Source organism: Chrysemys picta, chromosome 4, assembly GCF_011386835.1.
Source record: "Chrysemys picta bellii isolate R12L10 chromosome 4, ASM1138683v2, whole genome shotgun sequence".
NCBI lineage: Eukaryota > Metazoa > Chordata > Testudines > Emydidae > Chrysemys > Chrysemys picta.
This window is the reverse complement of record NC_088794.1, coordinates 139,722,866-140,001,345: the sequence shown is the minus strand read 5'-3', so window position 1 is coordinate 140,001,345 and position 278,480 is coordinate 139,722,866. Positions and strand designations below refer to the sequence as shown.

The 278,480-nt window shown below is 44.3% G+C and overlaps 9 protein-coding genes across 20 annotated transcripts; 5 read left to right on the top strand and 4 right to left on the bottom strand.

Annotated features, from left to right (window-relative positions):
- Positions 1–33,049: 33,049 nt before the first annotated feature.
- Positions 33,050–45,386, bottom strand: LOC101953673 (coiled-coil domain-containing protein 170-like). Its single transcript, XM_065590937.1, has 8 exons — positions 45,243–45,386; positions 44,012–44,197; positions 42,895–43,212; positions 38,314–38,514; positions 36,299–36,472; positions 34,605–34,838; positions 34,251–34,469; positions 33,050–33,795 (listed from the first exon to the last, which is right to left on the bottom strand). Exons 1-8 carry the CDS (start codon positions 45,384–45,386, stop codon positions 33,610–33,612), a joined length of 1,662 nt encoding a protein of 553 aa, XP_065447009.1. The 3' UTR covers positions 33,050–33,609.
- Positions 45,387–62,856: 17,470 nt separating this feature from the next.
- On the bottom strand, positions 62,857–65,098 carry LOC135982758 (uncharacterized). The gene is made up of 2 exons (XM_065590936.1): positions 64,368–65,098; positions 62,857–63,373 (listed from the first exon to the last, which is right to left on the bottom strand). Exons 1-2 carry the CDS (start codon positions 64,945–64,947, stop codon positions 62,898–62,900), a joined length of 1,056 nt encoding a protein of 351 aa, XP_065447008.1. The 5' UTR covers positions 64,948–65,098; the 3' UTR covers positions 62,857–62,897.
- A 16,735-nt stretch (positions 65,099–81,833) lies between these two features.
- On the top strand, positions 81,834–151,933 carry MTHFD1 (methylenetetrahydrofolate dehydrogenase, cyclohydrolase and formyltetrahydrofolate synthetase 1). The gene is made up of 28 exons (XM_065593759.1): positions 81,834–82,087; positions 95,064–95,148; positions 102,897–102,956; positions 104,969–105,022; positions 105,393–105,529; positions 105,750–105,850; positions 106,253–106,389; positions 107,823–107,934; positions 112,456–112,583; positions 114,625–114,722; positions 115,725–115,898; positions 116,625–116,761; positions 117,125–117,171; positions 119,088–119,195; positions 119,303–119,377; positions 121,233–121,335; positions 125,494–125,570; positions 126,341–126,481; positions 129,958–130,026; positions 134,492–134,603; positions 134,727–134,866; positions 136,033–136,074; positions 137,087–137,187; positions 138,077–138,254; positions 140,334–140,441; positions 141,346–141,498; positions 150,595–150,703; positions 150,910–151,933. Exons 1-27 carry the CDS (start codon positions 82,047–82,049, stop codon positions 150,682–150,684), a joined length of 2,808 nt encoding a protein of 935 aa, XP_065449831.1. The 5' UTR covers positions 81,834–82,046; the 3' UTR covers positions 150,685–150,703; positions 150,910–151,933.
- A 2,703-nt stretch (positions 151,934–154,636) lies between these two features.
- Positions 154,637–162,795, top strand: AKAP5 (A-kinase anchoring protein 5). 4 transcript variants are annotated; one of them, XM_065593760.1, is made up of 3 exons: positions 154,642–154,778; positions 156,460–156,545; positions 158,464–162,795. In XM_065593760.1, the coding sequence occupies exon 3, from the start codon at positions 159,106–159,108 to the stop codon at positions 160,597–160,599; it is 1,494 nt and encodes a 497-aa protein (XP_065449832.1). In that variant the 5' UTR covers positions 154,642–154,778; positions 156,460–156,545; positions 158,464–159,105; the 3' UTR covers positions 160,600–162,795. The 4 variants fall into 4 exon arrangements, with proteins under 4 accessions (XP_065449833.1, XP_065449832.1, XP_005285949.2 ...); XM_005285893.5 differs by lacking the exon at positions 154,642–154,778 and adding an exon at positions 155,594–155,864; XM_065593761.1 differs by lacking the exon at positions 156,460–156,545 and having other exon boundaries at positions 154,637–154,778.
- Positions 162,796–172,214: 9,419 nt separating this feature from the next.
- ZBTB25 (zinc finger and BTB domain containing 25) lies at positions 172,215–190,986 on the bottom strand. Its single transcript, XM_005285894.4, has 3 exons — positions 186,946–190,986; positions 183,388–183,567; positions 172,215–180,641 (listed from the first exon to the last, which is right to left on the bottom strand). Exons 1-3 carry the CDS (start codon positions 187,029–187,031, stop codon positions 179,516–179,518), a joined length of 1,392 nt encoding a protein of 463 aa, XP_005285951.1. The 5' UTR covers positions 187,032–190,986; the 3' UTR covers positions 172,215–179,515.
- Positions 190,987–192,934: 1,948 nt separating this feature from the next.
- Positions 192,935–199,063, bottom strand: LOC135983220 (uncharacterized). The gene is made up of 2 exons (XM_065593758.1): positions 193,646–199,063; positions 192,935–193,072 (listed from the first exon to the last, which is right to left on the bottom strand). The coding sequence occupies exon 1, from the start codon at positions 199,061–199,063 to the stop codon at positions 197,795–197,797; it is 1,269 nt and encodes a 422-aa protein (XP_065449830.1). The 3' UTR covers positions 192,935–193,072; positions 193,646–197,794.
- On the top strand, positions 198,659–223,557 carry ZBTB1 (zinc finger and BTB domain containing 1). Of its 4 annotated transcripts, none has more exons than XM_065593757.1 (3): positions 198,659–198,798; positions 208,704–210,615; positions 223,064–223,557. In XM_065593757.1, the coding sequence occupies exons 2-3, from the start codon at positions 208,724–208,726 to the stop codon at positions 223,068–223,070; spliced, it is 1,899 nt and encodes a 632-aa protein (XP_065449829.1). In that variant the 5' UTR covers positions 198,659–198,798; positions 208,704–208,723; the 3' UTR covers positions 223,071–223,557. The 4 variants fall into 4 exon arrangements, with proteins under 4 accessions (XP_065449829.1, XP_065449828.1, XP_065449827.1 ...); XM_065593756.1 differs by lacking the exon at positions 223,064–223,557 and adding an exon at positions 221,646–223,051; XM_065593755.1 differs by lacking the exon at positions 223,064–223,557 and adding an exon at positions 212,404–217,820.
- A 7,614-nt stretch (positions 223,558–231,171) lies between these two features.
- On the top strand, positions 231,172–233,543 carry HSPA2 (heat shock protein family A (Hsp70) member 2). The gene is given in 4 exon segments (XM_005285896.4): positions 231,172–231,401; positions 231,404–231,723; positions 231,725–232,394; positions 232,397–233,543. Coding segments are annotated over 4 exon segments (1,896 nt in total). The 5' UTR covers positions 231,172–231,247; the 3' UTR covers positions 233,149–233,543.
- Positions 233,544–251,104: 17,561 nt separating this feature from the next.
- Positions 251,105–277,549, top strand: PPP1R36 (protein phosphatase 1 regulatory subunit 36). 6 transcript variants are annotated; one of them, XM_042858246.2, is made up of 12 exons: positions 256,457–256,520; positions 258,912–258,976; positions 259,244–259,597; positions 260,318–260,404; positions 261,189–261,322; positions 261,449–261,515; positions 262,502–262,600; positions 266,855–266,995; positions 272,624–272,666; positions 274,242–274,435; positions 274,525–274,719; positions 275,037–277,549. In XM_042858246.2, the coding sequence occupies exons 4-12, from the start codon at positions 260,382–260,384 to the stop codon at positions 275,275–275,277; spliced, it is 1,137 nt and encodes a 378-aa protein (XP_042714180.2). In that variant the 5' UTR covers positions 256,457–256,520; positions 258,912–258,976; positions 259,244–259,597; positions 260,318–260,381; the 3' UTR covers positions 275,278–277,549. The 6 variants fall into 6 exon arrangements, with proteins under 6 accessions (XP_042714178.2, XP_023960926.3, XP_042714179.2 ...); XM_042858244.2 differs by lacking the exons at positions 256,457–256,520; positions 259,244–259,597 and adding an exon at positions 251,105–251,496; XM_024105158.3 differs by lacking the exon at positions 259,244–259,597 and having other exon boundaries at positions 251,505–256,520.
- The last annotated feature ends 931 nt before the right edge of the window (positions 277,550–278,480 follow it).

Below are 278,480 nucleotides of genomic sequence, written 5' to 3'. Positions count from 1 at the left end.
ATTCTGGGGATAGTAACTAAAAACCTTGAATCCATGTGACTTTAGTTTGTATTAAGGACTTATTGTACCAGATAACTGGCTGGAATAAAGGCACACCAGGTAAGCAACCAGAAACATAAGGTTACATGAGGTTAGAGGTCAGACCTCTACTATAAAGATTTTTTTAAATATAAATTAGAAGAATGTCTTGAAGTGAATATATTTTACTTGTAGTTATTAAGAAGATTTAAAATAGAAGTTATATGTGCATGGAAAGGCATAATTCGAGTCCAAACTATAGCATTTACAGCTGTTGAACTCAACATTTACCAGCTCTCCAGGAACACTGAGAAAATGAGATGAAAATAAACTGAGATGAGATGTAACATGGGACTCTATGTTCCCCTTGTGCACAAAGTACATGAAGGGGACTATATTATAAATTAATGTCAATAAAGCCACAATGCAAGCAAGTCCCAGAACCATTCAGAACATTGTAACTGCTGGGGGTACAGATGCACTGACCTGACATGTCCTCAGTTAAAAAAGGGACCCCTATCTAATGCTTCTCAGTTCCTCACCAACTCTTCTAAACAATTACAGTAAAAGAAACTCAAAAGAAGGGACGAAGAAGGGGTCAGTGTGGATCTGCAGAAGCAATATATTTTGAGAACTCTAATTAATTGTAAGTACTCTTCCATTCTCCATTATGAAATTGCTTCTGCAGTTCTCCACGTAAGGCCATCACCTATCACTTAAACATACTGAATCTTTGCTCTCCCAAAATAGATATCAAGACCAAGTCTAGGAGATGACAATAATGCGTCATAAAATAATTAATTGAATTCCAGATTGTAGTTTTACAAATATAGGACACTGATATATTAGGAAGGGTACACAGAGATTCTGAGGGACAGAATCTCTGTGAAGGTGTAGGTGAATGGACGTAACTGAGGGCTTAAACTGAAGACAAAGGGTGATCATGCATGAGATGGAAAGAATGTAGGTTGACTTTCAGACCCAAAGGTGAGCTGCAGAGCGGGCAGATAAATAAAAGATTTTTTTTTAAACTGGGTATGTTTAACCTGGAAATTGTCAGCTAATAAAGAGGCAACCCCACAATGCCATTTTTACAAAGTCACTTTTCAGTTGAGAGCCACACTAAGAAAAACCACTTGCTGACCATGTATGTTTGTTTTTCCTGCTAAGTTTTTCCACCGTCTTACACTGGCTGTTACCTGCACAAATTTCTCTCTTACTTGCACACTATAAAACATCCCACCTCTACCTAGTTATTGGGGGCTCAAGGCTTCCACCTCTACCTAGTTCCTAGGGCTCAAGGTGTAACCCGGTTAATTTGGGCACCCCCACGCTTTCCCAGTTCCTAGGGGTCCAGGCGAAAGGCACCTAACTTTACCTCTCTGTGGGCTCCAGGCTCTACTCCTCCAGGCTCTACTACTCCGTGCAAATGCCCATTCCCTGTGGACTCAGAGCAAACATCCATTCCTTGTGGACTCGGGCTCCAGGCGAAAGGCACCTAACTTTACCTCTCTATGGGCTCCAGGCTCTACTCTTCCAGGCTCTACTACTCCATGCAAATGTCCATTCCTTGTGGACTCAGAGCAAACACCCATTCCCTGTGGACTCAGGGCTTAATCTTTTGCGGGTTTACGGGGTCTTACCAGTCAAAGAGCCTTACACAGTAATATCCTACTTAATCTCCATTTATTAACAATCACCAAAACAGAATGCACACGCTATACATAGACTGCTCACCACTCCCAATAAGACAGATGAACTTTTTTTGATGGCCAGTCAGGATCAGGTCATCTGGGGGCTTCTGCTTCTGCCTAGTGTCATTGGCAGGGTGTTGAGGTCTGGCAGCTCTAATTTTGGTGCTGTGTCCTGGAGTTGGTTCCCAAAGAACTTCCTTTGGACCCCAGTTTCTATAGTGAAACTTGAGTCTTGCTTAGCTGTACCTTAACCAATCATTTTACTAAAATATTACTAACCAATCCTAACATATTGTAACAAAATTCTCTAACCAATCATACCCCATCACCTTAATTAATTTACACTTAGCAAAATTAATTATGTAACAGACAGAAACAATCAAAGAACCAGACAGAGATTATACAGACAAACAATAGAGAAATGGGGACCATGACAAAACAATAAAGAAATGAGGATTTCACAACCACAATTATTGATAAGTGATTTCTTGCCAGACAGAATGCTATCAAACTAAGTTTTCTTTAACCATCTTAAGATCTGGTGATAGTGGGTGATATTAGGACAGGATCTCCTCCTTAACAGCCTGATATTACATTGTTTTAATGTAATTTAGATGGAATGTGAGGATGTGACTTCCTGCTTCTTAATTCATGGCTGCTGCTCTCTTAATATGGCTGCACACAAAAGCCTTAGGCCTTACAATATGGCTACAGGAAAAGGCCTTATCCTTACATGGCCTCTTTTGACTTCCACAGACTGGATACCCAAGAAGATGTTAGAGTACTCCCTGATCTAAATTGAATGTAACTGCACCTACCAGGGGAATTGGTGAAGGCTGAAAGAAACATTTTCCCTTGAAAATATTCTGGAGGAGGAATCGCCAATTCAGTATTTTACTGAGTCTGGATTATACAGTGTCACACTGAGGCTGTGAAGTCCAGGGTGGGCCTGAGAATTTAAATACATTGAAGAGGCCTCATACCTAAGTTTGTAAAGATGTTATGACAGTATACTTGAGCCAGAGCAGACAGCGGATTCCTTACTTCATGGACCATTTTCTGCAACTCCAAAATATGGTGCTGAAGTAGAAAGGTAAATTCCATCCAGGAATCCAGGGTAGTCCCAATAAAAGTTAAATCCTGACTAGGTGGGAAAACAAATATAATTACATTTATGCTTGTCGTTAGATGTTTGGCTGCATGTGTGTATTTTCTGTGTTCTGTCCCAACTCTGCGCAGATAGTTGGCACAGCAGACCTCGATCGAACTACCCAATAACCACAGACTTGGTTCATAGTGAAGGTACTTGGTCAGATTTATTGTCAGCAAAGCACAATCCTAATGTCCTGGCTCAATGATTATAGGTACATTAACACATGTGTGCCCATTGCAATGGACTAGCTCAGTTAATGGCGGGTCTTTCCATTATCCCCTAGGCCAGCCAAAGACACTCCCTCTGAGATACCTCTTTAGACACCAATACAAACAAGTCACATGTTGCCCTATCTAGGTACCACCCTCTGACCTATCTAGGCGCCACCCATTACCTTGTACATGTTGGTTTGATCAAAACATCTCTATCCATCACAGTATCATCCTGACCTTATATTTAAGATGGGTCACGACTTCCTGTTATCTTTGGAAAATGTGTTGGTATTGAGGTGTTCTGGTACCACTCTTCTGAAATGTGTTTGCCTGTATGTTCTTGTACCTAGCACTACTTAGGAATGTGTGTTTTTGCAGTATCAGCTCTGTTCTTGCCAGGTTCTGTGAGCAGGGCCTGCCTCTAGTTCACAGCCTGACTTTGCTTTATATTAGCAAAGCTTTGACCACTACTTAGCCCAGGCTTCAGGCCTCATACCAGGCCACTGATACAAGAGCTTATGTTTCAAGCCCTCTTCCTACTACAATGCTTAAATCCAGAGCCCCAGTGAGATAACAGGTGCCCTAGAGCATTGGTTTTCAAACTTTTTTTCTGGTGACCCAGTTTAAGAAAATTGTTGATGACCGCGACCCAATGGAGCTGGGGATGAGGAGCTTGGGGTGTGTGAGGGGCTTAGAGCTAGTGCAGAGGATTGGGCTCCGGGGTGGGGTCAGGAATGAGGCGTTCAGGGTGTGGGAGGGGGCGCTGGGCTGGGGCAGAGGGTTGGGGTATAGGAGGGGGTCAGGGCTCTGGGATGGGGGTGCAGGCTCTGGGATGGGGTTGGGGATGAGGGGTTTGGGGTGCAGGAGGAGGCTCTGGGTTTGAGGGGGACTCAGCACTGCGGCAGGTAGTTGGGGTGTGGGGTTGGGGTGTGAGCTTACCTGTGGCAGCTCCCGGTCAGCAGTGCAGCTGGGGTGCAAAGGCTGGCTTCCTGCCTCTCCTGGCACCACGGACTGCGCTGCACCCTGAAAGCAGCCAGCAGCAGGTCCAGTTACTAGGCGGAGGCGCACAAGTGATTCCACGCGGCTCTCACCGGCAGGCTCCGCCCCCCCAGCTCCCATTGGCTGGGAACCAGACAATGGGAGTGTGGAGCCAGTGCTCGGGGCAGGGGCAGCGCGCGGAGCCCTGTGGGGCACTTCCCCCACCCGACCCCCACCTGGGAGCCAGACCTGCTGCTATCCACTTCCGGGCCACAACACGGTGTTGGATCGGGTAGGAAATAGCCTGCCTTAGCCGGGCAGCACCGCCAACAGGACTTTTAACATCCTGGTCGGCCATGCTGACCAGAGCCGCCGCGAACCAGTGCCTTCCATTCCGCAAACCAGTACTGGGTTGCGATCCACAGTTTGAAAATCACTGCCCTAGAGGGCCTGAGTAACAGCTTGGTAAAAATTTACTTCCAAGAGTCAATCATCTAGGAAATGAAAAACCTGAAACTCCTGATGTCAAAGATGGGCCTAATGCCACTACTGCTAAACATTTAGTAAAACTTGTGGCACCAAAGCACAGGACCTTCTATTGAAAATGCTTGGCAATGGTCAATACTGTTTTAAATACAGGGCCCTCAAGTCTGAACATGTGACTCATTGAGTGTGGATATATAGAGATAGTTGCAAAATATGTCCTTCCATGCTCACTGCTCAGACAGACCTTAAATATTTTCTTTTGTTGGAGCCATTGAAGACACGTTTTATTAATTTATATTATTAACTATTCTTTACAGAGCAATAAAAATGATCTAACTTTTTTATTATGTTTTTCATAAGTATCTGGACAAGGGAGTTTGGGGGGAAGGGAACAGAGAGTGGAGTATGAAGTCACTGCCTGCTTGCACTAGTAATGGATAAAGTAATTTGGTGTGGGAATGGGTGTGACCAATTAAATTTCTGTCTTCATCAATAGCATTTCTATAAATGTCAATGATTGTATTCAATTCAAGGTTGACAAATAGGTCTATTTTTTACTGTACAACAAATGTACTTAAGTAAAACTGCCCCACTGAGCAAGAAAGTATGTTTCAATCTTATTCAGACTAGAGACGGAAAGGTCAAGATGTAGATAATACTGCTATTGTGAGAACAAGAGGAAAGAGAAGTGAGTTACAAAGCAGCCTGAAGTGGCTGAATGATTTTCAAAGTATCTATAACAATTGAAGCAATTGGGTTTTGTTCTTTGATCAATACAAACACTTAGAACAACTTGGCCTTTAAGTGGTCTGTTTTTTAAAATGTTGGACTAAAAAGAGAAACAACTGCTTTCACTACTGTAATTGGTAAGAAGTTGAGTTACAAAAGAGAACTCTTACTAATTTTCTGTCTTCATTGTCCACATGAAATTGCATTTACCTGCAAGTTTGTCCAGAACACCCATCTTAAACATGATTACAAGTCAGAGCCAAGCCAGTAGGACCATCTGCAGAAGGATCTTAACAAGACTGCTGCATTAAGGATGGAGACAGGGGCACCACTGGGGCGAGGCAATTGCCCCTCCCTGTGCTTCATACTACCTGTTAATTTTAGTTGCTAACAATGGCAGCACTCTCAGTATCTTGTCAGGTGCTTCACTGAATGAACCAAGCACCACCACATACACCAACTCTTTGCCAGATACTGCTTCCTGCCTCCTGTTTTCTTCCTCTCTCCCCACTTCTCCTTTCCATCTCTGCTGCTTTGTGTTTCCCTGCCCCTCCACTCTGCCTCATGTGATGGTGGCCATAGAGTAAAACTAACTGAAATCATGAGCTTGGTGGCTCTTGTCTGTGTGGCGGGTGCTTACTTCATAGATCCCAATTCTAATCACTTTAATCTGCTGCTGCTAGCAGCACAGAGAGAGAAAGAGAGCTGAGCTGCAGGGAAACATTACCCAGAGGGTGAGAGACATAAGATGAGAGGGGAGAGTTTATAGAGCTATAAAGAGAGTGAGAAAGATCGTGGAGGGTGAGGGAATTGAAGGAGAAGAGTTGAGAGCAGCATGAATGCCAGGTTCAGCAAAGTTTAAGAAATTGACGATACGTGCCTCCTCATCTTGTGAGGATGACTGGTTGCATGGTAGTGGCTTCAGTTTTAAAATGCCCTGGGGGCCTCAGCCAGACCCACAGCACAATGCTGTCAGAAGGGAGTATAGATGGGGTTACCATATGTCCAGGCTTTGCTGGACATGATCTCTTTTTTGGTCCGCCAATCTCCATCCAAATGGATTTTTTATATATAACCAAATATGCGAGATTTCCCCATCTCTTTCCCCCCACACACACCCCAATGCAGCTGAAGTTGCAGCCAGGCCACTTGGGGGGCTTACAACTGGAGCCACAGCCACCCAGCCTGGGGGGGCTGACAGCTGGAGCCCCACTACCAGAGATACTCTGGCATCCAGATCTGAAAGAGCACCTGCCAGCAGCAGTGTAGAAGTAAGGGTGGCATGGTATGGTATTGCCACCCTTACTTCTGCGCTGCCTTCAGAGCTGGGCAGTTGGAGAGTCTGCTCTCCCTGTGCCATGGAAGAAAGGATGGCACTGTGCTTTGGGTTCACTCTCTGCCCACGTCCTTCAAACCAAGCGGGGGTTTGCTGGGGACCTGGCAGCAGTGGGTGGGAACGTGCCTGGGGGTGAGCAGCTATCTGGGGCAGGACCAGCAAATGTTTGCCATTCACTGAACTGGCTAGCCACTGGGAGGCATTTCCAAAGCATATGTGGCAATGTGTGCTGCTCTGACTGGTGTCAGCCAGCCAGGAAATGCAAAGTGGAGTAAGTGCCCAGTGTGTAGACCAGCTGCAGCGTGGGGTCCTTGTAATGGGTTCTCAGAACACACTGCTCAGCCTGCCCCTCTGCCATCCCCATTGGAGAAGAGAATTCATGTCTTCCTGCAAACATGCATCATAGAGGAGAGAGAGCACGGGGGTGAGGCCTCACAGGACCTGCTGCACAGCCCACGTGGTCAGCCAGGCCCAAGGGGCGGGAACACATTGCCTGGCTGTTTGGTTTGGAGGGAGCTGCTGGTTTTATGTCGTATATTAATGATGCTTAGAGCCCTAGAATGGGGAATTTCTGGGGGTGCTACACATCTAATTCCTCTTGAGTTTGATTAATTTCGTTAAATTTGATTCGTTGTAAACACCTTTGAGTTGGAAGTGAAATGAACCTACCACTGAACATAATGCCAAAACGAAAATGTAAATTTACTGAATAACTAAAGACAAAATGTCCATGTTTTCAAAGTAGTCAAGTAGAATGGGAAGCAGAGAGCTTGATATGCAGAGCTGGTATGTATATCTCTGTTGCAAATGAAGGTGCTCTTGATTAACAAGCTTGTGTAGATTCTGAGAAACACAAGAAATTCGTTCGAGAAAAGAGCTCATCAGCAAAGTTAACAGATTATTTTGTTAAACTAGGCAGCAAATCAGAGGATGCTGTTAGTGCAGCAGAAGGCATTCTAGTGTTTCATGCTGTCATGCATCATAATAGTTTCAATGGATTGTACATCTGTCTTACTGAAAAAGATATTCCCTGATTTTGAGATAGTCCGAAAATTTTCAACTGCTCGCACCGAGACAGAAGAGATTATTAATTCTGTGCTTGCACCACATTCTGCTGACGCTGCTCGGAAAGCACTTGAAGACAATGATATTCCTTACTGTGGTGGTGCTGCAGATGGAAGCAATCATGGTGCTATGAAAATATTTCCAATAATAATTCAGTATTTTGACTGGAAAAATGGTGGGTCCCAATTAATTGAGGTTCAGAACACACCTAATGAGGCTACAATTGCACAATACATCAAGGAAACTCTGGGAAAGAAAGATTTGTTTGAGAAGTGTATTGCATTTGCAGGTAACAACTGCAATACAATGTTCGGAAGATTGTGACGTGATGAAGAAGGCAAGAATGTGTGTACAAATTTAAAGAAGCTGTTGCAGAAGGGGACTTTAATCGATGTGGGTTGCCCAGCCAGGGCCGGCTCCAGGCACCAGGCACCCAAGCACATGCTTGGGGCGGCACCTGGTAAGGGGCGGCGGGGGGAGCGTGGCGCAGCATTCCCAGGGAGGGGGGGGCGTTCCGGCGGCTCTCGGCGGGGGACGGGCTCTGGCGGCGCAGGGGGGCGTTCCGGCGGCTCTCGGCGGGGGCGGGCTCTGGCGGCGCGGGGGGGGCGTTCCGGCAGCTCTCGGCGGGCTCCGGCAGCGCTGGGGGGCGTTCCGGCGGCTCTCGGCGGGGGGCGGGCTCCGGCGGCGCTGGGGGGCGTTCCAGCGGCTCTCGGCAGGGGGGGGGCTCTGGCGGCGTGGGGGGGCGTTCCGGCGGCTCTCGGCGGGGAGCGGGCTCTGGCGGTGCGGGGGGGCATTCCGGCGGCTCTCGGCGGGGGGCGGGGGCGGGCTCCAGCGGCGCTGGGGGGCGTTCCGGCGGCTCTCGGTGCGGGGCGAGCTCCGGTGGCGCTGCGCTGCACGGCGCTCGGCGGGGGGGGGGGGCAGCGCGGGGCTGTGGGGGGGTTCTGGCGGCACTCGGCACGGGGGGCAGGCTCTGGCATGCAGCGCTCGTCGGGGGGGCAGCGCGGGCGCGGCGCTGGAGGGGGGTTCCGGCGGCGCTCGGCGGGGGGGCGGCGCTCTGGGGGAGGGTTCTGGCGGCGCTCGGCTGGGGAGCTTGGGGGGCAGCGCTTTTTTTTGCTGCTTGGGGCAGCAAAAAAGCTAGAGCCGGCCCTGTGCCCAGCACACATTTTGAACAATTGTGTCCATCATGGGGCAGACGCATTTGATGTTGACATTGAGAGCATTATTTTAAAACTTTACCACTTTTTTCATATCTACACTGTCCAAGCTGAGCTTCTGAAGGAATACTCTGAGTTTGTTGACATTGAATACAGAAAGCTGCTTTATCACAAGAAGATACAATGGCTATTGTCATTTCTTGGTATTACAAGGCTGCTTCAGATATTTCCGGCCTTGAAGTCATTCTTCCTGTCATGGGACAGACCACCCACTCTGATTAAGAAATTTTTCAAAGATGAGTTCATTAAGATTTACTTCTGGTACATGCACTCACTCATGAGTGCATTCCAGTCACCCATTCAAGAAATAGAAAGGGAAAACAACACTGTCGTAGAGGTGGTGAAAAGCTTGAACTCAGTGAACACTGTCCCAGAACTTTGTGTTGCTGAAAGTTAAGGAACTACTGGCACAAAAGCGCAAGGAGGGACTTGATGAAGACTGTAACATATTCTGTGCTAAAATAGAATGTCTGTACAGCACACGCTTAGAATATTTGGAGATGTGGAAGGCATCCCTGGAAGCCTTCTCTTGTTCCATGTGGATTGCCCTGAGTGAGACACCAAATTGGAATAATACAGAATTTTATGTGAAATACCTGACAGAGAACTGGGTGCAAATTGATGACATTAAGTGCTTTGATCAGTTCAGCAATCTCAATAAATTTATGGAAGGTTGCAACAATGATGAAGAGTTCAATAATTTGGTAGCACACCAAAGATGGACCAAATATTTTGACAAGTCCAAAAACACCGAATGTCACTTGGAACTGTTAAAGACAATTCTTCTCTGCTGTTCCCTTTCACAATGCAAATGTAGAGTGAGGCTTTTTCACTAAGGCAAAGCCAGTGGACAAAGGAAAGGAACAACTTGACTGTTGAGTTGCTGAAAGGGATCCTGCTTGTACAGTACAACTTCAGATACACATCTTGCAAACACTTCCATGGCTATTTGATGAGCAACCACCCACTCTTGAGAAAGATGTGCCCATGCATATTTCTCTGTAGAGCAAAACAAGAAGAAGCACAGTAGGAAAGGACTGACTGCATACCAAACGTTACATTTAAATGTGATTTACATTTATTTTGAGGCCATTACGCTAAATGTAGATATTCAAAGTAGAAAGAAACTGTACAGTAGAAACTGCACCCCTCTCCCCTTCTCCCTCCCTGCCCCCTGCAGTGTCCTTTTTTTGGGAACCTGAAATATCATAACCCTAAGTGTGGGTGAATGGGTGTTTTTTCTCCCTGGCTATAAACCAAATACAGCCTTTACTTCCTTCTATGGAGAATTTTTCTCTTCCTGGCCTATTTCCAACTGATGTTCCAGGACAGAAACATAGCAATTAAGTAAGAGTTGTGACTTGCATAGTTTTTCCTAATGCATTCGTTCAATTTTACACCATCTTTAATACAGATATGAAAAATCAATATATCAAGGGTATTAATGAAATGTAACAGTTAGTGTTTGTTCTCAGATAGACTATTGCAGGGAAAGTGTCTAATTTAGCAAAGCTGAGTATAATGTTGGATTTTAGTTATTCTGTTATAACAAAGGATAAAGTTATGCATCAAAATCAAAGCTATTGGTCTGTCCCTACAGCAGAACAGATATCTGAATAACTTCACATATTCTTGCATAGGAAAATGAACCTGAATGAATTATTGACATCAGAACAGAATCAGAACACATTTTAAAAAACCAAAATGCTGTTCTGGATCACAACACAGGGATTAGACTGCATTTACATAATTTTACTATAATTTTTTTCTCATTCCCTGTCTCTCAAACCAAAGTTTATGTGTTCACATCCCATTGTTTGGCATAGGCTGTGCAGGTTGATGCAAGTGTATAAAGCACAAAACTAACTGAATCTAAAGTCTATACGTCTGAGGGCTGGTCCACACTAACCCCCCAGTTCGAACTAAGATACATAACTTCAGCTACGTGAATAACGTAGCTGAAGTCGAAGTATCTTAGTTCGAACTACAAGGTACTTATCGCGGGTCCACACGGGGCAGGCAGGCTCCCCCATCGACTCCGCGTACTCCTTTCGCGGCGCAGGAGTACTGGTGTTGACGGCGAGCACTTCCGGGATCGATTTATCGCGTCTAGACAAGACGCGATAAATCGATCCCAGAAGATCGATTGCTTACCGCCAAACCCGGAGGTAAGTATAGACATACCCCGAGTCTTCAGTTGGAAAGTCTCTCATTTAACTATGCCACAAAATTACCCAGAACCTCCAGTGCTCTTATCTCCCAAATCAACAAAGATTATGTGAGAGAGGGAAGGGAGGACTGCAAGGAAGGAGCAGAATTCTTGGGTGGAAAAGCTGCATTGAACACATGGGGAGGGCTGGGGAGCTCTGTGTGTGTGTGGAGCTGCTTCAGTAAAATGCAGTGTATCTAAAATCACAAATGCTCTTGAAATAGATCTTTTAAAGAATAAAATGTAAAAATTATTCTAAGTGCTTCCAGGGGCCAAAGTGGCCTCAGAGCCCCTGTTGCAAGTTGCTCTCCCCCCTGAGTTGAAATCTGAACTCATGATCTTGGGTGCAGGAGGTTACATGCTGCCTACCATTACCCTCCAGACCCAGAACAGTGCAGTGGAGATCCTTCCAGTGTGGGCGGCCCATGTAGTGTGTGCCCCCCCCCACCATGCCTCCATCATGTGGCCTTAGGAAAAGATTAATAGATACATTAGATTCCAAAGCCAGAGTGGGCCAGTATGATCATCTAATCTGATTTAGGCCAGAGAATTTCTCTAAAATATTTCATAGAACAGATCTTTTAGATAACTATCCAATCTTGATTTTAAAATGATCAGTGACAGAGAATCCACTAAAACCTTAGAAAACTGTTCCAATGGTTAATTACTCTCTTTGTCAAAAAGGTACCTCTTATTTCCAGTCTGAATTTGTCTAGCTTCAACTTCCAGCCACTGGATTGTGTTACACCTTTTTCTGCTAGATTGAAGAGACCATTGTTAAATATTTGCTCCCAATATAGATATCTATAGACTGTAATTAAGTCACCCCTTAACCTTCTCTTTGTTAAGATAAATAGATTGAACTCTTTAAGTCTATCACTACAAGGCATGTTTTCTAATCCTTTAATCATTCTCCTGGCTCTTCTCTGAACCCTCTCCAGTTTATCAACACCCTTCTTGAATTGTGGACCCCTGAACTGGACAGAGTATTCCAGCAGAAGTCACACCAGTGCCAAATACAGAGGTAAAGTAACTTCTCTACTCCTCAAGATTCCCTTGTTTATGTATCCCAAGATTGCATTTGCTGTTTTGGCCACAGCATCGCACTGGGAGCTCATGTTCAGCTGATTATCCACCACAAGCCCCAAATCTTTTTCAGACTCACTGCTTCCCAGGATAGAGACCTCCATCCTGTAAGTTGAGCCTATATTCTTTGTACCAAGATTTATACATCTGAATTTAGCTGTATTAAAACACATTGTTTGCTTGCACTCGGTTGACCAAGCAATCCAGATCACTCTGTCCTCTTCATTATTTACCACTCCCCCAAGTTTTGTGTCACCTGCAAACTTTATCAGTGATGATTTTATGTTTTATTCAGGTCACGGATAAAAATGTTAAATAGTGTATGTCCAAGAACCGATTCCTGTGGGACCCACTGGAAACAAATCCGCTTAATAATGTTTCCCCATTTACAATTACATTTTTAGACCTATTGGTTAGCCGGCTTTTCATCCATTTAATGTGTGTCAGTAGAGCCACACTCGAAGTATTTTCTTGGGCCTACGTCCTGGCCCAGATGTTTGTAAATAGGGTTATTTAGAGGAGCCTGTCTGGGGTAGATTTGGCCTTGCATCCTTCCTCCTGTGAACGGCTCTGAGACCCCCTTTTACAGTGTGTAGTTCCCTTTGGGACTTTTTTTCAATACCCATTATGGCCTGCACGTGCCAATCAGCAGCCTGAGCAAGCTACCTGCACTGTGTCAGGACACTTTTCTTATATGGTGTCAAGGCTGGATCCCCACTTTGAACTTTAGGGTACAAATGTAGGGGCCTGCATGAAAAACTTCTAAGCTTAACTACCAGCTTAGCTCTGGTTCGGCTGCCACCATTTCAATGGATTCCCTTCCTGGGAAGCCTTGAAAAACCTTCACCAAATCCCTGGTGAAAACAAATCCAAACCCCTTGGATCTTAAAACAAGGAGAAATTAACCATTCCCCCTCCTTCCTCCCACCAACTCCTGGTGAATCAAGATCTAAACCCCTTGGATCTTAAAACAAGGAGAAATTAACCATTCCCCTCCTTCCTCTCACCAACTCCTGGTGAATCAAGATCCAAACCCCTTGGATCTTGAACAAGGAAAAATCAATCAGGTTCTTAAAAAGAAGGTTTTTAATTAAAGAAAAAGGTAAAAATCATCTCTGTAAAATCAGTATGGAAATTAACCTTACAGGGTAATCAAACTTAAAGAGCTCAGAGGACTCCCCTCTAGTCTCAGGTTCAAAGTACAGCAAACAAAGATAAACACTCTGGTAAAAGGTACATTTACAAGTTGAGAAAAACAAAGGAAAACTAAGACGCCTTGCCTGGCTATTTACTTACAAGTTTGAAATAGGAGAGACTTGCTTAGAAAGATGTGGAGAACCTGGATTGATGTCTGGTCCCTCTCAGTCCCGAGAACGAACACACTCCCAAACAAAGAACACAAACAAAAGCCTTCCCCCCCCCAAGATTTGAAAGTATCTTGTCCCCTTATTGGTCCTTTAGGTCAGATGCCAGCCAGGTTACCTGAGCTTCTTAACCCTTTACAGGGAAAAGGATTTTGGAGTCTCTGGCCAGGAGGGGTTTTATAGTACTGTACACAGGACAGCTGTTACCCTTCCCTTTATAGTTATGACATATGGTAGCTCTGATTTCATCTGAGCAAGCATTAAAGAAATGTTCTTGGATGAAAAAATCAAACAATTTCTCATACTGCCCTTCTGCTCCTTAACTTTTTACACATTTTTCCTATAATCACACATTGTATGCATAAATTTGTCATGACTGATATTGTCATGCTTCTTTAGATTTGTAAACTCTATGAAACATGATTCTATCATAATTTGAAACCTTAGCAATACAGCTTCTGTATATTTATCATAGTTTATAGCTTCCTCCTGGTCCAGGCCAGAAAAATACTGGAAAGCTTCTCCCTAAGTTTCAGTGATCAGTACAGTCATTCATTTGTCCTTAGGGGTGCCATTGGCCTGGCATATTCTTTTAAAAGCAGTTAAGTACTCTTCTATACGTTCTCAGTCTTCAAAAGGTGGACACAGTCTGTCCTAGCTGGGTGAATAGGGGGTGGGAGGATTGCCCACAGGCTGGGGAATACCTTTCTGCTACTCCAGCTCTATGAGCTCTATTTCTTGTGCCTCCATCTGACACATATATGCTCTCTCCTCTGCTTTGATCACCTCCAGTTGTCGCTGGTGGGCCCATTCCTCTGCCTCCTCATTGGCATGGGCTGTCTGGATCACCTCCATTCATCTCTGGTGGTCCTGCTTCTGTGGCAGCTTTCTTTTGCATTCTGAGCTCAGCCATCTGCAGCTAGTGCTTGTATGCCTCCTTGTCTTTGCCAATCTGTAGTTTGGTCAGCTCTCCCTGAGCAGCCATATATTGCGGGGAAGTAATGCCTGGCTGGTTTCCCAACCCTGCATCATCTCCCGCCTCAAACTCCTCCTCCTTGCTCAAAATACTTAATGAGTGAGGATTTTAGATCCTGTGCTGATTTCCCCTTGTGGAGTAAATCATATTTCAGACACAAGCTCCCATTGTGTCCAAGGACAGAAATATAGTGCCAATCTATGAAAGGGAAAATAAGGACAACCCGGGGAATTACAAACTAATCAGCTTAACTTCAGTACCCAGAAAGATAATGGAGTAAATAATTAAGCAATCAATTTGTAAACCCCTAAAAGATAATAAGGTGATAATTAACAGTCAGCATGGATTTGTCATGAAAGAATCATGTGCAACCCAACCTAACAGCTTTCTTTGACAGGGTAACAAGCTTTGTGGATGGGGGAAAGTAATAGATACGGTATATTTTGACTTTAGCAAGGCCTTTCATACTGTCTCGCATGACCTTCTCATAAACAAGCTAGGGAAATACAACCTATATGGACCTACTATAAGGTGGGTGCATAACTGGTTGGAAAACCGTTCCCACAGAATAGTTATCAGTGATTCTCAGTGAAGCTGGAAAGGCATATGGAGTGGGGTCCTGCAGGAATCAGTTCTGGCTCTGGTTTTGTTCAATATCTTCATCAATGATTTAGATAATGGCATAGAGAGTACCATTATAAAGTTTGTGGACAATACCAAGCTGGAAGGGGTTGCAAGTGCTTTAGAGGATAGGATTAAAATTCAAAATGATCTGGAAAAACTGGAGAAATGGTCTAAAGTAAATAGGATGAAATTCAATAAGGATAAATGCAAAGTACTTCATTTTTAGGAACAATCAGTTGCACACATACAAAATGGGAAATGACGCCTAGGAAGGAGTCCTGGGGGAAAGTACTGGGGGCCATAGTGGATCAAAAGCTAAATATGAGTCACGAGTGTAACACTGTCCCGGAATTAGGTTTCAAAGAACTTCCTTTTGGACCCCAGTTTATATAGTTAAAACTTTGGTTCTACTCAGCTATATCTTAACCAATCATTTTAAACTAAAATATTACAAACCAGTATTTTTCACCAATACTAGACCATTATAAAACAATTCTTTAACCAATCATACCCCACCATCTTAGTTGATTTAAATTTTGTGAAATTAGTTATGCAACAGCCAGAAACAATTAAAGAATCAGCCAGAGACGAGACGGATAAAAATAGAGATGTAGGAACTATAAAGGCCAAACAAGAGAGAAGTATAGATTTCACCATCACAACTGTTAAGTGGTTCCTTGCCAGACAGAATGTTATCAAACATCTTAAGCTCTGATTTTCTTTAAATATCTTAAGATCTGTTTCTTTATCTGGTGATGGTGTGTACTATTAGGGCAGGAGTGCCTTCTTAACAGCCCGCTATTACATTGTTTTGACGCAGTTTAGATGGAACATGAGGATGTCACTCTTGCAACTTAGCTCACGGCTGCTGTTTTTACTGCAGAAGAAGGCCTCAGACCTTATAGTTCCAAAACTTATTGAAAATCAACATGAATGGTCCTGCGAGCCTCGCAGCCAGCTCCTTTAAAACTCTTGAATGCAAGTTACCTGGACATGCTGATTTAAAAATGTCTAACTTTAGTAGTCTCTGTTTAACATCCTCCTGAGATACTAGTGAAATGGAAACAGTGTTATCATCCCCATATGATGAGACTATATCATTTTCCCCCACATACAGGACAGAAATATTGATTGAACACTTCTGCCTTTTCTGCATTATTATTGATAATTCTACTATTTCCATCTAGTACTGGACCAAAGCTATTGGCAGGATTTTTTTTTTGTTCCTAATATATTTAAAAAAGAAACTGGAGCCAGAGGAACAGCTGCAGCAGCAGCAGTTTAAGCAGGGAACCACAGATACTGATGTTGTCATCAGAGTATTTTCTAATGAAGTTTTGACTGGACAGTCTCTCTCCTTTGCTGATTGTCTGTTTGCTCCAAGACCCTCCCAAACCCTCTCCCACAGTCTCTTTACTCAGGGTATGTCTACACAGCAATGTAAGCCCGGTCTCAAGCCTAACCCCCCTTGTATCCACACACCAATTGCGCTAACCTAGAGTTCAGACCTAGGGTCCCAGGACTCTGCAGGGCTGGAGAGTCCAAGCCCATATTAAGCAGGGACTTAGAGTCCAAGAAGCCCTATTGCTTTCCTGTGTGCATGCGGCCCCAGCTTGACTCGGGTCCTGGAAGTCCTCTGGATATATCCCAGAGTTCCCAGTGGCAAGCAGCCAGCGCAGTGGCCAGAAGTGCCTTTACTGTCTAGCTGAGTGTGTGTCTCATGGAGGCAGCAACTCCTGCTCTGGCTCCATCTTGCTGCTACATGCAGCTTGCCTGGAGCAGGGAGCAAAGCTGACAGGCAGGATGTGGCTCCTGGCTGCCAGGATGTTGGGGGTCATCCCTCCCCTGGCTGTGATGAGCCAGAAGCCCTGCTCTCCCTGCAGGGCAGCCTCTTGGTTTCTGCTCCTCTCTCTGTCCCTTGCTCCCGAACCCCCCCTGCCTGGGGCTGTGTGTGCAGGGGCACTCAGACTGCATGCACTGTCAGGACATCAAGTGGGAGCCAGGCCCAAAAACTTGCCCTGGGGTGCAGCAGGGAAAGGGATAAGGGATCCCCGAAGAGTGCTGCACCCCATGCCTGCACCCCACGCCTGGGGATGCACTTCACTGCGCAGCAGCCATGCTGGGGTGTGTATGTGTTTTTGTTCTGAAACCTACATCATTTGTCAAACTTCAAAACAAACGGATAAAAATAAATAAAAAAACAACCAAAAAAACTCCACCTTCATTGCAAAGTTTCATTGTAATAGTTTGTCAGCCATAATTATCCTCAGAACAGGTGCACATGGGCATTTTCCTGCCAATGTGACTCAGCCTAGAGATAGAGCACCCAATTCTCAGATTAGAAGGTAGTTCAGTATAAAGCCTTCTCAAACTGCAGTCATTCTATTGAGACGGCCATTAAAGGAGCTAAGTATGCAGTTTCTATACTCATGTGCTCCTTATGAGTCTGTGCACTGCAGTGTGGATGCAAAGGTGAAAGTAAGCCGGTCCGGTCCGGCGTACTGCCAAGAGCTGGTACGCCGTGCCGGACTGGACTGGCTTCTCCAGCGGTGATTTTAAGGGCCCAGGGCTCCAGCCCCTGTGGGGAGCCCCTAGCCCTTTAAATCACCGCCAGAGCTCCAGCCCCTGTGGGGAGCCCCGAGCCCTTTAAAGCGCCGCCCAAGCCCGGCTGCTGGAGCCCCGGGGCCCGGCAGCCAGGCTCTGGTGGGAATTTAAAGGGCCCGGGGCTCCCCGCAGGGGCTGGAGCCTGGTCCCTTTAAATCCCCGCCCGAGCCCTGCCATTCCGGGGTAGCGGCAGCAGGGCTCCCGCGGTTATTTAAAGGGCCCAGAGCTCCGCGGCGGCCGGAGCCCCGGTCCCTTTAATTCGCCCCTGAGCATCTGCAGCTGGTAGCTCCGGGGTGATTTAATGGCCCTGGGCCTCCAGCCACAGCCGGAGCCCTAGGGCCTTTAAATCTTGAAAGACCCTGTCTCTTCCGGTTGAGGCCACGCCTCTTCCGGTTGAGGCTATGCCCCTGCTCAGGACTCCGGCGTACCGGTAAGTCCTTTAAGTTATTTTCACCCTTGTGTGGATGCCAGAGCCCTAAGTTCAAGTATGGGTCTGAAAATCTTAACCTCAAATCCAGTGTTCCCTGACACAGGTCAGCTGACTCAAATCTCACTAACCTTAGGCTTACAATGTTGTGTAGTAGACATACCCTCAGAGTCATTCTATATCTGTCCCTCATCCTCTCTTCCTTCCTTGCCTCCCTCTTCTCACCTGCTGTGTCCCACTCAGCCCTCCCCTGTTCCTTGTCTTTCTGGTCAGTTTATCCCTGCCTAACTCAATCCACCATCCCTCCCCAAGAAATTGTGGCACTAACTGGACATTTGCTACCATGTACCATCACACCGTTCAGTTTGCTTGCATGTTATAGTCATTTTCCTTATCCTGTGTCTGTCTAGTTTATTGGATTGGAAGCTTTTCAGGCCAGGGACTTACCACTACTCTGTGTTTGTACAGTATCTAACCCAGTGGGGCCTTGTTCCTAGTTGGTCCCTAGGCACTAGTGTAATACACATTATTTAATTTTATTATTATAAATCTGAAAAGTCATTAGTTTCAGAAGACACATGAGACAGACTGAAATACTACATATTTGGGCGGAAAGTGAGTAGTTAAGCATGTTGATGTTTGTGTATACAAACACCCATTTCATCACTGTACTGGAAAATATAGCTGAACTGAATTTTCTATGGAATTTGAAGAATGTTTAACAGCCCTAATTGTTTTCTGTGTTAATCAGTGTGTACCTGAAAAAATTCCATGCCTTCTAAGAGAAAAGAATCAGTCCACACTTACGGAAAAAAAATTCCTTCCAACTGGTGTTCAGAAGAGTGCTACAAGGCATATACATAACCTCATGAGCAGAGGGTGGAGAGGATACCCTCCCACATTATGACCAGGAAAAATAAATAAATAAATACATAATAAAATCTCAAAGAGGCAGAAGTTCACAGATTTGCAAACCTAAAAACCTGTGTTATGCTTTAAACCACCTCAGCACATAGCGGTTTATGAACATTCAAAAGTTAACTGCAAAGGAACACTGAAGCCCATTAATCTGAATGTGTGCCAGCCAGTATTCCCTCACTGACTAAAGGTGCGGTGAACAGCTAAAAATTAACCTTGCACTTTTAGGCTAAACAGAGGCATGTCACTGGCTCCATCTCTGTTGTTACATAACAAATAACAAAACTCCAGTGGGGCATGGTGCTGGCACATAGGGTCTCAGGTACGTGGTGTGATTTTTCAGAATCTCTTTTGGGAATAGTCATGTACGTGAAATAACTGGTACTTATGATTATGCTATTTCATCTTGGTTAGTTATGGAAGTTATGAATATTAGCTATGTTTACTACATGTTTGCTCCCGTGGTAACGCCCACAAGGTATTTAGTCAGCACATGAAGGGACAAGTCAAGTTGAATGGCCCATTAAGGAACACTTTGCTCACAATGGACCCTGGAAAACGCCTGTCTACACTTAATGGACTTTTTGTGAATGTTCTAACTAGAATATGGATGCGGGTGATGGACATGTAACTTGCTCATGTGACTCCAAACACCATCTTTCACAGTGAGAACAGATTTCCCTTTACTTGGCACTTGGCAAAAGCTAAAAGGCCCTGGCCTGGAAACATTTCCATTTTGCTTCTTTCCTGCTCCAGCCTCTTTCCTGTTTCAGCCTCTGGTCTATGAACATATACTAATGGGAGCATTCTAACCAAGGGACTGAGCACTTTAAGGTAATCTGGAGCCTTAATATTTCCTTGATCCTTTGCAGATGGACTTATGAGTTGGATATGGTACAGAGACTGTTCTAGCCTCATTGATTGCTGATTTCTCCCTTGCAATGGACAAAGATCGGATGTCTGCTGACTTTCTCACATGAGTCGGCAGCCTTTAATACCTGTGGTATAAGCAACATAGCTCTTGCTTGAGTGGTTTTGTTTTTTCCTCTGTCAAAGCCTGTTCCCATTGAACTGAATAGCAAAACTCCTTTTGATTTCAATGGGAACAGGATTTGGCCCCAAGAGATCAGAGAATGTGATTTTGATCAGTTGCTTATCTGTCCAGAGACAGTTCTCATGCATGTTCTGCCAGGCTGACTTTGATTGCTCCTCCGGTATGTCATGCTGAGGAAAATAATAAAACAATTTGGGCTGTAGTTGCCTCAAGATGTACATGGCACACACAGTTCTATGCCTCTTTTCCATCAAACCCAGATGGTGCAGCATCTTTGCTTTCCTAGTGCCTGGCGGAGAGCAATACTTAGATAAAGGCAAGCTGGCAGAAGCTTAGTTTGGACATAAGGGAGGCACTGATAGTGTGTTAAGGGAAAGTGGGGTGATTGTCCTTCCTATCCTTCTTTCATTTAAGAAGTTTTCAATTTGGGGTGCTGCTGGATCCCCCATGACACCTGGAAGTACAGGTACCACCAGGGACCCAAAGCATCATTTTACAACTGCATCTGTTTAACAGATGCAGTTGTAAAATTTTAGACAGGTAAGGGGGGTGTTGGAGGGAACAAGGAGAGCGTGGGGACCCCAGGCTGGGGGAAGGGCAGGGAGGAGTCAAATGGAGGGTCACATGGGAAGGTCACGTTTCCCCCCCCCCCCTTGTGCCCCTCCCACAAGTGCAGTACCGGCAAGAAATGATTTCTACTTGCACCACTGCTTAGAAGTTCCCAATGTTGCCCGAAGAGGATGTTATTCTGACAATAGCTCATTGGCAGGTATGTGAACAGCTGATGTAAAGGAAAGCTTGCTTCATCTCATGAGTGAAAACAAACAAACACAAACCAAGAACCTTGTTGGTTGTATTGAGATACAAATATTAAGAAAAAATAAATTCAAGCAGTATTATAGGCAGAGTTGGTAGCTGCTCCTAGTGTTAAAGTTGCCTAATACTTTCCATTATAAGGCCCTGTGTTCTGTTGCTTATTACTTTGTAAAAATTCAGCCATTTGGGCTGAAATTTTCTATGCTGAGTGCCTCAGGCTGAATTTTTTTTTCCTTTCATTTTTTTTTTAACACTTCAGCAAAAAAGGGTCCAGCCATTTCTCAGAATAATGTTAGAGGAAAAGATGTTGTTTTTCCCGTGCTAAAAATGTGTACAACCATTTCACTGGGAAGCTGTCATGCCTGCATGGTCACAGAAGGAACTTGAAATTTGGCAGGGAGGTTGCCCTAGTATCAGGGATGTCTGTCGTTATCCCTATGAAAACCCTCCCACATTTGGCCAAGATATAAGATTCTGAAAATTTCAGTTTCAACATGCCCAGTAGGATCTTGATTTGGCCCCAGTGAGTCAGTGAGAATTTTGCCACTGAAGTCAGTGGGAGCAGGATCAAACCTTAGAGGTTTGTTAGTGCAGCCAAACTCTCTAAAGATTCCACCCTCATTGAGCATTCTCCATTCCCTCACAGCTTCGGCATAGCAGCGAGACTGTGTATGTGCCATACCCACAGACTACTAAGCATGCTCTTTCTCAGAGTTGCTGCCAGCTGAACATGCCTTTCGGTCCCTCCTATTCTTTGCCTGTGGGGCCGGCGCCGTCCAGACCCATTCTGCTATCCCATTGACTCCCGCCCCAGAGAGGGTACGGTTGAGTCCGAACAGGCCTAAGTCCCCGGACATCATAGAGGAAGTGCGCCTCCCATCGATGTCGGAGGTGTTTGAGGCTGCCTCAGACCTCTTGAGCCTCCTGGTGCCGGCATTGCCGCACCGGTGGAGAGAACCTCCGGATTCCGCTCAACCCCAGTTACAATCTCGGGGCAAACCGGCAATGCTATCGCCGCGCTCCCCACACCGCGCCACCCCAGCGGCACCGGCGCAGAGGGAACTTTCTCCGGTCCAGCGGCACCAGTCCCCGGCGACAGTGGGTACCACTCCTCCTATGTTCTCGTTCTCAGAGACCTCTGACTCATACCGCTCCAATAGATCGAGGAGCAGACGATCGTCCTCGCGTGCGAGTGCCCAGCCTTACCCACCGCAGTGGCAGCAACAGTGGCAAACCCTCCCGCCTCTCCAGTGGCCGTTCTGGACGCCATGGACCTACCACCAGTCAGTGGGTCAGGTGTATGGACCCTGCTCACGGGCCGCATCGGTCTCCTCGACATTAGTGGCCCTGACGCTAATGCCCCCACCACCAGCACCACTATCTGACAGGAGTGTGCCACAACGGGACATGGCACCGCCTAGTCAGGCACCGGCACCGACGGGGACCATGCTCCCAACGCCGCAGGCACCGCCCAGCACGCCTTGTCGCTCGGTGTCGACCCCGGTACCGTCCGCGGTGCCTCATCCTGAACCCGCACCGGCCGCACAGCCTGAGTACCGTGTGCTGCAGGCCCTGGTAGAGGTAGAGGGTATAGAAGAATGCCCTCTTCGGGTGATCTCCTCCTCTTCCTCGCCGGAGTGGAGGCAGTTGCGGGAACGTCAGCGGCATCGGCTCTAGAGGACAGTAGGATCCTCCAACAGCTGCTTACGAGAGCAGCCCAGAGTCTCTCGATCCAAACGGAGGAGATCGAGGTGGATACTGATCCGGTGGTGGACATCCTGACCCCGTCAGGCCCATCCAAGGTAGCCCTGCCTCTCATAAAGACCATTGCGGACACAACCCGCACCTTGTGGCAGAGGCCAGCCACATTGGCCCCCACGGCTAAAAGGACTGAGAGGCGATATTTTGTTCCATCCAAGGGCTATGAACATCTTTATACACACCCTCGCCTGCGTCACCCGAACCTGGAGTCGCTCCACCTTACAGCCTGGATGCTCCATGGCTAAACCCCGTGGAGATGCAATGCTCGCACCAGGTCAGGCAGGTCCTTCTCGGTAGCAGGAAGCCCTCAACAAGGACCATGTACTTGGCCAAGTGGAAGCACTTCTCCCTCTGGACCACACAACGGGGTCAGGCTCCCTTGCTCGCCCCCGTCCCTCTCATATTGGACTATTTGCTATATCTGAGACACCTGGGACTCTCCCTCTCTTCGGTTCGAGTACACCTTGCTGCAATCTTGGCGTTCCACCCTGGAGCGGGGGGTACCTCAGTGTTTGCGGACCCACTCGTTGGTCGCTTCCTCAAGGGCCTTGACAGGTTGTTCCTGGACATTCGTCAACCTGTCCCTGCTTGGGACCTCAATTTGGTCCTGTCCGTCCTCACAGGGCCCCCCTTCGAGCCGCTGGCTTCGTGCTCGCTGTTATATCTTTCATATAAGGTCGCATTCTTGGTGGCTATCACATCAGCCCGGAGGGTGTCGGAACTCAGAGCACTGACATCTGAACCTCCATACACCGTCTTCCACAAAGACAGCATTCCTTCCTAAGGTGGTTTCCCCATTTCACATGGGTCAAGACATTTTTCTCCCAGTGTTCTATCTGAAACCGCACTCCTTGGCTAAGGAGCGTAGGCTACATTCCCTGGACATTCGCAGGGCCCTCGCATTCTACATTGAAAGGACAAGACCCTTCAGGAAATCAACCCAACTTTTTGTTGCTGTGGCCGACAGGATGAAGGGGCTCCCGGTCTCTTCACAGCAGATCTCCTCTTGGATCAAAACCTGCATCTGGGAATGCTACAGTCGGGCTAACATTCCAGCCCCGCCTATCATGGCCCACTCCACAAGAGCACAGGCCTCTTCCACTGCGTTCCTGGCCCAGGTCCCGATGAGGAAATTTGTAGAGCGGCCACGTGGTCCTCAATCCACACTTTTACGGCACACTATGCCATCACGCACCAGGCCAGAGATGATTCAGCCTTTGGCCATGCAGTACTCCAGTCTGCAGTGACCTCCGATCCCACCGCCTAGGTTCAGGCTTGTGAGTCACCTGTTTGGAATGGACATGAACAATCACTCGAAGAAGAAAAAACGGTTACTTTTTGTAACTGTTGTTCTTCGACATGTGTTGTTCATGTCCATTCCAATACCCACCCTCCTGCCCTCTGTTGGCGTGTCGGCAAGAAGGAACTGAGGGGGTGGAGGGTCAGCTGGCCCCTATATGCAGCGCCATGAAGGCGCCACTCCAGGGGGCGCCAAAGCCAACCCTACAGACACTGCTATAGTAAAATCTTCCAGCTGGCGTGCACATGGCGTGCACACATCTGCTTAGAATGGACATGAACAACACATCTTGAAGAACAACAGTTACAAAAAGGTGAGTAACCGTTTTTTCCCCCATTTTCTCTTCTAACACATCACGAAGGAGACCAATATTGCATTAACTTTTGTTTACCATTTCATTAACTATGTTCCTAAATCAGTTCTGTTTTAGAATCATATCTAGAACTTTTTAAAAATTCTGTAATTCTGCAGCAGATAAGTCTTTACAAAAATGTTTTGTAGCACTAAAGTAATTTCTGCCAAAACCTTTTTCAGGTTAAAAGAAGAAAGAAAACCACTACAATTAAACGTTTTTGTATAATTTGTATAGTTAGTTCCGGGTTGATATTTTAAATATTTCTTGCAGCTGTACTGTACAGTATATGTATCACTGACCAGTAATTGTAATTCAGAATCTATTTTGTTAAATGGTTTCTTCTGTCAGGAAGATGTTCCATCTTGTAATAGTGGTATTTTATCCCATCAAAAAATGATTAGGCTAAAACATCTTAGTAAATGCCATAAACTACTCAATAACATCAAAAATTGAAGATGTACAAAGGCTATCCAATTACTTAGGAAACATCTCAATTTGCAGGTAAGAGACCTCATTTCCTGCTTGAATGAGTAATCAAGAAAATATCATTTTCTTTTATATTGATCATGATACAAGGTACATCTAACAACAGGTGCATACAATGGCCTATTACATTTTCTTTATTAGTATTAGAAATTCATCTTCAAAACTACTTCACTGATTTCCCTGGGAAAGGAACCTCCTTTCTGAATATTTTTATGTACAGTTTCTAAACTCCTAGCTGTGTAAACTGAGGATGGTAGACAGGGCCGGATTAACCTTTTGTGGGCCTGGCGCCAAACATATTTGTGGGCCCCCATGGAGGCAATGGAGCATGGCGTGGGGAGGTCAGTCCCTGGAGCGAGGGGCAAGCCAGAGGCAATGGGGCATGGCTTGGCAGTGGCCCACCCAGTGCGAGGGCACTATTTACAAACCCGCAGTTGCTAGAAGCACAGTGGCCTGCCTGGCCCTGTGCTACCAGTGTGCCCCTTACCCTCGGGGGCAGGCCCATGCCACGCAACTGCCCAGCACCCATCATAGAACTACCACTCCCTAGTGCCCCAACACACACAAATCCTCCCTGCCCCTTCACAGCCCAGCTACCCCCCAGACTCTCCACAGACCCACTCCCCCAAACCCTGCCTTCTGGCCACACTCACCAGCCTTGCTGGGAGGCGACTGTGTCTGCCGGGCAGAGCTGGCAGCACAGCCAGGGCCTGGAATTGTTCCGGCCTCTCGGCTCGGGAGTGGTACGATCAGCCAGGCCAGGACCTGCCCTGGCCGGGGTCCCTCAAGACGCACTTGCCTGGAGGGGCCCTGCCAAGCCCTCCACACTGTCTCTCCTCCCCCCCTCCCCCCCCACACACACACCTGGCTGAGACTGGCCAGGCTTCTGCACCAGTCCCAGACAACCTCAGCTCCAGGGAGACAGGTGGGGCCCCGCAGGTGGTGAGAAGCCGAGACTGCCCAGAGCCGGAGGTGCACTGGGGGCTGAGAGGACCAGGGGGTGGAGCCAGGGAGTGGAGAGGAGCCCTCGGCCAGCCAGCGGGCAGGCCGAGAGGAACAAGTGGTGGGCGGGGGGAGCCAGCGGGGTCTCAGGGGACACTGCAAGCGGAGCAGGCCCGGGCCCCTTCTGGGCATGGGCCTGGCTCCATGGAGCCACTGGAGCCATTGTAAACCTGGCACTGCGTCGGTAGACTGGCTTGGACTTTAAGTGAGATCTTGGCCTGGTTGAAGTCAATGGAAGTTTTGCCATTGACTTCAGTGATCTTAGCAATCAGGATTGCACCTTCTGTATTGATCTATGAAGAAGCTGTAGGAAAGTTAGTATTCAATCCTGAATACACTCAATTTGTCACTTAACAGGTTTCACTAGCACATGGTGCTGAAAATAATAAAACAAAAACAAAACATGCTGGAATAGGATACCTTAGGATCCCAACAGTGGAATCTGTTTAGTTGTGCTCACTACAGGACCGAAGGATGGGGCACAGGAAACTTTATGCCACCTTACCAGGAACACGATTTGGAGGCTGGCTGGGGGAGCCAGTTCACTGCTTGGTATAAATTAGAGCAGTCGTAGGGTTTCTCTAACCTACATCCTAAAGGTACCATTCCAACAGTCAGGAATAATCAAAGACAAAGATGCCACCTCTTCTTTCTCCTGAATGCACCCCATATGCCAGGAATTTCAGGGGTGGGTTGGTGGAGATCTGTAGATTCCCCAGGTAGCCAGATCCTCTGGCTATCTGACCATTTTTGCCACTCCACCAGCACAAAAGAGCCAACTCAAACCTGAAAATCAGGCTCCAGAAGTTTGATCATTTTAAGCAGACCTCTAGAAAAGCCAAATATGTTCAATAAAGCTGTTAGCTTTTTATCTTAATGCTGAGATTTAGTGTAATAAATAGTGTCATATCATCAGTGAAATACTAGTTTGGGGGTTGGTATGAACTGCTAGAAAACAGAAAAAAACAGGCCTTTTGAGTTTGCACGTGAGCAAAAATTTAGCCAAGTGCCACAGATGCCACAATGCTTGTCTTTGGGGCAATACAATGTTGTAATACCGTGTCTTCCCACATCTCTTGATATTGGTTTGACCTGCCTCTTGCTAAAAGCTACATTTTCAGCAAAAATTGTTAATATATTTTAAACTATGCACATTTGACCTAATTCTCTTTTCATACTAATTTTACACTGTTCTAATTCCACTGACTTCAGCTGAGTTACTTCTGATTTACCCTAGCGTGAAAGGAGAATTTAGACCCATTACATCTGTGTTACTAGGACATGATTTATGTGAGCTTAACTGGACAATTTCCTTGTAAATACTTCAGTGTATCAGTGTTAGTTTAATATTTAGTTTTCCAGGTCAGCTATTTAATTTTTAAATCTTTCTAAACTATGTGATTTTGCTTGTCCCTTATAACTGTTGTTAAATTATTCCCTGTACCTTGTAATCCTGAGGGCTTTTTGTGGAAAACACAATCCATAGAAATATAATAGGTGTGAGTGAATTGTCAATGGCAAGAGTATGTCCATAGCCTAAAACTTCTGATTTCTCATTCTAGTATTAGATTGAGGTTGTTTGACCTTAGCTGCATTAGCAATTAGAAAAATCGGATTATAGATCCAAAATCTTCTGAGGAGTGTTACAAATCTGTAGGATGTCCCTTACTTGTTAAATTTTGCATCTGGATCTCTAATTTAGCTGAAGGATGATAAAATATATTTAGCTCCTTACTGGGTACATTTGAGGAGGCTCTAAAATTTAAGTATTCCAGCAAAGGTTGACATTCACTCCTAGAATGAACAGTTCAGACAATAGTATAGGAAAAACTAATAACGTTAGCCTATTCCCTACATCTTTTTGCATATCTTCCCATCACACATGTGGAAGATTTGATCTGGAGATGACAGATGAAACATGCAGAGGCTCAGAAATACTTTATTTAGTCCATATTTCTGAGAGATATAGTGCAGATCTGTAAGTAGAATTGTTAGGTTAGTTTTCATGCTGTCACTTGAACAGTGTAGAGGCCACTACATGCGTTAATGCATCCCCATGATGTTCTGTGCTGAGCCAAATTTGGCATTTTATGGGGTAGGATGCCTGTCTATTGATACCATCCAACCAATAAGCAGAATTGGGCCCACTGTGAAAGACTATACTCTTATGTTCACCACCTTTACAAAACCGTGCATTGTGAGGAATCATTTGAAAACTCATAATTCCCTGATCATTATTGTCCTGGTAAAACATGTGTGGTAACACTGTATGTAAAGTATAAGATTCTACTGTATGATATTACTAAGGCATATTCCAAATCTGAGGAAGCAGTCCAGACCAGTTCCTCAGAGACAAAAGGCAAACTGACTCCTCATCCAGATGTCAACACAATCAAATGGACTGTCATTTGGGTAAGCAGCCAATCTTTGGCAGGAAAAAGGGTGTGAGTGAGAAATTTACATCTTGACAATGGAAAAGCTGGAGGCTTCCCATGTAAACAGAATGGCTGTTGCCTGAACATGCTGGAAATGATTCTCAAAGAGGAGGAAAATATATAAAAATGAGGAACAGAGGACACAAATCACCTCTCTCCCCTCATCTCTACTCACATCATCAACAACGTTTGAAAGAAAAGAAGCATCAGTGAACTGGGGAAGTGGTCCTGGCTAAAGGATTCCAGCCAGACTGCTGTCAGCATTTGGTGAGAGAAACCTTTTGCTTTTAAATTCACTTAGCTTGTTAAATTAGAAATTAGTTTCCCTTTACCTCTTATTTCTTTGTAACCAATTCTGACTTTTATGCATCATTGCTTGTAATCACTTAAATCTATTTTTCTGTAGGTAATAAACCTGTTCTATTGTTTTAACTAAACCAGTGTGGGTTTGGATTGAAGTGTTTGGGAACCTTCATTTGAGATAACAGGGTTTGTACATATCATTTTCTGTTAATGAAATGACAGACTTTCTATAAGTACTGTATTGTCCAGGAGGTTGCTGGGCAATCCAAGATGCACATTTCTGGGGACAAGTCTGGGACTGCAAATTTGCTGGTGTCACCCTGCAATATAATTCAGTAGTGACTGGCTAGGGAACTCATATCATGAGAGGCTGTGTGTGAACAAGCCAGGACCAAAGCAACATAAAAGGAACCCCAAGTTGGAGAATTGTGGGGACAATTAAGAATTGAGCTGTTCAACAGTCCAGATTGTACCCTGGGGAATGTCACACCCACCTAAAATATGTATCTATGATTGCAGTGTAGTGGCACTGCAGAGTTGGGAACTCATGAGATGGTTGGTTGATGAAGAATACTATCAGAGGAGAAGAAGAGAAATCTTCTGATCAGAATTCTAGAGTCTCTAGGATTCACCATAAATTACCAATATTCCCACATTAATTTCTTTAATAAGAAGAACACATGGGCTCAAGTTAAATATTTTAAAAGGCAAATTGAGGAGTGCCAAAAATCCAGATGTCTGTCTCCATCTTCATTGAATCCCTGCAGTTTTGAATGAACACTAGTGGATTTGGGGAAGAAGATGTCACTGTAACACAGTATCTGTAATAATCAGAGGTATCTTATAAAAATTAGAAATAACGCAGCAAGACAAAATGGAAAGATAAGAGCTAATAATATGTAAGAGTTATGCCATTTGCCTGGTTCAGGCACAACTATCTTCAGGGTTCCTTCCTATGCCATACCCTACACATGGAACACCCTGATTGGGCTAGTCTACAATGCCACCAACCTCTCCTCATTTAAATCCCTCCTATATTCCCATTTTCTCCGTAATCCTTACAAGAAATTAGTTGAGTAATTCATCTCTTGTATTTTTTATTCTTCTTCAAGAGATGTCCCCGTGGGTGCTCCACAGGTACGCACCAACACCTGGAGTGGAGCACCCACGGGGACACTCATCTCAAAGAACCTCAGTTACTGCACAAGGTGAGTAACCTTCTCTTATTATTATTATTATTTTTATTATTATTATTTTACCTCATGAATGAACTGCTCATCTATATGTAGAGAGGAGGTTGAATGTTAGGGGAAAGGGCATGGGACACAGGAAATTAAGCTGGGACTTGTGTGAGAAGATGATAAAATGGCTGAATTATAGGGGGAAATGGAGTTATTTAAATTAAACAAACTAAAATACTCATTCTTATTATCACTCTGCTCACTTTATTTGTATGTCATGTCTGTTTTCCACAACTTTTGTCTGTCTTTGTCTTTTTACACTGTAGACTCTTAAGGGCAAGAAATGGGACCTCAGATGTTTGGAGAACCCCTAGCACATTTGGAATACTGCCACTATCTAAATAACAATAATAAATAATGGGGAGTAAAGGAACATATGAAAGAGAATCTAAAATAATATTTATAAAAATAAAAGCAACAATTGAGACACAAATAACAGAAATATTGTCATGAGAGATAAATAAAATACAGTGGAGTAAAAACAACAGTAATAACTAAGAAAAAAACAATAACATTTATATAAAAATACTAAGAGCGGGTTAAAAGGCAAAAGCCTAATTTTCAGAGGTATTGAGCATTTATAGCTCCCATTGATTTCATATGGAGTTGTGATTGCATAGCACTTCTAAAATTCAGGCCATGCTTTTGGAAATATACTAAACCAGAAAATGTTGTTATTGGTAGTTCACATGTTATAATTTTGCTCATGGCCCACAACTTGTATATACAGTTGATGGATTAATACGCAGAGCTTTGCCTCCACTTTAAAAATGTGTGGCACATGATATTTATTTCTAACTGCTGACAAATCCAGGCTAATCTACAAAAAAATCATGGGGCCATGAATAATGCCAGCTGAGGATATAGTGCAGGGGTCAGCAACCTATGGCATGCATGCCAAAGGCAGCACACGAGATGATTTTGAGTGGCACTCACACTGTCCGGGTCCTGGCCGCCGGCCTGGGGGCTCTGCTGCCGGTCTGGGGTCCCAGATGCCAGCCCCGTGCCACCCGGGGTCCCGGACGTCGGCCCCGCTCAGACCGCTGCCAGCCCCGGGTGCTGGCCACTGGTGCCGGGGGCTCTGCTGCCATCCTAGGGTCCCGGCCGCTGGCCCGGGGCTCTGCAGCCGCCCCCAGCTGTTGCTCACCCCCACCTTAAAAATTGTTCCAGTGCCACTGTACTGGGATATTTTTAAGTCCTGATTTGCTGCTTGCATCACTATCACATCACGTGGAACAGTGCACTGCATCTGTCGCGATTTTTTTCCCACTGTAAGTTGAGGAGTACATTTGACAAAATGTCAGCTCCTAAGAAAGCAAAGTTAGATGTCCATTCATTTCAGCCTTCTTGGACAGACACATTTGGATTTATTCAAAAGAAGGACCGTGCTGTTTGTGCTTTCTGTTGTGAAAGTGTTGTTTGTCGCACATCAAGTGTTTGACGACATTTTCAAACGAAGCACGAGAAAACCTTTCTTGATGAAGCAGACAAGACTGAATTGATCAAAAAGGCAGTAGCAGGATATGAGAAGCAAAGCAGTGTTTTTAAATGCTTAAGGGTAAGTAAAAATCAAGCCACAGAAGGAAGTTACAAGATTGCACAGTGCATTTCAAAAAATGGAAAGCCATTTACAGATGGGGAATATATAAAAGAAGTTTTTCTCAGCAGTTCGGAGGTTTTGTTCAATGATTTGCCAAATAAAGATGTATATCTAGAATAAAAGAACTGCCTGTCTCTGCCAGAACAGTTGAGAAATGCGTAAGCGAAATGGCAGAAAACATTAAGGAAAAGCAGACAACTGCATTAAAGGACACAGCAGTGTTTAGCGTTGCAGTTGAGGCGAGCATGGATATAAATGACGTTCCACATTTGGCAGTTGTTACAAAATATTGTGCTTCCGATGAAATCCAAGAGGAACTTTGTTGCCTAAAACCCTGGCATGGCACAACAAAGAGGGAAGATATAGCGGAAACTTTTGTAAACCATTTTGAAGAACGAGCAGTTGACATCAGAAAAATATCTTGTGTGACAACAGATGGTGCTCCTGCCATGATTGGAATACAGAAGGGATTTGTAAAGTTACTTGAAGATCAAATTGGCCGCCTGACAGTCAAATTTCACTGTATCATCCATCAAGAAAACCTGTGTGCTAAAATGTCTAATTCAGAGCTTAATAATGTGATAAATACAGTGGTGCAAAGTGTGAATGTCCCTGTTGCTCGATCTGCTTTGTCTCACAAACAGTTTCAAGCACTGCTAGAAGAGATGGACAGTGCTTATAATAACATTCCACTTCACAGCAACATTTGGTGGCTAAGTCGTGGCAAGGTTTTGGTGTGCTTTATAAACTGTTTTGATGCAATCAAGGCCTTTTTGTCGGAAAAAGGACAAAATTACCCTGAACTGGATGATGACAAATGGCTGTGTAAGCTCATGTTTCTAACTGACATCACCGCTCACCTAAACGAACTCAACCTCCATCTCCAGGGTGCAGGGCAAACGGTTCTGGATCTTTATGAAACCTGGAAGGCATTTGTTGTAAAACTTAGCAGTTTTTTCTCGAGATATTCGAACTTCAACTTTCTGCTACTTCCAACACATAAAAGAGCTAACAACACTTTGCACTGTCAGTGTTGATGAGATTGGAATGTACATGCAACAACTGGAATCAGAATTTTCTGACAGATTTCAAGATTTCCAGTGATTTGGCCCAATGCTTTCTTTTCTAATTAAACCTGAAAAGTTCAACGAAAGTGACTTGGATTTGTCTGTATTTCAGTGGATGGGTGTTGAAGATTTCGAAATGCAGCTCATTCAGTTAAAAGCTCAGAATTGTGGGCATCAACGTTTGGAGATCTGCGGAGTGCACTTAAAGCTATCGAAAGAGATCATGGGGCCTCTATTCTGATCTGCTGGACGTCCCTGCCAGTGAAATGTAACTGTTTGAAGAAAATTGAGTTTGCAATGCTTTCAGCATTTCGAACCACATACCTGTGTGAGCAGGTATTTTCACACATGAAATCTGCCCTCTGTCCCTCTCAGAGCCGGTTAGCAACTGATCACTCAGAAGCCTGTGTGCAGCTTAAAGTATCCAAATACGTGCCAGACATTGGAAAACTCAGCAAGGAAAAGCAAGGGCAAGGATCACACTAACCTGATAAGATCTGCATTTTAATTTAATTTTAAATGAAGCTTCTTAAACATTTTTAAAACCTTATTTACTTTGCATACAACAATAGTTTAATTATGTATTATAGAGAGAGACCTTCTAAAAACGTTAAAATGTATTACTGGCACGCGGAACCTTAAAGTAGAGTGAATACATGAACACTTGGCACACCACTGCTGAAAGGTTGCCGACCCCTGATATCGTGCATGTCTTTTTTTTAAGTACTATAGATCATGGTGAAAATAATACACTTACATTATTTAGTAGGTGGTACTCTTCAAAAATTGTTTGATGATTTGTCAAAGTTAATATAATGATACTTTATCCTTATATGGAGTCTTTCGTCCACGGATTTCAAAGCATTAAACAAATAATTAAGGCTCAGAACACCAATTTATGGCAGATAAGTATTGTCTAGGGAACCTGAGCCAGAGAGTGCCCAAGGTATCATTGCAATTAAGTGACAGAACCAGGAATATAATCCAGACTTCCAGTCCTGTGCGCTAATCACTAGATTATGATACCTATGATATTACAGAAATCTAGAAATCCTCTCTAAAATCTAGGTTGTGTTCAGAAGAAGCAAAATACACATTACTGATTCTCAAATCCAGTTGTAAAACCACACGAAAATTTTGATTCATTGTTAGAAGTAACTTTAGAAATTTCATAGGCTTGTATAAATTGCTTTAGTTGTCTGATGATCTCCTTGTCTGATATAGCCAATGTATTTATGCGAAATCCCATAATCTTCGTAATGGCTTCTCTAAAGTCAACAAGCTACAAAGAACCACAAGAAAAGCAAAAAATATCACTTACTTTCACACAATAATTGTAATAAGGAAGTGGACGTGATAAGAATGTTGCTAGAATCAGTTTTAGGGTAAAAAAAATCTACACCTAGACAAATTTTTAATTAAAGCCCTAGAATTCCCCCCCCCTTTTTTTTTTTTTTAAATCTGGATAAGATAATTTCTAATTACCTTTTAGGGAATAATATGGTGCTTGTGATATTCCTCTTTTCTTCTGCAACACAGTTCATGATATCTTTGGGATAAAAATCTTTTTTTTTCAGGTTGTTGAATAAATCTCTTAAAAACTCCTTAAGCTACCACTGTGTGAACTGAGTTGCAACTAACATGGGCCAGAGGCACTAAAAACTATTTAATCACCTTTTTTAAGAGTTGCTAAAAAGACATTAATGATTTGCTTTAATAGTAATGGGAGGAAAGTACCTGTTTTTCTCTTCTTGCTACTTCTTCAAGTGCTCTTTTTGATATGTGGAGCTCATTAGTGACTGCTTCCAACATATGATGGGCCCTCTCTTTCTCCTTCCTTGCCTCATGTTCTGTGTAGTCTAGTTCTGTTTTCAAACTGACCACCTTTCTAGCTGCTTTCTCCTTAATCTTTTCAACTTTTTCCAAAGATTTACTGAGTTCTTCTATGGTTTTGTTCTGCAAAAAAATGGTTTTTTTTAAAAGCTATGGCCTAAAAGACTAATTACCTTAGAAATAGAAGAGAAAACGCTAAATTTCCAGAATGTAATTAGCAGCCATTTCTCATCTGATTTTACAGATTGCTATACTTACTTTGAGATCATTTACACTCACAAATTTTGCCTGGAGAGTTTGATTTGACATTTTCATTTCACGAAGCTGTTCCTGAAGTTTCTCGGATTCTTTCTGGGCTTTCAGGCTCTGTGGCTCCTGCCCAGCATTCAAGCAGACCTGTTGCTCTTTTCCTTTTTCGAACTGTTTGATCTTCTCTGTCAGTTGTTCTATCTGCCAATTCTTCATTTTGATTTTTTCCCTTTGAGAATTTATCTACATTAAGAGAGGTTTTTTTTTTTTTTTTTTTTTACAGGATATGCTATAAAAGATTTGAATTCCTGCTGTTAACATTTGACATTTCTTCTTACCTAAAACAAAAATACCCTAGTGAGTAGCTTTGAGTGAGAGGTCAGGATGACATAGTACCTGATTTGTCTAAGCCACAGTTGCCTTTAAGCATGTATATTGCTTTTCGGGAAGTCTTTCATGCATGTATTAGGTTATCATTTTAATAGGCTGACTTTTAATGCTTTAGCTGATGTTCGGGAAGTCTATTAAGATTTTTTAAGCACTGAAAATATTCCAGTATTCTAATAGTTGTTTTTTTCTTATATCACAGAACCTCCCTCTTCACTTGTAAAGCAGGGGAAAGACCCAGCTTTGTTTGATAAAACTTACCAGAAAAAAAAACCATCATAAAACATCTGTGTGTGATGCACTTAACATGTTCACCCACTGCACTTTATCATGACTGCCAAGGAGAAACCCTATTTTAAACAGTGCCAACCAGAGTTTTTCATCCAGTATTTGCTTCAGAAGAACCCCTAAATATGTTGGCTGTAGCCTTTAAACATTGTTGGCTGGAACCTTTACAAATATTATTCTTGTTTCATCTCATCTCCTACCTGAAGAAGACTGAATACTAAAACATTACAACCACGGCTTGTCCTGTGTATTGCATAACTCTGTGTGGCATGGAGTCCAACTCTGTGGAGACACCCTTTAAAGTAGAGGACCGGAGAGGGTGGGGCAGGAGTAGGCTGAAGGAGGAGGAAAGATTGGGACAAACCCATCACTGCACATATCTTCAGTTCCTCTCCTTTTTACACATCCCTGCAGCCAGGGTATGTTGTACCACAGAGGGCTACTTCATCCACAGAATTCCTCTTCCTTCCTTCTCTCTCCAAAAAAGTACCCATTACTTGGGCTGAGTTCTTGTCCCTGAATTTAACCCAAAGTGTTTTCTGGGGTTAAAGTGTTAAACCACATGAAAAATGTTACCTTGGATTGATTATTAAGTTTTTGTGAGCAGTTTTATTTAGTAAGTATATACATTAATACCAGACATCGGGGAACAAACATTCATTAGGTGTAAAACTTGCCCAGAATTCCTATTTATAACCAAGTACTGAAATCATAAAGTAAGTGATTTGAAATATGCTATCTTTGACATTTTCAGGAAAATAACAAATTCCGTATCAGTTACCAAGATTTACAGTTCAATTGGAAGAAGAATGTATTTTCTATTTTTGATTAGGCTTAATAGGCATTTGAGTGAACATCTACTTATCTCTGTATTTTTCAGTGGACATTGTCATTCATCCAGTTCCTACAGTGGTTTATGACAGAAGTGCAGACATTACTACAAGACTAATACAGCTTAGTAATAACGATCAGCCATTCTCAATAAGAGAAATGGTCTTTAAAATGTGAAAATGAGATTTTACACTGACCTTCTTCTGTAAATTAAAGATGCAGTTCTTGTTCTCAATAAGATATTCCGTATCCAGTTTACTGAGCTGTTGTGCTTTGTCCAAGAGCATTTCATATTGGCAGTGCAGACTTTCTGGTGAGCTAACCTGATTAATCTGTAGCTTCTCTGTCAGCTCTTGTAGAAACCCCATGTGCTGCATAAGAAGCCAGTGAGTAAAATGTATTAAACAAACTTTAGCATGATTCTAGTCAAGGTTATAAATAGGTCATTTAAGAGTAATTTTCTTTTTAGTTTCTTTTGACTTGTCCCCCCACCTTTTATTACTTCACATTCTTGTTATTTGAAATACATTTTCTACAAAGACATTTATAAATTTTTCTGTATAAGTATAAAAAATGTCCATGTGACAGAGTGCTGGGAACTAGGAAGTGAGCCAGAACTCTGATCACTCTTGCACTAATTGGTTCCCCAGAGAGGTCTGATTGAACTATCTAATCAGGCTGGCAGGCTCCTGCACTAAGGATTCATTAGCCGATCAGCTGAATGCTGATAAAAAGGCACAGAAAGGAAGTGCAGGAAGAGAGGAGCAGGGTTGCCTGAGCTCAGACTTAGGGCTTGTTTACCTATAAACTGCTACTGTGGCACCAATGCAGTGCTTCAGTGAAGATGCTACCTATGCTGACAGGAAGGGTTCTCCTGTCGGTGTAGGTAATCCACCTCCCCGAGAGGCAGTAGCTAGGTGCTGTCTTCACTGGGGGTTAGGTCAGTTAAACTGCGTCAGTCAGTGATACCCCTGAGCAATATAGATATGCTGACCTAATTTTCTAGAGTACATCAGGCCCTAGAGAGCACACAAGGAACGGAGACTTCTCCTCTTGGGCGCTGGGTGAAAGGGCTGATGGTACAAGGGATGTTTTAAGTAGTATTGTTGCATGAACTGTAAAGATATTGATGGAGGGAACTTAAATAAACTGCACAGCGTGAATACCTAACCAGTGAAGTCTGAACAGCATCTGTAGTGCTAGACCAGGACCAGGAGCAAAGTGCGCCCTGCTATAGTACATAAAGACTCTTTAAATTGTATTCCATAATACAAAATGACATACCTACTGCTACAATTTTTAAGTTTCTCCTCATACTTATTCAGCTGGCGCATTATGGGAGTGTTTGTTAGTCACAATCAGTTAAAGCAGGCTAGAGAGTCATCTGCCTAGATGTATTATAAGATAGATGCTACCTAACAGCAGGAGGAGCAAAAAGGGGGAGAAAGGATAGAAGGCCCTGAAACCAGTGAAAAGCGGGGAGGTTGTGCTGTTGGCTTCCCTTTCCCCCATGGCAAACCTTCCATACAAACACTGCCTGGTTGCAATGGCACTGGAACAATTTTTAGAGTGGGGGTGCTGAAAGCCATTGAACAAAATAGTAAACCCTGCATATAATGGAAACCACTTCAAGACAGGGGGTGCTGCCACGCACAACATTGGAAAGCTGGGAAAGGGAAGGAGCTATGCAGGGATGATGGGAAGAAAAGAGAGATGATGGAGGAGGAGGAAAATGTAGAGATCCATCTGAGAAAGCATGAGAGCAAATGGTAAGGGGACAGACGGGAAGAGATGAGAGTGTAAAAAGGAGAACGATGATGTGAAGAAGAGAGTGAGATAACATGGAAGGTAAAAAGAAAAGAAATTATATACAGTTGTAAGAAAGAAGTGTATGTTGTTTGTATCTCTCACAGGACTCTAATCCCTCACTGGCCACTAGCACTGGAAATCGGCCAATACATTTCCACACTGGGCCTTTTTCCTGGAGTCTGTCCTTGCAGAACCTGTGCGTGCCTCCTGCAAAGTGCTGAGCACCCTCAATGCCAATGAAAGTCCATGAAAGTTGAGGGCTGTGTCAACACCTTGCAAGACTGGGCTCTCCCTGCTTTCTACCCAGTTCCTCTGCACAATCAGGGCTCAATGCAGTTTGACTCTGCAGGGTCAGTGTTTCTGTTGCGAGAAATCGGTGTGAACTTTAAAGAAGTCTCCTTACTTTCTTCCTTTCAGAGATAAATCTCTCTAAGAGCAAATCTTCTGCAGCAAGCTTTTTTTCCACGCGCTTTAGGGATCCCTTTTGTTTTTGAAGCACTTCTTCAGCTTTGTAGGATTTACTCAGAGCCTCATGATATAGATCACGCTGCTGCTCTAGCTGACTGGTTAGTGACAGAACTTTCTGCTGCAGCTCATCAGTTTTCTATGGGTAAAAGACAGCAATTTGACACTTTGACATACTTGTTACTTCCTGGCATCCTTATGTTCTGATACATCCACCTTCAAGAGAGTTTCAGAACTACTCTTCTTAGGGCCAAATCCCTGCCAGCACTGTGAGGGTAACCAGAAACACAACCCAGTGTGTGCTCAGCCATCCTATGCAACATTCCAGGATGCAGGCTGCTCTTTTGAAAAGGACCAATGTATATCTGAGGCTACTGCATGCTTTCAATGGCAGAATGTGCACTGACTGCTGAGGGACTGTCCATACCCCCTAGTCAGCCAATTATGCCCCATTTTGGAACATTTTTCATGATAGGAGTCCACCCCCTCCCAAGCCCTCTATTGTAGGCTAGGTAGGAATGCTGCCCTGCTAAAGAACTGGAAGAAAGAGGTTACCTCTCCTAATGCACTCATGCAGCACAGTGCAAAATTTGGACTATATATTGTCACAAACATCATAATAAAGCCAATGCTATTTTGTCCAATCCAAGTTAGTTTAAGAACATTGGACTGCCACATTGGAAGGGATCAATGGTCCATCTAGTGTAGTATCCTGCCTACAGCAATAGCCAATATCTGATGTATTTGAGGAGATGAAATCCTCCATAATGCTTCAGGCCAATTGTGCAACATTTACTCCTGGGGGAATTCTGTGCCAAAAAATTAAAAATTCTGCACCAAAACCCCCCCAAAAATTCTGCACACAATATTTTAAAATTCTGCATATTTTTTGTCAAAATAATGCAATAAAATCCAGCTAGTTTCAATTATTTGGTAATTTAAACTACAGTATAATGGATGGAGAATGGGAGTGGGGAGCATTGGAGGAAATCACCAAACCCCTCTGTCTAATAGTAATGTAGCTAGTATTGACCCTTTACTTCTAATTATTAGTCAAAAAATATATGCAGCCATATGCTCAGTGTTACATCATAGACAACTGAAGAGCAAGTGAGCGCTGGGGACTCAAACTCACAATTTATACTGGCTACTGACTAGCTCCAAAAAGGTCAGTTGCAAACAGTTCATGGAGCAAATTTTGATAGGAAATTTTTTTCAGTCCAGAAATTTAGACCAGTTCTAATCACTAAAATACCATAAGCCTTTATAAGGTCATACTGTCCTTTACAATAAGTTTCCTTTACACCACTCTGGCAATGTAAAGGAGCCTTAAAATTTTACACCTGTTTTATACTCGTGGGGGAATCCACTAAGAACAATAGGAACAATTCACAAAGCAGGCAGGCTGTTACCTTCTCTTCTGCCTGAGGAAACAGAACCTGCTCCAAGCCTACCTCTTCAGAAATACCTCAAAGCCCTGCCCTGCCCTGCCCTGCCGAGTGTGCTGCAATAGCAAGCAAGTGAGACAGAGTGTCTCTCTCTCTCTCACACACCAATGACTACCAAGTGTCCCCCACACCCAGGCAGTGATTTACGTCTCTACCAGCTGCTCTGGGTACCCAAACTGACCAGTCTGCACTGCCAGGGAGTGGACACATGACCGCTCCTGCGGCTTCCCTTTGCTTCCCCGTCAGAAGTCATTTTTCTGCAGGTAAGCAAAGAAATCTGTAGGGGCCATGAATTCTGCAGATGCACAGTGATGCACAGTTCCCCCAGGAGTAAACATTATGCCATAGAGCAATAGTATGCTGAATATCTTTCTTGAAACCAATTGCTTAGGCCATGATGTGTGAACAAAATCTTAGAATATTTAGCTACATAGTGTGACAGCAGATGCTATTCTAATTCATATTGGAGAGTATTTTACTTTACAATTTCACAGAAGAATCTTGGCTAAGAGTTTGAAATTTTTGAGGAAGAGACTAAATATTACAGACCTAATGGCAAACATGTTGCTAAATATATCATTACATTTACTGACAGTTTCATTGATATTTATTTGCAAAATTATTCATTTACCTTTCTTTTACAATGTAGAGGGGGAAATATTTAAAACTATTACTGCAAATGTTCTTCCAATAATTTCTCTTGATTTAGAAATGGATGGATCTTCTCCATGATCAGATATAGCATTGGCAGTTCATTATTTTCTCATCTTATTCAATGTCACGAGTGAGACAATCCCCCGTCTCAATACTCAGTACATATTGTAAGTGGGAGACTGAGGTGGCTGTATCAGCACACCAAAGTGTTAACAGGTAAGTGCTTCAAGCTGTTTTAAGACTGACTTTTCAAATTCAGTACATCTGTGGTCTACAGATTAAACTAAAGTCAATGAAGTTTCACTAGGAATGAAACTGGCCCATTGTCGTTATAGGATTAGTCACAAAATAAAAATATTAATCCATCTGTAATTTAAAGGAAGGTCATATGATTCTTTGTTGCTTCAGTAAGAATGAGTTTATATTATAAGGTTATTTTCTTTCCATTCTTATTTATGCATATAATACTGTTAGTGTTGCTAAGCTATTTGTATACAATTAATTCTTGCATTTCTGCTAACGTGCATTATTTTTTAGTTAGCTCTGGCCTAAAAATAAGTTCTAGTAGTAAAGGGACACAATGGGCCAAATTTACCCTCTGCTATCCTGGCGTAAATCTGGAGTAACTCTACAGAAGCTACTGGAGTTAGGCTTCTTTTCATAACTGTCTCCCTGATTCCCTTCTGCCCCCTACAAACACTGAGCAAAGCTCCAACATAGGAAAAAAACGAGCTAATAGATTTTTAAGACCATTATGACAATCTAGTTTGACCTCCTGAAAACAAAGGCTATAGATTTTCACCCTTATTGAGCACAAAGGGAGACAATTTCACTTTAGTGTGTGTAGGAATTGTACAACTTGCTGTCTTCCTGCAGTGATCACATGGTGGAGGAGAAAATGCTTTTAAAATGAGACCTTCTCTCCTTTTACAAAAAAATTAAATGGGGTTTTCTGGATTCTACAAGTCTTCAACTCACTATTTGTGGGAATCAAAATTAGGGTACAGGTAAACATTTTGTTCTAGCTGTAAAAAATTGTTGAAACCTATGTTACCTCTCAGCCTTCAGTTTTACATAATGAAATCCATTTGTTTGCTTTCTTGAACTGTTCCTAAAATATAAGTAATATATGTATATTTCTTTATAATATTGTTTTGTTGTAATAATACAACAAATCCATTCCTGCTGTCATCCCACTAAAGTTAGCAAAGTTTCAGTAGAGATGAATATGTCCCATTGTTTTTATTCACAAAATATAATAAGACCATAAGAATGGCCATACTGGGTCAAACCAATGGTCCATCTAGCCCAGTATCCTGTCTTCCAACAATAACCGATACCAGATGCTTCAGAGGCAATGAGCAGAACAGGGCAATTATCAAGTGACCCATCTCCTGTCATCCAGTCCCAGCTTCTGTCAGTCAGAGGTTTAGGGACACCCAGAGCACGGGGTTACATCCCTGACCATCTTGGCTAATAGCCATTGATGGACCTATCCTCCATGAATTTATCTAACTCTTTTTTTAACCCAGTTATACTTTAGGCCTTCACAACATCCATTGGCAATGTATTCCACAGGTCGACTGTGCATTGTGTGAAGAACTACTTCCTTGTGTTTGTTTTAAACCTACTGCCTATTAATTTCATTGTGTGACCCTTGGTTCTTGTATTATGAGAAAGGGTAAATAACACTTCCCTATTCACTTTCTCCACACCATTCATGATTTTATAGACTTCTATCATATCCCCACGTAGTCATCTCTTTTCTAAAATGAATAGTCCTAGTCATTTTAATCTCCCCTCATATGGAAGCTGTTCCATATCCATAATAATTTTTGTTGCCCTTCTCTGCTCGTTTTCAAATTCTAATATTTTGGGAGGGTTGGGAGGGTAGGGTGAACAAAATTGCACACAGTATTCAAGGTATCAGTGTACCATGGATTTATAGAGTGGCATTATGATATCTGTTTTATTATCTATCCTTTCCTTAATGGTTCCTAACATTCTGTTAGCTTTTTTGACTGCTGCTGCACATTGAGTGTATGTTTTCAGAGAATGATTCATTATGATGCCAAGATTTTTTTCTTAAGTAGTAACAGCTAATTTAGATCCCTTCATTTTGTACGTGTAGTTGGGCTTATGTTTTCCAATGTGCATTACTTTGTACTTATCAACATTGAATTTCATCTGCCATTTTGCTGCCCAGTCACCCAGTTTTGTGAGACCCCTTTGTAACTCTTTGCAGTCAGCTTTGGACTTAAATATCTTGAGTAATTTTGTATTGCCTGCAAACTTTGCCACCCCACTGTTTACCCCCTTTTTCAGATCATTTATGAATATGTTGAACAGCACAGGTCTCAGAACAGATTTACCAAAATGGCATTCATAAATGCTAGCTTTGATACTACTGTACTCACAGATTTCCAAGAATGTTCACTGCCACAGATTTCTTGTATCCTTTCTTTAATAGCTTTCTCTGTCCCAGCCACAGTTATGAAGGTGTTGCTCAGGAGTGTAGCCAGCTGACTGATGAAGGTTTGATATAGGGTCTGTGTAGTTTTAGTCTCATACATGGAGGCATGCAGAGCTCTATCTAACTCAGTGAATTTTTTCTCTTTATGGAGCAGTTCTTGGCAACAGTTATCCCAAGCTATTTGTTTATCTTTCAATCTTTCTAAGAGAATGGTGTTATTCCTTTCAAAGGTCTTCTTGGTCAATGCAGCCTCATCCTTCTCCTAAAGGCAAGAAAATTACAGTAACGCAATATTTCTCAGTCTGTCAGCATTGCCTCTTTGGAGGGGTTCCTGTTTCATTCAGACGAGGATCCAGGATAGGTTTTTCAACCTCTTTAAATAATATCTATGCTGCTAAAGCATTCAAAGAGGGTTATTGTTTTTTTATTGTGATGGACCCAATTTTGCCAGGTATAGTTGTGCAAACGAAATATTTCAATCCTGCCAATAATGCGAAAAAGTCATACCTTTTCTCCTGAGTTGTTCACCCCAAAAATAGGAAAAGGAGTGTCTTTAAATCTTGATATTTCACTACCTTTTGTCAGGCCGCCACTAGAATTTTTTACTTGAGCCTCACACCTGCATGGCGCATGATCACTGTCCTCGTCATTGTGGTGTCTGCTTTGGGACCCCCTCTGAGTCATCCATTAGGCCCCAAATTAATATGAGTCAGCCTCTGTAGTAAGGCCCAACACCAAAGAGTCTGTTTACACTAGGAAAATTACCTATTGTTGACAATGAGAGTCACAATCTGCCTTCCACCTTGCTCAACATAGAAACTACTCTGCACCAGGTCAACAACTGCACACCTGCATGGCTATGCTAGCTGGAACAGTGGAGGCACATAGCAGCCCTGCAGAAGCTACTCTACTCCGCTCTCTGCACTGTTACTCACAACACAGGCAGCCAATGCAAAGGAATAAGGGAGCATCTTGCTCTCCCTTGTATGACCAGGCCCTTATCCACTATACTATATCACTGATAGTTGGTAAAAGAGATACATGGAAAGTATCGTCCTTACCTTCTTTAGTATTGCCAGTTGTTCAGTGTGGCCAGCTGCTGTTTTTTGCTCCTTTTTCATTTCTGAAACAAGATTCACTATTGTTTCCCTACTAGCTTTAAGCTCCATTTCTTGAGTGGCCAAGGCTTTTTCAAGAAGTGCAATTCTTGTCTTTTCTAGTGAATGTTCCTTCAAGAGCGTTGGAAACTGCATAATAAAAGCAAACCATCTACTGACACAGCTTCAATATTTGATGCCATTATTATGCGTTTAACTGGGGAATAAAAACCAAATATTGAAGAGACACAAATTTAAAATGTGCTATTGGAACATGAATTTCATTCAACAGAAAAGTTTAGCAGCCTCATTTCTTTATTTACTCCATCCCTTCTGCTCATTAATGTACCCGTGGGGTCCCCAACCAAGCATGCAGTCTCATGGACAAGTAATGCACTGCAAATCCTGCAAGTAGTATTATTGCATCTGAGTGGGCGTTTGGTTGCTCTAATGTACATCAGCTGGCTGTGACTCCCAGGGACTCTCCACCAGTTGGAGATCGCTGGAGCAAAATGGTGATCCTGTCATTCCCCTCCCCCAATATGCCAAGGGCTGCAGGTGGGATGGCACATCTTTTTGGAGTCCTTTGTTTTCAGCACACTGGAGTACCTGCGGGAGACACCCCTTCCACAATACCTCTCTCAGCCAAACTCCATCTCCATAGATATGAATAGAGGGAGACAGTGGGGGCTCCAGGCCTGTGGAGGAGATGCTGTTTGTTTCGCTTAGTGGAGCTGCTGATGTTAAGAGTGGTATTCCGTAGGAAGTGTGCTGTGGGTGCAGATTCCACTGTTGCCTATACCACTTCCAATAGTGTGGCTGGGGCAAGAGGGAAGATGCTGCACTTCAGGTATTTGAGGTAGGAGCTCTGGTAGCCATCTGATAGTGCGGTGCCAAACATGGCAGAAATTCCACAAACACAGCTGTTCTCGTGAGATTTACACTGTTGTGTGAGAGTTGGAAAGGTCCCTTCCAGTTTTGGATTTGACCTGGGACAAAAAAACTTCCTTTAAAAAAAAACAGGCTCACTTGGCCAGAAACTAACCATTGAAAATGTTAGGCAGTAGCTTCATTCTTCAGAGTGCTCAGAAAAGCAGGGCAGTCAAAATTTAACTTACAATAGAAACTGTCACAGCATGTCACTGCAACACTCCCCATAATCTCTGTAAATAAATGAAGAGTAGAGTACTCGTACCTTTATTACTAAAAATCCCAAAGGATCTTCTTGTCCTTTGATATCTATATTCATGGAAGAGGATAACTTGTCTGTGACCTCTGCCAACTTCTTCTCCAAGCTGGCCACTTTTTGCTCTGCTTTTTCTCTGCTCACCAGAAGCATCCTGTATAAAACATACTAACATTCCACAAACCAAAATCTCACGGTCAAAAGCAATAGCTAGGGATAAGCAAATGTCACAGAGCTTGAGGGCTCACATATCTCTCAAAGTATATTTTGGATTCTCTGGGTGAGCAAAGCAGGTTCAAGTTAGGAAAACATTTCCCCCCGTGATTTCAACCCACCATATTTATCAAGGGAGATACATTTAAAAAAATAATTTCACTAACTAAAGAGCAGCCTGAGTATCAGTGATAGAGGAACACTCCCAAAGATAGACTGTCATAGCGATGGTCCTATATGCTATATATTACTGAAGACACTAATTACTTTTCATTAAAATACTTGGAAGTGCTAAAGACAGGTCTTCAGGCCGCTGCCAGCATTTTAACCATTGTGTTGTCTAAATCTCCTGAGAGCAGCTGTAGAAGATGTTGTGGTTACCATGTGTATTTTAGTACTCCCCCTATTATTGCCACCAGTGGAGCTGAATCAATGGTAGCAACCGTGGTAACCGTAAGGGAAACATCTTAATGTAGACAAGGCCCTGGCTAGATCAGAACCAGATCTCCAGGGCTACAAGCACTCCAGATTCCATTTTACACCAGAGTGTACAAACAACCAATGGGATCCAAAACAGATATGGGCACAATCAGGCCTCCAATGTATTTTAAGGTTGGAAGGAGGCCAGGGATCACTACAAGGTAAGATAGTGGACTGACAAGAGGGACTATGCGGATAAGATCTCTCCCAGCTTCCAGACCCTCCCATTTAACACTTATGACAAGGCCCTTGACCCTTCCACAATACAGCTGAACAGTGGAATATGATTGAAGTTTAAGACTTCAAATGTAGAAGCAGGCCTAGATAAACTCTTCAATCTAGCAAACCCCAGGAGTGAGGGACATGAATTAAAATTAAGGAAACAGCAAGCAAAGTAATAACTTAAATGCAAGCGACAAAGAGTCCTGTGGCACCTTACAGACTAACAGACGTTTTGGAGCATAAGCTTTCGTGGGTGAATACTCACTTCGTCAGATGCATGAGTATTCGTCATGCATCTGACAAAGTGAGTATTCACCCACAAAAGCTTATGCTCCAAAACGTCTGTTAGTCTATAAGGTGCCACAGGACTCTTTGTCACTTTTTACAGATCCAGACTAACACGGCTACCCCTCTGACACTTAAACACAGTATTTTGAGCAAAATTCTGAACTCATATTAATGTAATTCCTGAGTAATTCCACTGATTCAATGTAGCTACTCAGGTCTAACACTGATGTAATTCAAGTCAGAATCTGACCCAATAGCTCCTAAATGCCCTCTTTTCATTCAGTACATAGATACTCATTGTGGTGGGTAACAGAAGTGCACTGGATATTGAGAGACAATAATGTTTCTCTTTCTTTGAGCATATCATGCATTAGGCTATTACAGTCAAATTGTTAACACACCTGGTGTCTGGTAAAACTGACACTTTTGAAAGGGACTTGGAACCTTACCTCAGATGTTTTTCTAATTCTGAGACTCTTTCACTTAACTCTTGGTTCTTCCTTTTGAGAGTATAAATATAGGCACCTGACTGTGACTTTACACTGGTTACAGATGTAGCGATTTCTTCCAGCTCCTTGACCTGAGCTTTTAGGGTCTGAATTTCCGAGGACTGTCGAGCATTATTTTCTTCATAGATTTCCAACTCTGACTTCATCTCTTGCAAAGAAGCTTCTTTTGTTACCAGTTGGCTTTGGAGCTGCTGGATCTTAAGAAGAAGAATAGAAGGATAATAGCATCTGTACTTGCAAGAGACCTGGCACAGTACAAGTTATTAGTAACTTGGGAAAAGTGAAGATTTTATACTCCGAAGTGAAAGCCTTTTCTGCTGGATTTTGCTGTAACGTCTGTGGTAATGTTAACTGCATACGTCAGAAGTAAAAACAACCCGTGATGGTATATGATAGCTACGAGACTCAGCACCCTCTTCTAGGCTGGCTAAAATTCAGTGACCTGAATAAGTTAGCAAGCAAAATCTAGGGTTTTCAGGGCCCTCAAAAGCTTGTCACAGGGTCCCAAGCTGCACACCACACCATTGGCTAATATGAGATATAAAAATAAAAATACCTTGTATTCATATAGCACCTTTCACAAAGTGTTTTATAAACATGAATTAATTAACTCTTTAATTCTGGAATCTCTGCAAAGAAAGTAAAATATTTTGGGCTGCCAGATCCATGTTAAGGAATCCCTGTCCAGCATAAAGATGTCCTAGCCAGCTCCATGCCAGATCTTTCCTGTCCCTCCTCTCCAGCATAATGGGCATGTTGGGGGCATTTCAAGGGCAAGGCAGGAGAACAGTGCACTCTGGTGATCCTTGTTTGTCAGTGTAGTGGCCCGTAGGGGGCCATACACTGGGGGGTAGTTTGGTCCACAGCCAGCTTTAGGGTGCACGGAACAACAGCAAAGTGTCTTAGAGCCACTTCCCTCTTCCCTCAGCTATGCTGAGCTCTGCTCTATTGCAGATGAGGATTCAGCCCTCTGCATTCTGTACAGTAGAGTGGGACTTCGCTAAGCTAATACTTCCAGGAAGGACAAGAGCCTGCCTGCCTGCCTATGGCTCCAACATATGGAGTAATATACTGAATTCTTTCTGTGGCAGCATGATGTTTTGATAGGGATCATCAGTGTCTAATGCAAGAACTACCTACCGATCAGCAGAGGAAAATGACCATGACCCACATTTTATTTCCTGACTTTACATTTAATAAAACCACTAGATTCTTTAGTGCCATACTCAAAACCCTCTCTCTCACTCATTCACTCTCTGCTTCCTTGTATCTGAATAGATATAGGAAAAGTACTGAAGAAGGAAAATTGAGGTAGCATTTTGGTGGCCATCAACATCTTAAACTATTATGTTCTAATCTAATCGACTTAGTTCAAATTTCTTATTAAGCTGGATAGAATATAACTGCATCCTTGAGAACTAGCAGGAAGTGGAAAGGAGAGAGATTTGATTTTACTTGACATAGTAAAAGTACATTTGCTTTGTAACCAGCAAAAGGTCAGGAACATTTTGTTATTGCAAGAAATTGCATCAATTACAAGTCGTATGATCACTCTGCAAAAGCAACATGCACACCAGTTACCTGCAGCCTGAGTTTTTTGCTTCTAGTTTCGTTGTGGATTTTTCCTTTTTTAACAAAATATTTTTTCTAAAGTTGCCATGAGGTAATATTAATACAATTAGCAGAATATTTTGCCTTCGAGTACAATATATTGTCAACTTGCTCTGCAAGAGGGTTACGGATATTAATTTTACATTATACAGCACCTTTCTTCCAGCTGCAAAGGGCTTTTTAAACTTGAACCTGTATCCCTTGCTCACATGTGTAAAAGCATTGACTTCAGCAGGACTAGTCCAATGAATAAGGACTGCACAATTGAGTACTATATTTACAGTACAGCCATATCTAGGGAGAAACATGGTGTGATGGTTCTTGGGCAGTTATTTTACTGCACAGTGACTTACATTATAAATATTAAGGATTTATAATTGAAGTTTGCCTGGAGTTTGGGGTTTATTTAACCCTGCAGCGTCAAGCAATCTTATTAAAACAAGTATCAGAGGGGTAGCGTTGTTAGTCTGTATCCACAAAAACAACGAGGAGTCCGATGGCACCTTAAAGACTAACAGATTTATTTGGGCACCACGAAAGCTTATTCCCAAATAAATCTGTTAGTCTTTAAGGGGCCACTGGACTCCTCATTGTTCTTGTTAAAACACTGTCTAAACTTTTGTAGTAGAGCTGTGTGTGATGTCTCAGGCCCTTGCTTGAGTTCAGGTGCGGTATCAGGAATGGAATGGTTTTCCTTTCTACCATGGCAGCCAGGAGACAGCTGATCTGCGGAGAGCAAATCAGCCCTGTGCTTCAGAAAGACTTTGAGACAGGAATGAATAGAGGCCAGGAAGCCACCAAATGACACATAAAAGAGGAAGTTAGGGAGCAGGGCCCTGTTCAGCCAACTCCTGGGTAAAAGAAGGGCCCTAGATCCTTCAGGAGAAAGGAGATTGTGTGGGGAAAAGAAGGGACATGGTCGGGGAAGGGGGGTTTCCTAGGTAGTCCAGGGCTGCCCAGATATTCTAAAAGTTTTGCAAACCTGGGGTAGAGTTTGTGTGAGCCACTTAGTTCATCTTTCACAATGAAACTTTAAATTAGATGAGTTTTGTGTGGTGTGGGATTTTAATGCAAAAATTGTTCAGATCTCTGGTAATTGCCACCACTGGAATTAGGGTTAGATTGCTACTTTAGCCAAAACTGATATTTTTAAAATCACCATACAAGTGTTCAGTCCTGACTTACATTTCATCTGAAAGACAGCTTCTCAAGGAGTACAGTGCTACGTAACATTGGGAGCTTTATTCAGCATGAAGAATGTCACCCACTGAACCGCCAGCATTAATTTCTTCAGCTCCTCTGTTTCCCTAGAGGTCTCCCACTCATACATGCACATAATTCCCCATGCAGCATGTATAGTTCCCCATGTATACCCAGGTATGGCTATTTACTGTATTTTCAAACTAATGGAGCCACATGCCGTCATGATGGTCACATTTGAAATATATAAATGGATAGTGAACGTATAATGTATTAAGGACACTTATTTTTCAATATAGAAAACATGAACCCTCAGCTTTCTATTGCAAACACATTAAGACCTGGGTAATATTTGTGCAAATTATATGGAAACCTGATGTAAAAAGACTTTCTTGTGTAACTAGGGCCCTACCAAATTCACAGTCCATTATAGTCAATTTCACAGCCATAGGATTTGGAAATTGGTAAATTTTCACATTTTCAGATGTTTAAATCTGAAATTTCATGGTGTTGTAACTGTGGGGGGTCCTGACCCAAAAGGGGATGGGGGAGGGTGTTGCAAATCTGTTGTAGGAGGGTCATGGGATTACCACCCTCACTTCTGTGCTGCCTTCAGAGCTGTGGGGATGAGAGGGTGCAGAGCTATCTGCAGCCTGGAGAGATACCCAAGAGCAGCCCTGCAGGGAAAGAGCAAGTCCTGTCCTGCCCCAGCCCTGCTCGGACTAGCAGCTAGGAGTCCCCTTTGCTGGGGTGCTCCCAGCAGCACAGGAAAGATTGGATCCAACTCCACAAGCCTCCTCCAGCTGCAGGAACTTCTGGGGCTGCTGCCCAGTCCCAGAGAGTCCTGCAGCAGGGGGAGGCACCCAGAGGTGGGTCTGGTCTCCTCTCCCTCCCACCCCCAAGCAGTGCAGTGAATGGACAAGTCCTGTCCCTCTCCAGCCCAGCCAGAGCTAGGAGCCCCCTTTACTAGGGCACGTCTAGGAACAAGGGAACATTGGATTTCACAGGGAAGGGCTTATTCCATTATGTGTTTTTCATGGACATGATATTGGTAGGTCCCTATGTATAACTTACCCAAAATGTGTAACTCATCTGCAGTCACAAAGAACTTGTGCTACCATATACTAAAACAGTATGTGATGGAGAGTCTCACATGTGGAAGATCCTGAAGGAAAAGATATGTGAATGTAAATCAATTGTGGGAACAACTCTACAGGACGAAGATAACGAGGAGTTATCCTGAATATCCATGTGCTTGAGGTTTGGCCTCATGTCTTTAGCCACTCCAAAGATGCAGTTTTCCAGAATAAATTTACTTCTTGATGAACATTTCAAAATATGTTTAAAATAAATGTTAACATTCTATTTTAAAAAAATCAGCATAAACTAAAAGGTTCCTCTTCTTTCAAAAATATTAAGAGCTTTTAAAATGTTATCATAAAATCTGTCTTCCCTCCCTCCCCCCCCACACACCAAATAACCCATTGTTGACTTCTGTCTGGTCCTAACATCCATATGTGCAGTATTTGTAGCCTCCTGAGTTAGCTCTGTGCAATTGACAAGAGTTCTGAGGACTTGGTTTCTGGATACAGCTCCTGTTCTCATGGAAACAGGTGTCTGTGCCTTAAACTGATCACGGTTTCAAAAAAAAATCCTTTTTAACAGTGATTATTTATACTCATGAGTCCTTTTTTTTTTTGGCAATCCAGCTTCTGGCAGATGTTTTACCTACTATTATTTCTTTGCCCTTTCGTCAGTGCAGTAATTTGGGTAAAGGCCAACAAGCCCCAATTTGTTTTGCATGCTTGGTACCTGCCCCAAATACCAAGATGCCTGCTTTCACAATACTCATTTTATAACTGAAATTGTGTGTGCGAGTCAGAATTATGTACTAATCAGCTACATGTTCCTAATTATTTTCTGTTGTTGTAACCATGTTGGTTCCAGGATATTAGAGAGACCAGGTAGGCGAGGTAATATCTTTTATTGGACCAACTTCTGTTAGATATTACCTCACCTATCTGGTCTTTCCAATTATTTTCTGTCTGTCTAAGGTATTTATATAGCATTAATCATTGTCATATATAGGCAGAGTATGCAACACTTTCTATTAGAAGTAATAGATTATCTAGTACTTTTGAGTCATGTGTGGGTCAACTGAACAAGACTTTAGCCAAGCTGGGTATAGTCACTGTCAAAATATCGTGCTCATTACAGGAATGACAAGTAGCTACAAGTGACCCATGTTAACTTTGGCATGAAGAGTAATCAGTGGCCTCTCAGGCTTACAATTTTTAAAAGAAATCTGCTACTGTGATTGGTCACTTAAAATAAATTGATCAGATGATGGTGCAATCTAACCACTATCCAGCAGCAACAACGAAAACCTGTGACGCTCTGATTCCAGCACTGAAATATAAACGTATTATATGAGACCTAGAGGCTTGAAATGGGCTATTTGATTTTACTACAGCTTCTTAACTATCAAGAGTATATAGACTAATAGATTCCAAGGCCAGATGGATCCATTATGATCATCTAGTCTGTATAACACAGGCCATAAAACTTCCCCAAAATAATTCCTAGTCAATATCAATAGTGCAATAATGCCAAAGAGTCGGGGGGGAGGAGGGGAGAGAGAGGGAGGGAAGGGAAGTGAATATCTAACTCCCTAAATATTCCTCCACTCTCTGTAACAGGAGCCAGAGGACCCTGATTTGACCTCCTCAGTATCGTCTCAGGACACAGGTGGTCAGTGTCTGTAAATTACTTGAAATGCAGAGAGCTAAAATGGACAAAATGCAGGGAACTGTACCCAAAGGGGAAGTTCTGATGCACTTACCATGTAAATCAACTGCCTAGATGCTACACGATACACCATGAAGGCATATTTGGAAGAAAGGTTGTATGCCCAAAGCAAGACGGTGGCAAAGATTCCTACAGTGAAAACAGTGCTAATTAAACAAGTAGTTGTTTCCCGCTTTTGACCTGAGTGGCTAGTCAAAGTTTGGGGCTTGGTGGGTGTTCCATTGGGGCATAGAAAATGGTGGTAATTCGGTATTTCTTTGATGCAATTTTGCTCATTTATAAAGAATGCACAAAGTACTGTGTCCCTGAACACAGATGGCACAAAATAGTAGGAAACAGATTCTTTTGCTCACAGCACCAAGAGCATTGTTTTCAGCCTGCACCCGTGACACAAAAACCTCTCCTCTAGGTTTCTTCAGAGTTAGCCTCATGCTTTTAGCTGCTCCTTCAGGCTGCCTCTCTTACTCCATCTGTTCTTGTCTGACCTAAGTTTGGCAGATCTCTCTTCACACACATCCCCACCCACCCCTTTTGTCTTGGGTGGGGCTTATGCTTACAGTTATGTTAACTAAAGGGTGAGTTCACACCTACCAGTCTCAGTGAGGTTTTAACTCAACACATAACAAGCTTTCACCAGCTCATAACACAGGCATGACTAATTGCTGATTTCAGGTCCTGGATGTGTTTTCCAGAGCCAGAAATCTTTGGCCCAGATTTTGATACCCTTACTCACATTGAGTAATACCTCATTCCTAGAGTGATCCCATTGATTTCAGTGGGACAACAGAGGAGTAAGGTATTTCTGGACATTAACAAAGGTATCACAAGGTACCCTTTGAATATTAGAAATACCAGAGTATAAGAAAGCTCGTGGTCTGACAGAGCAAGTAATGTCAAAATTCTAACTCAGCTGAGAAGCTAGACACTAAGAAGTTTTGATTCTCAGATGCAGGGAGAAAATTGATAACCACAGCCAGAAAAAGACTTTGAAGGCAATGGATACAAATTGTCGGGGGGTTTCTTCAAATTTGAGCCAGCTCTACTATCAAGATGACAGTAGTTGAGAAACCTGTAAGTGAACAGCCATCTAGTTGTAAATGAGTTTTCTGCCTAACCTTGTGTTCATGTCCTACATATCACTCTTATCCAAACTGTACATTTCCCCGAGTCTAGAGAAAGGCCATGAAAGTACCTTAATTGATAATAAAATTCTTTTTGTACAAGATTGGCTTTTCTATCCACGAAATCTAACAGGTTGCTTTTTTATTAATTGTGCTCTTCTTGCTAAATACAAACATGAAATATTAAGTTAATAAATTATAATTTTGGCTGCAAGCAAGTAAACAATTTCACCACGCTGCTTTTTATCCCAGAGTCAGATGAAGGCCACCATTCAACATGCATGCTTTAAAAGGCCCTTCTTTGGCAGAAAAATTTATACCAGCGGTTCTCAAGCTATGGGGTGGGCCTCCCAAAGGAGGAATGAGAATGTGTCAAGGGAAGCACAAGTTGTGTGCTTTTTTTTTTTTTAAGAGTTCTGGCTGTCAGCCCTGGGTGACTGGGGCTCACGCAGAAGTGCTCTGTACACCCAGGAGGTGGGGATAAAGATGATAGCTGGAGCCCTGCCACCCAGGCTCAGGTTCTCCTTCTCCCCTCCCCAATCCCTCACCTGGAGGCGGTGGGGCTCCGGGATGGCAGCAGCAGCGCAGAAGTAAGTGTGGCAGTGGGGCGCTAAGTCTGCTGTGAAAAGTGATATTGACGAATATCACTTTTCACATTGCCACCCTTACTTCTGTGCTACTGCTGGCACGGTGCTGCCTTCAGAGCTAGGCGCCCAGCCAGCAGCCGCTGCTCTCCATTCTGCTTTCAGAGCTGGGTGGCGGTAGATATACTTGTGGAGGGGGCATAAATGACTACAGACATAAGGAAGGTGGACCCGATCAAATAAGTTTGAGAACCACTGATTTAGACCAATCCAAATTAACGATTAGTGATCAGCGCTTTAGCTGTCAGCAATAAAACTAAACTCACAAAACCCCAGATTAATACTGTTTTGTTTTTCACAGTGACTGAAACAAAGCGTCAGTAAGCCATAGGATACAGTAATACAGTTTATTTATTCTGCACCTCAGTTTGAAGGCTGCTGTTTTTCACCAGCAGAGCTGCATATTCACAATGTGCTATATCAGCTGCTTTTCTGTAGCGAATCAGCTGGTATCTGGAGGCATCTGCTTCTAGCAATGGGCCCAGAGAAACCTGGAAAGGCATATAAGGTACTTTATCACTTGCATCTTAGTGAAAATTATTCAAGAGAAAGGCTTGATTGTTGCATAGTTATATATGGAAAAAACTGAGCATATTAGGCATACAATAAAAGTGCACTAAGCACTGGATGATTCTGTGCATAAATATAATGTTCCTGTTACAAAATTATTGGCAGTCCACAGGTTTATTGCAGTTGACCATACCATGCATGTCCTGTACAAAAGCTCAAAGGATTTTTTTACAGAAACAAGCTATAAGACAAATTATGCCATTCCATGTGAAAACTTCCAGGAGAGCAAAAGCTAGGTGGAAATTTCCACAACATCAAGGCCAGGGAATTTCTTTCAAATCACGGCACTGTGGCAAAGGGTTGAGCCACAGGGATTGTAGAGGAGATGTAGTGTACCTGACTCACAAATGGGAGAATATTCTGGCTCTGAAGGAAGTCACAGAAGGTCTTCCGTGCTACTTCCCCATCCGCCACTTCCTCCATAGCAGCCTGGCTAAGGGGAAGCTGTGGTCTCAATGGCTTTCTGTGTCTGGGCCAAAACCACTTTTGAGGGTTGGACAGTTGAGGGTCTACAGTGGGAGCCCACATGAGAACATCAGAATTATTTTACATGAGGAAATTTCCATTCGTTCAGAGGGGGATGATGATGTGAGGAATGGCTGTACCTAAGCCCTACCTTTCTCTGCCCCAGCTATGGTCTGCCAAAACTGCACGGTCCCAATGCTACAAACAGGGGTGTGTACAAGGAGGGGCAAGCATGGGCACTGCCAGGCCTCCCCAATAATCAGCAGGGACGCAGAACTCCTCTGCCCCTGGGGCTGCGGTGGAGAGAGCAAGCTCCTCTGGCTCTGGGGTCATGGCAGGGAGAGAGAACTCCTCCAGCCCCCGGGGCCACTGTGAGAAGACCAAGCTCCTCCAGCCCCAGGGCTGCGGCAGGGGCACAGAATATGCCCCTCCAAAAGGGATCCAATTTAAATTCCTGCGCATGCCCCTGGTTACAGAGCACATGGAGGGTCTTGTACAGGGTTGGACAAAGTGACGAATGATCCTGTATCGAGTGACTCTCCCCATAACAAAATTTGAGCCAAAGCTGTAACTTTTCCACTTCTTTCATCCCTGTCCATAGGACAATTGGATGGAATGAGTGGCTCTATAGTTTAGTTCTCTCTTCTACATACAAGTAAAATGCAAGGCGAAAACATCTGAGTGTTTTTTATTCATGTGAAGGCATGATTTTTTCTCTCTTTTAACTATGTAATTTGTTGTACATGCATGAAGGCAGCTGTGCTGTATGCTGAAGTGAAAATGATTCTTACCAATCCAAACATAACTGTGGCTGTAATTTCATGATCAGGAAAACCCACACAGATTAGCAGTTTACCAGGCTGAAGGTCAGTAATAAACATCTATTTCCTATTGTGTTGCTGATTGCATGAACTTTAGTTGACTCTTCAGCAAGTGTTCTTTCTTCAGCCAAATTAATCAAACGTGTGAGGTTTACAGCTTAAGCGCATGAGTCTAACCTTAAACCATTCCCTGCCTTATTGTCTCTCTTGCCCTGACTCCTTTCATAAAAACACACTCTCAGCTTCTTTTTCTTTGGTACAGAGCTCCCCCTGTTGTTGAAGTTGAGAGTAGCACTGCTTTGGCTGTAAATCTGCACACTCTGGGCCTGGTTCTCCTCACGCTAATGTAAATCAGCAGTATAGCCATTGAAGTCAATGGTGTTACAACATTGTAAAGCTGGGATAAATCAGATGAAAAGTGAGTCCACAGCGTGTAGCATATTTTCTGATTTTACAACTATACCATACTTTCTGAAGAGGAATATAAATGCAGATGATTTAACAATAATATGGAGACTATAGTCTACATGTGTAGCATAAATGACCATTGAAAGATGCAGTAATCATAGGAGACAAATTCCCATTACTGCCATTTATTTCTATTTGGGTTATACCAGGAAAGTTCGGATCCCAGGGCCCCAAAGTCATAAGTGTCGGAACTCAAAAGTCAAGTATCAGGGGGGGGTAGCCGTGTTAGTCTGAATCTGTAAAAAGCAACAGAGGGTCCTGGGGCACTTTTAAGACTAACAGAAGTATTGGGAGCATAAGCTTTCATGGGTAAGAACCTCACTTCTTCAGATGCAAGACTTCTTATGCTTATGCTCCCAATACTTCTGTTAGTCTTAAAGGTGCCACAGGACCCTCTGGAACTCAAAAGGTTAGACTGTGCAACTCTTACCCATGTTGGTGAACAGCATAGACCTCTGTAGGACTGTACATGGGAAAAGTGCTCACTGACATGTAATAGGGCCACACAGTTTAGCCCGATATGTAGTCCTGACTTTTTCCAGCTGTCAATGAAAACTTTTGATTGTTCATATATCCAGTGAGGTTACAAAATCTAGGATTCTTCTTCTAGAGATGCCTCTGTCTATTCCCACTTGTGGGATCTTGGTGTTGAGGTGCAGAAGTGCCTTGACAGGCCATGTTTCTTGAGAGGTGGGAGCACAAGAGATCTTGTGTAACAGTGATGTCATAGCTCTACTCTATAAAAGGGAGTGAGCCCCACAATCAGGAAATGCAGCAAAGCCTTTGCTGTAGCTGAAGACCTAGGAGAAATTTTGACTCACTTAGACACTCTCTTGAGGCTCACAGGAGTGCATGCATCAGCTGAAGCTCTGTTGCTCTGTAGATTGGTACAGCATGTGCTCTCACTGATGAGGGAGGGGCAAGACTTCATCCCCAACCTCCACTCCACACCCCCATTTGGGGAAGCTAGCAACAGTGATGATGCCAGATCAAGTTACTCAATCAGGATTATTTAAATGTAGGGTTGTTGTTGTGGGGTGGAGAGAATGACTCCTATTAAATGCAGTTTGTTTGTAAGAGGTCTATTCTATTCTATACAGTTTCTTATGCTTCACCCATTACCATAGTTTCTGATACTCCAGTATCTCTCCATGTAATATCTGATGCAGAGCCAATGCTTTTACAAGAATCTTTTGTAACACGGGTGTTCCTGCACGGCAAAAGAAGAAAGGAAACATAGTCCCTCCCACACCACTTTCTGTTGGAGTTGTAAGGATATCCGCTGTGATTTACTGAGGGCTATTGCTGTGCCCAACGTAGCCTTTCAGTCTTTTAAAAGTATTTTCAAATTCCACTTCCAGGCCATGAGACAATCATCCATAAGCACAGAAATTTAGTTTGTATTCAAAGCATTTTGAACAGTTGTAACAAGTTAGGAGCACCCTGTCATCTTCTGCCAACTCTTTGTTTTTCTTGGCTGGCTGCTAGGGTTGCTGTTTGCTTTCATAGTGGGGGCCAAATATCCACACTGTGACATTTGTGTCTTCATGCCACGCTGTTGCATCAACTGTGACAACATTGGTCGCTGACACACAATCACAGGGCAAAATTCTAGTCTCGTCGAAGTCAATGGCAAAACTCCCATTGGCTTCAATGGACCAAGATTTCAGCCATACTATATTATATAGGCAAAGTCACAGCATCAAAGCATAACAGCACTGCACCCTGACACTGCATTGTGACACAGTGGCATGACGTTGTGAAACTGAGAACAAATTATGGACTTTATTTGTCCTGTAATTTTGGATCCAATGTTGATTTCAGAATGGGTAGTGAGCCTACAGTTGACATTCCTTATAATGCCCAGCCCCTCCATCCACTTGTTGATTTCTTGACCCTCCATTAAAGAGCTATTCAAGGCCCACTACTCCCTGGGTAGACCACACAATTTTGTGGTTGTGGCACAGTTACTGAGGAGGACTTTTACCCTGTGCCCTCATGAAAGTTCAGCTACCTTCTTCTGACCTGCCAGTGCATAGTCCTACTTGACAGAGCACTATTCCTAGCAGGAACGGCCTTAGGTCCCACTTTGCCTTTGAGAGGCCTCTGCTATGCTTTTTTGTGTGTGGCAAATTATTGATTAAAAATATCATGGCTTGGGAAGTAGGGTGGCTTTAGCCTCTTGGTCTTTTTCCATTTCTCACCCTCGTCGGAACACAGCACAACAAACTAAAAGCAATGCAAAGACCACTTTAGCGTGTCATGAAAATACAGTGTTACAAAGCTTATGATTCTAAAGCAGCCACTGATATAACTATAAAACTGGAAAAGGATTCTTAGTCATTCTGGTACTCACACATAAATCCCTGGAGTCTCTCCCCTCTGAAATACTTTGACAAAAAGAATGAGATCCATTTGCTGGTTGGCCATCCTCACGTAGCCCTTTGCCTTCGTTGGCATTCAGGAGGGCTCCTGAATTTGAGTAGTTTAAAAACTCGAGAAGATCTGACATGACTCAGGAAGCACAAAACTAAATTTGTGATAATACAAGTTACATTCTTCTGGCAACTCAAAGTGTGCAAGATTTCAAGCAATGTCTAGAGGAACAACAGTTATATATAAATTTTGCTCTATGGTCTTCTGCCAGATTGTCACTGCCTACCAAGTTTCTTAGAGAAACTGTTAGAGGTGCATTGACTCTGTGATATTATGGACAGGGTGTGACTTGTTTCTAAAGAGACCACAAATACACTGTACTGAATTCCTAACTGTTGTAGTTACCAGTCACTTAAACATAGGCAATGATCTTCCTTCTAAATGGTGTTGCACAACAACAGGTCCAAACTGCTTATTTACAAATGTATCAATTGCATATTCAGGGCTAAATCCTGCCCACCTCTCTGAAGGTGCTCAAAGAGGAAAAATGTATAAACAACCACAAATCTTTACCTAGTTCGTGTGATCATGTCTCTCTCTAGTGGCGGGTTCCAGCAACTGTAACAGCATCCTGCTTAATCACCTTTCAACAAGTTTCTCCTTTAGTTCAGGTAGCAAAGGCTTGTGGTTTTGGTGGGAAAGGATTTGGGTTTCATCCCTTCTGTGATGCCTGTCTTTCTGTCTGCAGCCACAGCTCATTATGTTCAAGCAGCAGCAGCATGTGAAAACCTGAAGGTCTCCTGCCATGATTTACAAACGTGCACTAGCAGGTTCATCTGACTTCCATAGCAAGAGGTGCACTGTAATCAAAAACAACAGGGTATATTCAAAATCTGAGCAGACATGTTGCCCTATGACCAATAATAACTTTGTTGTGCTTACACAGGGGAAACCTCAGAGTGTGCTAAGCTGGCACATGGTGCTCCTTCCTGCCTGGGGCAGGAGGATTTCTCTTGTGCTGGACATGCCTCATAGCCACAGTTTTATCCAGGGTGGCACTGTGGCCCTGGTGTATTGCTAGGGATAGGTCCGTAGTGTCTTTCCTAACATAAAGTGGAATCTTCTTACAGTGAAGTCACTTTTTCACAGAACGTCATTATAACTGGAATGGCCAGTTGCACATTACAGTGCTGAAATGGTCTGTAACTTTCATTTTCCTTCACTATAATGGCCTTTCACTGTATCCAAATTCACTGTAGGCAACTTCCACTGTATTTTCACCTGAGAAAAAAGGCACTCTACCTAAGGTAATTCTATAGCCCCCACCCCATTACCATAGTATCTGAGCACTTCACAATCTTCAGTGTATTTCTCCTAGGGAAGTGCTGTTACCCCAATGGTACAGATAGGGAACTGAGGCACAAGGAAACTAAGTGACTTACCCAAAGTCATGCAGGAAGTCAGGGTATGTCTACACTACGAGAGTAGTTCGATTTTACTTAAATTGAATTTTTGGAATCGATATTGCAAAGTCGAACGTGTGTGTCCACACTAAGGACAGTAATTCGACTTTGTGAGTCCACACTAACGGGGAAAGCGTCGACATTGGAAGCGGTGCACTGTGGGCAGCTATCCCACAGTTCCCGCAGTCCCCGCTGCCCATTGGAATTCTGGGTGGAGCCGCAAATGCCTTCTGGGTAAAAAAAATGTGTCGAGGGTGCTTTTGGGTAACTGTCGTCATCCGTCCATCACTCCCGCCCTCCCTCCCTGAAAGCGCCGGCGGGAAATCAGTTCGCGCACTTTTCTAGTCAGTGACAGCGCGGACGCCACAGCAGTGCAAGCATGGAGCCCGCTGCGACCATCGCTGCAGTTGTGGCCACTCTCAACGCCTCGCAGCTTATCATCCACCTTTCCCAGAGGCAGATGTAGATAAATCAGGCGAGGAGGCTACGGCACCGCGGTGAGGGCCTGAAGTCTGAGAGTAGCACAGACCTGTCAGAAAGCACGGGACCCAGCGCCGAGGACATCACGGTGGCAATGGGTCATGTTGATGCCGTGGAACGGCGATTCTGGGCCCGGGAAACAAGCACTGAGTGGTGGGACCGCATAGTGCTGCAGGTCTGGGATGAATCCCAGTGGCTGCGAAACTTTCGCATGCGGAAGGGAACTTTCCTTGAACTTTGTGAGTTGCTGTCCCCTGCCCTGAAGCGCAATGACACCCGGATGCGAGCAGCCCTGACTGTCCAGAAGCGAGTGGCCATAGCCCTCTGGAAGCTTGCAACGCCAGACAGCTACCGGTCAGTCGCAAACCACTTTGGCGTGGGCAAATCTACCGTGGGGGTTGTTGTGATGCAAGTAGCCAAGGCAATCGTTGATGTACTGCTGCCAAAGGTAGTGACCCTGGGAAATGTGGAGGCGATCATAGATGGCTTCGCAGCGATGGGATTCCCAAACTGTGGTGGGGCCATAGATGGAACTCACATCCCTATCCTGGCACCGGACCACCAGGCCAGCCAGTACATTAACAGAAAGGGCTACAAATTTTCCATGGTGCTGCAAGCACTGGTGGACCACAGGGGACGTTTTACGAACATCTACGTCAGATGGCCGGGCAAGGTTCATGATGCTCGTGTTTTCAGGAACTCTGGTCTGTTTAGACGGCTGCAGCAAGGTATTTACTTCCCGGACCACAAAATAACTGTTGGGGATGTGGAGATGCCTATAGTCATCCTCGGGGACCCAGCCTACCCGCTAATGCCCTGGCTCATGAAGCCCTATACTGGCGCCCTGGACACTGAAAAAGAATTCTTCAACTACCGGCTGAGCAAGTGCAGAATGGTGGTGGAGTGTGCTTTTGGCCGTCTCAAGGGGAGATGGAGAAGCTTACTGACTCGCTGTGATCTCAGCGAAACCAATATCCCCATTGTTATAGCAGCTTGCTGTGTGCTCCACAATCTCTGTGAGAGCAAGGGGGAGACCTTTATGGCGGGGTGGGAGGTTGAGGCAAATAGCCTGGCTTCTGATTACGCCCAGCCAGACAGCCGTGCGATTAGAAGAGACCAGCGGGACGCGCTGTGCATCCGGGAGGCTTTGAAAGCTAGTTTCCTGACTGAGCAGGGTAACCTGTGACTTTTAAGTTAGTGTACAGAGAAGCTGAACCTGCCCCCGTTTCTTTACCCAGTTAATGTTGACTATCCTCTCCAGTTACATACCCCCTTCACCCCCTTCCAACACACGTTTAGAAATAAAATCACTTCTACTTTGTTAATGAACACCGTTTTCTTTATTACTGTTTTCGCAGGAATGTTTTAAACCTGGGACGCAGACTGTGGTGGGGAGCGGGTGTAGTGTACTGATGCAAATGACGCTTCTAAACTCCAGGATTGACAGGCTCCACTGTGGTGGACTGGTTGTTTCAACAGAGCCTGTCACCCCTCCTGATCGGGACTGTATGTATGGGGGGGCTAGGTGACTTTGTGGCAGGGGGAGGACGGTTACAGATCCCCTGCTGCGTGGCTCTGTGATACAGGATAAGGACCGCCGCATAAGATCTGTAACTGCCCTCCCCCGCCACAAAGTCACAGAGCAACCCACCCCCCACCACAGAACATGAAAACCACCTCCCAGACTGACCAGGGTAAGTAGTGACTGCACTGTGTATGTGCCCTGCTGCTGGACCTGCCCCCGCCTATGTACCTTGCCAAAGGTGACTGTCCTGTCCAATTACCAACCCCCTTCCCCCCCTCCTCCAAAAGAACATGATGGAAACAGTAATTAACAGAAACGTATTTTTTATTAGCAACTGCACATGGAACTGGGAGGTGAAACTTGGATGGGGGCTTGTGTGAGGCGGGAAGGAAAGAACTTGTCAAATTTTGGGGAATGAGAGCCTTCTACTACTAGAGCTGTCTGCAGGGGTGGAGTGAGAGTTTGCACGGACTCTGCCGCCCCTCCTTCTTTGCACTTTGGGTGAGGGGGGTATGGGACTTGGTGGCGGGGGAGGGCGGTTAGAGATAGACTGCAGCGGGGCTCTGTCCTCCTGCCTCCGTTCCTGCAGAACATCCACAAGGCGCCGGAGCGTATCCGTTTGCTCCCTCATTAGTCCAAGCAGCGTTTGAGTCGCCTGCTGGTCTTCCTGCCACCACCTCTCCTCCCGTTCCATGTGTGCTTGGTGCATTTGGGACAAGTTCTCCCGCCACTGGGTCTGCTGTGCTGCCTGGGCTCGGGAGCAGCCCATAAGCTCCGAGAACATGTCCTCCCGTGTCCTCTTCTTCCTACGCCTAATCTGCGCTAGCCTCTGGGAGTGTGATGCCAGGCTAGGTTGTGAGACAGTCGCAGATGTGGCTGTGGGAATGGGAAAAAGGGAGTGAATTCCTCAGAAAGATAAATGTAGTTGTGAACAAAGAACATAGTCTTTCTCTGTGAACAAGACCATGCACAGCACCTATCACATGCGCACTCAGGACAAGGTCGAATTCTCGGCCTTCGCATTCAGTGCCTGGGGTCTTGCACAGCAGATCTGAGAAGCGGGGCAGGACACCGGAATTTGTGTAGCAGGCAGACACGGTAAGCCGTAGACTTGTGGCAGCTTAAAACTTTAATATTTGCACTGGCCTCCTTTCACATTGAAAGCAATGTCAGTCCCTGCTGCCAGCAATCCGGCAAGCAGGAACTCTGCCCCTGTCCCACCCCCTCGCGGCTGTCCCCGGGAACGATCCCTTTCGGCTGCCCCTCTCCCGCCTCCACCGCGTGGCTGCAAACCAGCAGTTACAGTTCTGTAAAGGAACGGGCAAGCAGTCCCAACACTAACATTCCCCTACCTAATTCAAAGCAGGTCACCATGAGCGACATCACCCTGATGAGGATCTCAGACAGCGATAAAGAAAGAATGCTTTGGGAAAGCCTCCAAAGACCAGGGCCGTATGCCGCCCTGCTGTGCAGGGCAATGATCCCTGAGTACTTGATTGTCTCGTGGCACGGAAACGTGTCATACTACGGAGGACCCAATAAGGCCGCTCTCCCCAGGAACCTGATGCAACGGCTTTCCAATTACCTCCAGGAGAGCTTCCTCGAGATGTCCCGGGAGGATTTCTGCTCTATCCCCGGACATATAGACCGCATTTTACTGTAGCTGCACTGGCAGGGACTAAACAGTAGAGCGGCTTGGGCAGAACAATCATGCTAAACCGGACATTGTTAGATTTTTTTTCAATAGTTGCACTGCCCAGGACTGAAACGTTAAGCGCCTAGGGCAAACTAATCATGAGAAACCCATTGTTGTTATTCTTAATATTCCTGTTCTGTTAAAAATAAATGTTTAGATGTTTAAAACACTTACTGGCTGATCCTTCCCCAGATTCTGTGTCCGGGTTAACGGCTGGGGACGGTTGGTAGGGGATCTTTGTAAGGGTGATGAAGAGATCCTGGCTGTCGGGGAAATCAGCGTTGTAAGCGCTGTCGACTGCCTCGTCCTCCTCATCTCCTTCCTCATCTTCCCCGTCTGCTAACATGTCCGAGGAACCGGCCGTGGACAATATCCCATCCTCAGAGTCCACGGTCAGTGGTGGGGTAGTGGTGGCGGCCGCACCTAGGATGGAATGCAGTGCCTCGTAGAAACGGGATGTCTGGGGATGGGATCCGGAGTGTCCGTTTGCCTCTTTGGTCTTCTGGTAGCCTTGTCTCAGCTCCTTGATTTTCACGCGGCACTGCGTTGCATCCCGGCTGTATCCTCTCTCTGACATGTCTTTAGAGATCTTCTTGTAGATCTTTGCATTCCGTTTCTTGGAGCGCAGCTCGGAAAGCACGGACTCATCGCCCCACACAGCGATCAGATCCAAGACTTCCCGATCAGTCCATGCTGGGGCCCTCTTTCTATTCTGAGATTGCACGGCCATCACTGCTGGAGAGCTCTGCATCATTGCCACTGCTGCTGAGCTCGCCACGATGTCCAGACAGGAAATGAGATTCAAACTGGCCAGACAGGAAAAGGAATTCAAATTTTCCCGGGGCTTTTCCTGTGTGGCTGGTCAGAGCATCCGAGCTCGGACTGCTGTCCAGAGCGTCAACAGAGTGGTGCACTCTGGGATAGCTCCTGGAGCTATTAGCATCGATTTCCATCCACACCTAGCCTAATTCGACATGGCCATGTCGAATTTAGCGCTACTCCCCTCGTCGGGGAGGAGTACAGAAGTCGAATTAAAGAGACCTCTATGTCGAACTAAATAGCTTCGCGGTGTGGACGGGTGCAGGGTTAATTCGATGTAACGGCGCTAACTTCGACATAAACGCCTAGTGTAGACCAGGCCTCAGAGGAGGAGCAGGGACCCCCTATTTAAGGGTGTTCCTCAATGCAGAGGAGTTTTGATAGGGCAGTGAATACAGCCTCTGGCTGTATTGGTTTTCCTGTTTTTTCCACCAGGTTCAGGAAACTGCCTCCCATCCAGCCTACCATTCCCTTAGAAAAGCTGTGAGGCCTTGGTGGAGTGACAGAAGAGGGGGAACACAGTTCTGCAGAGACAACTGACCCCTTTCTTCATGCAGACGGAGTGATCCGTACACGGATCCTAATGTTGTGTCCCACACAATCTAATGGTTTCGTACCTGTAGGAGTTACAACTCAACACTCAAACAGCTACGGCACAGAAGTAAAGAATTTAATGCAACTAGGATGCTCATGTTTGTATTTTCACTCTTTCACTGTGATGTACACTGATTGGGTAGAGAAGGGCATCTGGTAGATAATCTGTAGCTATATTCCCATGAAAACTTGAGGGTGCTTCCTGCTTACAAAGCAATAACTAGCTATATCTCTTGGGCTGAATAAAGTCCAAGACCAAAGGTCAAGATTACTAGAGCAAATTGGCCTCACAAAGTTCATTAACCCTGAATATGGTTATTACTAAGTTAACAAAAAAGTATCTTCTACTTTTTACTGTTTTTTTTTTTTTTTTTGGCGGGGAGATAGAGCACATATATGCAACATTAAGAATGAGAATCAATCTCTTTCTCATTTTCTTTTTAAGTCTACTTTTCTCTCTGCCGAAAATGATTCTTCCAATCATTCCCCTCTGCCCCAGTCCCTGCCATCTTATAATTCATGAGACTCTCCTTCCCCTCCACCCAAAGCCACCCCCTTAACAATATGGAAAGCACTAAGCTACGATATAAGGAGGGATGCTCATTCTCCCCTGTGCTTGGTTGCTTTCTGCTCCTCCAAGCTTCAGGGACTCTTTAACAATAACTGTTAGGTAGCACTTTACATATATTTTATGAAAATGAGTTGATTATTATTTATGATTTGTCCTATTCAATGTTCCCTCTACTTTTTTACATCCATGTCCATGTCCATGTCCATAATTTTGTTATGTACACCAATATGGAGGTGATGTGTGGCTGTGGTGGGGCCAAGGGGTTTGGAGTGTGGGAGGGGGTTCAGGGCTGGGGGACAGTTGAGATTCCGGGTGGTGAGGGCTCTTGCTGCGAGTGTGGGCTCACACTACAATCGCATTGTACTAGGGGTCGGGGATGCGGGGTTTGGGATGTGGAAGGGGGCTCAGGACTAGAGCAGAAGGGTGGGGGTGGCCTCTGGCTGGGAGTGTGGGCTCTGGGGAGGGGCCGGGGATGAGGAGTTCAGGCTGCCCCGGGGGGTGCGGAGGGATGAGAGGACTTCCCCCAGCCCTCTCTTTCCACAGCAGCTCGGGGCCAGGGAAAGCGCCTCTCCCCACAGCTTCGGGGTTGGGGCCACGGCAGCTCTGGGGCTGGGGGAGAGGCACCTCTCCCCTCCTGTGCAGCCCCTGATAGCCTGCTGCATGGCTGCGCAGCTTAGAGGGAACGTAGGTCCTATTGTAGTGCATAGGCACCTCAGTCATGCATCAGGATCCCATTGTACTAGGTGCTGTTCAAACACAGAACAAAAAGACAGTCCCTGGCCCAATATTTATTTGCTGCCCAAGGTTTGTGGGGGGAAAACACATATCCAGTGCTACCACATCCAGTACTTGGCATGTCCGACTGGAAGTACAGTAAAACCTGCCAAGTGCAACCACTCCTAGGAGTTAGCAATAAGGTCGTTCTTAAGAGGTGGTCTCTCTTCAAAGGTTTGCAGATCAGAGAGCGGTAATGTTCCATGTCCTCTGCAAGTAGCCACTTGTGACTGGTGGTCTCTCTTCAGAGGTGATCTCTACGGCAGGTTTTACTGAACTCCACACTCCAGTTAGAATGTCAACACTTCAAACCAACAAACAAACAAAAACCCAACTTCACTGCAATCCACTGCAGCACAGTGCAGAGACTGCAATGGAATCCAGTCGCTAGGTACTTAAAATAATGCATGGACACAGCCGTACATGATATTTACTTACATGGGAGTATTGTCTAGTGGTTAGAACATGGGACTGAGACTCAGGAGTTCTGGATTCTAGTCTTGGCTCTCCCATGGACTTGCTGTGTCTCATTAGATAAATCCCTGTGCTGTAACGTCCCAATCTGTAAAGTGGAAATAATTTTTACCTACTTCACAGAGGTGTGGTGAGGCTTAATTACTATTTCTAAAGTGCTTAGCGATCCCTAGATAAAAGGCACAGTATAAATGTAAAATGTGATTATAATTAATAACGAAGCCCCATTTTTCATACAGCTTTATCAGCCTAGTGAGCTGCCCATAATGCATTTGTACTTTTTGAGAAATCTCATTAGAAAAAACTCATGGCCACAGAGGTCTATGATTCTAATTATGTATTTTCAAAGTATCTCTTGTCAGTACAAAACCTTTTTCCAGACCCATTAACACTTTTAAAGCATCTTTTACATAATACTATAAAGTAATCTCAGAAACTGGCTGACTTTACCGGGAGCCCTCCAGGAACTGTAAGATTGAAAGGTCTTGTGCTTCTTGGTCAAGGGATTTCACTTTCAGATATCACATGACTCAGTCACCTTCAATCTTTTCTGAAAGGAGAATCTGTAGGGAGCTATGAACATTAAAACAAATTAAATGCTTCTCTATAAAAATGTAGCCCTGCATATATTTTAATCAGGAAATAAAGTAAAAAAGAACTTACTTATGAAATCACAACAGCAGGAGGTGAAAGGGCAAGGTTTGTGGTACTGCTCTCTTACATTTTGTTATCTCTCAGGGTTTGTCTACACAGCCCCGCAGTCTGGCCCATGAGGGTGTGAAGCGTAGAGCACTCTAAGGGCTAGTCTACACTAGAAGCACAGCTGCACCACTGCAGCGCATCTGGTGAAGATGCTCTAAGCCGATGGGAGAGAGACTCTACCTCCATGAGAGGCAGTAGCTCTGTCGGGGGAAAGCTTATCCTGTCAATGGAGTGCTGTCCACACCGGTGCTTAGGTCAGTGTAACTTAGGGCATGGTTACACTGGAAACTTCAAAGCATTGTCGCAGGAACGCTTCCGCGGCAGCGCTTTGAAATGCGAGTGTGGTCGCACGCAAGCACTGGGAGAGAGCTCTCCCAGCGCTCCTGATAATCTGCCTCCATGAGGGGATTAGCTCCAAGTGCTGGGAGCACGACTACCAGCGCTTGGAGCCCGTCTACACTAGCGCTTTAAAATGCTCTGACTTGCTGTGCTCAGGGGGGTGATTTTTCACCCCCCTGAGCCAGCAAGTTAGAGCGCTATAAAATGTAAGTGTAGCCAACCCCTTACATTGCTTGTGGAGGGTGTGGGGAGGTGAATGACTTATGCACACCTCTGAACAATGTAAATTATGCCAAAGTAAGTGGTAGTGTAGACCTGGCCTAAGTGCCCCATGTAGATACTGTTGGTAAAACGTAAAAGTTATCTAGTGTACATTAACATGGTCCTATTTGAAACAAGGCTACATCAATGTGAACTAAGTGCCTTTTAGTTCATGCCTGCAGGGTCTACATGGGACACTTAGCCCTGGTCTACACTCGGGGTGGGGGGGGGGAATCGATCTAAGTTACGCAACTTCAGCTACGTGAATACGTACCGGTGAGTCGACTGCTGCCACTCCCCCATTGACTCTGCTTGTGCCTCTCATGGTGCTGGAGTACAGGAGTCGACGGGAGAGAGCTCGGGGGTCAATTTATCACGTCTAGACTAGACACGATAAATCGATCCCCGGTGGATCGGTCGCTGCCCACCAATCCGGCGGGTAGTGTAGACATACCCTTAGAGAGCAGCACATTAGAGCACTCTACAGTTCACACCCCCATAGTCCGGACAGCATGCCATGGAGTTAAGATCTAACTTCACTATACACTAAGATTAATATTCATATGTGCTTAAAAAAAAAAAAGATTTCCTTACTGGTGCAACTAACAACATCTTATATTATTAACAGAGTAGGTAATTTCATTTGGGCTTCAAGTCAGCTTCGTTTTCACTTTATGGTTCTCTAGCGTGATATTGCAATATCAAGTTCACCATGGAAACTTCACTTCTTTGTAAAAATGTGGATGAAAAAATCAGGGGGAATCCTCACTTTTAAAATGTCATGTAGTCAGGATCTTCGTTTTATATCTCCATTAAAAGGTGACATCTTTGCAATACAGTGCCTCCTAAAAGCATATGGAGAATTGCCACCTAATGAATATCCAACACTACTTCTTCAATACCCTACGTTTTCTCTGCAGGCCTCCCATCCAAGAACTGACCTCTGAGCCTGTTTAGTGTGTGAAAGCTGACAAGGGCACAGCCTCTAATTCTATGGCTGCTTGCAACCCATACTTTAATAGCCTTTCATAGAATCTGGAGCCAAGTCTTTTTCTGCTATAACATACTCTGCCAGACTCTGCATCATTTACAAAGGGTACAGTAATTAATTTGGAATCCCAAATTAGCCATACAGAAGCTCTTAATAGAAATCAACATGAACATGATCACTGCAAATGGAAACATATTAACCTTTTGGATACAAGTGACTAATGGGCAAAGGACATGAGGCTTGGAAATCCTAAACTTGATACAAATGTATCAGTTATGATCAAGAATGTTTCTATTTAGTTCATTGGTCCTTTTTCTTTGTTAAGTTTAGGAACTAGAATGGAATATGCTTACAATGATCTCGGTTACAGTGACACTCTGTTTATAGTGTAGAACGAGAGTTCTGAATTGTTTGAATGCAGTGGAGTCTTGTTTAATTTCTTTTAAATCCAGTCTACGATATAGGCTGAAGCTCAATCCCAAATATTTAGATTGTGAGCGCTTCAGGGAAGAGAACACCTTTTTGTTATGTGAGTGCACAGTGCCTAGCAAAATTGGCCCTGACCCCTGACTGGGGCTGCTAGGTAAAAAATAATAATTAATACATGGAAGAGATTTTTTTTAACCAGGATATGATAAATTGAGCAATTAACACCACTTAGCACCATCCATATTATCCTTTTCAGTCTCTGATCCTAGCAAGCTGTTATTCCATTTACTAATGTTCACCAGTAAATTGATCATATTAAATAAATACATACAATATTCAGAAAGCGAAATTGTTTTTAAACCTCAGTACAATACAACAACTCCCTCTCTGATCTGATGACTAATTCAGTATTTACACACAGTGGAACAGCCATTGGGCCAGAGAGAGAATGACTCTACAGTCCAGTTGTTCGGGCAACCAGCTGGGATTGGGAGATCCAGGGTCTAGTTCCCCTGCTTCAATCACTCTTTCATTATCTAGCCACAGTGGAACAGCTTCAACAGGAGAGACTCAGGGAGCCCCGCAATGTAGGAGTGGCAGAATCTCCCTAAAAGTGGGGGGCACCAGCACCCTGCCCCCCCTGCACCACTCGAGGTCCTGTCCTTGCACTGGCCCTTCTCCCCAAGCCCCTGCCTTGTGCTGCCCATTCCCCCTGAGGTCCTGCCCTCCCACCACCTCTTTTCCCCAAGACACTGCCTCCCACTTACTCCTCTCTACCCCCTTCCTCCTGTCACTCATCCTTACGGCCGGTAGAGAGTGATGGGGCTATGGCTCCCCCACTGCAATCACAGCTCAGTAGTGAGAGCACCTCCCTGAGAAGTGGAGAGCCCTGTTCAAAACCTTTCCTTTTCTTCTGCCTGAAGGGAGAATTGAACCTAGATCTCCCACACCCCGTATGAGTGCTTTAGCCACAAGGAAGTTATAAAGCAGGTGATAGCAGAACTGCCTCTGACTGTTTTGTGGGGAGTGAAGCAGGTGCCTAGCTCATTCTCACAAGGAACAACTTAGGTACCTAAGCCACCTGACTGTAGGGAGTGGGATTCCATTTGTGGGTTGCTAAGCAGAGATAGGCACCCATCTCCGAGAAGGGGGGAGGGCAGCTTAGCACACTCCCTGGTTGTCTGCAGTTCCCACTGGGTATCTTAGGCAGCTCCCCACCTAGCATGCTGGCTTTTGCAGATTGTGTTCTTAGGTGCCTCTCTTTCCCCATTCATTGTATAGGAGCCTAAGTGCCTGATTCAGGCTTTATGGATTGCAGTGGTGTTCCTGTGATTTTCTAGACCATCCCTGACAGGCGTTTGTCTAACCTGCTCTTAAAAATCTTCAATGATGGAGATTCCACAACCTCTGTAGGCAATTTATTCCAGTGCTTAACCACCCTGACAGGAAGTTTTTCCTAATGTCCAACCTAAACCTCCCTTGCTGCAATTTAATTCCATTGCTTCTTGTCCTAGCCTCAGAGCTTTAGGAGAACAAATTTTCTCCCTCCTCCTTGTAACAACCTTTTATGTACTTGAAACCTGTTATCATGTCCCCTTCTCAGTCTTCTCTTCTCCAGACTAAACAAACCCAATTTTTTTCAATCTTCCCTCGTAGGTCATGTTTTCTAGACCTTTAATCATTTTTGTTGCTCTTCTTTGGACTTTCTCCAACTTGTCCACATCTTTATTGAAATGTGATGCCCAGATCTGAACACAGTACTCGGAGCGGAAGAATTACTTCTCGTGTCTTGCTTACAACACTCCTGCTAATACATCCCAGAATGATGTTTGCTTTTTTTGCAATAGTTTTACACTGTTCACTCATATTTAGCTTGTAATTTACCATCACCTCCAGATCGCTTTCCGAACTACTCCATCCTAGGCAGTAATTTCCCATTTTGTATGTGTGCAACTGATTGTTCCTTCCTAGTATGACAGCTTTCAAAGCCAAGTTAGTCTTTTTTCAAAATAAAGGAAGGCAAAATTTTCACTCACTTTCCAACACTGAAATACTTGAAAGTGTCGCCAGAGCAGACAGAAAAGTACAGCAACATTTTGAGTGACTTGCATGGAAAATTTTCTCATTGATTCTCTGACTTTGAGAAGATAGAGAAGACACTGGAGCTGGTGTCATGCCCACTGTCATTTGACTACGAGAAAGCCCCGCAAGAATTACGGCTGGAGCTCATTGATCTCCAGTGCGATTCCACCTTGAAGGAAAAGTACAATTCAGAAAAACTGGACAAGCTTTATGCCTCCTTGAGTGAAACAAAGTTCCCAAATATTCTCAAGGTGGCACAGAAAATCCTTGTTTTGTTCGGCTCCACCTATGTGTGTGAACAAACATTTTCCCTGCTGAATTACAACAAATCTCGCTACAGATCCCAGTTAACTGACCAGCATCTCAGCTCAGCTCAGGGATAATGAAAATGGGGGAAATATATATTCACTTTATAGACGGGAAAATATTTTTAAACAGGGAAAATTCAATTAAAAACATGATCCTTGGTCCTTATAACAAACCTATTTCTATGAACAGTATAATCAACAGACTCACAGTCTTTCCAATTAGCCAAGAGGTCTCCTCCAGGGATCTACTCAAATTATTTGGGGAACCACTAAGACATCTTTTCTTTATACAGATAGGATGAGGGAGAGGTATCGACTTGAGACTCCAAGTTTTGATAGAGCTATTCATGCTGTCCTAGATCTTCCTTTACACATCTTCCACCACCCAGGGAGGTAGAACACACTAGCCAACAGCATGCAGCTCCCAATTGCCTTTCAGAGGCAGTTATGTAAAAAGAAAAAGAGGGGGCTGAATTTATTGTCTGTGGCTTCATGCTTCTTTGTGCCTCTCCTAAATTGGGCCCATTCAGGGCCCCTCATGCTGCCCTTAACCTGTGCCCAGCTGCCTACAGCCCCCAAGGTCCATTATGGCAGCTGTGAGTAGCTGGGGTAAGAAAAAACCCAGACCATGCCCCCATTTCCCCAGGAACACCCTGACACACTCCCTATGTGGGGGCAAGGGCAGGTTTGCTCTTGTGTGAGTAACACAGAGCTAGCTATGCTAACTTGCACCTGCCAGGATGCAACCTGTGTTAATGGAATTCCCTGGGTTGGGGGGTGGGAAACTGAGTACTCTAAGCCTGTATAAACTTTCCTTCCAAGATGCCAGGTAACCAATTTTTAAATGATAGCATGGCCTAAACTAGGCATTCTCAAATTCCTTCAGTGTAGATCAAATCTTAAAAGCAAGATTATCTTAGGGACCATTCCCCTCCTATTCATGATCATGCAAACCACCGCACCTCCTGTCCACAACTGCACAACATCATGGCAGCACCTGCTTACATTTGGGAATGAATTTTGTGAAAATTAATATTGGGAATGTATTTAAATATATTTTTCAATGCAACTTAGCAGTTGGAAACAAGAAGGAACAACACCATGTGGCCACAAGCCATTGCTTTAGGATCACTGGCCTAAAGAAGTGAACAGGGAGTTAGGAGTCAGATTCCTGAGTTCTAAGCCCAGCTCTACCCCTGACTTCAGCGTGTGGCTTTAGGCAATCACTTAGGCCTTTGTCCTCAAAAGTATTTAGGGGCCTAACTCCCATTGATTTCAACTATGAGAATCTGAGCCTCAATTTTTCTTCCTCAGTTATCTCCTCTAAAAAATTGAGATAATGATTATTACTTGGGAAAAATTACAATTAGAAACTTCTTGTTTGCTCTGAATTATCTCTCTTCTTTAAAGAGTCAGGATGACCTGGGGCCTGGTGTATCTTGAGGTCTCTGACATTATTCCAAATAGTATCAAGTACAATGTAAGATACGCTAAAACTGTTAACAAATATTTTTCTTCTGCATGATGCCTTAGAGGTACCTTAGCAGGTGAAGAAGAAGATTATTATATTAGAAGTAAGGTGATTTATTTACAGGGAGGTTGATCAAACAATGGTACAATAAAAAGACAAACAAGCCAACCATCTAAAGGAACAGAAAAAGAAACCAACAAAAAACAATCAATGGAAAATACATTAAACTAAATTATTTACAAGTATTTATCACTGATCCTAGAAACTCTAATGGGAGAGCAGAAGATAAAACCTAGTTTTTTTAGTCTTCAGTGTTCTATACAAACTTTAACTATACACAACATCACTATGAGATAAGCAAGTGGTGTACTTTACAGAGGAGGAAACTGATATACCAAAAAGTTAAGTAACTCATCTAACTAGCAAGAAAGAGGCAGAGCCAGGGGTCAAACTCAGGATTTCTGGATTCCAGTTTCATGCTCAATCCTCCAAACTACAGTGCCCAACAAATAATGGTATATTTATACTGTGAAAAGGCATTGTGATAGAAACGGTGACAACTAGCACATTATCTAACGTGCTATGAACCACAGCTTAGCCTTTAGTGTGGATGACAGTCGTTTTAAAAAGTATGTTAACTGATTGAGGTTAGCCCTAGGTTAGGGTTTTATCGTCTTCTGAGTGAGGCTAGGGATAACCAGGACCAGCTAAACATGATTGTCATTGTCCACACAAGAGGTTAAAAGTGTTTAACATGTGAGCTAACCCATTTTCTAACATGATGCATTTCCCCTATACAGACAAACTCTGTAAGTCAGTCATTCTCTAGGGCAGTGATACTCAGACCTCAGTGGTTCAGGAGCCCAATTAGTGATCAACAGTACCCAAAAGAGCCACAGTAGTGTGAATTCATTTTCATTTACTATAGTACTATATATTAATATTTAAACAGTATGACCGGGAAATATATATATATAAATTCTCACAGCAAAATGACTGACCAAATATTATTTTATCAACTACAATTGTCTAATAATGCAGTAGAAGCATCCTGATTGGCTAATTAAATCACAGTGTTTTAATATTATGTGCCATAAAGAGCCAGAGGAGAAACATTAAAGAGCCACTTGCGGCTTCCAAGCCTCAGTCTGAGTATCACTGCTCTAGGGATACCATCTTACAAAGACTTAAGCATCTGTAACTCATAGGCGCCTACTTCTACTGGCGCCAGTGGGTGTTCAACTCCCCTCTGCCCCCGGCCCCGCCCCGACTCCACCCCTGCCCTGCCCCCTCCTGCCCCCATTCCAATCCCTTCCCCAAAGTCCCAACTCCGCCCCCTCCCTGCCCCTATTCCAACTCCTTCCACAAATCCCCGCCCCGACCCACCTCCTCCTCTGAGTGCGCCACGTTCCTGCTCCTCTCCCCTCCCTCCCGGAGCTTGCTACAGCTGTTTGGCAGCAGCAAGCGCTGGGAGGTAGGTGGAGGAGCGGGGACGCGGCTTGCTCAGGGGAGGAGGTGGAGGTGGAGGTGAGGTGACGCGGGGCAAGGAGCTTGGCTGTCAGTGGGTGCAGAGCACCCACCAATTTTTCCCCATGGGTGCTCAAGCCCCGGAGCACCCACGGAGTCGGCGCCTATGGTGTAACTTTACACATTTGAGCAATCATACTGTGTTCAATGGGGCTTGTCATGTGCAAAAAGTTATTTACGCTCATAAATTCTTGTGGGATCAGGGCCCAGTACTGGTTCTCCACTCCTGCGCTGCAGTGAACAAAGTGGGTGAGGTAATATCTTTTATTAGACCAACCTCTGTTGGTGAGAGAGACAAGTTAAGCTTGAAAACTTGTCTCTCTAATATGCTGGGACCAACACGGCTACAACAACACTGCATACTGCACAGAATGGCCATTCCCCATCTCAGTTTCTTTAGCACAGCCCACTGGACAAACCTCACTTTTTTCATTTGTCCTTCTCCTCATATAGAGATGCTCTAAGGGAGGAAGGGTTTATCTTAACTGTCCTACCTAAATGGATGGAGAAACCCCTTAGTTCCTCTCCACTAATCCTGAGCCAATAAGAGGTCAATTTTTCATGAAATCATGATGCACCTACTGGGACCCACTGCAAACATGGGCTTAGCTATTAACTCACCATTATCGCTGAAGCTGCAGGTCTTTCATGGATTTTGTGAATTTTGTGGCTTTTAAAAAAGCAATATCTATGACTTTTGACATCTTGTGTAAGAGGCAGTGGATGTGTTGTTAAACAATCAAACTTTGGGTGCTGCCTAGTTAAACCCTGGATTGCGTGGGAGGCTAACAGAGCAGAAGCAAAGCAACAACACTGTGGCAACACACAAGATCAAAGCAATAAACTCTCAGTGAAAACTTTAAATCCCAGTTGGATGAAGTTGCCCCCATCCACATCTTCAGTGATGCTGAGTTTATAAAAATCTGCCCTGGTATGACAATTACCATGTTCAGATCTGTCCACTGTTTTCAGAGCTCTAACACTCTTCTAATTATTCATACTAAAATGGGTAAATAAAGCATATTAGAAGTATTATTTATTATTCAACCTTTTCATTAATGATTTGGATAATGGAGTGGAGAATATGCTTATAACATTTACAGGTAACCCCAAGCTGGGAGGGATTACAAGCACTTTAGGGGACAGAATTAGAATTCAAAATGACCTTAACAAATTTCAGAATTGGTCTGAATTCAACAAGATGAAATTCAGTAAAGACAAGTGCAAAGTTCTACACTTTGCAAGGAAAAATCAAATGCACAACTACAAAATGTGGAATAACTGGCTAAGTGGCTGTACTGCTGGAAAAGCATCTGGGGGTTATAGTGGATCACAATTTGAATATGAGCCAACAATGCGATGCAGTTGCCAAAATGGCTAATATCATTCTAAGGTGTATCAACAGGAGTGTTGTATGTAAGACATGGAAGGTAACTGTCCCACTCTACTTGGCCTGGGTGAGACCTCAGCTGCAGTACTGTACCCAGTGCTGGGCACCATGTTTTAAGAAACATGTGGAGAAATTGGAGAGAATCTAGAGGTGAGCAACAAAAATGATAAAAGGTTTAAGAAAATCTGACCTCTGAGGAAAGGTTACAAAAACTGGTTATGTTTAGTTTTGAGCAGGGAAGATCGAGGGTGGGGGACCTGAAAAGTCTTCAAACAGGGCTCTTATAAAGAGGATGATGATCAATTGTTCTCCATGTCCTCTGAAGGTAGGACAAGATGTAATAGGCTTAATCTGCAGTAAGGGAGATTTAGGTTAGATATTTGGGAAAGCTTTCTAACTATAAGGCCAATGTGATGCAGCAGTGAAAAAGGTTAATGCAATTCTTAGATGCATCACGCGAAGTATTTTCAGTAGAGATAGGGAAGTGTTATTACTGTTATACAAGACAATGGTGAGACCTCATCCAAAATACTGTGTGCAATTCTGGTCTCCCATATTTAAGAAAGATTAAGTCAAACCAGAACGGGTGCAGAGAAGGGCTACTAGAATGATAGGAAGAATGGAAACCCTACCTTACTAGAGGAGACTTAAGGAGCTTGGCTTGTTTAGCTGAACAAAACAAAGGCTGAAGGGAGCCATGATTGCTGTCTATAAATACATCAGACAGATAAATAACTCCTCTCCCTCACTGATGTTTAAGTTAACCAATGTTGCCACAAGAACAAATGGATATAAACTGGTCATCAAAAAGTTTAGGTTTGAAATTAGATAAAGGTTCTAACCACCAGAGGAGTGATGTTCTGGAACAGCCTTCCAAACGGAGCAGTGGGGGCAAAAAAACTAACTTGTTTCAAGACTGAACTTGATAAGTTTATGGGGGTGGATGGTATAATGAGGTTGCCTAAAATGGCATATGGCCCATTGCAACTGTTATTAGCAAATATCTCAAATGGCTGGAGATGGGACACTATATGGGGAGGGCTCTGAGTTACTAGAGAGAATTCTTTCTCAGGTATCTTCCTGATGGGTCTCACCCACATGCTCAGGGTCTATCGCAGGGGTTCTAGCAACAAATTTTTTGGTGGCCTCAGCATGCGGCCACCAACTCTCACTGGAAACCTCACAGTGCAGTATGGTAAAATGTGGTACAAGATTACCTTACTGAGGTATATTGTTGCTGCTGTGTTCTATTAAACAGCAGCCACATTCCACTATAGAGGGGGCTGTATTTCAGTGGTGAGTGAAATAATCATTGTCTAGGCATATTGTGCACAATTGTTTGCTCTTCTCAGAGAGGCATGTACCACATTCATAGGGCAAGAGATGGATGAAGTAAACTCCGGATATATCTGCTATTCAAACCAATGAGGCATTTCATGTGAGTATGGGCTAAACCAGGATTAGGCCTTCATATTCTCTGTTAACCTCAGGATGCCATAATAACTGACAAATAGTGGAGTAAAACCAGTGACTAGTTTAATGGGTGAAAAGCTACTTATCTGGGAGTGTGTCTTCCCTGCTTTTGTTTTTTCCCTGCAGTCAGCTGGACAATCTCTTTCATGCTTTGCTTTGCTTTTTACTGGGTGAAAACTTCATATCTCTTGACCCATAAAATAATTTCACTAAGAAAGAAACAACATTAACTTCATAATACATTGTAATTACAGTGTTAAAGCCCAGATGCTTCCCTTTAAAGGTGACCTGCCAGGGAGAGGAATAAATTGAGTCATTCCCTTTTTTGCTTCTATATGATACATAAAGGCTTACAAGAGCTTTCTCTTTCATTCTTTAAGAGTTCCCTACTCTCCATTAGAAATTCAGGTACCCTGTTTTTCCCCTGGATGTCCCTACAGAAATCTGGTGGGATTATACAATTAAAACCATTTAATTGAGAGAAATGATTTTTCCCCCAGCTTACTTCAAATTTTGTCTTGTTTGCTTTTGTTGATATCTCTATCTTAAATGCCCAAATGAACAATTGGGAGAGAATATGGCTTTGTAAAAAAGATTGAACACACCCCACTCCTTCAACGAAGGCTGAGAAAGCTCACAAAAAACATCTGAGACAACCCGTCTGTCAGCGAAACCAGGGAACTCCAAACTTGGCATTCCTAAAATTGCTAATGTAAAAAAACCAAGCAGGATTAAACAAAACAAAAACATTCAGGCCTTTCCTCACACATCAAAAAGAAAAGAAGCGCAAATCTCTTATAAAAAAATGTTTCCGGTCACGTATCTAGGAGACTGCGGCTGCAGCAACCACTGCCATCAGAATCAGCGGATACTAATCCAGTCTTGTCAACTCTCAGTATTTGTTTGTACAGTGCCTAGTACAAAGGGGTCCTGATCCACTGGACGGGGCTCCTACACACTAAGGTAATACAAATAATCAGAAAATCCTAGAAAAGTAGGGCTGGAAGGGACCTTGAGAGGTCATCAAGTCCAGCCCCCTGTGCTGTAGCACGACCAAGTAAACTTAGACCATCCCTGACAGTGTTTGTCTAACCTGTTCTTAAAAACCTCCAATGACGGGGATTCTACAACCTCTCTTGGAAGCTTCTTCCAGAGCTTAACTACCCTCATGGACTCATAGACTTTTAAGGCCAGAGGGACCATCGTGATCCTCTAGTCTGACCTCCTGCACATTGCAGGCCACAGAACCTCACACACCCACTCCTGTAGTAGGCCCATTACGTCTGGCTGAGTTACTGAAGTCCTCAAATCTTGATTTAAAGACGTCAAGTTACAGAGAATCCAGCACTTATTCGAGTTCAAACCAGCATGTGACCTGTACCCCACACTACAGAGAAAGGCAAAACATTTCCAGGGTCTCTGCCACTCTGACCTGGGGAAAATTTTCTTCCCGATATCACAACGTTTCTCAGATGCGGCCACCATGGCCAGATGCAGCCACGAGGGGCTTTTTGTGCAGCCACGACCGCCTCCTGGGCACCGTGGGTGGTGATGGGCGGGGGAAGCATTGGCCCCTCACCCTCCCTCCTTGTTGCTCCTGGATACGCTGCCCTGCACTGTCTCTGGAGAGAGGTGGGGCACAACGCTGCAAGAGCAAGGTGAATTCTGGACCCACCTTGGGGGGAAGGGGGATTGGGCAGTAGCTCCAGCAGTAGGGTTACCATATTTAAACATTAAAAAAAGAGGACACTCCACGGGGCCCTGGCCCCGCCCCTGCCCCAACTCCACCCCTTCCCTGCGCCAACTCCACCCCCTCCCCTGAGCGCCCCACATTTCCCCTCCTCCCTCCCAGCCATGCGAAACAGCTGCCCGAGCGCTACCGGCTTCACGGTTTGCTGGGCAGCCCCCAGACCTCCAGACCCTGCACCCCCGGCCGGGAGCTTCCCCAGTGCAGCCGGAGCCCGGGAGGGGAAGCGCCTGGCCGGGGTCACAGGGTCTGGAGGTCTGGGGGGCTGCCCCGCAAACTGTGAAGCTGGTAGCGCTTGGGCAGCTCGGCTCTTCAGCTACACAAAGCTGAGGTGTCTGGGGGGAGCAGCAGCAGCCGCCACCACCGCCGCGGGGGAATCCGCCTGCAGCTTGCAGCCTGCCAGAGCCGCTCTAAGGTAAGCAGAGGACTGGGGCAGGGATGCCGGCAAAACAAATCGGAGAGTATTTTCCCGGACATGTTCGGCTTTTTGGCAATTCCCCCCGGACGGGGATTTGAGGACCAAAAAGCCGGACATGTGCGGGAAAATCCGGACGTATGGTAACCCTACCCAGCAGTGGGATTTCAGCAACCTGGCCGTGCAGCCCCAGGCGCCGACCACGGGGCAGTAGGTACTGACCCAGCCGGCTCTGGCCACATGCCCTGGCCTCCAGCTGCATAGCTTCAGCCTCCGGCCCCTGGTTCTAGCTGCATGGCAGCAGACGTTGGCTCCTGGCTCCAATCTGGGGTCCGGCCGCGCAGTGACCTCTTCGCTACAAGAAAGGCTGTGTCTGACATAGATGGTCAGACCGTCTCAGGCACAACCCTTCCCACCCTGCTCTGGGAGGCAGCATTACTTTTGTTATTGAGTCTGCCCAAAAACACCCTACAAATATACATTACAATTATTTGGATAAAGAAGAACAGGAGTACTTGTGGCACCTTAGAGACTAACAAATGTATTAGAGCATAAGCTTTCGTGGACTACAGCCCACTTCTTCGGATGCATATAGAATGGAACATATATTGAGGAGATATATATACACACATACAGAGAGCATAAACAGGTGGGAGTTGTCTTACCAACTCTGAGAGGCCAATTAATTAAGAGAAAAAATTACAAGGGGAGATAGAATCAATGTTTGTAATGGCTGAGCCATTACAAACATTGATTCTATCTCCCCTTGTAAGTATGCTCACACTTCTTATCAAACTGTCTGTACTGGGCTATCTTGATTATCACTTCAAAAGTTTTTTTTCTCTTAATTAATTGGCCTCTCAGAGTTGGTAAGACAACTCCCACCTGTTTATGCTCTCTGTATGTGTGTATATATATCTCCTCAATATATGTTCCATTCTATATGCATCCGAAGAAGTGGGCTGTAGTCCACGAAAGCTTATGCTCTAATACATTTGTTAGTCTTTTTGCGGATACAGACTAACACGGCTGCTACTCTGAAACCTGTAATTATTTGGATGTGAATCTGCATATGTAATTGTTTTTCCTAAAGTTAATTAAGTATTTTAGGGGGCAAGTGTCAGGGCGGCCACTGACACCTTACACCCCGCGCAGGGCAGACACACAGCGGTGGGGCACAGAGACCCCGAGAGAGCTGCGGGCTCCTGTTTGCTCCCCGTGGGGAGGCCCGTGTAGCGGATCCTGGAGGCGGCCGCCGGCCACGCCAGCCAGCCGGCAGCGGGGGAGGGCGCTTGGCCTCGGGAGGCCTATGAGCGAGCCCAGCGCAGCCGGAGGCTCCCGCCCCCCATGCCGGCGTAGGGGCGGGGGTTCCCGGCTGGCGCGGAAGCTCGGGCCACGTGGGTGAGGGCAGGCGGCCGGGTTCGCTCGCGCACACACCATCGGAGCCTCTGGGAGCGCAGGAGCGGCGGGCGCGCGAGCAGTCACCATGGCTTCTGCACAGGTCATCTGCGGCAAAGCCGCCTCCGCGTACGTACCCCGGGGCTGGGGCGCACGGGGCGAGCCCTGCGGCGCGCGGGCCAGGCCGGCGGCCGCGATTCCCTGCTGCAGCCTGGCAGCGCCCCTGGGGCACGTCTGGGTTTGCCCGCTGCAGCCCGGCCAGGCCAGCAGGGCATTGCTACCTCTCCGCCCGGCTCCCCGGGGGTGCGGTGCGTGCTGCCGGCCGGTGTCTGCTGGGTACCCTCCGCGCACAGCCATGCACGCTGTGGGGGACGGGAGAGTGGCAGGGCGGGACGAAACCCAGCCTGTTCGCCTGGCCCAGCCCTGGGAAAACGGACCCCGCAGTGGAGCTGCTATTTCGCCGGGTCCCAGAACCTGGGCTCGAGCGGGAACCGCGCCACTGTTACTTCCAGCCCCGTGCCCCAGCCCTGCCAGCTAACTCGGTTGACCCCGGCTCTGACTCGCTTCCGCGTGTTTGGGGTTGTTGTTTTTTTTGGCAGGGTTAGATGTGGGTGGGGGTGGGGTATGCTTTGTTATCGTCCCATGAAGTGTGATATACAAAAGCAAACACTATTACATGGGATTTTTTTTTTAAATGTTGGCCAGTCTTGAGCCTTTCAGTGCCAGGATGGGTCGCTGCATAGACAGGATGGTTTCTGGTAAATTCCCCTGCCACTCACGCCCCCACTGCCTGTCTCTCTTGGCTTGGGGCCTGCTGTGCTGCAACCACTGCTTATGTTTCTCCTAACACTGTGACAGTCACTGTTACCTTGTGCTCTTCTCCCCCCAAAGGTTGGTTCCATCCGTCTGTTGTCTTTCATGATGTATTTAGATTGCATGTGTTCTAGGGTGGGGACCATATGCCCACTGTACGTGTTACGTGTGTACAGTGCCTAGCACAATGGGGTCTAGAAGTGCTATTGCAATTCATATAATAATCTTGATGGGTCCAACCTGGTGTTGTCTAGTAGGGTCCATAGATTCATAAATAGTAAGGCCAGAAGGGACTGATCTCTCGTATAGCACAGTCCATAGAACTTCCCCAAAATAATCCCTGGAGCATATTTTTTTACCTACTCCTACTTGAGATTCCCCTGTTTATGCATCCCAGGATCACATTAGCTCTTTTGGCCACAGCATCACACTGGAAGCTCACGTTCAGTTGATGATCCACCATGGCCACCATGTCTATCCCAGGATAGAATACCCCATCCTGTAGATCTGGCCTACCCCTTGTTTCCAGATGTATGGATTTACCTGTATTAAAACACTTTCTTTGTTTGTGTCCAGTTTACTAAGCAATCTAGATAGCTCTGAATCATTGATCAGTCTCTTCATTATTTACCACTTCCCCAATTTTTTGGTCATCTGCAAACTTTATCCGTGATGATTTCATGTTTTCTTCCAGGTCATTGATAAAAATGTTGAATAGGATAGGGCTAGGAACCACACCCTGTGGGACCCCACTGGAAACAGACTTGCTCGATAATGATTCCCTATTTACAGTTACATTTTTGAGACCTATCAGTTAGCCAGTTTTTAATCCATTTAATGTATGCCATGTTAATTTTATATAGTTCTAATTTTTTAATCAAAATGTTTTGCAGTCAAAGAAGTTTAAGGACATTACATCAACACTATTAATGTTATCAACCAAACTTGTAATTTCATCAAAAAACATATCAAGTTAGTTTGACAGGATCTGTTTTCCATAAACCCATGCTGATATGCATTAATTGCATTAACAATCTTTTAATTTGTTATTAATCGAGTACCATATCAGCTGCTCCGTTATCTTGCCCAGGATCGATGTCAAGCTGACAGGCCTATAATTACCCAGGTCATCCCGTTTCCCTTTTTAAAAATTGGCACATTAGCTTTCTTCCAGTCTTCTGGAATTTCCCCAGTGCTCCAAGACGTATTGAACAAAAAAAGCAACATTAATAAAAACTCTTGCATGCAAGTTATGTGGGTCTTCTGATTTAAAGATGTCTAACTTTAGTAACTTCTGTTTAACATTCTCCAGAAATACTAGTGGTGTCCAATTAAATTAGGCTTGAATAAAGACGGGGAGTGGATGGGCCATTACACAAAGTAAAACTATTTCCCCATGCTTATTCCCCTCCCCCCCCACACACACACAGTTCCTCACATCTCCTTGTCAATTGCTGGAAATGGGCCATTTTCATTACCACTACAAACAGTTCTTTTTCTCTCCTCCTGATAATAGCTCACCTTAACTGATCACTCTCCTTATAGTGTGTATGGTAACACCCATTGTTTCATGTTCTCTGTGTGTGTGTGTGAGATATATATATATATATATATATATATATATATATATATATATATATATATATATATATCTTCCTACTGTATTTTCCACTACATGCATCCGATGAAGTGGGCAGTAGCCCACAAAAGCTTATGCTCAAATAAATTTGTTAGTCTCTAAGGTGCCACAAGTACTCCTGTTCTTTTTGCGGATACAGACGAGCACGGCTGCTACTCTGAAACATATCCAAGTGAGTTAGTGGCAGAGTTGGAACTCTGGAGTTCCAGTTTCTTAGTCTCTTGTGCAGTCTATTACGCCATGCTGCATCATGGTAATGGCACTCTGAAAGTCAGCGTTCTGAGAATTTTACACTTAATGCCTGCAGAATCTACTGGTAAAACTGGAGAAGTTTGCATGTTGTTACTGCTGCAGACTTCTCTTACCTTTGGCACAGAAACGTGTCCTGAATTGTAGCAGATCCTCATGGGCCATAGTTATTGCAGATATAAACTGATTTATATGTCTCTGAAAAGAGTGGAGTACTTAAAATAATTCTGCTGGTGTCTAGTTTGATACAGTGGGTACTTTTTTGACCTGTGTGCATTACTAAAATGATCATAATAGAGTATTCATCTGAAAGATCAAACCTGCTAATTTTATTAGCAATATGTTTTGCACTTGTCATTTACCTTAAGTTGATAAATCTGCTAGAAAAACTTTGATTACTACATGTTATTTGTATTACAGTAGCAACTAGACTGAGATTGGGACCCCACTGTGCCAGGTGCTGTCCCAATACTTAGTAAGAGGCAGTTTCTTCCCTGAAGAGTTTATAATCTAAATAAAAAAGGCAGACAAGAGTGGTAGAAAGAATTATTCCCATTTTACAGATGGTAAATGAAATCATAGTAAGTCTAAATGACTTGCCAAAGGTTATACTGGACATCTGTAGCAGAGCTGGGAAATTAATGTAGCTCTCCTGAATTCCTGCCCAGTGCCTTACCACAGGACTTACCCTCCCAACCTATGCCAAAAAAAGACCAGCAGCCCTTTTTGTCATAGCTTAAACTGTATGCTCCTGTAGGCTGTTAGTACAGTAAGACAAAATTGAGAGCTTCCATTGTGAGGTATTGATCTCACTAAGCACATGGCTGCTATTAAATTCTTCTATGTATTTTGCGATCAAAAGAGGCTGCTTTATATCATTGCCTTTTGTTCTATTTTGATGCACAAGAGTAGCTATCTAAGGCTAGGTCTACACTACCCGCCTGAATCGGCGGGTAGAAATCGACCTCTCGGGGATCGATTTATCACGTCCCGTCGGGACGCGACAATCGATCCCCGAATCGATGCTCTTACTCCACCAGCGGAGGTGGGAGTAAGCGCCGTCGACAGAAAGCCGCAGAAGTCGATTTTGCCGCCATCCTCACAGCGGGGTAAGTCGGCTGCGATACGTCGAATTCAGCTACGCTATTCACGTAGCTGAATTTGCATATCTTAAATCGACTCCCCCCTGTAGTGTAGATGTACCCTAAGAAAATACAGTTACACCCTGTAGAACAGCTCCACTCCACAAGAGGTGAGTGCTGACAGTTCAGAGGAGAGATGTTAAAAGTCCTGACTGTTTGCAGCAAATGACCAAGTCACTTGTCGTAACAGAGCTATCAGCAGTGTTTCACAGATTGTAAGGCCTGAAGGAACCATTAGATCTGATTTTACCTGTATATCATAGGCCGTGAAATTTCATCCGGTTACCCATTTATTTTGTGTTGCCCAGTATTTTGTGCTTGTCTACAGCATGACTTGTGTTTGGCTAGACTGTATTTTTCAGAAAGGCGTCCAGTCTTGATTAGAAGGCATCGGAGATGGAGAATATACCACTTCCCTTAGTAATTTGTTCCAGTGGTTAATCACCCTTAGTAGAGAGATAAGGAGGGTAAGGTAATGAATTTTATTGGACAAACTTCAGAAGATATTACCTCACCCACCTGGGACCAGTACGGCTACAACAACACTGTCAGTCACTCTTACTGTTCATTTAAAAAATGAAGTGCCTTTCTTTTTTTTATTTTGTCTAGGTTTAAAGCTACATGTATATGGGGCAACTGGTCCTCTTAATCAGCCTGGGAAAAGAATGAAAAGCGCAAATTACCCTGCCACACTTTATAAATGGGCTTCCAGCCTAATTGATTTTCCAGGAGCAGTATGGAAAATAATTGCAGTTGTACATGCAAACATCTCTCCTCCCTCCCAATTCCCCTGCTCCTGTCATGAGTTTGGTCAAATGTAGCAAAACCAGTAGAATACATTCCGGGATGGAAGGGACCAGATTTTAGCTAGAATTTTTCAAATGAAGGAGATTGAGGGAAGTGACTCTGTATCTTTTAACGTTCTCTTTCTCCTCTGGATCCTATAGAGAAATGCTATATCAAAGGATTCTGTTCACTCTTGAGATGGGACAAAGTTCAGGAATAGAAGTGTCTTGAGGCAATCAAAAACATGTAATCTCAGGTCTAGTCAATAGAAGAAGGTGTGTGGGTGGGTGTTTTTCCAGGATTTTTTACAAGAGGCAATGATTGTTTATGTATAGGGAACTTCTACCACAGCTTGCAAAGTCAGGATTGTGTATGGTGATGTGTGTGCAATAATCACTTAGTTTTTGTAATGTCGTGGCTTTACCCTTTTATCAGGGAAAGAGTCCGTTTGGAGGTCATTCAAATATTTACAGACTAGGAGAATCAGATGACAGCTACACAATTCTGTTTTTAATGGAAGTTCCTAAGTACAGTGAATGTGAAAAAGGTGAGCTGAAAGTCAAAAGGACACTCAACTCAGTTTTTGAAAAAATCAAAGTAGTTTCAGATATTACACCTGCCCTGCAATCTCCCTTCCAATTATTTTGGTTTTAGAATAAAATTTTCTTCTTTTTAAATGTCTTTATCTGCTTGGTTGCTGTGTGAAAGACCCCATACAACCACCAGGAGAAACCAATTTTATGGGGCGGTAGTGAATCTAACTGTTCTCAACGTGCTGGCAAAAGCACAAAGGAAATTAATTAATCTGTTAGGTTCAGTAATTTTAGGTGTTGTTTGTAAAATCATAGTAAGTGGAAAAATTCAGACAGTGGTGGTGGGGGGAGGGGGTAGAGGAGGGAACAGTTATTTAAGTTAAATATCCCCCTGAAAGATTACCTGACTATTTCTGGCCCTCTCCCAATAAAATAGGCTTTAATGCCCAGGGTTGTGTGTGAAGTATTGTTTTGCACTAACGGATGCAGACATTTGTCTGAAATTTCTGTGTCTAGTTCATTCCCTCTGAAGCATCTGGCATGGGCCACTGTTGGAAGACACGATACTAGGCTAGATGGCCCATTTGTCTGACCCAGTATGGCTGTTCTTAGGGTACGTCTATACTTACCTCCGGGTCCGGCGGTAAGCAATCGATCTTCTGGGATCGATCCTGGAAGTGCTCACCGTCGACGCCGGTACTCCTGCTCCGCGAAAGGAGTACGCGGAGTCGACGGGGGAGCCTGCCTGCCGCGTGTGGACCCGCGGTAAGTTCGAACTAAGATACTTCGACTTCAGCTACGTTATTCACGTAGCTGAAGTTGCGTATCTTAGTTCGAAGTGGGGGATTAGTGTGGACCAACCCTTAGTTAGGTATGACTGAATTTGAAATGGGACAGTGCTAGGTTTTACTGCAGGATGTGGAGGAGGGACAGATGGGCTGTAAAATGGCCCTACTTTAAACAATAAATTATTGATGGCTAACGAGAAGGGCAGGGATAATGTTTTAAAAACATCTGGGAATAGTAACTAACAACGTTTTTAGTAGGTGTATTGAAATACTTCCCTGGAATGAAGGTGCTCTGAATGTAATTCAGAACAAATGCTCAGAACTAATTTCCTTAATCATTTTCTCTTGGGATCACTCCGGACTAGGGCTCATCATTTGTGTTTGAAATCACTTCAAAACTCAAGCTTTATCTACACTGAGCTTGTTTTGAAAAATCTCCTATATGTGCTACCTATACCGCCAGACAGCATTTTTATCACTGCATCATGTTTAGTCCTGTTCGGAGTAGGTCTAAGTGACATGGTGGTAAAATCACAAGTGGTTGTTCTATGCTTGTATTCCGAACAACAATGGGGGAATCTTCAGAAAAGGCCAGGTGTAAATCAGGCCTAGATTACTGTCTAATACATCTGTAACACAAATACAGTTTGAGTCCACACCTAACACTGTTACAACCATGCAGTAGTTAAACAATACGGTTTTGCCGTGATGTGCTCAGCAACCATTTTTGAAGACTACTCTGGCTAGTGTGATTCAAGCTGCACACTACAAAACTGACCGTGCTAAAGGATGGTGGTGTTAACCCAGCTTTGGAACAAACTGTGTTGTAACTGTTTAGTTCCACCTGTGCAGACATGTGTACGCTGCGAGTGAAATACTGGCCAGATTGGCAAAACTCCCATTTAGTTCAGTGGGGCCAGGATTTCACCCTGGGTATAACTTTGTTTTTGTTTGTTTTTGTTCTTTTAAAACACCATGCTTTAGGCTTGTCTTTGTAGGGATATGACCAGGTAAACAGATGGCATCTAAGCTGTGTTAGTACTGTCGTTTTTATAGTATGGAAGGCCCCAAACATTTCAAGAGGTTGGGTTTCTTATTTTCGGCTTTTGCATCTTGCCATCTACCTCCCTGTTTTCCTCAGGTTTTTGATACTTGTAGTCTTGTTTCCTCAGCAGAAAGCCCTAGCTGAAGGAATGTGGTTCCTGACCCCTCCCCTGTGGTGTAGAAATCATCTTGAAATTAGTTTGATTTCTCAGCCTTTTCAACCCAGTACATGAACTTCCCCTCCAAGGTGCCATTTGGTCCGTAGAGTTAAAATCTTTCATGCTTCCTGTGGTGGGACAGATTAAATCAATCATGGTTCCATAGTCCAGCAGAAAACCTTGCAGGCACTTTCCCATGCACAGCACAACTATGATAATTTGAGCCAGTCTCAATTATAACTTCTGAAGACATTCAAGGCCATGTCTGCATTCGAAGGCTTGTTATGCTGGCAAACCCTCCTAATGTAGATGCAGCTTTACTGGCAGAAATGTCCTTTTGGTGGTATATACTAGTTCCCTGAGCAAAATAAGCGATACAGGCAAATTAACTTCTTTGCTGGTATATTTGAATCTACCTTAGGATTTTTGCCAGCATGGATGTGCCAGCAAAAAATCACACCCCTAACTAACATAGCTATGCTGGCAAACCTTTTTAAACATAGACCGGGCCGAAAGCTATGCTCCGAACTGAACAGCAATCAGGCCTTTTAGAAGTGAACAGCCTCCTCCTGAAGAGTAACTAAGCCCTGGTCTACACTGCGGGGAGATCAATCTAAGTTACGCAACTTCAGCTACGTGAATAACATAGCTGAAGTCGACTTACGTGGTGTCTTCACCACGGTGATTCGACTGCTGCCGCTCCCCCGTTGACTCTGCCTGTGCCTCTCACGGCGCTGGAGTACAGGAGGCGATGGGAGAGGGTTCGGGGGTCGATTTATCGCGTCTAGACTAGACGCGATAAATCGATCCCTGCTGGATTGATCGCTCCCCACCGATCCGGCAGATAGTGTAGACATATCCTTAGTGACATGCCCAAGATCACATAGTGAATTGGGGTAAAGCCGCTGGTGAGCCGGGCCGGTTTGTTTATCTGGAGCGTCCGCATGCACGGAGCCCCGCAACTCCCACTGGCTGCGGTTCACTGTTCCCGGACGATGGGAGCTGCAGGAAGCGGCATGGGCATGGTTCGCCGTTCCTGGCCAATGGGAGCTGCGGGAAGTGACATGGGCTGAGGGACGTGGGCTGCAGGGCTTTGTGCCTGCGGACTCTCCAGATAAACAAACCGGTCTGGCCCGCCAGCGGCTTTACCCTGACGGGCTGGGTGCCAGAGGTTGCTGACCCCTGTTCTAGTTCCAGGTTCTGTCCCCTGGGTTAGTGCTCTCCCTCTGTCTGAGAACTACTAGCCTGAGTGCTTCCACTGATCGCGCCTGATGCAGTGTGGCATAGTGTGATGGCCTCTTAGCTAGGCAGGACACAGGCCATTTAGGGTTTTACAGGTAAAAATCAACATCTAAAATTCCTCCTGGAAACCCACAGGCAGCCAGTACCAGATCACAAAGCACCAGGGCAATGTGCTTGCTAGTGGATGCCCTGTTTAATAAGCAGGCTTCTCCATTCTGCAGCTGTTTCAGTGCTCAAATTCATTTAAGAGCTAACCCCAAGCATAGAGCACTTTACAGCAGTCAGATCTCGAGGTGGCAATGATGTGAATTACCATTACGAGATGTGCCTCCAAAAGAGAAAGTTACAATCTCCTGGTCAGACAGAATGATAAAGAAGCCCTCCCAACCACTTCTGAAACCTGATAATCAACAGTAATTGGGGAATCCAATCAGATCCCCAGTTAGTGAGCAAAAACTCTCAATTAGAGGGGGTAGGCATCTTCTGGAGGATTGGGGAAAGAAACAGCACCTCTACTCTCTCTGGACGGGGCCTTAGCTGTCTTGCTGTCATACATGTGCCAATTTTCACACAAACACCAGGAAAGGTGCTTAACTGTGTTATCTGACTTGAAAGATACAAACATACAGCACTGAGTTATCAGAATCTCGATGATCCTGTAACCTCTGCTCCCTCACTACCTAGCCTAGCTACTCATACAGTGTCGTGGTGATGTGAGGTTTGTATGAGCATCTCCTAATTTTAGTGAATTATTTTCCTCCTCTTCAAAAGATTTTTAAAAGCACTCTCACCCATTCCCTTCGGTTTTTCTGGCAGTCACTTCAGTGCAGGGGAGTGTCGTTTATAACTAAAGTCACATAACTTTGGAGCGGAATACTTTGAGCATATATACTTAGGGCTACATCCTGTCCTTGACTTGTGTGTGCCCTTGACACATGTGATATGGGAGTGAGCTTGTGGAGTGGACATAGTATATGGCTCTTAATGCCAAAGTAGTAAGGCTACTGCAAAATATCTCTAGTTCAAAGTGAACTACAGAGTGTCTTGGTTTTTGTTTTTAAAAGCAAAATAATTCCACATAAATAATAATATATTTCAAAACAGAGCCCTCAGTCGATAAGAGCTGTTTTTTCTAAATATTTTTTTAAAATGTATTTATTTGTAATTCCAAATTTCTTACAGCTGATCCTTATTATCGTTTTCTTTCTTAAATAAACTTCAGTATGTGTGGCTTTTACTTTTGCTTGCAACCAAAACAATGCAGTTGCTTTTTAGCAAACACTAGATGGCCGCCTAACAAATGAGTGTGTGTGTGTGTGTGTGTGTGCTTAGAGAGCAGTAGGAACTGGCACTCAATTGAGTTTTCTAATGTTACTTTCTTGCTATAGAGGAAAATGGAGCTAATCTTTATTATTTTTAATGAATACAGTATGAGTTGAGGTAAGCCATGGCTCCTGATTCTGTATTGAATGAATGAATATCACAATATTCACTAAGTTTTCATTGAGTGTTGGATTGGGTCCTAACTTTACAAAGTTGACAGATCTGCACTGAAGACTTCTAAAGTACAGTATATTTTACAGTTTAGATCCTGGTTCGTCACATGCTTAAGCACATGCTTAACTGTATGCATGAGTAATCCAATTTGGATGACTACTTGGATGTGCAAAATTAAGCTCTTGCATTTTTGCAGGATCAGGACCTGAGCTGTTTGCCAGATCAGTAATTTACCACATCCTGTGTTAGCTTCATGACTTTCAGAGCATTTCGGGGTTCATCGGTATCATACACACATTTTGTTTCCAAGAAAAGTAATATCAGGGGTGTTTCCTTTAACAAGCGTGTATCTTTAAAATACTTTCATATTTATCAGTAGTAAGCTGATTATGCAATATTTAGCTGCTTTATAAAGCTAAAATGGGATTATAAGAAAGCATAGCTCTTATATAACATTTTTTTAATCAGTAGATCTCAAAGGGGGTCTGGCTTTTTATCCAGATGGGGAAACTGAGGCACGGAGTGGTGAAGTGACTTGCCCAAGGTCACCAACCAGGCCAGTGCTTAAGCCAGGAATAGAACCCAGGTCTCCTGAATGTCCCAGTCCAGTACACTATCCACTGGGACACACTGCCTTATTAGATTAGAGTGGCTGGTTGCTTGTATAATCTTAGCCTTATAGTTGTTATAGCATCTTTAAAGGTTCATAATCCGTATCTGCAAACATTCTCATGTATAACATCCCCAGAGTGGGGATGAATGTTCATTTTGATTTTCTTAGGATTTTATGTTGCCACCCATCACTGGAGGATCTGAGTGACTCTAAAGCTCAGCCTTTCTAAAATCAGCTTTTCATTCTGTGGACACAACTCATGGCACCTGGATCTCAGGGCACCCACAATCAGGGGAACAGGCATCTAAATAAATGCAATTTCAAGTGTAATTAACTGTGCCAGCAGCATTTTCGTTACTATCATAGCACCTAGAGACCAGGGCCCAGTTGTGCTAGGCACTGTCCTGGCATAAACAAGAGACAGTGCCTGCCCCAAAGAGCCTACAGTCTCAGTGTACATATAGGCAACGGGGGCTCAAACAGATGAAGCACAAGGAAATAAGATGATACTGATCAGCCTGAAAAACTGCCACAGCAGACCAGTACCTAATCGTTGTTGGGTGTTTTGTAAGCATCACAATTGGTAATGGAGGCTGTGTTGAGACCTGCATGAAAGCCAGGTCCTAGGACAATTATTTTAAAAGTGGAATGAAAAAACTCTCATACTAAAGTCTCCTGTTGAGAGACTTTGAAGAGTTCAGCCAGAAATGTACAGCGGCAGTCAAAAAAGTGAACAGAATGGGAATCATTAAGAAAGGGATAGATAAGAAGGCAGATAATATCATATTGCCTCTATATAAATCCATGGTATGCCCACATCTTGAATACTATGTGCAGATGTGGTCGCCCCCTCTCAAGGATATATTGGAATTGGAAAAGTTTAAGAAAAGGGTAACAAAAATGATTAGGGGTATGGAACAGCTTCCATATGAGGAGAGATTAATAAGACTGGGACTTTTCTTCTTGGAAAAGACAGGACTCGTGGGATATGATAGAGGTCTATAAAATCATGACTGGTGTGAAGAAAGTAAATAAGGAAGTGTTATTTACTCCTAATAATACAAGAACTAGGGGTCACCAAATGAATTTAATAGGCAGCAAACAAACAAAAGGAATTATTTTTTCACACAACACCCAGTCAACCTGTGGAACTCCTTGCCAGAGGATGTTGTGAAGGCCAAGACTATAACAGGGATCAAAAAAGAACTAGATAAGTTCATAGAGGATAAGTTCATCAATGGCTATTAGCTGGGATGGTGTCCCTACCCTCTGTTTGCCAGAAGCTGGGAATGGGCGACGGGATGGATCACTTGATAATTACCTGTTCTGTTCATTCCCTCTGGGGCACCTGGCATTGGCCACTGTTGGAAGACAGGATACTGGGCTAGATGGAGCTTTGGTCTGACCCAGTATGGCCATTCTTATGTTCTTAAATTCAGGCAGACCCTTGGGTGCACCTGAGCTCCTGCAACTTTTCCACTCTCTGCTTGATCTCAGAGGCAACATCAGGCTGGTTTGTTCCCCTCTGGTGCAAGTTAGAACAGCCTTAAGGGTGATTCCAACCAGCCCAAGTTGCAGGAGTGCAGTACACACAATGCTGCCCTATTGAATGAGCTCCTGTCCATTTCTGCCATGGAAGTGGGGCATTGGAGCTGGAGCAGTGGCTCAGGCTCTGGCCCTACATGATCACATGTCTGAGACTTAGCAGGGTTCCTCTTAATGGTGACCTGGTCCCTGATTATTTTAGTTAGTGTTTTTCCTGTAACACCCATCACCATGGTATCTGAGCACTTCACAGACATAAACCAACTGACTCTCGCAACAGCCCTGTCAGCTAGGGAAGTGCTGGTGCTAGTTTGGGAACTGCAGCAGCATTCTTCTGTCCAGTATCATATCCATGGCCGTAGACACATCTAGAATGGAGTTCTGTGTGTTTAACCCATCAGATGTTTGGCGCCCGCACAGACCTCCCTCATGGGAAAACTGGATTGATCATAAACGTATACTTGGTGAGAAGTAGTTACTAGGCAGGCCTAGCAAAACCCTGAGTATACCACGTGAATCACCTGCAAACTGAAACCTTAAATTTTTTCCCCAGCATCTGGATGAAGGACTAAAGCCCTAGGCCATGAAGTTTGTTGTTGGTCTTGGTAGCTTGGCAGTCATGAGTAACTGGGGTACTCATCCTTATTACCAGTAGCTGTACACTTAGGCCAGATACTCACCTAATTCCCATTGATTTCTGTCTAAGCTAGTTATCTGAATACCTTTGAGGGTCTGGGCCTTAGAAACCTCCTTATATTTTGACTTGCTTTAGACTATTCTGATCATTCTCTCCCATGAAACAGGTTGGTAAGGTACTGAATGGAGTGGGCTGCAGACAGGTGTGATCATACATTTTGGGTTAGGGAGTCAACATGCCCTAGTGACTGTCTGCAATTTCAATTACATGCTTTAAACCTTTTATTTTTCCTGTGTCTTTTGAGTGCCATGCAACTGCTGTGAGGGTGAGAGAACGTAGAAGTATAGGGTGGGATTTTCAAAAGCCCAATTTCTTGGTTAATTTCTGTTTTTTGTTTTTTTTTCCCCCTCTTACCCCAGGCAAATAAGAGAGAGACTGAAGACTCAAGTTGCTCAGATGAAGGAGAGAGTCCCTGGATTCAGACCAGGGCTTGCAATTTTGCAGGTATTGTTGCCTTCTTTAAAAACAAAACAAAAAAAAATGAAAAAGCTCTTTTGCTCTAATGCTAATTGTAAGACCATGGAAAACTGATTGTCTTCACCTGAAACTACTCAGCAAAATAATGCTTTAAAACAAAAATTCCCAGTGAACACAATATAGCAATGTGATTATCTGTGTGTCTGTTACTGGTGCCCAAGAAAAGTCGTGTCCCCCCCCAAGCCCCTCTGACCTTCCCCCTCAATCTGGATTGATTTGTTTTCATTATCCTTCTTTTAATGTGGAAACACTTCACAAGTATAGACTGCTACACAATCCCTGTATTATCTACTAACAGCAAACCTCGCTAGTAGACTCTGTATCATGTCTTTTTACCTTATATGACCCCCAATGTACACCAGTTCTTGTAATTCCCACAAACGTAGGTTGTTGCATCAGAAATCAACTTAATGATGTGAAGAGTATTTGGGTGATTGACTCAGTTCTTGCTGCTAGGGAATGTGAAAGAGAATCTAACATGAAAAAGTTTAGTTACTGTGAATGCAACAAAATTCTGCAAGCTGTAGTCTGGCTTTTCCATGGCACCCATCCAAACATAAAAGCCATCCTGCAACCCCAAATGGGAATATTAGCATGAGTAAAAGTGCAGGCCTATATATTTGGCAGAATGCAGTGTCTTCTATTGCCCTTGTGAAAAATTAAAGTTGTCTGGTCAGAAGCATTTTTCAATCTCAAATTGAGTAGCATAAAGAGCAGCTGTCATGTCGCAAGAATAAACGTTGTGGGTGGAGATAATTGATGGGATTTGAAATGAATGCTTACAGAAGTGGTCTCTGTCCTTGTCCATCCTCATTTATCTCTTGAAGAGCCCTCCTCTGCCATTGTCTGTCAGTTCTAGCAATCAGACTGTTATGTTGCACACGCTGTACACAGAATGCTCTTCTCTTTCACTCCAAGGACCTGATAAGGATCTTAAATGTTATGTATGAAGAACTTCAGTCCTTTCTATTAGAAATCATAGAATATCAGGGTTGGAAGGGACCTCAGGAGGTCATCTAGTCCAATTCCCTGCTCAGAGCAGGACCAATCCCCAACTAAATCATCCCAGCCAGGGCTTTGTCAAGCCTGACCTTAAAAACCTCTAAGGAAGGAGATTCCACCACCTCCCTAGGTAACCCATTCCAGTGCTTCACCACCCTCCTAGTGAAAAAGTTTTTTCCTAATATCCAACCTAAACCTCCCCCACTTGCAACTTGAGACCATTACTCCTTGTTCTGTCATCTGCAACCACTGAGAACAGTCTAGATCCATCCTCTTTGGAACCCCCTTTCAGGTAGTTGAAAGCAGCTATCAAATCCCCCTCATTTTTCTCTTCTGTAGACTAAATAATCCCAGTTCCCTCAGCCTCTCCTCATAAATCATGTGCTCCAGCCCCCTAATCATTTTTGTTGCCCTCCTCTGGACTCTTTCCAATTTTTCCACATCCTTCTTGTAGTGTGGGGCCCAAAACAGGACACAGTACTCCAGATGAGGCCTCACCAATGTCGAATCGAGGGGAATGATCACGTCCCTCGATCTGCTGGCAATGCCCCTACTTATACAGCCCAAAATGCCGTTTGCCTTCTTGGCAACAAGGGCACACTGTTGACACATATCCAGCTTCTTGTCCACTGTAACCCCTAGGACCTTTTCTGCAGAACTGCTGCCTAGCCATTCGGTCCCTAGTCTGTAGCAGTGCCTTGGATTCTTCCGTCCTAAGTGCAGGACTCTGCACTTGTCCTTGTTGAACCTTATCAGATTTCTTTCGGGCCAGTCCTCCAATTCATCTAGGTCCCTCTGTATCCTATCCCTACCCTCCAGCGTATCTACCTCTCCCACCAGCTTAGTGTCAACTGCAAACTTGCTGAGGGGGCAATATAAAGCCCTACTGAGGGTGGCTGAATTATCTGCCTCTTTATCTTTATCTATCAATCAAAGTACAAACCTCTTCACAACTGGGGCACAAAAGTAGCTGACCTCTGTACACTGCAATCACCTGGCTTCAGATAACGTCCTGACGCTTTCATTTTGGCTGTTCCAGACTGAAGATTGAAGCAGAATTGTACAAAACCACTTGTTAATTTGAAAGTTATTTATCAGGCTCACTCGCCAGAAGAACATCCCCAAAACATCTGGAAGATTTAAATTCATTCTTCAGATTATTAGCAGCTTGGATAGCATCAGCTAGTGTTACTGCACTGCATAGCACACTGATAGACTAGCCTTGTCCATGCTGTGCATGGTAAGAAATTGCAGGCCATAGTGTTTTCTAAGCTTGCCAGTAATTTGCTACTGGAATAGCTTGTAGTTTCTATATCTGAATGAAGTAGGGCTTTATATTTTTGTAGCAGCTTGGCCAGGAGAAGAGCTTCTTTGTTATACATAGGATAATTCTCTATCTCTTCAATCAGCTGATAAAATGCAGTGTCATAAGGTGGCTGTATTGTTGGAGTGTAACTAGATGGTTTTGCTTTAAGATTTGTTTTACTCGAGTAGGAAGAAAGGCATGTTGAGTGGTAAGCTGCATCCTTGCCAGTCAAGTCTTCCACAGATGTCTGCGCAACATGTCATCATCTCCTTGTTGAAGTGCTGCATCTCTTAGATTGGTTGCTTACTCAAATGTTTCTATTTTTAGAAGTGTTGTCTTATATTTTGTGTGTTTTTTCTCAAGCAAACAGTACAACAGAACCAGTAGTTGGAGGGCATGCTTGCTCTGGTGGCTATAGAAGCAGGTGACCATGATGCTCTCTGATCAGGTTCAGAGTCTGTTTTCTTTCTTGAGTTCAGCACAACTGTGACGTGCTAAATTCATATTGTGTATTTCTGAAAGCAACTCCTATGTTAGAGTGTTGATGGCACATCATCTAAACTAGAAAACTCACCCAGTAGCCACCAGTACAATTCATCTCTCCTGGCTTCTGCTGCCAGCATCACAGACTTCTGTCCAGCTCTGGTGGCTTTTGACAGTTTTGCATTCTTTTGAATTTATTGACAAATCACACATTTTTCACTTTTTTTTTTTTTAATGTGGAGAGTCTTTTTTTTTTCTTTTCTTTTTGATGTAAGCCTTAAACGGCTTGTATCCTCCATGTCTTCATATACTCTAACTTCTCTGTAGAGATAAAATCGCCAAGTATATTGTTAACGTTATTACCACCATTTTTCATTTTGTACAAGTATAAGACTTGTGCTACATTAGATACAAATTAGATCTATGTTTGTATCAAAAATGCCATTTTTGTTCATCAAGCACTTTTATTGAAGCCCAATCTGAAGCTGTGTATTGTCATCTCTAACACTGATACTGACCTGTGAATAAGTGACACTAATTAAAAAACTAGTTTCTATACTATTTCAAACGCTAGTACTGTATGCATAGGCAATTACTAATTAAAACCTTCTACCAGGCAGATTAGCTGCTATGTTGTGTATACAAAAGCTTACAACTGGAGAAGCATTACCAGGAATTCACATACCTTTATATCTACCCACTGTGCAGTACAAACTGTGGGCATGCAATCTACTGCTGGTGCTCAGCCTACGGTGTGAGATTGATCTGGTCAGCAAATTTCAATTGAAAATATAGAAAACTTTTCTAATCCCTTGGGAGATACTTTGACAGCTAAGAATATGCAATGTGAAAACATGTCATCTTAATATATTGCAAAATGTTGATATTTGCCATTTTCGCCACATGCTAAACAGCGTCATCATTTCTGGGGAAAAAAACTTGCCTATGCAATGCCAATGAAAGTCTTTTAATACATTGTCATTTGATAGCTTTGAGCAATAAACACCACATTAAGGTGTTCAAATTAACTTAAACGTAAAAATCTGTAGTCAGTAATGTTGCAGTGTATTTGAAACTGCAAAAAATGATACTTTATTTTGGGGACCATTGTTTCACTTTGCCTATAGGTTTAGGGCACCATTTAACAGCTCCACATCTTATCTCATCTAAACATACAGAAAATAAGATTTCAAATGATATATGATGTGGGTGTGTGTAGAGTGGATACATTAAACTCTGACAATATGGCCCTTTATGGAGAATTGCCACACGCCCGTTAGTGAAGAATTCCCCACTGATGTACCTCAGCCCTGCATTGTCTCAGAGAAATTCAGCCCTCATGGTCCATTCAGTCCTTGGCCTCGCTGAGACTTACAAGGATGCCAGATGTGATGGTGGTTTCTATGGTAGGTTTACTAGACTGGTGCCACCAACCTGTTTCACATAGACTAGCAAACGGCATTTTACAGCTGCAAAACCCCATATCTATTAATAATCTCCTGAGCCATCTGTCTTGCAGCTGTTTGATTTAACAGTGCAGGGGGATTAATTGCAGGTGGGCAGGGAAATTCTTCCTGATCTGTGTAGATTCTCATGTATTTATCTCCATTTTATTAGGTTATATTGGATACTATACATGACCATTTTTGTTCATGAACAAAATCTCAGGCTTTACACTGAAAGTAGAATTTAAATATTCTCTTTCCCGCACTAAAAATAGGCGTTTTCTATTTCTTCATGTCTCCCACTACCACCGCCACATTTTCTTCCCTTCTGCCCCTACATGGAAATGCCCTTCCTAAGCTGGTCTGCAAAGCTGCTCCCCAAACAATTACACTTCTTAAGATCCATTGCTGATGTAGCTTCTCTACAAGAAATTAGCCAGCTGTGGGAGTTGGGGATATAGTTTGATAAAAATCAAGACAAGTGCCACTCATCCCCATGGCCATTTTCCTTGTTTCCGTGCCCCCCACCTTTCTTTAGGCAGGGACACTGTCTTTGTATAGGGCTGCCAGGTTTTGCTCCAGTAATACAAGTAATAATTATTGCCTGTTACAGTTTTATGTGGGGAGCAGAGTTAGCCATCTGTAATCCTATCATTAGGCAGCAGCATTTCTGGAGTTCATCCTGTTGTCTACTGGAGTCTTGCCAGCTCTCCCTGATGTTATGCTTGCTACAGGGAGTCTTTCTTTGACAAATTAGGCTGGAGTATGCATCCTGCTTTCTGAAGCCTGGCAGCACTGTAATGACCTGATACCAAGAATTACAAGCTTGTGTCTCACGTCACTTTCTCTTACATTCTGTGCTCGGCTTTGGTTATTTACAGCACGATGGTGTTGGAAAACTATGTCAGTGGAGATTTTGAAAGAAACAAGTGGCATAAAATGCCCAATGCCCATTAGCTTGGGGCACCTTGCTGCCATATATGCCTTTGAAAATCCATAAAAACGCACCCATATATATGTATACACTAGGGCTGTCAAATTATTTTAAAAAATCACAATCACAAGATTAAAAAAAATAGTAGTGATTAATTGCAGTTTTAATCACACTATTAAACAATAATAGAAAACCAATTTAAATTTATGATACATATTTTTGGATGTTTTTCTATATTTTCAAATATATTGATTTCAATTACAACACGATGCAAAGTGTGCAGTGCTCACTTTATATGATTTTTTTATTACAAATATTTGCTTCGACTTTTTTTAAAATATTTTTTACAATGCATGAATGGGCATATGAATGTTTAGCATATCTGGCATGTAAATACCTTGCAACACCGGCTACAACAGTGCCATGCAAATGCCTTTTCTCACTTTCAGGTGATGTAAATAAGAAGGGGATAGCTTCTGATTTGTTTACATTTATCTCCTGTAAATGTAAACAAACGTGTTTGTTTAGTGATTGGGTGAACAAGAAGCAGGACTGAGTGGACTTGTAGACTCTAAAGTTTTACATTGTTCTGGTTTTGAGTGCAGTTACATAGAAAAAAAATTCTACATTGGTAAGTTGCACTTTCATAATAAAGAGATTGCACTACAGCAGTGGTTCTCAACTAGGGGTACACGTACTCCTGGGGGTACGCAGAGGTCTTCCAGGGGTTACATCAGCTCATTTAAATATTTCCCTAGTTTTACAACAGGCTACATAAAAAGCACTAGCAAAATCAGTACAAATTAAGATGTCATACAGACAATGATTTTATACTGCTCTACATACTATACACTGAAATATAAGTACAATATTTATAGTACAGTTGATTAATTTTATAATTGGTAAAAATGAGAAAGTAAGCAATTTTTCAGTAATAGTGTGCTGTGTCACTTTTATATTTTTATGTCTTATTTTTGTAAGCAAATAGTTTTTAATTGAGGTGAAACTTGGGGGTGCGCAAGACCAATCAGGCTCCTGAAAGGGGTCCAGTAGTCTGGAAAGGTTCAGAGCTACTGCACTACAGTACTTGAATGAGGTGAATTAAAAACACTATTTCTTTTTGTTGATCTTTTTTACAGTGCAAATATTTGTATTCAAAAGTTATAAGATAAAATGAGCGCTGTACACTTTTATTCTGAGTTGTAATTGAAATCAGTATATTTGAATATGTAGAAAAACATCCAAAAATATTTATAATTCATTTAAATTGGTATTCTGTTATTGTTTAACAGTGTGATTAAAACTGTGATTAATCATGACTATTTTTAATCTATTTAATTTGTTTTGCATTAATTACTTGAGTTAACTGCGATTAATTGACAGCCTAATATACACACATAATTAGACTTCATGTTCATATTAAATAGGCCCAACTTGCCTGATGGCCTTAATCAAGTAACTGGGTGTTTCATATATGAAATGAGCTCAATTCAGAATTGATATATGATCACTCGGCTAGCGGTGAATCTCTCCCAGTACGGACATCCTCCTGAAGCCCCCAGGAGCAGTGCAGTCCGGATCTTGAGCCATTGCTCCAACACTAAAGGACATGCAGATATATTAGTGTGTTTTGCATACAAGTAGCCAGGCAAGGGAGATGCTGCTTAAATATGTGCAGCGACAAGGTTTGCCATATCGAGAGGGGCATCATCAGTGAAGTGAAGACCAGAGGTTTAATTGTGTGTATGTAATCTGAGCTCCTACTTTGAATTGACATAGAAGCCAAGTATCTGAGCTTAGATCTTGCTCTTTTCTGATGATGGGGTTTCTTCCCTGCATGCTCTGACTCTGGTGGAAATTTGACATGAGCACATATCAGTATTGTATGCTGCCAGACAAGGAGGTCAAGAGTGACTTCTCTTGTCTCCTCACTGTCTCAGGACCTCTACCCTCAATTAGAGGAAGCAAATATCTGGTGACTCTTTTAGTGTGGAATTGTTGTTGGTTTCACTGCATACAGAGCAGTGGTTCACATCAGATCTAGCCTCTAATTCGTGAGTCCAAAAACTCTCTTATATTTATACTGTGCCAGTAACTCTACATAGCGTTTTCTGCACTATGGGCAGTTGCTGTCTTCTGATGAGTGATCAATAAGGCTGAAAGATCCTGGCAGTGCTATTGGGTATAAAGCTATGTCTGTATTTGCAAGTCATGTTAATGCATTTTAGATGTTTCTTTTTCAGGAAAGAGACTGGGCAGTTTTCTCTGCTTTGGAATGTACCATATTAAAGGCTTTCAAAAGCCATAAATGGCTGCTACTTAGAAAATTAGCCAAACTGTTTACCTATCTTTCACTTAAAAGGACATTTCCCATTAGCTCTGTCTGGCTGTATCCTTTTGCTATAGGAAGACTCTTGAGTCACGCTGTCCCTGTAATATAACTACAGTTGAACAAAAGAACAGTCATTCAAATTCAGATATATATTTCTGTCTGTCTGTAGCTCTGCTTTCCATTGTGATTTGTCTCTGTCCTTTCACCCTCTAGGTTGGGGATCGGGATGATTCAAATATCTACATTAGTATGAAGCTGAAGGCTGCTGCTGAGGTAATGCCTAGGTCATAACTTTAATTTTCTTCGTAAATACACCTCTACCCTGATTTAACGCGGTCCTTGGGAGCCAAAAAATCTTACTGCGTTATAGGTGAAACTGCGTTATATCAGGTAGGGAAGGTTCCTTGTCCCCTGACTGGCCCCCGACACCCTCTGCCCCTTATCCACCGCCTCAGCCCCAGCCCAGCACCCTTAACACGCCGCTCAGAGCAGCGTGTCGGAGCCGTCCCTAGAGGGATGCGGGGTCTGGAACAAATCAGCCTTCCCACTAGTCTCCTCACCATCCGCCCAGCACTCCAGCCCGCCCAGCCACTACTCATCTCCTCACCCCATCTACCTGCCCACCACTTACCTCCCCGCTAGTCTCCTCACGGTCAGTCTGGCGCACCTCCCTGCATCCGCCCAACTACCGCTCTCCTGCTCGCCATCTTCCCGCCTGCCTGCCTCCACACCCCGCTCCTGCCTGCCACTCACCGCCCCATTCGCCTCCTCATCCCGCTTGCCCACCCGCCTCCCGCCTGCCTCCCACCCTTAACACGCCGCTCAGAGCAGCATGTCAGAGCCAGACGCGCTGATCTGCCAGAGCGCGCAGCCCTGCCCCCCAGAGCGCTGCTTTACCGCGTTATATCCGAATTCGTGTTGTATCGGGTCGCGTTATATCGGGGTAGAGGTGTATTATACACCCCACCCAACACATACCAGGTAATAAAAACATGCCTTTAAAGCCCTCCATATTGCAAACCCCTAATGTAGACAAGCTGCACTGATATAAACTGGGGCTTAAAAATAATAATAATAATAATACTATAATAATTTAATGGAGATATCCCATCTCCTAGAATTGGAAGGGACCTTGAAAGGTCATCGAGTTCAGCCCCCTGCCTTCACTAGCAGGACCAAGTACTGATTTTGCCCCAGATCCCCAAGTGGCCCCCTCAAGGATTGAACTCACAACCCTGGGTTTAGCAGGCCAATGCTCAAACCACTGAGCTATCCCTCCCCCTAAATATACTGACATGTGAAGAGAAAGGAGTTACCTTACAAGGGGTATGTCTATACTTACAGAGTTTACCAGTGTTGACAGGGCCAATTCTATCAGGGTGGATGTGGTCCACTCCCAATAACTGATGAGGAGGTGTCAATACAAAGAGAGGGAAAATTGCTTTTGTGGTGAGCCAGCCACTCCCAATCCCTATTTAAGCCCAAATTAATGGTGTTAAATTTTCAAATGAATTGTAACTCTGCAGTTTCTCTTTGAAATCTGTTTTTGAACTTTTTTGTTCAAGAATGGCTACTTTAAAATCTGTTATAGAATGTCCAGGGAGATTGAAGTGTTCTCCTACTGGCTTTTGTATGTTACCATTCCTGATAAAGTAACTCCCTTCTCTTCATGTATCAGTATATTTATGCCTGCATCTGTAATTTTCACTCCATGCATCTGAAGAAGTGGGTTTTTTTACCCATGAAAGCTTATGCCCAAATAAATCTGTTAGTCTTTAAGATGCCACCAGACTCCTCGTTGTTTTTGTGGATACAGACTAACATGGCTACCCCTCTGATACTTGTATGGTACAGTACACCCTGCCTTGTGGAAGGGGAAATTGGCTCCTGTTGTCCAAGATGATGGCTGATGTCTTGTTTGTTGCCTTTTGCTAGCATTCCAGAGCAGTGTCATTTTTGTCATTGCTAGTACAGCAGCTGCTATCAGGCTGAATTGCCATCCCATAACTAGAGATTCTCTTTGTTTTGTAACCTATGTTACAATATGGGGCAATAAAAACAATGACAGAAAAGTTAATTAGGTGGGGTACTAATCTTAATCTTCTCTTTGGCTTATGTACTTCCGAGTAACAGGACTTTATTGCCTGTCCCTCGGTCAGACTAGAAAGCATGATGGATTCTATCACAAGTCTGGGCTGGAATGAGAGAACTGCCACGCTGTTTTTACATATTGCCTCTTACGTCAGTTAGAAAACCAGATCACTTCTGAGTTCTCTCTTTTGCAGATTGGGATCAATGCCAATCACATTAAGCTGCCAAACACTGCAACAGAAGCTGAGGTAAGTGACTTGGTCAGTCTCGTTAAGAAGCCCTTAATTTTGGTTTGGTATTAAAAAGATAAAATGTGTGTATATTTCTTTGACCTATGTTTTTATATAAAGAAACACTTGCCTTTAAGGGGTGACTCATGCAAAAAGAATAGAGATCACCAAATGCTGCAAATTTTTAAAGAATTTAATCTAGATGTTTCTGAAAAGACAAATCCACAAGTAATTTATATTTTTATATGGGAGAACTAAACATTTTGTATGTGTGTGGTGTTCCCAAATTCTATCCAGCCAGAAAATGCAACATTCAAGTACTTGCACCAGACTTGTTTAAATTTATAATTCTTAATGTTTTTATCCTGTCCCCACCTTAAATATATAGGTGCTGAGGTGTATCACTGTTTTGAATGAAGACCCTGCAGTTCATGGATTTATAGTACAATTGCCTCTAGATACAGATAAACCCATCAGTACAGAGAAAGTGACCAATGCTGTTACACCTGAAAAGGATGTAGATGGGTAAGCTGATTTTGCAGTTGGAGAGCAATTGTTTTAGCATACAACTTGCTCTCTTTCTTTTAAACCTATCCGCTTAACGTAATGATTCTAAATTTAACAAATAACTTTAAAATATGTAAATATTGGTGTTATGGAAACTGATCATTTCCCAGTTAGTGTAACTTTAAGATCCTATTCCTGGCACATACATACCATTGTCCCCTCCCTTCATATACTTTAGGTTAACTAGCATCAATGCTGGGAAACTGTCCAGAGGTGACCTTGGAGACTGCTTCATCCCCTGTACACCCAAAGGATGCATGGAGCTTATCAGACAGACAGGTAAGTAATTAAAGTATATTTGGGGGACTGATGGTTCTCCTTAGTCCTGTCCTCATTATTGATGAGTGCATTGTGTGTCAGTCCCTTGATGAGCTGAAAAATTATGCTTAGTATACAGTCTATTATAGCCTTTTCTAAAAGCACTAGTTTTCCTCTGTCCCTCCACCCTACTAGGAAAGGCGATTTCTTAAAGCTCTCCACCTTCCACTTCTTGACCTTCAAAGCCCCATCGCATAGACAGCTGTGTTTTCTAGCCCAGGATGACTAATTGTGACTTTCCTAAGAGCATGGCTGGATCTATGCTGATTAATGGCTCTAGAATAAAGTTGAATTAATTGGCAGCTGGGATGCGCCCAGGTTGTTTGGTCTGCTAACCTAAAACTGAATCTTATTATGTTTCAGGCATCCAAATTGCAGGTAAAAAAGCAGTGGTGATTGGACGCAGTAAGATAGTCGGTGCTCCAATGCATGACCTTCTTCTCTGGAGCCATGCAACTGTAACCACTTGCCACACAAAAACTGCAGCATTGGCTGAGGAGGTAAGGACAGGGTGTTTAGTTAGACCCTGTACAATATATACACATGCCTGTCTCTTTCCACAAATGAGTTTGCAAAAGCCTGTACTTTAGAAGCCTCTATTAAGATTAACTCCCAAAAAAGCTTTTCACAGAGGTCTTTAAAATTGTTCATGAGACTGGTCCCGTTTTCCTGCTCAACAGCAAGAGTAAATCACAGCAATGGTGTGGTGGCTGTATTGCCACCTACTTGGATTTTTCCAGACAATTGACACGCTTCAGTGATGAAGCAAAAGAGTGGATGTGTATGAATGTAACACAGATCAGAAAAGCTGCAGTGCTCTATGATACTGTCAAACAGAACTCGGGTATTCCTATGGTGTTTAAAGTGGGGATAACAAAACTGACCCAACCTCACAAGGTTGTTGTTAGGCTTATTAATGGTTTAAGTGCAAAGTATTAATAAAATCTCAAATATAAATCTTCTCCCTTTTAATATAAAGAAAAATCAAAAAGATAACTACTTCCTATGAAAAACTAGATGGGGTAAAGTAAGTATTGAAATGACCCTCATAATAGATTTCTGTTCGCATCTTTAACTATAGAGCTTTGACCAGGTCTGCCAGTCATATCAATATGGTCTAAGTGAGTGGTAATGCCAAATTACAGTGCGTTTTGTGTTACGACCTCCTGAATGTTAAAAGAATAAATCCATAATAATGATTTGAGCCAGAAGACTGGGTTGCTAACATTGGTTGGTTTAGAGGGATGTGCAGGAGGTATGGCTGATGGCTTTCTGAGATGTTTTGGCTGTTTCTCCACCCAACCTACTCTGAAAAGAACAGCTCTGCTGTAGGAAGCAGTATGGGTTAACTTGAGGAGAAGAAAATGAATGTACAATAGTGTTAAGCATGGGCTGGTACATAGGGTCCTTGCCTAGGAGTTGGGACACATGGATTCTACTCTCACCTGCTATGTGACCTTGAGCATGTCATTTAGCTTCTCTGTTCTGCCCCCTTTGTCTCTTTAGGTTGTAAACTCTTCAGGGCAGGGACTCTCTCTCACTATATGTCTGTACAGTGTATGTGCCAGGCCCAATGGAGTCCCCCTCCTGGTTGGAGCTTCTGTGTGCTATTGTAATACCAACAATAATAATAGATAGAACTCTGACCTGCATTAACAAAGATTAATGGTTATAAAGATCAAATAGAGTCAGCATGAGGTGGAAAGGTGACCTTCAGGTGCTCCTAATTTAACTCCCTGCCTCTGAATTCACAGTCACAAGGTCTTCAAAGTAGCCATAGAAATATTTCCTTCCCACCCATCCCTGGGCTTCAGGGAGGATTTTTGTTTTGTGTTGGGGACACTGTTGCTTTTTTGAAAATGCAAATGACTAAAACTAAACCAAAAATGACCTGCTTTGTATCTGCTGTAGTGACGCAGAGTTATTTTGATAGGTTAGTAAAGCTGATATCCTGGTGGTTGCGGCTGGTAAGCCTGAAATGGTAAAAGGGGAATGGATTAAACCCGGTGCCGTAGTAATAGACTGTGGAATCAACTATATACCAGGTAAGCATGTGTGGGTGGGTGCGGGGGTATTACACCGTTGCTGCATCTTGATGGAGACCTCTACTTAAACTCGAAGGACTATTGTCTTGAAGCATAATATAATTTGCAAACCACTGGAGGGTCTGGCGGAAAATCATCTGGCTATGGATTTTTGTCTAGGGTTTAATTTAACTACTTTTTGTCACTTGTAAAGAAGAAACAGATGGTCTGGCTCATTCTGGTTTTCCCCCTCCCCCTTCATTTTAAATCCAAGTTACAGGTATTACATGATATAGGAAATTAGTCACAGTCAAGCTGTCATCATACCTACGCCCCCAGGGCTTTTAAGAAGGTAGCTTTATAATTGATCAGTCGTTTTGTTGCAATGTAATTATCTAATGGAAGGTAAAGACATTTCTCGCCTACAGCTCAGCTGTCTTGCCTCTTGCAGATGACATCTGAGTTTTTGTAGTTGAAAACATTAAGTCCTCTGCTTAACATAAAACTGCCCTTGCTGTTTATTGTTATTTGATATATCTGTGCTGGGCCACCCAAACTTTGGTAATCTGTCAGGAACCAAAGAGCCATGTTTGATTTGCATAAAACAAAGCAGATTGCAGCCTCCCCTGTTAGCATGTTGCAAATAAAAATACTATTGTGTTCCCGGTATACCATTGTCTTGCCATTGTTCAAGAGCTTGCATGGACTGGACTGTATGTCTGAGAAGTTGGTCCTGATTTCCTTGATGATCACTTTTGTCTTTCTGACTTTAGAAATGTTTGGACCTAGCGCAGAATCACCTGTGGCAGTTCTATAGGCTGGCGCATTTGGGGAGATATGAGGCTTAGCAGAAAGCGCTTTAAAATGTATCCTGTGGAAATATTCCGTATTGAACACTAGTGTTCAGTCTTGGAAGCTACAGAGTTTTGCAAAGCTTCCACCTGCTTCTCCCCTCCTCATCACAGGCTTTAAAAGAACCCCTGGGAAATGCTGTGGAACCTTTGGGAAACCAGGGTGAGGATCATGATGCTAGAGGGGAAACAGTGGCTGCTTTGTCAGCTTCTCCAAGAAAAGCTCTTCCCAGAGTATGTTGCTGCTGGCCCGTTGTCTGAGATTAACAGAATTCCTGTGCTCTGAATGCTAGGTAGAAAGTAGCACAAACTGGCCTCCAGTGGATGTAAGTGTTCCCAGCTAGATACACCTCTACCCCGATATAACGCTGTCCTCGGGAGCCAAAAAATCTTACTGCGTTATAGGTGAAACCGCGTTATATCGAACTTGCTTTGATCCACCGGCGTGCGCAGCCCCGCCCCCTCGGAGCGCTGCTTTACCGCGTTATATCCGAATTCATGTTATATTGGGTCGCGTTATATCGGGGTAGAAGTGTACCTGCAGAGAATGGGAATTGCAGCTCTGGGATTGAGAGCAAGCTGTTTGGCCTCAGCACTGTGTATTGTATTATAACTGGTCTCCCTAGATGGGGAGGGCTGAGATGCAGCAAATTGTGGCCCAAAGGATGGAGATGCGGGGAGTGGCACCTCATCTGCATTGTTCCAGCCCTGCAGAAATCCTCTGTGCTGTGGAGAGGGGACAGAAGAGCAGTATTGGGGGTGGGACACAGAATCAGCATAGTCTTTGCCCTCTTTCAAAAAAAATCCCACAGGGCACTCTTGTTTACACTGCTTCCTTTCCACAGTTTGGAACCCTCCTTGAAGGGGTAGTTCTAGGTCCTGGGGAGCCTCTATTTGTGTGGGATGGGAGAGCTGGAAGATGGGGTGTATCAGTGATCCCCTGTATTGGGTGTCCTTGAACCTCAGTAGACTATTTGGAATCCATGAGTTTAGGAATTGGACAAGCAGATTGCTGCAGCCAAGGAGAAGACCAATCAACACCCTGCCCTGGCCTGCTAGCAAGAACTTCAAGGAAACATTGAGTAGATGCTTGCATGTCCCTGTGCAGAGCTAACCCACTGGGGAATCAGTCTGGCCCTGTGAAATTGTACAGCAGTAGCATCCAACAGCGAATATCTTTACAACTGACTTTCAGAAGAAGAGCTCTGTGTAGCTCGAAGGCTTGTCTCTTTCACCAACAGAAGTTGGTCCAGTAAAAGATATCGCCTCGGCCACCTTGGCCTTCGAGGTGTTGAGTCTTTTATCCTGACGTGAGCAGTTCACTTTCAGGTGTGCAGATTTGACTGTGTACTCTGGGAGGGGGCCTTGTAGTCTCATATCTATAAAATGCCACCAGTTAGTTTCTTTGACCTCTAGCTATTGAACTTTTTTGTCCTCTGATATTTTAGCAGTGAAGAAAATGTGTTGTATGTTTAGGAAGATGCAGCGTGTGTGTGTGTGGGGGGGGGGGGGGGGGAAGTATAGTGGAGAGGTGGGTTAGAGGATGACTGGGGGAGAACAGACAATAAAAGATCCTCTAACTGACCACTTCTTGAACCACAAGAGGGAAAATATTTTAAAGCTGGTCAAATAGTCACCATTTCCTCTTCATTTATATTATCTTGCAGACTTAGCTTCACAATAGAGAATAAAATGTGCTTCTCTGGCTTGCCTGTGTATCAGACCCAGATTAGGATGTTTTGTTTTGAGTGCATTATTTATCAATTGTTTGATTTTTGTTCTCAGGGACTGAGGCTTTGTTGCTGGTATGATTTGTAGTCATCCTTGGCATCCTTAGAAGAAAATGTAATTACATTATTTGCCTTTTGCATTCCTAATCAAGTTGCGCTTCAGGATGGGAGGCTGAATTATTCTGTAGCTCAGGCAGCAAGCTTGCAGATTACGAACAGTTGCTGTAGAAACAGGATTTAACAGCCATGACATGGTTCTGGCTTTGAACACAAGAAGGAAACTTGTCACTTAACACACAAATGTAGCAAAACTTCAAAACTGCTAGTTGTCAGTAACCGTGGTTGTAGAATTAGTGTTGACTTTAGTTGCTTTTGTTTTGACTTCCCTTTCAATTTTTCAGTCTCCTGTTGTTTTATATATTTTTTCATAGTATTTATGTTAAAGCTTTTGATTATATTCTGTCCAACATTCATGTTGTACAGCCACATTGAAGTGCATGGAGCTGCACAAGAGCAACCGAGGGCGAAATGTGGCCCTCTGGTTATAATACTGCTTAATTGAGATTTCTTTCTGGTTTATTAAAAAATTAAACATTTCTGATTTCTTGCTTTGAGAAAAACTGGGAAGTGTAAACTTATTTCAGATCAGATGTTTACATCCCTCTTCATGTAATGTCCTCTGCGTTCTAAACCACTGAAGTAAACATCCACCACTCTTGCAGAGAAAGTGAAAGCCACCATTTTGGTGTGTTACACCTAAAATTGAGTTCCTCTGCTGAGTAGGTGAATGAGTTCTGTCTCCAGACAGGTGAACCTCCCTGCCAACCTCACTTAATGCACAGTGAATTAAAAAAATCCCAAAACATATTGGCTTCTGGACCATTTATTTATGGGGAAGGGTGGGGGGTAGTGATTAACCTTTGCCAAATAGAGAAGAGAGACTTATTAGAGAAATAGAAATTTAAGATGTTTAAATGGAGGAGGGGGATTAAGTTGTATTTCAAGTTTAATTTGACTGGACACTAATCTAGTGATACTGCAGTATTGCTGGCCAACCATTTGAACAAAGCAAGAAACTGGGGGGGAGAATGGAAACTCTGTCCTCTCTCTAAGGAGTGGTGAATTTCTTCAGTGTAAATCAACCAGTGTATGGCATGATACTTGCTCAAAATGGTTGAAGTGTAACTTGTGTTATAAACTGGTGTATTAGTATTCAGTTTCAGCTCCTGTCTCGTTATTTATAGCATGCTGGCAAGATTAAATGTTCTACCTAATTCCATCTCGTATTTTCAAGTCATGTGCCACACTTCATAGTATGTAATCACTTAAGTGCAGAACAGATCAGAGCCTCGGCTTGCTCTGAAATGCAGGAAATCTAATTTAACCTAAATATGAAAAGCAAAGGGAAATGTAGCTTCTTATTGCTGGAAAACATGTTCCTCCCCCACCCCTCACTGCTTCCAGTCTGACTGAAAGCTGTACTTCCAATTCAGGACAATTTCTAACAGCAGTACGGGGGGCTAAATGAGTTGGTGGGTTTAGTTCCACACCTCAGCTGCCCCTCCTGCTCCCACAAAGCCAGGACTTTGTGAGCACATGGTCCCTCCCCTTCCCTTCCCTTCCCAAAAGCACCATGTGATCTGGAGCCTTCTATGAAATTTCCCAGGTTTCATGTCCCTTTAAGGAAACCCCAGCACCCTCAAGGAAGTAGAGACTGCCTGTGTTCTACCTGGTCTCTGGGTAGATCGTGCTATTGATCCAGTCTGAGTTCACAAGCCCTAAAATTACCCTTCGGGAAACAAAGAAATCTAGCATTTTCCAGCTTGATCATTTTATCTCTTTGCTGCTTGCTGTGTGGCTGAACTTTCATTTCGATGTGTGCGAGCCCTCGTCCCAGTGGGAGTTCAGTCTCTTTTGTTTCAGTGAAATGCCCTGTGCATAACTTTATCTCCCCCTCCCAGACAGTACAAAGCCGAGTGGGAAAACGGTAGTAGGAGATGTGGCTTACAATGCCGCAAAGGAAAGAGCTTCATACATCACCCCCGTCCCTGGCGGTGTGGGACCTATGACTGTGGCCATGCTAATGCAGGTATGTGAACCGCAGACAAAATGTGTCCTACCTCCCCTTTTTGTGCATTTGTATGACTAGCCAACTAACACACAGTAAATAACAGTGGGCATTTCTGGGGGTGGGTGAGTGCCTGGGAGAAGTTAGGCTGTGTGCCACTGGTCAAACATCCCACAGAAATGCCCTACACGGCTTTGTGTGTATGCTCCTTGTGTGTGTTTGAGGTTTTGTTTGCTGTCTCTTTGCTTATGACTTCACTGACACGCATCATGTTACCTAATGGGGTTTGTCCCAAGGGTTGAGTGATTTCCCATGTCACTAGCCTGGTGCCTTGCATGCCCTCTTCCTGACGCTGTGAAAAGCAATCCAGGTTTGCAGTGGGCTTAATTCGCTAGAATCCTGGCAGAGGAAAGTCATCGTCCCCCCGCCTCCAGAGAAGAGTTTCAACAGTGCAGGGGGACTGCAGCTCTAGCTTGTTGGGAGATGGCTCATGACTCCCAGGAACAGGGCCGGATTTAGAGACAGGTCACTGCCTGGGGCACCAGACTTGGGGGCACGCCGGGCTCGGGAAGCTGTTTTTGTTAGACGCAAAAGGGAAAATAGAATTTTGAAGTAAAATGTTTCAGGTATTCTATATGTGGATTCCCTTTTCACTAACCTAGAATGTTCTGGACCTTTGTAGAATCTCATGGAACCTTCCAGACTTTGAGAACTACGCTTTCCTTGAACCTCCTAGAATGTTGTCAGCCAGGCCCTCATGGGTATATAAGGGGCGGGGAGTCACCAGTCAGTGAGATATAAGAATGAAGTGAGAGCCCCAACTGCAATATTGTGAACCTTGTTTTATTGTGTAATTGTGAAAGGGTACTTGTGTTTTAAAACTCGAAGAGTGTAGGCAGCGACTAATAAAGGACGTATTTAATGGGAAGCTGTGCTTCAGTTCACGAGGGTAAAGGCAAGAAAAGCGACCTTTTGAACTAAAGGACTAGGATTAACGTTCTAAGGCTGTCACCTACTGTAACATTATTTAATATTGGTCCACCCGATCATGGTGCCCAGTTCGATTTCTTCATGTTAGTACATTTCAGTTATTCTTAAAATTAAAAAGTTTCTATAAGCTTAAAGGAAATGAATACTTTTATTTGCTTATATATGACATGACTAAATACAGATTTACAGATCCTAGTGTGCAGATTTATCATATAATGGATAAATCATGCGTGCAAATCATGCATGAAAGTCGTGAAATGGGCTACAAATGCAATAAAAAATTTTAACAAATGGAGGGTGGGGTGCTGAAGTTGCTCCTTGCCTGGGGTGCCATTTGGCCTAGGGCCGACCCTGCCAGGAACCCAGAGTGCCTGGAAAGTGGGCTGAACAGGCTTCGCTGGTGGGGCTCTTAGGGAGCACTAGCTGTAATTTTAAAACAAGCCATGAGGTGGCACAAGAAAGATAGCAGTAGCACAGCACCTGCCTTCAGAGGCTGCTCAAGACAATCAGCCTCCTAGGCAAAACTTCAGGAGGCTGCCTCCTCCTACCGCCTAGAACAGAGATTCTCAGCTGCAGGGGGGGGAACGAGGGCGTAGGACTTTCTAGGGAGTGCAACAAGCCTTCTGGTGGCTTGGTGGTTATGATGGTGGGGGGCAAGTGCCAGGTCTCAATGACACTTAAATATGGCCTGGCCACCCCTCTGCCAAGAGAGGGGTGTGTGGCTGGGTCAAATTTGAGTGAGTGACATCGCAACCGGGCGTACAGGGTCACAGCGCTGCTCAGGTTTGGTCCCGCCACCCTAGGCAGCTGCCTGGTTTGCCTACAGCTACAGCAGCCCCTGCCTGCCTTTGGGGGAGGGAGGAGGCAATGTGGGTGGGTGGGGAGGAAATAGGTCCAGTGTAAGCATTTTAAAAAGTCTCATTGAGAAATTTAGACAAACGGCTTTAATCAGAGCATTGGTCGCTGTCTGAGATAGAAGGGAGGGGGCTGGGCAGTCCTTTCTGAACCTGTGTTTATTAACCAACGTGATGCAACCTTTGTGACTAAACTGAGCCTGTTTATGCATGTTTAGAGCACAGTCGAGAGCGCACAACGTTTTCTAGAGCAATTCCAACCTGGGAAATGGAGCATCCAGTACAACCAGCTCCACTTACGGACTCCTGTGCCAAGGTAACACTTCAAATAACCTACCGCTGGCTGTCTAGTAATGTCGTGTGTCTGTTCTTTGTTTTCTCTGGGGCTGTGTATGGGCATTCCCATGGCAGGTTTGTACGCAGGAGGGTAACTACGTGAGTTCATTCTAATTTTTAAAATTCCCAGCGTTTTGCAGAGGAAAGCATTCCAGTCCAATCCTGCAGAGTGCCATGTGCGACCGGGCTCCTTTGCCTGTCTGAGCCCCCTCGGTGGCATCGGGGCTTCAGACGGGCACACATCATGCTCCAGGACAGAGGCCTCGTTGTGTACAACGATGCAATTTATGGTATTGGCCAATATGCAGGCGGCAACATGGTTGTTTTTAAAATATGGATAATTGTATGATAATGGCAAGCTGCTTTTAAGGGCAATGATGCTGCCACAGAGCAGTACTACTAGCACCTACATAGCCATTTACATATGGAGACCCCAGTTCAGCAAAGTATTATGTATGGTGATAGGTCACATTGACGGACTTCAGTGAGACTTAAGCATGTGCTTCAATATTTTCTTGAATCAGGGCCTCAAAGCTCTGTACAAACGCTAATCTTCTCAGCCCTCTTGCAAGCCAGAGACTGCTAGGGCCAGTTAGATACATAATGGCTGAAGCAGCAAGTAACAAGATGCCTTCCTTTGCCTTGGGAGAGCTGAAGTCTGAGATAACAAAAGCACCTTGAGATAAGAGTTGTTGAATTAGATCTCCTGTTAATAACAAACACTTGCAAGTGTTTGAAATGTCACAGGAAAGACTAGAAAATTCCCAAGTAACAGGCATCAGTAGCAAAGCTGACTTGGGAGATGCCCTTACCCATACTACAATGGGCTGAGAGGATCTCCTTGGGCAGATTGACTTCTTTGGCTATAAAGCTTAGAGATTTCAGTTTTTAAATCCTGCATTGGGTGCTTGTGGGCTATACCTGTCGGGAAGCAGGCAGTTTCATGCTTCAGCAATTAGATTCACCTCCTTTTTTCTTTAAGCGACATTGAGGTATCTCGATCTTGCATACCCAAGCACATTGGTCATCTCGCTAGAGAAGTTGGCTTGCTCTCCGAAGAGGTGGAGCTCTACGGTCAGACCAAAGCCAAAGTTCTGCTGTCAACTCTCAAACGCCTGAAGGACCAGCCAGATGGCAAATATGTCGTCGTAACAGGGTAGGTTGTTCCTTCCTTAAAGGTGATATTGGGAAACGTGGTGTAGAATTTCTGGCGGAGGGTTTTGGAGCCTTGCTGCTTTGCCCTACGGTTTTAAGAATGTTGGAGACAACTTGGAGCAATTCATAGGAATTGGATCAGACCCAGAGTCCATCTAGTTCAGTATCCTGTCTGACAGTGGCCGGCACTAGAAGCTTCAAAGGATGGTATAAAACCGCTGCAGTAGGATTAAACTGGCTCCACACTTGGGGCTTGTCTGCACCGTGCATTTTGCCCACACCAGAGGGGTGTAAATTTTAGTGTGTGACATGCTAGTATGAATTAACTGGCCTGTGTGCACCTTGCTGGTGAGCACTAAAAGTTCCCTAGTGCATGTTATCATAGTACTGTTTGAAATGGGACTGTGTCAATACACACTAAGGTACTTCTAGTGTTCACCAGCAGGGTGCACACAGGCCAGTTAGTGCACGACACACTCGTGTGAATGAAAATTTACACCCCTCTAGTCTGCACAAGTGTAGACAAGCTCTAGGACTCCTCCTGAACTCTGACTACAAGAGGCTGTCTTGAGCCCTGGAACATGAGGTCTTATATCCCTTCCAAAATATGTGTTAGTGTTAACTCTGGATAGTCTTTGTTATCCATTAAACATTCAATCCCATTTTGAATCTTGCTAAGTTCTTGGCCTCAAGTATTCTATTGCATGTGCGGTGTTGTGTATTGCAGCATAACACCCACGCCCCTGGGAGAAGGGAAAAGCACCACTACGATAGGCCTGGCTCAAGCCTTAGGAGCACATCTCAACCTGAATGTGTTTGCCTGCGTCCGACAGCCTTCTCAGGGACCAACCTTTGGCATAAAAGGTATGACTTGGCAGCGTCCTATTGATAGCCGTTCATGCTGGATAGAAGACTAGCAGGGAAGGCACATTCAGCCGATGGGTGTTCTAGAAATTTCAACTCTTAGGAGAGAGTGTTTTCTGTTTCTGTATAGAGGTGCGTAATGCCCACTGAGGTCATTTAGGGTTACACAGACATGTGGGGGGAGAATCTAATTTCTTTAGAAAGAAAGAAAGTTTTGGATATACTCACGCTAAATGCTGTGCTGGATTTCAATCATACTTGTTTAATAATAAAGACATTTTAAAATGGCTAAGCAAATGTGCTCAAAGCTAAGGAGGCATTAGTCAGCATGGTTTGATTACTTCCTTTTATGCTTTTTTATAGGCGGAGCTGCAGGTGGTGGATATTCGCAGGTTATCCCCATGGAGGAGGTAATTTTGACACAAAACCTTATTGACTGTGTAATGTTCAACCCTGGTGAGAGCTGCTGTAGTCATTAACTTCTTGGAAATCTTCTTGTTTGTAGTGAGATTGAAGTCTGAGAATGGGTATTGACTTCCTTTCAGCAAAGCTACTTTAAGGACAGAGGAAGTTAATCTTTCATTGTTTTAAATGGAAGGCTGCGTGGGTCAGTGGATAGGGTATAGGACTAGGAATAAGGAGAACTCCGTTGCCTTGCCATTTCTACCACTGACTCACTGCATGACCATAAGCAAATCATTTTAATTCTATATGCTTCAATTTCCCATCTGTAGCGTGGGGGTAACAATGGCCCTCCGTTGCAAAGCACTTTTAGATCTAAGGGGGAAGAGCGTAGAGTAGCACTGTCAATGACTGTTTACACTCTCAGGAACACACTATTTCTGTGTGCTACTTCTACATAATTGTGTCTGATTATTAATATACAATGGGTAAGGAAAACTTGGAAAGCAGTAAGGCCAAGACGTAGCAGTGCTAGTGGCCAACAAATTAGACAGGAATATGCAATGTGATATGGCAGCAGCAAAGGTAATATGATTGATTTGTTTATTGGCGGGGGCGGGGAGAGGCTGCATCCATACACCTAGCATCGCAGGGCATGGAGTTAGAAGGCAATGTCTCTTGTGTTACTGCACCTAGAATATGATATTTGCTCTATGAGCTAGAAGTATAGTGACACACTGGAGGGCATTCAAGGGAGATCAGCAGAAATGGTAAGGGGACTATAGGGAAAGATTCATGTGTTCAGTCCACAAAAGGTGTAAATGTGAAGGCGGGCAAAGATTTAATTCGCACGGTGCTGAGGGGTATATTAGTGAATTCAACGAAGGAAAAATAATCTCCCAATGGAAGCTGTGGAAGCCCAATCACTTGGGACACTTAACTAGACTGGCCAAAACGCTTGCCCATATACAATAATAAGGAACAATCCTGCTGTGGCTTGAAAACAGACTAGATAGGTAAGATCTGTCTCTGACCTCTGTGGTATTAAGACCAATTCCAATCGTGTGGGGTTTTTTGTTTTTTTTTGAATAAATCAAAACATGATCTTCTTTTAAAAAATTGGCCAGTCTGTGGAGCTATTTATCACAGTACCGGCTCAGAGATATTGGTGAATACCTTTTGCAAGCAATTTCCAGCCCAGGAAGAATTTAGCTGGTAGAGAACATTAAAACAAGAGGTACAAAATAAGGCAATAAGCAATGGCACATATTTGTGTATTAGAATAAGATTGGCTCTGGTGATTAGTACGTCAGTTACTCTGTTTTTCAGCCGTCTGTCCGTTTTAAGGCCTTAGTAATTGAGGTTTCTGAAGTCTATGGGATTAAGATTTTATGGCTCTTGCTGTCATCCCTTCTGACTTTTCTAACACCATCTCCCTTCTTCATTTCACTCCTGCTATGCATAATTTCCCTAACTGCATCCCCTTCTCCCCTGCCTCTATTTTTATATGCCAAGCCCAGAAGAAGCAGATGTAAATCCTAACCTCTAATCCCACTATGCTGCACAAATCAGATCATGTGTCTGAAATGAAGGTATCAACAAAGCAGTATAGCCATGTTTTTCCATCGTCTGTGTAAACCTTCTCTTGATGATCCTGGCAGAGCTGGGGGAACTGACTTTTGCATGAGAAACTCACTTTGAACACTTCGTTCAGGAAGTTTGTAAAATGACATAAATGTGGGGGCGGCATGTTTCTGTGGTAGATGAATTCCATCTTCTGTTCCACACATTGCACAGAGCAATTGCCCCCCGCCGCTCCCCTGGTAACATTGCTATTAATATTTCTCTTTCCATCTGGCTATAACAAACTACCAAAAAAAAGTAAAAGAAGGGTGAAATAACTGATGTCCGTTTTTTCCTATAGTTTAACCTCCACCTGACTGGTGACATCCACGCCATCACGGCAGCCAATAACCTAGTAGCTGCAGCTATCGATGCTCGTATGTTCCACGAGCAAACTCAGTCTGATCAGGTAAGAGATGACGCGGTTGATTCCATTCTGTGTTGTGTTGAGCACAGTCTATTTCGCCAAGATTTTTTGGACACCCTGCAGCTGCTAATTGTATCTCATTCTTCAAGGCTCTTTATACCCGCTTGGTGCCTTTGATCAATGGCGTTAGGAAGTTCTCTGATATTCAGATCCGAAGACTGCAGGTGAGTTGATCAAGCCTGTTAGGTTTCTAGGCTGTTCTGCATGCATCGTCTTTACCCTGTGAAAAGATAAATTACAAAAACCTTACATTGGTCTGTTGGTATTTATTTATGCAGCATGCAAAAATGCATTACCCCACAATCCAGCTCAAGGACAGGGCTGTGACACGTCTTTAAGAGGTTTCAGTCTAACTTTATACACTATTAGGCGAATGAGTAAACTACATAGAAGTTAGGAAGAAACAAGGGCCCCTGATAAATAATCTACTGTTGTTTCAGTGTCCTTGACGCAGCATAAGTCAGAAATAAATAGTCCTTGCCCCAAGGACTTCCTTCAAATACACAGTCATGACTGAAGATGAACATTTCCTGCTGTGGTATTTATTGTGGCAGTAAACACAAAATCATAGCCTTCTGAACGTGAGCGACTGGAAATTGTATTTTAATACAAACTGAGCAAAAAAGGAGAGACGTGCTTTATTTTCACATTCTGTGTGTCAGTTTTTTTATGGAAAAATACTCCATTGAATTGCACTCATCTAGGCACACAGCTGTTCAACGATCATTTAAATGACTAGAATTTGAAATGCAAATGGTGTCATTTGTCTAGTGCTCAGCAAAAAACATGGGCCAGCGTGTCTTCCTGGTCTCTAGCAATTCCATTTCACAGTAGCGACAAGATCATCTAGGTGGTAGGTTCAGGGGAAGTTATTGGAGTTGTCTGCTGGTTAATCAGTTGGCCTTCCTATTAACAGAGCCTCAGGCACTCAGAATTGCACAACTACTTTTATATTGTACATCCAGAACAGGTGTCCATTGGGAGGGCAAGAACAACAGTCTGATTGTGGGGACTCTACATTTTTGTATCATTAACTGGCTGTAATGTCTCCACCATGTGATACTCATGTTTGATTGCCAGTTTCACCCTCTCGTCCTTTGCTGGGCTATGTCACATAAAGCGCTCAGGCCTATTATATGGAGTGTTACTGACAGGCTCTGCAGGGAGCCCTTGCTAGTCCTCTGCTGTCACAGCGCTGCTGGCTATAATGTGGAGGTGTGAAGGGGATGATAAAACTGGCAAAAAGAGAGTCCTGCTGGCTCTGAGAACTCCTGGTGCTCAGGAGACGACAGAGGAGAACTCGTCCCTCTTGCCTCTCTTCTGGGGACATGTAGGGCTATAAGATGCTTGCTGTTCCTAAATCAGTTCCATCGCTTCACTCATTTCTAAGCTTGTACTTGAATCGGGCTCCATGCGATAATGCCTCTCTCAATTAAGCATCTTGGCAAATTGCCCATCGTCAAGAAGTTCCTGGTCTTCAGGCAGGGCTTTCTGGGATGTTGACCGTCTTGTGACTGAATTGTTTAATGCCTCCTTTGTGCACTGTATCTAGCATGCTGAAGAAGCAGTGTTTTAATACTTATGGCAGTGTGCAGTGGCTGCAGGCCAAGTAATGAGAAATCAGTGTAAACACATGAGACTTATGGTTAGAACCTGGCACATAAGGTAGAGCTATGCATGATTTCTTAGAGATGCTGATGGAGGGGGCTTCCCTTCCTCTTTACAATGTTGCTAGCTGTCTTGTACCTGTGTTGACCTTGACACCCGCTCCGATGGGAGGGACTGTATTATATGCATTGCCCTCTGACAGAATTTGCAATTATCTAGAAGCACACTGTGCTTCAGAAACAGATTCTCCACTGCTGCTTTATGCAGGGAGAAGTAGCTCTAGAGAGGCACCCTCTCCCTCCTTTTATTGCTGAAAATGGGGAGACCTGCTGCGCGAAGGCTCATCATTTTAATAAAGGCTCATTTCCTTCAACCTTTTGACTATTTATTTTTCCCCTCTCCTCCCCCCAGAAATTGGGTATTGAGAAAACTGACCCTGGGACATTGACGGATGAAGAGAGAAAAAAATTTGTGAGATTGGATATTGATCCAGCCACCATAACATGGCAAAGAGGTACTAGAGCAATAGACAGCTGAACTGACGGATATGACAAATGTGTGAGAAGAGGCGTTGTAAACAGAGAGCTGCGTTTATTGGCAAAACGTGGGGGTCTGACGTGCATTCTCAGTAGGCTAGATTCACCCTTTGGGCTCTTATTTCAGTCTCAGTCCTAGAGCAGCTGACACAGATGGCTTGAATCTTGATGTGCTCAGGTGAGATTTAGTTAATTGCTACAAAGCTGTATTTCAGACTTTTCCAGTAGCTCAGTGAAAGAATACAAAGATTGGCAGCCTTGGTTAGCTGTCTAGTCTTCCCCACGCTGAGAAGAAGGGAAGTCCTTAAGAGCTCCGTCCTGGCACTTGGGAGAACCAGGTTCACCTCCGTGCTCTGACACCAACTTCCTGTGTGATGATGGGCAAGTTGCTTGGGGCCAGATTCCCAAAGTTGTCTTGCACATGGGTGTTGTGGGGATAAATGCATTAAAGACTGTGAGGTGCTCAGATACTATACTGGTAAGTCCCTAGGGTAGATATGGTACTAATACTTCCTTACAGAACTCCAACAGGGCTTTCAGCTTCAGCCTTCGCATTACCGATGAGTGGGTCAGGTCCTCAGCTCACTATGGTAATCTACACCAGCTGTGAAGCTGCCACACTGCCTCTTATTTTTCCTGTCTCAATCCATTAATTTCACTTCTTTGGTCCGTGCTAGCTGTGTGGTAGAATTTAATCCGGTCATTCTGTTAGCAGATTTTAGACCTTTTCATTGGCTGATTTCACTACTATCCTAGTTGGTTCAGTTACAGCTGCCAGCGAGAAATGATATCTGATTAATTAAAACAGTGATTTTTAATGTCAGAAACAGCATTGTTTGGACCTTTACTCCCTCTAGAATAGCTTGGAACAGATGGCTTAACTCTCTGTATTTAATTATTTATTGCAAGAAATGTTTGAGTAACAGTAATTCAGCCTGAATAACTCTTTTCTGAAGTGAATGTTAAACTTCTTCTGTCTGTGGCATCCCATTAAGAAAATAATGTTGTCTCTTGAGCATTTAAATTGTAGTTCGAACCACGGTGGATAAAAATCATGATTTAAATAACTATAAAATCTTTGGGTTTTTTTACAACATTTATTTTTAAAAAATTCATATTTTTTAAAAAATCAGATTTTTTTAAAATTTTCGTGTTTCTAGTTCTTTATTTTCTTCCCATTTTATAGCCTTACAATGCTGAAGTGTATTTTCTGTACTTGTTTCTTTAATTAGGCCTTGTCAACACACACATGTTGTAATGCTTTTACTATACTGGTCTAGCTGAGCATGCTTCTAGCAGTCTACTTTATTCCACTTCTTGTACAGGAAAAAGCTAGAGTAACATAAGGTACCTTTATACTGGTATTACTGGATCCACATTAGGGCTTGTATTGGTATAACCATCGCGGTTAAAAAACAAAAAATCACATACCCCCCTAGCTGAAATAGTCATACCAACAAAAATCTGTATGTAGATCAGGCCTTGGTAGAAATAGTGTCTATGTAAAATCTGAAATTCTACTGCAGTTAGGAACTAAGAAGTTTCATTATCTATGCTAAAAAGGCAAGTCCAGAAACTCATTAACATCCTACTGGGAGAACAGTACAAATTCAATCACAAAATTGACAAGCAAACATCCTGTGCTATATTTGCAACCTACCCTATTTTCTGAGGTATTGAACTTCCATAAGTCCTAAGAAAGCTGAAATGCTTTGAATAAGTTAATTATTTGTTTTTGTTTTTAAATCCAACACTCAGGTGCCTAAATATGGATTTAGGAGCCTATTTTTTTTTTAAATTGGCCTATCTATATACCAAAATTTGACAGCATCAATGTATTGAAAGTCTAAATTGACTTTTCATTTTTTCACACTGAAGCAATTTTGCTTTATGTTCACAAACATTATACACCACTCAAAGTTTTGAATAAAAATACAAATGTAGACCCTGATGTTGTAAACACTTTATTCACTTGCTTAACTTTAAGCACACAAGTCATTTGAAGTCAATCGAGTGTGTGTGAGTAGAGCTATGTGCTTGTTTGCTGATTTAATTTTTAGTGTTTTGGTTTTTTACCTATGGCAGTTATGTAATCTACAAATAAGGTACCCTACCAATAGCGACAGGTTTTTAAAAAATGCATTTATAAGTTGTTTTCTTATAAACTTTATATTAAGATTGCATTACAAATTTTCAATTTAGTTTTTACAAAGGCTTTACAAAATTTTAAATAAATTTTAAATCGCTCACTGGTTCAATCCCCCAAAATAATCATACTTAGCATTTACATAACAATACCTAGCTGTTCTGTAGCACTTTTCATCCATACATCTCAAAGTGCTTTACAAAGGAGGTCAGTATCCTCATTCCTATTTTACAGATGGGGAAACTGAGGCACGAAGAAGTGAAATGACTTGACCAAAGTCTCCCAGCAGGCCAGTGGCAGAACTGGGAATAGAATCCAGGTATCCTGAATTCCAGTCTGGTGCTCTATTCAGTAGGCGACACTGCCCCTTTTATATAGCACTTTACATCTTCAAATCCCTATACAGATATTGCACCCTTCCTCTACCCCGTGAGTTCACTGGAAATAACCATTAGCCCAACTTCAGTGGCAGTAGCTGACTGTCCTTATTTTACAGGTGGGGGAAATTGAAATAGAAAGGCAGAACAATGGAGCTAAGATGAAAATTCAGGACCTCCTACCTCACAAATCCATGCCCATTCTATAGGAGATGTTTCTAAAACCAGTGTGATTAAAGATCCCAAGTTGCGTCCAAATTCATGTTTGCGGTCCAAACCTCTGTAGTCAGGAGTAGAGTCCTTTGGGATGTATTGTAGGAATGCACTTCGCAAATATAGCTGAGTAGTCAGCAACAGACTGAGGTTCGTGCTTTCTTAATGCTTTAAAAATATGATCCCTTTGGTCTGTGCAGCAGGCTGGTTAGAATTTTACTAGCAAAAGCAAACCAAAAGTTAGTTATTGGACTGATTCATTTTGATTTCTTTGATTTGAATCCAGAGGTTATCCTATATCTCTCAGCAATGGGGAATAAAATGTGTTCTCATATCTGGCTCTCAGAACTTAATGGCACTAACATAATTGGCAATATACTGTGAAGCATTTAAACTTACAAGCAGTTGGCTGGAAATTAGATGTCTGTAGCGAATATTTGAATGAATATTTCTCACACCCAGTTCTATTACAAAATGCAGAAAAAAAGAACTGTCCGATACTAAAACTGTAGTGTCTGAGCGTTTCTTTACGCAGTTCTTTGTGGGTTCTTATTTCTCTCTCTCATCCATTAGTATTTTCCCAATCTCTTGTTGTTGCCTAATGGGGATGAGACAGCCAGAGGGATAATGTCAAGCTACCTTTAAAGAGGAGGGATGGTCTTGTGGCTAAGGGACTGGGCTGTGACTTTGATTGTGGATTTGATTCCTAGCTCTGCCACACAGTCTTTGTGCAACCTTGGGCAAATCACTTTAGCTTTCTCTGCTTCAGTTTCCACCTGTAAAATGGGGCAGCAGTGTTGCCTAGTGGATAGAACACTGGACCAGTAGTCAGGAGACTTGAATGTCTGTTCCTGGCTCTGCCACTGGCTTGCTGGGTGACCATGGACAAGTCACTTTGCCTCTCCATGCCTCAGTTTCCCCTGTGTAAAATGGGGACTCTACTGACCTCCTTTGTAAATGTTTTGAGATGTAGGGATGAAAAGCACGATGTAAGAGCTAGATTTTATTAATATTTGATTATAATACTGCTCTTCCCTTTGTTTTCTGTGTGTAAATTGTAAGCTATATAGGCAGGGGATCCTCTCTTACTATGTGTTTGCACAGCACCTAATTCAGTGGGCCCCTGATCTCGGTTGTAACCTCTAGGTGCTACCATAATACAAATATTATATAGTAATAACTTGTAAAAGGGCTTTAAGATCTATGGGTTTAAGCGTTATGTGTATTTAGTAGTAGTAGTATTTTAGTTTAAAAAGAGTATCGTCCTTTTCATCACAACCCCTTCTCTAGTGGTGATGTCAATGTTCTGAGCGACAGCATGGATAGTTCAAAGTTTGAAATCACGCTTATTAGCTTAATGTGGTGGTTTCTTTTTTACTCTCTGCAATCCCCCTCTGCAGTGATGGACACAAATGACAGGTTCCTGAGGAAGATCACTATTGGACAGTCTCCAACAGAGAAAGGCTTCACGCGAACGGTAACTGGTTCCTGTCTCTTCCGCCATTTAACCCTTTGAGAAGCATGCAAGAGAAAAACAGTCCCTGAATAAAATTGTAATGTTCACCTCTCTGAGCGTTTTTTCCCCTAGGAATTAAACATGTATTGTGCCGTCTCCCTGTTCAAATGAAGGTGAGAGGATTTGAAGCAGAGCCCCTAGCAGTGTTAAAATTCCCACCCCAAACCCTCCTGCATTTGGTTTTAAAGTTTGGTCACCAAAAAAGTCCTTTCCTGAATGTTGGTTTCATGGTGGACTGGAATGATTAGTGGAGACCTAAAACCAAAACCATGCGGAAATATATTGTATTTAGGGCAGCAATAACCATTTACTGCTGTTCCAGGGACTCTTTCTTATAGAGACTACTAGAGTTTCTTCACATGCTGCAGCATTGAGACCAATTACTTAGATTGCTCTTTAAAATACATTCTAGCATGAAACTTTGTACTTGATTTCTGATGCTAAATTACTAACTAGCTTGTGTGCCTAGAGAAATACATTTTCATATGATATTAGTAGAATAATGTGGTGCCTGTGCATTTTTCTTTAAATTGCAGAAAAATCCTAATTAAACACTGTGAACTTTAAGCACTCTTAGTTGTGATACTATCGATCTGTTTCTTTTAAAATGACAAAAATATATTTCCAAGAATTCAATGCAGCTAAAATTTCTGCTTAGCAGCCCTGACACTTTTTTTTTTACTTCCTCTTTTTGTTTGTTTGTTTGTTTGGTTTTTTTGGGTCTTTTACAGGCCCAGTTTGACATCACGGTGGCAAGTGAAATTATGGCAGTCTTGGCACTCACTGATGGACTAGCGGATATGAGAAGACGATTGGGCAAAATGGTGGTAGCCTCTAGCAAGAAAGGAGAGCCAGTGACTACAGATGATCTTGTAAGAGAGCCATATAATCGCTACAACCCTAAATGTAAAACTCTCCCTGTTGCAAGTAAAAGTCCTCTGATGTAAAACAATAAGAAGATGGTTCCACATAGGAGGGATTGTAGGCTATTGAAAACTAGGATGAAATCCTGATCTCATTCACTTCAATTTGAGTTTTGACTTCAATGAGGCTCAAATTTCATCCTGGGGGGCGGAGGGGGAGAGAGAGAGAGTGTGTGTGTGTGTGAGTGATATCTCCTGTATGTCAAGATGAGGCTTCAGCCCTAAGAATTAATGGGGAAATATGCAATGGCAAAAAATGCTATGATTCAGGTGAATCCTACAAAAATGCAGCCATTTGTAAGTGAGTACAGGGTCTCCAAAAAACAGCCTTATGAAAAAAATAAAAATAAAAATAAGTCCACTATTTCCCACTAAAAAGAACACTCGCTGTCCATTGCCTAACACTGTCCCTTTGACGCCCACCTGAGCCTACATAGTCATTGCTGAATTTGGCACAATATCTTTCAAAAGCCTCGTTTGCCGAAGACAACAATCAGCACAACAGTGAGATGCTCGGAAATGTTTGTGTTTATTTCACCTTGTTTGGAGTGAGCCCTTTCAGAAAACTGGGCCCCCGTATGAAATGTACCAATAAAAAAATCCACCCACTGGGCCAATATCCCAAACTAGAAACTGTCACAAATATCTCAATACTAAGGCTTCTCCCACCCATCCTGCCCCACTTTAAATCTTGGTGGAATAGTCACTTTGCAGGGTGACCAAAAATTCAGCAGATTTGGGCTCTGCAGATGAACAATTAAGCTAAGGGTACGTCCAGACTACTCACCATATCGGCGGGTAGCGATCGATTTATCTGGAATCGATATATCGCGTCTCGTTAAGACGTGATATATCGATCTCCGAACGCGCTCCCCATCGATTCCGGAACTCCACCGCAGCGAGCAGCGGTAGCGGAGTCAACGGGGGAGCCGCGGCCGTCGATCCCATGCCGTGAGGATGGGAGGTAAGTCGGAATAAGATATGTCACATATCTTACATCGACACCCCCCCACCCCCCAGTGTAGACCAGGCCTAAGTTCCAAAACTGGGGGCCTTTTATTGAAAATGCCCTGGTTGAGGCTTTCAAAGCCCACTAGGGCATTTAGCCATACAGTATCCATTGAAAGGAATGGGAGCAGTGTGACAAATCCACTAATCAGCTTTTCAAATCTCAACTCCTGCCCCTAAGACCTTCCCAGTTAAACAGGCCTGGCTAGCTCAGAACCTCAGGGAGGGGAGGCAGACATTCTTGTTACACAGGCAGACAGCGCTTTGTCAGGGAGGTGCTTTAATACTGGTTGGAGTTTGGGTAAAATCAGTCTTGAATTATAATTGTACTTTACCTAATTGTTGCAGAGTAGGGGGATCTCATCAAATCTAACTCACTGCTTCTCTTGGCCATTCGAGTGTTTTCTCATACATTTGGCAGCCTCAGTCTCACAAGCTAATGCAGTAAAGTCCCCTCCCCCCCCCATGCCCCTCCGTAGTCCTTACACAGGCAAAACTCTCTAGCTGACTCAATGAAAGCCTTGTCTGCCCAGGCCCTTCAGACATGGCATAGACAGCAGCAGTGATATCACTGTTCTGTCTGGAAGTCTGAGAAAGTTAGGAAGAAATTTTGGAGCAAAACTTAATGGCTACAAGTTCCTTGTAGGATATAAAGACAGTTGAGGGGTTTGGAAGAATACTTAGAACTGTTGAAGGGTTCACTGAATTATATAGCAGTCCAGTATCATTAATATTGTTTTGCAGTTTTTCATTATTTTCTTCTGGAGCTGGGTAAAATTAAAATTAATCTATTAAATGCAAACAAAACCTCTCAGAGTGAGATTGAAACAGGAATTAAATGAACCAGTATGTTGTGTTTTTTTTTTAATAATTGCAAATTCTCCTTGTGTATAATTGAATACTATAATCCAGCTGAGAATAAAATTGTCTCAGTGAAAGAGCCCGGAAGGTTCAGGGGACTGATGGTGGATCTTAGTTCACTTGTTCAAATCCAGTCGTTGGTGGTAGTGACTTAAAATTGTTACTGCCAGGGCTGTGTAGTTGTCTCAGTTCAGTTCCTAGTGGACTGGTGTCAGTCACAAAAGCGCCCTCTCCAATGACTCTAATACAGAGGTGGGCAACCTACAGCCACGAGCTGGATCCGGCCCGTCAGGGCTTTGGATCCAGCCCACGGGATTGCCAGCCCCGTGCTGCTCCCAGAAGCGGCTGGCACCTGTGGGCCCTGGGGAAGTGGGGGGGCAGAGGGCTCTGCATGCTGCCCTCGCCTGCAGGCACCGCCTCCCGCAGCTCCCATTGGCTGGGAATGGAGAACTGCGGCCAAGGGGAGCTTCGGGGGAGGTACCCGCAGGCGAGGGCAGTGCTCGGAGCCTTCTGCCTCCGACCCACCCCCTTCCGAGGGGCTGCAGGGATGTGGTGCCGGCCACTTCCGGAAGCAGGGTCAGGGCAGGCAGGGAGCCTGCCTCACCGCTGCCACCCCGAGCTGCTCAAGGTAAGTGGCACCAGGCTGGAGCCCACACCCCGAACCTCTGCCCTGAGCCCCCTGCCGCACCTCGCACCCCTCCTGCACCCCAACCCCCTGCCCTGAGCCCCCTGCCATACCCTGCACACTTCCTGCACCTCAACCCCTTGCCCTGAGCCCCTTCCTGCACCCCGCACCTCCTGCCACAGCCCTACATTCATGGCCCTGCATGCAATTTCTCCCCCCTCCCCCCAGATGTGGCCCTCGGGCCAAAAAGTTTGCCCACCCCTGCTCTAGTAGATGGGGAATAATGTGCATGAAGATAAGATCACTCACTCCCCCTTTGCAGGCATCAGAAGCATTGAGGCTCCAGGATGGAACGGTGAGCTACTGCTGCCCATGCTGAGCCTATTCCGTGGATAAATAGAGGACTTCAGTCTCCAGTGAGGACAATTGGGCACTTCTCACAAGCACCAAAATTCACTTTAAAAAATTGTTTCTGCCAGACAGACCTGGCCAGAATGTGGCAGTTGGATGCATTAGTTCTGAGACCCGTAAATATAAATTTAGATACTAAAATGAAAAAAAAAAAAATACAGTGAAGACATTGAGATTTTTTTTTTTTAATCCTTCAATGGGATTAGATACCATGAAATGAAAGGAAATAATGCTGCTATTGAAAGCTGAGGCAGTTAGCACAATACACTGTTTCCACGTGAGTGTCTTATTCATACTGCAGCGATCTCCCCCCTGTTTCATGACCAGCGCGTGTAGCATTCTTCAGTGAGCCACACTGAATCATGAAACTGGTACATCAGTAAGTGCTGCTAGCTCTATTCTTTGAAGGATCACCGTGATGGAGGAAGAGCCTGGGTGTTGACTAGGAATTTCAGAATGATACGAACGCAGCCTTAGTAGACCTTGGGAATTGATGTTCTGTTCTCCTTTGTTCCCTTAGGGAGTGACTGGTGCGCTGGCTGTCTTAATGAAAGATGCAGTTAAGCCAAACCTCATGCAGACGTTAGAGGTGAGCAGAACACTCCTTCATTGACCGCTTCTGTATGTACATTCGCTAGACTGGTAAATTCAAAATGAAGCCTGGGAAAAGCTGATTTAATTGCAAAGCTTTAATTTCTTTTGATGCCTGTAAAAATGGATCTGCCTCTCCCGTTCGTTCTTTCAAGCAGCAGTTGGGGGATGCAAAGTGTTTCCGGGTTTTTTGTTTTGTTTTGTTTTGTAATTTAAAGGGAGGAGATTTTGTCCACGGGAAGGGCGTTTGTCCCCATGTGCTTTGGGGCTGCTGGAAGGAACTCTCATGCCTACTCCCAGTGACTCGATCTCTTCCCTCCTCCCCATGCTTGACTCAAGTTTCTTCAGCAGGATTTTTATAAAGCGGGCTGTGGTTTGCGGGGGAGAGGAGCAGATGTGAGGCCTATGACCCCATGTTCCATCTGAATACCTGCTAGTTGTTATGGTGGAGCAAGGGGGGCTAGAGAAAGGGGATCGAGGAAGTGCAGCTTCCTCTCCTTTGCTGAAAGCAATGGGGAGCTCCCTTTTCTTTCCCTGGCAGGGATCAAGGAAGTAGCAGTGTCCCCTGCACCTCCCCCTCCTCCTTAGCTGGTACACCGAGAGCCCCCCCTCTCAGTTTCTATCTCCTTTCACCACTGAGTAGAGTGCAAGATGATGATGATTTATCTGTATGTTTTCTCTCACCCCCATCCACTTGCTACATTTTACCCCGCCCATCCCCATCCTCAGTTTGAGTAAATAAATAACTGAGCATTCTTCTTCAAGTGATGGGTCCTGTTGTATTCCACTGTGGGTTACGCATGTGCTTGGAGCTGGGGAATTTGAAAGTCATGTCCATTGGTCCGTGCATGTGCCCTGGCTCACCTCGTGCCTTGGATCGAGAGAATAAAAGGCATGGCAGGGTGGACCGATCGCCTCTCCAGTTCCTTCTCATCACCACCTGGTCTGGGTCGGAACTGCTTTGCGTCCGTAGCGTCAGTCTCGTCCCTTAAAATATGATTTAGCTTGGTAAATAGTTTAGTTCGTAGTTTTAGTGTTTTCATAGTTCTAGTGTTAGATTAATCATTGGGGAACCCCCTCATACCCTGTACTGGGATTGGACTGTCCCAGGACTCCAGGCTTCACACTCTGCACTTGTTGCCCACGATCTTCTTGATCAGCGATGACCACCAACACCACATTGCAATCAGGTTCAGTATCTGCCACTCCTTTCCCATCCATACCCAAGAAGGGTGGGAACTCCACCTCCAAAAATACCTTATGGAAACAGCCATGAGCCCTCAGTCAGACCCAGGCCAGGGAACCTCCCTGTACATTGGTCTGACTCAGCAAGGAGTGAACCTCCTGCTGCTAAATGCTACACTGGTGCCGGAGAATCTGCCTCCATAGAAGCCCCTAGTGGGATCTTCTCAGGATATGTGTGAGACTAAGTCTTCCTCAAAATACACTTCAAAGAAGTCAAACTTGGCTCTGAGTAAGCCCAACACTTTAGCCCAAGAGAACTTAGTGTGTCCTAAGTCCCAGAGGCTTGACAAGAAAGCCCATAAACATCAAGCTCCATTGGTACTGATCCGTCGGTACTGCCATCGGCACCTCCCAAACCCCTGGATCCGTCAGCACCATCAAAGACTGTTCACTGACTATCCCAGCACTGTCGTTGTCAGCACCCTCTCCGACTCTGATAGTCTGGACAGAGAGACAATCCCTCTCAATCAAGGGAGAGCTGGGTCCCGTGAACTCTGGAATCCCCTCCTCAGACCCATTCCTTTCCAGAGATGTTGACGGCTTGAAGAAGTTTATCGCCAGGTCCTTCCTCGAGATGCAACTTCCCTCCAGCACCACCGCCTCTAGAACAGGAATCCGTTTTCGTCTCATCGGGAGACACCAATCCAGAGGAGCCTTCATTTCCTTACCCTACATCTCCTCCGCCACCCAAAACACTTATACCACCTTGGGACCAACTTCCGCATTTAGCTCTGAGCCACTGGCACCCTGTGACATGGTAGCATGCACGTCACCCTTTCAACCCTTCCTATTGGCTATATTGGGGGCCCTGGAACCGGGCACCCCCCCGCAAAGTCAGTGAGGTCTGCTAGAGAGTTGCTCCTTTCCTCCCCTGGAAGGAGGCACTCAGATCCCCCCCCCCATTGGATTCTTCCGAAGAGGAAGAGCAAGACACCAGATTCGGCGGTTCCGCCAGAGCCAGCAAGCCTGCCATCATCATCTCCAGAGGAAGCAGTAACCTCTATGTCTCCTGCTCCCCGATGAGTTCAGGCAGTTCCAGGATTATCTTGGAAGAGGATTATCCTGGGGATGAGGTTCAGGAATTCCAGCACAAACTCCTGGACATCCTCTACCCATCTGGATCCAACAAAATAGCGCTCCCCGTTAATGAGACTATAATGGAGTCAGCTAGGGTTGTTTGGCACACACCCACTACCTGCGCTCGCACCCCCAAGAGGGCTGAAAAACGCTATTATGTGCCAGCCAAAGAGTCTGAGTTTTTGTTTTCTCACTCCTCTCCCAATTCTTTGGTAGTCCAAGCAGCTTCCGAAAGGGCTAGACAGCAACATCCCCAATCTACCCCTGTTGACAAAGAAGGTATATCTATACCTACTGGAGAGAAAGGTCTTTCTGTCATCTAGCCGCCAGTTGAAGATAGTTGGCTATCAGGCACTACTGGCCAAATATGACTTTTTGAACTGCTCCAAGTTGGCGGAGTTCACTGACAGTCTTCCACAACAGGACAGAGCTTGTTTTCAGGCATTGATAGACGAAGGAAAAGTGGTAGCGAAGACCGCTCTCCAATATGCCGTCTATGCCACCGACACCTCCTCTAGAGCCTTTATCCCCTCAGTTGGAGGCACGAGGTGAGCCAAGGCGCATGCGTGGGCCAACGGACACCGCTTTCAAATTCTCCAGGTGCATGGTGCACAAGTTTAACCCGTGATGGAATAAAGATAGGGGCCACGCATCTTGAAGAAGCTCCAGTTACTGGTAAGTAACCTCTCTGCGTGAGGAGGGCTGGAGAGGACGTAACTAGAGCCAGTCACCATGGTGCCTGAATCACCCAGAAAGAGTCATTTCCTTACCACTCTTCCCCTTTACCTACACAACCTCTTTACACCCACATGCACATGTACCTAGAGTGTGTCTGCATTGCGTCTGGGAGCCCAAGTCCATAGACTTGTGGTGATGGGACGTAAGAGCCCAAGCTCCAGTCTGAGCCACTATAGCTACACAGGTATTTTTAGCGCACTAGCATGACCGAGGCTGGGAGGCTTGCTCCCAGCTGCAGTATAGACATACCCCCAGAGACCAGGAGCCTCCATGATGGTGCATTCTCTACTTGCGAGGTTCAACTCCTACATTTTCTAAACAAAAACTAGTGCAGATTTATGCTGCTTGGAGCTGGGAGATAGAAGATGCAGCCCAGTCTAGTGACTAACGCACTGGTCTGGGAATGGGGATTCCTGAGGTATGTCTACGCTGCAATTAGACGCCTGCGGCTGGCCAGTGCCAGTTGACTCAGGTTCGCAGGGCTTGGGCTCGCAGACTGTTTAATTGCAGTGTAGACATTTGGGTTTGGGCTACAGCCTGAGCGCTGGGACCCTCCTACTTTGCAGGGTCCTAGAGCCCGGGCTCCACCCTGAGCCCGAACATCTACACTGCAGTTAAACAGCCCCTTAAGCCAAGTCCTGCAAGCCCGAGTCAACTGGCACTGGCCAGCCACGGGGTTTTAATTGCAATGTAGACATACCATTGGGTTCTAATCCCAGCTCTGTGATTAGCATGCTGCATGATCTGAGGCCCAGATTTTTTTGGAGCCTAAATCAGTTTCGGAAAGGAATTAGGTACTTAGGAGCCTAAATCCCATCGACAGATCTGGGCCTTAGTGACTTGCCAAGGTCATGCAGCAAGTCAGCAGCGCAGCTGGGATTAGAACCCAGGAGTCCCCTTTGCCAGACCTTTGCTTCAGTCACTAGACTGCATTACCCTTTCTGTCTCCCAGCCCTGAGCAGAATAAATCTGCACTGTTATTTTGTTTGGAAAATGTAAGAATTTACCTGAGCTCAGCAGCACCTAAATACCTTTAAAAAGGTGGGCCTTAATCTCTCTCTGCCTGAATTTTCCTGTCTGTAATACTTGGACGATATAATGTTTGTGAAACGTTTTGAGCGCCTCAGACGGAAGGTGCTATAGAAGTGCCAAGTATTGTTATAAATTTAGCCATCTCTTTCCTGGGAAGATTAATATCTACACTTCTGCAGATTATTAAAATCCTGTTTGCTTCAGATTCTTACTACTGGGAATGAACGTTTGATCAGAAGGCTTTAAGAACTGCTGTTTGCCACAAGTGTATTTTTCTCAACCTCAAATGCTGTGGTCCTTAGCCTTGCAAAGTTTCAGAAGGTAACTGAATTTTCTCTTTTTTGTGTTTTCCTGCCCTCTCTCTCTTCCAGGGGACTCCAGTGTTCGTTCATGCTGGACCTTTTGCCAACATCGCACATGGCAACTCATCTGTCCTGGCAGATAAAATTGCACTGAAGCTCGTGGGTCAGGAAGGCTTTGTTGGTAAATTTATTGCTGTCTTTCCTCTTGGAAAAGAGACTTAAAAAAAAAAACAAAAACAAAAAACACAGAAAAAAAAACACAACTCTGCCCACCATTTTAATGCACTCTTTATTCCGTCTACAGTAACAGAAGCAGGTTTCGGAGCAGACATTGGCATGGAAAAGTTTTTCAACATTAAGTGCCGGTATTCTGGCCTCCGGCCCCACGTGGTTGTGTTGGTTGCCACTGTCAGAGCTCTGAAAATGCATGGAGGAGGACCCACTGTGAGTACTAGGCAATGCTTTCTGTAAGCCCAAGGGACAGTTCTTGTTATAAATGAATCCTTTTGAAGTTCTGAGTGTAGCTAGAGGTAAAAGCGGGCTAAGATCCTGACTTCCATGGATTTCACTGCGGCCAGGATTTCACCCCAGGGGATATGTCTGGCTCATTAATCCACACTTTGTTTTGTATCTGACTCTTGCAAACTTGATTCTGTGGGGGTTTTTAAGCCCTGCTGTTCCAGAACAACTCAGCTGCCTCAGCGGGTGCTGAGCGGAGAGGCACTTTTGCAATTACTTCCAATAGAGAAGCCTTCTGTCAGGCTTTGTTTTCTGGCCTTCCATAGACTACTCACCACTTGATTTGGTGAAGCAATCTGGCAGCTGTGGCTCCCTCTGGTGGCCAAATCCCTGTTACACTGTCTTGTTTGCCCGTATGGTTTCTGCGGACGCTACCAAATAACACTGTGGTACGTGCTCTCCCTGTGGTATGGCGATGAAGCCTTTGTCCCAAAGAGCTCTCAAAGCAAAGTTCTCCTAGGAACTGGAAACCTCCACCCACATTGGTAGCGAATCTAGAATTTTGCAGTTGTCAGCCCTCGCCTGCCTCCTCCCCTCTTGGTCCTTTCTGCCTTCCACCTGTGTCTCCTGCTGCTCCCGCATAGACTTTTCCCCAGTCCATTATCCCCTGTAGGCTTCATCTCCGCCCTGGAGCCTTCCCAGGTCTGAGAAGCTAAAATGGTTGTTAGCAAAGTGAATCACGTTTGGGTGTTGTTTTTCCAGCCTGGACTGTAGAGTTGTATATCCTTTTACTAACGAGCTCTTGTATGTGCCACTGGCTCTTTGGACAATCTGTCGTGTGCATGTTTTGTTTTGAGACTGTCAGTAGTAAAAGTTAATAATGTATCCCTGAAGACTGTACATGATTTTGTTTGGTACATTAGAGATGCATGCCCTGCTTGTTTTATTATTGTAATGAAGTCTCTGCACTCTAGGACATCTCTGTCACATCCGGGATATGTTATCTCTGCAATATCCTTGTATTAAAAAAAAGATGAGCAAGTGTTATGAAGAAAGGCGACTGCAGATTAGGGTCTAATTCTTAACCTGGAATGAGATACAACTCAGTGCAAATTGCTAGCATTCATAGGAGTCTCTTGGGTTTCTTGCAGGTCACTGCTGGGGTACCCTTACCAAAGGAATACATTGAAGAGGTAATTCTGATCATTATAAATCCAATTGTTGCCATTGGCTAACCAGCTGCTTTAATTGTCCTGCAATGCATGACCAATAACTAGTGTGCATCACTTCTGCTGCTGTCAGAGTATTTTGTATCTTAGCCTGTAATGTTTCATTTTTATAATGACAGTTTGGCTGTGCCCTCTCAAGCAGTTATCATAATTGACCTCGTCAGTGTTCAGAGCTTTTGGTTTCTCCTGAGCTCACGTAATTGTCCAAGTGCTCGATTTTTTTTTTTTTTCATGGTAATATCCATTCTGCTGCCTATGACCCCTTCAGTGCTGGAGCTGTGTATAGATTAATTGCCTTGCTGAAACACTGTCACTTCAAATATTCAGGGTTTCTGTGTAATTACTCCTTTCACAGACTTTCTTAGCATCAGAGGAATATTGTTTTTGCAAGTGTGGGAGGGAAATAGGTTAAAGTCATAACTCTACATGGATGCATTTGTATACTTGGCTAATTAGCATGGCCCCTGTGTAATACTGAGGCTCACGTCTTCGCTTGTGGAACTTCTATGTGAATTCCCCTTTGCACAACTAGTAATCAAATGGCCAGCATCCCATGCTGATAACCTGAAACACTGCAAATGTAAAGATGCATAAACCCAAAGCAGTTAAAACAAACTTCAAAGTGTCACGAAATTCAGTGTTAATGACATTCAACACTTCACAAGAATGTGTCATGGATGAAAATGAGGCTTTACTGTAGGAGTTATTGAGCTTCTGTCTCTGCTTATGCAGGGAATGGATTAAAAGGAAATCAAGGACTTCAGAGACTTGATTCCTTCCACCTTTGGTTGGCAGCTGAAACTAACTGAAGATATCTTAAGCTGTTAAGCTAGTAATAATTCTTTGATTTCATTGTTCTGGTTAGAAATGGTCATTCCTTTATCATTATTAGTTCCATCTGCCATTAAAGTCATAGATTCCTGGTCGAAGTTTCACTGCTCCTCACAAATCTCTTTTCTCACTTTTATCGTTACAGAATCTTCAGCTCTTGGCACTAGGTTGTAGTAACTTAGGCAAACAAATCCAGAATGCCCGGACCTTTGGCACTCCCGTAGTAGTGGCTGTCAATGCTTTCAAGTAAGTGAGACTAGTAGTCAGAGCTGTGTTTGCAGCCATTCCACAAGTGTGAAGTGCCAGTATTCTGAAACCTTTTTCTTGCTTTCTATACAACTAATGTATAAACTAATACCAACTAATATCTTGCATTGAACAAAATTGTCTGATAAATATTACTAAGAGAGCTCCTTTGTCAGTCTCTTAAATTCTTTTCCCTAGTTTTAATCTTGATAAAATAGGATTGTTGATTATTGAGCCAATAATTTTCATTCTTGCCAGCCAAATGATTGTGATCGGAAGATGCTTCTGGTGTCCTGAAGATTAAGTACATAATAGTCTATGTTGTAGCTATTGTCCCTTTTTATACAAGCAACAAAGCTTTGAACTGGTATTAAATTGATTCCAGTTGCAGATAGTAGCCAGTCTGAAACTGAGTAATCAGCTAAGGATTTGCCGCCCTAAGTGAATAGTTTATGATATGTAGCCCAATATCATTTTTTGCATCTAAGAGACGTGCATTATATCCATCCAATCTCCATCCATAGACCAACAATGGTATTCGCTTTCATGGTAGTCTCTTGCGTCCTAGCACGAGAATTATGCTGGTGACACTGACCTCTATATAGGACAGGAACAGCTGAAAATACAGGATGCTGCTCTGTCGGTCATAGATTTCTGTATAGACTGCAGGAGTTGGGGAGAGAGCTGGCTGTGCTGTGGACTGGCTTCCTTCACAGAGATAGTGGAGGCCTATGTGAAAATCTCTCCTGACTGTTACAGAGGGTCTGCTGGTTTCTAGGATTGCTTTGTTCAGCATTTTAGGATATTTTGGAGGGAAAGATATATGCTGTATGTTTAAAACAGACAAATCGTCTGAGTACTACATGTGTATACATTGTCATCTTTACAGATCTGATACAGAGGCTGAGCTGCAACTGGTCATTCAACTAGCAAAAGAAGCTGGGGCGTATGATGCGGTGAAGTGCACTCACTGGGCAGAGGGGGGGAAAGGAGCTGTTGCTCTGGCTCGGGCCGTTCAGAGAGCCTCGCAGGAACCGAGTAACTTCAAGTTTCTCTACAATGTGGAGGTGAGAACATGCATTGACCCCAGGGAGAGCTTATGTGACTTTAACAAAAATGTTTGAGGACATTACGGATTAGAATTACAGACATGCTTTGTGGTCTGGGATACTTCACGGAAGTGCATTGTATCCATTTGTTGGAGTTGCCTAGATTTATTTGCTCTTAAGTCAGTGGTTTTCAACCTGTGGTCTGTGGACCCCTGGGGGTCCGCATACTATGACTAAGATTTCCAAAGGGGTCCGCACCTCCATTTGAATTTTTTTTCGGGATGTGCAAATGTAAAAAGGTTGAAAACAACTGCTCTAAGTAGCTGAAGATCACCCTAAAATCTGAGACTTCCCTTGGATCCTAGATCTTTTGAGTCTGGGCAGTGAATTGTAAAGTCTCTTTCCTTGCGTTTTGGACAACTGAGTGGAACTCAGAGTGTGAAGCCCGTCTACCGTAGGCAACCATGGATCAGGGCACTGGGGGTGTTTACTCCTCAGACTGAGATGCATTTTCCAGGCCATAGACTGAAATGAAGAGACCTGGAGAGGTGTTTTGCTCCACTTATGATCTTTCTTAGAACTTCAGAATGTGCCTCTTGCTTTGCATGGGGTGGAACTCAGTGAAATCTGCTTGCCCGACCACAGAACAAATACGTGATCAATTTATTTTATATCCAAGGACGAATTTGATTTGAACTCTATTGTCTCGAGTCCACAGAGTAATCAAATAATCATTTAATGTCTCACAAGGATTGAAACTCATCTGTTCTAAATACGTGGAAGCTAAGTGATACGTTAAAAATACTGCAAGTAACTGGAAACGTGGTTTATAAATAGAGTTGATGGATGTTTCAAGTAACTCTAAGATTGTTACAGATGTAATGTGCTCTTGTAGTTCAGTTTCCGTCCACACCTTCCTCATTCTGGAGTTTTCTGCATCTCTTCTAAGAATATGGAGGACATCTCCATGTTCTACTTGCTTTTAATCCTTCATTTCCCATTTTCCCCTTGATGCTTTGCATTGCAATTAATGACTTACTAGCCAAGGAGAGACCCATGCATTCTTCAGCCAAAAGGAGGGTAGCTTCCTGGATGTCAGTATGTCATGGGCATGGGGGACAAAGTGAAAGAAGGAAGGAAAAGGTAAGGGGACATGCTTACACACACACACTGGAGAGCCACCCCAGAAACACTGATGTGATGATAATTTCATATTTAAAGTACACATGTCCCTCCCCCCACTTTGTTGTGGGCGAGTGGGTGCTGCACTGACCCCAGTTTTTCGCGTGCCCAGCCGGACACACCTTTAAAGGGGTCTGATTATCAGAAAATGCCAAGTAGCAACCCCATGAAAATCATGCCTCTTAAGCTGTCTTGAGTTGGGCAACAAAATCACTCATCACTTTTGGAAAAACATGACTGATGTGCCAAAGTTTGGTTCTTTTATTGAAAGCCAGTGCCAGATATTCATGCTAAAGTTTCACAGTGCTCCAGTGAGAGTTACTAAATGGTCCATGAGCCTGGCTTATACATCTTCCAGTCAGTCTCTCCAAATCTGGTGTCAAACGCTAACCACCAGGTTCTGGCTTGAACATGTCTGACTTCCTCTATAGCAGAGAGACAAGGTGTGTGAGGTAATATCTTTTACTGGACCAACTTCTGTTGGTGAGAAAGACAAGCTTTTCCTTCCTTATCCTCTCTTACATGCTGTTTGTTTCCCTGAGTACCTAGAAGTGCTTTGGACTTTCAAAAGATACCTTCCCCTCCCCCCCTCCCGTAAGTGTTTCACTGTTGTAACCAGGTTGGATGGTTAACATGTAAGCTCAGCTTAAAAAATGTTTACACATATTTTCTTGCTTCTGGTGACAATAAATGAGTCTTGTTTGTCCTACTGTCAAAAGAAACCGCTGTAATGTGATTAAGTGAAACCTGTTTTGAAAACCCTCAAATTATTGTAGAGCTCTATAGATCTGCAAATAGAAATTGTTGTAATAGCTGCAGGTTGCGCATCCCTTGACATATTACAGGACTAAAGAGCTGCTGTGATGTGACAGCCCTTGATAGACTGGCCATCATTGACTTGTTTCTCTTTTCTAGCTCCCAGTTGTAGAGAAGATCAGAATTATTGCACAGCAGATTTATGGGGCAGAGGACATTGAGCTATCTCCAGAGGCAGAGCAGAAAGTTGTAGTGTACACTAAGCAGGTGAGTTCTCCAGGTCACTGTTGCTCATTGTCTTTCCCCTTTAAAACATCTGCACTAAACGGTTGTGTTTTTAAAATGTGAATTCCATATGTGAAGAGCTGTGTCAGTGCTAATCAAACCATGCACCTACAGACTGGAGCCATTGGGCACAGCTACTGGGAAAAGGGGGGTGTTCTGGATAGGAACTTACCCAGATTGAAACACTGCCTCCCCCGATATTTTAAGTCATGTCACTATCCTAGCTGGTCTCTCTTTCTCCTTCTGTAATAGGGCATTGGTGATAATTCCATCCCTTGCAGCTAGGCTATGAGAGTTAATGTCTGTAAAGGGTTTGGAAGCTGAGTGCTGTTCAGATGCTAGGTGTTTTCTCCGTGTCTGGCATGTTTTGAATGACTTCTCTTTTGGAGAACATTCTTTTGTGAAATTATTTGTATGGCTGCTCCCTTTTCATATTTCTTACATATCCCTTTATATTCTACAGACCATTCATATCATAGCCGTGTAATTGCTGGTTCCTCACACCCTGCAATTATATTGATCAGATAATCTAAAGACTTCAGATGGGCTGAGAACTTTAATTTTGAACTGTTAAAATCAAAATTAATTTAAAAAAAACAACACAAAAACGCTCAGTTACATATTGGATTCCTACAAAAGCATTAACCTCTTCTCTGATTGGATCTGGCCATGATAACGTTTGTTTTTTCCTTAGTGACTGGAGAGAAGAGGAAAGGTGATACTGTCAAATCAGTTCTGTATCTCTCAGGTTGTAGGAAAAGCAGTTACTGAGAGATGAGTTGGTCTGTTAATCCAAAGAATGGCAGAACCAAGCAGATTACATAGATGAAAGTTTTATTTTTGCACTTTACAAATGATAATTTTTTTCTCCTTCTTGTTTCCCCAGGGATTTGGGAATCTGCCTATTTGCATGGCTAAAACTCACCTGTCGTTGTCTCATGACCCAGAGAAGAAAGGCGTGCCTACAGGCTTTATCTTGCCTATCCGAGACATCAGGGCCAGTGTAGGTGCTGGATTCCTGTATCCATTGGTAGGAACGGTAAGTGTCATAGTTAAAACCTCAGCCCCATAAAGGAAAAACGTTTGGAAAAAAAGCGTGTGCATTCCAGTTGGTGGTTTGAATCAGTGGTTCTTGCAGGTATCCTACAAGAGGGAACTCTGCATCCCATACACCTTATCGATGTAGATTTACAGAGTGTAGTAATGTGTCAGTGTAGTGCTCCCATTGGAGTGTCTGTACAATGCGCTGGATGCCCTTGATAGTTTTTTTAAATATGCTAAAATAAACAGACCCCCTCAGTTCCTTCAGATAATTCCAATATCCAGCAGCAACATAAATGCGGCTGATTAACTGACCTTACACGTGGTCCCAGAGGCCTGGTCTATACCAACGCTGTAAGTTGATTTAACTTACACTAGTTAAGTTATGTAACTTAAATCGACGTAGCTTAGATCGACTTACAGCGGTGTCTACACCGCACTATGTTGATGGGAGAGTGCTCTCCCATCGACTTACCGCATTTTCACCAGACCCACTAAATCGACGCTGCTGCATCAATTGCAGTGGCACCGATTCAGCCAGTAGTGAAGGCAAGTCCAGTTCCACACCTAGCCCTAACCAGTGCCAATTTCTTCATGAGCCAGGGCAAAAAGGGAGGGCCACACAACCTGCCATGAGGCTAACACTTCCTCTCCAGATCTGCACCCCAGGGTTTGAGTTCTCAGGGCCCTAACAGAGAATTCCCTGCTATCTGTCCCATCTTACGTTGAAAGGGCTTTGGGTAATTAGTGTCTGTCCAGCACAGCACCTGCATATACCACTGATAGAACACGTCACTCCTTTTCCGTAATACTACAGCGTAATTTAGTCTGTTTAGAAGTAGCACTCAATGTGCACTATACAGTCAGTGATGCAATGGGATATTTATTACTTTCCTTGTTATGTGATTGAAGGAATGTTTATTACAGCAAAGACTCCCAGAATAACACTGGCCTTGAACAAGCTACTTAACTTCCCTGAGCGTCCCTGTCTTCAGAATGGGGATAATACTTAGTTCACAAGCGTGTTCTGTAGCTTGGAGTTTCTAACTGTAAAGTGCCTTGAAATTCTGTAGCTAAAGGCTCTGTATAGCTGCAGAGAATTAGTTAAAAAACTACTTGAATGCATCAAAAGCAAGGTAAGCTCCTCCTCCTGCGTTGCAGTAAACAGTTGATTCATACTCTATTGCTGCTGCTGATACTAAGAAGTAAACCAAATGGGGAGCACAAGGCAATGAGGAAGCAAGCTCCATTTGCCAAATAAAGGACAAAAATCAATTGGGAAAGTTCATAACCATTTCATTGAAAGGGGAAGGTCCAAGTGCTACAGGAAAGTCAATAGCATTTCAACTCCCCAATTTAAGGAAGCAATATATTTGATAGCGAGATGCACATTTCAACTGCCCCTTACTGTAAAGTCAATTATCAGATATAAATAGGAAAATACAGGTTGTAGGACGAAAGAGTCTTTAACAGCTTTACCTCATTTTGAACTGGTAGTGTTTTTAATTTAAAAACTTGAGAGTCTTGTATTGCCAGAAGCTTGGGAGTGGACAACAGGAGATGGCTCGTTGGACAACAGAGGGTTAAATCATTCGTTGATTGCCTGTTCTGTTCATTCCCTCTGAAGCACCTGGCATTGGCCACTGTCATAAGACAGGATACTGGGCTAGCTGGATCATTGGTCTGACCCGGTATGGCCGTTCTTATGTTCTTTCCTGTAGCCAACAGCAGCTACCCTAAAACCATATGAACTTAAAAGAAGAAAAAAGTGCATGTGCTCAGAAGTCCAGGGTTGCTTTGTCAAGGTGGACTATCACTGACAAAGTAGTACTGTTTGTGCAAATATCAGTAAGACTATTAATGCAGTTTCATCTCCAGAGACCTGAGCTCAAATCTAGCCTGGGTCAGAAGTGAAATGAATTTGGTCTTTATCTGATGTTTGTCCACATTGTAAAATCACAATATAATTTGGCAAAAGGGTCCATTCACTCTGGTTAGTAGAGACCAGAATAGCTAGGGTGGGGAAGGTCAGGATGAATGTGTATTACTAGAGTTGTAGAGAGAGACTTGCGTTATGCTTGCCAGCACTGTGCCAAATTTTAGGTGCTATTATCATTCTTGAGTACTGAAATCCCCCTTTCAAATGTAACACTAGTGCTCTTAGACTTGACTTTAATACAATTGAAATGATGAGTAGTGTTTTAGATCTGTGGGCTTAAATCTTAATCACTTCATTGTAACTAGATTTTGTTGTGTTTGAGGAAATCTTAAAAAATTAAATTATTGATTTTTAACACCAAATAGAAGAGTAAACAAAGTCAGTTAGTCATGACGAGCAAGGAATTGCCTGCCTCCCTAAACAGCTCAATGTTCCTTTTTAAATCCATGCTTAAAAAAAAAAGCATCTATTTAACTAGAAACAAACAGTCCCTGAAGTTAAAGAAAAAAAAAACAAAAAAACCCGGAAAATGAGTTTTAAGTATCCTGAAAGAGTAATATTGTTACCATTGCTCAGACCTTCCGTGCTTAGTCATTAATGAGAATTCACATAATTCTTCATGGTTCAGGCACGCTCAACAATTTGATTCCTAGAGCATCTTGAAGGTTATTGATCCCCAGTGGCTACTTATAGTCGCTACTTACAGACATGGAAACAGTTTTGGTGCCATGTGAACAAAGTTAAATCACAGGCATTGTGTTTAGTTTTCTCAGACTTGAGCTGCATCTAATCCGTTAAATTAGATTCAGTCACTGCCTCCAAATTGGTTGGTTTGTTTGAAGGGGGTGAAAAAAGAGCAATAAAAACCACACAGAAGTGGGGAAGTGGCATCATCAGCTGGAGATGACCATGGTGGGAACAGGATCCAATGAGAAATCTGATGGGATCACCACCCTAAATGGCTGATGTAAACAGTGCAGAGTGAAAGGGAGCTACAGACAATCATGTCCAAGGAAATAACATCAGCGTTAAAGGAGTGCCAGAAAATCTGGAGGGAAGGAATCTAGTGCTGTTTGGGCAGATGCCGGTAGAAGACTTATTAAATGTAGTTTCTGAGTGGATAGGGCATGGAGAGTGTTATCCCTTCTTGCTGCAAGTGGTAACTGTCCAAGAGCCAAATGCTGCATTCGTTGATTGAACAAGAAGAACGTGGCAGTGTAAATATTTCTAAATTACCCACGATGAAGGAATTAGTCATGTCTCATTTAAATAATCTCAGCCATCTTTAAAAAGAGTGCTTTGTGTTTGGGACACAATGAAAGAAATTGAGCCCTTTTCCATCATTAATTACATTCATTGCAAACAACACAGAATTTAATCCAATGACTTTTGGAGAGTTTTAAATGTTGGTGAACCACGGGGTTACGTATCTTAGATCAGATGTATGAGAGAGGGATGTTTTCAGAAATTAAAACCAAATAGAGCCGGCTTGTTCTCCCATAGCGTCAGTACTGCAAAGTCAGTCCTGCTTTCCAAATGTCGAAAGTACTTTTTATGGGCAAGACATTAACTCTAATAGACACAATCACATCAGGATTAATAGAAGATTTATGATTATGGCCCTGACCCTGCAACCAGATCACACTTGTGAAAGTAACCACCAAGCCCTTTCAACTTTAGAGGGGCATGATTACAGGATCCAGCTCTGGGGAATTCAGACTGTTGTCTAAGCTCATTATGGTGTCTCTACCCTACAATAAAAACCCATAGCTGACCTATGCCAGCTGACTTGGGCTCAAGGGGTTGGTGTAGACGTTCAGGACCCTCCCACCTTGCAGGGTCCTAGAGCTCGGGCTCCAGCCTGAACCCAAATGTCTACATCGCAGTTAAACAGCTCTGAAGTGTCTAATTGCAGTGTAGGCATACCCTTAGATCAATAGTCCCCAAACTGTATGTGCGCCTCACCCCCAGAAAGGCATGGAGGACTGTTTAGCCCTGCTCTGCTCCAACCCCAGCTCCCAGCCGTGACTCCACTCCCAGCTCTGGCTCTGCTTCCGGCTACAGACCCACCCCCCAGCGGCATCCCTGGCCTCACCCTCTGGTTCCCAACCTCAGCTCCCCATCCCAACTGTGGCCCCTCTCCTGGCCCCGGCTCCAACCGCGGCTTGGGGAGTGCGGGGGGGCATGGGCAGAGGTAAGGAAGGGTCATGAGGTAAAAAGTTTGGGAACCACTGCCTTAGATAATAAAATGTTGGGCCTGATAAGTACTTAGAAATGGGTGAAATTTTCAAAAGAACCTAAGTGACTTAGGAGCCAAAGTGCCATTGACTTTCAGTGAGACATTGGCTTCTGAGTGCCTAGGTCACTTTTGAAAACCGGTTACTAAGTGCTTTTGAAAATTTTTGCCTGTAATATATAATAGGTGCTTGATTGTTGGGCCTTTCTTTGTTTTTGTTTGTATTTTTAATCCTGTGGGTGGATTTAGTGCCTCTCCATGCGTAACTAGGCAATGATAATCACTCTGCATTCTTCAATTTTTCAGTGCCTCCATTAAGGAAAACACCCCACACCCTCATTTACATCTAGTTTTGAGAACAGCAGAATGACAATAAAAATGTATGAATAATTGTGAACATTCATAGAGATAATCATTCTCTTAAAATGAGATTACAGTATACTGTGTAAGGATGCAAAGTGTCTTAAAAGATGCTGAATTTTATGGCAAAATCAGGCTAAGATCTCCTATTTAAAAAAAAACTTGGATTTGTAAATTTCTCAGGATTAAGACACTGCTGATGCATAACATTCTTTATATATCATTTTGGAAGGTGAATTTAGTTTTGTAAGAAGCTGAATAGTAGACAAACAGTGATTTGACATACAGTAACCTTTGTTCTAGAAGAGGCCTTTTTAGGAGATAGCAAATGATTGTTATGCTGAAAGTTAGCTGCAGTATTTACTTGAATTCTAGAGCATCAGGGAGTGAATTATTTTAGGCCCTGATGCTGCAACTGCTTGTGCCTATGTGAAGCCCCACTGACTTCAATGTGACGTTCCAGGGGTTCATGTAGGCACAGTCAATTGCAGGATCAAGGACCCAATGTTTTCCCCTGCCACATCTGTAACCTTCTTAAAACACCCCTTTAGTGTTTTCATTTATTGTATTAAACAAGAAGCTGCCCTTTTAACATCATCATAAACTAGGACAAAGCTTTGAAAGGAAAGTTTAATCATCTTCTAAATCTTCTGGTGTCGAGTCAGCACTCAAAGATTTTTATGCCCTTCTCAAGGAAGAAACAGAGCAATTAATGTCACACGCACTAAAGAAACCATTAATTCAGAGCCGTCTTGTCATCCACCCTGTCTACAAAGTTCAGTGTACGTGGACAAGTGTATGGCATCATTTAAAGCCAATGAGATCTATGATATTAGGAAGCACAGATTAGAAGTAAGTGCAGCTGGTATCCTGCATGCATTCCCATCTTTCTATGCTAATCCATGTGATGGAGAAAATGGTTTGCTGTGGAGATGCACAGTTTTTGCAGTTCACAGGCTGTTGTGTTCAGGGTACAGTGTAATTTTTGTTTAATACTGTGATTAACTTTATGCTCAACAGTATATGGGGGGTTTCTGTTTTTCCTTTACAAGAGGTGTTTACTTGAGATTACAAGCTTATTGATCAAAGACAACTGTGTAGATGTAATATACCTAGACATTTGTAAAGTGTTTTACAGTAACTCCTCACTTAAAGTCATCCCAGTTAACGTTGTTTCGTTGCTGATCAATTAGGGAACATGCTCGTTTAAAGTTGTGCAATGCTCCCTTCTAACTTCGTTTGGCAGCCGCCTGCTTTGTCCACCGCTTGCAGGAAGAGCAGCCCCTTTCAGCGAGCTGGTGGGGACTTGGAACCAGGGTGGACCGGCAGCCCCCCTATCGGCTCCCCGCTCCCCTAAGTTCCCTGTGCAGCAGCTGCCTGCAGTTAAGCTGTGTCCCTCCCCCCACTGCCATGTGCTGCTCCTGCCCTCTGCCTTGGAGCTGCTCCCCGAGCCTCCTGCTTGCTGTGGAGGGGGGCTAATGTCAGGGTGTCCCGTCCCCCCCCACTCCTACATCCCACTTACCCCATCTTCTCCATATAGAGCAGGGTGGGGACATGGAGGGAGAGAGACGGAGAGCCTGGGGCAGCAGTTGCTGTCTCAACTTCCTGATCCACTTAAAAAGACAATGCACTTAAGAGTGGGTCAGCTTACTTACAGGGGCAGTGTGCATTTCACACTCTCTCCCACACACAAGGTGTGTGTCTGTCTCTGTCTTTCTCTGTCTCCCCTCCCCTCCATTCCTGCTGCCTTGTAGAGTGTGAGGCTACATTAACAACGTGTTAACCCTTGAGGGCTCAGCTGAGTGCTAGTTCATCATTTAGCACAGGGGTTCTCAATCTGGGGGTCGGGACCCCTCAGGGGGTCACGAGGTTATTACTTGGGGGGTTGCAAGCTGTCAGCCTCCACCCCAAACCCTGCTTTGCCTCCAGCATTTATAATGGTGTTAAATATATAAAAAAGTATTTTTAATTTATATGGGGGGGTCGCACTCAGAGGCTTGCTATGTGAAAGGGGTCACCAGTACAAAAGTTTGAGAACCACTGATTTAGCAACAAGACATTCCCTGGGAAATATCCCACCCTCTTCCACCCTCTAACTTCACCATCTCAACCAAGCTTCACAATCATCATAGCTGTGAACAGTATTAAATTGTTTGTTTAAAATGTATACTGTGTGTGTGTCTATATAATATATATTTTTTTGTCTGGTGAAAAAAATTTCCCTGGAACCTAACCCCTCCTATTTATATTAATTCTTATGAGGAAATTGGATTCACTTAACATCATTTCACTTAGTCGCATTTTTCAGGAACATAACTACAACGTTAAGTGAGGAGTTACTGTACTTTGTAAAAAGCAACAGAGAGTCCTGTGGCACCTTTAAGACTAACAGATGTATTGGAGCATAAGCTTTCGTGGGTGAATGCCCACGTCGTCAGACGAAAGCTTATGCTCCAATACATCTGTTAGTCTTAAAGGTGCCACAGGATTCTCTGTTGCTTTTTACAGATCCAGACTAACACGGCTACCCCTCTGATACTCTACTTAGTACTGCATGACAGTCTGTTTTTTTATTTTTTTTAAAGTACTATGAAATGTCAGTAAAGCGCACATTAAATGGAATAAGAATGGGGTGACTGATCAATCTCGAAAAGCAGCCAACAGTGGGGAATCATCATCAAATGGGGGTGTTTCTAGTGGGTTCCCATAGGGATCAGTTCTAGGTCCAACACTATTCAACATTTTAATCAGTGATCTGGAAGTAAGTATAAAATCACTGCTGATAATTTGCAGATGACACACATATTGGCAAAAAAGTAAATAATGGTGAGGACTGAGCAGTCCTACAGAGTGGTCTATATCGCTTGGTAACCTTGGCTCATTTAAACAGAATGTTTTAATACAGCCAAGTGCAATGTAATACATCGAGGAACAAGGAATGCAGGCCATACCTACAGCATAGAGGGTTGTATCCTAGAAAGCAGTGGCTCTCTGGAAAGGATTTATGGCCAAGCAACTCAATGTTAACTCCCAGGGCAGTGCTATGGCCAAACGAGCGAATGCTGTCCTTGAACGTACAAAAGGAGGAGTGAGTATAAGTAGGGAGGTGATTTACCTCTGTATAGGGCATTGGTGTGACTGATATTGGAATAGTACACACAGTTCTGGTGTTAACTCTTTAAAAAAGATTGGAAAGGGTGCAAAAAAGAGCCACAAAAATGACTTGAGGGCTGGAGAAAATGCCGAACAGAGAAAGATTTAAATAGCTAAGTCTGTTTGGTTTAGCAAAAACAAGATTGAGAGGTAACTTGATTACAGTGCACAAGTACTTTGGTACTCGGTTTTTAATTCCCATGAAAGAGCTCTTTAACTTAGCAGAGTATGGTGTAATAAGAACCAACGATTGGCTGCCAAGGACAGACAAATTCAAATTAAAAAGTAGGCACAGATTTTTAATAGTGAAGACGATTAACCACTGGAACAAACTACCAAAGGGAGTGGTGGATTCTCCATCTCTTGAGCTCTCCAAGTCAAGACAGGTTGCCTTTCTGGATGATACGCTTTAGTCAAACACAAGTTATTGGGCTCAGCACAGGGGTAACTGGGTGAGGTTCTACGCCTGTCAGGTACAGGAGGTCAGGTTAGATGATCTAATGGCCCCTTCTGGCCTTAAAACTCTATGGATTTATGAATGTTGGTGCTTGACAACTGAGCAAGCGATGGCATTGGCTTGTGTAGGCAGGTGTAGTGCAAGCTTTCCCACTCTGTTCGGCCAGTGCACCGCTGTCCTGACTTAAAACAGCTCTCAGAACTTCCATACAGTTTTATGTGACTGGCTGTTCCATCCAGTGGAAGTGAGTTGCCCCTCCCCTCCTCAGTGCAAGCCCAGCTTCTGTCTTAAAATCCATCTCTTTTTTTCAAGTCAGTACTGGGCACTTAGGTAGTGCCTTCAATCCTTGGCTCTCCGAGCACTTCTGACGTGTTCATTATGTGTATATCTACACTGAGCTGGAGGTGTGAATTCCAGCTTGAGGAGACATCACCATGCGAGCATGATCGGAGCTAGTGTGCTAAAAATAGAATGCAGCCTCAGCAGCGAGAGAGGCTAGCTGTGCTGAGAATGTCTTGGACAGGTATGTACTCACGGTGACTAGCCCCTCACACTGTCATGCTGTACTCTATTATTTTAGCCCACTTGCTCTATCGGAGCTAGTGCAGCTGTGTCACCACAAGCTAGAATTTACACATCCAGCTCGACATGCAGACATACTTGAAGGCCCCACAACAGTCCTGTGAGGTATTGAGATCCCCATCTTACTAACAGGGAAACCGTGGCACCGTTATTGCCTCATCCAGCATATGAGTCGTTCCATTGAAATCAGTGGAACTATGCACATGCTTAAATTTCAGCACATGCTTAAGTGCTTTGCCGAATCTTGGGCTAAATCGTTTGTACAAAGTCTCACTGAGTCAATGGAAGAGCCAAAAACAGAACCAGGCCCTCATAATTCCCAATCCCAGACTCTATCCACTAATACACTTTTCCTTCTGTCTGCTAGATGAGTACTATGCCAGGACTTCCTACTCGCCCCTGTTTCTATGATATTGACTTGGATCCAGTGTCAGAACAGGTGAATGGGCTGTTCTGAAAAGAAATGTTAACCAAAGGTAAGTCTCTGACGTGGGCTAGGAGCCTTGCAAATCTTTGGGTTGTACTTTTAACTCCTGAGTTAAGGGATTTACTCCCATCTAACTATGAAGCCATATGTTTCAAATTGTATTTGGCTATAATTCCTCCTAAAAGTTGCCTTTGATATGATAGATATCTATATCTATATATTTATTAGTAATTAAGTTTTCATTTTTCTTTCTAGCTACCAGAAGATTACTTGATGAGTAATGCAAACTCAGTTATGCCCTGATTTAAGACAAAAGAAGATATGGCTGAGAAAATGCAATACATGAAGTGACTGGGAGAAAGGAGCATTTGGAAACGAATGAAAAACATGCATTTATTTTTTTAATCTGAATAAATTTTTAAAAAATATTTTATTTCAGGCTAACTTTTAGTTCAGTGAGCGTAAGAACTTGTAAATCTTATACACTGATGTTTTTAATTATATTGCCTTCATGAACCTATTGCTCTTACCCTTCATAATTGCAGATGGAGCAAAATACAAAACCTGTTTTTAATACCCTCTGTCTAGCTCTGTGATTTTTACTTATTAAAATGTAACAATAAAATTGCAGTTTCTTGATTGGTACAGTGTTTACAACAATCCAGGGCTTAATTGGTTGTTTTTAAATGTGTTTTAGAGCACAGGTACACCTTATCCCTTAATGTCTGAGCACTGTATCTTCCTACTGCACTTAATTCTATAATCCATTGCTAGCTAGAGAAAATGTGCCATCAGACTGCACTAATTCAATGAAAAGTAGGCAGTAGGGAAGAATCTCTATGCTTCTGTTCTTCCCCTAATGTTTCTGACCATTAGTTTCTGCTTTGAATTTTTCTTGCGGGCGCCTGCACTCTATCCAGTCTTCTCTTAAGAAAGCCCTGTGATTATCTGTGTTTCTGTTGTTACCTACTGAATTGTTAATGGAAGTGGAGCATATAGACTTTGCCTTTTTGGAGCCCAGCTCTCCATGCTCTGGCTGGGGACGGGCAGCTGTTCCATATGTGGTTTTTAAAAGATGTCTGATGAGCGAGGATGAGATTTGTAAATGACGTAACAACTTTTGTTGAAATCCCTTTTTTGGTGAGCAATGACAGCACAAGCACTGAATCAAATGGTCTGTAACAGGGTTTGCCGTAATAGGCCAAAAAATCACTTCATAATGTGAAAATGTAGTTACAGCCAGACTTGTAATTAACACAAATAAATTGCTAAAATCCTTCAAGAGTTCCCTGGGTTTTAATATATGCATTGAGATGAATGAAGTAGAAGTTAAGATGAATGAAGTAGAAGTTATTTTTGTGATGAATTTGGGGACTGTACAGGGCAGCAGTCCCAGTATTGACAAGTAAAAGTGATTATTGCAGTAATACTGTCGAGCCTGCAGTGCACCACGGTCTCTCAAATTTAATCCGGTTTCCTTTCCTGGGTACTGCATGTCATCTGTAGGGAAATAAATGACCTGAATTATTCAGTGGATTTGGATGTACACAGTTGACTGTATGAGATCTGACATGAGACCACCAGTTCTTTCAGTGTATCTATTGACTAGAATAACTTGCCTATGCAAGCAGCTAAATATTTTTGGATAATTCTTTCCACATAAAACTGCAAGGCCCATATGCTTGAGTTCGTTCTGGACCTAACATATGTTAAAGAATTGCTCTGACTGGAAGAAGAGTTGATGTAGGTGTATGCTCCAGTACATGGGCTTATTGGTAATACACATACACTATATATATAGCAAGCTAGCAAGGAGAATAATTATGTAACAATTACATGGCTGTCACAAGAGTGAAGTTAGAGTAACTTAAATTGTCATAAGAGCTGCATTTAAATTTTCCTTTATATAATATCATTCCATTGAGAACAGCTAATCTTCACGGCATAAGCCAGACCACTTGCATGGGGTCAGGAAGGATTTTCTCCCCATATTTAATAGTGCACATGGCTAGGCACCCTAGGAGCTTGTTCATCTAAGGCATCCTGGACAGGCCACTTCTGGAGCCAGGATGCCAGAATAGATAGAGTAAGAGGCTGACTAACTTGTCAGTTTCTACATTTAATACTTGTTTCATCTTGTGAAATAATAGAGGCATTCATTCTCCATAGAACATTTGTGGATCCGAAGCACTACATTTTATCATGGCCTTAGCTACCTAAATGATGTGACTATATGGAGAGATCCTTCTGTAACATGATCTAGGATGTCACCTAATTTTGCAGAATGATGGCCAGCAGTGTGCACTGAGTTAGTGTGCATGCTTGAAGTTTCCCCTCCCACATCCTCAACATCTTGCTCACTGTGAAACCAGAAAGAAGCTTATACCACACATTGCATCACCAAGACCCTCATGCAAGCAAGAAAGCTTGAACAACCGATGTTGAATCCATGCCCATCCACGGCAGCCTTTGATCCCTTGGCAAATTATTCCCTTGCATTATCATCTTGCTCTGAAGCTGCATGAGAAACAAAATCTTGTCTCCCCTACAGTATTCCAAATGCAGGGTATTTAACCTCATTTAAGGAGGACTTATATCATTGAACCTGAAGTGATGTAGCTGAATTAGTGACCCTCTGCCTTTGTTGCCTCACCTTCTCTATTCCCTTGTTCTTGCCTCCTACTCACTATACCTTAGTACTGACAGGCAACGCTAAACTACAGGGGAGTGGAATTGTGTTGTAATTTGAACCCATATCCTACCCAGGACAGGTATGGAAGGGTATTAGCCCCCAGGAAATGTGTGAACTCAAGTCTGTTCATAAGCAGTAACAGTTTCTGAAATCAGGATCCGTGTGATGTCGCTGGGCTAAATGTACATTGCTGCATAGATGAAAGTATTGAATGAAAATGGCAAGTGGAATTCCAAGAGCACTTTACGCTTGCTTTACAGCCAGATCGTACTGGTGAGCACCTCAGCCAAGGACTGAGTGGGCCCAGAAGGGAACCCTGCCAGTATTACTCCATAATAATCTGGGAGCCTCAGGCGCAAAACAAAAAGTGGTATTTTTCTAAGCCTTGCCCACGTTAGACAACCCCCCAGATTGTGCAGCTGTTTGAACTATACTCCTCCCTCTCCCTTCTTACGTGCTCTAATGAGCAGTGAAATCGTTTTTTAAATTAGCAGGGGGCAGCAGCGTTAGCCCCCATGGAGATGAATGGGGAAGTTCACAGCTCTCCCAACGTAGTTTCGTGTAGTGCATCAGTTGCATTTGATTTGAATTTTCAGGGCTGTCTGTGCAACCATACCAGCAGGAGATCTATATAAAATTGAAGCTTAGATGCTAGAGAATGCAGCAAAAAGGAGAGACCCTGGCCGAAGATTGTCCTGGCTAACTCCAAGCCCTGGCTGGACGACAGTCCTGACACTCACTCCTGAAATAGCCTTTGTCCCATCGGCACCTTTGCAGAGAGGTCAGGGCTGCCAGGCATGAGAGCCAGTCTTCCGAAACTGCTGCAGCCGAGCCCGGCCCGATACTGTAGGCAGTTACTGGCAAGCTCTCCCTGCGAGGTGTGCGGAGAGCAGCCCTTCCCTTCGGCTCCGCTCCACCGGGACAAGCCCGGCCGCTGCTCACTCTAGCCTGGCTCGCCTTCTCGAGCTCACTGCGCGGTTGGTATTGCTGCCCTGCCAAGGGTGTGCACGGCGCGGTGCAGCCCAGGGGCAGGTGGGGCCGTCCCCGCAGTCCCTAGCGGGGAGCTGCGGGCCGGCTCTGGCTGGGCGCGAGGGGAGAGCCGGGCTCTGGCGGGAGCAGGTTGCACGCCAGGTGCCTGCCCGCCGAGGTGCGTCTCCGGGCAGCCGCTGCAGCGCCCCCTTGCTTCTCCCGGCCGGGCCACGGTCCTGCCCGGCGCTTCCCAGCCCGGAGCCCCCGCGCGCGGCTGCTCTGCGCCCCCAGCTGCAGCTCGCGCTGGGGAGGTGGGGGTGTGACTGGAGCGGGGCGTGGCCCCGGGGCCGGGCTCCCTGCTCCCCGCCTAGCGCCTGGGCGGGTCCCCGCGGCTGCACTAGCCGCAGCAGCAGCGAGCGGATCCGGCAGCAGGCGCCTCTCTCCGGCGGGCAGTGGGCGCCAGGTGAGAGCGAGAGCGAGAGCTGGCGTGGGCTGGGGCGGGTCCGCTGTCCTGCGTGGGTCAGGGAGCCGCCCAGCCCGGGTGCGGGGAGCGAGCCAGCCACGCTGCCATCGGGCAGGGGGCACCGTGCACCTCGCGCTCCGCGTGGGCAGAACAGGGCAGCGTCGGCCCGTGCTGGGGGCGCCGGGCCTGGGGCTGGAGGGGTAAGCTGGCCGGCGCTGGGCTGTGTTAGTGTTACACCCCCGGCTCAGCGGAGAGTCGCAGAGCAACCGGCCGCTGTGCAGAGAGGGTCCCTCTGTGCTCCGCGTCCGGAGAGCGCCGCGGTGCCTTCCTCCGCGTAGGGGGCAGCGTCCAGGGAGCTGCCTAGTCCTAGGCATGGGGAGGGGACTGCCCTGGCCGCTGGGGAGCGGATGGGCACCTACCTTCGCGGGGGGGCTGCGCAGGGTTTTGCAGCCCTCCCTTGGTCTGGAGCAGTTGGGTGCAGGTGTGACTGTCCCTGGAGCAGGAGGTGGGGAGGGTGGTGGATGTCCCACTGCGGGATGGAGAGGGTGCGAGCGTCTCACGGTGCCCACCACTTCCTGGCCCAGCTCCCTGCCAAATCTGAAGGCAACAGGCACAAAGGGAGAAGACTGAAAACGGGGCAAGCCAGAAACGAATCACTGGGGCTCAGCTTCTCTGCTGCCAAGCCAGCCCTGCTGCGCCTCAGATCCTGGTTCTGGATGATGGAACTGTTCACACGGAAAATCGGAGGGAGAATGGTGTTTTTTTTCCCCCCCCCCCATCTACTTCTTTGTCTCGAGCTTCATTTTTCATTACAGTGGCTGGCACATGAAGGAGACAGGTGACTTGTATTGCGACAGTCTCTCTTCCTTCCCACAAGGGAGCTGATAGATCTCTTTACAGGCAAAAGTTTTCAATCTCTGTCATAGCCTACTTGCAGTATGTAGCAGATTATTACTAATGGATCTCTTGCATTGGTGTGCTGGAATCCAGGCTTTTCATTATCAATCGCTCCCTAGAAAGACTTTCCCCGTCTATGTATGGCAGGGTAACACATCACTGTTGATGCAAGCTTTGGCTGAAGATTTGGTGAGTACTGTAGCAACATAAAGACAAAGGCCAACATTTTCAAACATGGGGCCTAAAGTTAGAGAAATAAATCCATGTTTAGGATTCTAAAATAAATGGCATAATTTTCAGAATAAATGGCACCCACAACACTTATTGATCACAATGGAAGCTGGGAGTGTTTGGCATCTTTGAAAGTCAGCCCACCCATGTAGTTGTCTGAATAATGATGTAGGAGCTGAACTTTTAGCACCACTGTTGAAAATGTTGGCCATAGAATCAGTCCTGTGTAAGGTGAATCTATTTGTTGGGAAATAGTGTGTTTGCAGACTACCAGAAATGTTTCCATTTCCATTGCAAATACTATAGTTTAGGAAACCTCCAGAGATTTGGAGGCCATATAAAGAAACATGCATTGTGGGTGCCCGTGACTTGGTCTGTTGGCTGGCATGGATACCCTGTGGCTTTTTCTGTAATTTAAACATTTCTATTTCCTTTATTTTCTATTTTAAAAACATTAACTGAGAAAGATTCATTCAGAAAAGGGGTTATTGATTAAAGCTTCAATTCAGCAAGGTACTAAGCACATTGTAATTGTCATTCTGTGCAATTTCAGACACCACTAGCCTGAAGACTGCTAATAATCAGCATCCATTTTTTCTGCCATTCAAGAAATAGCCAGGGACATGGAGTGTACAAGAGGTGAAAGCACTGAGATGTAATGCTTACTGTGTCATTTGATCTAGAATTGCACAGTGATGTGAGCAATGTGATGAAGTGATCCCAGGGCATCCTGCTTTAAAAAATAAAAGAAGAGAGCGAGACTAGAGAAGACACCGAATCTTCTCTTGGCTCTTTTCTTAAGACAGATCCATTTCCTTGTCTTTCCAGCCAGAAATACAGTGATGTCGATGCAGGAGGAAACTAATGATGATTAAGGAATGCTTGTCTGAGTCTCGTTTCCAAAATCAGTGTTTGTGTCAGTTATAGATTCCATATTCTGGATTGCAGATAGTTTCCACAGCACACATGGTCTCAAGAGTAAGGTTTAGGAAAGCAAAGATTGACAAATAATTGTAGCAAAACATTATTTTTTGCCCATACACAGATTGATTGCATGGAATAAAATATCCGTGCATTGCTTTGCTTGTATTTTTATATGTTATTGCATTGCTAAGCCACAGCAAATAATGTTAGATCACTTCTAAATGCAATAATTTACTTTAGTTTTTTAAAACATACATACAATAATGTGTTTTAAAAAGTAAGACATAAAAGAAAATATTTATAAAGCATTTCCCAAAGTTATCCAAGAAGAGAGGATCCCAGGTATTCCCTGAGAAGTATGTCAGTGTGCTATAATGTGGGTTTGCGTCTTTATATTCAGGAATGTTCTGAAGGGTTACATACATTTTATGATGAACATGTGTTCTGTGAGAGTGGGGTTGCCATGGAAGCCTTGCACACACTGTAAATAAACCAAACTGTCTGAAGGAAGCTTATCTTTTATAACTCACAAACCCTCCTTTTTATGTTTCATGTAGCTGCATATTATCTTATGCATTAAGAATAAAAATATCTGCTATCTCAATTTAGAATTTCCCTTAAGGGAATTACGAGTGCTGTGACAGACCCAGACCAGTGGGGTACAGGAGTCTGGTAGAGGGCAAATATACTGGTCACTGGATGAGTAGTTTTCTGTTCCCTGAGTGACCAGAGCAGGGGCTGCACTAGAGTAATCAGGAACCTGCTAGAACCAGTTAAGGCAGGCAGGCTAATTAGGACACCTGGAGCCAATTAAGAAGAAGCTGCTAGAATCAATTAAGGCAGGCTAATCAGGGCACCTGGGTTTTAAAAGGAGCTCACTTCAGTTTGTGGTGGGAGTGTGAGGAGCTGGGAGCAAGAGATGCAAGGAGCTGAGAGTGAGAAGGTGTGCTGCTGGAGGACTGAAGAGCACAAGCATTATCAGACACCAAGAGGAAGGTCCTGTGGTGAGAATAAGGAAGGTGTTTGTAGGAGGCCATGGGGAAGTAGCCCATGGAGTTGTAGCTGTCATGCAGCTGTTACAGGAGGCACTATAGACAGTTGCAGTCCACAGGGCCCTGAGCTGGAACCTGGAGTAGAGGGCGGGCCTGGGTTCCCCCCAAACCTCCCAATTGACCTGGACTGTGGGTTCTTCCAGAGGGGAAGGTCTCTGGGCTGTTCCCCACCCGCATGGTGAATCTCTGAGGCAAGAAAATCTGCCAATAAGCCCAGGACCCACCAAGATAGAGGAGGAACTTTGTCACAGTGCGTATAGGTCAGAGGGGGAAAGTGTTTCTCAGGGGAAAAATATTTTCCTAACAAGTGAAATATAAAAATAAACTTCCCTTTCTACCCACATAAAAATTCATATATATGCAAGATTCATGTGATAGTTCTCCTATGTAACTAGTGTGGCACTCTTGAAACCCTGTTTTGCCTTCATATATTGAAACACTGCTCCCACTGATTACAAGGGTGTATCTGGAATTTTAGAAATGAAATTCACAAAACTGAAAAATTACCCAGTTCTTATAAAAACAAATTGTATTTCCATTTTTACCACATTGTTTTTCATCATTTGTTTGTTTTGTTGCAGATACATATGAAGTAAATCGAGAGATGAAAACCTATACCATATTTTTAAACATAAATGGCAAACCTTGCAATATGAATGGAAAGCAAATGAAATGCAAAGAAGGAAAGACAGAGAAACAGCTGACCCTATCACTGGAGGCAAAATAAGGCCACTTGGTGTGTCTGGCTCTTTTTTTGTAAAATCACTTCAGTCCAATTGCTCAAAGAATGTGAAATAATGAACATATTAGCAAGTAGCAGTTGTTGATTGGTGCCCATCATAAAATGAAAACGGTCAATTTTTGATCTGATTTAACATCCATTAAAAAAATGTCAAACTGTTGCTGAAATAATATCATTGTATCAAGTAGTGTTTCAGGTTGGCCATCCCAGAGATGAAACTGAACCTATTCAATAAAATACAGGATAGTGTGTTCTTAAAATCTATCCAGTCAGCCTTTCTCTCAGGATAGGCAAGAAAAAAATAAAATAAATCATAGTGGAAATATAAATGAGTGTAACAAGTCAATCAGAACATTTCTTTGCATAACACCTCATCTGTTCACAAAAGTAATTTCATGTTTTTGGATGAAATTTCAAAGAACTGCACTCTGAACTTATCTGCAATTAATTTATCTGATGGGTTAATAGAAAAGAAAAATATATGAAGAAATTAGAAGGCAGGACCACAAATATGGAGAAGGCAGCTAAAGAAATTCAAATGGAAAACACAGGACAATCAGAAAATCCTAGTGCAGCAAAACTGTGCCCTTCAACTGAAGAACAGGCAGAAAAACTCACAATGTTTTGTTTTAAGAAAAGAAAGAAGTCCTGTAAGAAGACATTGGAGATGAAAGGTGTCTGTGAAGAAGACTCTGTAACCTTGAAACATACAAGCCAATCCATCAATTCAGCCCCTGGAGAAGGGGAAGTTTCCAACCAATCTCAGTCATCAAGGGGAGCCTGGGCAACTATAAAACGTCTAGTGACACCTAAGAGACGGTCAAAATCTTCAAGGAAGCAGACACACTCTGATTCTCAAGTGCAACTGGAGATAAATACCGAGGATCCTGGCTTGCAGAGTTTTCCAAAGAATCGGGTTAGTTCTGGGCTTAAAATTCCCTGTATACGGTTCTCAAGAGGCAAGAAAAAACCCAGCCATTCTGAAATAACAGAAGAATCAGATTGCAGTGTTAAAGCAAATGAACTGATGGGCATTTTGAATAAAGCTAACAGTGAACCAGAGGATTTGGCAATAACAGTCAAATCTAGCATGGATCAATCCTTCAGCCAAGCCTCTGAAAAAAGTGACAGGAACTCACTTAATTCCACTGGGAAGAATGCGCTTTTGGTAGAGTCCAGACCAGACACTGATCAACACACACAGTGCATCGTTCAGTCAGAAATAACAAATCCAGAGGCAGTTGCTATAATGCTCCAGGAAAAGCTACACCAGAAGAGCCTACATGAAACTCCTGAACATACACCTGTAGCAAACAAGGGAGTTGATCTCGAAACCACCCTTAGTGCTAATGTTTCTAAGGACCTACCAGATAATGTAGCTGAAGCCACAGAGGTACAAGAAACAAATAGCATCGATGACACAGGGCTTGAATATAAAGAGTCTGGAAGGAACATAAATGCTAGTGAAGACTGTCAATCCAGAGAGAGAATAATGAGTTTCAATCAGTCAGCATTTAAAGATGATGCAGTAAGCGTGCAGAGCTGTTCAAGTGAACAATTGAAATTAGAAGAAAACAAGAACACTAGCGGAGTGAGCATTGTGATTACAATTACTGAAGCAGATGACGAGCCTGATGAAGAGGAGTCAAACCTGGACTGCAAGCTGTCCTCCATTACATGTGAACATAAGCAAAAGGGGAATAAAAAAATAAGTGGGAACCTCAATTTCAGTAAACTTTCTAATCGCAAAGAGGGCATAGTAGCAGGCAGTGGCCACAGGAGAGAGGCTAAAGTCTGTTCTCCTGCTCGGTCACCCAATGGTCTTAGTGATCAGGAGCACGGCACTTCAGAACAGTATGAATTGCTTCTGATAGAAACTGCTGCTTCACTTGTTAAGGCAGCGATTCAGTCATCTATAGAACAGCTGGTTAATGAAATGGCTTTGGACCATAGTAAACATAACAGTGTTCTGTAATGACAAGAATGCCCCAAAATATAGTATGACTCAACAGCAGCAATTTAAAATTGTTTAGCGCCAAGATGAAAGGCTAGAAACAGTCTTAACTCCTTAGGTATTTGGGGTCTGTGTGTAGTGTATTTCTGCATGCTGGGTATGCCATTGTGTATCTGTAAAATAGATCCAAGAATAAGGACTCAGTCCTGCAAAGTGTTGACAGGCTCATGGGATGGGGCTTTAAAACATTGTGATTGTTGATAGCTGTGGAAAAGGTAAGTTGTTGTATTTCAGTTTCTCTCTCTTGCAGTTTGGGGGCTCTATTATGTCACTATATATTTTAGATTTTTTCCTATTGTTTACATTTTATTTATTATACAGTATCTGTCAAAGGCCTCAGGGGTTACTGAGCACTCTCAACTGTATTGGGCCTGGGCCTGTACTCGTCATAATCGGTTGGAGTTTTGCCATTGATTTCAATGGCAACAAGATTGGGCCCATTGACTTCAGTGCAGGTTGAGCATGTTCAGAACCTTGCAGGATTGGGTCAATGTCTCAAGATGCACATACTGTTTTAAAAACTACTACAATCTCAAACTGACATGGCAATGCTATTATTGTATAAAATGAGACAGGTATATAGAGGGCAGCATATCATTTGGCCTATTCCACTGCCCAAAATGTCTTGTGCATCTCAGACAGTGAAGTCATGCACTAAGCACAAGTGTATCTGACTCACGGCCATGGGGTTGCCAAGAAAATGGTGCCACTTAACTTGTTGAAGGGCCTGCCCTGATCCATTCAAGTCAATGGTAAAACTTCCAGTTACATCAGTACTGCAGGTTTGGGCCTAAGTGAACAAGTTACTGATACAGATGCTCCCTGACTTACGCAAGCATTCCGTTCTGGAATGCCTTGCGTAAGTCGGAAACGTATCTCCGACCATTACGCCAAAAAAAATAAAAAAAACCCTCCTATTTCTAGCTTACAAAACTTTTTCCGCAAACTCAGATTTGTGTACGTCGGGTTTCCGTAACTTGGGGAGCGTCTGTATTCTCTTCTCCTGACATCTTCCTTTGTTTTTATAACATTGCAGTGCTGAGGCCAACTCTTCGCTTTAGCACATTTTTAATATGTAGTATGTACTATAAATAGTAACGAGCTGCTAGAGCTCTCGTGGTGAAGTATTTCCCCAGGGTTAAAATAGTTCTGCAATTGCAATGGTCTCCAATCAGTCTGTTTTAACTTGAGCATTTTTTGTTTAATTGTTGCTAATGCCTTTGACTATAGCCAGCATTTTTTTAAATAAGTCTTAGGGTTTTTCCCTCTGCTTCACAGCTCTTCCGAACTTCAGCAAACAAATCCATCCCACCTGTGTGTAACTGCATTATGCCACTTAATTTCTCCTTGCAGTTTCATTTGAATACACTATCATTGGCATCGTATTCTGAACTGTAAAATCATGACGGGTATAGAGAAAGTAGATAAGGAAGTGTTGTTTACTCCGTCTTATAACACAAGAACTAGGGGTCACCAAATGAAATTAATAGGCAGCAGGTTTAAAACAAATAAAAGGAAGTATTTCTTCACACAGCGCACAGTCAACCTGTGGAATTCCTTGCCAGAGGATGTTGTGAAGGCCAAGACCATAACAGGGTTCAAAAAAGAACTAGATAAATTCATGGAGGATAGGTCCATCAATGGCTATTAGCCAGGATGGGCAGGAATGATGTCCCTAGCCTCTGTTTGCCAGAAGCTGGGAATGAGCGACAGGGAATGGATCACTTGTTCTGTTCATTCCCTCTGGGGCACCTGGCCACTGTCGGAAGACAGGATACTGGGCTAGATGGACCCTTGGTCTGACCCAGTATGGCCTTCCTTATGTTCTTAACTGCTGGGTACTGCTGCTTTGAGCTGGAATGGCCCAATCCTGCTCCCATTGAAGTAATCAGAAAAACCTCAGATCAGGCCCTTAAACACCTGCCATAGTTGAATCCTGAAACAGGTTTGTCATTGACAGAAAATATCAAATGCTTTGTTAGAGTTTTTGTGTATATTGTATAATATATACAATAAGTGTGTGTGTATCACTTGCCCTGTTCATTACCAGCTCTTTAAAAAGAAGCCTTTTGATTGTAATCTGTAAAGAATGAATGTGGGTCATGGGGCTATGATTTATGTGCAGCAGCCAAATAAACGACCATATTCTCCTGAAAACATGCATTCTTGTGCATATTTCTGAGCTGATGCAGAAATAGCAACCTCACTTGGCAATTGTGCATTGACCATTTGCAATTTTGGGAATCTTTTTTCTTCCCCAGGACAGCATATGGATCCTGTGTTAAAATACAAGGGCTATAGTTTTTCCTAGGAACAAGAGCTCAGTCACATTTTAAACATTGGAGGTAGAGAATCCGTGCAGAGTTCACACTTAATGGCACACACTGAAAATGAGCAATGAACACCAGGGCATGCTTCTGCGTATATGTGTAGAACTCCAGCCTTAAATCTAGAGGTGTGAAAAAGTGTCTAAACTTTTTCTATGAATATATTTGCTCAACTGTAGTTTGGATCAGAGTATCACTGATCCAGGATATGTAATATTAATGAATTAGTGCTTTATACCGTTTGCTGTAAACATTGTGGCATAATTTAAAAATGATGACCCTTCAGGACTTTATGCAACTTTGGAACTCCTGCAGTGTTCTCAGGCACCACATAGACATGCAGGAAGAGGCTTGTTTGAGCTAATGGACTTGCACTATATGTCTTGATAGATCATTGCTGGATGGAGGAGAATCAAAGAATATCAGGGTTGGAAGGGACCTCAGGAGGTCATCTAGTCCAAACCCCTGCTCAAAGCAGGACCCTAACCCCAGGCAGATTTTACCCCGGTTCCCTAAATGGCCCCCTCAAGGATTGAATTTGCAGTCCTGGGATTAGGAGGCCGATACTCAAGCCACTGAGCTATCCCTCCCCCCTGCAGCACAGTGTAATTCTGGAAGGTCTGTTGGCTGTGGAAGAGAATGTCATGTGTTCTGTGAAATGGATAAAAGTTTACTCCTGTAGTGGGACAGCTTGTGTGAGTCAGCATAGCTCCCCTGAGATCAATTTCAGGTGGCTTTCATGTTGTTGTACACCAGCCGAGGAACTGGCCAGTGTCGATATTTAGAAGAAAATGATACAAAACTTGTGATTAGGAAATTAGAGATTGACAAAAATACACTTGTGCTCCAACCATGGGCCTGTAGGTGTTCACTACTGATATATGTTCAGGTTTGTGTTAGCCATCCTTTTGCGCTGTAGCTAGCTTTTCCTTCCATTATAACTGGCTACATAACTAACAAGCACTTCATTAAAAATGAATACACCTGTTGTTTTCTTGCATTGTGATTGATTGGGTGGCTATGCAGGAAACAGTGATTTTACATTGAAAGACTAATCTACAATAAAGATCACCTGTCCAGATTTGAATACTTCTAGCCACTCAGGCATCCATCCATACAGTGAGTAGAAACAGGTTTTCTAGACATTGCTAGAACTTTTGAGAATATCTAAGCAAATGTGTCCTTTTCACTAAGTTTTAACTTTGATTACTGTGCGCCAAAGCAAGTGTCACCCATTTTTAACATGTTAGATATAATTAGTGTGGCTTCATTTTGACTAATAATTTCACTAGGCTGTGTGGGTTTCAGACATACTAGGCCAGGTTCAGTCCTGGTGTAAGAAGGTGCAACTCCAGTGAAGTCAGTCGAATTACATCCATTTACACAGACCTGCGTTTAGCTCACTGTTCTTATATTTTTCAGACTTTTTGTAGTGCTAACAGTAGCAAATGAGATTAATTTGTGTTCTAGATCAAACAAACCTTAGCACCCTTCTTCCTTTATTTAGCATCTTTCACATAAGTATTTTGCAGTATGTAATAGTAAATATTTGTAATTTTTCTTTACTTTCATTCATTGCACTTTTATCACAGGGCATCACAAAGAACATAGAACTTTATAAACATGAATTAATTACGCCTCAGAGCCTCCCTCTGTTCAGACCAGACAGAAGGGTTATTAGTTTACTACTGAGAGAGAGAATGGTAGCCTCTTGAATAAAGAATAGTAAGTTTGTTTTATAGTTGTGTGGGTGTAACTGGACTATGAAACCCATAAGCATAATATTGCCTGGCTATGCAAGAGCTGCAGATGTAAGGTATTGTGGAAGGTTTTTTAAAACTGTTTTCTCACCGGTGGTTAAAAGAAACTAGTATGCTAGTTAACCTCTAATGCTTACAATCTGACTTTGAGCACGTATGTTACTTTCTTCTCCAGCCATCTTGCTTCTGATTCAGAAGTCTGCTGCCTCTTTGAATTGTGGAAGTGGTTTTTGCCTGGCGTTTGTCTGAATGAATGCTTCCCCCCCCCCCCCCCCCCCCCCCAGTCACTCTGCATTCCTTCCTACTTCTCTCCCCTGACATTTCCAGCATGACCCTTGGCAGGGACAACTCCTCTTTCTTGCCCATTCGTACTTTGCAATGTCATGTTGAATATTTTATTTTCTCACAGCTTTTTTTAATATAAGCAACAAAGAAGGAAGAGTATTTAAATACATTTTTTTAATACAAAATTAAAGAGCTTTTAGAATAATTCACCATCCTAGCACAATTGTATTGTGGTAATAGTGAGCAGAAAGCAACTGTGTTAGTTTAAATGATCCTTGTGAAAACTGCTAGTAAAGGGTTCAACAAGTAGGCCACTAAAACGAATGAACTGTGTGGGGCCAGGTCCCCAGCTGTTATAAATCCATGTAGCACCACTGAAATCCACAGAGCTAGTTGGACATTGTTGATCATTTTTATGAAAGTGCAAGAACTGTTTCACAAATGCACAAAGTAAATTAATCAAACTGTCTAATCCAGGAGAAAGTGTGTGTGTGTGTGTGGGGGGGGGGGTAGGTATTTAAGCTAAATGGAAAATTGACCTAATTGATGGATCCAAAAACTCACTTTCCAGCAGTTATGTTTTCCTCAAAATAATCATCGTTTTTTATAAAACTTAGTGTAGGTAACATAGCATAACTCTTTAACACAAACTTCCAGATTGCACTTTGTCATTACACTTTTGTGCGCGGCGGTTCTGATTCAGAGGGTTGTGTGGCTTTATCGGGCGGGACAGATTTAAGACACAGGCAGGTAGGTAGCAAAATGACACGGAACTAGGTGATGTCTGAAATCTTTTCTAGAGAAAAGATGTGGACAGATTCTCAGTAGAGCGAGGCGCTACATCAGTTTTACACCAGCCAGCTATTTGGGAATTCTAGTTTCCCTTTGTTTGTTTCAAACCCAACCGTGACAGAAGGAAGGCGTATTTTCATTGAAACAATTTTCTGCTAATGTAATCCTTAGGTTATTGTAATTACTTCTGACCGCCAGTGTGAGTCAGGGAAGCTGGGGTGTACTGCATCTTGAAATCATCTGTATTCATCTTCAAACTGTGATTCTTATTTATTTTTTGCTGGATTCTCTTGGCTTTTCATAACAATAATTTGAATTTTAAGGGGGAGATGATTGGGACCATTCATAATTTATAAATTAATAGCTGCTCTCTGGTTACATATTACAATAGGAGTGCTGCTTCATGAACAGAGCTGGATTAAGACATAGGAAGTGTTTGCCTGTGCCAAGGGCCCCAGCCCTTGGAGTCATGTGATTATATCAGAATCTCACCTTTCATTTTAATAAAAGCAAGTAACCGATGCAGTCATGTCTGCAGAGCGCCTGAGGCAATAGCACTGACAGGTGTGAGCTGCCGCAGGCAACTCGAAGACCCACTGCTCTGGGGGACCTGCGGACACCACCCCAGCGAAGAACTGTGTGGCAGGATCAAAGTGCGGTAGGCCTGGCCCACTCACCTAAGCAGCCTCAGCTTGGTTACTGAGGTAAGTGCTGCCCCCCTTGTCTCATAGGGTGAGAGGGAAAGAGAAGTGCAGGTCCTTGCTGGTCCCACACAGGGTGGGGGAGGGCCTGCTGTCACTCCTGGGGCAGAGAAGGAAGCCCCATGCCGCTGCCCTACCCCTAACACCCCAAGAAAGGAGTCACATGTGGGGCAGGGCTGTAGGCTCGGGAAGCACTGTTGCGGTGTGTCTAGGCCACTGATAGTTTCCATGCAGCTTGTGAAAGCAAAGGTGGGCAGTTCTGAGAGTCACAGCCCAGTTCTGAATCCTAGAATTTAGCTGCAGCCATATCTCGTTGCCCGGGCTGGGCACCAGTGTCCAGGCACCTATCTGGACTAGCTAGCACCGTGTTCTTAGGAGGCCTCTAGAGATGCTGCTGCAGAAGTCAACAGCAGGGCAATACTGCTGGTGAACAAGCCATCGCTCTTGGAAAATCAGTGAGCACATAAGCTCTAAGGTGTGTACAGCACAACTTGTACAAAGCGGGGAGAGAACTTGAACTGGGCTTGAAAAGCATGGAAAAAACAGGCAAGCCACTCAATAATAGCCCCCGAAAGCTTATGCCCAAATAAATTTGTTAGTCTCGGAGGTGCCACAAGGACTCCTCGTTTTTGCTGATACAGACTAACATGGCTACCACTCTGAAACTAGTCAATGACCATTGTATCCTAAAGCTTCTTGTGTCCTTGGGGTTACACTGGATTCTGGTGTGGTTAGGGCTTTAAAACATGACACCTCATTGACCGTATTAGTGACCACTCAGTCACTGTTAGTATTACCTGTGTAATAGACGTGTTAAGACAAGAATAACCTTGGGGAAGCTGATATAAGGAAGTTTCCCCAAAAGTCCCAAACTAAACTTTATTAGCTGGTACGAGACTTCACCGCCTTCCCACCCAGCCCTCTGCGAGCTGTGTAAGGGATCTGAGTATTTCAGGGGGAGCACGTAATGTTTTATAGTAGGCACAATTTCCACAATTCTGGGATTGTGCAATTAGTTGTAGAAGCCATTCCCACTGAAGAATATAAGCTTTAATTCAACTCCCCCCTGCTTCTCCTCTCTGCGCCCCCCCCCCCACGTTTCTAGACCACATGGTTGCAAAGACAACCCTCAACACCAACTAATGCAATACTGTCAGCCTAAGTTTGCAGGTCACCTAAACCAAGGGTTAGATCCACAAAGGAGGCACTGAAGAGCCAATTTTAGGCCCCCTTTCACCTACTGGAATCCTCAGCCACAAGTTAGGCCCTTGGGTGTGGGGAGAACTAGGTGCCTAAGGAAGGGATTCATAGAAGCCAGCACGCTGAGCAGGGAGTTGCTGAACTTTGGCCTTTTCTACTGGCTAAGAGAGGGGCAGGAGCTATGCCCCACTCTCAAAGGTGCCTCATTTTGGGCTGGGGAGGAGGCCTGTATTTCTGCTTCACTGCTGTGAACCCTCTCCTGGAGTTGGGCACCTAAGCCAGGTCTTTCCTTTCTCGCAAAGAATGGAAGAAGAGATGATACAGCTGGCATCTCCTTCCTACCCAAGAGCCCGGTGATTAGAGCGTTCACTTGAAATGTGGGAGACCCGGTTTCAAATTTGTATGTTCCACTTTGTATGAAATATTAATGGGAGCAGGGACTGGGACCTGACCCCTTCAACAGCAGAGAGTGAGAGAACCCCTCCCCCCCCCCAGCATACCCTACAGCACCGTGATTAGGGCACTTCCCTGGGAGGGGGTGATACCTCTCTTTAGGTCCCTGCTCCACATCAGCCAGAGAAGGACTTTGAACCTGGTTCTCCCACATCCGAGGGGAGTGCCATTGGTGTAAGATAGCCCTACCCCCACCACTTCTAGGCACACGCTGCGAATACCCATTGGCCTGGGCCTGCAGTCGAGCAAGGCAGAGGGGTTGAGGTTCCTGCTGTGAGTGAGCGAGGTGCCCAGCTTCTCAGCACCATCAGGATGTGAGCTGTTTTATAAGTGCACACCAGCAGAAATGGAGCCCCCTCAGGGACTTTACAGATGGAAACTCAGGTGCCTAGGGAGTTTAGGCACCTACAGCGTTGGGCAGCAGCTGAGCACAGCTTTGAGAATCTAAATGTTGGGTTAGGTGCCTAAATCCCCCTGTGGAGCTAGCACTGGTGCCGAATTCTTTCAGCGGACACACATTGGAAGTTGTGTGCACATTAGCTAAGGGCAACAGTGGATCTCAGAATGTTAACCTTGAAATCTGACAATTTACACGTCAAAATTTGAACACTCGCTGCTGATGGGTGTGCAGAAAGCTCTAGATGAGGTGCGTGTCTGTCACTGTGCTCAGCAATGATAGATCTGTAGCAGGAGATATTGCTGAGTGGCAAGTGGGGGGGGGGGAGAGAAGTGAAATGTTCAACCCCTCCCCCCCCCCATTTCAGATCATCTCCATTCCTGCCCACAAGGGAGAGGGAAGGATGCATCATCTCCCTGTTGCTACAAAAACTCAGCCCCCTGCTTTTTTCTGAGTGCCTACAGCGCCCACTTTTCCCTTGACAGCTTCTCTAAAGCAGCGGTGGCTCATTGCCATCGTGCATTGAAATCTGAACAGGTTGGCGGCAGGAGAAATGATGGAGAAACATTCTGAAATTACAATTTCATTGAATTAAATATCCAAATCAATAGCCCAAGAAACGCTGAATTGACTGTACTATTCAGGGCACGCTGAACGCAATGCAAGCCTCTCTTCTTGTATCGACCTGAAGTTGCCGCAGAACTATCAATGAGTCAGGGTGTCTGCCATGACAGGCTGCCAGAATCAGGGCTGGTGGAGAAGGGCAGTGAGGCAGGCACGCCGACGTGTGCTGCTGAATTTAGGCTCGACTTGCCAGTGAGGGCAAGGAGGCCTTTATCACAGGCACACGAGGAAAATTAATAATCTGACCATTGCTGGGAAAAACCTGTTAATAAATATAGGGTTGGACAGGGGTGTTCCCTCATAAAAGATTTTACAATCTGGTTTGCTCTTCCTCCTTTGCTTTGGAGGCTGGGGGGGCAAGAGGGGGCACAATCGGCCCCAGCTCTATGCCTAGCACAGCTTGCTTCCCGGAGCATGTTGATATAACTGCACTGGCCAGTGGCCACCATACTGTCTGTGGTTGTGCCGGGGGAGGCTGGAATAGGGGCTCAACACACAATGCAGGGGTCAAGTATAGGGAAGTTTGGGGGCAGGCCTTACATCCCACCTTCCTCCCCTGCATGGACCGCAACCTGTCCCTAATGCAGGAACTGTTGTTCAAAGTCCTTACAACCGTTGTTCAAGTAATTGCTCAACAGGTGTCTAGAGAAAGATTTGCCCATAAAGCTGAATAACCCCCATTCTGTGGGGCAGGCATGATGCCTGGCTCGCTTCAGTTCCCAAACCCTCTTTCATGTGTTCGGCATAAAACGAAAAACTAGGCCCCTCACTCATCCCCTTTATGTCGAGGAGCCATTCGGCTGGTTACACTGTGCATCGGAAACAGCAATTTCACAATTAGGAGAGGCTTTCTGCGTCTTTGAAGCTGGGCCATTGGCTGTTTATCTGCTCAGTGGAAACACATCAGAGCCTTATAAATGATGTAATTACATTTCGGTGCTTTAAGCTCTGGCTTGTTGTCGTTCATAAACAGCCAGCTATTAAGAAGGTCAGACCATAGTCTAGCTTCATTTCATTTGTCTCCAAGTTTTTATTGCGCTAAGTGGTTTTCCTGGTGCCTGCCTTTGACAGGAACACCAGTGCGTAAAAGGCCCTTCTGACACAGCCAGCTTAAGAGCAGGAATGGTGTTCTTTTGATTGAAAAAACAAATTGGAGTTGTGTGACTGACGTTATCGCTTTCAGGTTCCCTGTAAAAGGAAATAGGAGTTTAATTTCTGACTGGCAAGGTTTATTGCTGGCTGAAGATTCAGGACAGGGGAAAGGCTGTAATTGGTGGTTGCTCACCGGAAGACTTTTTTTAAATTGTAGATACACACACAGCTGAAAGAATGGTTAGGTAGGTTTTGCAAGTCTGTATCCACAGTGATGTTAGATAATTGCAGTCAGCCTCCACATCACAGCATTTCTGTACATTTCAAGATGTTTTTTGTTTTTTATGGTTTGCTAGTGCAATTTTATGGGTCAATAATTTCAGGTCACTCCATGTTGGTAAAACTAATATTGTCCCTTCTGAAAGAGTATGTTTGTTGCAAATTTTATTTAACATCTTTGGGTATGTGTGCTGCGTCTCTGAAGTGGAAAGATCCAGTTTTGCTGGAAACATCACTTGCTTACCCCACCCCCATTCCCAATCTAGAAGAAATCTTAGGAAGCTGTCTGTGTTTATAGCCTTGACCTAGCCAGATGCCAAGATAATGCATGTGCATGTGAAATCTGTAACAGGCTTGTTTGACCGTGTTCAAGCTGGAAAAGCAGGATGACGGCTGCACTCAGAGCTCTTCACTGCTGAGGAACGATAATAGTGAAACCCAAGTCAGAGATCCCAGCTAAGCGGAGCCTGAACAGTTAATTTAGCTCAGGCAAGGGAGAAACTTGTCAAGTTGTGCATCAGTACCACCTTCTGGCCAACCAAGTCCTCACACAGGCAAAGTTGCCAAAGCAGTACATTTACCCTTGTCCGGGTCATCCCCCAGCTTCAAGGTGGCATTAATTTTAAGATGGGGCAAAATGTGGGGCTTAGAGGGAGGACGTGGGGATGGCTACAAGCTCAGTACCTAAGAAGGTCAGACCATAGTCTAGCTTCATTACATTTGTCTCCAAGTTTTTATTGCGCTAAGTGTTTTTCCTGGTGCCTGCCTTTGACAGGAACACCAGTCCTAGTTTTTCGTTTTATGCCGAACACATGAAAGAGGCTTTGGGAACTGAAGTGAGCCAGGCACTTGTTGGGCCACTCCAGAAGATAGGAGGCAATTAATTTGTTTTAATTAGGCCACAACTTTAGTCACCTACAAATATCTGAAGGTACCCAGCAATAAATTGTACAGTGCACCTCATCTTCATTCCTTAATCAGTTCCACATAATCGCCAACCTTCTCCCAGCCACTCCCTTGCTATCACCCTCCCCTCATATAAAGGGATATAAAAGAAATATATTTTCCCTCACCACCACCTTGGCCAAGGCCAGGTGGGGAGGGGTTGGTGGTTTCTTTTTCTTTTCTTTTTTGGCCTTCCCCACCACAGGTCTGGGACCCAATGGACTGGGACAGGGATTTAGGTTATAACTTATAACGTTGCGATTTAGTACTTAAAACTGGTGGTGGATGTCCAGTGCAGTCAGCTCCCCCATACCAGACATCGGCGCCTCAAACACCCCTTCCTCAGCTCCCTTAAGGAATGCTGGCTTTCAAATCTTTTTCCAAGCCATTTTTATCCACTATCTGGATCCCTGCCATAACAAGTACCTGCACTGGCCAGTCACCACTAGTTTTAACGTACTAAGTTGCAAATTTATAACCTCAATCACTACCCCAGCTCAGAAAACTGGAAAGGTTACATACCAGTATTTCAAAGAAGGCTTCACTGAAAAGGGTTATGATTTTTTTTTTTTAAACTTTTCCCTTATTTTTTGATAAAAGTTTTCAGTGTCCTCAGTTCATATTACAGACCATTTTTTCAGCTCTCTGAATTGATCTGTTTTTGTGTTGATCAAATAACTTCAGATATTTAGGAGTAATTAACGGTACCCAGTTCCTCTGCTTATTGTGTCAAGTGATTTTATTTCTATCAATAAAATACATGAAATGCATTGCTTTCAGTCCAATTGTAGAGCCTACACAGGTTCTCTTTTTAAAAGAATAGGGTACACATAAATTCAAACATACATTCCTCCGAATATTTTATAATACAATAATAAAAAGTATATTGATACATAGCCATGAGTGGCTGTCATGCCTACTGTCATTACTTGGAAATGTCGCTTTTTTCCAAGATTTGCATTTTATTCTGCAAATTTTTTATAATTAAGATATTTTTAGTAGTGGCTCCAGTTAACCCTATTTAGATTTGACAGTACTTCTGTCTCGCTAGCTTTTTTCAGCTGCATTCATCCAGGGTGGACTGATTTCTATCGCTGCAATTTAAATCACCCCTTTTAATCATGATAGGTATCAGGAAGCATTGAAATCAATGGTTTTGTACTTTTCAGTTATTTTGGTAAAGAAAGATTCTCATTGCTTGGTAACCAAAACATGTTGATTAGCAAGTAAATATAGACTTTATACTAAAAATGGTGCTTTACTGCCTCCAGAGTTTGCTGAAGTGCTAAACCAGCTTTTGACAACAGTAGCCTCTTTTGCAGGTGCAGGGAGAATATTTTCTTCATTTCAGTTTATTCAGCTAATTCAGTTCAGTCACTATTACAGAGGTCCCTGATCTATGGGATGCACCCCTTTGGGGGGGCATGAAGGAATGTTCGGGGGAGTGCAGCTGGGGCCTGGGCCAGCCCCCACAATGGGCGGGGAGGGAGCGCCACCCGGCTGCTGACCCCGTGACCAGGGTCCCGGCTGCTGGCCCCACACCCAGGGCTCCAGCTGCTGGCCTTGGCCCCTGGCCAAGACACTGCTCCTGCCCCTGCCCTCAGCTATGGCCCCAGCCTTGGCCCCCCTTACTCGTGTCTGCGTCCCCGCCTCCTGAAGCCATGGCCCCACTCCTGGGGGTGGGGACAGGGGTAATGGGGGGCACGAGGTAAAAAGTTTGGGAACCAGTGCACTATTATTAGTTGAATAAACTGAAATGAAGAAAATATTTTCTCTGTACCTGCAAAAGAGGCTACTGCTGTCAAAAGCTGGTTTAGCACTTCAGCAAACTCTGGACCCAGATGCTTGGCCAGTGACTTTCATCAGTTCAGTGGTTTGACTTTGTTTACAATCTGACAGCAAATATGTACTGCTTAATATTTTTTATTTAATTTAAACAATTTTAATAATTATAAGTTTACAAGTTAATATAGGTTGTCAAATTCAAATTGTAAATAGATTTAAAAAAAAAACAAATGTGAATTTAATTAAAAGAAAAATCCAATTACAATTTTTAAAATTATTTTTTAAATCGATTGTTACACACGCTGCATGACTCACGGTGGTATATAAAAGACATTCCATAGAAATACTCAAGGGAAACCCTTTTGTAAAGTATATAGCATTTCAAAGACGTGAAAAGTATTCAAGTCACAGATGACTGTACCAGGAAGGTTAACTGGAGAACACACTAGTAAGCCCTTCAGAAAATAAGGAACGATTACCTATCTTTTGTAACTGTTGCTCTTCGAGATGTGTTGCTCATGCCCATTCTATTGTAGAGCGCGCACCCACATGCGTAGTCATTGGAGACTCTTGCGTTAGCGGTACTCATAGGGCCAGCTGTGGCGTCCTCTGGAGTGCCGCGTTCATGCCACCGTATATCAGATGCCACCAGCCCTATGCTCTCTCAGTTCCGTCTTGCATACAACTCCGACAGAGGGGCAGGAGGGTGGGTAATAGAATGGCCATGAGCAACACGTCTTGAAGAACAAGAGTTACAAAAAGGTGGGTAACAGTTTTTCTTCTTTGAGTGCTTGCTCATGTCGATTCCATTCTAGGGGACTCACAAGCAGTGCCCTTGGAGGTGGACTCAGAGTTCACAGTCTTGCAGATTGGAGCACAGCTCTGCTGAAACCAGCGTCATTTTGGGCTTGCTGGATCAACGCATAGTGTGAAGCGAATGTGTGGACAGACAACCAGGTCGCAGCGACAATTTCTTGGATCGGCACCTGAGCGAGGAAGGATGCCAGGTATGCCTGCGCCCTAGTTGAACGAGCCATCATGATTGCCAGCGGGGGCACCTTCGCCAGCTCATAACAGTAGCAGATTCAGTCAGTGAGCCACGATGATATTCTCTGGGTAGACATTGGGCAACCCTTCAGTCTGTCTGTGACAGCAACAAACAACTGCGCTGACTTACGGAACGGCTTCATTCTATCTGTGTAGAAGGTCAGTACCCGCCTGACATCCAGGGTATGCAGCCTGCGTTCCTCATCCGATGCATGAGGCTTAGGGCAGAAGACCGGTAAATATATGTCTCAACCAGTATGGAACTGGGAGACGACCTTGGGCAGAAAGACCGGGTGTGGATGCAGCTGGACCTTTCCTTATAGAAGATTGTATAAGGCGGTTCCGATGTGAACACCCTGAACACCTCCGGGCCGAAGTTATAGTGACTAGGAAGGAGACCTTCCAGGAGAGAAGCAGAAGGGAGCAGGAAGCCAAAGGCTCGAAGGGGAGACCCATGAGCCTTGACAGCACCAGGTTCAGGTCCCAAGGGGGAACCACTCCTGGACATGCGGGTAAAGGTGTTCCAGGCCTTTCAGGAACCATGCCGTCATGGGATGGGTGAAGACCGACCTGCCTTGAAACGGAGGGTGGAACGCCAAAATGGCCGCCAAGTGTGCCTTGACTGAAGAAAGCGACAAGCCCTGGAGGTTAAGGTGCAGCAAAATAGTCCAGGATGTCCTGCAGCAGGGCTTCCGCCGCACAAGCGTGACGAGCTGCGGCCCAACACGTGAACTGCTTCCACTTTGCCACATAGGTAGCCTGGTGGAGGGTTTCCTGCTACCAGCAGGACTTGCTGGACACCAGTGGAACACCGCTGCTCATCCCCACTCAGCCACGCAGTAGCCAGGCTGTCAAGTGCAGCATTGCCAGGTTCGGCTGCAGCAGATTGCCGTGGTTCTGGGACAGGAGATCCGGCCGAAGAGGTGGCTGCAACGGGGTGGCTGCCGACAGACTCAGCAGCGTGCCGAACCACTGTTGCCGAGGCCACGCTGGGGCTATGAGGATGACAGCCGCTTTGTCTTGCTTCACCTTTAGCAAGACCTCATGGATCAATGGCGCCGGCAGGAAGGCGTACATCAGCGCTCCCCACCACGGAATGAGGAAGGCGTCTGACGGGGAGCTCTTGTCCCTGTCCTGCAGAGAACAGAACACTTAACAGGTACTTCACAACTAACTAACAAACCATTAACTATTTACAGCTAGAAGCACAAGGCTAAGGTAGAAGGGAAACCTCTGGCCGCTTGCGAGAAAGGGACAGAGGTGCTCCGACTGACCACCACAGGCAGTAAGAAGGAACTGAGAGGGCGCAGGGACGGCGGCACCTGATGTACCGTGTCATGAGTGCGGCTCTCCAGAGGGCACCACAGCCGGCCCTATGGATACCGCTAAGACAAAAGTCTCCGACGACCGCGCATGTCAGCGCACGCACACCTACAATGGAATGGACATGAGCAAGCACTTGAAGAAGAACATTTAAGTTTTTATGCTCACTAGTTTTAAAAGATACGCATGAACACAAAACAGTTATTTACCAATTTCAGAAAGTAAATTCCTCTTCACATTCAATATGATATAGTCACTACTACTATATAAATACATCACAGCTAGCTAATAACTCATGCAGATGTGACTTCTGCTCAGTTTCATTGTTCCCATTTAAGTATCCTTCTGGCAATGTTTAATTACACTTAGCACAACTAAAGACCACAACGTATAAGGAATATATATCCTAATTTGTTCTTTCCTGTAGCATGTTGTGTCTGTATGTCCTACTGTCATCAATCCTTGGTTTTGTTTTCATGGTCTACTGTTTAAAACACATTAACTAGTTGAGGTAAACCCTAGTCGGGAGTCTAAGGTTCAGCTTGACCAGGTAATTTGCCTTGTCTACATTAGGATTTTAGCGCATATTAACGAACATGTTAAAACCACACCTTTTTTCCTAGGTTGAAGTTACACTGGGGAACAAAGCAGAAATTGGCGTGGCTGCCCATTCAGAGTCATTTTTTTCTAAGCGTCAGTGTTTGCGAAAGAGGCTCAGCCAACAAGAAACAGCTGCGTGAGCATCCCTGTATCACCTTAGGAAGGGGCTTCAACCGTGGTGTGCAGAGACCCCCTCTAAGAAAAGTCAAGTCTCTGTCCATGCAGCTCTTGGCTTCCCTACTGAGTATAATATAAAGAAATCAAATCAAGAGGAGCTCAGTCCTAAAAATAATTAGCATATGATGCTTTGGTTGTTCAAAAATGTTTTGATTTCAGATTTTTTTCTGGGCCTGATCCCATCTCAGTAGAGCCCGGTGAAGTCTACTGACTTCAAAAGAGATTTGGACCAGGAATTTTGGCAGGCATTTTTCTCACCATTGTTCAAAGATTTTCCCCATCACTGTGCATTCGAGTGACGCAATCCCATGGTAACGGACAGGCAAAGGCTTTCATTGCTAGTCTTAATGCACATTTTTGGAAAAGTGCCTAACACATTTTTTGAGCAGCAGAGTGGAGCAGCTCGCAGCATCTATTCAGTACATATACAAAAATTGTTCTTTATATCAGAATTACTCCAGTTCGCTGTTGGCCGATTCCCCTCTCCCTCCCCCTCCCCCGCAAAGGTACACTTCTTTGGGCGCTCTTTATACCCCGCATTGCAGGAAGTGGTTTGTGATGCTCAGATGAAATAACGCTATAGAAGAGCAAAATATTAACCTGAGGTCAGAATGAATGTGAATGCACATTTGTAACTGACTTGGAAGAATACATTTTTGAGATATGCAGGACATGATAACAAAGACATAAAAAACTTCTATTTAAACAGTATTACGGTTGTAGAAGAGACAATGTTCCTCATCTATGGGTTTTTAATGTTCACATCACCCTAGTAGTTAGGAGCATATGATTCAAAGTTGTTCATATATAGAAATAACTTGCAGTAGGGAAAAGGATTTTCTTTTAAGAGATGGGGTCCCCTAGATCAGGGGGTTCTCAACCTTTTTCTCTCTGAGGCCCCCTTTGACAGGCTATAAAAACTCCAGGGCCCAGCAGGGGCAGGGGGGGCGCCTCGGGACAGGGGCCTTGCGAAAAGGTGTAGTTTGACTTCTATTTGGGGGGTCAGGGGTCATTGGGGCTCAAGCAACCTCCGCATGGTGGGGTCCAGGGAGGGAGGGAGGGAGTTTATATATTTAAATTATAACTCAAAGGTGGGGGGCTTAGCTCAAAAAGTTTGAAAACAGCTTAGAGTGCAGGGAGGTGGTAGCTAGGGGCTGTGTGTGGGCAGGGAGAGGGGCACTAGGGGCTCAGGGTGTAGGGAGAGGAGTATTAGGGGCTGTGCGCGGGCAGGGAGAGGGGCACTAGGGGCTCAGGGTGTAGGGAGAGGAGTATTAGGGGCTGTGCGTGGGCAGGGAGAGGGCACTAGGGGCTCAGGGTGTAGGGAGAGGAGTATTAGGGGCTGTGCGCGGGCAGGGAGAGGGGCACTAGGGGCTCAGGGTGTAGGGAGAGGAGTATTAGGGGCTGTGCGCGGGCAGGGAGAGGGGCACTAGGGGCTCAGGGTGTAGGGAGAGGAGTATTAGGGGCTGTGCGCGGGCAGGGAGAGGGGCACTAGGGGCTCAGGGTGTAGGGAGAGGAGTATTAGGGGCTGTGCGCGGGCAGGGAGAGGGGCACTAGGGGCTCAGGGTGTAGGGAGAGGAGTATTAGGGGCTGTGTGCGGGCAGGGAGAGGAGCACTAGGGGCTCAGGGTGTAGGAAGAGGCGTATTAGGGGCAGTGTGCTGGGAGGACTCCCCTGCTGTCCCTGTTCCCGGAGGAGTCTGCCAGCCACGGAGCTGGGTCTTCCCACCCAGGGGGCTCTTACCGGCTGCCTCTGCAGGAGCAAAGGGGGTTGGGAGCTGATGAGCAGCTTCAACCTGGGGCATGAGCAGGAGAGGAGGGAATGCTGCAGCTGCCTGCTCCATGGCACCAGCCAGAGCCACAGCTGCCCCGCACTGCCTGGCTCTGGCTTCCCACCTCCAACCTGGCCCGGGGGCGGGGAGAGGAGATGAGGGGAGACTCGGGGGGCGTGTGGAGGTGCCCCCAGGACTGCCTTGATCTTGCGCTGCAGTTTGGGGGGGAGGGGGCAATGCCCTCCATGTCTTTACTCTGCCCACCATGGGCTCAGGGTTTCTGCTCCACAGGGAGCACCAGGGCTCGGGGATTCAGCCCCATGCCTCCTGGCTTCAGCCCGGTAGGGGTCACGGGCCATGAATCGGGGCTTCAGCCCTGCACCTCCCCCGGCTTCAGCCCAGCAGGGGGTGCCAGGGATCGGGGCTTCAGCTGCGGGGGCCGCGGCCCCCTTGAAAGGGCAGGGAGTCCGCAGACCCCTGCCCTAGATCCTCTTGGAGGAGACTCTTCACCTGGATCTCATTCCATCTTACAGAGGAAGGTTCATTAATGGGACCCTTTGAAGAGCTTCAGTAGGATTTGGTTCCACATTTGTGGAGGGGACTGATCAAGCAGGGGGAGGCCTGCTGGGCTTGGAATGGGGAAGGATGCACATTAGTCCTCCTGCAGTAAAGCACTTAAGTAGATGCTGCACTTAAAGAATGTATTCAAAGTCAATGGGACTGCAAACGCTTTCTGAACCAGGGCCACTGTCTCTACATCAACCCCTGGGATTACCAGGAAAAGGGAACAGCCTGAGGTTTATGTGCTGTAGCTTGTTCATTTCCCACATGTCCTCTGTACTTTGGGTTATTCTCTCTTTCTAGGGAATTGATATTAACCTAAAAAAAAAAAAAAAACTAATCAAGAAAAGCAATATCCTCTGAACACATTCCACCCACTTTGGTTTCAGAATAATTCTAAGGACACACACTCAATCCTAAAGTTCTTCTCAGTATACTAGATGCTTAAACCCCATACTCACTAACTTCTACAATCTCATCTTGGGTAACACACAGGTCAATTAATTGGTCATTTATGAAAGATGGATCTAAGTTATCTGGACACTGCCGACAAATAGCTTGTTCTCTAATCAACTTGGATTTTAAGATTTAAATATCCAAGTAAAAGGGTATACATAATTGTTACAGTCTCATCTCGCTGAAGACAGAGCTGTTAGGTGAAGAGAAAACTTCAGAAGAGTACCCAGAACATTCAGCAAAATGGAAGGACACAAACAAATTGAAGCATTCACGCTTTCAGCTCATCAGAGGCAACATACAAAGCTATTCTACGAGGATTGCATCAACATTTTCTGGAGCAAGATCAGACTCCAATGCACATGATGAATCTAGGTGATCTTGAGAGAGCCTGGAACTTTTTACTGTACAATCAGACCAACTGTCACAATAAGGATGAAACCTGTGGGCTACTGGGTTACCAAACCTTTGGCATCGGTTGTATTTGTATTGTTTCCCCTTGTGTGTGTACATGTGTTCTAGCAACTGGCTCTTTCGGAGAAATTTGTGGCCACAGACTGTGCAACTGATTTTTCTCTTTCTTGAAAAAGAGAAGTTGCAGTTTAACTCCACAGGCTCAGTGTCTTTGGAGATTAGCGACAACTGGCCATACTGTAACGGCTCTGTGTTACTATGGCTTGGACGTTCTGACGGATGCTCATTCTCTTTCAGTAGGAAGGCACCGAGCCGGTGACTTTCAATAGCTTCCCCCTTTTCAGTAATAGGCTGCACTTCACCAAGGTCATTGCTCTCCAGGATGGAGGCTGGGACGCCAAAGGGAAGTGAGCCAGAGACGTGAGTGTGCAGGTGTTCCCGCAAATTGCCACGGGAATCAAAACGCTCCCCACAGTAATGACATAAATGCATTTTGAGATTAGTTTTAGAAACATCTGGAGAGGGCGACGTGTGACTTTGGGACACCACTGGCTCGGGGTCACATTTCTCCTGCTTTATAGACACAGATGATTTCTGAAGCTCCTCCACTGGTTTGACAGCTGCTTGGGTGGAAGGATGGGTGATCTGTTGTTCGAGGGTACCATCATCTAGTCCAATGGCAAGTGAGAGCTGTAACTGTGGGTGATCGCCCTGGTTAGCAGACCTGTTGCTGGCATTTGTCAGATTTTCTTTTGCTCCAAGACCTTCCTTTGTTGCTTTGTGTGCAGTTGAGATCTGAATTCCATATAAGTTTGAAGACTGCATCGTCTCTGGGGAAAGTATCTGGTTCATTTTAATTGCAATGTGGGAAAGGTAGTCTGCATGGAGAAATCGAATGCCCTCCTCCAGCCGGCTGGGGTTGACTGTCTGCTTTGGACCTTTTCCAGTGTACATGATGTGCAACAAGTAGCTGAATATGTCCGGTTGGATATCTGTAGGCTGAATCTTTATGCATTCACTGTTTAAAACAAAACACATGATTAAATATATCTGTTTCTCCAAACGATAATTCTGGCCATTATTTAAGCGTTCATGTGGCCCATCATTTACTTTGAGAGAACATTAGCTACCTTTCCCAGATTCAGAATAAATCTGACACATGCACAAAGAGACGGACATGGGCATAATTTACACGTGCAATTATAGTGACTGCGTGCAAAGCTGTATTAATTGGGCACGAATGTGACCAGTTAGCCATACACTCACTCATTTGTATATGCAGTGTAACTTTGCATGCCACTGCAGTAATTGTTTGCAAATTATGAATTCACATATTGTGTGTGATTCTGAAAATCTGGACCTAAGTCTATTGCTATATATTTAAATAATAATTCATTATTAAATTCAATAATTAAATAATGAATTCAACGAGGTGGACTGATTTAAATCAAAGTGATTTAAACCATCAATCTTAATCATGATTTAAATTAGCAAGGAGGAAACTTTGATGTAAATCATCAATTTTAAACATGTTTTGCACTTGTACTTTTTAGCTATTTTCCTAAAGGAAGGTTGATTTTCATTGCTTGGCAACCATTAAAACATGTTGATTTGCAACTAAATATAGCCTTTTCACTAAGTGTCATTTTTTTTGATAACCAGGAGGATACACTATATCTATACACATTTATTTAAGCAATTTGATAGATTAACTTGCATTTATTCAGATTTTTGATTATTACATTTATTATGTTAGAACGTGGTGAATGATGCATTTCCTATTTACTAGATGATTACTTGTGATTTGTGTCAAGCTCTATTTGGATGGATATTCAAATTCAATTAAAAATGCACATAAACAACATTTTAAAAATTTAATTAAATACAACTACTTTAAATGTGCTGGATACATAAGAAAAAAGTGCATTAAAATTAGCAAAACATATTTTATATTAAAAACTTGCTAATTTATTAAACAAAGGAAGAAATTTCTGTAGTTAGTGACTTGAACTGATTGTTTCTGGTCACCATGTCCTTCAAATTTTAGAACAAGTAGATCTCATCCTTAAACACCTAGTTTTTATTCATAGTTTAGAAAATGAAGATGGTTTTCCTGTTTTTCTTAACTTTGAATGAACTAGTCATTGAACTGAGCGAGTTGAATAAACTGAAATGAAGAAAATATTCTCTCTGCACCTGCAGAGGAGGCTTCTGCTGTCAAAAACTAGTGTAGCACTTCAGCAAACTCTGGGTCCAGATGCTTAGAGAGTGACTTCTACCAGTTCAGTGGTTTGACTTTAAAACATGGCAGCAAATATGTACTGCTTAATATTTTTTTACAATATTTAATTGGCCTTAATAGATTATAGTAAGTTAAGCATTAAAATAGGTTGTCATAAATTCAAAACTAATTTTACATAGGTTTCTTTTAAAATAAACCTGTGTTTAGTTTAAATAATATATATATATATTGTTAAAAATCATTGATTTTTATCCACTCTGCATTACATTAGGTATATATTTTATCAGCTTTATGTCCCAATGTCATTAAATGGTATTGATTATAATGAACACTCAGCACTAATCTCTCACTCCCAGCCATCAAAGCACTTTCCAATTTCCAAATTTTAATCACAGAGACTTCAACATCGCTGAAGGAGTAATTGCAGATAGGAAAGTGAGCACACAGACAGAGACCAAATCTGTAGACAGCAACTCCATGTCAGAGGCAGGATTAGAACTCAGGAGCTATCCCGTGTAACTACAAAATCTGACCACTTTGTACCCAACTGCGGTGCAGCATCTGAATGTCACCATGAGGTGACTGATATACAGGGCCGGCTCCAGGCACCAGCCTGGCAAGCAGGTGCTTGGGACGGCCGCTCCGGAGAGGGGCGGCACGTCCAGGTATTCAGCGGCAATTCAGCGGACGGTCCCTCACTCCCGCTGGGGGCAAAGGACCTCCCACCGAATTGCTGCCACAGATCGCAATCGCAGCTATTTTTTTTTTTTTTATGGCTGCTTGGGGCGGCCAAAACCCTGGAGCCGGTCCTGCTGATATACAAGGCTCTATGACACTTGAAATGAATTGATGGTCTCAGTGCAGTCTGTTAACTCTAAGTGTCTGCAGCACAATATTGCACTGTCACCCTTGCTAGTAGTTGCAACAGCAAGGACATGAACTGAGTGAGTTTGGAAACTGGACTACACCGGTCTCCCCAGAGCCATTTGGTGACGGAGTGTGGGAGGAAGCTTGTCCAGCCATCAGGCATGCTCTGTGTACTCTGTAAATAAATACAAAGTTAGTTCCCAGGCCTTACAGGTCAACAGTAAACACGAACTCTGAACTCAATTTTATTTTTAAAACTTCAACGTTGGTCCAAATGGTAAGCCAAAGTATTGTATTTATTTCTATGTACACACAACTTCAGTGAAAAATTCTAGGCATTTGCCGCTTAAGAAAGCTGTGATACTTCTTCAACTTTTGTTTCTCTGTTCATCCCTCTTTAAATGTGCAGCAATGCCAGATGTTGGACCTGAACTTTGGCTTATGCTGATTAAACAAGTAAGATCAAAAGGACTTTCTGACACTACATTCTAGGCTGGAAATGAACTGGTTTTAGAAGGTTACAACTCCATAATTGTTTTATGTAACCAACCCCAAGTCATCTAATCCCTTGCTAATGTTCCTTCAGAATTTAATTCCCTTTGAAGAATAAATTTTAAAAGTTGCCTTAAATGCAGAAAAAGATGTATGTTCTTACCTTGTCTGGTGAATAAATATCATCTTAAAGTAGTTTGAAAAAGCAGCTAGCACTGCTCTGTGGGCCTTGAAGTAAACATCTCCTATTGCAACTGTACAGTCACAGAGAAAACCAAACTCACGCTGCATGTTCAACTGCTGCAGGAGGACTAGACTGTGACTAGCTGTATCCATGGCGTTTCTAAAGGCAAAAGAGGACAAAATTTGAGTTCTTGGTGAAGTGAAGATAATTGTAAGTAGTATCAAAGACCAGTTTATTTCACTAAGGAAGTTATAAAGGCGCATAGTGTGGAGGTCATACAAAACCTAACGAGGTTCTCTGACAGTGCAGTATGTTAACATCTGCCAGGTGGTATGTACACCACAATTTAGTAACTTCGCCCACTGATATCATTAGGAATGCCCCAAACAGTCTACTGAAATTGAAAAATGATCCTCTATTTTCCTTTGTGCTGGGTAGAAACTCCAGATTTTTTTGTTAAAAAGAACATGCTTCATCTAAACAGTCTAAAGTTACCAAACCTTAATGTCAAATGGACTCTGCTTGACTTCTGACCTTTCCCCCAGAACTGAAACTACTATAGAATAAGAAAACCATTTATCCAAGTCAGTGACCTCTATTCACTGAAGGTCTAACGCTACATTCTCTGTGGAACCAAAACTTCCACTAAGAGTATGTCTACACTACAATGTAAGCCTGGGCTCAGACTCAGATTTAAGCACAAACCCCCATCTGTCCACACATAAGTAGGGCTGACTCCAGAGCAGTGAGCCTTCAGTACCCAGGCCCTAGCTGGGGAGCAGGGTCCCACTGCGAGTCCGGTCCAAACTTTATCATTTTTCAGTGTGGACACAGCTCCGGGCCAGGTCTCCAGACTTGTGCTCTGAGAGTCCGACAAACAGTACCTCACAATCCCCTGGGCCAGTGTTTCTTGCCTTTCTATCCCAAGATTAGCCAATCAACTCCCAGGAAACAAACGCAACCTCCCTCCCCACCTTCACAGCTGCTCAGTGTTTAACCTTTCCATTTCATTCTGAACTGAACAGAGTTAACTGTTCCCTCCCTGCATTAGTTATGACCAGTGAGAAGAAGTGGTCCTTTGCTGAGCACAATGGTCATGGGACCATAGTCAGATTCTAGTAAATCTCTCGTTTGAGACAAACAAGACATTTGATTTCTGGAAGAGTACCAGAAATGACCATGTGTACCATGAAATATTGGATAAGTCAGCTGTGTTGGGGATTCAATGGATTGAAGCAGAGGGGCGGATCTCATGGCTCAAGACAGACTATTGGAAAACCAGGGATGAGAACTGCACTTCTAGGAACTTCCTGTCATCCTGCCTTTTACAAGGAATTTGACCAGATGCTGGGAATTGCACTGAACCCACAGTGGTTCACAATAGCCTGATGAATGGGGATGGCGACCTTCTAACCCCCTGAATCTAAGGGCTTGTCTACATTTTAAACACAGCAGAGGTACGGCTGCAGCTGTGCCACGTCAGTGAAGATGCTGTCTACACTCACAGGAGGGATTCTCCTATTGGAATTGGTAATCCATCTCCCCGAGAGGCGGTAGCTAGGTCGACGGGAGAATTCTCCTGTTAACCTTGCGCTGTCTACAACAGGGGCTAAGTCAGTTTAACTGCCTCATTCTGGGGTGTGGATTTTTTACACCCCTGAGTGAGGTAGTTATACCAACATAATTTCCTAGTGTAGACCAGGCCTAAAATAGTATGGGAGGGGAGCTAGCAGCTGCTGGATCAAGCTCATGAAGTGACTCTGATGCTCACACCAGTCCCCAAGGAAGCTTTGCTGCCGGAGCAGCCACAACATGGCCAGGGTCCATACTCTGAGGAACTGTTTGATATGGCCTGGGGGAAGCAGCCTGCAGCAGAAATAGAAGTAGTGACGAAGCTTGGTAAGTTTCGGTCTCCATGTTTGTTATTAACATACCAATGGGAGAGATGTCCAGCTTATGACCCAAGGAAATTTGGGGATTGGTCCTGCTTTGAGCAGGGGGTTGGACTAGACGACCTCCTGAGGTCCCTTCCAACCCTAATCTTCTATGATTCTATGAAATTATTGTTACAAGGTGATAGCGTGTATCAGCTAATGGTGGAATGCACGCCAGCACCATGGTGAGTCCCACCCCTGACCACCACGCGGAATTCAGAACGGATACCGGGAAGTGCAAACAGCAGCAAAACAAGCAGTTGTGAAAACATTTTTACTAGATATTCAGAAGTTGTTAGAAAGACCCTTACATTGCCTTCTCTGACAGTACACCATATCATACAAATCAGCCATGCCAGAGCGGACCAAGCCACCTGTAAACTGTACCAAGGGTGCAGGGGAAATGTAGTCCATGGGTGACAAATTAACTCTCTGAAATACACCAGGGGGTTGTATGTAATCCAGAAATGTGTCACAGATGGGGGCGGATGTGTGTGCTTTATAATTCTTTGTTACAGAAGTATGCGGGGAGGATTTAGGTAATGCATTCCCTAATATGAGTCGAGGTGGGAGGGATAGCTCAGTGGTTTGAACATTGGCCTGCTAAACCCAGGGTTGTGAGTTCAATCCTTGAGTGGGGGGTTTGGGGCAAAATCAGTACTTAGTCCTGCTAGTGAAGGCAGGGGGCTGGACTCAATGACCTTTCAAGGTCCCTTCCAGTTCTAGGAGATGGGATATCTCAATTAATTAATTAAGGAGTCCCTGTTGTGTGTAGACACCTATGGAAATCTGTCTGTAAACCCACTGGAGGTAGCCAGGAGAGGAGTAACTATCAAATTCACTGTGATCACAGCCATAGGGAAGTGCTGGGGGAGGAGAGAACAAACAGGACCTGGCTCCCACTACTTTAATTATCCTGCTGAGTCTGACGTTCCCTTTGACATGACCAGAGACGCTATTATGTGTCTACACTACAGTGAGCGCCTAGCACAATAGGGCCCTCCCTGGTCCATGCCTTGGGATTCTGCACGTTACACCAATACACGTTATTATTAATAATAAAGAATAATAATACTGCACTGCCGGATCTAGTTCCTCCTGGCCTCGTTTTACACGGGTCTGCACCTCTCGGCAGCTGGCGGCCCAGTCTCACACGCACACAGTCCGTTGCGGTTTAATTTCAGACCACAGCAGCAAGCCCGCTAGTTTATTACGTGGCTGCTGCTCACAAGCTGCCATGGTTCATCCGGCCTGCAGTCTAGCTCATGGGTCATGTCATTCCCCCTCCCCATCACCGACTCACGCCCGAGCCATTGTCTTGCAAAGCCCCAGCGTTAAGCTCGTTAAGCAGCGTTAAGCACAACAGAGGCCAAGAGGAGCTGCCGCCCGACCTATCCAGGAGCACCGGGCAGGCGGGCGGGCGGCTGCTCCGTGTCCGGGAGCTGCAGCCCGAGCTGCAAGGATGAGCCAGGCAGGGGCCAGCCACAGCTCCGGGACTGCTGCTGAGCAGCGGCAGCAGCGAGGCCGGGCCCCGGGGAGGCGCTGCAGGGACGGAGAGCGGCAACGGGCAGCCCCTGCGGCGCGGGCGGGGCTCGCGGCTTACCGGTGGGAGGCTCCAGCCTGCGCAGCTGTTGGCCCGGGGAGGCGGCCGCGGCTCGCGCATGCACCGGGCCCTGGCGCGCCTCTCATCTCGGCCACGCGGGGTGAATCCCCCCACCCCCCGGGAGCGGAGGCTGCTGCAGCTGCAGCGTCCCCGTGCGGCTGGAAGGGCCCCTCTGCAGCCCCCCCCCCCGAGCAGGGCGGCTCAGGCTGGGCTGGGGGCCCTGCCCCTGTGCGCGCAGCGGCACTCTTCCCGTACCGACCCCCTGGCGCACAGCGAACAGGGGCTGGCTCAGCGAGGGGCTCCCCTTGCCCCAAGCGCTCCTGGGGGGCGGAGGTAATGGGCAGCTGGCCCCCTATACTGCGGGGAGGGGACAGTGCAATGGCTGGGCGTGAGCAGCACCAACAGGGAGCCAAATCTGCCGAGCCCTATGGGGCAGGCAGGCCCTGCCTCCCCCGGCCGGTGCCCCGGAGCAGCAAGCGCTGAGCTGCCCCCTGGGGTGGGCCTAGGCCTTTGCAGGGGGTGCTGCTCCCTGCTGCCCAGACACCCCGCGTTAGTTCACTGCACAGGCGTTTCCTTGCTCTGCTGATCTTGGTAAGGAGTAAAAAACTTGTTAAAGGGACATTTACAGCCTGAGAGCATCACGTGCCTAGGCCTTGGTCTGACGCTGCCCAGCCCAGGGGTGTATCTTAAACCCCTGAGGGGAGCCAGACGGAGCCCAGCGCTGCAAAAGAGCGTGGGCACAATGGAGCGTGAGCAAGCAGGGGCTGATTATCCTATGCAGAGACCAGACGGTTTGACCCTAGCCTATCAGGATCCTAGAGCTGTGTGCTCCCTCATTCCCCCTTTCTCCACCATGACAAGAGCTCCATCCCCCGTCATTAATCCCCAAAGCCACATGCCCTGGGGTGTGTGTCCTCATATCCCCCTTCCATACCATTATTTCCTATTCTCCCCACCTCCATTCCCCTCATGCCAGGAACTAATGTGTGCCCCTTTTTCCCTATCATGCAGGGGCTCGTTATAACCCCCCTGCCCTCTTCGATAGGTTGTTGAAGCAGCTGGATGTGTTTGACGTTCCTCTAGTGTTATCTGGCCTGATGATCTGCTAGGTCACTCCAATCCTCAACTCTGGGAGCCAGCCTTACCCTGCTCTGCTGTGAGAACCCCCACTCCCAGGCTGTTCACGCACAGCCTCTGGCATGCAAGCTGCTCCTTGGATTGTGCAACCAAATGACGCTAGCCAATATCTCTGGTTCCAGACACAACCCTAGGAACCTCCGTTTTGCAGTGTCTAGTTATGCCCACTGGACACTGCAAACTTATATGTGTTAGTCAATTTAACAAATAAATTGATATGTACCAGGCTTGTTATCCCAAGGGGAGACTCTGTCATGCTTCAAAACAAACGCACTGCTTCCAGTAGAATAAACAAACAAATGTATTAACAGTGAAAGATGGATTTTAAGTGATTATAACTCAGAGCATAACAAGTGGGATTTGGTCAAATGAAATAAAAGCAAAATGCATTCTAAGTTGATCTTAACATTTTCAGTGCTCTTACAAACTTAGATGCTTCTCACCACAGGCAGCACCAGGCTCTCCCCTTTGATCAGTGCTTCAGTCGCTTGGTGGTGATGTCTGTAGATGAAGGTGGAAGAGAGAGGAAGAGCATGGCAAACATCTCTCCCTTTTATCATGTTCTTTCTTCCCTCTTGGCTTTGCCTCCGCTCTCATTCAGGGTCAGGTGAGCGTTACCTCATCGTAGTCCCAAACTGACCAAAGGAAAGGGGGTGACTCACTTGAGAGCCCAACAGATCCTTTGTTGCTGCCTAGGCCAATGTCCTTTGTTCCTGTGAGGCTGGGCTGGATTTGTCCCATACATGCCCTGATGAGGTGTGAACTGTCCCTCTGATCTTGGAGAGTTTTTGCCTGGTTTTGTTTTAAGCCACGAGGACACATTTTCAGACTCATAACTATATACATGAAATTACATGTATAACATGTAATTATAACATTACTATAACAACAATGCTCAGTGCATCATGAGCCTTCCGAAGACACCCGACATGACAAACTTTGCATTGGATACCACACAATCATAAGGATGAACGTGGGGGTGCTGGGTGTTCCTTCGAGGTACAGAACGTCACACCTCCCTCCTTAGTTTTCTGCAAGAGGATTAGTCACTGACTATCTCAAAGGCAGTTTGTGTTATAGTTCTCTTGGCATCCAGCCATTAAAGCCATGAGGCAGTGTGCCTCAGTTCCCCCATTCACACACAGCAAACCAGGTTTCTCTGCTGTGATAAGCTTTAAACCTGCTTACAGGTATTAATTGAAAAGTAGTATTATCATAAGGTTTAACATCCATGTCAAAATTCTTATCCCCAAAACTTAACATTAATACCAAAATTTTTATCTCAGATGTGTGTTTACAAGTATCTTTATGATACCACACCCTCTGTTCAGATATTCTAGTTTGAGGTTAGTTTGTTCATTACCTATGGTGTCCTTTGACTCTTTCCCATGTAATCAGTCACTGGCTTTTCTTTCTCTCCAGTGTTCCCCATTGTGTGGGCTCTTAATTTAATCATGTTTCTAGCACTTTGGTGCCTCAGGGTGTAGCAAGATAGGTGTTCAGGGGGATCCTGCACATTGGCTGGCCCTTTGGGGAGCAGTCTCCCAACCCCAGGACTGTACATATGCAGAAAATCCAGCTCCCCTTTTGGGGTTACCCTATGTTTCCCCCTCCGAGCACTGAGTCCTTCCCTGCCCCTTAGAGGGCTGTCATTTATGCTCTCTGGGCTGGGTGTGTTTACCCTTTAATCAGATGCACCTTTTCCCAGCAGCTTTCCCATAACTGCTTTCTGGGTCTCACCAGCCTGGGGGAAGACACCCCCATCTCTGTCAGTTGGGTCATTTGTATTCTGGCAAACTACCGCCTGGCAATTTCCTGGTCTCAACTCGTCTGTTATCATTGGCATTGGAGTTGCATCTTGATTTAAAGAGAGACAGTTACTCGCCAAAAATTTATCAGAAATAGCATTCTGACAAACTGGGACCTGGATTGGGGTACCCTCTGCCACCCCTTTCTCTGCCCCTGAGAAGTTAGCTGCGTGACTGCTCCCCTCCGGGAGGTCAGTTACACAGTTCCTTCTCAAAACCTGGGTCACAGGCTGAGTGCCTGGGCACACAGATGCTGACCCAGCCATCCTAGTGTCCTGGGCATCCTGCCCCAAGTGACTAGTGAGGAGACATTCCTGTACCCCCACTATTCCTTCTCCAATTTCCTCCTCTGGGCCCCCTCCCAAGACACATTTCTCTGTGCTCCCTAGGAAGGATTCTAGCTGTTCTTCAGCTACAAAACTTTGCCAGCTAACTGGAACAGTTTCCTTAATCATCGACACCTCTCCTGCCCCTGCGGGCATGTTGCCTTCTGCTGGAAAGGAGCTAGTCTCAGCCCCTCCTGTACTTGGAAGCACCCTGCTTCCCTGTGTTACAGAGTCACAGGAATCCTCACCCCCCTCAATGGTTTCTGAGATCCCCCTGACCCATCTCTGGGACATGTTGCTCTATGCTCCCTAGAGCCGGTTTTGCCTCTGGTTCAGTTGCAACCTGCTGGCAGCTAACAACCTCAATAGTTCTCTCCCTGGTAGGCATTACACCCCCATCCTTTCTTGATGTGGTGTTGCCTCCAGCTGTAGTGCAGGAGCTGGTCTCAACCAATCTCCCACCTGGAAGCATGTGGCTTCCCCCTGCTGCAGAAGAATCAAGGAGACTCTCTCCCATTCTCTCAGCAATTCCTGAGACCCTACCCTTTCCCTCGGGGGGTCCCAGCATAAAACTCCCTCCTGCTCATAGGTGCCGAATTCCCTGCTTTCCCATGGGTGCTCGACCCCCCCCTCTCTGCCCCCACTTCACCCCTTCCATGCGGCCCCACCACTGCCCTGCCTCTTCCCATCTCTGTCCCACCCCCATTCCAACCCCTTCCCCAAAGTTCCCACCCCAACTTCCCCTCCCACCCCTATTCCAACTCCTTCCCCAAATCCCCGCCCCTTCCCCTGAGCCTGCCACGTTCCCGCTCTTCCCTGTCCCTCCCTCCCAGCACTCTGAGGAGCGGGGACATGGCGTGCTCAGGGAGGGGGGGAGGAGTAGCAGGTGGGGCGGGGGGTGAGGGGAGCTTGGCTGCCAGTGGGTGCAGAGTACCCACTAATTTTTCCCCATGGGTGCTCCAGCCCCAGAGCACCCACGAAGTTGGCGCCTATGCTCATGCTGTGGGCAAATACTTTAACCTAAGCTACATGGAGAAAATTATTACCAAGGAGCAGGTCGACTAGGAAATGTTCCATTACCCCCCGCCCAGTCAAAACACTTTCCAAACCTTCCCACACCACATGGATTTTAACTAGTGGTACGAGGAATCTACTTTTGCCCACCCCCACAGGCTCAGCCATTTGGCCAGGTAGCATACTGGCCTTTGGGACCACACTCTGCTTAACCAGAGAGATCTGGACCCCTGAATCCCTCTGCCCCAAGTACTCCCTGCCATTAATTTGGACAGCCTTAACATGCTCCATATCTGGTTCTGCAGAGGCTAACCTCACAAAACCAATATGACAGGTTTCAATTGCTGGGGGGCGGGGGTGTTCTGTGTTGAGGACAACAGAACTAACATGAGCTATTGGTTGCTGGCTTTCTCCTAGCACAGGGCATTGATTCTTCAGCTGATCAGTGGAATTACACTGATAGCACCTTTTGGGCTCTTCTGCTTTTTACAAGTGATTTGGGATGAGGTTTAGAGGAATGTTTTTAGGTAAGAGAATGTTTAGGCTCCCAACCCCCTTCTCTCTTCCCAGGGGCAAAACGGGATTCTCCCTTCCCACCAGTTTTAAACCCTCTTTAAGCCCTCAATAGACGCCTGAATCTGTTCAAAGGCATCAGCTAAAAAAGTCATCTCAGCCACAGTCTTTACATCTTTGGCCCATAGCCACTGTTTTACATCAGCCTTAAATATGCTCAGGAAATGCTCTTGAGCCACAAGATCAAGCAGTCCTTCAAAACTTGGCACCTCTTTACCCCTCACCCACTTTCCCAACAAATCTTTCATTTACATATTCCCCATTACTCACACCAATATCCCTCTTAAGATTCCTAAATTTAACTCTATGTGTTTCAGGGGTAATTTGAAAACTTCACAAAACAGTATCTTTAAATTTACAATAGTCTAAAGCAGGGGTAGGCAACCTATAGCACGCGTCCCGAAGGCAGCACACGAGCTGATTTTCAGTGGCACTCACACTGCCCAGGTCCTGGCCACCGGTCTGGGGGGCTCTACATTTTAATTTAATTTTAAATGAAGCTTCCTAAACATTTTAAAAACCTTATTTACTTTACACACAACAATAGTTTAGTTATATATTATAGACTTATAGAAAGAGACCTTTTAAAAACGTTAAAATGTATTACTGGCATGCGAAACCTTAAATTAGAGTGAATAAATGAAGATTCGGCACACCACTTCTGAAAGGTTGCCGACCCCTGGTCTAAAGCATCTTCAATAGGCATTCCATTGAATACATTTTGAGCTTTACCAGTTAATTTTGCAATCAGGGTAGAAACTCTCTTATCATCAGGGATTTCATGTATTACACACAGCTTTTCAAAGATAGTCAGATATTCAGGAATATCGTTATCCTCACTGTATGCAGGACATAAATGTTCCCGTTTGTGGATTTTTGGAGTGATGGGAGTCATTGGGGTTGGAGGGTTTCTGGTTCTGCTTCTTTAGCAGGTCCAGTTGGTGTTTTCGCTCTCTCTCTCTCTCTCTTTCTTTCCACTCTCTTTCTTCCCTCTCTCTTCTATCTCCAGTTCTTTCAGTTGCAATAATCTCTGGTGCTCCCTCTCCTTTTCTGCAACCTGCAGCCTAAAAAGCTCCAACTTCACAATTGCTTCACTGCTTTCATTTTCCCGGTTTCAGAGTAGCAGCCGTGTTAGTCTGTATCTGCAAAAAGAACAGGAGTACTTGTGGCACCTTAGAGACTAACAAATTTATTTGAGCATAAGCTTTTGTGGGCTACAGCCCACTTCATTGGATGCTTTTCCTGCTTTTCTGTTCCTACGACCCTTTCCTGAAATAAGCAAACAGAAAATAACAAAATTGTGACCTCTTCCTGACTGTTCTTAAGACTCACTTAAAATCACAAATATCAGTACTTAAAGTGTGAACTCCACTTGGAGTAACAAGCTGCACATACACCATTCTCGCTCCGCCACCGTGACCTTCCCCTTGTGTTATCTGGATTGGTGATCTGCTAAATCACTCCAATCCTCGACTCTGGGAGCCAGCCTTACCCTGCTCTGCTGTGAGAACCTCCACTCCCGGGCTGTTCAGGCACAGCCTCTGGCATGTAAGCTGCTTGGATTGTGCAACTGAATGACACTAGCCAATATCTCCAGTCCCAGACACAACCTTAGGAACCTCTGTCTTGCAGTGTCCAGTTATGCCCGCTGGACACTGCAAGCTTATAGAGTTTGTCAATTTAACAAATAAATTGATATGTACCAGGCTTGTTATCCCAAGGGGAGTCTCTGACATACTTCAAACCAAACACACTGCTTCAGGTAGAAAAAAACAAACAAACATTTATTAATTACAAAGATAGATTTTAAGTGATTATAAATCAAAGCATAACAAGACTTACTTGAGAGCCCAACAGATCCTTTGTTGCTGTCTAGGCCAGTGTCCTTTGTTCCTGTGAAGCTGGGCTGGGTTTGTCCCATACATGCCCTGATAAGGTGTGAACTGCCCCTCTGTTCCTGGAGAGTTTTGCCTGGGCTTGTTTTAAGCCATGAGGACACATTTTCAGCTTCATAACTATATACATGAAATTGCAACCTATAATATTACTATAACAACATTGCTCAGTGCATCATGAGCCTTCCGAAGACACCCGACATGACAAACTTTGCGTTGGATACCACACAATCATTTTATAAGGATGAACATGGGGGTGCTGGGTGTTCCTCAAGGTACAAACATCACAATGTGCTAAGCAGATGCATGGGGCCCTGTGTGTTTTCCATTTCCTCCCTTGGTTTTCAGCAAAATCAATAGGGTTCTGGCTATTGATGCCTAGCATATTCCTTGAAATTTTGGAATTGAATGGACACAGTGTACAAAAGCTATCACCTTTCAGACAGAGAAATGCTACAGTCTAGAGTTAAGTGTAAGACCTTGCTTCACTCTGCCAATTATCATATCAGACAGATACAGTGGTACGGCTTACTGGTCTATAATTCCCCAGATTTATATTCCTAGAGCCTTTTTAAAACATATGTACAACATTTACTACCTTCCTGAAACTGGCTGTTTTTAGCGAGAGATTGCATATTTTTTTAGAAGTTCAGACACTTCATATTTTTGGGTACATGCCCTCTGGGCCTAGTGAGTTACTGGAAAAGAGTGGGTCCAAAATATGCATCTCCTCCAATTTTCCTCAGTAGTGAAAACTGATGCAAATAAATTATTTAGTTTCTCATCAACATCCTTATCTTCCTTAATTACTTCCTTTAACACTGGTGATCCAGCAGACCCACCAATTCTTTCACAGGCTTCCTGCAATCTCTTATTTGTACACCTTTAGACATTTGCTCTTTTAAATTAATTTTGCCCTTCTCATTTTTCCTCTTATTGCCTGCTGTTATTTATGCTCCGGTTTATTGGCTTCACTAGGGTCAGATTTCCAACTTTTGAAGGAAAATCATTTCACTAATCTCATTCTTTGAACATGTTAATAAAGTAGTGGATAAAGGAGAACCAATTGACATAATTTATTTAAATATCCACAACGCCTTTGACAATGTCATACACAAAAAGCTAAGTAGTCATGGGGTGAAAGGCAATTTATTGTAATGGATTTAAAACTGGCTAGGAGTCAGAAATCAAAGAGTAGGATTAGGTTAGGCTGATGGTTTATTGAGACCACTGCCTCTCATATTGACCAATATTGTTTTGTTTCCCTGTACTCCCCCATCAACCTGTATCTCTCTTGTCTTATACTTCGATTGTAAGTTCTCTAGGGCATGTTCTGTCTTTTTATTCTGCGTTTGTACAGCACCTATCACAATGGGGTCCCGGTCTATGACTAGGGCTTCTAGGCACTCCAGTAATAAATAGCCAATGTTCCTGGTAAAAGGTGCCTCGTGGTTCTGCACTACAGCCCATGTATTTAATATGTATCAATGACTTGGAAGGTGGGGGGTGAGGTGGATAGTGGGGCAGTAAAATTGACAGATGACAAAGTTATTTAGGTTAGTCAGGACCAGAGGAGACTGAGGAACTTCAGAGACTTAAATATGCTAGGTGAATGGGCAACATGAAGGTAAATGAAATTCAATGTTTCATAAGAATGGCCACACTGGGTCAGACCAAAGGTCCATCTAGCCCAGTATCCTGTCTTCTGACAGTGACCAATGCCTCAGAGGGAATGAACAGAACGTAATAATCCCCTGTCGCCCATTCTCAGCTTCTGGCAAACAGAGGCTAGGGATACCATCCTTGCCCATCCTGGCTAATAGCCAATGTTGATAAATGCAAAGCAGCACATATTAAAGGGTAAAATTTAAACTACTCATACACTTTACAGGATTCTCAATTCACAGTATTAACTCAAGAAAGGTGTCATAGTAGACAGGTCAATGAACATCTCTGTTCGGCATGTAGCTGCAGTCAAAACAAAACAAACTGTTAAGTTCCATAATGAATAGGATGGTGAACAATATGGAGAACATTACTACTTTGTATAAATCAGTGGTGCAGCCTCATCTGGAATATTGTGTGCAATACTCATCATCTCATCTGAAATACGAGAGTGCAGAACTAGAGGAAGTCAGAGAAGGACAGCAAGAATGATCAAGGGCCTGGAAAAACTGTTACATGAAGAAAGATTTAAAAGTTTGGGATTGTTCAGTTTAGAGATGAATAAGAGGGGACATGATAAAAGTATCTAAAATAATGCCTGGCATAGATCAGGAACACAAGAACAAGGGGAAATTAAATTAAATTATGAGGTGGGAAATTCAAAACCAATAAAAGGAAATACTTTTTCACACGATGCTTAATTCAACTGTAGAACTCATTGCCAAAGGAAATCATTGAGGCCAAAACCTTAACATTCAAAAAGGGATTGGACATTTATATGGATAGCAAGAGTAGAAGGGATATAAACCTCACATTTCAGGCCTTGAACCAATCTCTACCTATTAGAGATCAAATTGAGACCTAGTGTATGGGGCATGTTAACCCCCATCTGCCTACTGTGGGGATCTTATCCCCAAAGGCCACTGTCAGAGACAGTGTACTGGGCTAGATGGACCACAAGTCTGTTCCAGCATGGCAATTTTGGCATCTCAAGGGGTAGAGCTTGGGACAGTAACACTCCTCCTGCCCCATTCCCACCCCCCGAGTCTGAGATGGGAAATGTACATCTAGTACAAGGAGACAGGAAGAACAATGTTCCAGTACAGAATTAAGCCTTTAGTTCTGGGGAAGGGATGGAGTATGGTAAGATCCTCCAGCATAGGTGATAAAATGGGGTGTGGGATAGGAGGGAAGAGGCCTCCATCACAGGGGGTGAGGGGCAAGCTGGAAATGAGCCTCCAGGGTAGGAAGTGTGGGGAAAGAGTAAGGGGGGGATGAGCTTCCAGAAAGGGGTAGGGTGGAATGGGGAAACGAGACTCCTACACAGAGTAGATGAGAGAGTGAGCCCCCTGCAAAGGGAAGATGGGGGAAACTCTTGGGTGAGGGCGAGAAAAACCTCCAACACCACGAGCGAGGATGAATGCAGATGAGACGATGGAAAGAAAGAGATTGATCATCCAGCATATGAGATGGGGGGGGGGGAATAAGCCTCTAGCAGAGGGGGGGAAAGGGATTTGTGTGGGGAGGAGAGCATCCAGGAGGGATGGAGTGAGATTTGGAAGTGGGGGTGAGCATACAGCACAGGAGGGTGGGGAGGGATTTGGGGAGGAGCCTCCAGTGTAGGGGTGAGCAGGGTGGAGTTGGGAGGAAGGGAGCCTCAAATGCAGGTAGGATAGGGTGGGATGTGGTAGGGGGATTGGGGTACACTCCCATGCAGGCAGGACAGGATGGGGTCTGGGTGGGAGATGGGGGTGACCCTCCTATGCGGGCAGGACTGGGTGCATCTGGGAGGGGCTGGGGGTGACCCTCCCATGTGGGCAGGAGAGGGTGGATCTGGGAGGGGGCAACCTTCCCATGCAGGCAGGACAGGGTGGGGTCTGGTGGGGTATAGGGGTGACCCTCCCGTGCGGGCAGGACAGGGTGGGGGTCTGGTGGGGGATAGGGATGACCCTCCCGTGCGGGCAGGCATGGTAGAGGTGGGGGAGATGGGGGTGACCCTCCCGTGTGGGCAGGACAGGGTGGATGTGAGAGGGGGATGGGGGGTGAATCTCCCGTGCGGGCAGGACAGAGTAGATGGGGGGGGAATGGGGGTGACCCTCCCGTGCAGGCAGGACAGGGTGGATGTGAGAGGGGAATGAGGGGTGACCCTCCCGTGCGGGCAGGACAGGGTAGAGGTGGGGGGGGATGGGGGTGACCCTCTGGTGCGGGAAGGACAGGGTAGAGGTGGGGGGGGATGGGGGTGACCCTCTGGTGCGGGCAGGACAGGGTGGATGGGGGGTTGTGGGGGTGACCCTCTGGTGCAGGCAGGACAGGGTAGAGGTGGGGAGAATGGGGGTGACCCTCCCGTGAGGGCAGGACAGGGTGGATGGGGAGGGGATGGGGGTGACCCTCCGGTGGGGGCAGGACAGGGTAGAGGTGGGGGGGATGGGGGTCACCCCCCGTGCGGGCAGGACAGGGTAGAGGTGGGGGGGGATGGGGTGACCCTCCAGTGCAGGCAGGACAGGGTAGAGGTGGGGGGGATGGGGGTGACCCCCCATGCGGGCAGGACAGGGCGATGCGGGGAGGATGGGGGTAACCCTCCGGTGTGGGCAGGACAGGGTGGATGGGTGGGGCGAACCCCTCGTGCGGGCAGGACAGGGTGGATGGGGGGGGCGAACCCCTCGTGCGGGCAGGACAGGGTGGATGGGGGGGGTGGGGGTGACCCTCCGGTGCGGGCAGGACAGGGGGGATGGGGGGGCGAACCCCCATGCGGGCAGGACAGGGGGGATGGGGGGGCGAACCCCCCCGTGCAGGCAGGACAGGCGGGATTGGGGGGGGCGAACCCCCCGTGCGGGCAGGACAGGGGGGATTGGGGGGGCGAACCCCCCCGTGCGGGCAGGACAGGGGGGATTGGGGGGGCGAACCCCCCCGTGCGGGCAGGACAGGCGGGATTGGGGGGGCGAACCCCCCATGCGGGTAGGACAGGGGGGAGCGAACCCCCCGTGCGGGCAGGACAGGGGGGATGGGGGGCGAACCCCCCCGTGCGGGCAGGACAGGCGGGATTGGGGGGGGCGAACCCCCCGTGCGGGCAGGACAGGCGGGATTGGGGGGGGCGAACCCCCCCGTGCGGGCAGGACAGGCGGGATTGGGGGGGGGCGAACCCCCCGTGCGGGCAGGACAGGGTGGATCTGGGAGGAGGCGGCATTTGGGAAGCCAGGAGCCGCCCGCCATGCATTGGCCGCGGCTGCAGCAGCAGGGCCGGGACCGCTGGCCGCCGCGGGGGGAGGGGTCCGGCTCCGTGCGGTCGCGGAGGAGCCGAGCGGCGGCAGCAGCAGGCGCGGCGGGGCGGAAGTCCTTTGTTGCAGCAGCAGAGGGAGCAGCGCGGGTGGCTCCGACCTCCTCGGCCGCCGCTTCGGCCCCGCGCGGAGCCCCCGGACCCTGCTGGCCGCGCGGCGGGTAAGTGGGGTGCGGGCCCCGCCAGGCGTGGCGGGAGAACTGCCCTGCGCCGGGGCCGGGCCGGGGGGCGCGGCGGGAGCGGCTCCAGCCTGGGGCGCGGGCCCCGCTGCACGCCCGGGGCAGGCTGCGTGGCGGCCGGCGGCCAGGGCAGCCGCGGCTGGGCCGGAGGGCAGCGCAGGGCCCGGGCCCGGGGCTCCGGCAGGCGTGCGGAGGATCCGGCGTGCGCGAAGCGGCTGGCGCCCGCTCGCAACAGCAGCTCCTCCATCGGCGGGAGGTGGGAAGTGACGGGGGCGCGGGCTGCGGCCCGGCTGTGCCGTGGCACATGAGTGTGGTGGATCCCCCTGTATAGGGGAGGTGGGACTAGCACTGCCAGGGGCTTTCCAGCGATCCCCACCGATAGCCGCCATGGGGACCCGAGCGACATGTGGCCTGGACCCTGCCCGATTCAGCGAGCGGACACCAGCCACTCTTGGGAAGAAAATAAACTAACAACAAGGCGCCACCCGCAGCAAATCCCCCTCGGCCTAAAGGCTTCCGCGAGGGCCGCCTGAGACACAGGCGAATCCTTACCCGGGGCCACTTTTAGATCAGCAACAGTCACTGATCGTTACTGTTTCAGAATCACTGTGCCCGGTGCTGCTGTGCCCTGACCCGTACGGGAGGCCTTTTGGACACTGCCATGCCTGTATAGGTGGGCCTGCCTGCCCATAAAGATTTTGAAGCCTGCCCTACTAAGAGGTGTCTTGCTCCCTTCCTCCCTCTGTGAAAGAATTGAATCATAAGTGCCATCCGTCCCAGACAGATCCGGCCAGGTCCTTTGGGGTTTAATGATGTGTCTGAGCTATTTTCTTGGGTGAAGGTGAAAAAAAAAATTCTCTGGCGGCAGATAGAAGTGACTTGTGAGGCAGGGACACTAAGTATTGGTTTACAGTCCCTTGTCTGCTGCCTTTGCTGTTGGTGATGGAATCCCAACCTAGCCACAGTTCCATGGTCATGGAAGTTAATGCTGCACCTGCAGCATTATCCAGAGAAATGGACAAATGCTGGCTGTCGCTACAGGATACGTCCAGAGATGGACAAAGCACAAGATGCATCAGCTGGCTGTATCGTCCAGCTTTTTCCAATTGAGTAGTTGTAGTAGGGTGACCAGACAGCAAATGTGAAAAATCGGGACAAGGGTGGGGGGTAATAGGAACCTATATAAGAAAAAGACCAAAAAATCGGGACTGTCCCTATAAAATCGGGACATCTGGTCACCCTAAGTTGTAGGTTTCCTATAAAATAGAGTCAGTATTCTAAAAAGCAGAGAGTGGTTACAGTCCTTTCAAGCTAGTGGTTGATGTCCTCATTAAGAGAGAAATCAGATGCTGCCACAGCCCAGAGCCCCCTCCCTCACCCAGACTCCCTCCCAGGGCCCACATGCCCTCCTGCACCTCAACCCCCTGCCCCAGCCCTGAGCCCCCTCCTGCACCCAAACTCGCTCCCAGACCCCTCATCCCCAGTCCCATACTAGAGCCTGCACCCCCAGCCGAGCTCTCACCCTTCCACACCCCAACCCCATGCCCTAGCCCGGTGAAAATGAGCGAGTGAACAAGGGTGGGGAAGAGTGAGCGACAGAAGGAGGGGGGATGGAGTGAGCGGGGGCAGAGCAAGAGTGTTTGGTTTTCTGCAATCATAAAGTTAGCAGCCCTACCCAGAACAGGACTCCTGAACTGTACCCCAAGAAGAATCCCAGGATTCTTTCTTTCTTAGTTGAGGTTGTGGATACATAGGAAACTTGATTCTTCTGGGTTTTCTGTATATCACTTTCCAGCAGTTCTCAAACTGTGGGTCGGGACCCAATTTTAATGGAGTTGCCAGGGCTGGCTTAGACTTTCTGGGGCCCGGGGCTGAAGCCCGAGCCCTGCCACCTGGGGCCCAGGCCCAAGTCCAAGGGCTTCAGCCCTGGGTGGCAGGGCTCAGGTTACAGGCCTCCTGCTTGGGGCTGAAGTAGGGTGACCACACAGCAAATGTGAAAAATCGGGACGGGGGTGGGGGGTAATAGGAGCCTATATAAGAAAAAGACCCCAAAATTGGGACTGTCCCTATAAAATCTGGGCATCTGGTCACCCTAGGCTGAAGCCCTTTGGCTTTGGCCTCCTGACCCAGGACAGCAGGGCTCAGGTGGGCTCAGATTTCAGTCCCCCCTCCTGGGGTAGTGTAGTAATTTTTGTTGTCAGAGGGGGATTGCAGTGCAATGAAGTTTGAAAACCCCTGTTCTAGTCTGTCCTTCTGTACATCAGAGGCCATTACATTTTACCCATCTATCCCCATGTTAAGTCTAATCATTTGTGTTTGACTGAAGCATAACTTCCAGAAAGGCAGCTAGGCTTGATTTGAAGACATTACGAGATGGAGAATCCACTGAAGTAGTTTACTGTACATGCAGCTTGAGGTCATAAATCAGGGTACTAGAAGAACTCTGAATATAAAGGCTTATTTTAAAAAATATTTTGTGCTAAATTTGGTGTCAGGGTTTTTTCCTGCTAGTTTGTTTTCCTATATATATATGTATATATATAAATTTATGGTTGTTAATACATTGCCTAATACAGAACATATTTGTGCAAGGATAGAGTAAATTATATCAGTTAAGTAACTGTAACTAGGAATTTCCACAAAAATCCATTGCGGCTGAGAAGTCAGTTTACCACTGTGTCAGCGCTCCATTATGCTTTTACTCTCTATGGACCTGATCCAAAGCCTTTTGAAGTCAAGATTTCAGGGCTTTAGATCAAACCTTATGTCCTTAACTCATTAATGTCTTTAATGCACTGTGCTCATATTGTGAATATATAACATGTCTGTATCTTTGATGCTCTCAGCCATCAACTGGGAGTCAGATTTCAGTTCTTGTCAGATTTCAGCTGCTATTTCCCTTATTTGTGGAAAGGGATGCTGTATCATCAGAAGAGATCTTAATACTGATGTGGGGTTGAAGGCTTAAATGCTTGGCAGTTTGGTGATTTTTAGACTCTTTTATCTCTTTCACTGGTTCAGATCCAGTCTAGGTAGCAGTTGAAATCAGTTGTGATCTAAAGGCTGTTCATAGCCTATTTTCAATGAATTGATAGTCTTAGTACAGCTCTTAATGAACAGGTGTCCACATCACAGAAAACAACATCACAACCAGAACAGGAGTACTTGTGGCACCTTAGAGACTAACAAATTTATTAGAGCATAAGATGCATATGCATCCGAAGAAGTGGGCTGTAGTCCACGAAAGCTTATGCTCTAATAAATTTGTTAGTCTCTAAGGTGCCACAAGTACTCCTGTTCTTTTTGCGGATACAGACTAACACGGCTGCTACTCTGAAACATCACAACTAGTACTCCTGTTGGCAGGCCGTGGCTGAGGGTGACATTCACCATCCTCAGGAATAGCCCAAGTAATTGAGCTTATCCTGTCGATCTCTAGAGGGTACTTCACATCCTCTATTTGTTTTTTCTACCATGTGGCCCCTCTACAGCATGCAAGGGGCTGTGGTGACCTCTTGCGCCTGTTTACCCACACATAGGTAGATTTCCCATATGTCTCTAATGCATTGGCCTTCCACACCAAAGTGAATTTCACCCTCAGGGGGCATAGCGTCTAAAACTGTGGTTCTCAACCTTTTGTACTGGTGACCCCTTTCACACAGGAAGCCTCTGAGCTCGACCCCCCCTTATAAATTAAAAAAAAAACATTTTTATATATTTAACACCATTATAAATGCTGGATGCAAAGCAGGGTTTGGGGTGTAGGCTGGCTCACGACCCTCCATGTAATAACCTCACAACCCCCTGATGGGTCCCTACCCCCAGTTTGAGAACTCCTGGTCTAAAATATTCTCTCTGTAGAAGTTATCCCTGAGGTCAGGGTTGAGATATGGTGGCGGAGGGGTGTGGGAAAATTTGCATTGTCACGGCCCATGGTATATCGATCTATTTTGTGGATACATGGGAAACTTGATTCTTCTGGGTTTTCGGTATATCACTTTCCATTAGTACTAAATTCAGAGTTTTCATTTATTTCATTTTGTCTCATCTGATCTTGGTTTCCACAGAAAAGCTGCCAGCAGCTAAGTCTGTGAGATTTCCATTTTTGCCTGCTCAGCAGTGAAAATGCTGGCTTCTGAAAACCACCTACTAATTTTAGGGGCCCAAATGCTCCTAAATCGTAAAGTCTGTGGTACTTTTTTTTTAGAAAACAGATACAAATTTCAACAGGAACTTTGCCAAGGTCTCTACATTTTAAAAATAAAAAAGTTTTAGGAACTTTTTATATCTTTAGTTTAAAAACTTTTTTAAATCTATGCCATAGCAAAGCATGCAGTTATACTGGATACCTACTCTTTTCAGTTAGAAGGCTTTTGACCAAAGCATGCAGATATTTGATATAGCTCTATAGCTTGTTCTGTTTTTATATATGCCACATTAACCGTAGATACTGACATAACATCATATCTGTAAATATCAATTCAAAATAAAAGGGAAAATTCTAATGGGAGAAAAATGGGAATTGAAGAGTGTCTGGCGGTGTCAAAGTAAAAAGCAGAAAGGTAAAATGAGAGTACTGTGATGATTGTAAATTTAAAATTACAGTGAAATTACCTGATCAGAAATTACTCTAGAAATCTCTTTATATATATATTTATATATTCACTTTATCTTCAACTTGAAAATGCTATAGGAACTCGTGGCAGTGGTGGTGCTTTGTCCCCATGCTGGCACAAGTCCAAAGAATAGCTTTTCAATGTGTCTTTTTACTGAATATCAAATAGAAAATTATTTCTTGAAGACAATGTGCCTGACACTGCAAACAGAGACGATGACATTCTCTGTCCAAGTGATTTTGTAATCTACAATAACTATGGTTGCCCATATTGGTTGGATGTATTCCTGGAGTTTCATCACATGACAGAATCTTTAATTAAATAATTTAGTTCCTGGAGACTCCAGGACAGTCCTGGAGGGTTGTTAACCCTAACAATAACTCAGACAGTGCAGTTTAATTACTTATTACACACAAAAAACTAAGTTACAAGAACATTATTAAGGCGCAATACCAAGCACTCAAAGGTTAGGAAATGCCAGAATTGAGGTTGCCTGTGAATCTTAATTCATTCCTCCTTGTGCATGTGCATTAAGATACAGACTTTAATCATATGATCACATACTATGAACTCTATGGCAGAGGCAGAGATAGAATTCAGTTTCCCAGGGCAGCATTCAACTCCCTTAACCATGGGACTGTCCTTTTTCTTCCTGCAATTCCCTGCCTCATTTAATTTACAACACGCACTTTCCAACTAATGAAGCAAAGAGGGATAGCTCAGTGGTTTGAGCATTGGCTTGCTAAACCTAGGGTTGTGAGTTCAATCCTTGAGGGGGCCACTTAGGGATCTGGGCCAAAAATCTATCAGGGACCAGTACTTAGTCCTGCTGTGAAGGCAGGGGACTGGACTCAATGACCTTTCAAAGTCCCTTCCAGCTCTATGAGATAAGTATATCTCCTTTCAGTATACAACCCTCTTTGATTCCCAGAGCAGATCCGCATCTTGGCCACTGAATGAGGCAGGGTCCCATGGAAAAAATAGTTTGAGATTATATAATTAAAGACTGTATCACAATGCACATAGACAAGAGGGCTGAACTAAGGTTGCACAGGCAATCTTAATTCTGGGCTTTCCTAAATTTTGAGTGCTTGAATATGCAACTTTAATGTTCTTTTAACCTAGGGGTTGTTTTGTTTTTTGGCATGTGTAATTTCATAGGTTTTTAAAAAAGCAAACTGAAAATAACAAATTCCATCATGTGGCATATGGGTCATCAGCAGGGTTGGAACCTTTCTACTGCACAGACCTCTGCCACTTGAGCTAACTGAGTTACTGATAGCAGTAGTAGGTTGTAATCCTATACGTGGATCAGCACCACAGGGGGATGACACACTTTGCCCATGGCTTTCAGATATCTGTTGACAGCAGGAAACTTGGGCTCCACTTCAGGCTCTGAAGGGAATTGTGCTGGTGGGCACAGACTCTTCTGCCCATTCCCCCCAAAGCTTGACACTCTCTCCCTCGTCCCCTCCAACCTGTCCCAGCCTGCCTCTTCCCCACACCTTGCTGTTTCCCTGTTTCAGTTCCTTTCTCCCTGCCCAACTAGTCCCCCTTCCACCTCAACTCCTTGCCCAGCCAGTCCTCGTTCTCCCCTCCTGGCACCTTGTCTGATCTATCTCTCCCTCCACCCCTCGGTGTCATCCTACTCCCAATTCTTGGGCTCCTCATCCAGTCTCAGTCTGCACCCACCCTGCCTGACAACTTGCCCCAGTCTCTTTGTCCAGCCAGTCCCAGGTCTCCCCCTGAACCATGGCTCCTTGTCAGATCTGTCTCTCCATCCTCCTAATGGTTTCCAGTCCCAGTCTCCCCCCACCTCACAGTTCCCTGTCTAATCTTGGTGCCCACCCCCCACTTACTGGTTTTCTGTTGTCTTTCCCTATTCTCCATATTCCTCATTGGCTCCCAGTCCCAGCCCCACTTGCCCAGCCAGTCCCAGTTTCTGCTCCCAGTCTCATCATCCTCCTTGTCCCAATCTCCTTTCCCTTCCCTGGTTCAGCTCTTGTCTCCTCTGGATTTGAATCAGACATGCTTTCTCCAGGCTGCCTGGGTGCCAGCAGGGAGGTCTCTGAGAACACTGGAGAGACAGGCTCCCTGAGGTTGGTTCCCGTGCTCAGCCTCACCCTGGCCTGGTGTAGTCATTACAGGAAGAGTCTTAAGGTATGTCTCCACCGCAGTTTAAAAACCCATGTGCCAGCTGACTTGGGCTTGCGGGACTCGGCTGCGGGGCTGCTTAACTGTGGTGTAGACATTTGAAACCCAAGCTCTGGGACCCTCCCACTCCCAGGGTCCTAGAGCCCAGGCTCCAGCCCAAGCCCGAATGTCTACACTGCAGTTAAACAGCCCCTTAGCCTGAGCCCCGCAAGCTCAAGTCACATGGTACAGGCCAGCCGCGGGTATTTAATTGCAGTATAGACATACAGTTAGTGAGCCCCTAGAGCATGCTCATTTGCTCTGTGGGGATAGTACATGCATGGTCTGGTCAGCACTAGGATCTGTGAGAGGCTCGAGCATGCTCAGTGAGGACAGAATCTGGAGATTTTAGCTGGTAAAATCAAAAAAGCCTCTACTGAGCTTGTGTGAACTGTGATTTTTCCAAGGCTTATAATTTGGCCAGATTTGCGTAGATTTTCATGAGATAGCCTTTGTGTCAGGGATGTGCATTTTGCCATCTCCCCGCCAAATTTAAAGTCGTAACTCCAACGAGGGTAGCTGAACCTTTTCAAAGAAAAGATCAGCAGAATTTTTTAACATGGGCAAAATGATGTATTTTTCCCTAGCCTCGTTGTCAGAAATGATGGAACCATTTTGGCTGATATTCCACTACACCCCCTAAAATCAGCTTGAGGCAGACCCCTGGCATGGAAAATTTCAGCCCAAATAGTTAGTTTGGCCAAATTATAAGCAACAGAAAACAGGGTCTTATAATGGAAATGTCAGACAACCTTAAAATAGGTGGTGCCACCAGCTTTGCCTATAATTATTTCTGCACTGAAGGTCCAATATTCAGGCACTGCTGTTTTTAAATACACCGACACATAAAATACATATGACAGGTTACTGTCGAGCTTGGAAGAAAAAGAGTGCTTTAAGAATGGATTTGAATTAGTAAGGTGCTATTAGTAATACTAAAATGTTAATGTAAGCGTTCCCTAAGTACTTGTATGCCCCCTATTATTATAGTATCTGAACATTGTACCTGTTACCAGCATCAGCCCACTGTCAGGCTAATTCCTTTAGAGGCTTCAGGAGATATGCCTTACCAGTCTGTCCTCTTATGCATATCCAAACTCAAGTGCTGAAGAATTTTAGGTTTTATTGACAGTTATCTCCCAGAATTCCCCTTTCAAAAGAGGCAATATCCTTTATTCCTACTTCTTCCAAGGAAAAGAGAAACCTAAAAGAATACATCTTTTCTACCTCACTCCAATGCCTGTTGGAATACTCAATGTGAGTATTTTCACTGATTTCAATGGGCATGCATCAGGCCCCAGATACGTCATAACCACTTTTTTTGCCATAGGGTTACCCTGTTACAGAGCGGTTTTTAACTAGTAAACTTTACAAAATGTCTTTTTAAATAGAAGAATAAGTGGGATTTTTTTAATTACAAATTTGAATTTGCCACTTTTCAAGTTGTAATAAGGCCAGCTGATAATGTATATCTGTTCTCAGCTGATAATGTATATCTGTTCTGAACAGACTTCTCTGGTACAGATGGCGGTTCATAGCTGTCCTCATGCCTTATCACACCTGAAATGTCAGTATCCATTTTATGACCACATCTTCCCATAAGTTATATTTTAAACACATACTATGTAGTTTGAACTGAAATTATTAGTAAACCTTCAGTTACTGTTCTTAGGATTTAAATGGTAATTCAACATATTATCACATGAGACTGAATGTACAAAGTAACCTCAGGTCAAATGCACCTCAATTAGAGTCCTATGCATAGGTGCTGGAAGTAGGGATGCTGCCGTGGTGCCGCTTTTAGCACCCTCATTATAATTGTTCCAGTACGACTGGGCGTATGAAATGTATTTTGTGATTCCTTTTTTAAATTTACGATCTTGAGGGGTTGTTGCTTTTTGCTTTGTTTTTGTTCACAAAAACATCCAGAGTGATCTAAATGCATAGAAATGTTGTTGCTTAGAATGTACCTCTTCATTTCAATGAAGTAAAAGATTCTGTTTGGGAAGTAAAATAACTGAATCTGTTTCCACCAAAGTGTCACAGTGTATTAACTAGTGCAGAACAACTTCTTTACTTTTCAGTGTAATGTAAAAACAAAAAAGAAGCTTCTACAATTGGTGTCACTTTTCTAATCAGATCAGAGTAACATTTCAGGGTATTCACTTCTTGCTCAGCTTTCAGTTTGGAGAGGGAAATCTTCCTTGTCCCTGACCCACTCATCAGGAGTCTCTGTTCCTACAGGGGCTTTTTTGTTCTGTATTTGTGCAGCGCCTAGCACAATGGGGTCTTGGTCCATCACTGGAGCCCCTGGGAGCCGTGATAATATATATAATAAATAATAATAAGCCCTCCTACTGCAGCCATCCAACTTCCAGCCAAGGCTCGGGTGACATTAGTGATCCATAAATGCTGCTCTTTAAATGGCCATAGTGGATGTTTTTGGGCAGTGTCGAACATTTCCTCCTCTATAAGGATTGCACATATTGTTTCCATGGTGCTCCCAGCCTCCTGATAGCTTAGGAAGGAAAGAATAGTAATTAAACCTATGTTTCCTCCATGACAATGCAGCAGCATCGCCAAACCAGCCTATGTCACAGTTGTCCAACTTGAGACACATTAAAGGACTCTGATTTTCACAGGATGAATGCTCAGCACGTTCTGAAAATCAGGCCCCTTTAAAGTATCTCAAGTTGGGCACCCAAAATCTTAGTCACGTTTGAAAATCTTGGCCATATTTCTTTGTGGTTTACTTCCTGATTTGTTTACTAGCAGCAGTATTGTTGAGATCAGCACAGGCTTGGCAGTATCGTTTATTAGTTAACTGGTACTGAAAAATCCAGAAGAGGGAGAATAGAATAGTGGATATTTTTATTTTTCTTGGCACCAGTTTACTGGATTTTCTTTAGTAAGTATTTGTCTCCAGGAAGACCTTTCCAATCAGATTATAAAAATAGTAAGAATATAAAAACGTTGGACCCAAATTGCAGTTCTTAACAATTGTCCTCTGTATTAAAATGAGCTCCCTCTTACTTTCTGTGCTTATAACTTAATATTTTATTTTTATTTTTCCCACAGGACTGTAATTGGAATACAAGATGGCAAGTACCAGCCACAGCACATATGTCCTTCAGCAGCTAAACAACCAAAGAGAGTGGGGTTTTCTCTGTGACTGCTGCATTGCTATCGATGATATTTATTTTCAAGCACACAAAGCGGTCCTAGCTGCCTGCAGCTCTTATTTTAGGATGTTTTTTATGAACCACCAACACACCACAGCCCAGCTGAATCTCAGCAACATGAAGATCAGTGCTGAATGCTTTGATCTCATATTACAGTTTATGTATTTAGGAAAAATTATGACTGCCCCTACCAACTTTGAGCAATTTAAAGTGGCGATGAACTATCTACAGTTATATAATGTGCCTGAATGTTTAGAAGATATACAAGATACAGACTCCTCTAATTTAAAGTGTTCATCTTCTGCTTCTAGTACACAGAATAGTAAAATGATATTTGGTGTGAGAATGTATGAAGACACACTTACTAGAAATGGCAGTGAAGTAAACAGGTGGTGTACGGAGCCACCAAGTTCAACTGTAAACACATCCCATAACAAAGAGCCGGATGAAGAAGCTTTGCAGCTGGGCAGTTTCCCTGAACAACTATTCGATGTTTGCAAAAAAAGCACCATGTCCAAATTCTCTAACACAAAAGATCGTGTGTCCCATTCACGCCGCTTTGGAAGAAGCTTTACCTGTGACAGCTGTGGGTTTAGTTTTAGCTGTGAAAAGTTACTGGATGAGCATGTGTTAACATGCACTAATAGGCATTCATACCAAAATACCAGGTTTTATGGTATTGAAAAAATTGACTTTAGTGAAAAAGACTCTACTTCTAAAATACTGTCTGCACAAACAGAGAACTATAAAGGGGATACCAGTCAAGCAGCTGATGACTCTTCATCTCCAGTGTCAAACATAACAAGCAGAAAAAGTAGTATAGTTGCATCTGAGACATCAGGTGAAGAAGGAAGTAGAGCCACTGAGAGGAAAAGGATTATCATCAAGATGGAACCAGAGGACAACCCGGAAGATGAACTGAAAGATTTTAACATTATTAAAGTGACAGATAAAGACTGTAATGAATCTACTGACAATGATGAATTAGATGATGAACAGGAAGAGCCACTTTACAGATATTATGTTGCAGAAGAGATCAATCAAAAGAGACGTTCTCGAAAAACTCTAAAACCCCGGTTGTCTATAGATGAGAATGCAAGAAAGTGTTTAAAAAATGCAAGGCATCTTAACAGGAAAGTCCCCCCAGTGCAGGAAGATGCGGAGAATGCTCCCTGTGAACTGTGTGGGCTAACAATTACAGAGGAAGATCTATCCGCTCATTATTTATCTAAACATATAGAAAATATATGTGCTTGTGGCAAATGTGGCCAAATATTGGTCAAGGGTAGACAGTTACAGGATCATGCACAGACATGTGGAGAACCCCAGGATCTGACAATGAATGGTATAAGAAATGCTGAGGAAAAAATGGACTTAGAAGAGAATCCCGAGGAACAGTCTGAAATAAGGGATATGATGTTTGCAGAGATATTGGAGGACTTCAGGGACAGTCACTTCCAAATGAACAGTCTTCCAAACAAACAGTTATATAAGCATTCTGCCTGTCCTTTCCGATGTCCTAATTGCGGTCAGCGTTTTGAAACTGAAACTCTAGTTGTTGAACATATGTCAAACTGCCTAGAGCAAGATCTGTTTAAGAATGCTATTATGGAAGAGAATGAAAGAGATCACAGACGCAAGCATTTCTGCAATCTTTGTGGGAAAGGATTTTATCAGCGTTGTCACTTACGGGAACATTACACTGTTCATACCAAGGAAAAACAATTTGTTTGTCAGACATGTGGGAAGCAGTTTTTAAGAGAACGTCAGCTGCGGCTCCACAATGATATGCACAAAGGCATGGCCAGGTATGTCTGTTCCATTTGTGATCAAGGAAACTTCAGAAAACATGACCATGTTCGGCATATGATATCTCATTTATCAGCTGGAGAGACTATATGCCAGGTCTGTTTTCAGATATTCCCAAATAACGAACAACTGGAGCAGCACATGGATGTTCATCTGTATACATGTGGAGTATGTGGAGCAAAATTTAATTTGAGAAAAGATATGAGATCTCACTATAATGCCAAGCATTTGAAAAGAACATAAGCATAAACATACTGTAAAACAAGCATTAAGTTGACAGCAGTGGGAACACCAAAGCAAGGCATACAATATAGCAGACAAAAATTGAATGATTGTTGAAAACAAGTCTTTTGTTTAAAGACCCTTTTAATCATAGGTGTCTTTGTTGTAGGGTCATTAAGTATATATCTTTTAAAAGCATCAAGTGTTTAATTATTACATTTTCACTGTTGCCTACTAGCAATTTCTGTTTTTAATTTTATTGTTTTACTAAGTAGATATGATACAAGTCATTATTTTTAAACTGTAGAGTAAAAGCACAAATGTTACCCCTTAACTGACTTCTATTAAACAGTTCTTAGTTTCATGTCCATCCGATGAGTGCTTCAGTATTTGCAGGTGTTGTTTCTTCATGTGAAATTTTAGATCATGTAGTCATTAATATGCAGGAGCATAATCATTCCTAATATCAAAATCAATTTAAAAAATGAAAACTGATGCCAAGGAATAATTCTTTGCTTTGTGACTCTGCAGTCAGCACAGTGCTAGCTGTCCGAGTATTCAGATTCTTAGCATTTTTATTGAGATTCACGTCCCCAGGAATGCTGGTCAGGTTGGATAGGCTAAGTAAAACCATGCAAGACTGCAATGATATGAACAAAGGAAGAAATAGAGAATTAAGACTACAGTATATAGAGTCACAGAATTCCCATCTGAACAGTCATTTTCCATGCTCGATATTCTAGCAGAACTGAAACGGGCACTTCCGATGCAGTAATGCTTCCCTTCAGTTGCCTATCTGTATCTGCCTGAGTATTTATAACCTACTCATCACAACGGTATCTGACTGTTGAGTGTGAAGAGACTGCTGAGCTTTCTTAATAAGTGCAGCAAAGATGTTTTATGCCCTTTCAGAATCTTCTCACATACAGACCTCTTTGAATCTAGTGAAACCCGAACATATAGAGCTTATCTGTTTTATTTTAATGCAGTAAAAAACCACTGCATGTCAGCTGAGGCAACTTGGTCTTTGAAAGTACAACTGTGGGTCTGGGCTGGAATCTTAGACACCAGCTGTATAAACAAATACTAACTGCATGATTGTTAATAATGAAATCTGTGATAAGCAGTGGTGAACAAAGAGCATTTGAAAAAACAATAACAGCACCTACTTCTTATATAGTACTTTTCATCAGCAGATTTCAAAGTACTTCACAAAGAAAGTCAATACCATTTCACCATTTTACAGATGGGGAAACTGAGGCACAGAGCAGGGACGTGACTTGCCAAAGGTCGCCTAGTAGGCCTGTGGCAGAGCTGGGAATAGAATCTTGGTCTCCTGAGTCTCAGTCCAATGCTCTAGCTAGAGTATAATTGTCAGGGCTCAGTTTTGAAACCTTGCCATTTAAGACTGTGATTAATTTATAGCTCATAAAACAGAATGTCAGAATATATAAATAAATAGATAAAGTTCACCTAAAAATTGCATATAGCTACTTAATCAAATGAGAATTTTCAGATACTATATCAAATTTCTGCTTTTATATTCAATTTTAAATGAATTTTAGGTTTGTAAACAAACATAATGTGAATGTCTATCAAGCTGGAGCCTGATACACTGAAGGAAAAGGAGAACCTGGGTCCTGGACCTGTTATCAGACCTGAGCACCTGGATCCAGTTATAGCATTGGGGCTTCAGCATTTCACATACAAAAAGTACTGTAACAACTTAATCCTGCATTTCTTTTATCCCACAGAAGTCAATGACACTGGCACTGAACAGCACCCCTAACATTAATGCAAGCTAGTGTTTCCATTATTCCAAAGATTTGGGTGGTGTTGTTTTTTCAGAGATTTATAATACTTCCATCCCAAGCTACATTGATCTGAAACATAATATATCAGTCCAGAGAACAACCAGGTTGGCCGGTTTAAATGTTTTTGTGTCAGTGATTGGTTGTCAGGGGGTGGCTGAGAGAACCAGCCAACTTGTACATTGGAAAACGAAATTTCAAAGTAGCTAGTAGAATGGTGTTTGAAAAATAATTACTGATCAATGAGACATTGTAATGGCAATATTTTTATAAAATGTTTAGGTCACCTACAGATTCTCAGACATTGGAGTAACCTCTTGATATATAAACTCCAACGGAGCTGATAGAGTAGCCAAGGGCACTAAGAGAGAACTTGTGTGTGCAGCTGAGTTGAAAGAAGAGTATTGTGGCCTGGGGTGTGCTGAGAGATTTGGAATGCTGTGGGGGATGCCAGGCAAAGATTGGAACAGCACAGGAGCAGAGACCAAATTAGAATAGCGTAGTGGGAAGTGGAGGGCAGAAAATCCCGAAGGAGGGGGAGTGGATAAAATGTCCCATAGATGCCTGAAGGAACAGAGAGTGAGTGTGACTCAACTTGGCTGGGAAAGCTGTCAGCCTGGATTACTAACTCACTGTGGCATCAAACTCTTATTGCAGTTTGTGTACTAAGTATAAAACAGACTTTTGTGCTGGGTGGGCTGTTGTGGCACAGCAAAGCTTAGATAAAAGATTGCACTGGGCCAGAGGACTGAAAATGGACCGGAAAATTTAGAGGATGAAACACAGTAGCTAACCAATTGTCCCAGAATACACTGAAGAGCTAAAAGAGTGATTCAGAGACCCCTCTGCTTTGGGTCAGGAGCCATGTTTGATATGTGTTAGCCTGAACCTGTTAAAACCATGTTTTATACAGTCAGCAAACACAGTTTGATACCTAGTGTGGATGGGCCACAATGGCAGAGGAGGTTTTAAGCTGTGAATTGAATTGTCCTATTGTACATACTATGTTTTTTCAGCAATTCCCCAGAATACCTGTTTTCCCATTGTAAGCTGTATTGTAGTGACCTTTCTCTTCTCAGTGAGGGCTGTCTTCAGTTCTCTCTAAAGCCATCCAACACCTCTCTTTCAATCAGAGGAGTTTGCTGGAGGATGATTTGATGCACTCCCAGCTTTTACCAGCTTGGGCAGTGGAAGAACCAGAATTCCTGAGTTTACAAGTATGTGCACTGGAAATAATGCTCACTTTGTGATCCAGGAGAGTGAATTGGAGCATCATGGAGAAGTTCAGAGAGGATCAGGCAAAGAGGCACAGAATGGTTGGAAAGGTAAAGGGGGAATGAAAAGAATCAAGAGTTCCTGTGAACAAATCAAAGGCAATAAGGACAAATCAGGGAGTACTAACTGGGCTGTGGGAGAGATGGGGAGAAACACTGTTGTAGTGATACATGAAAGCAGGTATGAGAACCGCATGAGAAAGTTGAGAGAAAGGCCTGGAGTGCCTGATAGAGAGGATTAGGATGGCAAGAGAAAAAGATTGAAATCGTGCCAATGAGACAACGGAGTGGGTGAAAGGGAGCTAAACAAGAGTGTGCAGACCATTTAATAATGCTGTCTAAGGGCAGTGGAATGTTCTTCAGAGAACATAATGATATGGATGCAGTAAATACAAAATTACCATGTTCCTGCTCCCCCACAGTGGTAGTCTAGTGTTTTAAAAAAATACCCCATTAAAGAGACAGATGCTCAAAAAGCAAATACAGTACTAAAGAATGTTGAAACACTTTCAGTAAAATAAAAACACATCCCTGGAAATCTCATTGTTACTTGAAAGACAGTGAAGGAGGAGCAGAAATCCTTGATGTAGAGTTCTGTTTATCACACTTGTCGTTTTATTCTTCTCGCCATAGTTTCTCTGTATCCACTTCCGATACTAACTGGAATCCAATGCATGTTTAGATTGTATATATGTAATTCTCTAAATTGCTTGGGATCTTCGCAGATAAAAGGCGCTATATACATCTAGGACCATGTTTTAGCAAATACTAATAGTTAATTATTTTTCCAAAGAGAAATGAGCCTCTCTTGAGTCTCTGCCTCTCCCACCCCTGTATCTTCGGGTGCTTTGTTATTCCTATGTCCAGTGATTTCTCGCTGTTCTCCTGCTGCTGCTTTCCACATCCTGGCAGTGGTGTGGGCTGCAACTTTGAAAAACATTTTACTGGCAACCACATCTCTGCTCTCAGGACTTACTTAGAGCTAAACAGGGAGTTTGTAATGATCTGGAATGAGCTTTTAAATTTTTTTAAGAACTTGTTTTTAAAGGTTTCCTTGCAGCTAAGCTATTAATTTAAAGACCTGAGAGGAATGGTTCTTACACATGGATCTGACTCATACCCATGATTAACAACTCTCTATCTCTGTATACATACCCATTCTCTTGATATGGGGAAAAGCCACCAGATCTACATAAGGTCAGAGAGACCTGTACATAATCCCTTTCTCTATTCAATTTACCCTTCAGATATGGTCTGGGGAGCCTTTTTTGTTCTCTTGATATATGCTGGATAGCATCCCCCCCACCAACACACACACATTCACTCAGTGGGAAGGGGAGGTTTTCATCCCCTACAACTCTGATGGCATAACTGTTGAGGCTCAGAGGGGATAAATACCTTATGGAAGTTAAGAAGATCCATGCAATAGCGGCTTCATATCTGTTAGTTGCAAAATAGGGGCTCGCCTATCTAATAGGGGTTAAGATACCTTATGTGTGATGCTGTTGCAAAAAAAGCAAACATGATTCTGGGATGTATTAACAGGTGTGTTGTGAGCAAGACACGAGAAGTCATTCTTCCACTCTACTCTGCTCTGGTTAGGCCTCAGCTGGAGTATTGTGTCCAGTTCTGGGCACCGCACTTTAAAAAAGATGTGGAGAAATTGGAAAGGGTCCAGAGAAGAGCAACAAGAATGATTAAAGGTCTTGAGAACATGACCTATGAAGGAAGGCTGAAAGAATTGGGTGTGTTTAGTTTGGAAAAGAGAAGACTGAGAGGGGACATGATAGCAGTTTTCAGGTATTTAAAAGGGTGTCATAAGGAGGAGGGAGAAAACTTGTTCACCTTAGCCTCTAAGGATAGAACCAGAAGCAATGGGTTTAAACTGCAGCAAGGGAGGTCTAGGTTGGACATTAGGAAAAAGTTCCTAACTGTCAGGGTGGTTAAACACTGGAATAAATTGCCTAGGGAGGTTGTGGAATCTCCATCTCTGGAGATATTTAAGAGTAGGTTAGATAAATGTCTATCAGGGATGGTCTAGACGGTATTTGGTCCTGCCATGCGGGCAGGGGACTGGACTCGATGACCTCTCGAGGTCCCTTCCAGTCCTAGAATCTATGAATCTATGAATCTATAAGAATCAAAACTTTTGTAACTTTCTTAATTCTAACCCAGTTGTTTTCAAGACATTTGGCCCCAAAGGATGAAGCACATAGCTATTTTGAATTTTTAAAATAAGCTGGCTTTAAGTTAAAAGTTAATTTTTTAAAATTAGGAACACATTTTTAAAAGCTCTTTCTGTTTTTAGTGACTGTAAATTACTTTCCTGATTTTCTTCCAACTTCAAAAAAAGTAAGCTTTCTGCTAACTATTCTTGAGAAATTTCAGTTCAACAGGATTTTGAGGAAGAAGTTAGAAAAGTGTGAAAATAGAAGTTATAAATTAAATGTCTTCTCCAGTCTTATCTACAGAGTCACTGCCATGACTCTGAAATGAATTGTGAACTTTTTTTTTTTCCCAAAAGAAAAAATCTTAATTTGTAACAGAGAAAGAGAAAGCATGATTCAGGAATGGATTCATCCTGACAAAAATATTCATCACTGAAAGGAATAGCCTTTGCTGCTTTTCATAGGCATGAGTGAACTGGTGCCAGCATTCAGTGGAAATGTTGCTGGAATCTGTCTTTCTTCATGTCATTTTTGTCTACAAATAACTCATAATATTTTCTCAAGAACTAGTAGGAAAACAATATTGTGCATTATACTTTCAGTGAGACTGCTCCCAGCAGTAATACTTTTTTGTGTGCATTCTTTATGAATATTGGGAACTGTAACTATATTGGGGAGGTTTTACATGAGCGTATTTAAGAAAAATGCCATACATGGCACAGGTTTTCAACTGTCCATTTATTTGGAGTGTCCAACTTGTCCCCCAAATGGGTCACCAGGGCCTGAATTTCAAAAGTGTTGAGCACCCTCAACTCTATCTGAAGTCAATGGAGGCACTTCTGATAATCAGCACTGAAGTGCATCAAATTAAATACACATAATTAGTGGTCACTTTAAAAACATGGGCCTGTCTCAGTAGGATTGATTTCTTTACTCATTTTAATTCTTCTTCATTCTCATCTTTAAGGGGGAAACAAGAAGCCTTCATCCTTTGCTAATTTCTTTTAAAATACTACGCCAGAAGTCTTCATGCAGATACAACCACAAAAACAATGCTGCTTTTAGCATTTCCTGTGGGAGAAAAAAGCTAGTTCTTGCAGTTCATGAAAGAACTTTGATCTCTAGGTCCAGTCCTGGTGCCTTCACTCAGCTTTTATGCCAGCTAATTAGCCATTGACATCGATGAGAGTTTTGCCTGAGTAAGTGCTGAATAAGAATTTAGTTGTAGATAGGGTGACCAGACAGCAAGTGTGAAAAATCAGGACAAGGGGTGGGGGGTAATAGGATCCTATAAAAGAAAAAGACCCAAAAATCGGGACTGTCCTTATAAAATCGGGACATCTGGTCACCCTAGTTGTAGATATTATGCAGCAGAAGGTGAATAAAGAAAATTCATGAGATTCTGTAATTGACATAAGGCCCCTCAGATGAAATGAGAAGGTTCTGTCCCCCAATTCCCAAACCCCTAGAGATCTGTTTGGATTGTAGGAATCCACTGGAAGCAAAGGGTGTCTGCACTTCTTTTGAGCTCCCTTACCTGTCTCCTCAGCTTCAGGGCAGAGTGCTTTCAATGGAGCCACATTGCCACCGTTGTTGCAACATCAGTATTGCCAGCCCCAAGCGTTCAAAAATCATGAATCAGGCTCGAAAAATAATGAGATTGGCTTAAAACTCATGAGATTTTATATTTGAGATTTTCACTTTCACATGAATCTGGGAGCTAGTGGTTTAAGAAACAAATGATAAAATTACAAGAGTTGGCAACACTGCAACAGGCACCTTCCATTTCCTCCTTTCTTTCCTCCTCCTTCCTACCACACGTAGAAGTGGTTATCAGAGTTAACTCTATTTCAAAACTGACGGGCAGAACAAAATGATCTCCCCCCTCTCTCCAAAGATAGAGCCCCCAAACCCCTGGAAGGGCCTGGAGTTGAATAATTCCAGAGAGGTGATACTCCCTCTTGTTTCCCTCAGATAGGGTTTTGTACAGCTTTATTTTCCTATGTATGTGCTGCTAAAATTGTAGAAAACTTTGTATGAGACATTATGAGCTGGTCTGCACTGAAAACTTACATTAGCATAGCTAATCTCAGGGGTATAAAAAAATCCATCCATCTAATTCTTCCATCGACCTAACTACTGCCTCTCAGGGAGGTGGATTAACTACAACAATGGAAAAACCCCTCTGTTACTATAGTGAGTGTCTACACTGTAGCGTTTTAAGTGTAGACATACTTAAATGAATCAATCCAGGACTGAATTGGAATGCATTTACACAAGTAGCCAGTTAAGGTTACGCTGGCAGCCTTAATTCTGACATAGCCTGACATTTGAGTGCACCTGTAATGTTCTGTTAACAAAACAAATTCACTTTGTAGTGTAGCTCTGGCACTAGTCTGCAGCACAACCAGGTCCACACTCCAAAGTTTCGTCAGAATGCCTATGTGAAAAAATCCCCAGCCCTCACTGACATAGCCATGCTGGCAAAAAAAAACCCTATGTAGGTGCAGCTATAGCAGCCAACGAGTCCTTTTACCGATATAGCTTATGTCATTTGGGGAGGAGATTTATGTATACAGCCAAAAGATCTCCATTTCTCGGAATAAGCTGGAACTCCACCAGCGGGCTCTGCCAGTAGAGCTATACAGTTATAGCTGTATCAGCAAAGCCTTGTAGACTAGCCCCAAGTAACAGCATTGGGCCTGATCGATAATGGTTTGGGAAATAATAATATCACCTTTCTAACAAGGATTGTGTTTAATTGCAGTTTGTTAGCATGTGTTAATGTGGGTACTGCCCCCACAGGCCTGTATGTTTGGTATTAGAGCTCCCGAGTAACCAAAAATTAGCACAATCAGAAAAATCTGTCAATTAAAATATCTGAAAATTCACAGATATAATGCTTCAATTCCCCTGGCTTTGTTTTGATTGTGAGAATAATTAAATAACCTGTGCAACAAAGTTTCCTTTTGGGAATGTATTTATCTGGTCAAATACAGTGTGGTCAGGACCCAAAATACAAACAGACTACTAAAAATTAGCTTGAAGCAGAGCAAATAACAGCAGAAATTGTCTGTGGCCTTCTATACCTCGCTAACTATCTTGGTCTGCTACACAGAATCAAAACAAACCAGTCCCACAATGTGTGTTTAAAGGAGCTGTGCACCTTCCATTCACCACAACTATACTTGCTTTTCTCCCTCACCAGGGGGATAGCAGCCTATGCATAAACCCAGGAGGGTGCAGAATCGCCTATAGACTATATATATATATATATACACACCTCTACCCCGATATAACACGAATTCGGATATAATGCAGTAAAGCAGTGCTCCCGGGGGGGCGGGGCTGCGCACTCCAGTGGATCAAAGCAAGTTCGATATAACGCGGTTTCACCTATAACACGGTAAGTTTTTTTTTGGCTCCCAAGGACAGCATTATATCGAGGTAGAGGTGTATTTAAAATATACATGCTGTGTGTATGAATGGGAACCCCACCTTTCAAGAATCATTAAAGAATGGGCATTGGGTAGCTGCTGCCACTATCAGTTACCACAGTGGGTGCACCATCTCCCTTAGATGTTTTAATAGGGCTTTTCCTCAATCTCTGATTTCCATTTGGCCTGTAGAAAGTGGTAGGGGGAAGGAAATTTTTGACCCATTGTGTCCTATTTTCCCTGGCTGAGTTCTGGAAGATGGCCCTTTAGAATTTTTCCTTGGCTGGCTAAATCACCAGGCTTGAGAAAATCTCTAATAGCTTTTATTATTTTTACATGTTTGTATAGGCCAAGTTTGTCCCCTCGGCCTGACATAATTGCAGTGTATGCAAAAACAGTAAGTAGCTATACAGATATATAGTACAGAGCCAGCTTGTTGTCTGTCCAACCCCTCATTTTGTTTACAAACAGCAAAATAGATCACAAATTTGCTCTGATTTTTAGGAAGCTACAGAAGCCTACACCATTTAGTAGTTCTCTCTGCCAATGTCAATATATTTCTGTTCCTTGGGGTTGTGTGGGCTCCATCTGGTGGTTAATTTAACACATGTACACTTTTATTTAAACAGATTGACTAGTTTAGTTGAGACGTGAATATTTGAAGATTTCAGAATCAGATTCTGCTGATTTCATTTAAAACATCTGCTCTTAGGGTAACTGGATGACTTTACAGATTGATAATAGGATACAGAGCTTTCTACTGTGGCTGACAAGTTCAAATCTAATCTAGCTCACTAGGGGGCTTAAAGTCATTAGCAATGGCAACTGTTCACTGGTTTGCAAAGTGAGCTGGTGGGGACAGCCCAGTACATACACTACCACTATAGTTGGCACTAATCAACAACCTTTTTGCAATCTCATCAGAAAGATCAAGCATTAATGTGCGTGATGACTAATGCTACCTTCCCACTCCTAAAGGTGATCCCTGCAAAATGGCTTTGTGTACTTTAGAAGGGTGATGGAAAGAGGTTTACAGTGCTTCTGCCTGAGCTGTATATGATCTGTGGATAAATAGAGATCGTTGATTTTACAAGGTTATCAGTCCAGAACCTTGTATAAACATTAATATTCATAGAGAAAATTAATCATTGGTATGATTTTTCTCACTTTGAATGCAATCAATCCCTTTTTCTGAACAAAACAAGGGCATTTCTCTACCTCTAAATTGGTCAAATCAAAGTCATGAGGCATCCATCAGTTCAATGAGACCTACTGGAAAGCATCACCTATCATCCAATACAGAAAGTTACATAGACATACTGGGTCCAATAAAGCTGTGACTTAAACGAGATGAAATGTACACATCAGGTGTAAGTTGATCAGAAAATGTATATAAGTAATGGATGTAAGGAGTGTTCCTTACACCAATCTGACAATCAAGAAAGTGCAATTTATACACCCACACGGCAAAAGGCAACATACCAGGAAAAGCAATTAATAGGATTCTCTTTACAGTTTACATCCACTTCTGTTTTCTGGACAGTTTACGCCTGATGTGTAACTTATGCGGACACTTGTCACAAATGCATTTGGCCCAGAGACTTTAAGGAGAGTTGCAAGTGCTTACCCCAGGATTGAATTTGACCGAGTAGGGCTGCCTGTTTGGGTTCAATAGCATTGTTACAACATAGCTCAACAAAAAAATGAAGAGACAAATATGGAGCATTTTTTCAGAATGGAGACTGCCCCAAGCTCTGAGGAGACCAGCTGAAGGAAGGTAGCTCTCTCTCAACCACTAAGTCAAGCCATAAACCACAGGTCCTTACTAAAGTGTTGAGAACTGGATCAAAAAGAAGGAATGGCGACGTATTTAATCAAAATGAAAAGTTCACTTTTGGAACAAACTTGGGACAATGTTTAAGATTAATTGGGAGTGAGGGGAAAGAAAAGTCTTTTTAAGTGACATAGTTCCCTAACTTGATGTCCATTGTGAGTGCAACTGAAAAAGTAACATCTAAAGCAAAAACAAAACGTAGAGGTGGGAAGGATAATGGGGTGGCATTTGAGTGTGGGCTTCTGACGCTTAATATTTTTCTTGCATTTCTTTTGTGTGGCAGTAGTGAAATAGGGACATCTAAGCTTCTGAAGAACTGAAAGATCCAAGTTTGAAGAGGACCTGGGGGAGAAGCAGTCTGCAAAATACTTCTTTAAACTAAGAACCACATATGCCAGACCTGAACTGGCACCATCTTTGCCTTCCTGACAGATTACACCAGTTGGTAATGGCACCAATAGCAGAATCAAATTAGAATGCTCAGTAAAAGCCCTTTGGGACTTGTCTCCATATTATATTATAAAACTGACTTACTGGTGACTCTACTTACATCTCTGGAAAACAAACTGAAATCTCATCTATAAGGGCAGATAACCATAGGAGCCATATGCTAGGTGTTGAAGACTACACTGAAATGGCCTGGCAAACCCTGCTAATCACTTGCTGCAGTCCCTTTCTAAAATGAAAATTGCTAAGGTTGCCATCAAAACCTTTAGACTTTTTAAAAAATTTAAAACTTCATCAATACAAATTAACAAGATCTAATTTTAATATATTCAAGGCAACTACAATAATAAATTAAGAGTTAAAACAACATCCACATTTGTTCTAGTCCGGAGAATAAGGTAAAAAACCCCAAAACTACATGGGGCCATGTGGAAGGATACAACTGGCATTGAGGCTCCCAGTCAAGAGAGGTTTCAGAGTCAAGAGAGGGACACTTTAATTTGCCTGTTGCCTCCCTACTGCCATCACCAATTTCTGATCTTGATATTGAAGACCTGTGAAGCACAGTACTTGTAAGTGGGGGTAAAGAGATAGTGCTGGAATCCTATTACAAGACTGGTGAATTAATGTGACAGACTGATTGGCCGTGGACATGAGTGAATGTGAAATAATCTTCAAAGGGAACAGTATGCACTTTGTTCTGTATGCGAGCCTTGCAAGGCGGGCCTAAAGGAGAGAAGGAGGCATTCATTTTCTGATTCAAGCATCTCAGCATTCCTAATATTCCTAGCTAAATTAATGAGAATAGAGCACAACAAGGCATTCAGTGTTTAGCATTCAGGGTCTGGACAGATTAAAAAAAAAACATTAAGCCTCCCCCCTACAGATCAAAATGGATCAGATTCAGACATTTCAGTAGATTAAAAATATTGATTTAGCATTATGTACTGCTATCGCTTTGCATCTCACTGATTCTACTTATGGCTGTAAAAAGATGTCATGCTTTTTTTTTTAGCAATAATTGTTATCTAGAGAAGTGTTTGTGCATCTTTTTACTTATAACTTGCATTTGCTCACTTCTTTGACATGCTTACCATATTGTCTATACTGCTGCTTGTGTAGGCCAGGTGCCTAGGCTTGCCTTTCTCTTTATAGTTCTATAAAGTAGCTACAGTATACAAATGCTAGAAAAAATATTAAAGTATCTGTGGGATTGGAATGCTTTATTTGACTATATACTCCTAAACATTTTAGCAGGTAGAAGTGTAAAGGGAGATCAAGAATACAGCACCTTTAAAGGATCCAGTACTGCTGGGGATGTTCATGAGTCTGGCCCTGTAGCTATTTTAAAACAACAGGAAAAAAAGAGGATTCAAGTGTGAACATGAAGAAAGGAGAGAGACAGAACCCACTGGAGAGTCCCTCAAGGAGAAGACACAACATAGCTAAGACATTGACAGGAAATGGAGCTAATCTTCCAGAGAAAATGGGAAACCTGTGGGACTGTCAGGACTTGCAACACCTACAAGGCAAGAAGAGAGGAATGTACACAGCATTAACGGATAACAGCCCTTGCAGTTTGGGCCTTCCCAAATTACTTATACAAAGGGAATCTGGAGCAGGCTGTGACTGCTGTAACATTGCAATTATTTGTAGTCTCTGTAAAACAGCATCGGGCGGCATCCTAGGTTTTAAAGGTATTACTTTAAATTCTTAATTCATGCTTTGATACGGTATCTTTAATAAATTTTTATTATTCAAAAGTCTGCTTATTAATCTCATTTAATATCATCTCCTCTATTGTCTGGGTGAAAGCCAGCACAGCAACAGAATATAGCTCCAGCTAATCCCTGCATCCTCCGCATTCCCGACATTTTTCCATTCGCCTGATAAGATGGACAGTTTGGGAAACTGAGGCAATACACAGTGAAAACAAAGTAAAGAGACAAACAAGAGAAATCTTTAGCACTGATATAGTCCCATTCTCTCCAAAGTGCTAAACATTAACTAATTGAATCAAAATGAATAATAAATATGTACTGATTCATGAATACAGAGTAGCGAGTTAAGCTATATTTGCACTAGATCTTTCTTTTTTCCCGTTAAGATTTCCTGCCATTCCAGCTCTACAGTGGAAGGAATAGTGGGAATACAAGTGTAGATGCCTGTCAGTGTTTTAATACTGCTAAGGTGAGATCTACACAACACTGAGGTTAAAACATGGTTACCAGCATCCTCTCTACACTAAAGCTCCCACCTTTGCTACTGTCAGTGGAGTGTCCACTGGTGGCAACAATGGGAAATTTAAAGAAAAGTCTAATGTAGTCAAGGATGGAAAGCCCAAGTACACAGCACACAAGTATATCTAATTAATACAACCAGTAAGCTTAACCTGAGAGTTTACCTATGACTTGGTAGATTATGGGAGATACATGCAAATAAGTACAATATTTAATCTCCTAAATATGAAACTGTCATTCCCTGAAATGACAAGAATGACTGGAAGAAGAACTCTGTAAGTTTGCAAGCTTGTCTCCCTCACTAACAGAAGTTGGTCCACTAAAAGATATTGTGTCTCTAATATTCTGGGACTGACTCAGCTACAACACTGCATACAATAATTCATTTAGCCTGTTTTGCCAACTCTTGTGATTTTATTGCAAGTCCCATTAATTTGATGTTTTCCTTAAAGTAGCAGCTCACAGACTTATGTCATTACATGAGAATTTCAGCTTTCATTAAAAAACAACAAAAAAGTTTCTAGCCCTCACGGTTCCAGAGAAAATCTTAAAATGCGACCAAAACATGTCCTAATGATTCAAAAGCATGAAGCCAAATAATACAAACCCAATATGTATTATTTTAAATAAACCTCATGATTTTTAAACTAGTCTCATAATTTTGCAGGGACTGATTCATGACAACTGAACATCTGAGCTGGCAATACTGATCATATGAGCTGTATTTTGCTGTTCTGTGTAGTTGCATGGTGCCTGTCACTCCTGTGTATAGTTTGCATGAGGTATGTTACACTGAGCTATAGGGTTTTTATTTTATTTGGGTTTTATACACATAGTGAGTATACTCTCTTTTAGATAGGAACATGCATTTTGCGTGCCTTTCCACATGCAGAATGATGTTTGTGGGTAAAAAATGGGAATGAATAAAGACAAATGGTACTTGCAAAATAAACTATATTAACAATCAAGCAAAATGTTATCTTCAACACAACAGCAAGATATCAAAGGAATCATCTGACATTTCCAACACCAATAATTTCCTTTAGCTTGACTACAAGAATCATATACATATTTACAAATGCAGTCATATAATTCTAGCGATAAATGGATATTAAAAAAGTGTGTTATTTCCTTTTATTTACCCTATTGTTTTGGCATCCCAGCATTGTGATATAAGATATTAACATATAGCACAGCAATATAATGTTACTGCCACATCTGTAAACTCCTTTATACCATTTTTTCTGTATATTTTTGCCAGAAAAATAATTCATAGTGTTTAAGGTCAGAACGGACCATTGGATCACCTAGTCCAGGGGTCGGCAACCTTTCAGAAGTGATGTGCCAAGTCTTCATTTATTCATTCTAATTTAAGGTTTCGCATGCCAGTAATACATTTTAATGTTTTTAGAAGGTCTCTTTCTAGAAGCCTATAATATATAACTAAACTAATGTTGTATGTAAAGTAAATAAGGTTTTTAAAATGTTTAAGAAGCTTAATTTAAAATTAAATTAAAATGCAGAGCCCCCCGGACTGGTGGCCAGGACCGAGGCAGTGTGAGTGCCACTGAAAATCAGTTCACGTGCCACCTTTGGCATGCATGTCATAGGTTGCCTACCCCTGACCTAGTCTGACCTCTTGTATATCACAGGCCGTCATATTTTACCCAGTTACCCTTGTATTGAGCTCAGTAACTTGTGTTTGACTAAGGCATAACTTATGTTCAATTCCTACTTTTAAATTACTCTGTTGTATAAATTATGTGGAAAAATCCTCCTTACTCTATCAAGCTAAAGATATGGGTTCAATTTCTAGTTCTATGCCACATATTTAGCTCTTGCCTTACTGAAGAAACCCAAGCATTATCTCCAACCCATCTGGCTGTGTGGTGCAGTGAAGAAAGGTCTAATAGATAATACTTTATGCTGCCATAAAGGAGACGGGGTCATTATTGATCTCAAATGCAGTAAAACCAAACAGAAGTGGAACTGCAGACTTCTAAGACATGCCCACCTGCTGATTTGGAAGTTATTACCAAAATATACTTTAAAAATTCAGGCTGAGGGAGATGTTTCCCCTTATCTCTTTTTAAAATGTTTATTTCAGGAAGGCCAAACTTGTGCCAAACTCTGCATTAATGCCATTCTTGTTGTAGGAACAGAACAATCCTATTAATCAAGAACCAGTCTGTTTGGCTCATCTATGAGGTAACACTACTGCATATAAAGCAGCAGAAAAGAAAATGATATGGATCTTTGCATAGATGGATCTTTGTGAGAGGATGACTAACTTCATAGGTGAATAGTTGCATAAACTATAAGAAAGTCTTAAGAGAACAGCTGACAGGAAGTTAGTATAGAGCAGTCCTGTGAGACAAAGGATTACGGCTGATAGACGCATAGTGACTCTCCCCTCCAACATGCTATAGCTAGATTACTATGAGGACAGCCAGGCAAAACACAAGTGGTGGTGGTAAGGTGCCTCATAAAACTCTAAGATATTTATAAAAAATAAAATAAAATAAAAAACAATCTGGGCCTCCAAGAGGGCTAGGTAAGAGGGAGACAGTAGCTATGTGCTCAAGAGGTAAGAGTTATCTCCATAACATAAAAATTAAATATTTAGTAGCCTGGGTCTACATATACTTTGGTTTCTAGAAAATATGTCCATGATTTACAGGATTATTTTTACCATTATTCCAAGACTTGTGACATTATTAAGGTTATACTGTGACCATATAACCCTTCATGATGTTTTCCCAAATTTTTCCACACTAAACCTCCAGTTGAATTAAAATATAGGCAAGAATAAGGGAGAGAGTTTACCATGAGCAAGGATTCCAACCCCTGCAAATATCTCAGAAGCACCTGTGTCCGCATGTTCCTTACATTTACACAATGACACCAGGGCCACATTAACCATTGGAGAATGAAACCATACCAAGCTGACATGGGGTCCTATAACATTGGTAGACAAGAGAAGCACCTCATTTTGCTATCAACTTAACACCAGTTTTAAAAAGCGTCCTGTTTAAAAGTCTCCAAACTAAGTATTCACTCTTTTGCTGCGGCTGAACTCTCACTGCATTGCTCCCTGCCAGCATCTCTCCTCTCCATGTGATACAATAAACACTGAATGCCGTAGCTGTGCGCAGTGGCAGCATGAGATATCACAGTGACATATTAGTTAGTTGGTTGGTCTACAAGAGGAAAAGGACACACTTCCCATAAAATGTGTGAGGGGGAGATTGTAAAAGTTCTATGGGGGAGAGAAAACAATATGGAGCCTGTGATGGGGTGCCATGGCACAGGAAGAAGAAAAAGAGAGATTAAGATTCATGTGGGAGAAAAGGCAACTGAACATGGGGAACAGCAAATGGATCACGCAGTATTGAGGGAGGTGCTAACAGAATAAAGAAAAACAGAAGGCGATTTAGAATGTACATTTAGCGTGTGGAATTCATTGCCATGAAATATCATTGCAGCCAAGAATTTAGCAAGATTCAAAAAGGGATTAAATATTTATATATACATCCGCCTGCTTCAGGATTTAAGACAGCAGCTGAGTATTGGGGGTTAGGAGGAACCTTTCCCTTAAGCAAGTTACTGGCATATTGCAGGATTTTTTGCACTTTCCTCTGAAGCAGCTGGTGCTGGCCGCTGTGAGACAGGATACCAAACTAGGTAGATCACTAGTCTGAGCCAGTATGTTCTACAAAAAATGTTGATGACTTTCCATGATTTTGTCATGATTTCCATGGTTTGTGGTAACATTACTATGACATCTCCAGGACCTTCCCCTAATGATAACATTTTTTTCATATTCTAAACTGTTGTGCATTGTTTAACAGCTGCTCTATTCCATCCCCAAAAATGGCTGCACTTGAGCAATATATGCAGTGACATATGGCTAGGTCCAATTTTCAAAGGTGCTGAGTCTGCAGAAATCCAACTGACATCAATGGGAGCAGCAGGCATTCTGTACCTCAGAAAATCAGACCCTCTATATCAAAAGGCTTTAGAATCCTTTGTGAAAAAACGTGTTTCTATTTACTGTGATAAACCTAAGCCCTTCTAAGAGGTAGAAAATAGGACATACATGGAACAGGTATTCAAACCTCTCAGTATTTGGAATGGAAGTGGAATTATCCTGTCAGGTAACAAAACCCTGAAGAATGTTATTCACCCACTAAGAGTAATTCTTTTGAAAGGTAAGTAAAAATTATGATTTTTTTTTATTCTCATAAATTATCTTGGTAAAGGCAGATGTCTATATATTGTGGCTGGGCTGATAGTCTTGCAAAACTGTCATGGAAATCTAAGTTAAACACAGTGGGCCAAATTAAATAGAAGTGACTAGTATGTATCTGACATCTCCTTTGCATGTCAATAAAGTCTACAAACAGCAGAATTAGATGCCAGGATACATCATTAAAATGAGTATTTAAAAGTGAGCAGTCATTAGTACTAAGAGAAAGAAATATCAATGCAAAGTATTACCCTAGAAATTAGACAGAAACAATGATTTGCCTTTATTACTATATTTTGAATGTACTGAAGTATTTGGCTATTGTCAAGAGATAGGAAGAGTAATATGGGGGAACAAGAGCAGATTTTCATAAAAACTTTTATCTAGCTCTGAGATAATAGTTTCACAGCTTACGCTTCAACTAAATGTAAGTGTGACAGCATTTATGTTAGCACAACAGACAAACATTTGGAGAGGTTTAAAGAATGGTCACCATGCAAAAATATACAGCAACCAGACTCCTAAAATCCATACTACTTCTCTACAAGGGGAGAGCTAAATGCCACATCCTTCTATCCCATAAAACATGCCAGTCTGGGCTACCATTTTGGCAGATATAAAACTAGTGAAAATACACTTCTGTGGTTTCAGAAAGCTGTATGGGATGAATGAGTGAAGGAAATGTTTGTGGGTGTTGTGAGAGAGAGAACTGTATACAAAGGTGTGTGAGGCAGCTATATTCATGAGGCAACTCTGTGAGTGAAAGAGGATACATGTGAGGGCTGTCGGTCTGCCAATTTAAGCAGAAACAAGGCTAAGACCTGTTCCAGGTCTCACTCTTTGGGTAGGTCCACACTACCCGCCCGATTCGGCAGATAGAGATCGATCTTCTGGGATCGATCTATCGCGTCTCATCTGGACGCGATAAATCAATCCCAGAAGCGCTCCCCTGTCGACTGCGGAACTCCTGCTCGCTGAGAGGCGGAAGCGGTGTTGATGGGGGAGCTTGCCTGCACCGCGTGGACCCGCAGTAAGTAAACTTAGTTCGATCTAGGAAACGTCGACTTCAGCAACGCTATTCTCGTAGCTGAAGTTGCGTTTCCTAGATCGATCCCCCGCCCCAGTGTGGACCAGCCCTTTAAGTGCGTAAAGTCACTCACAGTCCAGGAATGAAGGATTTGTGCAGGTCTGTGAGAGACATCTAAATTCTTCCTCACATAATCCCAGCAAACTGGAGAGACAGCCCCTGAGCGAAGCAGACACCAACCTAGACACCTTCCCTTTGCAGTTTCTCACTATGGGAATTTCTACATTGCAACCAAATAAGGGTAAATTCCCCACCAGCTCTTGGATTGTCGGAAGATGACATCTGGCATCTAACTGAACTTTCAGGAATTACAAACACTGGAACGCAAGCTGCAAATCCTACATACCCTGCTCTCTCCTCCTGGCTCTTTGCCCCCTTCCCTCCTATCCCCTGCAGTCCCCACCACCTTGCCCCATCTCTGCCAGTTTCCTGACCCCTTGGTTCCTGCTGCCCCCCTCTGCCTGCTCCCCCAGTGCCTCCCACCCTGCCTGTTTCCTGCCTCCCCCCCTCCTCTGCCTGCTCCCCCAGTTCCCACCATCCTGCCTGCTTTCCTGCCTCCCCCCCCCTCTGCCTGCTCCCCCAGTGCCCCCCACCCTGCCTGTTTCCTGCCTCCCCCCCCCTCTGCCTACTCCCCCAGTTCCCCTCACCCTGCCTGTTTCCTGCCTCCCCCCGCTCCTCTGCCTGCTCCCACCATCCCTCCGCCCACTCCCCCAACCCCCGCATGCCCCCCAGTCCTCCGGCTGCTCTCCCAGTCCCACCTGTTTTCCCACCCCCACCATCCCTCTGCCAGCTTCCCCAGCCCCTGCATGCCCCCCATTCCCCTGCCTGCTCCCCCAGTTCCCACCATCCTGCCTGTTTTCCCACCCCCACCATCCCTCCGCCCACTCCTCCTGCTCCCCCAATCCCCCCCACCCATCCCTCCGCCCGCGCCCCCCAGGGCCCGCATGCCCCCCACTCCTCCGTCCCGCTCCCTACCATCCCAGACTCCCTCTGTCCGCTCTCCCCGTCCCCCTTCTGCCTCCTCCCCCCACCCCATTCCTTCAGGCTCTGCCTCGCACCCCATGGCCTTATCTCCATTCCGCACTGGGCCTACTGCCGCTCCTGTGCGGGGACCCCCGCCTTGCTGCCGCGCCCCGTAGCCTGCACTGCGTCACTCCGCCCACAGGGCACCCAGCACGCGCCGCCTGGCAGCCCCCGCTCAGCCCGCCAATCTTGCGGCACCAGCCTACACCAGCTGGACCCAGCTGGCCACCTACGTGCGGGGGGGAGCGGCTCGCGCCCGCAGCTGTTGACATTCAGAGATCAAGCCGGGGAGGCGGTTAGGGAAACACACTGATTTGCATAACAACCATCCAGAAGTCTCTCGAGCGGCTACTGGTTCCATCGCCCAACCCATTGCTCGAATCCTATTGGGTAACGGTGACATCAATCCCCAACCTCCAGACTAGCGTCCGCTGGAAGTTTCTGGTAGAGTCGGGGAAAAGGGCAGGAGCAAAGGAGAAACAAGCGAAGTGATTGGCCAAGGCGGCATGGCTGCGACAAAGCTGTATTGGACGAAAAAGACAAGGAAGAGGCACAGTAAAGCTATTGGTCTAGAGGAGGACTCTGCGAAGGGATTGGTCAGAACGGCAATACGGTGATGATTGGTCAGCAGGTGTGGGGCGGAGCTTCTGCCGGGATTCACAGTGGTGATTGGTCAAGGATCGGACGCGAGCGAGCTGATTGGGAGATGGGATTCTGGCAAGTTCCCGAAGAAGACGAGCGGCCACTATAAAAGACAGCGAGCTACGGCGTAACGGCAGATCGCGTCGCAGCTACTGAAACGAGCGCACTTTGGAGCGGCAGCTGAGCAAACCACCACCATGTCTGGTAAAGCGCCTGCTATTGGCATCGACCTGGGCACCACGTACTCCTGCGTGGGTGTCTTTCAACACGGCAAGGTCGAGATCATCGCCAACGACCAGGGCAACCGCACCACGCCCAGCTATGTGGCCTTCACCGACACCGAGCGCCTCATCGGGACGCCGCCAAGAACCAGGTCGCCATGAACCCCACCAACACCATCTTCGACGCCAAGCGCCTCATCGGCCGGAAGTACGATGACACCACGGTGCAGTCCGACATGAAGCACTGGCCCTTCCGCGTGGTGAGCGAGGGCGGCAAGCCCAAGGTGGAGGTGGAGTACAAGGGCGAGAACAAGACCTTCTTCCCCGAGGAGATCAGCTCCATGGTGCTCACCAAGATGAAGGAGATCGCGGAGGCCTACCTGGGCCGCAAGGTGCAGAACGCCGTCATCACCGTGCCCGCCTACTTCAACGACTCCCAGCGCCAGGCCACCAAAGGACGCCGGCACCATCACCGGCCTCAACGTGCTCCGTATCATCAACGAGCCCACGGCGGCCGCCATCGCCTACGGGCTGGACAAGAAAGGCACCGGGGCCGGCGAGAAGAACGTGCTCATCTTCGACTTGGGCGGCGGCACCTTCGACGTCTCCATCCTCACCATCGAGGACGGCATCTTCGAGGTGAAGTCCACGGCCGGCGACACCCACCTGGGCGGCGAGGACTTTGACAACCGCATGGTGAGCCACTTCGTGGAGGAGTTCAAGCGCAAGCACAAGCGGGACATCGGCAGCAACAAGCGGGCGGTGCGGCGGCTGCGCACTGCCTGCGAGCGGGCCAAGCGCACGCTGAGCTCCTCCACCCAGGCTAGCATCGAGATCGACTCGCTGTTCGAGGGCATCGACTTCTACACTTCCATCACCCGCGCCCGCTTCGAGGAGCTCAACGCCGACCTCTTCCGCGGCACCTTGGAGCCCGTGGAGAAGGCCCTGCGCGATGCCAAGCTAGACAAGGGCCAGATCCAGGAGATCGTGCTGGTGGGCGGCTCCACCCGCATCCCCAAGATCCAAAAGCTCTTGCAGGACTTTTTCAACGGCAAGGAGCTCAACAAGAGCATCAACCCCGACGAGGCCGTAGCTTATGGCGCCGCAGTGCAGGCTGCCATCCTCATGGGGACAAGTCTGAGAACGTGCAGGATTTGCTGCTGCTCGATGTCACTCCTCTGTCCTTGGGCATCGAGACAGCCGGCGGGGTGATGACCGCCCTCATCAAGCGTAACACCACCATCCCCACCAAGCAGACCCAGATCTTCACCACCTACTCCGACAACCAGAACAGCGTCCTGGTGCAGGTGTACGAGGGCGAGAGGGCTATGACGAAGGACAACAATCTGCTGGGCAAGTTCGACTTGACTGGCATCCCCCCAGCTCCCCGCGGGGTCCCCCAGATCGAGGTCACCTTCGATATAGACGCCAACGGTATCCTGAATGTCACTGCCTCCGACAAGAGCACGGGTAAAGAGAACAAGATCACCATCACCAACGACAAGGGCCGCCTCAGCAAGGATGACATTGACCGAATGGTGCAGGACGCAGAGAAGTACAAGGCGGAGGATGAAGCTAATCGCGACCGGGTGGCAGCTAAGAACTCACTCGAGTCCTACACCTACAACATGAAACAGACCGTGGAGGACGAGAAGCTGAAGGGCAAGATCAGCGACCAAGATAAGCAGAAGGTGCTCGACAAATGCCAGGAGGTGGTCACCTGGCTTGACCGCAACCAGATGGCCGAGAAAGAAGAGTACGAGCACAAACAGAAGGAGCTGGAGAAACTCTGCAACCCCATCGTCACCAAACTGTACCAGGGAGGAGCCGCCCCAACCGGTGGCGCCGGGGGACCAACCATTGAAGAAGTGGACTAGACTGGACTGAACTCTGCACTGTTCAGGGACAGTTATTTTCCCAGTCTCAGTTTTATTTTCGTTCCTAACCTTAAAATGTCAGTGTCAGTAACAGTTTATTCTGTTTGGATGTGCATAGAAGCAGATCTTTCTCAGCTTCCTATGTGCTTACAAAGAGAAGGCAGTCCAGCTTGATAAGGTTAGTAGCAATAAGTTTTTGTTGACTCAGATACAAATGATAGTATTCTGGATGTTGTCTTTAGATGTTCAGTGTCTTCTCTGAGGTGCTCACTTGATCGTTATTGTTGACAAACATTTCAAGTTTTGAATGGAGACTGTTTACCAAACGCATTAAAATATATTTGCCGGTCTGGCATCTGGAAATGTTGGTAAAAAATAAAAATATTTAAAGCATGCATTTCTCTCCCTGTGTTGTTTTGGCAGTTACGATTAAAACGTGAAAGGTTCGTGCTTCTCATAAGGGGGGGGGGGTAAGAAAGGGTTGAAATTAAACTAGTGTTAATTTACTATGGCTTTGTCATAGAAACCCCTTACTAATAGTGCAGAGGCTGCTGACCTTCCAGGCAACGTCTTAAGTGTAAAGCGCATATGGGTGGCTGTCCTAGGACAAGAAGTCTGTTAATCGCTGGGAGGCTGTCAGCTTTCCCAACTTCTCGTAAACCCCTCTCAAGAGAGGATGGGAGGGCAGCGTATGGTGCAAAAACTAAACCTTGCGGAGCTGTCTTACTGTACTGTAGCTGTTCGGCTGCACGTGAGGCCGTTTAAACTCTCAGCCGGGATGGTGAAAATGGTGGGTGTGTTGCAACACTTACAGTAGGTGTAAAGGGCTTATCAAACTCGTTTAGCTTCGGGACTCTCTCTCCGGCCCAAGGACGGCTAACTAGCTTGGGTAGGAGGACTAGAGAAACCTTGGCTGCCTTACCCGCTACATACAGCTAGATTCTGCTTTAAACAGCAATAAACCCTTGGCCTGCAGTTTAAACGCACTCTTAAAAACAGCCCGCTGATACTTCAAGATGGTAGCTAACCTCTCCGGGGGGGGGGGGCGGGGCAGCGGGCTGTATCTGACTCGCAGAATCAGCTTGCAGACTGTTCGGCGAGAATAGGGAAACCCGCCAGCTTAAATCCCAAAGCCCACAACTGCAAGAGAAACTAATCATGTAAAGGGTTTAAAGTGCACTTTAGTGTTAAACTGTTTACATTCCTGTTCAGTAAACATCCAGCCTACTAAGACCCGACTGAATTACCAACCCCTAGCTATGAGTTGAACTCCAATGCAGGGCACTACTTCAAAAAAACCACCACACACACCTACAGCAATATTACAGCAGAAAACTAGCTAGGTGGTATTTTTCTGGTTTGTAGGAAAGTTCATAGCCACTTACTGGTGGTATTTGGTAAAGATTGGTCAGATTAACAAAAGAGGCAAAGTTTGAATTTAAGGCTAAAGCTGCCCTTGAATGCCAGCACCTTCTGTCAGCTCGACCATATGCTATATGATTTAAGAACTAAGGGGTCAGTTAAAGACCTAGACTTGTCTTACATTTAGTATTGAGTTGTGGTTTGAAAAATATGTAGGTATTTCAGAACTGGTCACAATGACCTAAGTTGGACCCTACTCTATGCAATCTCCTCTTAGTAGATAAATTGCCAAAAAAGAGGGACCCCATAATAGTTCAGGTATATACTTGGACTATTTAACTGGAGGTAGGTCAAATTTACTTTTGACCACTCTCACATGTTGACACAAGGTTAAAGAATAATTACACTTAATGTTAACCACGCAGTATTTCTCTTCCCCCCCCCCCCCCAGCACTTATTGTTTTGCTGAAATGCTCTCATCCCCTTGTCTCCAAGTAGAAAGAGCGCCTGAAGCATTAGATCTGTGAAAGACACTATCAAAGCTCTTTGCTGGAATAGTTGCAAGGACACATCTTATCTTTTCCTTCTAACATTAAAATCAAGGGCTGAGTAAACCCCTCTGTTGTAATCCTAGGTCTCTGAATAGTTTTGCTGTTTGCAATGTTTGCTTTTTTTGTGTGGCAAGGGAGAACTGGAAGTTCACTTTCTCTAATGGAAGAGCCTTATGATGACATACTCAGGGGTGGCCAAATCTAAAATAAAACTGCTGAAGTGTGGTCAATCTAAGCAGATCCCCCTGTGTCTCTTGCAAGATTATGAATCTCACTTCCATTGGCAATGACACACGCTGGACCTTGTAATGCTGTTTCTCCAAAGCCTGTACAGTTTTTTAGGGTTCTGCATGGTTAACATTTTAAACTCTTGTTGCTAAAGGGTTAGAATGAAGGAAATTTAATTTTTTAAACTTTATTAGAGTTCTAAAATTCTAGTTTCAAAACAAATTTCTCTCTGCCTGAATGGCATACTTGCTGCTGAGTTCTTGTACACAAAGCATTATTACAAGTTTGAGTTACAATTACTGGTGGGGAAAACTAGATGTATGGGTTTAAAAATAAAATAAAATAAAATGAGCTATGCAAAATCTCATTTGGCCTGCTGCTGTCCCAAATTATTCACAGCCACTTAAACTTTACTAGACAGTACAACTAAAAGGTCTGTTGGTTATGCTTGGTAAAATTGGTCTTAATTCTTATGGATAATATCAATGTTAACATTTAAGTTGATAAAGATATAAAAAAGCTTCATGGTTGTGGGATATTATGGGAGGGGGGGGGTTCAACATCTATTTAATGATTAGATATTGAGATTCACCTAAAGGGGGGAGACCATAACAGGATTTTTTCAGCAGAGACAAGATAGCCATTGTTTTATTTCCCCATGCTTATTTGAGTGCTATGAGAAGCAAATTTTGCTGAATGCCTGCAATAGCTATTATTTCCCATAATCCTCCTCTACCTGTGTTTTCTCCTCTTCTCTCCCCCCCCCCCCCCCCAAATCTACTTTGTTTACACTAGAAATACTAGTACTCCAGCAATCATGTAAAGACTAGTGCTGAAAGGGGTAGGGACTGTGTACTTAGCGCAGGAACAGCTGTATTGTAGCTAGAATAAGGTTATTAAGGTGTTTAGTGTAGACACACACAAATTGTATGATGGCTAGAAGGGCATAGTAAATACTTGCAAGCTTGGGAAAATGTTTTAAGTCTCAAGACACATTTTAGCCTTTTGAATGTGACACACAAGAAAAAATGCCCAAGGAAGCCTGCAGCGCTTAGTGCTTTGGGTTTTTTCTCTTTTGGATAAAACAGACTGACAGTCAAATATGGCGTTTCTTATGCTGTTAATGTTACAATTAAAAGAGAACCCTAGTGGTGAAATCCTGGCCTCATTAATGTCAATTGCAGAACTCCCACTCCTGGGGTAAAATGCAATAGGCTAGATTTCACCCCCAGCTTCCTCCAGGAAATGGATAAACATCAGGAAAAAATGATCATCCTTTGTAATTAGGGAGAGCTGAAGAGTATGTCTAAGGCTAGGGATTAGAGAAGGGCTGTAAATTGAAAAAAATTATTTGGTCTAAAATCTGGCAGATTAACTACCCAATAGTCAACCTTTCTCATTCTCAGTGTTGTGACACAGGGACAGTTACCTCACTTTGTCAAAAGCATTTCACTTCACAATTTTATTTCTGCTTCAACGGGGCTTTGCAAAAACATACTCAAAGTCATGGCCACAAATATAAGTACTTAATTATAGTTTAACATGTAGCTGTTCTTGATATTTGATCAAATTCAAAAAACTGTTACAGTACTATGGACAAACCCTCCCCCCAGCCCCCTTAGTGGTTAATGGAACATTAAGATTCCCACAGCACCTAACTGATTGCATTGCACAGAGAAGTAAAGAGATGCTATTGTGTGTGCCTGCAATGTGGTGGTGCTGTTGCGGTGCCCCATAGCTTCTGAATGATCTGATTGCTGTTATTAGTTTTTGTTTATAAATGGAAGGGAGAGGGAAGAGTGGACAAGGACATAAAATGACTTTGATAGATTAGGCGGGGGGATCTGGTGACCTGCTTCATAATGCAGTGTGCAGTAGTATGAAGTTTCCCAAGGATCAACTAGGTTAGGGAAAGGGTGTGAGAAAGCTGAGTCGACTGGCTGGCTATGTGCTTCCAAGCCAGGAGTGGGGAGAGCTCCCTGCAACCTGCATTTTCCAGATGCATTACAACCTCCAGTGTCTGTTTCAACTTTTGCATAGAAGACATTCATATGCAGGGCTGCAGCTGTGCTGACAACCAGTCCTTATCTAATATCTTAAAAAGCAGGAGTGGCTGTTTCCTAACCGTCTTCATTTTCCTGTCAGCAGATCTTGGAAAGGGACAGCAGGCTTTTGCTGGGATCCTCCTGTCATTTATTTGAATATTGTTGTCTTAAAAGTTCTGTGTGTCGTATGACATGACCTGAGAGCAGAAACTTTTGAAAGAAATGTGCAATTTAATGATTGAACTTTGTTGTGTCCTTCTCATTCCCTGCTGCTTTCTCCCCTGACACATACATATACATATACAAAGAAAAAAGGAAAAGCACTCGGAGAATTTGCTTTTTCTATGTAGACTACACAGCATTATGTAGAAGGCACCAAATTAAAGAAGTGAATGCACACCTTTTTAAAGCAAACTTATTTCAAAACTCCTTTCTTCAGACTTAACTTACTGCTATGTACATGCTAACTTTTTAAGTTAATCATTTTCTGGTGTGGTGTGTGTGGGTTTTTTTTTTTTTTTTTTTTTTTTTTTTTAGTGCTTTGGTGGTTAAATATCCCTTCTTAATGTAACTCCAATGCTGGGATTGATTTTGCTCAACCTACCACCTCAGAAAGTAGCTGTGAATTGGTGGGTTAACCTAGACTATTCTTTCAACACCATTGTGAGGATACAGTTGTGCAGACATGTTTCCAGATGTATGAACATGTTTGTTTTCTACCTATAAACCAGCATACAAAATCCACAAGATATTCTCCCTTACATAGCTCGAGTCTATTGTGCTACTCTCCTACACTGCATCCGTGGAGTGGGGAAATCTGCAAACCTTTTCCTTCTCTGAGAGAGGAGGAGATCATACACCAAAGAGGAGTTTGGGAAGTGGCAGGCAATGATGGGAGCTCCATTCCCTGCCCCCGCCCCTTTGATGGATGACGGCAGTCTCAACCTCTTGTAATAAGTTTGTTTGGTTTTTTTAGTTTGAAATATTGACGCTGTCCCACGTGTTCCGGGGAGGGAGAACTTTCCTTCATCTGCTATTGCTGTTCATCTGCCCTCAAGATAGTGAGGTCCTTAAGCAAAGGAAAGAAAGCAAAGAACTGTTCGTTTTTAAAGTAACAGACAGTTCTGAAATGTTCTTAAGAAAACTGACTGTGTATGTATTTACTCAGAGAGACACACAATAAAGGGTAAAACCAATTTTGGTTACCTGCCGGATGACTTTTCCTGCTAATAAAGTTTCTTTCCCTTTTTGTGAAGGGAGACTAGAGAAAAGTGACTGTTTCCCAAATGCATCAGTTGGTTCTGGTTTTTGAGTCTATCCCAAGTCTTTTTGCAACCAAGATGGTGACAGATGAATAAGCAAATATGTTGAAATGTGGTTGTGGTCGTTTCAATTTCATTGAGCAGGGTGGTGGGAGTGGGGTGGGTGATAGCCAGTGTTGGCTATGAAGGAAAGTTCAAAATCACTGAAGGGTTTTTCTACATTTCTGGAAAGTATAAAGGAAAATCTCTGTACAGCTGGATTTCTAACATCAAATGTAATTTATCCATCAGACTTAGACCTTGTCTGCACTGTGAATGCTTTACTGGGTATAGCTATTCCAGCAGAACCCCAAAGCGTAGATGCTGATAGAATAAGTTTTATTCTGTTGGTGTAACAACACTATCCCAAATAACATAAGCTGTGCTGTATGCAGCATTGTGATAGCCCTGTCAGTCCTATGATATTAGAGTGACCAGGAGCGTGAGATAATATCTTTTATTGAACTAGTTTCTGGTGGGGAGAGAGACAAGCTTCTGAGCTCAAGAGTGCTTTGAAAGCTTGTGCCTCTCACCACCAGAAGCTGGCCCAATGTATGATATTGCCTCACCCACTTGTCTCTCTAATTAGCTATGCTGACTGTAGCACTCTTCTGTTGGCCGAGCTGTCTTTACATTGGAGAGTTTGCCATGACTATCGGGGTGTGGGTTTTTTGCAGCCTTGACAGAGCTATGCTGACAAAGTTTGTAGTATAGATAGGGCCCTACCAAATTCATGGCCTATTTTGGTCAATTTCATGGTCATAGGATTTTTAAAATAGTAAATTTCATGATTTCAGCTATTTAAATCTGAAATTTCATGGTGGTGTAGGTAGGGATCCTGACCCCAAAAAGGAGTTTTGGGGGGTCACAAGGTTACTGGGGGGGGGGGGTTGCGGTACTGCTACCCTTACCGCTGCGCTGCTGCTGGTGGCGGTGCTGCCTTCAGAGCTGGGCAGCTGGAGAGCGGTGGTTGCTGGCTGGGAGCCCAGCTCTGAAGGCAGAGCCACCACCAGCAGCCGCGCAGAAGTAAGGATGGCATGGGATGGTATTGCCACTTTTATTTCTGCGCTGCTGCCTGTAGAGCTGGGCTCTCTGTCAGCAGCTGCCACTCTCCAGCCACCCAGCTCTGAAGGCAGCAGCGCAGAAGTAAGGGTGGCATGGTCTGGTTTTGCCATCCTTATTTCTGTGGTGCTGCTGGCAGGGCACTGCCTTCAGAGCTGGGCGCCTGGCCAACAGCTGCCACTCTCTGGTCACCCAGCTCTGAAGGCAGCGCAGAAGTAAGAGGGTGGCAATACCGTGACCCCCTAAAATAACCTTGTGACCCACTTGCAACTTCCTTTTGGGTCAGGACTCTGAATTTGAGAAACTCTGGTCTCCCCCGTGAAATCTGTATAATATAGGGTAAAAACACACACAAGACCAGATTTCATGGTCTGTGATGTGTTTTTCATTTGATTTTGATAGGGCCCTAAGTATAGACCTCTTAGTAAAAAGAACAGGAGTACTTGTGGCCCCTTAGAGACTAACAAATTTCTTTGAGCATAAGCTTTCGTGAGCTACAGCCCAGCTCAAATAAATTTGTTAGTCTCTAAGGGGCCACAAGTACTCCTGTTCTTTTTGCGGATACAGACTAACACGGCTGCTACTCTGAGACCTTAGTGTCCCTCTCCCTACCCTCTCATATAGTTCAGGCTGGGCTGGTGCACAGTATCAAACAACTACAAAGTGTCTCTAGTGGGGCACCCCAGAAATGAACCTAAAATCACTAGTCACTGTTGAAAATCTTGACCAAATTTCTGGTTTTTTTGGGATGTCTTGAAACTTTAACATATTTTTCAAGGGCATTTTATTTTTCATTTAGCAAATTATTTTTGGCCCTGTCCATGTGGAAATGTGCTAACTCATGCTAGCAATCCTAGTTCCCCTTTCCACTATATAAATCCCTTATAAAGGGACAGAGTAACAACAAAGTTAATCCCCAACACTTGGTGCACACTACTCATGTTTTAACCATGTCTTTGAATGGTGGTAAAGCCTTGGCCATATCTATCACTCCCAGGGCACAGAAGAAGGGATATTTTGCTTATTATGTTTTGTTATAGTAAAATTGTGTTGTGTAGGGGAAAAACGTGTTTCCACTATAAAACAGTTCTGGTGGCCAGGACTAATGGAAAAATCCTGTAAAAATAAGGAGGAAACTAATGAGTCTATAGAAATTCCTTTCAAAACCTACAGAATTGAATAGAGGAGATCTTGTCTATATTTTTAAATCATCCTTTATAATTCTATACCAGGGATACAATTGTTAAATTCTATAGGATGGTTAGAAACCAGGTTATTTTTAGGGCTGCCAATTAATCGCAGTTAACACAAGCAATTGCAAAACAAATTAACTAGATTTTAAAAATAGCTGTGATTAATAGCTGTTTTAATCGCACTGTTAATAGAATACCAATTTTAATTTTGTATAAATATTTTTGGATTTTTTCTACATTTTCATATATATTGATTTCAGTTATAAACAGAATACAAAGTGTACAGTGCTTATTTTATTTTTATTACAAATATTTGCACTGTAAAAAAGAAATAGTATTTTTCAATTCACCTCATACAAATGTTAGGTAAAAAAGCAAGTCCTCACTCACCTCTCCAGCACCCGAGTTTGTGCGGAGTTGGTATGGGGCTCACAATCTGTCAGAGACCAGACACCAATTCGTTGATCAACGGGCTCACACTATCCTTAGCTTGAAAGGCTTCAGAGTAAGTGTGGCAAGTTTATTAGGGGTGAGCATCAATATTTATACACAGAAGTAAACAAAGTGATTAACAGATCATAATGGTCATGCATAATCAATCAAGATTCTACAGGATAAAACAGGTTAAAATGTAAATTAAGGAAGAGAAAAGGGGAGATGGCTACTTAAGGGGAGGGGGGGTGTCATGAGTAGTTCGCAGGTCAGAGCTTTGATTAAAAGTTCAGACAGAGACATCAAGTCTGGGTTAAGTTTAAGCTCATCAAAAGTTCAGACTCAACATTCCTCCATTTGTAGCTTTGGGATAACTATTTACCAAAAGCTACACCCCATTTTAAGGAGCCAAGGGCCGCTTGGCAATTTCAGCCTGGGCCAACTCGAAGAGAGTAAGGCCCTTGGCTGAAGTAGGAAAAGAATAAACTGACCTACATGAGTCTATGAGGGAGGGGACACACTGAATACAGCAACACAGTATTATAAGGATTACTATGGCCCCAACAATACCCACCAAGAGTTTTTTAACCCATCCAAATCCAGGCAGCCAATTCCATAAGGCTCCCCACCAATCATAAGGTGGCTGGCCAGAGGAGTAGTTCTTAGCCATTTCCCTTAGATATTTGGTACGTTGAAAAGTGTCAGAGTAGGTGTCATTTACAAAAACACAGCATTCTTCATTTATGAGGGCGCAAGTTCCTCCCTGGGCTGCTAACATTATGTCTAAAGCCATTCGGTTTTGCAAAGCTAACTGGCGCAGCTGGGACATTTCCCCGGCCTGATTCTCAAATAGGGTCGCAGTTTCATTGGTTAAAGATTCTTGTAGACGGATGACACCCCCCCCCAGCTAATGAGACCAGCCCACCGCTGCCACGACAAACCATCACGGATATTAATATCTCTGAAGGTTTCACGGATGTTACGAACGTGGGGAAAATGAGGGGGAGTGAGGGAGATGCGAGAAGGCGGTGTTAGCCATGCCAAATAACATGACCCTGCCCAATCAGGGGAGAGAAAGTAATAAGCTTTGGGCCCGCACACCCAGTATGTTCCATACAATGTGTTTCGGGTATTCCATTTCTCAAAGTAGGAGGTAACCCACCACCCGTTGGACCACTGTTCCCCTGGTAACGCAGAGAGGTCGTTGTGCGAACTGCAGAGGCACAATTTGGTAGTGGTGTTTTCAAAGGGCAGTGTAGTACTGCTTGAGCAGTTGTAGAAGGCAATCGTATGTCCCTTAGCAATTAGTTGGACACCCTCGTGATCTGAGCAGGGCTTCTTAAAAGCTGACTCTGAAGGCTTGCCCACCCATGAAAAAGTTGGATAGGGTGAGGGATCCACATATGGGATAAGTGGGATGCGCAAGGCTTGAAGCCAAGATTTTTACTAAAGGCGGTGCCATTAAAATACATGTTGCATTTACTTGTTCCCACAAAAGTTGACCCCTTTTCTTTAACAAAACACAGTGATCCTGTCTGATTGGTTACCCTGAGATATCTGTTAATTGGCACTCCTGTTTTGTCCCATGTAAGATTGTGTTGGACTGGATCTTTTACTCTAGCTGGTGGCATCCAAGTCATATTAGCAGTGGTCAGGGGAATGGGTGTGAAGGGGAGTCCCTGTTCTGCATTTACTGGAAATTGAGTACATACCCAGCAATTACTTCTATTTCCTAAAATACGAGTTTTAACCTCGTGGGAATATCTAATAAAAGCATTATCTTCATAAGCAGAAAATAAACTAAAAAGGCATAATAAAAGGTCCTCTAATTTTTGCCGAGTCAATTTAAGTCTGATGTCTGAAAGAGGTAAGCTGGTCCACTGGTCGGAGGCAGTGTCCTCAGTGGTGGCAAGAGCTGCTGGTCCGTCACTGTGGTCCACTACGGCTGGCTTGACGTGGGAGTGGTGGATCCAGGATTTGCGTCCTTCCAGGAACACTGCAGTGTGGGTTGTTAAAAGAACCTGGTGGGGTCCAGTAAACCTCGGCTGGAGGGTGTCACCACGAACGAACTTTTTGGCCCAGACGAAGTCCCCTGGTTGGAACGGGTGGATCTGTTCTTCCAGCGGCACGGTCTGGGAAAACTGCGAGGCTTTCCAAAGGGTACGGAGGCGAGCCTGTAGGGAGAGAAACTGGCACGCGGTCATATGATCCCCTCCCAATAGTGAAACATCAGCACGTGGTAGCGCCCCGCCTTTGAAAGGGGGGTGTCCATAGAGCAGTTCAAAGGGGGATAATCCCAATACATGGGTTGGGCGAGTACGAAGGTGAAACAGGACCAAGGGAAGTACCTGAGGCCACTTTAACCCTGTTTCCTGACAGTATTTAGCCAATGTAAACTTAAGCTCCCTATTCATACGCTCAACTTTCCCGCTAGACTGGGGGTGGTAGGGTGTATGAAAGGAGTGTGAAATGCCCAGTCCTTGTTCTAAACGGCCAAGGACATGACCAGTAAAGTGAGGTCCGCGATCTGAGTCAAGCACGAGAGGGATGCCAAAACGGGGTACAATGTCTCTAAGGAGAATCTTCGCCACTGTGGCAGCAGTACAATTAGCAGTAGGAAAAGCTTCGACCCAGGAAGTCAGAGGGCAAACCAAAACAAGGATGTGCTTTTTCCCAAAAGCCTTTGGCATATCTGCAAAGTCAATTTGAAGATGTTGAAATGGAGCAGCAGGCGGAGGTCTTCCACCCTTAATTTTGTTAAGAGGCGGAGCAGGTCCATTACGCTGACATGTGCTGCATGCTTTCACTATTGACAGGCAGTAGGGTTGAATGCCTGGAGCATACCAAAAGTGAGCGATGGTGTCCACAAGGGCGTGCGTGCCATAGTGACCCCCCTTATCATGGTGCCAGCGAACTGCCACGGGGTATGTGGAGCGAGGGAGGCAGGCTCGGCCATCCGGCATAAGCCAGGTCCCTTTGACCAGAGTGGCTCCGAGGCTCTCCCATGACTGTAGTTCAGCAGCGGGTACTGGTACGGGGTGCGGTGGAGTAAAGGAGGAGGCTGCAATAGCCAACGTGGGCATGGCTAAGGGTAAGACGGCAGCCGTCTTGGCGGAGGCATCAGCCAGGGCATTCCCACGGGTGACGGGGCTATCATCTTTAGTATGGGCCCGGCAGTGAACTACAGCCAGGCCGAGGGTTCTTGGAGGGCGTCCAAAAGCTTGTGGATGAGGGGGAGGTGCTGAATGGGTTTACCGGCAGCTGTCTGGAAACCTCGAAACTTCCAGAGGTGGATGTGACAGTGCACAACTCCAAAAGCATACTTGCTATCAGTAAAAATGGTAACGGTCTTACCAGCGGCCAACTGGCAAGCTCGGGCCAGGGCATAGAGTTCGGCAGCTTGGGCTCCCCAGTTGCCTGGCAGTGAGGCGGCCTCTTGAATGTCCCATTCAGAGGTGACTGCATAACTGGTGAAACGCTTGCCATCAACATAGAAGGAGCTTCCGTCGGGGGAGAGGATGCAATCAGGGTTGTCCAGTGGCACGTCAAACAGGTTGTCCCTTATCTGTAAGATGCTATAAACTACTTCCACACAGTCGTGCTGATCCTGGAGGACTGGCAGGTCAGGAAGCAAGGTAGCTGGATTAAGGGGCCCACACCTTTCAAAAATTAGGTTAGTGTCTTCTAAGAGTTCGGCCTCTAGCTGTTGCTGACGATGGGCCGAAAAGACTTGGGTTGTGCCCCTACGCAGAAGGGCTGACAAGGCATGAGAGGTCCAAACCGTGGTAAAATGACCCAGGGTCAGGCTCTTTGCCTTTGTGATCAGCAGGGCAGCTGCTGCCAGAGTCCGGGTGCAGGATGGGGTTCCCTGAGCGACAGGGTCAATCGGCTGAGAGTAAAAAGCAAGCGGGAAATGGTGGGGCCCGCTCAGCTGGGTAAGGACGCCACTAGCAATTCCGCCCCTCTCGTGGACAAAAAGGTGAAAGGGTTTGCTGTAATTGGGGGGGCGGAGAGACATGGAGGAAGCCACACTGTCCTTGAGTAACTGAAAGGCTTGGATTGTGTCCGGGGACCACTGCAAAGGGTCAGGAGCAAGGTTAACAGTGAGTCGGTGGAGCGGTTTGCTTAACTCCCCGCAGGACGGCAACCAGGGGCGACAGAAGCCAATTAATCCTAAGAAACCTCAAAGTTGTTTCTTGGTGTTTGGCAGAGGGCAGTTTTGGATAGTCTTTATGCGGACTGGGTCCATTTGTCTCCCCTCTGGGGTTAACAGGAAGCCCAGATATCGGACCTTCTGTGAGACCCACTGAATCTTGTTAGGGTCTACCTTGTGGCCTCTGGTGTGTAGGTATAATAAAAGTGCCTTACCATCGATGCGGAGGGCAGCTTCTTCGCGGTTACCTAATAGGATGTCATCTACGTATAGGACTAACGTGGATCCCTGCGGACTGGTGAAGCCTTCCAAGTCGTGGTGGAGGCATTGGCTGAAAATCGTGGGGCTGTCTCTCTAGCCTTGAGGAAGTCGTTGCCAGACATAACTTTGTCCCTCCCAGGTGAAACCAAAGAGATACTGAGAGTCTGGGTGCACAGGAATGCTGAAAAAGGCTGATTTTAAGTCAATAACAGTGAACCACTCAGCATCCCAGGGGATTTGACTGATGATAGTAGCTGGATCAGGAACTACTGCATGAAGAGGGACCACATACTGATTAACAACCCGTAGATCCTGTACAAAGCGCCAACGAATAGGGTCTCCGTCCTTTTTAGGAGGCTTTTTGACAGGCAGTATAGGGGTGTTACAGGGAGTGCGCTGAGGGCGGACTAGCTTTTGTGTAATGAATCCCTCGATAATGCGGCGGATGCCCTCCCGGGCTTCCAGCGACAGGGGGTATTGAGGGACTGACGGGGGGGTTAAGGAGGGCTTCACTTGAATCCTTACTGGCTCTGCCGAAAGGAGCAGGCCAACATCAGTGTCAGAAATTCCCCAGAGGGTTAAAGGCAAGTCAGTGAGGTCAGGGGAGAGAGAGGGGGGCGTTTCCCAATTACCCTGAGTTGGGGCCGAATCTCCTAACACTGTCATCAATAATCCTACCCCTTCAGGAGTGCAGCTTAAAGTAGCCTCAAGCTTACAGAGTAAATCCTGGCCCATCAAAGGGATCGGACAAGCTGGGGAAAAAAGAAAACGGTGAGAAAAACATTTATCAGCATAAATAACATTTAGAGGCAAAGTGAGTCCCAGAGACTGTGGGTTGCCCTCCACCCCAGTTGCAGTTTTAACCTCAGAGGATAGCCAGGGAGAGGGGGCATGATTTAAAAGAGAGAAAGTAGCTCCAGTATCAATGAGGAAGGAGACAGGCAGTCCTTGGACTGAAAGGGTTAGACGAGGCTCTTTGCTGGGAGGGGAGAAAGTGAGGAAGGAGCCGGCTAAAGACATTAAGGAAATAAGACCATCACATTGTTTGCCTTCGCCCCCGGGGTACCGTCATTGAGGAGGCTGAGTTTGCTGCAGCTGCTGCTGTTGCCTGTAGTTGATCCAGGCCTGGGGAACGGGCTGAGCTGGTGGTGCAGGGGTGTATTCGTCCCTGGTGTAAGTATCTGCGGATGCGACCGGACCCTCTGGGCGTCCCCAGGGGAGGGGTATGCAACCTGCTGCATCTGCTTGATCTTTTGCCTAGTAATTACTCCTCCCGAGGTGTGCCCTTCCATTTCGCCCTTATTCCTCTGCAGAGATTCCGATCTGGAGTCCTGCAGATTCCCCTCTGCGCCCTGGAGAGAGTCCCCCTGCGGAGGAATAGGGGCAGGTGCAGTGGGGACCAACTGACGAGTCAAAACACGCCGTGGTTTACACCCTTCATCGAAATAACATGGAGGGGGTTCACTCTCGGGAGAATACCTGACTGCCATAATTTTTAAAGATTTCCACAGCTCTGCTGCTGTGTCCCAACAAAACCAGTAACATAACTGTCCCGGATGGTCTTTTTCGATCTGGCTCCTTACTCCTCTTAAGGCAGCCTGTTCGAAAGAGCCATACGAAGGCCACCTCATCTCCGGGTCGGCCAATACCGCGGTATACCCAGTCCAATTCCTTACACACAGTGTATACAACTTCCTCCTAGACATTCCTGTCTGTACTGGGAGTTTCCCTTCGTTCCATAACTTATTTACAATCCCCAACGGACTCTCAAGAGGCACGCTAGTCCCTTGACCCATGATGTCTGACAGGAGCCCTCCAACTGGCGTTTACCGTGCTGTCCAGTACACGACCCCTCAATATTGAATTGGCTGGGAGAAATCTCCCGTGGCGCCTGCCAATTCGTATATGAGTGGTCTGACCACTGGACAGAGGCACCGCACCAGAAGGAAATCCCGGACAAGCCCCCAAATTGTTAGGTAAAAAAGCAAGTCCTCACTCACCTCTCCAGCACCCGAGTTTGTGCGGAGTTGGTATGGGGCTCACAATCTGTCAGAGACCAGACACCAATTCGTTGATCAACGGGCTCACACTATCCTTAGCTTGAAAGGCTTCAGAGTAAGTGTGGCAAGTTTATTAGGGGTGAGCATCAATATTTATACACAGAAGTAAACAAAGTGATTAACAGATCATAATGGTCATGCATAATCAATCAAGATTCTACAGGATAAAACAGGTTAAAATGTAAATTAAGGAAGAGAAAAGGGGGAGATGGCTACTTAAGGGGAGAGGGGGTGTCATGAGTAGTTCGCAGGTCAGAGCTTTGATTAAAAGTTCAGACAGAGACATCAAGTCTGGGTTAAGTTTAAGCTCATCAAAAGTTCAGACTCAACACAAATACCGTAGTGCAATCTCTTTATCGTGAAAGTGCAACTTACAAATGTAGATTTTTTTTACATAAAACCAAAACAATGTCAAACAGTCTACAAGTCCACTCAGTCCTCATACTTCTTGTTTAGCCAATCGCTAAGACAAACAAGAATGTTCATATTTATGGGAGATATGCCGCCTGCTTCTTATTTGCAATGTCACCTGAAAGTGAGAACAGGCGTTAGCATGGCATTGTTGTAGCCAGTGTTGCTCTGACGCATGACCAGAAAGGGTTAAGCGTCCTGTGGGATAAATGACTCAAATTCAACCCTTAAAGACATGGGGAGATATTTTTTGTGTATTTGCATATATATTGGTAGTAGTCAACAATGTAATCAACAGTCCCTGTCTATGCTGTATTCTGTTAATTCAGAAATCAAAAGAACATCCTAGCATTTAAATGAACTGTAAACATGGGATATCATATTCATCTCTCTTTGAAATGTATAACTGATCATCTGCGAATGGTGAAAAACAGGCAATTGCCTTATGTTAATTCGTGTAGCTAAGTACTGCTGATGGACCTACTTCAAAGTTGCTCTGATTACGTATTGTAAGCCAAAACAACGAGGTGTCCTTGCGGCACTTTAGAGACTAACACATTTATTTGGGCATAAGCTTTCGTGGGCTAAAACCAACTTCATCAGATGCATGAAGTGGAACATACAGTAAGGAGGTATAAATACACAGAATATGAAAAGATGGGAGTTGCCTTATCAAGTTGGGGGTCAGTGCTAACGAGCCAATTCAATTAAGGTGGAAGTGGGCTATTCTCAACAGTTGAAAAGAAGGGGTGGAAATCACTTTCGTAGTACTAATGAGGCCAATGTAAAAAAGGTGGCCCATTTCAAACAGTTGACAAGAAGGTGTGAGCATCAGCAGGGGGAAATTTAGTTTTTGTAGTGACCCATCCATGCCCAGTTATGCCCAAATAAATGTGTTAGTCTCTAAGATGCCACACGGACTCCTCGTTGTTTTTGCTGATACAGACTAACATGGCTACCACTCTGAAACCTATTGTAAGCCAAGGGACTCTGACCTGTCAAAGGAGGCTTGAAACTATATAAAAGTTCCTTGGGTCCTGATCCTGTCATCCCAGATCTGCTTTAGGTTCCATACAGGGGAAGCCTAAGCCATCAGGACTCAGATCCCAGTTCTGACTGGACCATCCTGAAGACGAACATTGGACTATAACCTATGGACTAAATTCTAAAAGAACTCTTGCAACTACAAAGCTCACATCTCTGCTATGAATCTAAATCTTAAGATTGACTCATGTCTGTATGTATACTAACCTTTTAACCTATACTCTCATCTTTTTTAATAAATTTCAGTTTAATAAGAATTGTCTGTAAGCGTATATTTGGGTAAGATCTGAAACATTCATTAACCTGGGAGGTAATGTGTCCGATCCTTTGGGATTGGCAGAACCTTTTCTTTTATATGGTGAATAAGATTTTAATTAATCCTCCTCATATCTGACTTGGGTAACTAGGTGGAGGCCTGAGGCTGGGTTATTTTAAGGGTACTGTGTTGTTGGCTTCTGGGTAATGAGTGAGGTATTATAGAAGCTGTTTTGTGTTGGCTTGGTGAATCCATTGGAATATCCACCAGCTTTGGGGATTGTCTGCCCATTCTTTGCAGTTCACCCTAATTGAGTGACCTCAGTTAGCTCCCCGTGGAACCCTGTCACACCAGTGTTGCAAGATATTTACATGCTAGATATGCTAAACATTCATATGTCCCTTCATGCTTCAACCAACATTCCAGAGGACATGCTTTCATGCTGATGATGGGTTCTGCTTGATAGTGATCCAAACGAAGGACCAATGCATGTTCATTTTCATCATCTGTCAGATGCCACCAACAGAAGGTTGATTTTGTTTTTCGATTGTTCAGGTTCTGTAGTTCCCATATTGGAATGTTTTAAGTCTTCTGACAGCATGTTCCACACCTCGTCCCTCTCAGATTTTGGAAGGCACTTCAGATTCTTAAATTTAATACTATTTCTTTTGTTTGCCTTTTTTGCAGTGCAAATATTTGTAATCACAAATAATATAAAGTGAGCACTGTACACTTTGTATTCTGTGTTGTAACTGAAATCAATATATTTGAAATGTAGAAAAACATCCAAAAATATTTGTAATAAACTTAAATTGGTATTCTATTATTGTTTAACAATGTGATCAAAATGGCGATTAATCGCAACTAATTTTTTTAATCTCGCAGTTGTGATTTTTTAAAATCGTTTGACATCCCTAGTTATTTTCTGTAAGTTCTGTAGGACTTCTCCATGTGATGGACACCTTATCTTTGCATTCCACCAAGTACTAAATCAAAATCCAAGTTGTGAAAATATGTATAGGTAATATTAATGTGCATGATGTGGTGCGTGAATATTTCTTCCTTTTCACATGTGGATAATACAAACAAAAGTTCCTTGTTGGAATCACAAAGCAAATGTCTAGCTACATAAAAATAGCTGATAACCACTAACATTCACGAATTTCATCTGATGAAGCCACAGAGAAGAGAGGAATCACATCAGGTTGTCAGAAAGAATGTGCAGTTGTTTTTTCTGGCTTTTGAAATTCAGACTTCATTCCTGTACAGTACCTGGCAATAGTCACATTCTGATTTCCCTAGAACGTCTGTATTCGAGACTCGAAAGCCAGTGTTGCTTTTGACTATCAATGTTAGCAAGTTCACTTCCATAGCCTCTATTAATAAACTGGACAGGGCAGAGGCATCCTTGTCAGGGTTTAAAGCTGCATAACTGTGGTGGTGTTTGTGCATTACAGTAAGGTAAGGATAATAGGGCATAATTTATCTAATGGAGCCAGCAACAAGGCTATTCAACTGCTGGCTGGTTTGGGGATACTCCAAATATTCAATGAAAAACAGCAGCTCTGGCAAAAGGAGATGTAGATTTGGAGCCTCTTCATCCTGGGAAAAAAAAGAATTAGCAAATTCAATTTTGCACAAATGAAAAGTGGAAAATCCACAGCAACACTAATCTGAATATGCCCAAGCATGCTGTTTTATTCTGTCCTACAGTATGGTTCTGCTTCTAATGAACAGAAGAGCACTTGGCTGGTATACTGTATAGCAAGGGAATAAGTATTAGCTACAGTGAACTTTAATTTTTGGACCCTTCGTTTCTAATGCAAATCAGCAGCACATAAGAGACGAATAGTCCCAGGGAAACCAGTGCTGACATTCAATCAGCCCCAGGGAAGGGAGGAAGAAAGTAGTATGAGGGGTATGGAGACCAGAGGGCGCACCTGGCATAGAAAAGGGCAAAGAGAGACAGAAAAGGGACACCACTGGATGGTGAGTCAGGGATATTTTTATTATAGTACTCATGTACAACTTGCTTTCCAGTTATGGACACACTGAATAAGCTGCTCACTGAGCCCCATTCAGTGTGCGCATTGAATGAAGCAGAGGTCATGTGGAAAAATTAGGATGTGATCATGTAATTAGACTATATCATAATGCATATGCACATTAATGCAGGGGGCTGAATTAAAGTTGCATGGGCAACCTTAATTCTGGTATTTACTGACTTTTGGGCGCTTGACTTTAGCTTAATAATGTTCTTCTAATGTATTTTGTGTGTGTGAGAGAGAGAAATTTCGTAAGTTTTTTAAAAGAGCAAACTGAAAAACAAAAAGCAGAAATTCCATCATGTGGCATCATATTGACACCCATAAGGGTCATCATCAGGATTGGAACCTTCAGCACAGGTCTCTGGCACTTGAGCTAACGGAGTAATTGATAGCAGTATAAATTGTCATCCTCTCTGTGCACCAGAACTCGAGGAATGGGACACCTTGACAATGGGTTCATAGATATCTGTTGATGTGGAGGAATGGTGAGGCTCAGGAATCTTGGGTTCCATTCCAGGATCTGGAGGGGAGTGTGGTCTAATGGGCACACATACAGGTGCCCCATCCCCTCTAATGTGTTCCTGTTCCAAGTTGTCTATTCCTTACCCCCGGATCCTCGTCCCAGTCTCATTCTTGTCATCTACCCAGTCCTAGTCTGTACTCCTCAGGATTCTCTTCCCAGTCTTACTCAGACAGTCCTAATCTCCCCCTCCTGGCATCTTGTCTGATCTGTGTATCTCTATGTCCTCCAGATCACCACCCCATGTGTCCATATTGGTCATGCCCACTGCCTGTCAGTCTCCCAGGCGCCTCGGTGTCTCCACTAACAAGGGCTTGTCACAGTCTCTTTGCTCAGTCAGTCCCAGTTCTCCCTTCCCCCCACATCCCAGCTCCTCATCAGATCGGTCTTCCCTTCCCCTGCCTTCTTCTCCCACCCCTCTGATTCCTAGCCCCAGAGTCCCTGCCTCCACCCATTCACAGTTCCTTGTGCCAGCCTCTGGTCTCAGGCTCCCCCTTAACTCCTCAGGCTCCTTGTCCCAGTCTACCCCGCCCCCACTTGTCCAGCTCTTGCCCCCCTGTGCATTTGAAACAAGCAGCTGCTTCTTTCAAACTGCCTGGTGTCAGCCTAGGAGAGTCAGGTTCTTTGCTCTCAGCTCAGGTGCCTCAACCCAGACCCTGGGTCCTGGCACAGTCTGAAGCAAACTAGAGCTTCAATTACAGGGAAAGTCTTGAACTCTGCCTGGGTTGGAGAATGCTCAGTGAGGATGGAATATCGGGGGAATTTAGCTGACTCTAGCAAGTCTCTACTGAGCATATGCAAACTGCTAAATTTGGGAGGATTTTCATGTGGGAGGCAAAAGGCACCTTCATGACACAAAGGCCACCCACCTTGCCAAATGTCAAGTCCCTGATCAAAAGCAGTGGGACACTAGAGCTGCTCAAAGAAAAGGTCCCCAGAAGTTTGTAACATGGACAAAGCAATGTCTTTTTTCACTAACCTCATTCTTGGAACAACCACCATTTTGCATGAAATTTATTAAAAATATTCAGCCTGAGGCAGACACTTGATATGGAAAATTTTCAGCCTAAATGGTTAACATTTGGAAAAATCACAAACAACTGAAAACAGGGTTTTATCATAGAAAGTGTTGGGCAACCTTAATATTAGGCAGTACTATCAGGCTGGCCTATAATGTGATATTCTCCCCCTGCCACACACAAACACCCCACCCCCACCCCCGGTCCACTGCGAAGTAGTTAAAAGCACCAGGTTTGACATAGCAAACACATATAACGGTGCTCAATCAATGCTGTCCTGTGAGCCATGGGAACTGTATGGTGGGAGAGGATAGGAGTGGGGCAGTGGCCTCATAGTGCCAAAGTCCTAAAGCCACTGAGGAAACACTCTGGCCTTGTGTTATCTCTCTGTCTGGAATGTAAAAGGAGTCATTTGCTTACCTAGCAGAGGGCATGAACTCTCTTAAGACTCTGCTTGTGTTTTTTTAATTCACTATACATTGACTGCTGTAAGAATAGCTAGTCATTCAAAAATGTCCTTTAACACTTTGAAACTTTAGCACCCCCTCAGAGTTGGCCCATTGCCTTCTTTGCAGACTACAGCAGGCTTGGCTGGCAGAAGTATAAACTCATAAAAATGCTCTGTAGCAATAACCCAAAGCTCGGTCTTATAATTAGGTTTGGCAGGATTAGATATTTTTGGGAAGTGTGGGTAAACTGATTTCATCATACACAACTTGACAAAATTTAGGCAGGCAAAGTAAGAAGAATGCTGCTTGACAACTTGTTAGTGTTTGATTTAAGGATATTCACTTTGTATATTTTGACGTGATATTGACAATTTGTGTTTTAACGATCATAGAGCTTCAATTTTTTGAATCTCAATGTCTGCTGTCATTAAGTAATTATTCTCTGACCCCTCCATTGTCTGACACCCCATGATTTACCATGCCAGTGAAAATGTAAATAGATAAAAATAAGAAAAAAATCTTTAAAATAAATATCGACAGTGTCCATCTAAATTGTAAATAAATAAAAATTGAATTCTGCCAAGCCTACTTTTGTACAATAGACATACTGCAGTGATTACTGTACCTCTATCCAGAGATTTAAGATATCCACCACCATAGTATCTGAATCCAGAATGCTGTAGTTTTATCTGAAGGGAAGGCCCATCACTGATGTTGTTTCTTGCCTGTTTCTGAAATGAAATTTATATGAAAAATGAGGGGCAGATGCTTGTGAGTGGCTTAAACCAGTGGTTCTCAACTAGGGGTATACAAAGGTCTGTACATCAACTCATCTACATACAGACAATGACTTGTTTATACTGCTCTATATACTATAGTACACTGAAATGTAAGTATATTTATATTCCAATTGATTTATTTTGTTATTATATGGTAACAATGAGAAAGTAAGCAATTTTTCAGTAATAGGGTGCTGTGACACTTTTGTATATTTTTATGTTTGATTTTGTAAGCAAGTAGTATTTAATTGAGATGAAACTTGGGGTACACAAGACAAATCAGACTCCTGAAAGGGTACAGAAAGGTTGAGAGCCATTGGCTTAAAGCTTTAAAGAGAAGGATAATTATGCAAAATTAATTCAAGAAAACAGGGCTGTATCCTTAGCTCTGCAACTGAAGTTCTTTGTATCCGTGTTCCCATCTGTAAAGGGGTGGAGATAATATTTCCCTAGTTCATAGGAGTGTTATGAGGCTTGAGTCCATTATTATTTCTAAAGCTGTTTGATCATCTCAGTTGAAAGGACCATTCAAGTAGTAATTTTAATTAGATTAGTTTGCAGATTTCCTATTGGGATTGTGATAATATTAGCTATAACTATCTAAGAATGGGTTCTCTTGATGCATCGCCCCGCTCCCATCTGGCACAGGTAGACCCACAGGCAATCCCCTCCCTCCTTGCCCTTTATTTTAGGCAATGCTTTACAACCCTTCTCCTTTGATGTGGCTTTTAAATTGTCCCAAAGGGCAACCAGCCTCCTAAGGCTGATGACAATGCTATATTATAAACTGTCCAGCAAATGAGCCAGTGACCATCATTTCCATATCTCCCATTCTCCCTTGTTCAAGATCCTGTTTCTTCTACAATGCTCCTGACCTCTGTTGTCCTGTGATGGAGAGATCTGAGATTGTTCCAAATCTGCTTATCTCATCCTGAGAAATATGTAGCACTACTGCCAAGCCACCAGAATATACTTGGCAGCTTGTAATAGCAAGTGGAAACACAACATACTTCATGCAATTGTCAAAAAAGGTCACTGCAGAGAAATGTGCAAAGCTCAGAACTGCATTTTCAGAAAGATTCAAGACTTTCTGTCAGCCTGTCAGTATTTGGGCAGGCACTCTGAAGAGCACAAGAGATTTGTATCTGTGGTGGCCCTGCTGCAGCATCTTTGAGGGCGGAGGGGGAAGTTAGGTATAGAAAGTAAATTTTTTCAGGCTAGCTTTTTTCCCCACGTAGCTTCTTTACTGCAATCTCCATAGTCTTACACAGAGTCATCAAAATTGCCGTAATACTCTCCAAAAATCTTTCCCACAGGTAAAACCTGTACTCTAGAAATGAATAGGGCACATCAATTTCCATAAGAGCTGGGTGCATATGTAATCATCCTTCTCCCCCATCCAACTGAGCTACCTATAAATCTTATGTCAGATGCTTTTACCACCTCAGTGTGCACCTTGGGCTTAGTCTACACTTTTAAGTTTTGCGGATATAGCTACACCGGCTAACCCCACCTACTGTAGATGCAGCTTATACTAGCAAAAAGAGTGCTTTTGCTGAGTGAAATAGGCTGCACCCGCCACGGCACATTTCTGCCAGTATAGCTGCGGCTACACTAGGGCAACAAACATTGCTAGCATGGAGCTGGCCTTAGTGCACTTTAAACCTTTTCAGAAGGAAAGGGCAAATCTTGCCCAGGCAGCTGCCTGGGGAGCTGGATGGGCTGCAGGAAGCACTCAGCCCTTTGGTCTCTGGGGACACATTCAAATCTTGGAAGGGCCACACCGAGGGAGGCGGTGTCACCATGCAGCTACATTCACTGGGTACCTCCTGCAAGCACTGTGTCAGTGACCAGGGACGCCAAGGCAGCCCTGCGTCTGCCAGTCTCTCCTTCCAGTCACAACGCAAGCCCCAAGGACTGGCCAAAGAGAGGTGGTTATTGCACCGGAACCCCCACTTCCCCACTCCATGGGGACAGAGATGGCCCTTGGAAGCTGAGTTAGCCAGCCTGACCTATGACGCTGAGGGGCAGGGCAAATAGATTGCAAGTCCCAGCGTGCAAAGCAGCAGGGCAGGGTGCATTGCACGATGGAACTTATAGTTTCCAGGGGCTGTTACCGGGATACCACCGTAAACAATGCCTCCAGGAGCCGCATTGTTCTCTCTGCGGCAGGCGGGCTCCCAAGCACCATGCAACCTGTAAGTTTCTCCCCACGGCTGCTGCACGGCACCTCCTCGCAGTGCCCTGGCCGGGAGAAGCGGAGGTCACGGAGAAGGGTTTGCTGGCTAGTGCAAGGGGAGGAGGGTTGCAGATAACGCCTGCAAACAGCCCGAGCAGGGACAGCACCGGCAGTAGCTTGCAGACATGCCGGTGTGGCAGCCCCTAAAGTAACTAACCAGAGGGGCCAGGCGCAAGCTGCCTACACAGTCTGCAAAGTGATGTAGACTTTAAGGGAACAAAGGTGATCTCCTGCCTGCTGTTTATTTTGGCTTTAACTACTAATGCAGGGGAGAGGAGAATGGCGTGGTACCTTTTCTACTGGAGTCCGGACTCTTGGGTTTTCTTTCCAGTTCCACTGAGGACTTCTGGAAAACGACTTTGTGCCTCAATTTCTACACCTGTAAAAGGTTAATGATACTAACATGTTAGTGACAGGTTTCAGAGTAGCAGCCGTGTTAGTCTGTAGCAGCAAAAATAAAGAGGAGTCCTTGTGGCACCTTAGAAACTAAGAAATTTGTTTGAGAATAAGCTTTCATGGGCTAAAACCCACTTCATCTGATGCATGGAGGTGCCACAAGGACTCCTCCTTGTTTTAACATGTTAGTGACACTTATCTCCTAGGGAAGTTGCCTTCTTAGAGATCTTCTGGTGGTGGAAGGTGCTGTACTATATCAGGAAGAATTATAATTGTTTGCTATCAGAAGACTTTAATACAAATTAAACCGCCTGCCATTTTGGTTTTAATGACCATATGTGACCACACATTTAAGCAAGCAGCCAGAGAGTTATGTCTGCACGGTATAGTTTGCAGACACAGTTAAGTTTTTTATTCCGTTTTGCTATCACTGTTTCCACTTGTATCTCATTATCCATCTCCTGCATCACTAATCATCACCTTCTACTTGATCTTTAACTGAATTGATAATCCCATGTTTGCAATCTCAAGATCCTGCATTTATGCAATCCCTTTCATCAGAGGATTGCAAAGCACTTGAAAAAAGGGTTTTTTTTATTTCCATTGTACAGTTGGAAAAATTGAGGCCCAAAGAGGGCAAGATCAAACAATTGGTTAGTGTGAGCATCAGGAATAAAACCCAGATCTCCTGACTCCCCGTTCAGGGTTCTAACCATTATGCAGGTTGCCTTCTGCTGACATGAAATTATTTTGATATTCTAAGGTCTTGTCCACATGGCCCTGCAATGCGAACTTCTGGCATGTGAACTCCAGTGCACATTAAAGTGTTGCGCTCTCACTACCCCAGGTGGTCCCTGCTAATGTGATCTAAAAGTTACCAAGTTTACTTATTAGCATAGTCCTGTTTGAAACATAGCCCTTTTAGTTCATGCTAGCAGGATCTACACAAGGCACTGCAATTCACACCCCTGTCATCCACACTGTGACTGTGGGGGCTGTGTAGACAAGCCTTAAGTCCAGTGTTCTGACAACATTTTAGAACTGAGTCAGAGTCTGTGTGGATTTCTGTGAGACTGGTTGGTCAGCTGGCAAAAAGTGACAGAAAACCTTAATGCAATACTGTATTTAAACTAATTATCCTTAACTGAAGAGCAAGGGTCCCAGCAATTGGATGCATGTTATCTTAAAGGTGACCTGCAAAGGGTTTTTTAAGCCTTTGCAATCTTTCCTTTTTAATGATGTATAAAGAAGACTGAAAGGTTTTTGGTGGTTTTTTTCCCCTTCCAAATGTTTTTTCTCCTTATTTTTTACTTGGAAATACAAAGAATATAAAATCTTATCTTCTCTGGTTTTGTTGGATGACCACTGGGAGGTCTAAAAGATGTTTTGCAAATTCTTCATACCTAAGTTAAATGAGCAAGGAACCTGCTGAATCTTTAACAAAGATTTCCTTTCTCCAAAGTCTTAAATAGTCCTTGAAGTTAAATAGATGTTACCAGAAACAAACAAAAAATAATGTGTTTTAAAGAGCCTGACTAAACCCCTTTCTGTTCTTAATAGCTTTGCATTTACTAGTTCTCCAGAGTCTTCCAATGTAAGCATGATTTACATTTCTAATGTTAAAAAAAAGTTAAAACCCCCCAGTAAACCTTTCAGACCTTCTTTAGAATCTGAAATAAGCAAAAAAGAATTAAAAACCCATTTTTCTCTTCCTTAGTCGGTCAGTTTTTGACCCCAAAGATTTTGTCTGTTTGGCCAGCTCAGGAACCAGTTTCAGGGACTTGCCTGACAACATGTGGGTGAAATGGACAATTGAGACAGACCAAACTATGGTCAAACTACATAGTGTTTGTATTATGAATACTTTGTTTAATTGGGTTGAGAATATGCCTGGATTAGATTTTAAAAAGTAGTTAAAGAGCTTACACATGACATTATATTTTAATTTTTATAGATGACAAAAATAGCCCCAGGGGTGTGGTACTGGAAAGAGGATACCAAAACACTTGAATTTGCAAGGTAAAAGTTAAAATTTTTAAAATGTACAAACTAAGGCCTTGATCCAGCAGTCCTTATACAGGTAAAAATTGGATCCCAATGGGGTTTTGCCCAAATATGAACTGCAGGACCAGGCCCTACATATTTGTTTTCCCTGTGGAGGGAATAGCTTTTTAACTTTCACTCTGTAGAACGTATTGTCGTTTACCCCAGTAGATTAATGGAAAGAGAAATTTGCCATAGAAATAATGAATATGTTAGTGACATTTACTTTGCACTACTCTCCAGCAGTGTTCACTACAAGAGGATTCCAGCATGTTATATCAGATAGGCACATGCCTGAGACAATGCTCTGAAAGCCAAGGGCCAAATTCAGAACTGATGCATTGGGTGCAACTTCAATGAAGACATGGAGCTGTGTCCACTGCTATGTTTGACCCTGAAGTACTTTCAAGCACCCAGGAACTGTAGGCATAATGCAACTGCGCCTGTCAAGGGGTGATATTGCTCTTAAACATTATTATTTTTTTACATTTTTGTGGCAGTTGTGGATTAAGACTTTAATGGGCCGAAATCTACAAAAAATTTGGGCCACTGAAAAAAAATATAGGCTTCCTGTTCTTTCCCGAAACAGCTGACAGTGTGAGTATGTGCCATGCAGGGCGGATGATTTGGAGTCGGTCACACATGACTCCCACTTGCTGCCTCCCCGCCCCTTTCATATGCATTCCAGATCTTCCTCAGGTGTGGATTTCTCCTGTGTATACTGTCTCTTCCCTACTCCTGCTGCTTTGTCTGCCCATCACACATGCCCCTTTAAATAATGGGTCCCAGCAAGTCTACCAGCCTCTCTGCTGTCTTCAGGTGTGCTGCTCCCTGCCTGCCTGCTTGCCCTGTAAGGATTAGTGAGTTTCTTGTGTCCCACAGTGTACAGGGACCCTGACAGCAAACTCTAGAACAAGGTGGCTCACTTTTCAAGCCTATCCTCTCTGAGACAAAAGAGGAGTAAGAGCCCAGTCAGGGGCTCATTGATTTCAGTTGGAGCAGGAGCAGGCCGTAGGTCAGGAAACAACCTTTCCCTTCCTATCTCTCTCCTACCTTGCAGTGCTCTGTGTGGCAGATGCAGGAGTGGGAGGATATGAAATTCGTCAGATGTATTTGTCCCTTTCTAAACCTGCCTCGATGGATAGCAAAAGCAATGTCTGATACCCTGACCCAATCACCGTTCAGAGATTTGTCTCAGTGTCACAGGGAGGCCCAAACATGTGGGTGTTAAATTCCAGTATATACTGAATGTGTTGCACCACTTCCCTGTCCAATTGCACTTTACCTTTCTGAATGTTCACTCTGTATGTGTTACAGCTCCATCCCCGCCGCAGATGCTAAAGAGAAACTCAAGAAGGGCAAAACCATCCATTTTCAGGAAATGGGTAGTAAAACACTAGACAGGTATTCCAGTTTAAACTCACTTTGTTAAAACAGGAAAGCAGCATTATTTGGGTGGAACCTTTTGCCCATAGTTTTAAGAATCTATATTTTATCTTGTTTTAATGAAGTATGTAAGGCAGAAAGTAATCTGTCACTTCAGCAGTCATTTCAGGCTGCGTGGTTAGTGGTCTGAGCACAGGACTGGGAGCCAGGAACTCCTAATGTCTATTCCTAGCTCTGACTCCAGCTCCTTTTGGTCATGGGCAAGTCACTGAACATCTCTGCCGCTGCTTCCATATCTGTTAAAATGGGGACAATAATATTTATCTATAGAGAGGGGTCTTGTGAGGATGGATTAATTAATTCATGTTTGTAAAGCACTTACATTTGTTGTTACCATTATTATTTATGTTACACATGGACTAGATTGGCATACACTAAAAGGCACAGTTAACTTTCCTCTTTACCACCCATAACCTAAAATGTCTTTGACCTAAGTAGTATGGTCACAATTTATTAGATTACCAAATGAAAGAACCACATTCAGAAGTGCTCTGAAGAGTTGAAGGACCTTGGTTGGCTGAACGTGGTCTACTTGCAATAGCTTGTTAAAGAAAGAAAGAAAGAAAGAAAGAAAGAAAGAAAGAAAGTCTTCAGAGTATTCATCAAACCTTTTTTAACTACCAGTTTCATCTTTAAATTGAATCAACTGAAAAGAGAACGTCCTAGATGTTAACAGCAAACTTGTATCTGACTGTAACCCAAATAAGTGGAATTAACAGCGTATTTTAAATCCCGCCTGTAGATCGACTCCTAGTATGTTTCAAGATTTGTTTGGTGCAAGATTCCCTGAGAAAAGAATGAATATACAAGAAGAGAAATCCCCTAGGCTGTCGAAGCGGGGACAAAATGAGTGTGTTACATTAGACGATGTTAAATGTGAGTAAACACTGTCATTTGGTCTCAGCACAGTGTTATCCTTACAGATTAGGAAAGTATTTCCTCTAAAAGTTTTTCCTCAGAAATATTTTTGACATCCATTTTTTCCACTTGGTGCATTTTTAGATGCTGCTTTGTTTCTGGTACAAGAAGATGAATCATATCATATACCTTCTTTTACAGCAGTTATGAGGTGTGTAGTCTGGAATTTGTTCTAAGAATTTTGTGTGTGTGTGCTGTGTGTTTTAATAACTGATGGTGATGGATTCTTCAGAGCTTATAAAAAGTGGAGAGCGAAATATTAGATCTTTAAAATCTCTCCTCTGTCAACTATAAAGTTCAGTGGAAAGTGCTACCAAATGCATTTCAGCCCTAACAGAGAACAACAAGGTAATTCCCTTACTCTTATGAAAGGGTCTTTCACTGTGTTTACTAAGGGCTAGATTGTGATTTGGGGCTAAACACTCATGCAGGATAGTAATTCTAATTGCATCCCCATGCAGACTTACTCACACATCGGGTCTGGCACAAGGCCCTAGAAGGGAGGAAAGAATAAGGTGGAGCCTTTGTTCTGCGCTGCCAATACTAGAACTGCTGAGCTGGTGCAGAAGGTGTCAGAATTTGCAGCTGGTATTTGTCAGCAGTAAATTACTTCCTTGCTGCCCAGAACAAGAGGGAAACAGAGAAGGAATTATACCTCAGAGATACGTCCCTGAGGCACAATGGGGTGGTACCACTTCCTCACTACCTTTTGCTCAGGGCCCGGCCTACAGCCACATCTAGCCCTAAGGGAATGATCACTTGGGAAGAGAGGCGTTTTTCTGCTTGGACTTTTAAATGCGGGTTCCACACTTAATGGTGTATTTTGTACACAGAAGTCATATGTTTTATAACCCACCTGCTTCAGAAGGCCCATCTCCTGGAATGTCCACATGCAGATCCACCCTTCAGCATGTTTCTTGGACTGTTTTGATTAGTATTTCTGTAGGGACATGTCCCTGCAAACCCTTGCAAGTGGGTGTAGTGCTTACTACTATGAATAGGTCTACTAGGAAGCTCTAGGCTAAGTACTAAGTGTTGGTAGACTGTAGGCGCTTTGGGGCAAGGACATGTTTTTAGGTTCAGCCTTACATCAGTAGTATTACATACATGAAGGTAATCTTGTTGTCTTCCATTTAGGAGTAAGCAGTTGGATGAGTTCCTCATGGCTCTGCTTTTCTATTTATCTTATTATCTGGAAAAAATTGCCCTGGAAAAGAAACCCAAATCTTTTATGGTGTAAGTAAGAGACTTTACTGATTTAAGGACACAGGGCCTGACTCTCCCCGTGCAGGCAGGCCTTACTCAAGTGAATAGTATCATTGCTTCAATGGGATACCACACATGAGCAAGGACTGCTGCAGGATTGGGCTTATAATAGATACAGACTAGATTTCCCATTACTGTCTCTGTTGGGACATTTGAATGTAAAGGTCGTTTATCTACAAGGGGAGCATTACAGGTATGTTTTGAAATGCTGACACAACCAGGCACAGTTTACAGTGTTAAAGATGGAGGGCCCAATCCTCCAAACACATCGTCCTAGACATACTGCTCACTACTGAGAATTGTCTCTCCTCCCTTCCTAATATGTTAGTTCTCCTTTGTCTGTCTTGTCTATTTAGACTGTATGCTCTTTGGGGCCTGGGCTGCGTCTTACTGTGCCTACTGTGCCTACACAGTGCCTAGTGAAATGGGGCCACCATCTCAACTGGAGCCTCTAGGTGCTACTGCAGTGCTAATCAACTACAACTTATATTTCCTTTTTCTTCACTGGGATGAATCATGGTAGTAAGCATTAAGCCCAGCCCTTTGTGTTTGCAAGGTAGGGCCCCAAGTAATCAGATAGGAGTTCACTAGTGTCCCACATAATTTACAGCAGCTATTACAAATGAGCAAAGGTGTGTATCCCTCTGCACAAAGTTAGTCAATCAGCAGCTTGTGACGTTTCAACCTGTTTCCTAGCTTCCAGCAGGATTTGACATATCAACCCTTAGCAGGTTGTTATGTCCAGCAACCTGCCAAATTAATGTCCATATATTATGGAGCTACAATAGAAATTCCAAAGTAGATAAGGTTGAAAATAGCTTTCCATCATATGCCTGATTTTAACCCCCACCAGTGTCCTTACATAAATAGATTCCACCTGAAATTTTTCATCTGTGGTCTTGTGCCTAAGGAAGATTTGATTTTTGGGCCACACTTCGTTTTAGGGCTCCACTTATAAATGGTTTATAAAGCGTGACTAGATGTTATAAGCATGTTGCAGCATGAGAAGTATTTGTGAGATGGTTATATACTGTTATCTCGTTTTGACCCAAGTGGTTAGACAAAATGCAGGGTCCTGTGGGTTGGTTTCGTTAGGAGGAGAACTTGATGACAGAATCAGTTATCTCTTTGATGCACTCCTGTTTATTTACAAAGATGACCAAAGTCCTGTTTTGATGAACACAGGAGGAATCAAACAACAGGAGATAGTGTCTTTGCCCAGAGTTCCAAGCCTCTTTTCAGCTAGCACTGTTACTAAAATCTCTCTCTCTCTCTCTCTCTCTCTCAGCTTTTTCTCAGGGTTATGCTACCAGTGCTTCTGTGACTATACAGCCTTCTCTGTCTCCTTTTGTGTTTCTCCCACTTCTCTCACTCAATCCTTTATAATCCATTTGTGAGTGGAGCCTTAATATAAAGTGTGACTACTTTGTTTGTTTTTGTGGGATAGACTGCTGAGGATTTGTCTTTGGCTCTGTAGGCAGAGCCGTCCCTTGGGTAGGGCAAATTGGGGCGACCGCTCTGGGCCCCGCAGTCTGGGGGCCCTGTGGGCTGGTGTGATTGGCAGATGTGGTCGGTCGCAAAAGAGACAAATCCATCACTTCCGCCCCGGGTGCCTCAACCCCCTAGGGACGGCCCTGTCTGTAGGATTGATAAACTCCACATCCATAGGTGAGGTGTCTGTCTGACAATGTAAGGCCATGTCTGCACTACAAAATTAAGTCGACTTAACTTACCTTGGCATGCAGCTTCTGCAGTAATTACGTCACTTGTGTGTGTCTACACTGTGCTCCTTGTGTCGATGGTGCATGTCCTCACCAGGAGTGCTTGTATTGATTGTACTGTCAGTGTGGGGCATTGTGGGATGGCTCCTGAAAGCCAGTAACAGTCAACATAAGTAACACATTGTCTGCACTGACACTGTCGACCTGAGTACATTGACCTTGACTCTACAGTGCTTATGGAGGTAAAGTTATTGAGTTGGCGTAGCAGGGGAGTTATGTCAGCGGGAATGAAATTTAAATGTAGACATTTCCATAGCACTGGCTACTGCTAGGGCAGTCTCAGGCTGTCGCCCCTTCTCCCCCCAGCAGCAGGAGTTTGGGTGTGGGAGGGGGCTCAGGGCTGGGGGTTGGGGCGCGGGAGGAGGTGAGGGCTGTGGGCAGCGCTTACCTTGGGGGGCACCCTGGAAGTGGCGACATGTCCTTCCCTCAGTTCCCGGCCAATGGGAGCTGTGGAGCCGGCACTTGAGGCAGGGACAGCGTGAGGAGCTAGGAGCTGAGGGAGGGACATGTTGCTGCTTCCGGGGAGCCACGAGGAGCCGGGTAGGGAGCCTGCCAGCCCTGCCCTTCCCAGCGCCAGTGCGGATCCCGAGCTGCATGCCACTGCCCACCCACTCCAGCACCAGCAGGTGTGCCGGGCTGCTCCCCCCCAGCACCTGCAGCACCTCCAGGCTGCCCCCCCAAGCACCTGCAGCACCCCCAGGCTGCCCCCCGAGCACCTGTGGTGCCCCCTGTGCCGCCCCCCTATGAGCACCCGCAGTGCCCCCCAGGCTGCACCCCCCCAAGCACCCATGGTGCCCCCCAGGCTGCTCCCTCCCGAGCACCCGCAGCACCCCTGAGCCGCCTCCCTCCCCAAGATTTAGTCAGGGGTATATAGTACAAGTCATGGACAAGTCACGGGCTGTGAATTTTTGTTTACTGCCTGTGACCTGTCCATGACTTTTACTAAAAATACCTGTGACTAAAATGTAGCCTTATTCATAAATAAATAAACGAGATCCATAAATCATAAATGTGATTTCACATACGTGGTCTTGGATTCGCTGGTAGAGCTGGGGGCTGCGACCAGTAAGATGATCTCATGGCTGGTGAAAGACAGCCTGCAGGTCCTGAAATTTCTAGTGTCTCCATCTGGAAAGGCAAGATGCTGTCCACTGAAACGGTGAATAGTTAGACTCTTGCTAAAGAGTACGTAACTGACTGAACGCACCGATTACCTCTGCGTTTCAAACATTCTTGCTTTGGAAGGTTTTTTTTTTTATAGTCTCAGAGACTTTAAGGTCAGAAGGAACCATTATGATCATCTAGTCTGACCTCCCGCATGATGCAGGCCACAAAAGCTGACCCACCCACTCCTGGAATAATTCTCTCCCTTGACTCAGCTGTTGAAGTCCCCAAATCACGATTTAAAGACTTCAAGTCGCAGAGAATCCTCCAGCAAGCGACCCCTGCCCAGCAAGTGACCCCTGCCCCATGCTGCGGAGGAAGGCGAAAAACCTCCAGGGCCTCTGCCGATCTACCCTGGAGGAAAATTCCTTCCCAACCCTAAATATGGCGATCAGCTGAACCCCGAGCATGCGGGCAAGATTCTCCAGCCAGACCCTCCAGTTATAGAGGCATTCATGTCAAAGCCCCTCTGGGTCCATCTAGATTCCTTTTCCCATGACCCTGTTGATCTGGTTTCAGATCTGGGTATGGTAAAGAAAGACAACCTCTGTGTTTTATCTTTACTTGGTGCTTTTCTGACTCTTTACGAGTCCCAACCTGGGTAGTAGCAGATTTCTTACAGGTACAGATACACTGAGCAAAGAACTCCAAACTCAACCAGCCATCCTTCCAAAAAGCAGTGAAAGTCACTCCACCCCATGGGTGGCAGTTTGAGCTAGAAAACATAAAAACAAGTGTTTTCTTCACATTCTAAAAATAATCTTCTACCTTTATTGTTCCTGGAATCTCATATTTCAGAAATGGCTTAGTCTGAGAGTTCTACATTTGCTTTATTAATTTGTCCTAAAAGAGGATGAGAACCTTTCAGCATTTTTTTGAAGGCTTTTGGAGATGTTTGCTCAGTGTGGCACCAATTGTACAATGAAGTGTGCCCATATATGGTGTATATCTGAACCTGCAAGAAGTCCCAAGGGTCCATGTCTAGGCTACAAGAAGGGCTCACAAGCTTGATAAAACCAGAGAGATTCCCCTGGCAGTCTGTAGATGTGGAGCTTGCAAACCCTGCAGGGTCAGAGAGAACTTATGGGGCCAAGTCCCATGCTGTGTTGCCCCACCAGCCCTGAAAATGCTCTAAATCAATCTGACTGCAAACGGATCCTCTGGGTTGGTTATGCAGTGTGATGGTTTATACATATTCTTTCCTTTCATAAACATTCAGACGTATCTCACCTAAACAAAACACCCTTTAAAATAACTCTTTTTCCTTCTTTTAAAACAGAAACCCCAGTGTGTTAGACCAAAAAGAACGGGAGGAGACATTGGCTAAGCTAACAGGAACCAAGAAACACCTTGCCAAGGTGTACTGCATCCTTATTCTTGGACTAGGAATGGCTGAGCAGCATCACATGGCTTGTGGAAAGTAAGGAAATGCACTGAGTAATTTTCCCTATGATGACTCCTCACCAGGTACACTTGTATTGATTGTAGTCAGTGTGGGGCAGTGTGGGATGGCTCCTGAAAGTCCGTAACAGTCGACATAAGCAACATGGTGTCTACACTGACACTGCATTGACCTAACTACATCGACCTTGACTTTACACCGATTGTGGGGGCAATAGTTGCCATTACACCTGACATCCAGCCAGTCCACGCATGGGCCAGGGCCCTCATTTTGGGTATGTCTGCACTGCACTCAGGAGGTGTGATTGCAGCAGGTGTAGGCATACCCAAGTCAGCTGTGATCTAGCTAGATCAAAGCTAGCTCGAGTAAGAATAGCATTGAAGCCACAGCAGTATGGGTGGCGGCTGTGCCCTGGTGTTCCCAGCGGACAGGGCTAACCTGTGCAGCCTTCCATGTGCTGTGATTTCATTGCTAGTGTTACTCACGCTGGCTTTGAACTCACTTAGATCAAAGGTAACTCAGGTATGTCTAGATGTGCTGCAGTCACATCTCCCACTTGCAGTCTAGCCAGACCTTTTCTTTGACAAAGACAAAAGCCCACAATAATCCAGTCCAAGTGAGCACTGCAGGAGGGAAAGCATTGGCCAGGGCCAAGTGAGCAGCGTGGAAAATGTTATAGACTTTTGTTATAAATAGGAGGCCTGCCAAGTGATTCATAGATTGTAAGGCCAGACAGGACCACTGTGTCCTCTAGTCTGACCTTCTGCATAACACAGGCCATAGGACTGCAACACACTGCAGCGGGGCTTTGGAGACCTGACTTGCAGCTCAGATCCAGCTGTGCAGAAGCCTTGGTGGCTATAGGAGCGATGTGGTATTGAGTGGGTCCAGCACAGGCAACTGGGCAAATGACAGTGCTGACATTAATTGCCATTTCCAAAGCCTCAGAGAAGATTGTGAGGGCAATGTAGCAGGGAGGAGGGAAGGTTAATACCTCTTAGAAGGAGAAAGGTAAACTAATTAATCCATGTAATATACCAGTGCTATGTCACATACCTCCTTGTGATCAGTGAACTGCTATGCACCAGTGTACTATGCTGGCACAGCCCATCCACACTGTTGCTGTCCTGTTGCTGAAGCCTTCTGCTACCTACTTCCATGACCAAGCTGTTCGCCAGTCCCTCCAGATGTAGATTGCCAGTGTGTGCCCCATATCATGAGGCCCTGAAGCATGAGGAGTAAAGAGCACAGCACAGAACTCCCTGTGCACCCTGGGGTCACAGGATTGTGTGACCAGCACACACAGCATTGTGTGACCAGCTGCTGGATCTCTGGGCAGACTGCAGTTTGGGGTGGTGCTGTAGGGTTGTTTTCATTTTCTTGCTGATTGGACAGGGAGGGTCATGCCAGCATTTTATTTTTCCGGTTGGAGCATAGACTGTAATACAGCTTCAAAGGCTGCAGGTACAAGACCCAATTTGTGCAATGTCTTCTCTGGGCCAGCTAGAGCTACTGGCTCTGAAGAACTAATCTACTCACTGTCCTTGCTAGGATAAAACTCTCTGGACAAGAAATCAGTGGAACAGGAGCTCTGCCCTACTTACCGAGTCTGCTGCCAGTTCTCTCCCTTCTCTTTCCTGGCAGAGGGAAAGGAGCAGGGTTGTAGCTATATAGAGAGAAGTTAATTAAAAAAAACCAACCCTGCAACAATCTGGGTAAAAAGTGAAGAGATGTGAATGAGAATTGTCAATATTATTTAGTATTTACATTACAATTGTGCCCAGAGGCTCTGAAGAGGATCGGGGCCCCACTGTGACAGACTCTGTAGAAACATAGAGGTAGATGTGGTCCCTGCCTCAAAGAGCTTAGAGTCTAGGGCCTGGTCTACACTACATGGGTAGGTCTACGTAAGCTGCCTTGTGTCAACCTAGCTGTCCAAGCGTCTTCATTTAAATTTGGCTCCCGCCAACATAAAGGCCTCTCCACAGTGATTTGGTAACATCACTTTCATGAGCAGAGTAGAGTCACAGTCGATGTAATTAAGCCGACGCAGTGTCAGTGTAGATACTGTGTAGATACATTGACTGTTACTGGCTTTCAGGAACCGTCCCACAGTGCCCCACACTGACCATACAATGGATACAAGTGCTCCCAGTGAGGATGCGCAGCACCAACACAAGGAGCAAGTGTGCACGCTCACAAGCGATTTAATAACTGTGGTGGTTGTGCGCCAATGTAAATTAGGTCGACCTAATTTTGTAGTATAGACATGGCCTAAGAAGACAAACAATATAGGAAGGGTGGGAAGAGGGACGAGAGGCAATCAAGTATATTCATTATGGGTGGGATTTTCAATTGAGTTCAAAGGGCATAGACGTAGGCCAATGCTGAGTGCTTTTGAAACTATCTATCTATCTATCTATCTATCTATCTATCTATGTAATCTAAAGTAAGGGTGGCATTTTCAAAAGCGCTCAGCTTTGGCCTACCTCTGCTCCCATTGAAGGCAACTGAAAACCCAACACACCATGAATGTATTTGATTCTATCCATCCATCCACCTGTGAAAGATACAAACATGTTTTGCAATTACATAAATAATATATAAACTTTCCCAAATTGACTTAGATTAGCATTGAAATGGCTGAATGGTCACTGGGAATTCCATAGGCTGCCTAAAACAAATGTGATTGTGTCACACTGATCAACATTTACTAATTATTGGAGCTGGTTGAGAATTTTTCAATTCAGTGTTTTTGTTAGAAAATACTGATTCTTTGAAACTATTTATGGGACCGGGTCAGTTTCCACTAATTTCTCGATTTGAAAAACTTCTGGGGAAAAAAAGTGCTGAAATTGCTAAAATGGTACACTTCAGCATTTTTTAAATGACAACATTTGTTGCTTTGGTTCCATATGATTTTTCAGTTAGAAATCTAAGCTAATTATATATATTTTTTAATTAAAAATGCAAAAAAGGTCAAACCCGAAACATTTCAAAAAGATTGAAATGAAATGTTTCAACTGACCCCAAGCCTGATTGTTCCTCAGTTTGTTGGTTGGTGACAATTTTTGAGATTTCGACTTTTTGTCCCAATTTGGAATGGGAATTTTTTTTTTGAAATCTCAACATTTTTCCAGGGATGGGAAAAGCATTTCCCACCCAGCTGTACTATAATTATTCCTACCCAGCTGTTAAGTTATTAATTGTTCCTGTGAAGTTTTCTCCAAGGGTTTAGAAAGGAGTCTATTCTGGAGGAAGAGTAGCGTGAGGCTTCAAATGGTATCCACATGCAACTTAATAATGATTGAAATGTTTGTGAAGCGCAGCTTAGGAGTCCTATTTTGATGTTATCTCAGACTGTGTTTTGAAGAGTTCCCCAGCAAACCTATTTGTGTGTATGAGCTCTAGTTCTTTTATGTCTCCAACCCTGAGGAAGGAATAGGTGTGTCTAGCTTTCTCCTCTGAAACTGCTGGGACAGATTGTGCAATTTTTTATAGTGCCAATTTCCTTCTGGGCATTTTGTCATAATGGGAAAAAATAGGTTGTGTCCCCAGAGCTGCATACATTACTTACACAAATATGGCTAAAGCGGGGCCCCACTTGAAGTCTGAGGCAGGACTCACCCGGACCTTGTTGTGGTCCCTGGTCCATAAAACACATAGCTGTGGATCAGAGAGCTGCTAAAATGGCCTATGAAGCATTTATTTTCAGTTGCATCCACATGCAGGATGCAGGGTCCTATAAAAGTTAGAGAACATTGTGTTTTCATAAGCATACACGCCTCTGCTTAATGTAGCATCTGGGTTCGGCTACGCTTTCCTCCACTATGTCTAATGCGTTCATTTCTGCAGACTCACTGGCAGTTCTACAAACTCCTTCTGACTGGGTTTCTGGTGCACGGGATGCACTTCACTCACTTAGCCATTCACATGTTTCTTACAATGCCCCCTACTGAGCTTGTTGAAGTTTACCTTTTTCCTAACTCCGTCATTATTTTCTTAGCTAATGAGTAAGAGTGCACCAAATGCAAGAACTAAAGTCTCCCATTAACTTTAGGAAGTTTTACCTTGAGCAGTTTTCTTGGGTTTACCTCCCCCTGCATGGTTAGCATTGGAAGAGAGAGGGATGGAGACCACAGCCCTGCTGGGCTCCAGTTGAAAGGCTATTTTCTGTCAATCTTTCATTTAGAGTGGTTGGGTTTCCTAGAATGCAGAAAGCAGTTGGAGGATTTTGTCATTAAGGGACTGCACAAGCTGCATCGTGCTAAAAGGTGAAATCAGCTCTTAAGGGGTCATTTTACTTAATCCACTGTTAGATTTCATGATTATAATGTTCGTGGCTGATAGTACATTACAGGTACTGATGAGCAACAAAATACGTTGAAGTGCATTTAGAATTCCGCAGTGACAATGGGCCACGTTGCTTGGCCACTGTTAAGCTCAGGGACTCCTACCCTTCCCATGCTGAAGGGAGTCAGCTGCCTCTGTGCCATCATCTCTCCTTACCTTGAACCCTGCATAGCACGTAGGGTTTGGGATCTGCAGCTGGGGAGGTGTCAGGTTTGGGGAAAGAGGGCAGAGGAATGGAGTGGGGCTAGGAGGGAGGCACATCTTTCCCCTGGCCAGTAAAAAAGCCAGTGAACAATTCATGCAGCCTAGAGCATATCACTTTTGCTCTCCCCTCTGTACAGAGGTTTCTGGGTGCAGTGGCAGCTGGGGAAGCCCTGGTTGTGTGGAACAATTGGCGCTGCACTGTTGGGAAACCAGGGAAAGCTACAGTGGCCCTGAGTGCTGGCATGGAGGCACAGAGCCTCTTGCACATCCCTTAGGATCTACCCAGGTCCTGCAGGAATCTGTAGGGGCTGGATTAGGGGGGAAATTGCTCCCCATTCCATGGGAGCAAAGTCTGCCCCCTTGCAGAATGATTGAATGGCTCTTCGTAGGTGGGGGTTCTGCCTTCCAGATCTACAGGTATGTCCACGGCCCGGTGTCCCAAACGCTTGGCACAAGTGTGAATCAGATCGATGTACTTCCAGAGCAAGCCTTTCACGAGGAACGCTACCGTTACTTTAACAGAGGCCGTTCTCCTAAAGCTTTGTCATTCTTCTGCGAGTTTTACATTTCCTCTCTGAGTCCCAGAAATCCTCTCCCTTCCATGTCTCCTGTATCGTCTCTCAGCTTTGAGCTGATACTGCTCCCATCCTGGCTATGCCCCCATTGAAGTCAATGAGAGTTTTTCCATCGACTGTGAAATTAGACCAAGGCTGAGTATTTTTTAAAATCCCACCCACAGGGCCCAATCTTAATAGAGACAGAACCCAAAACTCTATTGGAAATTAATAGGAGCCTCAGGTATGGTATCATCTATCATCAACTATCAGGCCCATGACATTTGGTCTCTGGACGATTGAATTAGCTAAGCCACATAGTGTGGTGCATTTTCTTTCTTTTCTTTCTGAGTCAGTCCAGAAATCCTGCCTTTCTCTTGGACACTGGGCCTCTGCATTGCTGGTAAAGATGGTTGCTCAGCAACCAGCCTTACTGTGCTGGTGAAATGTCAGCTGATTTGTGTCCAGTATGCTGTTCAGAGACTTGAAAGCATAACTCCGGCTATTAACTTTTTGCTATTGTTGATTGTCTTAGGAGAAAAACATCATCATCACAGAAGGACCGAGAGTTCTTTGAGGTAAGAAAGAGACATTTGTGGATAGACGCTGAGATTTTTCGCTAATCCTAGAATAAGATGAAATGAGGAAGCGTCAGAAATGGTAACTGCCCTGGGTTCAAGATATTGGGCGAGATCATCAGCTGGTGTAAGCTGATTTAGCTCTGTGGAAGTCAGTGGTGTAAATCAGTATGGCTTCCGCTGAGGCTCTGGGCCAGGATACCTAGTGGTGGAGAAAGCAGTGAGTTGCTTAAATTGTCACTAACACGCACTTCCTCAGAATTGTTCCTGCTGAGACAAGACACTGAGAAAGTGGGTCAGCCACCAATTTTGTCCTGTGTTTTACACCACTTGGTGTGCTCTTTTACTCAAATTTTGAAGGCCTCCGTGTTGTTCCTCATTGTCTCTACAGAAAATAAAACAAAGCAGCTCAAAATCTTCATGAGCAACCCTACAGTAACAAAGCAGTTTGCATGCGATGAAAGGAAAAAAATCAGCAAGAAAATAGAGTTCAGTTTGGAACTTCCATTCGGGTTAAATCCAAAGTTCACAATTGCAGCCGTGAGCCTAGCACTGTGTGATTCAGAAATGTAACAGTCTTAAAGACGACAGTAACATATCCCATCATTCACAGTAATGTTTCTAGATGTCAATGCAGGAATAGCTCCGTGAACAGGTTTTGACAGTTCATTTCCAGATACCATACTTCACCAGATTCATAGAAAACATTTGAAACCAATACAATATTTTGGACTCCAGTGGATTGTAATGTGCTTACTTAGGGCTGGTCCACACCTGAAACGCTACAGCGGCACAGCTGCGGAGCTGTAGCACTTCTGTGTAGACGCTATCTACACCAACCCGACAATATAGTTAATCCACCTCCCCGACAGGCTGTTACTAGGTTGACAGAAGAATTCTTCCATCAGCCTAGTGCTGTCTATACCAGAGGTTAGGTCGGCACAGCTACAACCCAGCGGTGTGGATTTTTCCCACTGGAGAGATGTAGCTATAGCTACGTACGTTTCTGGCCTAGACCAACTCTTAGCAGAAATTCTATGTAATGGGGACACGTTCAGCCTGTGGCAAGTATCCCTGGTATTTAACCAGGCGCTAACTAGGTGAACATCTAAGCTTTGGCCTTTTAATACTGAAGTTGCCAAGCAAGGATGAGATGCGGTGATCTCATTTCTTGTAGTAGTATTCGGTATGTAATTTCATTTCCAGTCTTCTCGATACATTTTTATAAAGTAATGTCCTGTTCACCACTTAATCCCTATGACATTGCAGTGACTCAGTGTGGGGAGACACTACTGTTCCCAACTGAAACACAAGCAGACTGAACAGGATTCAGGGTGTTTGGTTCTAAAAATGGCCATCGGTCCTGGGAAGTGTCACATTAAGACACATTCTACTGTGCCACAAGTCTCTACTGTAAAGAATATGCTGTGATACTGGGTCATATTCTATGCTGATGTATCTCTGTTGACGTCAGTGGAGTTACGCCAGCAGATAACTTGGGCCTCCCCTTTGTATGCTGTGGCTTTCTCTGTAGCACAGCCGTATTCCGTAAGATTGGGCTCTGTTTCTGTTTAGTGCTTCTACAACTTCTGTACATACGTGGCCTGGGTGGTGTTCAGACGGAAGCACTTCCAAGAGATTCAGGAAGAAGTGGGCAGGCTTCTTCGCTCTGACATATTTAACCCCGCGTTGAGAGAAAAGAACAGCCCCAACCTGCAGAAAACAGATGTCTCTGCCGATCAGAGGAAAGTTATCTTTCCCTATCACAGGTACCACTCCTTGCTTGTTATCCTGGCACATAGGGGAGCTCGCACTGCACCACTGGGATCAAACTAAAGCCCATTTGTTCTTTCTGAAGGAGTGTATATGCCAGACGCCCAGCGATAAAGAGCGTCGTTGGCCAGCGCTCGCCGGTGCTCAGTACGCTACTGCCCCTGCCCAAAGACAACGCTCAGTATCTCTTCCAGACCCATTACCTGCATCGGGGCAGAACCCTTCCAACCTGCAGCAGCAAGGACCTGCCGGACTACTCAACTGTTGAGCTTACACGCAAGTAAGGAGCTGTTTCCGTGGCTGTTGGCTGTATTTCTGCAAGGGATGGTTGACACTTAAGGCTCCTGACTCCATGTTGCTTCCCAGACCCAGCAGGACCACTGTAGTCCCACTGGATGGTGGGAAAACAGGATTTGGGGACTTAATTGGTGCATGATCCCTGTGCACATAGGCAAAGTTTTCCCTCAGGGTAATGCCTGACCCAACAAAAGATAAAGTTCTTTGCAATTTTCTATGTAAAGCTGCAAATTCCATGCCCCACCCCAGTTTTCCTTAGCCCTGGTGCTTCAGTTACATCAATGACTCCTTTTGAAACAGGGTTGGCATCATTGGAGCCCTTCGCAGCAAGTTTAATCCCCACACTCTCATGCCTATTGGGGTGATAGAGGAGGAGGAGGAGGAGAAGGAGGAAGAACAAAGAACAAAGAGAAACAGTTTCTTAGCCAGTTCATATGACCTGGCTTTGTCGTCCCACAGAGGCACCCAAGTTGCAATCAGTCGCCCGAGCATGGTACTCTCAAGAGCAACTACGGAGGGGGACTACTCTGAGAATGGTTAATAGAAATGGCGCCCTCTAGCATTGAGGGTAATTCTAGCATGAGTTAAGTAAACCACTTTGAAGCTTCATGTTTAAGAGCAGAGGCCATTTGTTACAGGTAGTGCAGCCTAGTGACTAGGGCACTGGACTAGGACTAGGATTTAGGTTCTGTTCCCAGCTTGGCCACTGACTTGCTGTGTGACCTTGGGCAAGTTATTTCCCCCCACTTAGTGCCTCAGTTTCCTCATCTGTAAAATGGGAATAATGAGACTGACTCCCTCTGTAAAGAATTTTGAGATCTATGGACCAAAAGAGCGAGGTATGATTATTATTTATTCCTTTAAAATTTGCATTGCGAGAAGATTCCTAGAAGGATTAAAAGTTCTGGAATTGATGGTTTTACGGGAATTTCCTCTTACATGTTTAATATATTATGTTTACGCATTTTTGATTTCCAGAGTGTTTCACTGGGCTTTGCACATATGCATCTCTCCATACTAATGCATGACAGATGTTGCTAAATGAATAGCAAAGATGAATACCACTCTTTAAAGATATGGGGCAGATCCTCAGTTGTTGTAAATCAGTGTTGCTACACTGAAATCAAAGGAGTGATGCTGATTTACTCCAGATGCGGAGCTAGCCTGCAGTATTTATTATATAGCATTTCTCTCTCATCTTTCACTTTCACCAGTGGAGGAAAATAGGTCCTAGAATTCAAAACATCAATTCTTGGAAAGTCTTGGATTCTGTGACTTTCAGAGTCCTCCATGACATTTTCCGCTTCAGCTCTGGGACGGCGGGGCTGGAGCTCCCAGCCATCATGGGGACCCTGCAGCTCCAAACTGCCAGCCACAGAGCTCTGAGGGACTACAGATGGTGGGGGCCAGAGTTCCCAGCCTTCCCAGCCACCATGGGTGGCGGGGGCCCCCCAGAGCTTCCAGCTGCCGGCCCCGGAGTTCCCAGCTGCCCCAGGCAGCAGGAGCCCCACAGCTCCCAACCGCCGCAGGTTCCCTGGAGCTCCCAGCCGCCGGAGCTGCAGTGGGGGCTCAGGAGCTGTCAGCTGCAGTGGCAGGTGTTGGACCCCTCTTCCCGCAGCAGGGGTTGGGCTTCAGTCATCCCCTTCCCCATGGGGCTCAGTCAGCCTCCAGTCAGGCCCGCCCCCCTTATCTTTAGTAAACGTCACAGACAGGTCATGGGCTTCCGTGAATTTTTGTTTATTGCCCGTGACCTGTCCGTGACTTTTACTAAAAATAACCATGACAAAATCTTAACCTTAGTCATAAGAAATTACAAGGGTTTACCTATAAAACTGTCCGTATTCTGTTACCATTACCATTAGCAGAAAACCCTGGTGAAATCCTGGCCCTTTTGAAGTCAATGGGAATTTTACCATTGATTTCAATGGGACCTGCATTTCACCCCCTTGGCTCTAACAATGAAAGAAAACCAAAGACAGGTAGAGTTTTCTGAGAGCCGAGAAGAAAACTTTAACATCTCAGTGTATTGTTTAAAATGCTATCTATGGGACCGCTACGATCTCCTCATGTACATAGATGTTGAATGCGACGTGCTTTGTTCAGAACAAACACTTCTATATTATGCATTTCTGCATTGGTTTAGGGAGGGCAAGTTAGTGAGAAGACAAATACACAAGAATCAGATATGGGCCTAAGTAAATGTCCTTTTCTCATGAAAAACAGATTGCTGCTAGTATATATAGCAGAAGTTCCAAACACCTGGCCCCCCACTGATGTATTTATCTCGTCCTCATAACCTTCAGGTTTTGCCAATATTAAAGTTTTATTTTTAGAAAATAATCAGTAAAGTAAGATTGCATCGTGTGTAACATGACCTTAATGCTCTCACATATGGCCTGAAAAATAGCACTGAGAGGAGGCTGGATATCTCACTGATCAGAGTCCAATGATGACACTTCAAGGGCTAGATTTTCTAAAAACTTGGTAGGGCCAGTGCACATACAAAATGCACATACTGCTTGGTTTTGGGAGTCTCCAAAGTCCTCTATGTGGTGTATTGAGAACTGTATTGAAATTGTAGGTTGTCACTTTAAATGGATTTTCCTGGTCCTGCTTGCAGACTAGGGGTTTCTGTAAGGAAGCATGTGATCTGGGTCTAGCAGCAGTCAGTCTGGAGGCAGACAGTCTATAGTAAGGTGAGGTGAATTGTGCCTCACTTCCTTAGGGAGCCGTCTGATTTCTTTCTGGTTTGGGGCTCTTATATGTTATCATTCTGAATTCTAAGAAATAAAGCTGTTTTTTGCAACCTTTCAGCAAGAGTATTTATGTGTTTATCTAACCTCTCTGTGTGTATGCTGTGAACATAGCACCCTACAGCACTTTTCCCCCACTGCATTGATGCAGCACAAATTAGGCCAACTAGTAGGAGTTTGGTGACTACAGAAGGGTTTTCTTCTCTTGATCTGTGCAGAAACCTCCCAGTGACCCCAGTGAGAACCCTGCATGGACTGAGGGGTGTACATGGCCCCAGCTTTCTAGCTACAGCCCATGTCCCTGAATTAAAAATGCAATTTGCCCCATCCCCAGAATGAGTCTGATAACCCAATACATTATATATTGGCTTTCCTCAGGGCCAGACATTGCCTACCACATGCAAATTAGACAAATTAGAAAAATGGTCTGAAATCAACATGATGAAATTCAATAACGACAGGTCCAAAGTACTTTACCTAGGAAGGAGAAATCAAATACACAACTACAAGATGGGGAATAACTGGCTAAGTGGTAGTACTTCTGAAGAGGATCTGGGGGTTAGAGTGGATTACAAATTGAATATGAGTCAATAATGTGATGGAGTTGTGACCACAAGGAGGGATAGCTCAGTGGTTTCAGCATTGGCTTGTTAAACCCAAGGTTGTGAGTTCAATCCTGGAGGGGGCCACTTAAGGATCTAGGGCCAAATTGGTACTTGGTCCTGCTAGTGAAGGCAGGGGGCTGGACTTCATGACCTTTCAGGGTCCCTTCCAGTTCTATGAGATAGGTATATCTCCATATATTATATTATCATTCTGGGGTGTATTGACAGGGGAGGTAATTGTCCCGCTCTACTGTGCAGGGGAAGCCTCCACTGGAGTACTGTGTACAATTCTGGGCACCACACTTGGGGAAAGATGTGAACAAATTGAAGAGTCCAGAGGAGAGCAACAACAACGATAAAAGGTTTCGAAAACCTGACCTGTGAGG

What these genes read in the sequence shown, in the direction of transcription:
- LOC101953673 (XM_065590937.1), bottom strand. Translation starts at nt 45,386, where the DNA reads ATGCTTCTGGTGAGCAGAGAAAAAGCAGAGCAAAAAGTGGCCAGCTTG. An exon ending in TCTTTAATTTACAGAAGAAG is followed by an intron (nt 34,839 to 36,298) that starts GTCAGTGTAAAA and finishes CTCTTAATGTAG; the next exon opens with ATAAATTCTCAAAGGGAAAA. An exon ending in TAGCAAGAAGAGAAAAACAG is followed by an intron (nt 33,796 to 34,250) that starts GTACTTTCCTCC and finishes GGTTCTTTGTAG; the next exon opens with CTTGTTGACTTTAGAGAAGC.
- LOC135982758 (XM_065590936.1), bottom strand. Translation starts at nt 64,947, where the DNA reads ATGATGCAGAGCTCTCCAGCAGTGATGGCCGTGCAATCTCAGAATAGA. An exon ending in ATCTGGGGAAGGATCAGCCA is followed by an intron (nt 63,374 to 64,367) that starts GTAAGTGTTTTA and finishes CCATTCCCACAG; the next exon opens with CCACATCTGCGACTGTCTCA.
- ZBTB25 (XM_005285894.4), bottom strand. Translation starts at nt 187,031, where the DNA reads ATGAGAGGCGCGCCAGGGCCCGGTGCATGCGCGAGCCGCGGCCGCCTC. An exon ending in CAGGCTGGAGCCTCCCACCG is followed by an intron (nt 183,568 to 186,945) that starts GTAAGCCGCGAG and finishes TTTTGCCTTTAG; the next exon opens with AAACGCCATGGATACAGCTA. An exon ending in ATATTTATTCACCAGACAAG is followed by an intron (nt 180,642 to 183,387) that starts GTAAGAACATAC and finishes TGTTTTAAACAG; the next exon opens with TGAATGCATAAAGATTCAGC.
- MTHFD1 (XM_065593759.1), top strand. Translation starts at nt 82,047, where the DNA reads ATGGCTTCTGCACAGGTCATCTGCGGCAAAGCCGCCTCCGC. An exon ending in TTCAGATCCGAAGACTGCAG is followed by an intron (nt 119,378 to 121,232) that starts GTGAGTTGATCA and finishes TCCTCCCCCCAG; the next exon opens with AAATTGGGTATTGAGAAAAC. An exon ending in AGTTTCTCTACAATGTGGAG is followed by an intron (nt 138,255 to 140,333) that starts GTGAGAACATGC and finishes TCTCTTTTCTAG; the next exon opens with CTCCCAGTTGTAGAGAAGAT.
- AKAP5 (XM_065593761.1), top strand. Translation starts at nt 159,106, where the DNA reads ATGAAGAAATTAGAAGGCAGGACCACAAATATGGAGAAGGCAGCTAAA.
- ZBTB1 (XM_005285895.4), top strand. Translation starts at nt 208,724, where the DNA reads ATGGCAAGTACCAGCCACAGCACATATGTCCTTCAGCAGCTAAACAAC.
- PPP1R36 (XM_024105158.3), top strand. Translation starts at nt 256,410, where the DNA reads ATGGAACTTATAGTTTCCAGGGGCTGTTACCGGGATACCACCGTAAAC. An exon ending in CATCACATGGCTTGTGGAAA is followed by an intron (nt 266,996 to 272,623) that starts GTAAGGAAATGC and finishes TGATTGTCTTAG; the next exon opens with GAGAAAAACATCATCATCAC. An exon ending in GTTATCTTTCCCTATCACAG is followed by an intron (nt 274,436 to 274,524) that starts GTACCACTCCTT and finishes TTCTTTCTGAAG; the next exon opens with GAGTGTATATGCCAGACGCC.
- LOC135983220 (XM_065593758.1), bottom strand. Translation starts at nt 199,063, where the DNA reads ATGGAGGAGCTGCTGTTGCGAGCGGGCGCCAGCCGCTTCGCGCACGCC.